At 35.2% G+C, this 257,127-nt stretch overlaps 4 protein-coding genes across 5 annotated transcripts in view; 1 reads left to right on the top strand and 3 right to left on the bottom strand.

Annotated features, from left to right (window-relative positions):
* The window catches only part of LOC136034699 (putative inactive tyrosine-protein kinase Wsck), a 61,872-nt gene extending 32,012 nt beyond the window's left edge, over positions 1–29,860 (bottom strand). Inside the window, exons 1-7 of the mRNA XM_065716034.1 lie at positions 29,790–29,860; positions 18,995–19,127; positions 11,732–11,889; positions 10,062–10,204; positions 7,273–7,426; positions 2,173–2,387; positions 749–971 (exon numbers count right to left, since the gene is read on the bottom strand). Of these exons, the coding sequence (XP_065572106.1) occupies positions 749–971; positions 2,173–2,387; positions 7,273–7,426; positions 10,062–10,204; positions 11,732–11,889; positions 18,995–19,127; positions 29,790–29,838 (1,075 nt within the window). The 5' untranslated portion in view covers positions 29,839–29,860. The remainder of the gene's footprint in view (positions 1–748; positions 972–2,172; positions 2,388–7,272; positions 7,427–10,061; positions 10,205–11,731; positions 11,890–18,994; positions 19,128–29,789) is intronic.
* Positions 29,861–47,834: 17,974 nt separating this feature from the next.
* LOC136034698 (nematocyst expressed protein 4-like) lies at positions 47,835–59,455 on the top strand. Its single transcript, XM_065716033.1, has 3 exons — positions 47,835–47,984; positions 53,893–54,257; positions 59,089–59,455. The coding sequence occupies exons 2-3, from the start codon at positions 53,903–53,905 to the stop codon at positions 59,400–59,402; spliced, it is 669 nt and encodes a 222-aa protein (XP_065572105.1). The 5' UTR covers positions 47,835–47,984; positions 53,893–53,902; the 3' UTR covers positions 59,403–59,455.
* A 2,527-nt stretch (positions 59,456–61,982) lies between these two features.
* LOC136034696 (uncharacterized) lies at positions 61,983–192,984 on the bottom strand. 2 transcript variants are annotated; one of them, XM_065716030.1, is made up of 34 exons: positions 192,854–192,984; positions 183,454–183,611; positions 178,516–178,713; positions 174,727–174,863; positions 172,832–173,076; positions 169,864–170,009; positions 168,577–168,711; positions 166,218–166,394; positions 165,359–165,598; positions 159,761–160,006; positions 156,809–157,092; positions 151,252–151,420; positions 146,868–147,046; positions 141,830–142,023; positions 137,826–138,116; positions 130,419–130,607; positions 125,187–125,593; positions 116,790–116,956; positions 114,470–114,686; positions 111,468–111,714; positions 109,215–109,416; positions 106,776–107,079; positions 101,527–101,740; positions 97,839–97,979; positions 96,651–96,808; positions 93,704–93,844; positions 90,460–90,630; positions 84,462–84,741; positions 81,136–81,290; positions 78,858–79,085; positions 77,713–77,869; positions 72,581–72,692; positions 66,076–66,259; positions 61,983–62,200 (listed from the first exon to the last, which is right to left on the bottom strand). In XM_065716030.1, exons 1-34 carry the CDS (start codon positions 192,885–192,887, stop codon positions 62,057–62,059), a joined length of 6,651 nt encoding a protein of 2,216 aa, XP_065572102.1. In that variant the 5' UTR covers positions 192,888–192,984; the 3' UTR covers positions 61,983–62,056. The 2 variants fall into 2 exon arrangements, with proteins under 2 accessions (XP_065572102.1, XP_065572103.1); XM_065716031.1 differs by having other exon boundaries at positions 137,826–138,113.
* Positions 192,985–202,145: 9,161 nt separating this feature from the next.
* On the bottom strand, positions 202,146–231,292 carry LOC136034697 (ankyrin repeat, SAM and basic leucine zipper domain-containing protein 1-like). The gene is made up of 3 exons (XM_065716032.1): positions 231,170–231,292; positions 217,697–218,424; positions 202,146–203,067 (listed from the first exon to the last, which is right to left on the bottom strand). Exons 2-3 carry the CDS (start codon positions 218,408–218,410, stop codon positions 202,354–202,356), a joined length of 1,428 nt encoding a protein of 475 aa, XP_065572104.1. The 5' UTR covers positions 218,411–218,424; positions 231,170–231,292; the 3' UTR covers positions 202,146–202,353.
* Positions 231,293–257,127: the final 25,835 nt, after the last annotated feature.

Raw genomic sequence — 257,127 nt, 5'->3', positions numbered from 1 at the left:
TTAAAGTAAAAAGGAAAACCTAAGAAGTAAGATTACATTAAAACAAGTCGAGCAGAAAAAAACACAAAAGAGACGGCCACCCCCTCCACTTCCACTGTTAAGGATTTTATCGGCTATAATAGACATTGAATTCAAAACATAAACATTCAAAATAAAATATTAGGTTCTTCTTCTACGGCAGTCTCCCTCTTAAACTAGAAAACTACTGTTTGGATTACTTATGGCTCTTTACTTTATTTAAATGGATATATTTGTGAAAAGCCTTGATAACAGCAAATCCCCTATTGTTAACATTTAAATTCAACTTATTATCGTAATACTTTGCTATTTAGAAAATGATCCTTCCAAGAGTTGAGGCAACAATAGTGCTAATCACAACCTCACCTTATCAGTTGCATTCACCAAAATGTTTACAAGTAGGAACATTTTGTAAAAGTTTTACCGGTTAGTTAGTTACCACAGTGATCACTCTTACAGCAGAAATAACACCCAGAATGATACACTCAGATTTTTTAAGGATGTTGGACTTGTTTCCCAAATAAGACAATTGTCAAGACTAGTATTGACATATTGGAGTCAAGTTCACATTGGGTAAAAGTTAACTATGTCACATCATGAAACAAGAAAAGATACACATATAAAAAATAAGATATCTATGTACTTTTAAAGCACCTGGACAAACTCTTTTAAGAAAGACATAATCGCTTTTTTTTAGTTCCTAGAAGAAAGTTTTTTGAAAAATACATACATTCAAATTGAACAGTCTCTTGAGATGATTCAGCTACTACAACATCCTCCACTTCCACTTTGGGCGGTGCTGATGTAAGTGGAGAAAAAAAATGCTTCGAAATTCCGTCAATTGATACAACCGCCGCAAGTGAGAATAAATAGCCGCGATCATCAGCAAGCGGACTGTTAAAAAATCCTCCATATATTTTTCCGTCTCCAACTATAAATTCTTCAGTGAAATTCTGAAAAATAAAAAAAGTTCCTGTATCCCTTTTTTTACAGAAAGAAATAATCAGTACAACAAACAGTAGAAGAGAAAAGAGGAGAGAAGAGGAGAAGGTAGAACGGAGAGACTAAAGATAGACTCTATTGCATTACTGTATATACCTGTGTAATAAACCGTTCAATAGAATATACATTTAGCTTCACAGATATAATGCTCCATAATAAGCAATGATGTCGCTAATTAGTACATTATCTCAAGAACTAAAAAAAATGAAGGCAAAAGCTTATCCGTAATATAAATAAAAATCATATAAATATAAATCAGTTTAATTCCATATTTGAGCTTAAAACCTGTACTAAGATGATCGGAAAAATTGGTGTATAATTCTTCATGATGGTTATAGACACGTTTTCTTCCTTCCCTGTTTCTTCTTGAGTTTGACTTCATTAAACCTAATTTTCTAATTGAAAGTTCATATCGATTGTATGATTTTAGCATTTCTCTGTTAAGTCCAAGTTTTTGAGCCCTTATTATAGCGCTAATAAAATTATATCAGTGCTTTAATTGTGTGTTTTTTTGGGGGGGGAGGGGGCGAGATACCCTGGATCAAAGTTTTAGCGTGAAAGTTCAGTCATTCCTCCTTTTCTCCAGAAAGATGTTATAGAAGTGTTTCAGAAGAGTGATTTCGGCAAAAAAGGGGTAAACCTATGCGTTGTGCCTGACATTAGAAGGAATAAAAATCACAATCAATAAAAATATCAGATATTTAGTCCAGTAGATCAATTTTAGCATAGACTAGTTGGAGAAAGAAGACAAAACCCATAACTGGCGAATATTAAGATACTGAATATTATTATGATCTTCTGATTATTACCAGGAACCAAAACTCTTAATCCTTTGTCTAAAATTAACCATCCTTGGATGCTATCATAATCACCTAGAGACAAAAATTAACGGTAAACAGAATAGTCCAATCAATTAAATTTTTTTTTTTTCAATTTAAAAATAAAAAAAAATCATTTCGAAAAAGAAAAGGTTGAACTTGGGATTTTTCAATGCTTCTAAATCGTTGAGAAAAAAGGGGCAAAATTAAAGTAAAACGAAGAAAATAGCATATAGTAGACACACTGAAGCCCCTCAAAAAAAAGTAACAGTCAAGAAAGAAATTTCCAAAAGAATTATAAATACCATCAAACAAACAGAAACAAATAACATACTGATGGAAGAATTGCAGCAGTCACGTAATAGGGAACTTTTTCAGATTCAGCTTCTAATTTTGCAAATAATTTATTTTCGTCAATATCCTTTACATTATCATTGGCAACAATTAGCTGATAGGAAGAAACTGCTGGATCACTTATTTCATTTAACCTTAAGACGATTTCTCCAGGACTGCTTCCGATTATGGCAGGGGGTAATGGAGGCTTCAAACCTACAAGAGTATACAAATTTTAATACTGATCAAGCAGTCTAAACAGCTAGAAAGCACATTACAGTTATTATCTCACAATTTACAAAATGGTGCACACTAGGTCGATATTTAAATGAGACTAAGCTATTATTTTCGTGAGATGAAATTGAATTATGCAAAGAAATAATCGGTTTATGTGGCAGTTCAAGCATTTGTAACGATCATAAACTTCTCGGGAAGTTTGACCTTTACCCACAAAACTTCAGTGGCATGTTTTGGAAATACCTGAATAGAAAAGGAAGAATGTAGCCCTCCACGCAAGCAACTGCATTACCTTTACCAGTTACCAGCATCATGGTCTTGCCTGGAAAGTGAATACCCTTGAATGAAAACCCCACTAATCCGTCTCTAGCAATATTAATATGACCAACTTCATTAAAGGTTTTTGCAGACTCTTTATGAGGTACATATAAGATACATTTTATTTGCTAAAAAAAAAAAGAATAAGAATACTGCTTTTTTTGCTTTGAATAGTAGTTCGATTATATAGAATAGTTACTTTGTATTCGTTGAAGAACAGCAAGAGTAACGGCTTTGCTCCGAAAATCACATAAATTCATTCTAAGATCACACTGGCTACACGTGAACTTTGACAAAAAAAAAACGAAAAAATACAAAGAACAAAAAATAAATATTAACAAAGGACATCTGCCAATCCGTCTCCAGCTATCACAGAAAAGAAGGAAGGAATACAAAAGTAAACATAAAACTAAACTAACCTTTTGAAGTAAATTTTGAAACAGATTTACCTAAGTGCAGATCAAAACCCAGAGAGGTTGAATTCGTCTCATTTTGCTATCTGGCAGAAAATTAAACTGACAAACGAGACTTGCAAGTTTTCTCACTGACTTTGATATCTTAATTATTTTTATATTTATTTTTCTATTCGTATTTTTTCACTTTGTTTGTCAAACAAAAGTTTTACAAGTTAATGGTTCTTGTAAGGGTTTTTATCATGCATACAACTTTTTTCTCATTATAAATCTAATGAGCTCATACAACGCAGTCTTCTATAACATAAAAAATAATCAACTCTCCCCTTACAAAAAAAAAAAAAAAAAAAAAAAAAAAATGTTTTACTTTCCTTTCTTTAGCACTTTACTAGCATATTTACAAACCTGGATGATGGTCCTTTGTAAAGTCGTCTGCTGGATCCACGGGTACTCAAGGGTATCACCTTCAAAAGTTTACTTCTAAAATCAGAAAACAGATGAGACCCATCCAGAGTGAGCGCCAAATCCTCAACTCCTGTATTGCATGCTGGGGTAAAAGTAATTTGTATCTGAGGCCACCCTTTTTCTTTCGAAAAACTTTTTGTCTGTTTTTTAATGATAAACAATTCACTCGAATAAGAAATAAGGTCTTTAAAATCACGTAATTCTAATTAAAAATATTATCCAAACCCAATGACCTCTTTAACCTGAGCATAAGACTCCGACGTCTCTAACCTCCTTACTGCCTGGATTCAAATCAGATTTTCCTGGTCTTCCATTATATCCCTAAACCCAGTCAAAAGCTATTCGTCCTTCTCTGGCAGACCTCGCCCCTCATTCCAAATATAAGAATGTCCAGCTCCATCAAATGCGGTTTTTATTTGATACGGTCATGATCATTTCCCTTCGGAACGTAGCATCTCCAAATAAGCCGCCTTTGCGAACATATCATCTGGCAAGTAAACGACGTTGACCAAGTAACGCATCATTTGCACCATTAGTGGTGCAAATTATTTTTCATCAAGTGGACACCAAATAATCTTTTAAAATGTTACAGCTGTATTCATTCCAATTATGCTGCCGGTTCGTATTCCAGAGCTCAGCTCCATAATGCATTGTAGGGTGCACTTTAGTGTTAAAATGTATTTATGCATGTATAAGTCTTTTAGACTTGAAAGAGTTGGATTGTGTAGGATTGTTGATGAAACAGGTTTCCCTCTCTTGATAATCCTTTTTACATGCTCTTTCCAAAGACCTTTAGCTGCTAAAATTACTCCCAAATGTTTAAATCTTTCAGTTTCCTTCAAATAGTAGAAATAGTAGTTCCTTTTATAGTAGAATTTAGTTTTCGTTCGTCATTTACACTATTGGTACCTCTAAAAACCATTATCACTGTTTCTTGTTAGCTCTTGTGCAACATTATTATTGATGCCCTTTATTTATTGAAAACAGTAAGAATTTCAAACTCGGTCTTAAAAATTAAATAGAATCAATGTTCTTTTGGTAGAGGTTTTGCAAACTATTTTACAATTATATAGAATTGACGCTATTTATTTACTGACAAACAATAAGAAAAGCCGTTTGCTGAAAAATAACTAGTTTTGTTTCAAAAAATATATCTAATAAAGATTTCTTGTAAAAGTTTTTGTAGATGGCTTTGTGGTTGTATATAATAGATACACTTCACTTGTTGAAAAAGGGGTAAAGGTTCGTCCCTTGAAATTGTTGGAGGTTTTATGTATAGGTTTTGTAGATTATTATGCAGTTATCTATGAAAAGAAAAGCAAAAACAACAGTTTTGCTTCGAACACTTAAACAAAGTAAATGGGTGGGTGGAGAGGGATTTATTAGGTTTCGCACCATTAGCTCTGATTGAGCTGTTATTTTTATAAGAGATAGTAACTAGCTCAGGACAAATAAAAAATCAAAGAGGATTTCGGTGACATTATTGGGGAAAAATAAGCCTTGCATATCTGAATAAGATTCTGGCTCCGATCGATCTGCAATTTTTGTAGAAGACACAACTCAGGAGACGTCAAATATCATCGACAGCTTTGAAGAAAATCCAAGGAGGGGGAGGGTAGATTGCAAAATCAGTTTTGAATATTACATTAATTTCTTTTTTCAAATTGCACAGACAGATTGCCTTTTCCTAGCATGTGTTTTACCTAGCATAACCTTTATCAGAAAATTCCTACCCCCTTAGCCCCTGTAGCCTTTAACTCATATTTTCAGTTCACAGTGCCTTCCCTGTTATTCCCTCGAAATCTTGACTTGAAAGTACCATATGTCTCCAGGAAATCTTAGATTGATACTTATCATCTTTAAACTTTTGGGATCCAGACCGATCAAAAATGCTCTTAGGATCGCGACTCCTTTTGATCTGAGCAGGTTGAAATTTTTCCAAGTTCAATAGACGGAAATTACCTCAGAACTATTCAACAGAAGTAGGAATAACCCCCTTCATCCTTCTAAAGGCCAGAGCGTCATTTGGGATAGTACCTAACACCCTTAGCCGTTCCTGAGATATTTTGGCTACTTCCTTTTGACAACCTGGATCCACGTAGTGTCTCTTGTTTTATTGCAGCACCCCCTCAACATTCCGTGAAATATTCGACCTAATACCCTTAGCCTTTATGCAAATACGCCCTTTTGACAACCTCGATGGTGGAGGGCGAGGGAGGAGTGGGGAGGACAACCTGGACGCAGAAATGTCTTTCGATTTAGTTCACCACCTCCCTCATTGTTCCTGAGACGTCACAGATTCGTCCTTTTTGACAACTTGAATATATATAGCGTCTTTGGTGTAATTCTAGAATCTCCCGCAACATTCTCTGAAAGTTTCAGGTTAATCTCCTTAGCCATTTCAAAGAGGTCGCGAAACGCCACTGGCAGTCTGGATGCATACAATGTCTTTGTGCACAAGTGCCTTAAAATTTTAATTCGACGCCCTTAGTCGTTTCCGACATATTACAGACATGCCCTTAACAGCCAGTATGGACGCACAGTATTTGTTTTAGTCAATATGTCCTTAAAGTTCCTATTTATCACCCATAGTGTTCCAGAGATGATGCAGATACGCCCATTGGGCAACATGGATGGACAAATTTGTTTTTTGATTTAGTTAGATTTCTGCCTCAACATTCCCTGAGAGCTTCAACTCCCTGCTCTTAGCTGTCCCTGAGATGCTGCAAATACGTCTTTTTGACAACATGGATGCTCGTAGTGTCTTTTGATTTACTATAATATTCCCAGGAAGTTTCAACTTTATACCCTTAGCCATCTCCGAGACATTGTAGATACACGTTTTTGACAACCTGGATACACAGTTTCGTTTGATTAGTTCAACATCCCCCTCAGTGTGCCATACTCTCAGCCGTTTCTGGGATTTTGCAGATACGTCCTTTTGACAGCCAGCATGCACATAGTGTCTTTGGATTATGCTCAACATCCCCCAAAAATTTCCACTTAATATTTTTAGCTGTTCTTAAGATATTACAGATATGCCTTTTGGACAACCTTGATGCAGATAGTGTCTTTTAAATTGGTTTTAAATACGCTTTAACGTGGCCTGAAAGTTTCAACTTAATACTCTTAGCCGTTCTTGAGATTGTGTATATACACCCTTTTGACAACATGCCCTGAAGGTTTTTAACCAAATACTCTCAGCCGTTCCTGAAATATGGCAGAAAAGCCCTTATGTGCATTGTCTACAAAAGCGTACATGTACATTGTGTCAATTGATTTATTTCAACATTCCCGGAATATTCCCGTGAAAGAGGGCTGGTTGCCCTACAATCACTTTTGAGTCTTCAAAGGGGCACCAGAAGTTTTGATTTTAACCAAACGAACCCCCTTCAATAGTCTTTGATTTTAGGGTGCAATCTTAAGAGCTAACACGAGGAGCAACAATCAGTTACACCCTGTTCCATAGATTCACTGGAGTTTTCTCATAATAGTAAGCATTTTTGCAAGTTATATTAAAACTTGCAGGCAAAACTTATGATCAAGTAACAGACACAAAGTCAAAAATCTTTCTAAAAAGCCTTAAGATATAAAGAGCCAGTTTCTTTGTTTTAAAAGATAAAGCAAGTGAAAGAAAAGGGTAACTATGGAATCGCAAAAGATCTTACTATGTATGTCCGTTGTATATATTGCCGAGTTTGGTATGCCAGGTCCATTTTCTGTAACGGCAGAGACCGAGATATTGTACTGTTTTGCTGGTTGAAGTCCATTCAAATCACTTTTGAAGGTTGTATTATCAAAAGACCAAGATAATGGTGGGTTCTATAAAATTAGGAAATTCAAATAGAAGCAAAACTATTAAGCACAAAATAGCCATAGGGGGCAAATCCCAAGAAAGTAACCATTGAAAACTCTTCTGAAGATTGGAAATAAAAATACCCAATGCATTCAAACATCTGTAAAATGCAAGACAACATAAAATGTGAGATTAAGTAAACGCAAAGAAAATCTGCGAAGACAGGAAATAGTACATCCCAGCAAACTGACAAAAGAAAAGGGTTCAGAGAATCCAAAGAGCCATAGATTTGTATTTCTTTTTTCCCAATTTATTTCCTATGATATGCTGTATTTTATATGGAAGCAACAAAACAATACTATCTTTCGACATACCTGTATCATGTTACTACAGCAAAGTAGTTATCTTCATTTCGCAACAGGAACGTTCATTAGAAAAACCGGTGAGGGGGCCGGGGGTGCTCCACTTAAGAAACAGAGAAATGCAAGTGAAATACTTGAAGGCAGTGAATTTTGAAAGATAAATATTTAGCTGGGGGCCTTCCAGCTAAATAGGGCCTGTAAGGGGGGGGGGTATAGGCCCAAAGATATTTTGCATGGTAGATTGCTAAGATACTACCTCCTTTTTTCTGTACTGTTGTATTTTATATTGTTTCATAGATTTAGAAAGTGACTGCACCAAATTGGAACTTGTTTTTAAATTTACGCTAATAAATTTTATATTGTTTCATAGATTTAGAAAGCGACTGCACCAAATTGGAACTTGTTTTTAAATTTACGCTAATACGCACTCCCTAAAAAGGTCGTAATCTTTAAGACAATTACACAATGCAATCCCACACTTTTTTTTTGGACACTAGTGCAAAGGTTCTAAGCTCCTACCTACGAAGATAAAATATTAGTTTATATACGCATTTTTGTATAGGAATTTTCGTTATGCCAGGCCATTAGAATCTTAGGGCCTGATTCGCGACAAGTAAGTCATTCGCCTAGGTTTTTTCCCTAGACTTGTGTCTGTTGAATCAACAAAATGTTTTTCAGGGAAAACCTCAATCATGAGACAATGGGCACCGGCAGGGGGGCCATGCCCCCCCCCCCCGCAAATTTCGGACCATAAAGTAATTATAAGGAAACCAAAGAAAAGAGAGCAGAATAGGGAAAAACTATGGGGAAAATGTGTGTTGCCCCATTCATTGGCGCCTGCCAATACATTTTGACCCTTATTAAGAAAAATTTAAGTTTTAATTTGTGACAGAGTGATCCCTTTCCAGTTTTCCAGAAACATTTTTTCTATATGATTTGGTCGGGAAAAAAAATCAAATTCTTCATAAGTAAATAATGATCGTTGTCAATAACAAAAGTATAAGAGCCTAACTATTGATGAGATTAAATAAAAAAAATCGGCTTTTTATGGTTATCATAAATATGTATTTGTTTATTAGTATTTAGTGCAGTTGTTAGTACGCAAGAAAGTTTGTATAGTTATAGAAAATACAAGAAAAACGACTTCATAAGGGGCAATTTCGGTAAAAATATGCCGTCAGCTTTTCCTTGCATTGCAAGAGTACCCATGAGCTGATATATGAAGCCACTATAATCAGAAATGTTTCCCCGTAAGGGAATGCTGGGAATTTTTGTATTTTTCCCCTGAATGGATACGTTCTTTTTGTGTTTTATTATCATTTTTTCCAGGAACACAGAATTGGAAAAAAAACTACTTGAATAATGCGTTAGAGGAGCTTGAAACCTCTATAGCAGGGTTCTTTGATACGCTGAATCTGACTGTGATTAAAATTCTATGACTTCTAAGGGATCTTTCCCCCTTTTTTCGAAAATTCTAACTTCTGTGTAACGTGGGTGCCTTTTTAATAGTCTAATTTATTTTCTACAATCCATTTCTCATTTGTCCTTTTTCTTTTTACTTTTCCATGGATCATAGTTTCGAATCACGAGTCATTGAATATTGATAGGGTTTTTTGAACAGAAATTAAAGTTTGAATGACCTTTTTACGCAACGGAATAGATAACAACACAGAAGAAGGCCAATTTATGACCTTTTGTGCAGCAAATAAACAATCTTGGCCCAAATAGGGTCTATTTACCTAGAAGTCTTTCAACTAAAACATAGAGGGAGTACTGAACATCTGACCTCACTTCATTTGGAGAAATATAATTGGGCTAAGCGTTAAACATAGCTACTGAGTGGAGAGGCGGGGGGGGGGGGGGTGAGAGCTCCCCTGTTATTGAAAAATGTTTTTTTTTAGTATCGACAAATTTCAACTTCAGCGCAAAGAGTGGGGCTCTCTTATTTCTAGAAATATCGTATTTTAGCTTGAAAAGCAAATACATCTAAATAGGCCTATAGTTTAGAGGTTACACAGAAGTTAAGCTTTTGTTGTGAAAGCAAACCTCTGCCATTAAAATCTAAATGTATGTTTTTCTTTTTATATAAGTCGTTGGTGAATTCTATTGCGATTTACTCCAAAACATTCTCCACAATCAATTACATTAGCAACAGCTAACAACTAACATTTTCCCCACCAGGTAATTAGTTCCAATATCAGCAAAAAATCTACTTTTTGAATTTTCTCTGCTGTTTGTTGAAAGAGCTTGCTCAAAAAGGCATTAGATCGTTCCAGCTAATATCAATGGTAATACATACGTCGCTAGCATCTTGAAAGATGAAGAAAGCAGCTACAGAATACCCTCTTATGTCTCCATTGGGTGCATTTGGTGATTCCCATTCAATCAACAAACTGGATTCAGTTCTACCCGTTAGGCTGAGTCTTGCCGGCGGCCCAGAAACTAAAAAAAAAAGAACAATAAGCCTATAACAGTTATTACTTTTGTGTCCAGTAGGATGGATATCATTGTAAAAATCAACTTGATTGTTTTTTTTTCCATTGATTTTACCTGATGTAACCTCTGTTTAGTAACTCAGCACTCGCTCGGAGACAGAGATTAAAATACTTGACCTTAAGTCATACTGGTTTGGTACTTGCCTTTCTATGTTACAAATAACAATTGATATTTCCCTTTTGGAGGTCAATTTGACGCATGAAACCTGTAAAAATTTACATTCTTTCAGCATTCTGAGCCCTAAATGAAGCATTCCCTGGAACTTCATAATGATTAGGTTATGTCCTCACAATTTAGAAGTCCCAACCTCTTAGTATTAAAATTTTACAGAAAAGAATTTTTTTCGGCTGCACCACAGTTCTGATATTTATTGGCCTTCAATGTTCAAAACTAACAATTTCAATGTATACACCTTATTTCAGCCTCAATAGGCTACTTTTTTGTAAAAAAAAAGGCCCTTAAACTGGACATAAATTTCGATGCTATTCATCCCTCTTTTAAATTTGGAGCTATCTAATTCATAAAAAGGTGTCTGTAAAGACCAATACAGAAGACAAAAAACTAACAGAAATGCCGAATTAACACAGAACTAACAAAATGCCCCGGGAAAAAGCCTAGCCACAAAGGAATCGCATAGCCACGACACAGTCCACATAATTTCAATTCTTCTTATAAATGTTCGTTGGAGAAATAGAAATTTAATTTGAAGTCTTTTCATAGAAGTATGTAGCTTTTCACAAGAGTTTTTAGTGACTTTTCATCCTACAGGACGCAATGAGTACTTAGTTTGAGAGGTTTTACCCATGAAGTAAGGTCAATTACTCTTTTTGTCTGCTTATCACTCCTCTATATCATGTTGTAGCATTGGGTTGTGTTTATGTTAAGTTTTTTGTTAATAATTGATATTAAATTAAAATTAAAAAATAAATAAAATTTGTTGAACAAAAAAAAAAGTAATTTATAACAACTGTGCAGTTAAACTATATTTTTTGACAAATGTATATTAATCCAAGAGAGACAATTTGCGTTATTATAAATTCTTGGTCGTTTGAGGGGATGTGTTGTTTATTCATACTTGTTTCGTGTTTATCTTAAATTATGCCTAAATCGCCAGTGTGGGAAGGAAAAATCTAAAATATAATAAATGTAGCACAATGAAATAAGATCTGTCTGCAGCATTGTAGATTGTAATAAATAAAAAATCAAGAAAAAAAGCAAGGCATATTTACAGTTGGAACCCAAACCACATTACCCTTTTGTCTGTTTTGTATAAGTTGAAGTCCCTCAAACAATTTCACCTTATTTGATAAAATTCTTTTCAAACCTCCGTCCTGGACTGAAAATTAAAACATAACTCCAGAGCCCCCCCCCCAGCCACAATGAATTTGATCTGTGTATCTGTATGTAACTACAATCAAAACATCTGTAAAGCATGTTGTCAGGAATTTCCCGGAAATAAAATAGTAAACTCACTTGATATGCCAGTTCGATAAACTGAGTACGCCCTTTCTCCTCCACAAATTTGAGAATTGTTTCCCTCACACCTGATGTTGCAAGCATCAGACGGCAAAACTTTTAAATTTGGCATGCTGAAACAAAAGCATGCATCGCCATTTGATAAAGCAGCATCGCTGAAAAATAACAAAGACAGTAACTATGGTACAATATTTATACAAAGAGGTTTGATGAAACTAAAAGAAATGTATTATTCTGAAGGAAGACCATATCATTTTCGAGGAAATTATCTTTTTATGACTTTTAGGAAACATGTTTGGTGTACAAAGAATTGGTTTCCTGAGTTGCATAGAACTCAATCTGCCTGCCTTTGGTGAGTTTCAAATGAGTGAATTCACCTGCCTTTCTTATAATTTCGCAGCCCCAGAAATATGCTGGTCAACAACAGAAAGATTGCTTAATGAGCTAGCATTACATCTTTCTAACCTGATGAAAGCATATGACAACCTGAAACAGCCAAAGTGTATTTCAGGCCGTAAGCCTGTAATCTATTAAAATCAAGCTTTTAAGGGATGTTGTGTAGAAGTATCACCAAAACAGAAGCTTCGGCAGCACCTAGCCATTTCACAACCAATGACGGGAATTCTCAGATTACTAATTTGGCATTTTTTAACAATACTCGGGGATCAGTTCACCAGGATTTCAAAAATTATTCACGATGAATGGTCAGACTGAACCTTAGTCTCAATCCAACGACATTTAACATATTTAACCAATAAATAAATACTTAATAGTAAAATAAAACAGCAGGTCAAGATTCATTCTTTTGCTGAAGTTTTACTGAAAGTTATTATAGGATATAATATAAGTCTGCTATCTCATTTTTCAGCCGTCAAAGACTAGCACTAAAATGGGGCTACAAAAGTTTAAGTACATGCAAAACACAGATACATATCAAGATGATGATTACACAAATCCCTATATGATTCCCAACAAGCACAAAAGTTAAAAAGAAAAAAAAATTAAGTTGCTGATGCTAATGTCAACAGTCCTGAGGCCTAGAGAAAGTTCTGAAGCAAAATACATAGAATATCTTTTTCCCAGATAGCATTTGATTTCCTTCAAAGCGTATCTTCAAAAGTTTTAAAAGTTACTAATTTTATAATATGAGACTTAAATTGCAATATGACCGTCTAATGGCGAAATGCAGGAGCATCTAATCACAACTGGCTTCCAATAATGCTAACTTTGAGTTAAACACCACTCGTTAAACACATAATTTATGTGTTTCGTCTTTGGACCTCTAACTCAAATATTGGCTTCAGATTTGTAATCAAAAAGCTAAGAAATCCATCAATATAAATGTAGTAAAAATTAGTAATCATTTTTAAATAGGTAGTCCAGGTGTGTTGCATTCTGCGCTTTGTTTTATAAGGCTCAAAATTAAATGTTTTCTCTTTCTTCTCATCTCTCTTGTTCCTTTTCTCTGTCTCTCGTGTGCTCACTTTTGTTTATTTTTTCTTTGTCCATTATGGTCACAACAATAGGTGCGACCTAGTATTAGCAGACCACAGTCCATACTAACCAAAAGTTAAAATATATCAGTTAAATGATACTCAAATAGCTCCATTGAATCGTTTCGTGGGTACGAGTAATGTTTATTTAGCGCATTCTGCTTTTCTAGGTACACTTCCACGGTCTCTGCAGCAGTTTTTCTCACGGACATGGTCAGGTAAGTACTCTTCTTCTTTGCGTAGTTCTTTTCGCCAATTTACTTCACCTAAACGATTCTCAACAGCAGCTCAGAAGTCTCCATTTCTTTTGATGTCCCTCTATCTCTGTAAAGGCAGTTTCTTGACAGATTTATAAAGTCCAGTAGTTTTTCTCCCTTTTTTATTCTCTTCTAATTTATTTGTATCTCTTCTCTCGTTTATTCCATACACATTTATCTCTGTCCTTGTTTTATTCCAGTGTTTTATTATTTTATGTGTTCTAGTGTTTTTTAAAAGTCCAGTGCTTTATTAGTGTATTGTGTGGCCCACTACAAGCAAAGCTTCTTGGGCCATGTAACCTTCTCATGTTTATAATTAGCTTCTTTTTAGTATTAATAAATTATTGATTGATCGATTGATTGAAAGCGGATTCAGCTGATTTAAGGTTAAAACTTAAACAAACATAACTTAAAATGCAACTAAGGGAGTTGTCCCCTCCTTCTATCCCCGCCCTTTACGCTAAGCATTAAATTTTACCGCAATACTTTCAAAACGACTGCTCAAACACAATTGCGATTAAACTAGGGTAAAAAGTAATTTTCACCAGGCCTCAAGAATGGAAGAGATTATTGATGCGCATTCACTTGGAATAAAAAAAAATCAGTTCAATTTTTTTAAAACGTAATCAGTAAATAAAACGTTCGGTATTACCTATTAACTACATTTGTTGCATTAAAAAATTCTTCCAGTAGAATAAAGCACTTTAAAACCATGGTAACGAACTGTAAGTAAGGAGCAAATCTGCCCAATAGTAACCGAAACCCTAAACAATGGAATTTCAATAACAATAGATATATAAAAAAAATTGGCTTTTTATACTTACTCCAAAAATACAAAATTCATTAACTTTAATATTACTCTTCAAAAGTTAAGAGCCTGAGAAAATTTGCCTGATTTTCAAAAAGGGGGAAAAACACCCCCAAAAAGTCAAAGAATCTTAATTAAAATTGTACCGTCAGATCCAGCGTATCAGAGAACCCTATGGTTGAGTTTTCAAGCTCCCATCTGCAAAAATGTAGAATATTATATTTTGGGCTAGAAAGATCATTTAATGTCGTGATTATATGATCACTATTTGCTGTTGATTTTTTTCCAGGGGTGACCGTATCGAACCAATGGTCCTAGATCTAGAGAGGGGTCATTCGAAAGAAAATTGAAAGTTCTAGTGCTCTTTTTAGTGACCAAAAAGATTGAAGGGCAGCTAGCTGCCCTCCCTAACCCCTTTTCCCCCCAAAGTCATCTGATCAAATTTTGTAGATAGCGATTTTGTTCAGCATAGTTGTAAGGTCAGATAACCATGCCTCTGGGGGTTACATGCCCCCACAGCCTCTAAGGAAAGGGCTGTAAGTAATGAATTTTGCCAATTGTTTGCAAAAAATATTTGTTATTGGGAAGTACATGGATATTTTTCAGGGAGGGGGAATTATCTGCAGGGGAAGATATTATCTAAGGGGAAAAATTTGCGTGGGGAGGGAAGTTTCTGGGTTTAAATTTTCAAGTGGAAATTGTAGATGGAGAAATTTACCAGAATTCCTATAGGAAATTTTTTTCATTTCTCTGACTTTCTCTTTGGCGACTCAATTTCACGTAAGGAAACATTCTTGAGAAATTCCCTGGGGGAAACTTTGAAAGAGGTTGGAATTAATTGTCTGTGGTATTTTTTTGTGGAGGGGGGGGGGATTTCCATCATCATTTTGAAAACAATCAGAAATAAAAAGGAAAACTAGTTCTTCAACTGAAAGCAAGGAGCAACATTAAAACTTAAAACAAACAGAAATATTTTTAATTTATGTCAGTGACCTCATAAATACGGTTAAAAATCTAAAGCCTACCACTTAATGTCGTCTTTATCAACCTGCGTATGTCACTAATTGTAACAAGAGTTCTTATTTCTCCGATACACTTGTGGCTTTTGCAGATGACAGTGCTCTTTGCACAGCTGGTTGAACTGAGTCTCATCTCTGTTCAGATATGATTGCCCTTTTTTAAAGAGTTATTAAGTGGTTTGATGTTAATTATCTTGCCTTAGCTGTTGGAAAGTCCTGTTTTCTTATTTTCTCAAGAATTTCTAGGGCTTGCTCTGGTTTAAATGAAATACACTTATCGAGGGGCTCCCTTAATAAACCTAAGAACCGATGCGTTCAATTTCTAGGCATTTTGCTTGATGAGAATCTTTCCTTCGAGTATCATATTCACCTCATTAAAATGGAAGTCTCCAGAAGCCTCGGGATCCTTAAAAACTGCTAAACATTTTTCTTAGAATCGTTCTGATTCAACCAATACTAATTCAATTCTAGAATCATACTAATTCAACAGCCTGGTTCAGCCTTATGTTTCATACTGTTCTATAATTTGGATGTCAATTTTTCCCTTGTCACTGAAGCCACTTTCAAAACTAAAAGATTGTCACTTGTTTGGTATTAAATAAAAAAAAACAAGTTTTTTTAACTGAAAGTAAGGAGCGACATTAAAACTTAAAACGAACAGAAATTACTTCGTATATGAAGAGGCTGCTTCCTCATCAACGCCCCGCTCTTTACGCTAAAGTTTGACTCTGTCTATCAATTCTTCTTTTTGAAACAGTAAAAACTTTAGCGTAAAGAGCGGGGCGTTGATGAGGAAGCAGCCTCTTTCATATACGAAGTAATTTCTGTTCGTTTTAAGTTTTAATGTCGCTCCTTACTTTCAGTTAAAAAAACTTGTTTTTTTTTATTTAATTTCTGAACGTTTTTAAATCAATGCATGTTTTGATTTTGGCTCTCCGCAGAGAAATAATTAAAACGAAATTTGCATTTTTTTTTTTTGGCTAAATGGCTTTCTCATAATTTTGATCGAATGATTTTGAGAAAAAAAGAGCGGGGGAGGAAGCCTAGTTGCCCTCCGATTTTTTGGTTAATTAAAAAGGCAACTAGAACTTTTAATTTTTTCGAATATTTTTATTAGTAAGAGATTTACGTAACTTATAAATTAGCTTACATAAAGAACTTTTGTATTCTCATATTTTTATTACATATCTGAGGGGGTTCGCCCCCTTGTCAGATCCTCGCTCTTTACATTAAAGCTTAAATTTTGTCCCAATTCATTAAGAATGACCCCAGGATCACAAAAGCCGTAGAATAAATAGTTGAAATTACTAAAAATACTTTAACGTAAAGAGCGAGGTATTAGGAGGAGGTGAGCCCCTCAAATGGGTAATAATTTCTGTTTGTTTTAAGTTTTAATGCTGTTCCTTACTTCCAGCTGAAAGTACTTTTTCATATTTATTTTTTCATTGTGTTTTTAAATAATGCTAGTAAATCCTGCGCTCCCTTCATGGAGATTTTCATCCCCCATGACAAATTATCGATGGAAAGTTCCCCCAGCATATCCCCCTCTTCTCAACCCCTCCCCCAACCAAAAAAATCCTCCTGAAAACGCCTGTACACTTCCCAATAACCATTACTATATGTAAGCATTGTTCAAAGTTTGTAACTTGTTGCCCCTCCCATGGGGACTGTGGGGGAGTAAGTCGTCCCTAAAGACATAGTTATAAGGTTTTTCGACTACGCTGAATAAAATGGCTATCTCAGAATTTTGATCCATTGACTTTGGTAAAATAATTACCGTGGGAGGGGGCCTAGGTGCCCTCCAATGTTTTTGGTCACTTAAAAAGGGCACTAGAACTTTTCATTTCCGTTAGAATGAGCCCTCTTGCAACATTATAGGACAACTGGGTCGATACGATCACCCCTGGGGGAAAAAAAAATAAACAAAAAAACAAAAAAACAAATAAACACGCATCCGTGATCTGCCTTCTGGCAAAAAATACAAAATTCCACATTTTTGTAGATAGGAGCTTGAAACTTCTACAGTAGGGTTCTCTGATACGCTGAATCTGATGGTGTGATTTTCGTTAAGATTCTATGACTTCTAGGGGGCGTTTCCCCCTATTTTCTAAAATAAGGTAAATTTTCTCAGGCTCGTAACTTTTGATGGGTAAGACTAAACTTGATGAAACTTATATATTTAAAATCAGCATTAAAATGCGATGCTTTTGATGTAGCTATTGGTACCAAAATTCCATTTTTTTAGAGTTTTGGTTACTATTGAGCCGGGACGCTCCTTACTACAGTTCGTTACCACGAACTGTTTGATCACCAAAAAGTATGTTAGAGAAGTTCTTGCTAATAATAAAGTTTTCCCCAGTTTTCCAAGGAATTGATATCTCCGGATTAGGTCTGCTGTTTATTTATGTAGGTGGAATCATGTGCTACTCCTCTACCTAGTTTGGACTTTTTTTGTTGGGGGAGGGGGTGTTTGGGTTGGTGATGGAGCGTATCAATTAAAAAAAATGATTGATGGATGTATATGTTTAATTTTTTGTTTTGTTTCTCCCCTGTTTTTTCCTCGCCATAGAGCCTTACAGAGGAGACCAAGTTGAAGTTCTCTGTTGATGTGTAGGTCAAATACTGTGGACTTTTTTAAATATTTATATGTTTTTGTGTGTTTTTTTAATAAATTCTATTCAATTCAAATGCATGCATGAGGGGGAAGGGGTGCCCATTTCTCGATATTTTGCTCTTTATGGTAAATAAATTCGAAAACCACACTGCCTTTCCATGACGAAAGTAAAACAGTTCAAAATAAGGATGATACCTTTTTATTGACAGTGAAATATAAAATTATTTAACTGGATATTTCGAACACATATACAGTGTTCATCATCAGCAGTAAAACTTTTGCTGCTTATTTCAGCAGTGAAAAGCTTCAGCTTTTTCAGAAAAGCTTTTGCTTCAACAGTAAAAAAAACTTTTTTTACTGCTGATGATGAACACTGTATATGTGTTCGAAATATCCAGTTAAATAATTTTATATTTCACTGTCAATAAAAAGGTATCATCCCCGTTTTGAACTGTTTTACTTTCGTCTTTATGGTAAGTTGAAAAAACTTCTTTTTTGTATCTAATAGCATAATGAACAGGGTGTCAAGCAGTAGGTAGCCCAGAAAAAAAAAATATTTTTGTTTGTTTATTAAGATGCTGCTATTTACTTTCGTTCGAATTTTTTTTTTTATTTTCTTTATACACACACAGAGTGAGAAACATATGTTCTTTGAGTTTTCAATGTCCTACCCTCTCTTGAAATTTTTTGGGAAACATGCTAATATGCACAAAAACCAGAATATTTGAACTGAAAAACAATTTTTTGAAAGGCCAGAACTTTTTCTGATTATACTTTCAAATATTAAACATCCTTAGCATACCAATACAAAAAGGATAGGATAATATCTTCCTAAGGCTGATCTGATTATTCCTTCCCCCTAGATACTTCTGTTCAGGTAAAAAATTTAAATTCACTACAATACATTTGGACTTCAATTTCCTTCATCTAAAGACCAATGGTATGCTTTCTCAACAGCTTTTTGGATTTTTCCAGAAAATTTTGGCTCAAAGATATCCTTATTTTCTATTAGGCCTACATTTGATTATTTTCACAAGCCGCATAAATGAAGAAATACATAAATGATTACCTGTAATACTCCTTTGTACAAGCTATCACACATTCTTCAACAATCTTGAAGTTCCTTCCTATGTCTTTTGAATAAATTGAAGAATTACTTGTTTTTACAAAACATCCAACAAGCTCTCCGGGTTCAGTTAAAACTAAAAATAAAATGGAGTTTCTACAACAATTCTGGATAATGGTTTATGGCAATAAACAGTAAGTAAAGAGCAGCCATGTCAATTGTATTAGGAACTCTAAAGGCGGATGTCTAACCACCAAGAGTCCGTTTTATATTCTAATTAAATAAAAAAAACAAGTTTTTTTAACTGAAAGTAAGGAGCGACATTAAAACTTAAAACGAACAGAAATTACTCCGGGGGCTGCTCCTTCTTCAGCGCCTTGCTCTTTGCACTAAAGTTTGACTCTTTCTCTCAACTCTACTTTTTAAAACAGTAAAAACTTTAGCGTAAAGAGCAGGGCGTTGAAGAAGGAGCAGCCCCTTTCATATACGGTGTAATTTCTGTTCGTTATAAGTTTTAATGTCGCTCCTTACTTTCAGTTAAAAAAACTTGTTTTTTTATTTAATTTCTGAACGTTTTTTAGTTAATCCATGTTTTAATTTCGGCTCTCCGCAGATGAATAATAAAAGCGAAATTTGCATATTTTTTTATTTGGCTAAATGGATTTCTCATAGTTTTGATCGAATGATTTTGCGAAAAAAGGAGGGGAAGGAGGCCCAGTTGCTCTCCAATTTTTTGGGTACTTAAAAAGGCAACTAGAATTTTAGTTTTTACGAATGTTTTCATTAGTAAAAGATATACGTAACTTACGAATTAGCTTACGTAACAAACTTCTATGTTTGTATGTTTTTATTACGTATATGAGAAGGTTCGCCCACTCGTCAAAACCTCGTCAATAACTCTTTGCATTAAAGCTTAGATTAGGTCCCCTGAATCACAAAGGCCGTAGAATAAATAGTTGAAATTACTAAAAATCCTTTAGCGTCAAGAGTGAGGTATTAGGAGGAGGTTAACCCCTTATATGCGTAAAATTTTCTGTTCGTTTTAGGTTTTAATGCTACTCCATACTTCCAGTTGAAAAAAAACTTTTTCATATTTATTTTCTTATTGTTTTTTTAAATAATGCTAGAAAATGCTGCGCCCCCCTTATGGAAATTTTCTTCCCCCATGACAAATTTCTTCATGGAAAATTTCCCCCACATAGCCCCCTCTTTTCAACCCCCCCCCCCCAACCAAAAAATCCCCCTGAAAACGTCTATACATTTCCCAATAACCATTAATATATGCAAACACTGGTCAAAATTTGCAACTTGCAGCCCCTCCCACGGGGACCGTGGGAGAGTAAGTCGTCCCCAAAGACATAGTTATAAGGTTTTTCGACTATGATGAATAAAATGGCTATCTAAGAATTTTGATCTGACTACTTTGGGGAAAAAATGAGCGTGGGATGGGGCCTAGGTACCCTCCGATTTTTTTGGTCACTTAAAAAGGGCACTAGAACTTTTTCATTTCCGTTCGAATGAGCCCTCTCGCAAAATTCTAGGACCAATGGATTGATATGATCACCCCTGGGAAAAAGAAAAAACAAAAACAAATAAACACGCAACCGTGATTTGTCTTCTGGCAAAAAATACAAAATTCCACATTTTTGTAGATAGGATCTTGGAACTTGTACAATAGGGTCCTCTGATACGCTGAATCTGATGGTGTGATTTTTATTAAGATTCTATGACTTTTAGGGGGTGTTCCACCCTATTTTCCAAAATAGGGCAGATTTTCTCAGGCTCGTAACTTTTGATGGGTAAGACTAAACTTGATGAAACTTATATATTCAAAATCAGCATTAAAATGCGATTCTTTTGATGTAACTATTGGTATAAAAATTCCGTTTTTTAGAGTTTTGGTTACTATTGAGCCGGGTCGCTCCTTACTACAGTTCGTTACCACAAACTGTTTGATTCCAAATCAGTAGGTTTAAACATACTCATCAAAACTATTAGGTCAGAAAAATTGGATAATTTAAAAATAGGGTGGGGGAACACATCCATAGAAACAGATGTGACGTCGATTAAAGTTAGGCTATCAAATCTAACAGGTCTGACAGGCCTGGAAAAGAGGCTTTGGTCAAGTATTTTATTTCTGAAACATGGATGTGATTTGATTCATTTTTTTCTGACTGATAGCATTGAATAAGTGGGCATATAATATATAGCAAGGGGCTTATTCAGACAGAAATGTACAGTTCTTGTTTTCTCTTTAAGCATCAAAAGAGCCAACAGCAAAGTGCTAATTTCTTTAACTTACTTTAACCTCCCCTCTCAAAATAAAAAAACAGAGTCACTCCATATAAGATCAACTAGGCCATGGCACTCATGGCCATGGATTTTGACAAAAATAGTAGATTCAGTCCTCTCATAGATTTATGCAACCATGGACACTTGGTTTTTCTACCTTTCTGCGGTTTTGGTTTTATGATCATACAAAATTTTGGTCATTCATTATTCTCTCCCAGCCCCTCTCCCTCCTACTGCCAAAATATAGCCCTATGTGAAAAATAAAACATAATAATTGTTGATTCTTTTTTTCACTTATTTCTTACCAACTGCTGTTCATACTGCACTTTTCACTTGCATCAGAACACAAGCAATTCTCTCCTCTCTGGCAACAGGATCAGGCATATAATTGCTACAGGCCAGGGAGGCAAACTCCTCAGACTTCATTTGCCCCTCCCCCCCCCCTTCAATCACTTCAAGCATAAATAATTTTCTATGAATATGAATTTATTTATCCTTTATTAAATCAAAGATTTTATCCTATAGGCTGCAGAAAGTCTTATCAAAGTCTTTATACAAGGTCTTGTCAAATTCAGATCATATGCAACAAAGACTCTTATGGTAATCTCTAGGTGACAATTATATTTTAATATATATTTAATTCAAATTTAGTATGAATTTGCTGCAAACAATTTATTCACTAATTATTCACTAAATATGAGTAAATTTGATGGGTAAAAAAAAAACTGAAAATATGAGCATTAATGCCTTAATAATCAATAGTTCTATTGATTTGGTCATTTACCTCCATTTCTAAACAATTTAACAATGAATGTACAGAAGCTAGTTATTTGAATTAAAACAATCATATTATCTGAAATTATACATTACAAAAAGAGAAAGAAGATATACAATGAATAGGTAGAGTCAGTAGATGCCAAGTTTCAAAGTACTCTGATGAAAAAATGGTCTTTAGGAAATTGGATACCAAAAGAAGGTTCAGATACACTGAGTCCAATACAATGAACAAAAATGGCCACATTCTGGCAGACTCTTGCAATTGATTTTGAAATGAACCAAGGGAAAAAAATAGAAACTTAGTGCAAAAAAAGTAGGACTGGATCAATCCTCTTGTACTTCAAGGAGGTTGAAGGTAAATTACATATCAAAATCAATTTTGGAGACAGTTCTACTGATAGAGCAAACAAAATGGTCAGATTCTTTCAGATCTTGTTGCACTTCAGAACAACAGGACGAGGATTATCTTATGGAGCAATAATATAGGGATATTGCATTTTTCTCCTTTTTGTGCCAAGGAAAAAGGGGACATATGCCATAAAATAGTACTTCTATTGAAGTCTCTTGCAGTTTAACCAAATGAGGATTGACAGAAAATTACATATCAAAACAATTCTTGGAGGCAGCTCTATTGGACAGTGTGAAAAAAATGGCCAGATTTTTGTCTGGCCAGAATTTGTCTCCTTTTTTGTCAAGGAAACAGGAGAGCTATACCATAAAATCAAATAATTTTGAATTCACTTGTGACACTTAAATTGAATTTATACACTGAAAAGAGCATAAGAAGTTGGTTTTTAAGATATTCCCTTTATCTTCCTTAGCCCCATTGTTTAGATAACCACAGCCAACAGACTTTTTTCCATTTTTGGCTCTCCTGAAAAGTTACAAAAATGGCATATGCTGCACTTTTAATTATGACAGCCAAGCTATGTCAAGCTAGGTATATTAATTGCAATTGATGGTTTAACTAATATGAATTCATTACCTAGACCTATGTTTACTTCATGAAAAAAAAAAAATCTTAGGTGATTCAACTTAAGCTCAAAGCAGTAAAATAATTTTTATAGAGCTTCTTGATTCCATAATATAGCTTCAATTTATGGATAAATTGAAGTTATCATAGCACTCCCTGTTTAAACTGCTTCAAACTAAAGATTTGTCACCATTAAAAAGGGTTAAAACATATCTAGTAATTTATAAATTATTGTAACCTAGAGAAAAAACCAGAAGTATTGACTATAATATTGCCAACACCAAGTTTGCAGCCCTGAAGCAATGGCACTTCCCATTAGAATGGGAAGTGCCCATTCTTCTGTTATACTTGAGTAATATTGCAAGCAAATTTACTATCTTTCATTTTACTTAATATAATCATGTATTTGAATTTATCAATACCTAATTGTATGATATACTTAATTTTTCATAAGCAAAAGTTCTTTCTAGAACTTATTCCCCTAACAGTCCCCTTTCCAGAAATTTTGTGAATTCATGCCACTATTGGCTGGCTATCAAGACTTAGAATTTGCCTGCCTGTTCCAGATTTCTTTGAATTCAGGCCACTGGACAGGATCTGGCAGACTGATGATTTCTACAGTTTACTGTCTTGGACTAATGGGACAACAATTTTGAGCCATGAAGAATATCATCTGTAATCATGTCTTCACAGACCATCAATTGGCTTGGGTTAGACTTAATAGTGTTCAGTCTAGCTTTGATTTAGCCTCCATGATGTTCTCTCTAATCAGGCATTAGTTTGCAATATAGGCTTTGTATTGTGAAAATTTTAGTCAGTCTTTGGTAAACACAGGCAAACCAGGGCAAGCAACAGCATTAAAGGAGAGTTACAATATTGTATTTCTAGTCACATTGCAGGCAGATGACCACTTATGGCATTTGGATGCTAAGACATCCCTAACATGTTCCTCCATAGATATATGTGTTTGATAGGATTTAGGTGGTACAGCTTTTAAAAGCAATGTTATGCAGCAGTACAGTAAGAAAGACTGGACTGAGATGTTGCAAATACAGATTTTTGTTCTCCTATCAGTGGGAAGAATCAGCAGTTTTATTGCTCAGAAAAAATAAAATCCACAAAATTGCAAACTTTTGAACACAGTGCAGGGCAAAACACAGGAATCAGAAGGGAGGGGTGCAGGAGAGAATTTCAATGGTTGCAGTAAATATTTTGTTGTTCATATTACTGACCTTAAAATAAATTAAACATACTAATACCAATACATACCAAACGGAAATTATGCAGTCCAAAAAAAAAATCTAGATTCGTGTGCAGGCTGCAAACAAGGTCTTGAGCCAGAATCTAAAGCCGTATTATGCGATGGATATGAAAAATGGCTGTGTATAGAATGCATAAACATGTCCATCCCAGAGTATGAACTCTTTACAAAGATGTCAACCATTGGAGATATGCAGTGGTACTGCCCAGTTTGCAAGCACTCTGGTACATCAGCAGACCCCCCTTCACTAGCTGAAATCTTGAGCCAGATAACATCCAAGGTCCCGAGTGCTTTGGCCATCGCGGACATAGTGAAAGGAGTGGTAGAGAAGCTTAAACGTGATATCACCAATAGCATAGACAAAGTCAAAGAGCATGTTGATGACCTTGAGAAAAACTTGGCAGCAAAATGTTCTATCCTAGAAGTTAAACAGCATGTCAAAGCAGCAATGCTGCAGGAAACATCCAAGATCAAACAGACCATTGATTCCCACCTCGAAGACAAAGTCCGCAGACTGTTTAGACAGGAAAGAGACAGAGATAGCAGGAAACTTAACCTAGTCGCTTATGGTGTACCCTTGCATCAAAGGAATAAACAGCAACAAGGCGTTCATTGAGAAATATGTTACAGAGCAATACAAAATTCCAAACGCAAACATTACTAATGTAAGACGCATTATAAGCCAATCGCCGCCTGTCAAAAAGTTTGGGGCCACTCAGCAACCTACCAGACAAGCAGGAGCAAGCTATCAAGAATCAACCCACAGCAAACCTGTTCCCATTCTTTTCTCTGTCCAAAATCTAAACTTGAAAAAGTGCATTCTACAAAGATCTTACAAGCTTTGTCAAGAAATCAGTTTAGGGCAGAAGCATCATGGGAAGACCATGAGAGAAAAAAAGTCTTAGTCACTGAACTCCAACGCCAAACCGAACTAGGAGAGCCAAACTTAGCTATCAACCGTGGGAAGATCATCACAAGAAACTCTGTGCACCCATGTGGGGGATACTCTCACCAGACCATAGAATGCTAGTTGCTCCATCTGCTAGCTCTGTACATAGTGTAAATAGTGACAAAGTGAATATTGATAAACTAACAAGTATTGATGAACTTTCTTGTTCCTCCAGTCCTGATTCAGTCGAGTCCTTCACAAATGAAAGCACCAATCCAGCTGACAATAGTGGATCCTGCAGCACTTTCTTGTCCATAGAAGATGAGCCAGTCCAAAATATCTACAATTACCAAAAGGAAGTATCTAACTTAAAAAGGAAGCAAGTAAGTCATGATTTTTCTGCTGTAATCGCAAACGTTGACCAGCTTCCTAACAAAATCAACAAGCTGAAATCTATGATTTATGCAAATAACTATGATGTTATGCTCCTTACTGGGGTCTATCCTAAGAACTCAAGAAACCAGCTCCTAGACTTACCTGTTAATCTGCAAGGTTACCACACTACATCCAATCTATCATCTAGTTATTGCCACCATGGAACACTTGCATTAGTCAAATCGTCATATGTTGTAACCCCTATTGCACACCCCAGTGGATGCCCTTATGCTGAAACAATATTCTTTGATGTTTCAGTTTGACAGAGTAAAAACCATCCCACTGTTAGAATTGGCTGTGTGTACAGAAGCCCATCATCACCTTTGCCTGAGCAAACAGATGCAAAGCTAGCTGAGCTCATTCAGAATATTGCAGACACCCATAAGGGTGACCTATTAATTGCGGGCAACTTCAACCTGCCAACCATCACCTGGAAAGACCAATTCCTCTATGTCACCTCTGTTATTGTGAATCCCATCACAAATATAATCCATTATACTTATCTCTACCAAATTGTCGACCAACCGACCCGTTTCATGAGCAGGCAGCTTCCAAGCCTACTAGAACTGATATTTCTTAGAAGACTAGAATCCCTTCTTTATACTAAGTATATGTCCCCAATCAGGAAAAGCAGCCATGTTGCCATAGAAATAAAAACAACATTACACAATAAAAACAACAAAGTAACTAACAGCTACATCAAAAGGACCTTCATAGACTTTGAGAAATTAGAATGGATCTCAGCAACATCTCCTGGGATGATGTCCTAATTGGCTCTTTAGAACAACAATGGCAATGCTTCAAGGAATTACTGCTAAACAGTACACTTTAAGCAAGCTCATTCCAAAACCGTGAACACTACCAACAATGACAAAAGATATTAAAAAGGAAATTAACCAAAAAAACAGACAATGGAAGAAGTACAAAAAGCATCCATCCCCAGAAAACAAAGAAAAGTTTTCAAAGAGCAGAAACAAACTTAAAAATTTAACACGCAATTTATACACAAGCTTTGAATCTAAACTTGCAGATGAAGCTAAGGCAAATCCAAAGAAATTTTGGCAATATGTCTCTAGCCAAGACCATAATACGCAAGGCATCAGGAAACTAGTGACTGAGGAAGGTGAAGAAATAACCAATATCAACAAGCTTGCAAACTCACTAAATCAGCAATTTGTTTCTGTTTTCACCACTGAACCCAATGGTCCTTTACCCTCTTCACCTGATTACATTGTAACATCCCCAATGGAAAGCATCACTCTATTGCATATGGAGGTTCTCAGATGCTTACAGGAATTAGACACTAACAAATTGCCAGGACCAGATAACATACATCCCAGGCTACTAAAAGAAACTGCAGTTATCATAGCAGAACCACTTAGGAGAATTTTCCAGACTTCACTTACCTCTAGAGAGCTGCCAGCAGACTAGAAAATAGCCAACATTACACCAGTTTTCAAGAAAGGTAATTGTTCCAAGCCTGAAAACTATTGGCCAATTAGCCTGACCTCAGTTGTCATCAAAATACTTGAGTGCATAGTCAATGATTCAATCCTTAAGCATTTGACAACCAACAAGATCTTGTTTCCCAAGCAGCATGGCTTCCAGTCAGGGAAATCAATTGAAACAAACCTCTTGGAATCATACAAGGAAATCACAGACCTAATTGACCACAGACATCCAGTTGACCTACTCCTGCTCAACTTTGCTAAGGCCTTTGACAAGGTTCTTCACAGCTGACTGCACTCAAGAATATCTGCTATTGGCATCAATCAGGCTGTTGTAGACTGGCTGATGAATTCACTTACAAACCGCAAGCAGAAAGTTTGCTTATTTGCTACAGATGGCAAACCAATATACTCTAACAAGGCTGAAGTAATGAGCAGAGTACCACAGGGAAATGTACTGGGTCCAACTCTCTTTTTGATTTACATCAAAGACATATTTAACCATATTGACAATGGCATGCACCTGTTTGCTGATTATGCCAAACTCTTTGGTATTGCATGCCCTCAGAGTGTCCAGTGCAACATAGATGAGTTACAAGTTTGGACCCATGACTGGCTTCTCCAATTTAATGCAAGAAAGTGCTGTGTATTACACCTTGGACCCAATAACCCAATGGCAAACTAAACAATCTACAACCTCACCACCAAAGTAAGAGAGCAACTAAAGAACAAAACAGAAGAAAGTGATCTAGGGATCATTATTGATGATAAACTTAAATTTCACAGCCATGTCCAGCATGTTGTTTCCTGTGCAAGCTCTAGTCTTGGACTACTAAAACAAACCATCAACAGCAGACAGACATCTATATTTATTATAAAAGGCTCTTGTCAGACCTCATCTTGATTTTGGCATGCATCATGCTGGCCCTTCTTATCAACAAGATGTGAGGCTCATCAAAAAAAAACGTACAGAGACAAGCAACAAAAATGCATAAAAAGTCTAGCATCAACCTCATATGAGGACCACCTCAAGTACCTCAAACTACCCACCCTGGTTTACCAGTGCTTGTGCAGTGATATGATGCATACTTACAAGCTACAGAACGAAAAGTCAGCAATCTTTGGCAGCAATCTCAGTACCAGCCAGCACAACACAAGAGGACACTCCAAGAAGCTACCCAAGTCAAGCTCCCAATCTAAAACTTGCCAAACATTCTTTTCAAGAAGAGTAATAAGTCTTTGGAATAAACTAAAAAGATTCAACTGTCAGTGCTCCCTCCATCCAGTCCTTCAAAAACCAACTTGACAAAGAGTAGGAGAAGAAACAGTGGAGATTCAACTGACAGACATCAACTTACAAATTCAATTTTGAGCCCTTTTAGAACCCTTGAAAATAACAATTTTATTCTAAATTTTTTAGACATAAAAATGGGCTATAACATTTGTTCCAAACTTACTATTCATTATAAATTCATTTTATAAAAGTTGTATCATTCAAAACATTGATTTGACAAGGTTCAGTTGATTAAAAGAAGTTCTAAACAAATCTTCTATGTTCTCATCTTCTTCTGTTAGGCCACTTAAAAACTGATGTTTCATCTACATGTCAAAAAATATCAAAGCTGACAGAAGAAACATGGTGGACAGAAAAATGGAGAAAGGGTTAAATATATCACAGTTCATATAATCAACTTACCAATAAAGTTTAAACACTACTTTCCCAGAAGATAAACAATTCCCAGTAAAATTCTAGTTAATTGACTTCTTGCTATCTTGGAAAGGGTTTAGGTTAGGAAAATGAAATTTACAGGGATGGGTCTACAGGCTAAAGTATGTCCCAGGAAGGTATTTTGAAGCACCTACCTCCACTCCTTCTCCCTCTAGAGGGCCCTGACCTTTGATGACCTTTAAAAATATGTATTTTATAAAAGTGAGACCTTTCAAAATAGATCTTCTGCTTAATTGAAGTACAACAAAATTGTTTTCAGCTTCATAGCTTTGCTCAATCCCATTTTATGAGGTTTAAAAGATATGCAAATAAATTTTCCTAAATTTTGAAAAAAAATATTGGTATGGCTCAAAATTCTACTCAAATAACATGAATTGCATTTTCAGAACTAAAAGCAGAAAAAAGCAACTAGTAACTGAAAATTAAGGTAGGCTAAATTGTTGTTTTGTCAAAATTTCAATAGGTATAGACCTGTCATGTAGGCAAATTTCATGGCCCTCTAGAGGGAGAAAGAGTAGAGGTGGGTACTTTAAAATACCTTCCTGGGACATACCTTAGCCTGTAGACCCATCCCTGAAAGTTTAATTTTCCTAGCCTAAACCCTTTCCAAGATAGCAAGAAGTCAATTAACTAGAATTTTACCCAATTCCTTAATTGACAAACTTTCTTTGATAATTTGAAGCAGCTGATTTAGGTCAATGCGACTTTCCAATATTATTAGGACTTAGCCTTTGAGCTTGGTTCTAAAATTCCTATTTTCCAGAATTAACTGCTTTCTTTATAATATGAATAATTATCTGTAAGCAATTTTTTACCCTGTGTAATTCAAATTACATGTACAAACTCAGAAACCAAATACTTTGCACTGACCCCACAAAGACTCCTTGGCCATATGACCCCACCAAGTTCTGGCAATCATCTATTTTAGATGAACAATTTTATTATTTAGCATCTGTCTCTAATAGAATAGTAAAACATCTCATCTTGTGTTTACCTGTATTGAAAATAAATAGAACAAGGAAAACAAATCGAATCTCCATCATTTTTTCATTTTCATATTCCCCGCCAAAACTTTGATCAGAGTTGGCAAAACTATTTAGGACTAAACTGTCAAATATAACAAAAAAGGGACATTTTTAGTGTAAGTAAGTATTTATTCGTGAGTAAACCAAGCAAGATTTCACACTATATGCTAAACTAAAACTACAAGACATAAAAAATAAAACACCGAAAAAAATATAATCTTAATGTCACAAATGAAGAGAAATGATTACACAACCAATTATCACCAGCTGCGAAATTTACGATCTCCCAGTTCTTAAAAAAAAAAACAATAACAAACATCCTTATTCCTCATTACCAAATTGAACTAAAAGGAAAGCTAAGACCTAGTTCAGATAGGCACAAAGAGAAAAACATTCTCTGGGTATAATATAAAGGACAATCAAATAAAAGATGGCTGCAAGTTTCACACTTCTAGTGTTCCCTTAGGAAATCAGCCAATATACTTTAAAAGTTGACAAAAAAGGCTTTAAGTGGTTTTTTCGTAACTCCAGAGCCAGATTTACGTTCTTCTTTTTAAAGTAAAAGCAAAGTGTTCTTCAAATAAGTAAAATCCCATGTAAAACTTCAAATCGCCTAATACGCGAAGAAGAAAAGGAATTCCGTACAATTTCTCGGGTTCTCTCGAACTTCGGTTGTACTAGTTATTCTTCTTCCGAAAACTCAGTAAAGCCCTGTTTTTATTATGGCGTTTTCCGGCACCAGAACTGGCTTTGCCGCTTTTTGGACGACAGTTTTCATTTTTGCCCTTTTTGGCTAAAAATTCGAAAGTGCAGTCTTATTTCATGAACTGCAAAAGATTCTAAATCATTTGCGTTGCATTTACGGTGTTACAGGAACGTAAAGAACAGTTGGAGAACAATTAAGATGAATTACAAAATGTATTGTTTAGTTTTCACGTTTTCAGCCAAAATGTCTACTCTGTACGGCGAGGAAACGAAAACAGCTCTAAAACCTGTCTTCATTATGAGCCGCCCCAGCCGTCTCGGCCGGAATACACCACAATGAAGACAGGGCTTAAAAGATTTGCGCAAGCAGACCACAGATACGCTATCTGTCGCTGCCTACACGGCTTAATTGCCCTTGCTACCTCTTTTCCTTCAGTAGCATATCAGATCTTCTGCAAAAGTTTGTCGACCGTTTCCCACAGACTGATATCGAAAAACGAGTGAAAAGCGCTTGGCTATGATATTCCCATTGCTAAATCACAAGTCCACACTGTTGTCCCAAGAGGACAAAACACTTTTGGCATACTTTATATATCCACCTTGCATGGGGGAAGTAGATCTTGAAGGTCTTGTCTTCAGATGTCGCGTACTGCGACCAGCTCGTGAAGATTTCCCACCTCCGCTTTGCATGATGACCTCTGCATTGTTGCATATCCTCTGCTTCTTTAAGGGAATAACACCATCTTGGGGAGGATTTTCCTGAAATAAGGATAAAAATTTTCTATTTTTCCAAATATTAATCACTTAAAAATCATAATTTCAACAAGTATTATGCCCCCTTTAAGTTTTTCGCTAATAACCCATCCTGTCTCAACAGGACCACATGTAGGCGAAAATACGGTACGTGTATGAGCCAATGGGAGCAACTATTAGCAGATGATGTGTAGCCCTTTTTGCTTACACTATATAAGGGGGCAGGGCCTTACACAATGCTAAAAACCATGATTATAATCAAAAAGACGCTTGTTGAACTATCTGTATTTACCATTAGGAAATATTCCCCACCCTACACATTTAACGCATATAACACACTTTTAGATCAAATATTTTACGCAAACATTCAACTTGTTAAAATCATTAAAGCTGAAATGTGCCAAAATGCTTCACTAAGGAAATATTCAAAACAGTCAGTTATTAATGATATGCGTAATAAAAACCTTGCCTGACAGAAATCCACCCTAAAATTCACAGTTCTTAATTAAGCCTTTGTTTACCAATTTGTAAGACTGAGCTTCGACTAGCGATTCTTAAAAGTTCTTCAATTAGCGATGCACAATTAAAAATTGTTTACGGTAAAATTTATTTTGTCATAATTAAAATAAGATTATTTTATTCCAATAGAACCATAAAATGAAATGGGGGGAAGGGTTTTAGACGTTATTTGCGTATACAAATTCCTACCAGCTTTAATTTAAGTATACTCACCATTTATGTTTTTGGGGGTGGGAGGTGGTGTTACCTCCATCCCTTAGTTTAAATCTTAGAAATTTATATCTAACCTGGACGTATGATGGAATAATATCCTTTTTAAAATCTTTTCTTTCACGATTCATTTTGAATGCTGGATTTATGTCTCTCCACCTTCGTATACACATTTGTACCCTGAAGAACATGCAGACAAACGCAAGATAAACAAGTCTTGTGTAAGAGGAAAACTTTTGTTGTCGGTTTACAAATTGTTCAGGGACCAAAACATGTCTTGCTTAAGCCATGTAACATTGAAAACCTCTGTTGCTGTAAGCATTGAAATAGCTGACCCATAAGAAGCCTTACAAATTTGAGAATCAAAACAAACTCTGGTCTAGACCACGCAAGGGGAAAACCTTTGTTTTCGGAAACACTAAAAATAAATATTTGTGTCGTAGGTTTTTAGACATTCAAATTTGCAAAAAACCTCGTCATCTACATTTAAATTTCCATAAGTAACCATCAGAAGCCATTGACAAGGTCATTTGAATTTCCATATGTAAACAATAAAAGCTGTGTCTTGCCCTGATGAAACAAGTCTCGAAAAAAAAACCATCGCAAGCGAAAAATGTACACGAAGAGAAATATGACCCAAAGAAAAAAATCGCGAAGAAAGAAAAACATCTCGAAAAAACATTTGTCGAAGAAAAAAAATCTCGATGAAAAAAAAATCTCGAAGAAAAAAATCTTAAGGGAAATAGCCTATGTCCACTAGTTCAAAAATGGTGCTTGTACCGATATTCGAAGGCATATGGACGTCGTCGGATCAGTTGATGCCCCACTACTTAGATCAAAAGTTACGAAGCGTATTGATCTTGTTAAAATGACATCTACAACATGTGAAATATCGCAGGAACAGTTAAGGGTATCAAATTTGCATTTTCAGAGAATGTTATGGTGAATGTTGCTCCTGATTATAAAACAATGTGTGCATCCTGATTGTCAAAAGGGCTTATCTGCAATATCCCAAGAACGGCTAAAGGCATTTACTTGAAAATGTCAGGGAACTTTTTGGGGTATGTTGCAATAAATACCAAGACACTAATTAGAACTAATAAATTATTACTGAAAGTTCTAAATATAAGACCAAAGACGTGAAAATTGGAAAAAATTTCATCATATCAGCCAATAACAAACTTTGGAAATCAAAAACTAACAGAAACTAATTTCTTAAAAATACTTTCCTAAAAAGAAGTTTTTAAAAGAAAAGTAAAAAAACAAGCCATAAATAAAGCCCTTTAATAATTTGAAACTCAAAGCGACCAGAAAATGTAATCAAAGATTAAATAAACAGAAAATGACCTGAAGTGAGACTAAATGAACCTACCAAACATTAAGATAACAGATACTGAAAATAAATAAATAAATCTTAAAACGAGTATAAGTTAAATTAAATAAAAAAACAAGTTTTTTCAACTGAAAGTAAGGAGCGACATTAAAACTTAAAACGAACTGAAATTACTTCGTATATGAAATGGGTTATCCCCTTCGCAATCTCTCGCTCTTTACGCTAAAGTTTTAATTGTTTTAAAAAGTAGAATTGTGGCAAAGAGTCAAACTTTAGCGTAAACAGCAAGATATCACGAAGGGGACAACCCATTTCATATACCGAGTAATTTCTGTTCGTTTTAAGTTTTAATGTCGCTCCTTACTTTCAGTTAAAAAAACCGTTTTTTTATATTCAATTTCTGAACGTTTTTGAATCAATGAATGTTAAATTTTGGCTCTCCGTAGAGGAATAATTAATACGAAATTTGCATTTTTTTTTCTTTTTTTGGGTAAATGGCTTTCTCATAATTTTGAACGAATGATTTTAAGAAAAAAGAGCGCGGAGGAAGCCTAGTTGCCCTCCGCTTTTTTGGTTAATTAAAAAGGCAACTAGAACTTTTAATTTTTTACGAATCTTTTTATTAGTAAAAGATAGACGTAACTTATAAATTTGCTTACGTAAAGAACTTTTGTATTCTCATGTTTTTATTACATATAAGAGGGCTCGCCCCCTCGTTGATACCTCACTCTTTACACTAAAGCTTAGATTTTGTCCCAATTCCTTAAGAATGACCTCTGAATCACAAAGGCCGTAGGATAAATAGTTGAAATTACTAAAAATACTTTAGCGCAAAGAGTGAGGTATAACGAGGAGGTGAACCCCTCATTTGTGTAATAATTTTTGTTCGTTTTAAGTTTTAATGCTGCTCCTTACTTTCAATAGAAAAAAAACTTTTCATATTTATTTTTTCATTGTTTTTTCAAATAATGCTAGAAAATCCTGCGCCCCCTTCATTGAAATTTTCTTTCCTCATGAGAAGTTTCTGCATGGAAATATCCTCCCACGTAGCCCCCCCCCCACAACTCTCCCCCTAAACTAATAAAAATCCCCCTGAAAACGTCTGTACACTTCCCAGTAACCATTACTATATGTAAACACAGGTAAAAGTTTGTAACTTGTAGCTCCTCCCATGGGGACTGCAGGGGAGTAAGTCGTCCCTAAAGACATAGTTATTGGGTTTTTCGACTATGATGAATAAAATGGCTATCTCAGAATTTTGATCCGGTGACATTTGGTAAAAAAATGAGCGTGGGAGGGGGCCTAGGTGCCCTCCATTTTTTTGGTCACCTAAAAAGGGCACTAGAACTTTTAATTTATGTTAGAATGAGCCCTATTGCAACATTTTAGGACCAGTCAGTCGATACGATCACCCCTGGGGAAAAAACAAACAAAAAAACAAACAAATAAACCCGCATCCGTGATCTGTCTTCTGGCAAAAAATGTGAAATTCAACATTTTTGTTGATAGGAGCTTGAAACTTCTAAAATAAGGTTTTACGATACGCTGAATCTGATGGTGTGATTTTTGTTAAGATTGTATGACTTCTAGGGGGTGTTTTCCCCCATTTTCTAAAATGAGGCAAATATTCTAAGGCTCGTAACATTTGATGGGTATAACTGATCTTGATCAAGCTTATATATTTAATAATATGAAAAAAACTTCGTTTTCTTAAAGAGTTAAAGAGGCTGCGTCCCAAAGTCGAACCTTAAAACGTACAGGAATTAGAATAGGCAGTTGGGGGGCTGCCGCCCCCCAAACCCCCAGCTTTTAAAGACTTTTGTAAAGGTTTTTTTTGTGGGGGGACTTCATTGTTACTAATTACTAGTTTCGGCGCAATGGTTCTCCTGTCCTCTTGTGTTTAACATTTTTCGAAGTTATTCCATTATTCATTCATTTCAATTTTTTGTTAATTAAAAGAGGACCTTTCCGAAGCCAAGAGCGGGGGGTTAGCAAAAATACAAAAAACCTGTACAAAAGAGTCTTTAAAAGCTGGGGGTTTGGGGGGCGGCAGCCCCCCAACTGCATCGTCTAATTCCTGTACGTTTTAAGGTTCGACTTTGGGACGCAGCCTCTTTAACTCTTTAAGAAAACGAAGTTTTTTTCATATTATTTCTGTACGTTTTTCTACAATCCATGGTGGATGTAATTTAATAATTCTTGTACTCCTCGTACAGGAATTAGGAGAGGAACTTGGGTGGCTGCCGCCCCCCCCCCCGCTTTTAAATCATTGTATAAAATAGAAAAAAATAGATAGAATGACCGAAATGTTTCTTTTGCTCATAAGAAGCTAATATTCTGTTATCTCTCAATTGATAAGCTGTCCAGGTGTTATCAAAATTATACACTTTTATTTTGATGTTGTGAAAAAAAAACGCCCGTAAGGGACTTGAACCCTTGACCCGAGGATTAAAAGTCCCACGCTCTACCGACTGAGCTAATCACTTGCATGTGTGTAAATATAACTTCTCAATAACTTTTAAAAATTTCAAATTAACATGGGCTCTTATGGAGAGAAATGCGTTAATTAAGTAGCTAATGTGTGGTTTCTGGAAAACAGGGAAGGAGTTATCGGATCGAGCTGAAATTTCGCGAAACTTTCGGGGGGTTAAGATTTTCCTACGAAACTTTCCAGGAAAATTACTCGGAGAATTCCGCATCGAATGAGTCATCGTACACCCAGATCCGATGTCGGATGTGACCTGTAAGCGTCTAGGAAAAAAAAAGAAAATGAATTTTAAGTGGCTATGCGTGGTTTCTGGAAAACAGGGAAGGAGTTATCGGATCGAGCTGGAATTTCGCGGATAAGCTTCTGGGCCCTAGGGGACCTTAACTTGTGAATTTGGAGCTCGGGCTACGAAATGCATCCCTCCCCATCCCTCTGCGACCACTGGAACCGAAGATCGCTTAACATTGTCGTGTGTCGCCTCTTTATAGAGGCACGAGTGTACCTCCTTGAAATCAGCATCAAAATGCGATTCTTTTGATGTAAATATTGGTATCAAAATTCCGTTTTTTAGAGTTTCGGTTACTATAGAGCCGGGTCGCTCCTTACTACAGTAATATTCGATAGAATATTCAGTCAAACATAAAACAAACAATAATTACTTCAAGCAGGAAATTTGTTACCGCCTGCTTCCCCCTCGTCAAATTGTTTAAAGTTCTAAAGGCCTGTTGTGCAATTTACGCTTTACTAAAAACCAATTAAACTATATACATCTTTTATGTTTATAATTTTTAAGAGTAAAGAAAAAAACAGTAATTTTTTTTGTTATTGCTTAGACCTTAGAATTTTAAACGGTTAGAGGAGGAAGAAGGGAGCAGTAGCTACAATCCGGCTTGAAGTAATTTTTGTTTGTTTTAAGTTTGACTTCAACGTTGAAATCAATTTTTACTCATTTTAAGAGTTATTTGATTTCGTATTATACTTTATAGCTATTATAAATAATTCTTACTCACTTTATTTATTGTTGTATATAAGTATCTGTTTTCTTTATGTTCGATATGATCATTTAGCTTGATTTCTGTTAGTTTTGGATTTTATAATTTCTCGTTGTTTTTTGTTTGAATTATTTGCTGACCCTAAATTAGATATGACTCTTCCCTTTTTAAAAAAAACAAAAAACTTTTTAAAAATGTTTCTCTTAAATTATTATTAGGTAGGAAGTATATATCAATGATAACCATGATTTTCAAATAAGAGTAGTACTGGCTGTCACCTAACTCTCAAAACCAGTACTTTAGTCAGTCCCCTTTTTCATTTTATCAAATAGAAAATGTTTAAATATATTTTGTTTTCTGTAAAGGGCAAAGGCTTCAACCAATATTTTTTGCTATGATTTTGTTTTTCTCTTTTCAAGTCCTTCCAAAATATTGGTGATGAAATCATCTTAGCAAGAAGACAAAATGATGAAAATCTGTAAAGAAAACTTTAGCAAAATCAGCATAGCTTGGTGTATTGGCTATGACTATATCTGGCCTCATCTGGTGGAGGTTTGGGATACAATTTTCAAAACAGTGATATTTAATTTGGAAGGAGTGCTGGATAGGAAATTGAATGGTACCGCTCAATTGTAATTGTAATATTTAGTTCAGAAGAGACCATGCACATGTCTGTAACCTGTGTTTTCAGTGTTATTTGTTTACTCAGTACAAAGATATTTTTTATTATATCAAAGTCGAGGTAAAAGCAACAGTGGATAGCCAAAAATCCACTGGCTATACATCCGCTCTCTCTCTGTTATGCCTGAAGCTTTTGTATCATAAGTTTCAACAGCATCTGATCATTTTTGTGCAAACGTCTGTGAAAGAAATGTATGTCTCAATAGATCATCATCCTCATGTCACTTGACATATAAGGTTCATGCCGAGCAAAGAAACAGAAACCTCTCTGAATTTTTCTAAGAAGGTAGTTTTGGAGCAGAGGATATTGGAAGGGCCATAAACTCATTTTGTGCCACCAGTCCAGCCACAGGAGCGTAATTTGCTGTAAGGCAGGGATGCAGCTGTTCCCCTTACACCCAAGTTTGCCCCCAAGCTGAAATTTAGAGTCTTCAAAAATCTTGTCAAAACTAAGATAGGCTAATATAATTCAAGCATATACAGAGACTAATCAGTTTGTTTAATATATCTTTGCATTTGTGGTGTTATATGATTTGATTTTCCTTTTTTATTGTCATTTTAACTTGATTTTGCAAAATTGGCTCTGACTTTGCCCCCCCCCCCCTACCAGGATTTTGACAACATTACGCCCCTATCCAGCAAACAGTAAATACTCGTTCAAACAAGGTATTACACGCCTACCTTTCTGCTAAAAGCTGATGTGGGTGGGAGGGGTGATCTTGCAGCAGATGATCTTTCTTCTTTAAACGTAAACATCTAACTATGCAGACTCAAAATGTTTGCCTGATTCCAGTTAAATAACTTGAAACGAAATCACCTGTTTCTAGAACGTTAGAGATGAGGGAGTGGGGGTATTAGGGGGGTCAGAAGACACTATTTGTGTGTCCTCGCATACCTGTGATTTAGGGTTGGTATTACCTGCCTACCTTTCTGCTAAGTAGTCAAAGCGGAAAGGACTAAGTGAAACTTAGACTTGGCTCATTTTTGCATTGTGCAAAGAATTATTTTGTTTTTGCAGAGAATCAGGACTCAAATAACTTTAACGCAAGGCCGTATCATAGCACACTTTTCGTCGGAGTCTTGGTTTGGCTGTTTTTTGTTTAATTGTTTTTTTTTTAGTGTTTTAAGTAATCTTGGACCTACCTCGTTTTGCTTAGTGGCGTGACTTAGATCATTGCTGCAAGGTGTCACCAAAATTCTGCAGCTTGTACTTGGCTTGTTGTGAAACATCTCTAATCTGTAAATTAGATGTTCATCATTTTACCACAGAGTTTGAAAATTCTTGAATGATTCTAGTTTTAAAATGTGGCAAAAAATCGACAATTAAGGACAGTACAAATTTAGATGGCTCACGGGCCCAATTTGTATCTCCAGTCATATATGTTTAGATTCCTTGCACAGTTCCAATTTTTTGTAAGCCGCAAAAAGTAAACGTTTTCAATTAAGGTCGTGATTAAGTGAACTTGAAAACATAGAGTTTCAAAATTGATGTTAGGGTAGCCTTCTGTCTCTCAATTCTCTAGAGACCGTCGATTGTCAAAAACCCTTTAAATAGCACTTATTCATTGGCGGAAATAGCAGGTTAATTACACCAGCTTGTCAATCTTGTCTCTAGGGGTATTACCGGCGATCCAAAACGATTCTTTCTGGCAAAAAACTTGTAAAAATTTCAGATAGCTGAAAATATTCTACGGGACTGTTCGAAAACAGGAAAATACATCGAAAAATGGTTGCAATCATCTTACAGGTTATTGTCTTCTGCTCATGATAGTACCGATTTTGTTCTAAAAGCAATATGCTTCATAGAGTACAATTGTGAAAAAGAGCTAGACATTTTCTAAGATTTCTAAGTAATTAGAGGAAATAGAGCAAAATCCTATTAAACATTTTGTAGCATCTTCAAGAAGCTATGACCTGATATTAAAAGCGGTATCTTCCACCAATGAATAATTGAGTACTTTTTAAATATAAGTTTTCAATTTTAACATGGGATTTTCAAGTTCCATCAGTTCACTTAAACACGCCCTTAAAATATCTCTACAGAAAATGAGAATACTGCAAAATTTTGGGCTCTCATCCCCGGGGCTGCGTGAAAGAAATTAATTTTGATTCTCGAAAAAACCAGAAGGTTTTAAATTTTCATTCCTATAAGCCAATGTCTAAGCTTCAGAGATAGTCAATTCAATAAGAATTGACCAGAGAAAGTGAATTTATGCAAGCAAAACACATCAGTCTGAACTTAGTCAACGCTACTGCAATAAATGAGGAATTTCAGTTGTTTTTATGTAAAACCTTGTCATTCAACAAGTCTAGCTTAAAAAAAAAGAAAAAGAAAAAACCGAACATCTCATCAGGTGATCATTTGTCAGTTACTCTGTGACATATCTATTGTTGTCAAAACTTTAGTTGTTAGAGTTGCCATAATACCTTGCTCTTCACGCTAAAGTTCGAATTTTGTCCCAATTCGTTAAGAACGACTCCTGAATTACAAAGGCCGTTTAATTAGAATAAATAGCTCTTTTAAAAGTAATAAAAGAACTTTAGCGTAAAGAGAGAGGTACTGACGAGGGGGCAACCCCCTCATATATGTGATAATTTCTGTTCGTTTTAAGTTTTAATGTTGCTCTTTTCTTTTAGTTGAAAAACTTGTATTTTCTTTACTTAATTCCTGGTCGTTTTTTGAATGATTACATAAAAAAAAAACTAGTTTTTTTTAACTGAAAGTAAGGAGCGACATTAAAACTTAAAACGAACAGAAATTACTCCGTATATGAAATAGATTGTTCCCTCCGCAATCCCTCGCTCTTTACGCTAAAGCTTTTAATTGTTTTAAAAAGCAGAATTGTGGCAAAGAGTCAAACTTTAGCGTAAAGAGCGAGGGATTGCGGAGGGAACAATCTATTTCATATACGGAGTAATTTCTGTTCGTTTTAAGTTTTAATGTCGCTCCTTACTTTCAGTTAAAAAAAACTAGTTTTTTTTTATGTAATTTCTGAACGTTTTTGAATTAATGCATGTTTGATTTTGACTCTCCACACGTAAACTATTCAAATGAAATTTGCATATTAATTCCTTTTTTGGCTAAATGGCTTTCTCTTAGTTTTGATCATACGATTTTGAGAAATATGGGATGGGGAAGGAGGCCTAGTTGCCATGCAATTTTTCCGTTACATAAAAAGGCAACTATTAATTTTAATTTTAACGAATTTTTTTATTAGCAAAAAATATACGTAACTTTAGAATTAACTTACATAACAAACTTTTATATTCTTTAATTATTATTATGTATATGAGGGGGTTTGTACCCTCGTTAATACCTCGTTCTTTACACTAAATCGTAAGTTTTGTCCCAATTCTTTAAGAATGACCCCTGAATCAGAAAGGCCGTAGAATAAATAGTTGAAATTACTAAAAATACTTTAGCATAAAGAGCGAGGTATTTATCTCCTCCTAAATACCTCGCTCTTTATGCTAAAGTATTTTTAGAACCCCTCATATGCGTAATAATCTCTGTTCGTTTTAAGTTTCAATGCTGCTTCTTCCTTTCATTTGAAAAAACGTTTTCATGTTTATTTTTCATTGTTTCCTTATAGTAATGCTAGAGAATCCTGCGCCCTTTTCATTGAATTTTTCTTCCCCCATGACAGATTCCTCCAAGGAAAGATCCTCCAACATAGCTCCCTCTCCTCAGCGCCACCCCCAAACAAAATAAAATCCCCCTGAAAACGTCTGTACGCTTCCCAATAACTATTACTATATGTAAACACTGGTCAAAGTTTGTAACTTGCAGCCCCTCCCCCAGGGATTGTTGGGGAGTAAGTCATCCCCAAAGACATAGTTATTATGGTTTTCAACTATGCTGAACAAAATGGCTATCTCAAAATTTTGATCCGTTGAATTTGGGAAAAAATGAGCGTGGGAGGGGGCCTAGATGCCCTCCAATTTTTTTGGTCACTTAAAAAGGGCACTAGAACTTTTCATTTCCGTTAGAATGATCCCTCTTGCGACATTCTAGGACCACTTGGTCGATACGATGACCCCTGGGGAAAAGAAAAAAAAACAAAAAACAAACAAACAAATAAACACGCACCCGTGATTTGTCTTCTGGCAAAAAATACAAAATTCCACATTTTTGTAGATAGGAGCTTGAGACTTCTACAGTAGGGTTCTCTCATACGCTGAATCTGATGGTGTCATTTTCGCTAAGATCCTACGACTTTTAGGGGGTGTTTCCCCCTATTTTCCTAAATGGGGCAAATTTTCTCAGGCTCGTAACTTTTGATGGGTAAGACTAAACTTGATGAAACTTACATATTTAAAATCAGCATTAAAATGCGATTCTTTTGATGTAACTATTGACATCAAAATTCAATTTTTTAGAGTTTTGGTTACTATTGAGCCGGGTCGCTCCTTACTACAGTTCGTTACCACGAACTGTTTGATACTGGGAAACACGGCTCCCCTTACATGAAAAATTCATCCATGGAAATATCTTCCCACGTATCCATCAAATAACTTCCAGTACTTCTCCCAGGGGTTGTGGGGGGTTTGCTCATCATCCCCAAAGACATAGTTAATATATTTTTGACAATTTTGAACAAAAGGACCATTTCAAAATTTTAATCGGGTGACATTACGAAAAAAATGAGCGTGGGAGGGGGTTAGCTGCTCTCCAATAGTTTTGGTCACTTAATAAAGACGCTAGAACTTTTGATTTCCACCCAAATGAGCCCTCTCCCGCACTTCTATGATTTCTTGGTCGATATGATCACCCCTGAAAAAAAAAAAAAAAAAAAAAAAAAAAAAAAAAAAAAAAAAAAAAACACGCACCCGTGATCTTTCTTCTGGCAAAAAAAAATTACAAAATTCCACATTTTTATACAATTGAGCTTGAAACCACTGTAGTAGGGTTATCTGGTATGCTCAATCTGATGGAGCGATTTTCATTAAGATCATTTGAAGTTTTAGGGGCGTTTCCCCCTTTTTTCAAAAATGGGCAAATTTTCTCAGGCTCGTAACTTTTGATGGGTACTATTTAAATTTGAGTAATTTTATATATTTTGAATGAGCATTAAAATTTGATTATTTTAGGGTATCTATTGTTATCAAAGCTCTGTTTCTTAGAGTTTTGGTTACAATTAAGCCGCATCACTCCTTACTTACTGTTTGCTACCACGAGCTGTTTGATTTACTACTATGCTAAATTTGACAATACCACTTTGTCTCCTTTTTGGTATCTTTCAAGTTTTAGTGAAGCTAAGAGGATGTGGTAATAAATTCCCTTCAATTTGATATTTAATTGCTTAATTTGTAGTTTAACTGTGTATTAACTGAACTACAAATAGTCCGGTTCAATTTTCCTACCATTTAAATTTCTTTGATCGACGAACTTCGTCAATTAAGAGTAGGCTTAGCATAATCTAAATATTCTGAATACGTTTATCGTTTATTGTGATTGCCTTTCCTTTAGCTCAGGCATTGCCTTTTCCCTCAGCGATCTTTTATATCATCTTTCTTAATATCGTATGTAATATTTGAATCTCTTTTTGTGTAAACACTGAACAGAAAGTGGTTATATATATATATATATATATATATATATATATATATATATATATATATATATATATATATATATATATATATATATATATATATACATATATATATATATATATATATATATATATATATATATATATATATATATATATATATATATATATATATATATATCTATATATATAAAAATAAGTTGTCTGTGTGTGGATCTGTGGATGGATCAGGTGACGTCATGTTTCGGCTGACGTCATGAAATTAGTTGCCGTCATTTTTGCTTTGAAGGTGACGTCATTCAAGTTATATAAGACATATGTTCGCGTAGAAATCTATTAATGTTTAAGTTTACAATGACTGATGAAGATGCTCAAAGAGTCTATGCCAAAAAACTTGCTGCTGATAGAGAAAGTCAGAAAAGAATGAGTGCCGAGGAACTACCAGAGCAATGCGAAAGCAGACTTGCTGCTAAAAGAGAAAGTGAAAAAAGAAGGCGTGCCGAGGAATCAAAAGACCAGCAGGGAAACAGGCTTGAGGCTGATAGAGAAAGAAAGAGCAGAAAGCATGCCGAGGAACTACCAGAGCAACGCAGAAGCAGACTTGCTGCTAAAAGAGAAAGTGAAAAAAGAAGGCGTGCCGAGGAATCAAAAGACCAGCAGGGAAACTGGCTTGAGGCTGATAGAGAAAGAAAGAACAGAAAGCATGCCGAGGAACTACCAGAGCAACGCAGAAGCAGACTTGCTGCTAAAAGAGAATGTGAAAAAAGAAGGCGTGCCGAGGAATTACAAGAACAGCAAGAAATCAGGCTTGCTGCTGATAGAGAAAGTAAGAAAAGAAAGCGTGCCGATGAATCACAAGAACAGCAAGAAATCAGGCTTGCTGCTGATAGAGAAAGTAAGAAAAGAAAGCGTGCCGAGGAATTACAAGAACAGCAAGAAATCAGGCTTGCTGCTGATAGAGAAAGTAAGAAAAGAAAGCGTGCCGAGGAATCAGAGCAATCTGAAAGTTATTGCCTGGCATTCAGGTACAACCCAGTCGATGATTATAGCTTGAGTAGATGTGTTCAAATCGGGACAATGTCTAAAATTTGTCCCTATTGCAAGGCCTTGAAATTCAATGGTGAAACAATGGGATGTGTTGCGCCTCAGGAAAAGTTAAACTTCCTCTATTGGCTGCACCACCAGAGCCATTGAAGACTTTCCTTACTGGAACTACGTCAGAATCTAAGCGTTTTTTTGTCAAAAATCAGACAATACAACTCATGTTTCCAAATGACGTCGTTTGGAGCCCAAATCGAAAATCCAGATCAATTTATGTCTACTTTCAAAGTAAAAGGGCAAATTTATCATAGAGCAGGGTCCCTTCTACCATTCTCAGGCGAGAATCATAAATTTTTACAATTGTACTTCATCAGTGATAGAAATTCTGAATTAAATGCACGTTGCGAAATTTCTCCCAACGTTGAAAGGACAATCGTTTCCCAATTGCAACATCTTTTCCACGAAAATAATAATTTAGTGCGTCTGTTCAAAACAGCCATCGATTTGATGCCTACTGATACTCATAAAATTGTTATTTCCGCTGACAAAACGCCTCCTGGGCAACATGTGCGTAGATACAATGCTCCGACTATCGACGAAGTGGCAATCGTTATGGTCGGTGATCAGTTTTTACCTCGAGATATTATTCTACATAAGCGAAACGCTCAGTTGTTAAGAATTGCTGAAACTCATCGATGCTACGATGCCCTACAATATCCTATCATTTTTTGGGATGGAGCCGACGGCTATCACTTTAATATTAAATTGATGAATCCAGCCACTAACAAAGAAATGAATAAGAAATGCAGTGCAATGCATTATTATTCCTATAGACTAATGATTCGGCAGGATGAAGAAAATTATATTTTAAAATGCCGTGAATTGTTTCACCAAATTGTCGTGGATATGTATGCTAAAATTGAATCAGAACGTTTGCTATATATCCGCCTGAATCAGACCAAGCTCCGCTCTGAACAATACATTCATTTGCGAGATGCAGTTATAAATGACGACTTGCCGTAAAAAAAAAAAAACAATGGAAAACATAATAGATGCCACAATCTTGACAGGGCCTTATGAGGGTGAGGCTGTTTTTATTCCTCGCATTCCCATGATTCCAACGGATCTGCTTTTTCAATTTAAAAGATTGCAATTCCCAGTTCGATTAGCATTTGCAACCACCATCAACAAAGCTCAAGGGCAATCACTAGAAAAATGCGGTATAGATCTTAATACAGATTGCTTTACCAATGTACAATTGTATGTTGCATCTTTGAGGGTCGGTAAACCTGACAATCTATTTATACGCACAGACAATGGGACAGCGAAGACTGTTGTATATTCACAAGTTTTACGTAGTTAATTTGTATTGTATCTATCTATCTATCTATCTATATAAAAACGAGTTGTGTGTATGCATGTTTGTTTGTTTGTAAAAAGAGCGTTTGCATATGACGTCATTATTAGTACATACGGCTTTGTATATGGACAGACAATGGGAAAGCCAAGAATGTTGTATATTCGCAATTTTTACGTAGTTTGAAACACATATATAAATCTATCTATATTCACAGGTGGGACACAGGGACACAACTACAATGGCGCGTAACTAATATGGCGCGTAACGACTTACGCGCGCGGGGGGGCTTGGGGGGGGCGCGAAGCGCCCCACCAACTAGGTGTTGGGGTGGCGCGAAGCGCCACCCCAACAGCTAGTATATATATAAAAATAAGTTGTCTGTCTGTGGATCTGTGGATCAGGTGACGTCATGTTTCTGTGTCGGCTGACGTCATGAAATTAGTTGTCGTCATTTTTGTTATGACGATGCTTAGTATATTGTAAAACACATTAATTTGGTTAATAATATACCATTTAAAACACCAAAATGAACATGCTGGAGTAGTCACTCGGTGAGAGAGGGTGTCAGAACGGAGAATGAAGGTCCCAGGTTCAAATCCTGGATAGGCTAAAAAAGGTAAAAAACTAAAAAAAAAACTGAAAAAACTAAAAAAAGGCAAAAACTACAAAAAAACTAAAAACTAATAAAAAAAAATAAAAAAGCCGAAAAACTAAAAAAACTAAAGAAACTAAAAAAAGGAAAAAAACTTAAAAAACTAAAAACTAAAAAAAAAACTAAAAAAAAGGAAAAAACTGAAAAATAGAAGAGAAAAAGAAAACTAATAAAATTAAAAATAAAAAAAAATAAAAAAGATAAAAACTAAAAAAAAAGTAAAAAGAAAAAACGAAAAAAAACTAAAAAAGCTAAAAAAAAAGGTAAAAACCAATAAAAAACTAAAAAGAAAAAAAGGTAAAAAACTAAAAAAAAATTTCATCTAAAAAACTAAAAAAAACTAAAAAAGGTAAAAACTAAAAGAACTAAAAAAGAAAAAAAAACTAAAAAAAGGAAAAAAACTGAAAAATAAAGGAGAAAAAGAAAACTAAAAAAATATAAGTAAAAATAAAAAAAGTCAACAAAAAACTAAAAAGAAAAAAGAAAAAAACTAAAAAACCTAAAAAAAGGTCAAAATCAATAAAAAAAAACTAAAAGGGAAAAAATTAAAAATTTATTTTATCATATACCAATTCAAAAACGAATGTATACCGGGATGACGACCGGGACACAGGGAATATAAATGACACAACTACAACGGGGACGCCGGGGGCACAGGGGGATATAAATGACGACCGGGACACCGGGACATCTATATATACACAGGGAATATAAATGATGACCGGGACACAGGGACATAACTACAAAGGGGACGCCGGGGTGCACAGGGGGATATATAAATGACGATGGCGACTCAGGGAATGGTCGATTAGCAATCACCATCAACAAAGCTCAAGGGCAATCATTAGAATAATGAGGTTTAGATCTGAATACGGATTGTTTTCCCATGGACCATTATATGTTGCATGTTCAAGAGTCGGTAAACCTGACAATCTATTTATATGCACAGACAATGGGACAGCAAAGAATGTTGTATATTCGCAAGTTTTACGTAGTTAAAAACATATATATATAGATATATATATATATATATATATATATATATATATATATATATATATATATATATATATATATATATATATATATATATATATATATATATATATATATATATATATATATATATATATATATATATATATATATACATATCTATATTCACAGGTGTGACATAGGGACACAACTACAATGGCGCGTAACTAATATGGCGCGTAACGACTTACGCGCGCGGGGGGGCTTGGGGGGCGCGAAGCGCCCCACCAACTAGGTGTTGGGACCAACTAGATGTTGGTATACTACCAACAGCTAGTATATATATATATATATATATATATATATATATATATATATATCGATGGTAGCTTACTATAAAGAAGACTTGAATATTGAATATATATATAAGAAGACTTGTGTAGGGGAATTTCTGTTGGAAGGCCAGCATTCCGGAAGGGGCAAATCTTGAGGAAAACTATAATGTGTGAATTTTATAGACATAAAATACAGGTAAAGCTGTAATAATCCAGAAATTTAGGAATACGGGTCTGATTGACCCTCCTCTAGCGTTTGAGCCTGATTAAAAGTCATTTTCTGCGAATAGTATACTGCGATACTTTCTAGTTGAATGTATGTCCGGCAAAACAAAGATTCTTCTATTTATTTGGTCAATGATGAATAGCTTAGCAATTACATAGCATCTCGAAAAATGATCAACAAAACATTCAACCACCTTCAAAATTTTTATCCACGAGGATTAACTGACTCTGAAGAGCACAGCTTTATTTCATTCAACGTATTGTTCAGTTCATTCCTATCACTCATTTGAAAAGGATCTGCCCTTGAAAAGGAAATACTCTTTGAACTTACGTCCTATTTGTAAGTCTTTTTCTGTTCTTTCCCTTTAAATAAATTTTACAAATCATTTAGAAAACTAAAGTCAGCTAGAGTTCACGTCTATGAGTGTAATGTTTATGCATATTCTCATCAATCTATTTCTTAAGTTATACTTTAATAAGAGACTCTGGTCAATATTACCTGGACAATTGTTTTGGGTCATGAAACTATTATTAATAGATGCATTTTGACTTTTTGAACATCTTTTCTCTTTTGCAAAACTACCGCAAACTCACCGTTATGGAGTTATTATATATTTGCACATTAGGGGGGGGGTGAAGCATAGCATATATTAAATACAGCAATGGTTAGTTTACGTATTTAATATATGCTATGCTGTACCCCCCACTCCCCTAATGTGCAAATTTATAGCCCAAATTTGTTTCTAAACTATTACCGATTCGCGATTTTAAATATCCGATCAACGAAAACGGAAATGATCGCGATGTGTAAATAGAGGATATTTGGGCCGGAATAACTCCATAACGGTTAGTCTTCGGTAGTTTTGCAAGAGAGAAAAGATGTTCAAAAAGTCAAAATGTATCTATTAACAATAGTTTCATGACCCGAAACAATTGTTCAGGTAATAGGAACATTGACCCTCTTAGTCTTTGGATGCACTGAACGATCGAATGATGAAAAGACAGGTAACAGTCTTGGATTAGCCAACTACTGAGAAGGAAACGTTAAGAAAACAATTATCACTTCGTATTATGCAGAAAAATTGTAGTTAGTAAATTTTGAAAGCGATCCCATAATACGCTTTCCCCCCCCCTTTAATGTGTAAATACATAGCCCTTTTTATATATTCTCCATGTATTTTGCCAAGCGTCACTCTTGTTTCAACTCGTTTACTCGTAAATTTAAACTCTAAGAATGGGAATTTTTATATAAATCAATGCATTAAAAGAATCTGCTTTTTATGCTAATTTTAAAAATAAATTTGTAGGGCTGGACCGTATTCATGATTTTCTTTAGGTAAGGGGATGTATTTTCTCGGGAGTGGCTACAAAAACATTCAAAAACGTATCAAAATTTGTTTATATGCGTTTTGTTATGTTTTTACGAGTCAAACAATCATACCAGGGGAGGGGTCTAACCCCTAACGCCCCCCTGGATGCAGCCTTGGTTTAGGGCTACCCATCAAAATTTAAAAGCGTATGCAATTGTGCCAAATTTTCATAAAAGCGAGGAAACAACCCCAAAAAGACGGGTAACCTTGATGAAAGTCCCACTACCAAATTCAGCATATCAGGGAAAAAAGTTTTAAGCTCCAATCTACAAAAATGTGGTATTTGCATTTTTTCCAAGAAGAAAGGTGCATGTTGATACGAAACGCATCCGTTAGTGAAAAATGCACGAATGTGTGTTAATTCTTTTTTTCCCCTCAGGAGTGATCACATCGAACCAATGATCCTAGAAAACTTGAAAAGGGCTCATTTGAAAGAGGATTAAAAGTTCGAGTACTTTTATGCTGTCATAAGCTTTGTAATTCGAGAAATTGGGATTTTATGCCATTTTGTGGCAACAAACTAACATTTGGCCCCAAATAAAGCAAAATGGTTATCGATGTAAAATTCTGAAATAACCAATTGATTAAAAGTATCAAAATGATGTGAATGGAGCTTCCTAGTTTCGTGCGAAGTAATACCGCACGGTGGCACATTCGTCTCTAAAACGTTAGTTAGTCCATACAAATTCAATGGTTAAAGTATAACAGTTCAAAATAGGGATGAAACCTTTTAATCGACAGTGAACAGATATACAATTTTTAACTGGATATTTCGAACACATACAGTGTTCATCATTTACTGCTGATGATGAACACTATATGTGTTCAAAATATCCAGTTAAAAATTTTATATCTGTTCACAGTCGATTAAAAGGTTTCATCCTTATTTTGAAGTGTTATACTTTCGTCATGGAAAGGCAGTGTGGTCTTCAAAATTATCTAAATCAATGGTTAATATAGAAATCATTGTTGCAGCGCTAGCTATAGCCTAGTAAAGAGCGAACCACAGCCCTTAGTAACCAAAAGTTTGACAAAATTTAAAAACAACTGTCTCGTGAGAAAAAATTGCCACTTGTAACTGATTCAAGAGCAATGATTAATGTTTTGATTAATATTAAACATAAAATGTAATTTTAAAATCAATTGTAGGAATTATATGGCACCCATAAAGTGTAGTTTGGGTGTTGTTTCGGAATGGAAAGGCTGGACGGGGCACTTGAACAGCATAAAGAGCTACTTAGGGGCTCATTTAATACTGATTTTTAAGTTTAATTGCTTTTTAGTCGACTTGATAACGAGATCATAAAGTGCCATATGGCACTTGAAAAGTGTATTTTGAGTTATTCTTCCATTTTAACCAAAACAGGGCCTTTTTCATATGAAAAGACTCAAAAAAGGAATTTTCCAAAATGTAGGCAAAGGAAAAGAAAAACAGAGGGCACGGGCGCCAACCCTTAAATTGCCGCCAATAGAACTAGCAAGCAAACAACATCGCAGACAAATGTTTACTTAATTCAAATCTTGTGATTATTTCAGTATGATTTTTGTAGATTTATAATTTAAAATAGCACTAAAAAGCCGCATCACACGATGGTAAAAACTTTGAAGTCTAGATTACCCTAGAACTAAGATTGTTTAAGTTTTTTAGAGAGTCAAATCCTGTCGTAAAATTTATTGATTTCATGGCCGCTAAAAGATTATTCAGAACTTTTTAGATTATTTGTTTATTTTCTGCCGGCCCGTAAGGGATGTTTCTGTTTCTCTTCCTGTTTTCTTGCGTCGTTTTCGTAGTTTTGGTTAAGCACTTGCTTTTCTGAATTTTAAAAATATAGGGAAATATTATAAGCCAGTTTGTTCTGAGCAGTTTACCAAAAAAAAATGTTGCCTAAACCACGAAGCATTGATTTTTCTTTTACAAGTTTCAAATTCGCTCATTGCTTTAATCAGAAAAACTTTGTTTTTTAAAATCTCTCTATATATATATATATATATATATATATATATATATATATATATATATATATATATATATATATATATATATACATATATATATATACATATATATATATATATATATATATATATATATATATATATATATATATATATATATATATATATATATATATATATATATAGATATATATAAAGCTTCTATAACTAAGTTGGTATACTCGATGTTTGATAAAATTACATACAATAATGTATGAATCTGCTTCAACTATTATGAAGGAGGGTCGGTGGACTATTGTGTAGGTGCGCTTTGCCAGATGCCTCACAGAGTGCATTTTAATTCTCGAATCACTAACCCTCCATGAGCATTCAGATGCATGTAAGAAAAAAGTTCAGACAGAAAACCATTTTAATTTTCAAAGATATTTGACTATTCAAGCAAGTCTGATTTCTAACAGCGATTTCTAATAAGCCTCCAACTTTTCGTTTTCTTTTTTATGGTTTTTGAATTGTTTTACTCCCTTGTCAAAATATATATAAATAGTTTGTAATTACCAGTTTTTTTTTTGCTATTGAAGCAATTTAATATAAACTTTTCCATTCAGGAAAATCTTATATTTTCCACATAAGTGCGTGACAACGTCATATCAGTACTGCAAATACAGAAAAATGACGTAACTGAAAAGAATCTTTTTTTCCAAAATTAAGCCTCTTAACAAATTTTCTCAAACTTCTGACCTATCTAGATCGTTTTTATAGGCGAGAATATTCCAGGATACCAATTTCCAGGAAAAATTTAATTTTTTGCACGCTCCAATTCTTGTTTACGCATATCTTCTAACCGCCCGTGCCTTTGCTCTTCATTTTCATTCTTGATTCGCTCATATTCTCGGTGTTGCTTGTCTTCTAACCGCGTGTGTTTTTGCTCTTTATTTTCATTTTTGACTCACTCAGATTCTCATTTTTGCATATCTTCTAACCGCTCGTGTCTTCATTTTCATTTTTGATTACTGTAGACAATTTAGCAACACCCTTTCCTTTAGCTGCCCGTATTGGTGGTTTAGGTTGTTGATTTTCATCCATTGTAAATTTAATATGTTCGGGTTCTTTAGTTTGGGACGAGGGTCAGTGGCGTGACTCTGTAAGCTTAGCCAGAGTCGACCCAGATCTAAATGGGTACCTGGAGAAATCTGGGGAAGGTAAACAGGAAGGGTGTGCGAAAGCAGAGGATGGTTGGCCCTCAGCCCTCCATTGCATTTCCTGGCTAAAGGGCCAAGAAACAGAGATCAGGACCGCCGGTAGGGACTGTAAAGTCTAATGCTTTTTTTACGTTCACTGGTTGCGTTACACGTAGCGATTTGCTTTTATTTAACAAAAAAAAACTAATTTGAAAATTTTCATGTATTTTTCATGTTTGAACTAAAACATTAAAATTATTGCGCTGGCACCATATTTGTTTTTGCAGTTTACATAATAACTTCAGCGATTCTGAATTGACTTATGCTGCATAGGATTTTTTTCTTTTAGAATAACAACATTTGTAGACGAGATTTTTTTAACTTCGAAGCTTTTTCAAGGACTATGAAATGAAAATAGTATGACGTGGCACCCTGCGTCAATTAAGCGTCAAACTTTTGATTTTCATTTTTAAGATTTGCCAAAATATATACAATTGTTTTTGCAGTTACCAGTTTTTTGCTCTTTAAGCAATTTAATGTAAACTTTTCCATGTACGAAAATCTTCGATTTTTTATATAAGTGTGACAACGTTATTGCAATTCTGATGTATATCCCAACTATGCATAAGTTTAACACGTCACACTACAGTTACAATGCTATTAGTATGAATTCTTGAATAATCAAGCATGTATAGATTCTTCATATAGTGCATTTTCGTTGGCACAAAGCATTGGTTTTCGCTTCAAAATACATTCAATGAAAAGGGACAATTTTCAACGACTGTAAAAGGTGTTCAAACTAAACTATTAAGATAAATTTTCGCCTGCCAATTTTAAGGGATATTAAACGCAGCAAAGATATGCAAAAACCATAAACAAACTCTTTAACAGCATAACATTTTTTTCTTTCTGAAAAAAGAACTTTTTTCGGAATCGAGTTTTCTTTTTAGTTACCCGTTGACTTGTAATTCTAAGTTGAATTCAACGGTTTTTTTTTTATTTCCTGGTACCAGTCAAAATAAAGAAAAGAAAACTGAAAAGGAAGATGAAAAGTTCTTGAAAGTATCTGAAGGCGACTATATACTAATATCAGCAGAGTAAAACGTTGTTTACATTCATTTTTGACACAGTGCCAGCTTCTTTTTCTGGGCAGTTATGTGAATTTCCACAAATCAAACAATATTTTTTAAGATAGCAAGTACATATGTGTTTAAAAACTCATACAAAAGATTTTCCTTTTTTCCCATTAAGTTTGCGACACCATTCTTGGTCCCAAACCACAGTTTTGAGCATTTTTTAGGTAACAAAATATTCACCTTAAAAACACATACCTACCAACAAAAAAGGGAAGTTGAGTGAATCCCCTTCCCCCAAAGATCAGTCCAAGGCCACACTAAAAAAACTGGAATATATTGGCTTAAAATTTGGTCTTATTTTCTTCAATGCAGTCCTCCCCCCCCTGATGCACAAGATAAGGCATGGGGCATGTCCCATAATGCTGGAACCATGCATTGTTTTCGTAACATGAGTTAGGTAGTGAGGGATTAAGCGACGAGGGTTTGTTCTAGGTATATTGGAGTACAGATTACACTATTTTGACATGAATTCTTGGTTCTGGGATTTATTTATTTGTTTTCTTATAGAAAATTTCCATATTTAGCAGGTTTTTTTTTCAAATTGAAATTAAAATTATTCTTGTTAAAACAAAAACAAAATACAAACTAAAAAAAAAATAATTTTACAGGTTTAAGAGCATGATAAATCTCCTTTCATCCGTTTATTTGATCCTACATCTTGTTACTACAGAAGCATCGTATAATTACGCTCGTCCATCTTACTTGAACTCACTTCCATCACAGCGGGACCTAAGTGCACAACCATACTCCTTCTCCTCTCCAGAAGCTTTCCCGTCATATCCTGCCAGTAGGCCACATACACAGCCACACTTTGCTCAACAAAACTATGGAGGCATGCCAATAACTTCCGCTGCTGCTTATCCGCCATATCAATCAGCACCTAACTACGGATACTCACCCTATGGCTCTACGCAGTCTTATGTTTCTTCTGCAGCACCAGCATATGGACAATATGACTATGGCTACAAGCAATGTAAGATTTTATTATTGTTTAATGATACCTCAGTCAAGGAAACTTTTTTAGGGGATGTGTAAACAAAGTAATTTTTTTGCTCGTATACTTCAGATTCTGTTTTTAGCTACTTATTTTCGATGCTGAGGACTGCTTGGAATGCCTCGGCAAAATAACTTGCAATTTCAACCATATTTTACTATTCTGTGTCTTTTTTTATTTTAATTTCTTTTCACATCCCAGCTTCAACGTTATATCCTGATCTTCTCTTAAGCCCCAATACGTAAGCAAGTGTAATTGACAAAAGTATACACTAAAACACAGATTTGCATGGCAAATTTTATTTATTTGAGCCTTCATCCCAAACCTCAATACACTAGTGCGGTCGCTGCTGCATCGGTGGTGAATAAGGTTTAAAAAAAAGCATGGAAAATTTAAATGTAAGCTTTACTAGGCCTTTAATTTGAAATTCATCTAAGATTTTATTTTTCCTTATTGCTACTTATCGATTATGTTTTTATAGGAGTATTTTATATATATAGATTATATAGATTTAATTATCTTAGAAGTCGTAAATAAATTTCCAGAATGAGGAGCCAATAAAAAAAGAGTCGGTTTTATTTCTATTCAACATAAACATTCATCGCAGAAGTGCTCATCTCTTCAACACTTGTAGGTTTTATTGATGGCTGCTATGGTAAAGTTTTTTTTAAAGTTTTTATTTCGAACTGAAGTTGTTCCCAATATATATTTATAACTGTTTTTGATAATGACATATTTCGATGTTTTACTTTAGTCTAAATATCTTTGCCTTCATTTTCTTTCATGAAATTTAATCAAGAATCTTTTCATTCCTTACGGTTTTTCTTATGTTTTTCAATTTGATATTCATCTTCGGTCATTTGCTGTTTAATAGGAGCGAAAACAGCTCCGCCCTAAGGATCATCGAAAACCACTAGACGCAAGCATTGAGCTACATGTTTTTTATGGTTTATTCCAGTTAAAAACCCAATCAACTATTATCACTGCTCTATTAGTTGTTCACGAAACTAAATAGTTTGAATTTCAAAATCAAAGAAAAGAGATTCAATCAAAATTCTGTGAATTTACTTACGTGCAATTCATATTCAATATTTTTTTATTATCCATTTACCCATCATAGTATAAGATTCCAGGTGGCAGGAATTCCTCTACTACTTGAACATTGATGTTCAACGAAACATGCTTTGAAAAGGGATGGTCGCAAAGCCCAAAATGAAGTGCCATATTGACAACCATAGGGATCCTGTCGTATGGATAGCCTAAAAATACCCCCGGGCGGACCTCTTACAATGGTTTGTGATATCTTCACACCCCCTTCAATTCTCAATGGGAGGATATTATTGCAGCGGCAAGTCAGAGAAGTGATCGGTGACTCCTTTGTGATGCCGTGTGTGTCTCTGCGGTCTAAAGATTTTCATGCCCCGATCAAGCCAATAAATGTATGGCTACACAGAAACAACTTCTGACTATATATACTAATAAACATTTGCCAATGACTTGAAGTCTTCGTAAGTGTTTTAATTATCTTTCGAAAAAAGACCTTGAGCATTGGTGTTCTTCGTGTTTGATATTAGAAAACTATTTTTAAACTTGGCTCTAAACCCTAGGAGGTAATTTACAAAAAGTTTTGTTGGTGGTTGCAAAAGCTGTGGCAGGAGGGACGAAAGAAAAACACCTCCCAACCCCGTGATTTGAGTTTCTTTCAAATCCTTCTTTTTTATTTGAATGTTTAAGTAGGTTGGATATGCATGGATTTTAATGCTTTCAAGAGAATGGGAAAAGTTATCCACTTAACGCTGTCTTGTTGGCTCCAAATTTGGAATAACAGCCCATAGTCAATAACTGTACATTATTTTGACGACTTTAAAACAGAAATTATGCTAAGAAGGTTGAGAGCCAATTACAATGTTCTATTGGTTGCAATTTAGCTAAACTAAACTATAGTTGTGCTTTCTAAAAAGAGTCGGAATTTTAGCTCAAACTGTTGAGAGTTAAATCTCAGATTTAGATTGTACTGATTCATTAAATACAACTTATGTAAGAACTATTTCATAAATTTCGAACTCACCAAAGAATTAAACCCTCCAACACTCCCATATATCATTTTATCGTTAAATTCAACGGTAATGAGTCCCCTTTGACGTTTGTACCGTACTTGACGTTTGTACCATAGATTGTTGTAATATAAAATCGTCTTAAAAGCGTTTTATGCATTCTCGTTTATATAAGATACACAGTGTGGATACATATTAAGATACATTTGTGGATGTAACTTTGTCAAAAGTTGCATCCACAAATGTTAGGTGTTCGTAAATTCATCCTATATTTTCTCACATCAAGTGACTTGTCAGGGTACACACTACAATTATGGGGTTTTTGTGGAATGATAAGGACTCATGTTGACAAAAAAAGTTCTTAGACAAAGTATAACAAAAAAATATATGTTAAAACCGCATTAAAATTAATTGGGCAAAAAGCCTGTTAAATATATTTTAATGCTTGGATGTATAATTGGCAAGCGATGTCTTTCATTGCAAATACAGAATTCCACTTGAATACAACGTAAATGAAAAATTATTTTAAGTGATAATTAATAGAGATATCAAAAAGTTCGTGGTAACGAACTGTAGTAAGGAGCGACCCGGCTCAATAGTAACCGAAACTCTAAAAAATGAAATTTTGATACCAATAGTTACATCATTCCCTTAAATCCATTCCCTTAAATCTTCTTTTTATATAATCAAACAGCTCGTGGTAACGAACTGTAGTAAGGAGCGACCTGGCTCAATAGTAACCGAAACTCTAGAAAACGAAATTTTGATACCAATAGTTACATCAAAAGAATCGTATTTTGATGCTGATTTTAAATATATAAGTTTCATCAAGATTAGTCTTACCCATCAAAAGTTACGATTTGCCTCATTTTAGAAAATAGGGGGAAACACCCCATAAAAGTCATACAATCTTAACGAAAATGACACCATCAGATTCAGCGTATCAGAGAACCCTATTGTAGAAGTTTTAAGCTCCTATCTACAAAAATAGGGAATTTCACATTTTTTGCCAGAAAACAGATCACGGATTCGTGTTTAATAGTTTGTTGTTGTTTTTTCCCACCAGGGGTGAGTATAGACTCAGTGGTCCTAGAATGTCGTGAGAGGGCTCGTTCTAACGGAAACAAAAAGTTCTAGTGCCCTTTTTAGAAGACCAAAAAATTGGAGGGCACCTAGGCCCCCTCCCACGCTCATTTTTTCTTTCCCCAAAGTCACCAGATCAAAATTCTGAGATAGCCATTTTATTCACCATAGTCGAAAAACCTAATAACTATGTCTTTGGGGACGACTTACTCCCCCACAGTCCCCCAGGGAGGGGCTGCAAGTTACAAACTTTGACCTGTGTTAACATGTAATAATGGCTATTGGGAAGTGTACAGACGGTTTCAGGGGGATTTTTTTGGTTTACGGGGAGAAGTTGATAGGGGGGGGGGGGTATGTGGGAGGATCCTCCATGAAGTTTTTTTATGGGAGAAGAGAATTTCAATGAAAGGGGCGCAGGATTTTCTAGCATTGTTTAAAAAAAAACAATGAAAAAATAAATATGAAAAGTTTTTTTTCCAATTGAAAGTAAGGAGCCTCATTAAAACTTAAAACGAACAGAAATTATTACGTATATGAGGAGTTAACCTCCTCGTAATGCCACGCTCTTTACGCTAAACTATTTTTAGTAATTTCAACTATTTATTATACGGCCTTTGTGATTCAGGGGTCATCGTTAAGGAATTGGGACAAAATTTAAGCTTTAGTGGAAAGAGCGAGGTATTGACGAGGGGGTGAACCCCCTCATATACGCAATAAAAACACACGAATATGGAAGTTTGTTACGTAGGTTTATTCGTAAGTTACGTATATTTTTTACTAATGAAAACGTTCGTAAAAAATTAAAAGTTTTAGTTGCCTTTTTAAGCAGTCAAAAAATTGGAGGGCAAGTAGGCCTAGTCCCTCGCTCCTTTTTTCTCAAAATCTTCCGATTAAAACTATGAGAAAGCCATTTAGCCAAAAAAAATTAATATGCAAACCTCGTTTTAATTATTTATGTGTGGAGAGCCGCACATAATTAAAACATGCAATAATTCAAAAACGTCCAGAAATCAAATAAAAAAAACAAGCTTTTTAAACTAAAAGTAAGAAGCGACATTAAAAATTAAAACGAACAGAAGTTACTCCGTATATGAAAAGGGCTTTTCCTCCTAAACGCCCCGGTCTTTACGCTAAAGTTTTTTACTGTTTCAAAAAGTAGAGTTAAGAGAAAGAATCAAACTTTAGCGTAAAGAGCGGGGCGTTGAGGAGGAAAGTCCTTTCCATATACGGAGTAATTTCTGTTCGTTTTAAATTTTAATGTCGCTCCTTACTTTTAGTTAAAAAAAACTTGTTTTTTTTTATTTAATCTAACCTTAAGATGGATGAGAATTACTCATTATAAGCGCAAGATAGCCTCCTCAAGTTGTTGCAGCAGAGAGACAGTGCCTAGCGAAATAGAGCAAGGGGGTACAGCAGTGCGGTCGTAGAAAATAATTCAAAATTTAAAGCATCAAAGTAAAAGTCGTCAACAATGAAAAATTTAATGCAAGTTTTAAACAAGTTATTGCCTTTTTTAAACAAAATATCTTTACGAAATATGTTTTAAAGTTTACAAATACTATAACTGAAATGCAATTGCTATTTGAGGCCAATGAGCCTTTGGGGGAATAGTAAAATGTAATATTGTATGTGCATTTCATGGTGAATAGATCTTACTTTATCTTTTTTCTTAGATGCACCACAAGTCATTGTCAAGAGGGTTAAAGTACCAGTCCCATTACCTATACCGTCTCCGGTTCCTGTGCTAGTTCCTGCACCTGTACCTGTACCTGCACCAGCACCACCACCTGTGCCCCTACCCATTCCCGCTCCACAAGTATTTGTTTCTGCTCCAGCTGCAGCACCCATGTCTACCAGATTTGCACACTATCCAAATACACCAATAACTATTCTGCAGTCACAATTTGAAAGAAATAACCTTGGAGATCCAGAATACAGAAAAGAATATTCTGAAGCAAGCGAAGAGCTTGGAAATGAGATAGTTTAAACCCAGTGAATTTGCTTTATTATAGTTTGTACTGCATAAACGGTTGGTGTTAACGAGGCTAGTAAATGTCTTTTGCATGTAGGTTGAAATTTATTAGTCAAATTAGTGAGAAACCGACATTATTGCACTAAAGTGCCTTGATTTTCAAAAATAAACTCTCCCATCAGCTCCAATTTTTGTCCCATTTTTTTTTGTATATATCGCCCCATTCTTTCGCATCTATTTACGTCCCTGTATTTGATCTATTTAGAAAGCAGGGGCTAATGAAAACGAAACCTCAAAAATATTTGAACAACAAACTAGTTTTTGTTGACCCCTCGGGCTACAAAAAACACGTTCCTTTATATATGAGAGACATTTGTGTTTGCAAAGAGGATATTTGGAAATTATGATACTTTGCTTATATTAAACCAAGTCTTTGCTTAGTAGCATTTAATGTGTTGCACCTTTTCGCAACACTTCATGTTGAGAGATAATCTGTATATTTGAGGATGCGCAATCGACTAACCCGACAGTAATATATTGCTCTTCTGAGATCAATCGATAACATGCAATTTACTAGACTAAATTTTAGGGTATATAGAAACAAGATCGAGCAAAGCTGTAGATTCGACCTTTAGAGGTCGGATCTGCAATTTATTTTTAGCGTATTATCAAAATCGTTTCGAGTCTTCATTAGAGTAAAATTCCATGTGCTTCACCGATAAATATTTATTAAGTCCGAATAATTTTTAAGTGTTTATATAGTTTAAGCGGCTCAGCTGCAGCAATTTTCCTCTGGTTCGTTCTCCCAAAATAGGTTTCTTAAATTTGGAAAATTATTTTCTTAAATTAGGATTATTAGTGTTCATTCTGAACTAAAATAAAACACCTATAAGCTGTAAAGAACAGGCGTGCGCCCAGAAGGCGTGAGTTTAACAAGTTTCAAAATAGACAAGAAAAATTAGAAATTATTTCAAAAATTTTGATGTTTCTTTTGGGAGGAGGAGCAGGCGGAACAGGTATCAAGGCCCTCCCCATTCATTGTCCAGAATACCACCAAATTATTAAAGAATGTTTTTTTTTTACGAGATAATATCAGGAAATAAATTTTTTCCTGGCATATGTGCAGGAACTTACAGGGGGGGGGGGATCATTAAAATAGCAATCAAAAAGCGTTGTAGACCCGGATGAAAAATATAGGACATTATAAAAAAAAGCGAAAACAATGAAATTTTCATAGGGAGGATTGGCTCAGAAAAACAGGCCCTGTGAACGAGTGTAGTTTCATTGAATTATGAACTATATGGTTTCAATCGTCCTAATCCCGAAAGAAAATGAACATTTACAAGAAAAAGAACGTAGGTATGTGTGTTGAGTGACTTCAAACACGTATTGAATAAAACTAAGAGTTTGAACATCTACTTAATTCTAAACTGATAATATATTGTATAATCAGAATATTCTTACAATTCTTACAAAAATATCTGATTACTTATGGGGTAATAACAACAATTTTTCTATTTAGGATTTAGTAGGTTAATATCAATAATGAAAAATGTCTTTCCCGGAGTAGGAAAAGAGGTTGCCCTAAAATTCTACCTACATTCTAGTCTACAGAGCCTTTCTATGAGATGTGCACGTTACGAAAAACAGCAGAATAGGTTTCCCGCTTCTCGACTATTATTAACGACAAGCTGATTAAACAAGGACTGCTTTTTAGCCATAAAAGATAAGGCAAATAATTTTTGGTACGAACTGATTCAATTAGCAACTTTTTCTGAAGATGAAAAAAAGAACCAAAACCACCTTGTAAAAAAATGATAACTTTGAAGCATCTCGAGAATAAAAAAAGGAGGTGATTAGATTGATTAATCGTTGATACTGATTTTCAGGGAAGGGGACTTCTAGTCCCAGTTGACCGATTATAGTAATATTATTGAGCAAGTCCTGTCAAGCAAATCCAGGTCTGGGGATCGGAATATAGGTATCTACAATCTGGGATACAAATGCCAATTTTGGCACTTAGAAAAATTAAAAAGTGATAAAATAGTATTATGCTATGTCCATAAATAAGGGGTGGGATCAACACTTCCCAAGACCATGATGTCAGGAAAACATAAGTCAATAATATAGATGATAGAAAACTGGGAGCAAATCTCCTTTGAAATTCTTCCTTCTCCCCTCCTTCCAAGAATTAAATACATAAAGTCACAATAATTGTAAGATTTCTTTTGCAATAAAGTATTCAAGGTTTGTTATAACCGAAAAAAAGAAAAAAAATTACCAGAAGCCCCACTCTTGGAAAATCAAATTAAAAGTTTGTTGGAGCTGAAAAATGATTTGATTGTTTCTCCAAAAAGCAAATTTTTATATTTGCTTCTTGAATACATGGAGATTCTATTTTTTCCTATATTGTATTCATTTGATTTCCTCGGGTACCTTAATTTGCAAGCTGTTGTCTAGATTTTAGATGCCCCTGGGTCCCGAAATTAGCAAACTGCAGTCAACCTTTTAGATCTGAAAGAGCACCAGCCTGAGCACTGAAGACTTGAGTTTAATACAGAAGTAAATAGGAGATGGTAAATACAATTTAGTATATAAGATTATACATCTATTCTATTTTACAATAAATCAAAATGACAAAACTTCATAATCTATATTCAAAGTGCTGTTTACTCCGAACGACAGTCAATTGGTGATGTCAATAGTAGTTGGAACATCGGTTTTTCATTTTCAAAGTATCGCAGAGGGTGGTAGTAGTGCTCAGCCGTGTATCTCTCTGACTTTGGACCAGGTGGCATACAAGTAAATGACAACTAAAATATATTTATGCTTAGAAACAAGTAGTTCCAAATCCTTAGGCAGTATCTAGTGTTATCTAATAGATCACAAATATCAAAAGGAATAGAGGGGTGAATAATATAACTGAGAAATAGAGGGACCACTTTCAAAAATCCTATGACTCAAAAACTTTTGGTTCTTTTAGTGGCTGAAAATTTCACAGAGAAACACTGTAGAACATTCAGGTTTTTAAAATGCGGGGTTAATTTGCTTCCCTTTCTGACATATGCTGAAGAAATAACATGATTGGCTTCCGAAAATACGTCACAGACATAAACCAATGAAACTAAAGCTCACTTTTTACCATAGAAATACCGAAAACTAGTTTTTCCCACTTCGTGTATATACTAAGGCCAGGAGTAAACTTGAGGATTTTTAAAAAGCATTGACTTAAAAAAGGTAATGCTGACTTTCGCTGCTGCATTAGTTTTTTCTAACATTGTCTTTTCTTAAACAAGGTTGATTTAGGGTTTCATATTAAAGTCTGAATAGGGGCATGATTTGCAGTCCTCCAAAGCCACATATCTCTTCTAACTTTCCCAACAAGTGCGTCATTAAATCTGTACATTTTAGCAGAAAGTTAGGCAAACTGTTCCTTGTTTAAACTGGGATCCTACAAAGAGCTCCAAATCTAAATAAAAACAACTTAAGTCCAAGCTGTGAGCTAATTCGATTGGAAAACGATTCAAGCCCTAATACGGTGCAAAATGAACAAAACAGTGACACGGCGCAAAACAAGCTAAGTCCTGACTCGGTTACAAAAACAAGCTAGGTCTAAAATACGGTCTGAATCGGTGCAAAAACTAGGTAAGTTCTGACTCAGTACAAAACTAGCAAGTCCAAGCAGCGAAACTTTGATGACAAATACAAAAACAACCTGTATACTGATCCACTGTAGTTTAAATTGATGCAAGGATGAGTTAAATCCTAATTATGTGAAAAGGCGAGCTAAGTATTGACCCTGACCCAGACCGAAAACAAGCTAAGCCGAAGCTGTGTAAGTTAGGTGGATCGGTGAAAAAACAAGCTATGTCTAGGATCGGTCTAAAAGTAGTATAATTAGCATTTCCAGTTTTGGTGACAAGGTACAAAATCGATTTGAGTCCAATATTGCGAAAAAGAGGAAATTGCAAGCTATGGACTGACTTGGTATTTATCATTGAGGTGGGCATGCTGCCCATTGTTTGAGCTGGAACGTCGTAAGAGTTTTCAATTTATTTGATTAGAGAGTCAAAATAGGGGAGTGGGCTTCAAGCCCCAGCCCACTTTCGTAATTTTTAGTAGAAAGATAGACATGTTGTTTGTTGCTTGAGCCATAATCTAGCAACATTAATACGATTGGAAGACCAACATTAATACGATTGGAAGACCAATAATCATAAAATTGGAAGACCCATATGAGAACCTAACTTTAGCATCTATTCTGCCTCCACTATCGATGTTTTACCACTAAGGTGGGCTTAAGCCACATTGTTTAAAGTGGAATCAGGCAAAGACATTTGGTATATACAATTAAAAAATTTAAGTAAGTCACTTTCCCGTCCATAGCCAAGCCCCCCTCCCACCATCAACAACAATATTTTAGCAGGAAATAGGCATACTCCATCTTGTTTGAACTGGAGTCATTCATAGCTGTATGACTCGAGGTGCAAAGAGGGCCTATGCCCTTCCAATACTATCTCACTATTTTTCCAGTAAAAAGGAAGGCGGGATATTCCTCCAATTTTTCTCCCAAGATTATAGGGCAAAACTTGGGCCAATGAGACATGAAACGATGACTTAAAGAGGGGTAAGATCGTCCTCCAGCTTTAACACAAAATACTTTGATGAACTTATTGAACTTCTCGGGCCATAAGCTTGCGGCAATGGGACAGGGAGGATACAATTTCAGAGGCAAGCACCACTTCCAAGCCCCAAAAAACCTTTTGCATGAAAATGATTGGATCTGTTGTTAAGTCGATGGCTCGTAGCTGCAGTCGAACAGATTTTTTCCAAGAAATTTCGAACCAGCCAGAGTTTTCTCATTGAAACGTTTTTCGTTTGAGACACTAGCAGTCTTCAAAGTTTGAATTCCCTGAACTGCAAAACTTTCAGTTCTGCTAGTACCTGAACTGTAAAAGCCGGTGGCCTAATATTTATGATTGGAAGTTTCTTTCGGTGTAAACGTTACAAATCATATTGAAATTATGCATCATTTTAAAACCTGTATAATCGGCGGAACAAGTGGGCCTGTACTCCACCAAAACCATCCCGCCAACTCTTTGAATAGAACGGTACGCAGGGTTTGTGTCTCTCGTTCTTTCTCCGAACTTACAAATCAAATGTTTAGGGCTAACTGGACGTGAAAATGATGACTAAGATAGGCATACGTTCCTCCTCTAACTGCATGGTCGACTTGTAACTTCCAGGGCAAAAATATTGGGACAATGGGAAAAACAGGTGGATTTTCAGAGGCATACGTCACTTCCAAGCCTAACCTACTTTCTGCACAAAAGTATCCGAATCCACCCTAAAGTTGATGGATTCACAGCTATGGTCAAGTGAACTTTGAAAAAGAAATTTTAGATTGCCAGATTTTTCGGTCAAGACACTAGCAGGCTTAAAAGTTCCACAAGTTAGGATTTCCCGAACAATCAAACTTTGTACTTCAACTTTAACAATCAATGATCTTAGGTTTCTCGGGGAAAGTCTCTTTACGTGTAAGTTTCATCGTATCAAACTTCAAGCTAATATCGATACTTTCCATTATTCAGTCACTTCTCCGACCAGCTTCCACAGGGGTTTCCAATCTCAGGCAATCAATCCCAAGGAAATAAAACAAAAATTTTAAAATACCAGTTTTACTCTACCATACGCTGGCTTAGCAGATTTGCTACCTCGATCCTCAGCCCAAATTGTTCCTCGGTAGCCTATACTGTGTCCAAGCTTTATAATTGGTGGCATTCAGAGGGTTCCTGACTCCTCAAATCAACTCCAGATGCTAACAAGGTTGTTAAAGGATTGGTGTCTCAGAAATAACTGCATTATTATCTTCAAAGAGAAGTTCGTTTTTGGCTAAACATGAGAGTAAGAATTTAACCTGGATGTTTTAGTATAGTAAACACATTTCATCTTCAGCAAAATACGGGTTTTTGGTACTAAAATACTTTAAAGATTTGCTTTAGAAAAAGAATCCATAAAAAACGAAAATATGATTTATAAAAAGTCATAAAATTCAACTTTATCAAAAGACAACGAAACACAACTCTTTTTATTAATGACATAGACTGCAACGAAACGAAATATTAACAGAACCTTTTAGTGAAATGATGGAATAAAATACGTCTAATGTCCACAGGCTCACAGAAGATTCACAGTTAAGACTCTATCCTCAGTATCTTTATATCACGAAAATTAGGGGGAGAGGAGCAAAAGGCAATATTTAGGGACAGGGGGTATTTTTGTTGTTTTTTAATTTTTTCAATGAAAATACAAAATGTATTTTTAAATGAAAATACCAAAAAAGATATTTCTAAAAATTTTAGTAACATGCTATGAAAAAAATTAATGCAAAAGACAAAAGCTTATCAAGACGTCTTATTTACTTAACCTACAATTTGAATAGGAATCTAAAATTTGAACTCTTAAAGGCTCACTGAAGGGCATTTTGCCCTGTAAATAGTGTGAAAATAAGAACAGTGAAAGCTGTTTTCCGACACACCGAGGAATCATTTCAGCTCTAATATAGCTCAGCTCTAATATAGGACAAATTCTCCTCGTTTTCAAATTTTGGTTTCTCTCTTTGCTTTCATTAAAAAGGAACATACTTTTTCTTATTCAATAAATCACAAAATTGTATTATAGATTGTACCTTTTGCTGGACAATTCCAACTGGTTTGCAGCCAGGTCTACAAGCAGCTGCAGGCTCTATAGAGAAACATATCATGCCTTGACGCTCCTCCATACGAGTACGCATTATTTTTTCGCAGGTCCCAGTACCAAAACTACGTCTACCTGGCTTCAGCGCTAGATCAGCTATCTGCGTCTTTATAACTCTAAAAAGACGATTGCTTTTACATAAAATACGTGTGATTACATATAATCACACTTGGTTAACTTAATATGTAGGATTTGAAAGTTTTCTCTTAGTTCAGATTTCATTGCTTCTTAACGTCAGAAGTAAACTTCTAATCTATTCTCAACGCGGCTAGACCAAGATAATTACTTTTAGGAGGATTGGTTGGAAGTTTTCAATAACACTAAAAAAATTTTAGTGGAAGGGGAGGGAGATAGCTCCATTTCGAACAGTGTTTTAAGCTTGACGCAGCAATATACTCTTTCAAACTCCTTTCAGACTTGCTGAAGATTCTTGAATTGGCTATAGACTCTGTGGACGTAATTAAATAGCATAGTAAGTTTTTTCTGACTGAATGTACGGAGCAGCATTAAAACTTAGAACAAACAGAAACCATTCCGCATTTTAAGGAAGTTGCCACCTCTTTAATACATCGCTCTCCACGTTAAAGTTAAATTAAATTAAACATTTTGTTTCAGAAGTCGTTCTGAATGAACTAGAACAAAAAGTCAAACTTAGGTTTGGAACAAAAAGTCAAGCGTAAAGAGCAAGGTACCGAGAAGGGAATAGGTCTCCTCATATATGGAACAATTTCTGTTCGTTTCAAGTTTTAAAAAACTTTCAAATAATGCCCGGAAATCCAACCCCCATTGCAAAATCCCTCTGACAAAAAGTTCCTCTATGAAAAGTTCTTTCCACGTGAATCCCTTCAGGACAATTCCATGCTTGCTGTAAATTCCCCGGAAAATTTCTTGTGAACAACTCTGCGTGGAAAATTCTCCTTTCATTTGAAAGGCGTCTCCTTTCATTTGAAAGAAGACTCGTTTTTTATTTAATTTTTATCGTGTTTCAAATCATGCCGGAGATCACTCCTCTATGAAAAACTTTCTAAGAATTCCCCCTTCTCCAATTGAGTTTCTCCGACGGAAAATTTACCCAGGGAAAATGTTTCACGTGGGACCCCCCTCCCAACCCCCCTACGGGAAAACCCTCAATAAAATTCCAACCCCGCTGAAAATTTCCTCCGGAAAATCTGTACATGTAAAATTTAGTCACCAAAGAGAAAGTAAGACAAATAAAAAGACTTTCGTATAGGAATTCCAGCAAATTCCCACCGTGTGATGCTTCCCCTGGACAGTTCATCCCCAGAAACTTCCCTACCCATAGAAAATTTTTTAAGTGGAAAATACCCCGCCACGGACATTCTTCCCTTCCCCCAGAAAATGTCGGTATACATCCCAATAAATAATACCATATGTAATCAATGGGCAAATTTCATAACTTAAAGCCCATTCCACAGGGGCTTTTGGGGGGTCATGCCATCCCCAAAGGCATAGCGATTGGACCTTTTAACTATGCAGAACAAAATCTCAAAATTTTAATCGGATGACTCTGAGGGGAAATATGGGTGGGAAGGGGGCTAGTAGACCTACAATCTTTTTAGTCACATGAAAAAGGGCACCAGAACTTTTAATTTAAATTTGAATGAGCCTTCTCCTGATCTTCTAGGATTATTGGTTCGAAACGATCACCCCTGGTAAAGACAAAACAAAAGAAAAAAAAAACAAATATACACGCATCCGTGACCTTTCTTCTGGCCAGAGAATTCCACATTTTTGCAGATGGGAGCTTGAAACCTCTACAGTATCTATATTATCTATCTGATATGCTGAATCTGACATAACGATTTTCAATAGATTCCTTGACTCTTTGGGAGTGTCTCCCCCCTTTTTATGAAAATACAAGGATTGTAAATTATACAATTAACCCTGTTTTAATTTGCAGGGCCTATCATTAGGGAAAAGGGGTGTTTTATTCTGAGTGTGTGCGAAAAGGTTATGTGCGTTAAGATGAAACTTCGGGGATATTGAGGACTAATCAAAAGATACTATGTGCACCCAGTTTCTCCAAAAGGCGTATCTGAAATATCTCAAGAACGGCTGAGGGTATTAAGTTAATGCTATCAGGGCAAGTTGAAAATGATCAAAGGGCAACCAATCCCCCTCCCAGGCACTTTTAGCTGCAATCTCCCCAAAGACACTTGATCAAAATTTTGGAATAGCCATCTTGTTCAAAATAGTCGACAAGTTAAATAACTATGCTTCCAGCAATGAAAAAAAAAACAGCGGCGCCCCTGTGGCAACTGTTGTACGTTGTGTAAATTGTAAATTGTCTTTATATATATATATATATATATATATATATATATATATATATATATATATATATATATATATATATATATATATATATATATACAAGTATGGCATGTCTGATCCTGAGTCTCCAAAAAGGCTAAAGCTATTAAAATAAAACCTTTGGAAAATATCGAGGGGGATGTCAAACAAAATCAAAACACGCTATATGCCAGAGCACTGTCAGAAGGTTACAATAGTAATTTCTTAGGAATCGCTAAGGGTATTAAGTTGAAACTTTAAAATCATGTTGAGTGGGAAGTTGAAAAAAGAACGGACTGCAACCCCCCTCCCTTCTCCTCTTGCTCTTTTAGATGCTCCCCATGAAACCAATAGAAATATTAAAAAGCTATTTTATTCGAAATAATCACTAGGTCTAATAGCTATGCCCTCGGGGACCCCATACCACCACAGCCCCTGGAATAAGGATTTTAAATTATCTGATTGTCCATTTTTAACATGCAGGACTTATTAGTGAACAAGGGGGGAAATGTTTGATTCTGGGTGTGTCCGAAAAGACTAAGGGTATTAGGATGAAATTTCGGGGAATGTTGAGGGGTATGTTGAACTATATAAAAAGAAATTATCTGAATCCAAGTTATCAAAAAGGCGTACCTGCAACATCTTAGGAACGGGTAAGGGTATTAACTTGAAAGTTTCACGGCTACTACTACTACTTCTATTGCCACAACTGCAATTGCGACTGGTTGCAATTGCGACATTTACTACTTCTGACTGTGACTGCTTGCAACTGGTACTAAATTTACTTCTGACTACTTTCAGTGAACGATATGATATGATATATGATACGATATAATATTTATTAAAACTAAAATCCTTTACGGGCCATGGTTAATACAAAAAATATAACACTATACAAATCGTAAGCAAATCCACACCCTTAAATCCAGATTAGTTTATCTGCTAAAAAATTAAAATGATGGATGAAAATTTACAAGTTTGGACAAAATTTTAGTACTTAGTCAAAATTTTCAATTAGCAGTAGTTTTATGCCATAATTTTTTGATATTAGTTTTAATAAAGAATTTCAATTGGATGGGAAGCGAATATAAATAAAAAATCTGGGGTATCTTTAGTCTTCTATAAGGCTGCTACCATCCTAACCCCAATCCTGTAGATATCCTTGAGCATAAACTATCTTTTATGTTGTATTGTGTTATAACAGTTTATTTAATCAAGGAAATGCTCTTTAAGGCCATTTATCAAAATGAAGACGTCACGAATTGATACAACCAGATTTGCTTCCTTACTGTCTTGTCCCAAATGAGGTTCCCTTTGCCCTCAAATTTTAACAAAGGCGTCTATACAGCCTGAAATTTTAAAGCAAACCGGCAAAAGAAATCGAAATTTGCGCTCTAAAGGCCGATATAGCCCCATTTTTATTCAAGAAATTTTTGTCCTTGCTAAGGTCCCTTGCTAGCGTCAACTTGCCTTGAAAATTCCACGACGATTGGAATGAACGCAAAGTTTGACCTGTTTTATGGTTTCACGGATGGCTGAAACTGTTTTTGTTTATTATTATTACATTTTTTCCTTTTTATGTTGGCTTACCAAGTACAAAAACCCATTAAAATGATATACAATCACAGACAAAACAAATTTGGACATGTTTCAAGCGTCGTGAATCAGAAAAACATTTTTTTTCATAGATTTTGTTTTCATTAAAGTCACACGGTCCGATAGTTAAAGGTTTGAGGCAATCCAATAAAAAAGATCGTCCAGTTTAGGTGTCACATACTGATACAACAAATCTTCAATATAAGTTTGTTTTCACTGAGGTCTACCTGGTCCTGTCTACATGCCTTGTAAGTTACAAGCCTATCTGAGACAAAGCAAATTTTAGTTCAGTTTCAGGGCGGAGGAAACGATACAACCGAAAATTGTTTCAAATTTATTTTTTGCATAGGGTCCACCTGGCCAAAAAACTTATGGATTTCATTTTCAAGCAAATTTGAGAGACAAAATTTAAGTTTATTTTATTGCAACCCGAGTCTTTTAGCATTTTGGCCTGGATTAATCAAAAACATTTAAGGTTGAGTGACCGGGCTGAGCAAAAGTATTCTGATGCCTGGTTGATCGAACAAAAAGTTTTGAGCCAGCTTTTGGGTGAAATTTTTTCTTTAAGTTTTTTTTTTCTATGTATAAAGGTCGCCTTAATCAAGTAGTTTTACGATATGAGCTTCAAATTTTTTCGAAAAAAAGTTATCGACCTTTTTTTGAACGAACCAAAGTTTACGAGACAAAGAAGATTGGGCACTCTAATACCGTTCCATGAATCTAATATTTGAAGCTCCCTTATCTTCTCCATAACACAACCTGAAAGTTTTAGCTTTCAGTTCACAGTTGTTCTCGAGATATTTCAGATACGTATTTTGATAGACGTAACGAGCATATTCTCTTTTGTTTTACCTAATTATTTCGCCTTGAAAAGATCTGAAGTTCCATTGGGGCTAAACGTGCCAAACCATTTAGGCAGATCGGAGACAGACATTTCTTAGCGCCCCCATCCTGTCTCTCTAAAAACAAAACATACCATCAACTTGCCCCACCCCAGCACACCAAAAACTTAAGCTCGACCCAACAAGTCGTTTTCAAAGTATTTTGCAGGTAGGCCAGTTTGATAACCTGCATACATGGTTCTTTTCGACTTACCTCTGCCCCAGCCCCAAATCGAAATATGAAGTCAATATGGCCCCTGTAAGGGGACAATTCCATCTGCCAAGCTGTTCATGAGATAATCCATACGTTATTTCGACGACCCTAATATACAGAATGCCTTTTAATACATCTCCCCCATGCGCAAATACAAATTTGGAGATCCATTTGACCCCCCCCCCAGCACTCATGAAAGCTTTAACTCAACCTTCAAAGCCATTCCCGAAATATTGCAGATAATTTGAAAAGCCCGGTGCAAATAGTCATTCCTTTGATTTACTCAGGTGTGTATATCGTTTCCGGAGTATACCTTTGGGAAACTCATGGGAATCTCGGCATAGCAAACGAACCCTAAGAGCTTTGAGCCATAGGACCATCAAGAGCAAACATGTCCGCATTTTCTACTGAAACCTATCTGTGAACTACAGATGAATTCCATTTTCTAAGCTATTGCCCCTGGAGCTGTGGGATGAGTCACAATCGGAGGCATACCTATTAGTTTTTCTGGCCTTTCTGAAGAAAGTCACAATCTCAAAATTATGATTCAATAGCATGTGGATATAAGGTGCTAGGTATCAGAACTGAACTTCCATACAAAGCGGCCAGGGAAAAAGTTTTTGGCTCTTTCTTGGCCCTCTGGCCCTTCGCCAGACCCTGTTTTTTTTTTGGGGGGGGGGGCACAAATACTTCAATTTGATCTTTCTTAGGGCTCTTTTGGCTGAAAACTTGAGGATATAAGTTTCGAGCTGACTAGAAAAAAGTTTTCCGGCCTCCATTTTTTTCTGGGGAGAAGGGGACCTTCTTTGGAAGAGTTTTTTTTGTATATTAAGTTTCTCTTGGCAGAAGAATTTAGAGCTTTGATTTTCTAATTAGAATGGAAATAGAAATTTGTTGGCCCATGCCCAAGCTCCTTAACCCTTCTTTAACTAAGCATTTGATCCTTTTAATCCAGAGAACAATCCCTGAAAGTTTCAAACCAAACACGAATCCAACATCAAATACATCACCTTTTCTACAACAAACCAAATTTTAAAAAATAGGCAATTTTCATTATTTATGGCCTTCTCCCCCAGGGCTGTGGGGATTATGCAAGCACCGAAGGTATATTCAAAGAACATTCGACAATTTTGAAATAAAATTATCTTAATTTTGATCGGGTGTCTTGGGAGATTTAAGGAGGCCAGGTAAAAATATGGCACGGGATGGTTGGGGGTATCCAATCACTTTTACTCTTGAAAATGGCACTAGAACTGTTGGCTTCAAATCGAATTTACCCTCTCCAAAGTCTTTATGACCACCCCTTTCATGCGAATTGGTCAGAGAGAAAATCAATGAAAAATAAAAAAAAGAATACATTGAAGGCATATGGTTCTTTAGTTAGGCAGCGCTGGAGCACTGTCTCTTAGAACTTCTCAAAAATGTATTCTCACCCTGGCTGATAATTGTGAGACTTTCTTCCACCGTGACAAGACATCAACTCTTCTTCCAATCTTTGTTCAAGTTGCCTGGATCTTGGCGGAGAACACATTGCACGACCTTCTCCTTCAAATAAATTAATTAACGAATAAATAAGGCCACATAAACATTATACTTAATAAGCCAACAAGCCAAAATGCCGATCAAAGGACCAATCTCTTTCTGACGAGAAAAGCTATATAAAATACACTAAAAATGAAGGACAAATGAAGGGTATCAGGACAAAATCCATTGAAACATGGGGAAAATAATAACATTTGGGAAAGCATGATAGCTGAAAAAACTGAAAAATACCTAAAAATGCACTTTGTGTATGTAGTTAGAAATCCGGAATGCAAAAGCATTTTTGAATATTTTTAAGGAAGATATTAACCTAAGAGGCTGTGATTAGTACAGTCTAAATTTCAGTGTGTAGCAAAATTTACAAGCTACAGCACTGACTTTAGATCCAAAAAGCCCACGTACCGAAGGCCTAATTTAATTTTACTAAGACCAAACACCAATGTCAGTGCTTGTCAGATGGGACGTTGTAAGGAAGTTATATTCATTGCAGTAAACATCTTGTTATATAAGCCTACGCTACATTGACAATACTACATTTGCTATACTACATATGCTATACGCACGATTAAAGCGTCAATTATGCATCCCACTCGTAGCTTTGCGAGTTCAACTATGTTTGGCTTTTAAGCATAAGTTTTAAGTTTTTAAGTTTTAAGTTAATTTTCAAGTTTTTTATACCTGTAATTTGCTTTTGGCAAAAGACATAGTATTATCTGGAAATAGTTGGAAACAAAATAGTGTTGGTACAGGCTTAAATTAAAAGATAGATGTGACAGATAACAGCTTGAAAGCCAAAGCCGAGGTTAACAAAACACATGATCAGTATGGACAGACCAGTGAACAGACAAAAATAAAACCGATTAAGAGGGAATAAATTGCCAGTATAAAAGTAAGATATCTCTAGTTTTTCAAAATGCAAAAAAAGTCAAAATATTTTAAAAATTATCAAAGTATATTCCGTTGATACCTCAACACCACAAATATGGTTTTCGGAGGAACATCTGTCAAAAATAGTAAAAAGCTTGCTTTAGAAATATTTTGTCCCAAGTATAATATAATTGCTAAGGAAATATCCGTGAAACTACACATGAAGACTCAGGGTTACAGGGAGGTGACGACAAAAGCCTTATGTTTTGTTTTATTTCAGCGGTCAAAAGTGTTTGACGTTAGGGCCCTTAGAAAATACGGATTGAACTACATTTTTAGATGTAAAGTTTATTTTGAAAAATCTCATTCTATTTAGCTGCGATCTTACAGTAATGGAAATGTCTCTCAAATGGTTAATTTAACAGTATTCACCATTTAAAGAAAGATCTGATCAAATGGGAATTTTTTTTCTAAGGCTCTGGAAACCCATCCTTCAACTATTTGAAAAAAAAATCCTGGTTTTTATTTCCTTTACTTTATTAGATACGGAAAGGGAGTTTGCCGCTGTTATTATTTTCACTTTAAAATTAATTTATGCTACAAACAGTAATTCTCCGAACATACATTTGGGAAGCCAAGGTATCATACCTCATTAAGTAGACGTTCCATCTAAAGGGCAAGAACTAGCCTTGTCTTTCACCCAAATCTACTCTCTGTGCTGGGGTAGATCACCAGAATACGCTGCATATTAGAGAATAGGGGAAAGAAAACTATTTTCTCAAAGAATAAAGATCCTCAGTTAGAAGATTACACTTTAAAATGTTGACACAATTAAAATTTAATTTACACAAACGTTGGAGCGATGCTGCCCTTGGAAGCGCTGCCTCCAAGGAATGGGATACGGAGTCTTTTAAATTGGACCATGCTTTTCCCTTGGTTAGGGAAACCTTGGATAATTTTTAGCAAAAATAAAAATTTGATTTTGATGGATTTATATTTTTGGTTCTTGGGGGCGAAAGGGCGGTTGGGTTGGAGGTAGTGCATCAATTAAGGTTAACCTCAGTTTTCTTAAGTGTATAAATTAGCCTTCTGTTTGCCTAAGGAAACAGTTTTGGCAAGTAGATCCCATCAATGCCATCAATTCTTTGCCGATAAAATCATACCATCCATCCTATTTTATTCAATTTCCTAAACATCGACTGTATATACCACAAGTTACAAAATAGAAACCTGTAAAACAAAAAAAAAGGTAAGTAAGAAAAAATAACAAAAATGGAAATTCAACAAAATGATGTTACCAAAACTGTCCAAAGTCTTAATAACTTTTCGCATTGAATGGAGTTAAAAAAAAATATCTTACGGACAATTTTAATTAGAAAAAAAGATAATTTGTTGTCGAAAAACTAAGAATGACCTAAATACTTCAAAAAACCACGCCAGAGGAATATAGTAAATGTAAAACAACGTTTTGGACCATTTACTAGTAGCTTGCTTGTTGCTATGTCAAAAAGAATACCCACAAATACCCACACTAGGATTATAATAGTTGAATAATAGCATTAACTTTTAATTCATTTTGTGTGAATATGACAAGGTTCAAGCGTTGATAATTCAGCTCCTAGCCCACTACAACTAAGTTTAGACAGCATGATCAAACTCAATAGTTTTTGGCTACTACCTTCTCGTCGCATGCAAAAAGCTCCTCCCATTTAATCTACCATCAGCGGCCCAATGTATATATTGCCCTGGAAGACATATTTTGGAACACAGAGACTTTCTCAAAATGCCTTTGAAGCCAAATCGAGACTGTAATTTCTAAAAACATCTAATAATAGCACTTACACTACTGATTACCGATTTTTATATCTCGGTCCGGCTTTGTCAAATGCTTGAGATGGAGAATGATTATACTGTCTAAATTTATCTACAGTATCCGAGCCTAAGCAATACCTATACACAGAATAAACGAATGCAATCAATTTTTTTACTAGCCGCAGTCATCAATTCCTCAAAGTTTTGAGCCAAAATCGAAATCTTAACTACTGACATCTGAATGTCGCAAAATGCTATCCATTCCTTAATAATATGTACTATAGCTACAAATACATTCTTCTTGCAACAGCAACACGATTGATGCCATAAATTCATCGCGTCACCAAAAGTATATTATGTTTCAATTTCTCTCCTGAAATTGACTTATTACTCATCATAACGTTTACGGCTCAAACGATGTTGCCGGCCTTATACACAGTATTGTTTTCGCGTCTAAAAATAATACTTAAAAGCCCTGTTAAGCATAGGCCTATACCTTATTTTCAAATATTGGTGAGGTTTGCTCTCTGTTAAGTGACCAATCTATCTTATTTCTCAGTGAAAACAGTATTCTTATACAAAGTATTCTTTTTGCGTCCAAAAATGATGCTTAAAAGCCCTGTTTAGCATAGGCCTATGCCCTATTTTCAAATATTGGTGAGGTTTGCTCTCTGTCAAGTAACCAATCTATCTTATTTCTCAGTGAAAACAGTATTCTTATACACAATATTCTTTTTGCGTCCAAAAATGATGCTTAAAAGCCCTGTTTAGCATAGGCCTATACCCTATTTTCAAATATCGGTGAGGTTTGCTCTCTGTTAAGTGACCAATCTAGCTTATTTCTCAGTGAAAACAGTATTCTTATACACAATATTCTTTTCGCGTCCAAAAAATGATGCTTAAAATCTCTGTTTAGCATAGGCCTATACCCTATTTTCAAATATGGTGAGGTTTGCTCTCTGCTAAGTGACCAATCTATCTTATTTCTCAGCAAAAACAGTATTCTCATACACAGTATTCTTTTTGCGTCCAAAAATGATGCTTAAAAGCCCTGTTTAGCATAGGCCTATACCCTATTTTCAAATATTGGTGAGGTTTGCTCTCTGTTAAGTGACCAATCTATCTTATTTCTCAGTGAAAACAGTATTCTTATACACAGTATTCTTATCGCGTCCAAAAATGACGCTTAAAAGCCCTGTTTAGCATAGGCCTATACCCTATTTTGAAATATTGGTGAGGTTTGCTCTCTGTTAAGTGACCAATCTATCTTATTTCTCAGTGAAAATAGTATCCTTATACACAGTATTCTTTTCCCGTCCAAAAATGATGCTTAAAAGCCCTGTTTAGCATAGGCCTATACCCTATTTTCAAATATGGTGAGGTTTGCTCTCTGCTAAGTGACCAATCTATCTTATTTCTCAGCAAAAACAGTATTCTCATACACAGTATTCTTTTTGCGTCCAAAAATGATGCTTAAAAGCCCTGTTTAGCATAGGCCTATACCCTATTTTCAAATATTGGTGAGGTTTGCTCTCTGTTAAGTGACCAATCTATCTTATTTCTCAGTGAAAACAGTATTCTTATACACAGTATTCTTATCGCGTCCAAAAATGACGCTTAAAAGCCCTGTTTAGCATAGGCCTATACCCTATTTTGAAATATTGGTGAGGTTTGCTCTCTGTTAAGTGACCAATCTATCTTATTTCTCAGTGAAAATAGTATCCTTATACACAGTATTCTTTTCCCGTCCAAAAATGATGCTTAAAAGCCCTGTTTAGCATAAACCTATAACCTATTTTCAATTATTGGAGAGGTTTGCTCTCTGTTAAGTGACAAATCTATCTTATTTCTCAGCGAAAACAGTATTCTCTTCGTGTCCAAAAATGATGCTTAAAATCCCTGTTTAGCATAGGCCTATACCCTATTTTCAAATATTGGTGAGGTTTGCTCTCTGTTAAGAGACCAATCTATCTTATTTCTCAGCGAAAACAGTATTCTTATACACAGTATTCTTTTCGCGTCCAAAAAATGATGCTTAAAATCTCTGTTTAGCATAGGCCTATACCATATTTTCAAATATTGGTGAGGTTTGCTCTCTGCTAAGTGACCAATCTATCTTATTTCTCAGCAAACACAGTATTCTTATACACAGTATTCTTTTCCCGTCCAAAAATGATGCTTAAAAGCCCTGTTTAGCATAAACCTATAACCTATTTTCAATTATTGGAGAGGTTTGCTCTCTGTTAAGTGACCAATCTATGTTATTTCTCAGTGAAAATCTTTTGTCAAGAGGATGGCACTTAAAATAAATCACGAAACAGACATATACTGAATAAATACTTACTTTTAGATATACCAATTGGCCTTTGTAGCTTATATGCTTCAGCCATAAGTAATCCAGATGATAGTGTGCAGCCAGTTGGACCACGGAACTCAGCGTCTTTTAAGTTATCATAGTAACCACACATTCCACATGTACGACCCTTGTGCACTGTCGAGGGCTGGCATGAAAAGAAAAGTTGATTCATAGCTTCTTCGAAGTATATGACACCTTTTGCCATAACATATAATGTTTAGTTGTGAATGAAAAAGCAACATATTGGTTGATTATGCTTCAATCAATCAGCCAAAAATGTTAAATATGCTTGACTATTAGTCCAAGGATGTCTAGGACGAATTCATGTTCGAGAACTCAAGTCCTTGACAGTTGTTTAATCCTTATTTTCAAGATATTGAAAATAAATAGAACGAAAAGTCTGAGCAAAAATTCAGCGATATTTTACTCATCCATGGAAGAAAAAAAGTCCAAACGCAGAAAAAAAAACGATATTCGATGTTACTAATTCTTTCTGTTCAGAAATACAGTAGCTAAAAGTGTTAATCTGACAGATACGTGGTTATTACATTTAAATTAATAGTTTTAATGATAAGTTCAAAAACCGAACAGATTGTGAATATAAAGTATTCCTTTAAAGCATTAAACTTATACGCTAATAGTCGGTGGTAGAAAAAGACTAGGATCAATTACCCGCAATATTTCCCCCCGCAATTCTGAATGTTAGAAAATATGTAGCCCTTGTCGACAATACGAAAACAACTAAACTAAAATTACCGTAGCTAATTTCGAAGACCAAAATGCCTTTCTATGGCGATAAATAAAAGTTCGAGTGGTGATAAACCCTATTACTGGACAGTGATAATTCACAAAAGCCACATGTGCAGTGACCAAAATATCCAGTATTTTTTTTGTGAATTATCACTGTCTTATAAAAGTATTTATTCCTATTTGAACTTTTTTTATCGACTGAAATTGTTTATTTTATCAGTTTTCATTATTCTCAGGCTAAAATATCGACGAATAGTTATTTACCTACAATTAACTGATAACAATTAGCAATAATCCATGGTATCCAAATTCTAGTGTGCACATGTTTTAAGCACTAAAATCAAGATTTTCTTAGAAACAAAAATTAGAAAATTCAATCTTACCAAAATCACTATCTCTGAAGGATTCAATTTCACAGTCATCCCGAATGGTTGAAGTTCCACTACAATGAAATCATCTTCGGTTTTAAATGCTCTTGCAAATAATTGATTATTTTCAGTTTCAAGCACCAAGGGATTGGTTGATAAATGGACGGACTCATCATTGACAATAATTGTTCCCTTAGAAGGATTCAGTTCCATCCACTCTGTACTGGCAAGGATAGTTACGACCTAAAATTGAAATTAGGGATGTTGAATCAAATTTATGAAAGATAGCAGCAGCAATAACTAATAACAAAATTACATCACACAGAGTTGGAAGCTTTCACTACATTTCATTTCTTCAGAACACGCTCGATAGCTTTCAAATCCTACAAAGAAAGAACAGAATTAGCTTATAATTCCCTAAAACTGCTTCAAGATAACTTTCTGATCACAATGGAAAATAACAAAGAATTTGTTGATCAATAAAATTGCCATTAAATTGTTTGAGCAGCGCGAAGTGTTGCAGCAGCCTTTGGTTGAATTTTCAACAAAGGTGTTGCTGGAGCAACAATGTGGTTTTGTTTCTTCACCATTGATCACACACTATAGTTGCCTATCCGTCAAAACTTTTGCAATAGTATATCCAAGGAGAATTTTTCATCGAAAAACACACTACAATTTCGTGGCAAAATGATAAGAAAACTCTTAATATAATGGTAAAAACTAAAAGGAATAAGAAAAACAGTGGTTTTTGGAACAAAAGTAAAGAGCGACGTCAACACTGAAATTAGCTTATATTTTGCGAGACAGGAGGAGGGAACTATCATCCATCTCAATCCCCGCTGTTTATACTAAAGCTTTTTTCTCATTTCAACAATGAGTTCTCGAACCTAAAACCAATGTGAAGAAAAGTTTAAATTTCTGTCAGATTGCTTTACATTTGCTCTAAACAATAAAAATTCCAATTCATGTGCTCTGAGAGGCAATTGGTAAATAAAGATTTTCGATTACCATCTGTCGGAATTTATTATCCAATCTAAAATATTTAGAGGGACCCTAATCAAACTTTCTCAAAGAGGTGGTAGCCCCTTCACAAAGGATGATAATTTATGTTTATTTTCAGAACTAACATTGATTTTTACTTTTGCAAGAAAAGACTCTTTTCATTATATATCTAAGGGGAAGACACCAGCGGAATATAGCTTCCGAAAATGGTAGGTTATATTTAAACAATTGTATGACAGTTATGAGCCTTGGCTCTATTCAGCATTTTGGCCTTACACAGGAAAAACTTGTTGTTTTTGAGACACTGTGACAGAAATCGACGTTCTGTGTGGAGCGATTTCTTCTAAAAACAAAAAAAAGCACTTTAAGTTCAAATTTCTATTCCAATGAATCTTTTCAAAACTTATTTCGACAAATAATTGCATGGTTCCCTACAATTAAAAAAACAACCAACAACAAAAAAACAAAGAAACAGCATAGAATCCTTAAAACATACTAACATCCCTAAATTTTGTTTTTTGAAGGGTAATATAAGGTTAGCGAATATTATTTGTTTGCAATCAGCATAAGAAGCAAATTCTACTGTTGTACTGTGTAGAATGTTACTAGAATTAATCTTTGTCAGAGTTTCGTTTTCAATTTCTCTTTACTCACAGGCCATTACAATGAACAATTTGACCGCTATATAAAATATCTCCTTTGGCTTTTGTTTGCTTTGGTGAAAAAGAATTCCCTAGGTGCACTCAGAATATTTGTACGTGCAATTTCTATTCTCACAATCATATATTGGTGAAACAAACTTTCAATAGTTCTTCCCTACTTACTCCGGGAAGAAAATTCCAGGAATTCATTCAGAAGGAATCTGCTGAAAAGGGGGGGGGGGGGGTTCAGCAGATAACGAAATGCGAAAATTTTTGTATTTTTTCAACTAGTTACTTTATATTTAACAGCCTGCTCGTTTTTCGTTTTTTTTTTGTCCTTTCTCTAAAAAAAAAACTTATACTTATATTCTCAAACAGTATGGGCAGAACACTCATCAACATATTATTCATGCAAGCTAAACTACAGTTAATTACTGTTTGAATCAAAGAGAACACGTGGCGTTGATAAAAAAAACTAATACAAAGGAAAAAAATAACAAGAGAATTCAGCACTAAGACGTTATTCTTACAATATTTTACGAAGTGCACTCCTTAAAATCATTCATCAATGCGGAAAAACAAGTGTTATATTCTGGAAAAAAGAAACAAATTAGAAACAAGTGTGCTCATTATACAATAGGGAAAATTACCTTAGAACCTTCTTCTTCCCTCCCTAGGACAGCAATCTTATACCGTCCAGAGCAATCTTTCGCTAAAACATGGTTACAGGATGAGAGGGAAGCATTGTAGTTGACTTTGTCAAACGTAGTTACATGCTTTCTATCTATCAAGCAAACAGGGGCACCTAAAAAAAAGGAAAAAGGGTGAAAATACCAGATCAAAATGAAATGGGAGGTAGCCATGGGCGTACGTAGCTTCTTCTCTAGGGGAGGGGGCAGCCAATTCTGCCATGAAGGGCGGTTGGGGGAAGCTGAAATTATATTGGCAGTTCGCAAAACCTTACATTGCCAGCAATTTCTATAATACCTATGGAATCTTTATTAATAAGTAATCGCCCAAAATCATAAATCATCAATAAGGTTCAGCATTAATCTTCTTGGATTAGAACTAAATCTTTCCAAGACGCTATGGATAATTGCTTCTTGTTTGACTTATATTCTGTCATTCCAGCTGTTTATTTCCGGCTTTTTAAACCATCTACCTTTTATAAACTGCTTTTTTAACCATCTAACTTTTTCAACTACTTTTTCAACCATATGCTTGTTCAGCCATATTTAGTGCAAATCTGAAATTCTAAGGGAGGCAGCTGCCCCCCTGCGCCCCTGCGCCCCTTCGCACGCCTATAGAGGTAGCCAAAAACTTAGAGCCCTTTTAGACACGCCAGGTCTTCTTGTTGTCACCATAGAGTCTCGTCACGACTAATTTTCCCTTCCTATTATTAATTTTAATAGTATAAGACACATAACGACACGCACTGTTTATACAGTATAAAATCAGTCAGATACCACATAAGCCACGACATCTTCCTTCGGTTGCGTCTGCGCTTATTTTACTTGGTCGTTTTCAACCAATTTAAATTAAGGTTTTCAAAATCATCGAGTTGAAAATATTTTCAGTCCCGTTGACTGAAATTTGTATGCTTCATCTGTATTCTCAGGTAAGAAGTATAGTTCACAGCATGTTTTTTCTTCTTCCAAGTCCTTCTGTAGAAAAAATAAACAAAATATCCTGCTAGTTTCTCTCTTTTATTATTGGCTACTGATGCTGCCAAGATTTTGAATTTTTTCCGTTTGTTTTTTCCTCCCGCTCTTTGTAACGTCGTATACTTTGTATACTTCTTTAGTTTAGTTTGATCAATGTTTATCTTTTTAAGTTTTTAACTGACACTTCCCAGTTTAATTTCACTAACGAATGATCTTATCCTGATTTTTTTTTTCATTTCAGTTTTGGCATTCTTTGCCAGGTTTCCAGTTTTCATGTTTTTTAATGATATTGTGATTCCGAAATTCAGACTCGACCGTTCGGGGCCTGTGATATAAGTTTTTGAAATAAATATCTTATCTGTAAAGTAATTTGCTCCATTATCTAAAATTTTTGAAATATTAAGCGTCAAAGCCCTAGATTTACTGTTTGTTTTAGGATGAAGCTCGAAGTTTCAAAGATCTTCATTCATTTGGAAATTCTCTTAAGATTAGGATTATTAATCAAAAATGAGCATAACACTTAAACTACAGAACGATCGTTTTCTTGTTCAGTTAAAGCTCAGCCTATTCAGTAATTTGAACAGCTCTATAGTAAATCTATTAAGACATATTGTCTATGTTCAGAACCATAAAATCATAAAAAAAATTGGATAGATTTTTTTTTTGAATCGCGTGGTAGAACTAAGTAACAATCTTTGACCGATAAAACTTTAAGCACTAGATGACATTGATGGTATTATATGGCACAGATGAACAAGGTCGGCCTTCGTCATATGTAGTATTGGGTCCTCCCTGATATCAAGGGACGCAGTCAATAGAAATAAAACGCTTGGACAATATTAGGCTGCTTCATTCAGATATCCCTGGAAAATCTCCCGTCAGCAGAACTGAAGAAGCGGTAAGATAGAAGTTTTATTCATAAAATAGCTATCATAAGCAAACACGGCAAGAATTGAATTTATCGTCACAAATATTATTACAACACGGAATAAAAGCTGCAAAACTCACACATAAAATAAAAATAAAGGTCGGTCTGAAAAATTTTAATCGATATAAGAAGGAGAAAATTTAAGAGGAAGAAGAAGGAGAAGACAAAGAAGAATTTAGAATTCTTCTTATTTTTAAGAAGAAGAAGAACCTAAAGCGATAAAATTAGGTAAAACCGAACGCAAAGAAAAATATATCAAAACAGAAAAAAACGTTGAAAACTCTGCACCCATGTTAACATCAGAAGCAAAGGACGAAATAAAAAAAGAAAAAATTATGCTTGGCATTGAATTGGAGTGAGAATGACTTTGGCGTTTTTTTTTCTTTTGAAGGTGACTCTTCATTAAGTTGTCGGGTTGGGGGAGGGAAGAGTTCCTGGTTCAAAAATATAATCATGGCTTTTACCTAATTCTGATGTATTTTGCGGACAGACATCACTGTCACCTTATTTAATAACAGTGTGGGAAGACCTCAGGGTAATGTATATAAAGCCCAGATGATTGGTATATTATAACAAGTTTAAACAAGGTTTATCCAAACGAAGGTAACAAATTTAAAGTTAACTCAAGCATTCAATTTAAGCTTTATTGTTACTAATTGAGATATGTTGTTAGGATAGTTGAGTAGGTGAGCGGCCCCCCAAAAAATGGCACTGAAAACAAATTAAGTTATCTATCCCCTCCATACTGTTAATCTGGAATGTCTTCCATAGCTCGCGGCTTATTTTTATTTTTACTTTTTTTTTACTTAATAAGACAATTTTTACAATCCTATTGAAACGAATGAAAAAAAAAAATTCAAGACAAAAATCATTGAGGGAACAATTATATATTCTTTTGCGACACCAACTTTAAGAGAACCCATGGTGATTGGCTATTAAAAATGCAGCTTGATTGGTTAGAAATGGTCATGTATCTAGCTTTACAAAAAAAAAGAAAACTAAAAAGGGGCATAGCACCAAAGATAAGCAAACTTCCACAAGTTCAAAGTCTTCACTCTAGATCATAATCAAGATCAAGGGCGGTAGATAACCCACAAAAGGACTACTTTCTTTCACAGTTTCTTACTAAAACATTAACTAACTTACATTAATAGTTTTTCTTTAAGAACATCCTATTGAATTCAACCCTGAATACCACCCGTACACTTAAAAATTTGACCATTCTTGCCCAAAAGTATGCTGTTTTTTCCTTCTTTAAAAAGAGAAACTTTATACTATAAAAATTTAAGTTATTCAAAAGTTAAAACTGGTGATAAATTAAGTCTTAAGAGTCATTTATAGCATCTATTAATATCAAGGTAGGATACAATTCAGCAGAACTAACCTTCAGGATGCATTACTGTATAAGCTGGTCCAAATCTAGCATTCAAAGGTAGTGTGCTCCGGAGAAAAGTTGGTGTTTGAATACCAGTGAAGAAGGTGTTGGAACTTGGCTTGAACATTTTCAAATTTGCCAGGTTCGTGTGGGGTATTGTTTCCAGCTCAATGTGAACTAAGCCTTTAGGGTTATTGACACCAATCGGATTATGAGAAGCGTACTTGAACATTGACATACGAATCATGTCATCAATTTGCATTGAACGGTTCATATAGTAGGGAGGAATCTAGAATACATGAATAATTACGAAAACTTTTGTGCTATTTTTTCCCTTGAATAACGAAACCACTGCACTTTTGTTAATTTCCTTCTGTAGTTTTTACTTTTTCTATCAATTTTGCATTGCAATTTTTAACACCTTATTTATTTTTATGTTAGTTTGCTTTATGTTATTGACTGATGAGTACCAACATGGGATAATTGTATCTAATTTTGTTTTTTATTTAGTTTTTTGTCTTGATTAAAAATTTCAACTTATTCCACAATTAGACGAGCGTTAAAGATTTCTCCTGAAATCGTCCGCTTGAGGCACAACTTTTTCTTCAGAGTGGAAGACATGTTTCTAGATGTAAAGAATGGGACATTCCTAACGAACACACTGGTAACTTTTTTTCTTTTCACTTTAATTGATAAAAAACGATTGTCTATAAATGAAGAAGATTGGGGTATTATATTTAAGAAATGTTGCAAAAACCCGGGTGTTAGCATTGTAAACTTCATACAGCGCATGGATTAAGTCAATAGCTTATCCAAAGTTTGCATTAGGCTTTGGATTTTGTGCACCTTTACTTTCAACCAATGCAAGTTAAGGTTTAGGCTCTTTGGGCGGTTTGACCGTTTCATTTAATTACGTTTTATGGACCCCAAAGAATAGCTGAGATTATAAAGTTGGGTATAAAATAGACAATATTAATTTTGTCAGATGTTCTACACCAAATATAAACAATAAAAAATAAAAAATAAAATCAAAACCACATAAAGAAAGGAAACACTTGGTAAGAAACAGGTGATGAGCTACTGGTGGGACTTGTACTTAAATAAAAAGTCAACTTAAAGCCTATATAAGATATATAAAATATATATGTTCATCCCACTCCCAATTATTTGGAAATTTTTGACATTTTTTTAAAAAATTAAAATAAGAACAGAGTAACGTCCTTAAAATTGCAAAAATATAGGTTGTAGCACAATTTGTAATGTAACGAATTTTGGCCTATCAGAGCTAGATTTGAGAATAAATAAGCCTGAATTTACAACTATCATTAATTCCAAAATATTTGAAGTGAAAACTGTGATAGTATTATACAGTTAGAACATAAAAAGATGTATTAGGAAACTATTTACACAACATATATCGAAAAATCAGAGGCAACACTACAGCGCTGCCTATAGTAAAGGCCATACGGCTCTGATTTTTTTTTTTCCAGAGGCACTTCATATGGAAAGGGCCGTCGTATACACTTCAAAGGGGGCTCATTCAATTAAAAACTGAGAGTTCTAGTGCCCTTTTTAAGAATCAAAAGTGATAGGATGTCCCTTTCTCCCAAATGCACCCGATGAAAATTTTGAGGTAGCCATTTTGTTAAAAATAGTTCAAAGATCATGCAACAAAAACTCCAGGGTCAACACATCCCCGGAGAACCCAGGGGCGGGCGTTGTAATTTATGCTCTGGGGGAAAATATGGTTCCTATAGAAGGACTGCTTGCATAAATTTCACAGAGGGCTCATTTGATTGTAAATTAAAAGTTCTAGCTCACTTTTTCAGAGTCAAAAGATATAAGAGGGCAACTAGCCCCCCATGCCTGTTAAAAATAGTTTAAAGATCAGCAAACCAACCACCCCGGGTTAGGGAGCAGGCGTTGTAAGTTGTGCCCTGGGGGAATATAACGTTCTTACAGAAGGGATGCTCGTATAAACATCAGGGAGGGCTCATTTGATTGGAAATAGAAAATTCTAGCTCACTTTTTAAGAGTCAAAAGTGATCGGAGGGCAGCTAACTCCGGTGTCAACACAGCATCCAGGGCCCGGGGTTAGGTGTTTTAAGCTATGCCCTGGGGGTATGTATAAATCTTATGGAAGAGATGCTCGTATAAAATTCGGAGAGAGCTCATTTGATTGAAAGTTACAGTTCACTTTTTCAGAGTCAAAAATGGTCAAAGGGCAGCTACCTCCCCCCACGCCCTTTTATCCCCCAAATGCATCAGATAAAAATTTTGAGATATCCATTTTCTTAAAAATGATTCAAGGGTCAGATAAAATTTCCTGTGTCAATACACCTCCCCCCCTCCAGGGCCCTTGGGCAGGCGTTGCAGTTATGTCCTTTTGATATATATGGCTCTTATGGAGGGGATACTCGTGTAAACTTCAGAGAGGGCTCATTTGTTTAGAAATTGAAAGTTCTAGTTCACTTTTTAAGAGTCAAAAGAGATCGGAGGACAACTAGCCATCCCCCCTCCACGCCCTTTTTTCCCCGAATGCATCAGATAAAAATGTTGAGAGAGCCGTTTTGTTAAAAATAGTTAAAATGATAAATAACAAAAACTCTGGTGTCGACACGACCCCCCGGGGGTAGGCGTTGTAAGTTATGCCCTGGGGGCATATATGGTTATTATGGAAGGGATGCTCATACAAACTTCATAGAAGGCTCATTTGATAGGAAAGTGAAAGTCCTAGTTCAGTTTTTAAGAGTCAAAAGTGATCGGAGGCCAGTAATCCTCCTCCCCCACGCCCTTTTTTCCCGAAATACATCAGATAAAAGTTTTGAAACAGCCATTTTGTCAAAAATAGTTCAAAGGTCAGACAACGAAGAACCCAATGTTGACTCAACCCGCCAGGGCCCGAGGGCAGGCGTATTAAGTTATGTCCTGGGGGCAAATTTGATTGGAAATTAAAAGTTCTAGTTCACTTTTCAGAGCAAAAAGAGATCAGAGGGCAACTAGCCCCTCCCCACTCCATGTCTTTTTTCCCCAAACCCATCCGAAAAAAAAACTTGAGATGACCATTTTGTTATAAATAGTTCAAACATCAGATATTAAAACTCCAGGATCGACACAACCCCCCAGGGTCCGGGGACAGGCGTGAATTTTTTTATTTTCCATAATTTTCTATTACTTCTCATACAATAAGAATTAGAAGGATGTGCCCCCCCCAAAAGCACATTCCTGCCAACGTGCCTGCCAAGTCCCCCCCCCCTTTCACGCCTTCTTATCATCAAATGCAGTCAGTCAAAATTTGAGATGGCCATTATGTCCAAAATAGTCAAAAGGTGAAGTAATTAAAATAATTATGATAAGGGGGTTGACAAAACCCCCCACTTCCCCCAGGTCAAGGATTGTAAGTTATGCAAGCTGTTTTGTTCCAAATCATCTAAATGTCAAAAAGCTATGGTTCTGGGTTTGAATCCCCCCAGCCCTGGGGAAAGGGCTGTAAGTTATACTAGCAGCCCATCGTTAACGTACAAAATTTCTATGGAAAGCATGGTCGTATAAACTTTAGAGGAAGTTCATTCGACAGGAAATCGAAATTTATTATCCCCCTTTTAAGAAACAAAATTTATCAAAAAGTAACAAGCCCCCCCCCCAATTTTTTATTTTTCCTCAAATGCATCTAGTCAAAGTTTAGAAATAGCGATGCTGTTCTAATAGTCCAAAATTCAAATTACTATAACTTGGGGTTGAGAAATCCTCCATAGCCCTCGGGGCAAGGATTGTAACTTGTATAAGTTGCCCATTATTAGAGTATAAGGTTTTGTGGAAGGGGTGGCCATATTAACTTTGGAGGGGGCTCATTTGATCGGAAATTGAAAATTCTGGTTCTTTTTTAAGAGTCAAAAGTGAACAACGGGCAACTAGCCCACACCGCCTTTTTTTCAAAGGGCATCCGGTCAAGATTTTGAGATTACCTTTTTATTCAAAAAGTTCAAAGGCAAAATAACTACACTTCCGGGGTTGGACCCCTCGCCCCAACCCTGGGGAAATGGGTCTGAGTTACGGATCTTACTTATTGTTACTTTGACACTTCGTTTACTTCAATATTGGATTTATTGATTAACGTGGCAACTTCAATTTGCGGTGCAAAGGCTGTAAGTTATGCAAGTTGCTTATAGTTACTTTGATACCTTGTTTACTTTAATACCTTCTTTACTTTGTTAATTTTTACTTTGATATTGTCACTTTGATACTAGTTCTAACACTTTGACAAACATTTGATATTGAAAAAAAATTTTGTTTTTGAAATAAGGAGTTTTTTAAAACTTGAAACATTTTGCAATCAAAAACGAACAAACATTAATTAAAAAAAAAATTCTGAAAAAAGTTTTCAAAGAAAAGTAAAGGCCATTTTAAACTTAAGGTCAGGCGATACAAATACCTGTTTAAATTCCAACTCAAAACGACCAGAAATTACAATTAAAGAATAAATGAAACCCAAGACGAACAGAAATCAAATGTACAACCATAGCAAAAAAACATACAACAAGCAATAACATAAATGAATAAATAAATCTTGTAATAATACAAATAAATAAATGAATAAAAAAGTCCAAAACCTACTACGTCATTGGCGCTTTACTGAAAACGAATTATATTACAAATATTTTCTTTTGTACTTAATATTGAAAATAAACATTAAAATTACAGTAAAATTTTGAACTGATGAGCTTTCAGCAATTAATATCATTATACATCAGATATTCAGTTTAATTTATTAGTTCTTTCTAAGAGTGTTCAAGACGAATACAGTTTCACTACAAACAAGAGTTTGAATACTGCCCCTTCCTTACCTCTAAGAACCTAAAGCCTACTGCGTCTTTGGCGCTTCACTGAAAACGAATTATATAACAAATATTTTTTTCCCACTTCTTGCAGCATTGAAAATGAAAATAAAATTACAGTAAAATTAAACCTTAAACTGAGGGATCTTTCAAAAATTAACATTATTATATATTAATTTTTTATACTTTCCAAGACTGTTCAAGAAACGTATAGTTTTCAGTAAAGCGCCAGTGAAGCAGTAGCTTTTAGGCTTTTACAGTGAGAGAAGGAGGCGATATCCAAGCTCTTGTTTGTAGTAATTTTTGTTTGTTTCAAGCTTAATTTACATAATCAATTTAAGTTTCACTCATTTTAATATTTATTTGTTCATTTATTTTAGTATGTATTGTATGTTTGTTTACATTGATTGTTTATTTAACCTCTGTTCGTATTGGGTTTCATTTATACTTCAATAGCAAAATATTTTTTTCGTTTTAAGCTTGATTTGCATATTCAATTTAAACATTACTCGCTTTAAGATTTATTTATTTATTTATATTATTACTTGTTGTATGGTTTATTGCTATGATTGTTTATTTAATTTCTGTTCATCTTGGGTTTCATTTATTCTTTAATAGTAATTTCTAGTCGTTTTGAGAATGAATTTTATCAGTTGTTTGTATCTGATGATCTTAAGTTTAAAATGGCCTTTGCTTTTCTTTGAAAAAAATTCGTTTTCATGAAGTGATTTTTTAATTAATATGCTAAAAAGACGGTAAAATCTATGCTTATCATAGATAAATACTGTCTATCTGTATTACGTCTATTCTCTATCTTGATTACCTGGAAACCTATATCGTGTTTTAGCTTATGATTCTCTTCTTTCATACCTGAGGACGAGCAAACTTCTGGTTTCAGTTTGTTAATATCATTATAAGTCACGACGTAAAGTGACCTAACCCCAAACTTGAAAATGTTAAATACAAATTGGCAACTCCCACATTTTGCACGAACAACACCATTTGGTGCTACTTCCATACGATTTTTATAATTAAAAAGTAATTCGAAAGAGCATTGAGGCGCCATCTTGAACGAGGGAAAGTGTCAGTAGCTCTTCTTGTACATTTTTCAATTAAATGGCAAAATTTCTAAAAAAAAAAACAAAAAACAAAAAAAATCTTGTTTCCCTTACATTTTCATACTTTATATCCATAACACACTTATCAAGAGCGGTTGCCTCCCTTCTGAGCTTTATACATTCTGGGTTTGCGCCAAGACCAGTTGCTTCGAGACGGGCACATTCTCTATACAACTGAGATTGCTTTTGATGTCTACTAGCCTCCTTGGACCGCTCTCCATAGCCCTAGACAGACAAAAATTTCAATAATGACGATAAAATCACCCTCACAAAACAGCATGGGATTGGAAGCTACACTATTCAAATACTATTTATTATAAGGGAATTATTTCCTATGACAGGAACATAAGAAGTTTATTTTCTCACTCGTTATGCAAGCAGTAGCAATAGAAAATAATTTGAAAGCACTTTGAATTTATATTATTTTGCAGTATTCTGCTGTTATGCACAATTGCAAAACTGTTACCTGCTTTAAATTTCTACAATAAATTGTCTTTCACCAATAATTGTTTATCTCTAAGAATATTCGTCATTTTATTCGATTCGTCCAATTCTCTACACCCTGTGTATCCTTTTTTTCAAAATGAAAGTTTCAACGAACCAAGTAAGTAAAAAAAAAACGTGCTCCCACAAACCCAGTATTTGATGGTCAGCATTTTAATGAAGCAATCCTAGACATGAATTAAGTGTTCGACTCTCCCCGTCAAAGTGTTATATTACATAAGCTAAAAACAGCTGGAAACTGTCGAAACAGCTTTGACTTGATAAAATCTTAACTGCATAATTGTTTTATTGGGTTAGATTAGGGTATTTACCCAGCCCTTTTATTCTAAACAATATATATATATATATATATATATATATATATATATATATATATATATATATATATATATATATATATATATATATATATATATATATATATATATATATATATATATATATATATACCCACTTAAATCAAAAGATAAATAGTGGAGTAAATACAAACGAAAATCAACAATAACATTAAACAAAAAAAAATAATAAATCACCAAATCAAAGTATATCAATTGTTGATCAAAGTATAGCAATTGTTGGTTTATGATTTTTTCGTCGTTTGATTTAATCCTTCTTTTTTGTAAGCACAAGCGCCATTTAGTTTTATGACTACGAGAGATTGTGCAAAAAAAAACCGATTCGATTCAATCCAATTCGATTCGAAAAAACAATAACATTAAATAAATAAAATTAATGAAACAAACGAATTAAACCATTGTGAGGTGACAAACGCCGATACGCTGTTTCCGAAATCTTTTTGTGTAAACCAGTGAGCTTTTCAGTAATATTCGGGAAGTGATACTTATTTATTATTTTTCTATTCCTAAACCAAAGAGGAAGATAAAGAAGTTAATTACAAAAAGGGAAATAGGCCACCTGAACATCACTAAAATCCTTATTCCTAAGCATAGAATAAAGCCCAGAAAGGTAAAGAACAGAATGATGTGAAAGAGTAGAATACAGCTTTCCAAGAGCAATATGATTATATTTGCCTGGATTAGCTACAATTTTTGAGTAACCAATCTGGGTCTTCGTTCTAGTATCCTCGACGGCACGCTCAAGAAAAGATTATGTAATGTAAATTATGTAAATGAACCCGCTAATTGGTAGAATAATGATGATAATTTAGCAATAACTGTTGCTGATGATACTGAAGCAGCATTAGACTCGAAATCATCCTTCGCTCTGATGAAACTACTGCTTGATGAAATTGGTGAGTTGGCGGTTCAATTGTAACTATTTAATGCTAAATGTATCAAAACAAAATATTTTATTTTTGTGAGCTCAAAAAAACAGTAGACAAATTTTGCATTTCTTGTTTAAAACGTTAAATTTTACGAACATCTAACGGTTCTGATGATCCGAAACATATTTCACCTTTCCATCGGTTAATACTGAAACGAATAATTGCATCAAACAAAATAACAAATAATGCTCTCGATGAATAAGTGAAACAGAAATGTATATAAACCAAAATGAACAATAAAGTCAAATGAGCATATTTTACCACGAAAGAAACGCAGGGTTAGCACCTAATAAAGGTTTTTGATGAATTAGAAACGGGAACTTTGTTGATGCCCTCATCACTTTCCCCAGGACAAAATACAAAGTTCCCTTTATAACTCCTTCCACTAACGCTCTCTGATAGCTCTTACTTAGTCTCTTAGTTATTTCAGAGATATTAAACACATATTCTTTTGATAATAAGGGTACAGATAGTTTCTTTTGATTACCTCATCACTTCACAGTGAAGAAATATTAAGTCCTGCGAGACATTTCAGCACAAAACTCAAACCAAAGAGCAAAATATGTCAGTCCCCCATCCTATATCCCAGCATAAACTCAGAAATCTTCTTACCCCACAACCCCATCCCCCAAAGTCTGAGAATCACCTAATGTCAACACAGAAAGAAGGCATAAGTCCGATTCAAATTTGGCTAAAGGCAAACAGACTAGTTGAAAATCTTAGTAAGTCATCATTTCTTGTGGTCATTCTGAGAATTATAATCCGTGGATTCAGGGTTTTGCTTTAGGTGAGGTTATTATCTCCAGGAATGCTAAGGTTAAGTACTTAGGAGTATCAAACAGTTCGTGGTAAAGAATTGTAAGTAAGGAGCAACCCGGCTCAATAGTAATCGAAACTCTAAAAAACGGAATTTTGATACTAATAGATACATCAAAAGAATTATATTTTTTACGCTGATTTCAAATATATAAGCTTCATCAAGTTTAGTCCTACCCATCAAAAGTTAGGCGCCTCAGAAAATTTGCCTTATTTTCGAAAATAGGAAGAAACATCCCTTAAAAGTCATAGAATCTTGACTTTTAGCTAATAGTAAGTATTAGCTGGACTTGACTCCAGCTAATAGTAACAGAAACTATAAAAAAAGGAACTTTGATAAAAACTGAATAAATTATAACAATGGGCTTTACATGCTGATTCCAAAAATTTAAAGTTCATTAAGTTTAAGTTTAATTAAGTAATTTGCCTGATTTTTGAAAAAGAAGAGGAACATCCAAAAAAGGCAAGCGATCCTAATGAAAATCACAACTATATATTCAACATATCAGTGAGCCCTCAAATGGGATTTTAAGTCTCCTAATTCATTTCAAATCTTATTGAAAAGGTATTTAAAGTTATTCTGAAATAGTCTAAGTAATGCCCCCCCCGTACCCCCTAAAAAAGGAAAAGCCAACATTTTGGGTACAGCCAATTTTCAAAGATTTTCGTCTTTTACAAATCACAAAACATTACCGTCATCTCAACTCTTGAATCTTTGCAGCTGGCTCCAAACCCAATATCAAGTTTCCATGATGTTTTCAAATCCATGTCATAGAAAGTTTCTCGACGAACAGCAGGTGTATGTGGGTAGTTAAATGATCCATCAACACAAACCTGAAAGAATTAAAGACAGGAGCTTTAATGCAAATGCCTCACGAAGCGTTGCAGAAACTGTGACCAACGGTTCAAAGCTCAGGAGCAATAACCACGACTCTAATTCCCAAGTGAATTCTTGTCTGTTCCGTTTAACGTTTTTCGTTAGTCTTAAGAGTTAAACAACACAATAATTTATTTTTGTGTGCCCGAAATAATGATACAACAGATAGACCTACACTAAGGGCCGGTTTTTATGGATCTTTTTAAGTGTAAAGACTGTGTTTTGGTTAACCTCAGACTGCAATCAAAATTCCCTGTTGCTGAAGACCGTCCCTCCAGCGGTTGGTTTACGGTCATGAAGATAAGTAAAATATGTTACTAAGAAATATGCACAGAGTCTTAACAACTACATAAAGATCTTAAAGATCCCTCAATCCAGTAATAGTCCTCAAATTGTCAGTGAAACACAGATTCCCGTTCGTAAAGGAGCCAGACCGTATCTTATGCCTGGGTTTTCCTGTGCGCTTAACTGGGCTTTCCTATCGGCACTTCTACATACCACATTCGCAATCTTGTGATTGTTCACATTTCACACGAAACATCTACTTAATATGCTTCAAACATATTGGAAAAAATTAATTTCAAAACCTGCATGTTATGCTATTCTGAAAGACATTCACAGGAGCTGATAAGAGAAAAAATCCATCACAAGTACGCTTGTGATCCCTGCTTCTCCCTCCCCACTGGAAAGAGAGATCAAATCAGATGAAGACCTTAGAAATTCAAAACCCTGATTTTAGCTCTGACTTCCCACTAAGTTTTATTGGAATACCTTGTCCCTTTTTTTTAAATGTGTTGATTACAAAAATTTGGGATACCTCTCCCTCTTCCTTCTCCACAGAGGTTGAATAGTTAATGGAAGAAAAAAGGCCTGAATAAGGCATCCACTGTTACTCCTAACTAATCTAGGTTTATATCCGACTATCTCTATTGGAAGATATCACGAAAGGTTAAATTTAGGGAACCCTCTCTGCCAAAGAGTTAAATTTGGTCCTGGGTCCCCTAAAAGACTAGAGAATAACCTTTTGCCTGCCATGAAGTTTTATTGAACTCCAGGAAAATTCTTGTAGATGGCGGGATGAAAAGAATCTATCATCTCCCTCATAAGAGGTAAGATCACAGAGCAAGGCATACAGAGGTAAGATCACATCTAGATCCCAAAAAGGCACAAAAAAAATTGCGAGGCCCTCCCATACAGAGATCAGATCAGGTCCGAATCCCGAAAAGACATATCAAGGAAGACATACTCGCACTTTTAATAAAGTTTCGTCTAAAAAAAAATTCAAAAAGATTTCAAGAAACTTACACGCGACTTTTCGATTTTGAATCTTAAAAAAGCTTTGAATTAGCGCTTTCTGATGAAAACTGATTTCCACTTTCCTTCCTCAAAGCTGCTTTAAAATTTTTATCTTTAAATGATGCTGCATCAAGCAAGAATCTAAATTTGCGACTTAACCCCATATTACGCTGTAACTTTTTTGATATTTGTGATCCCCGAAGTTTATTTTCAATCAATATGTTAAGTTTCAACCCGGTATGGTGCTATATAGATATCCTTGAGTGGCTAAATACTGCTTCAGAACCTTTTAGGAACAGAACCTATTCACTCTTCAAATATTCAATAAAAGGTTTGTAAAATATCCTTCGTAGAACAGTTAAAGTTCAAAACTTCAGAAAGTTTGGGCTCATTAATGTCATTCAAGTTACCTCAAAGTCAATATGTTCTTACCCCACAAAAATAAGCAATCCTAAATTAGTAGTCAACTTTTTAATGAGTTTTCGGGATTTTCAATCAATTTTTAAGTTTCTCTATCAAGTAATTGGTTTGTCTAACTTCTGCAAGTAGCTGTTGGCATTTGAATTGAACTAGAGCTTTTCTATATTATTGATACTCCGTCTACACTAAACACCAATAAGCCTAGCACTTAGGCCCTAATTATCCGGCCAGACATCAAAAACTTAGTCAGTTTTTCAACTTCCCTTAATTTAAGCTGGATATGAGTATTCTTTGGGGTTTTAAGAAATGTCGAACGTGTGAATTATTTTTTGAGCGAATCATGCACAACAGAGCATGCAGAAGAAGCGGAACGTGAGAACATTGACTTTAATAAAAGAATGTTTCATTATCTACAGAATTGGAATTATATATGCCCCACGCATCAAGACCTATATTCTGTAATTTCAAATTTATTTTCGTAATGCACGCCGAAGTATAATAGCCGAAGGAAAAAATAACTTATCAAAATGTGCGTTTCAATGTGTGTTTCAATGGGCGACACTGAAACCCCCTTTTATGCTGCCCGATTCGGCTCAAGTTTTTTCTTTCTCTTTACATACATCTTTGCACCAAAAGCTTCCTATTTTCAAGTTTCCGCAGGGACTTCTTCATTTAAATCTTCGTTTCCATGATTCCATGAGACCTAAACTCGCAACGAAACCATAAATTTGATTTCACAGAAGAAAAATTATCAAAATTTAGATTAAAGTCAATCATACAATCGGACGTGAAATGTGTAATTTTACAAGCAAGTTGCTACTATTCATGAACAGTTATCTATGTAAGATTAGTAGTATAAGAGTTTTTTTTTAACTACAAAAAAGCACTGACTCTTAAATAAACACGGAATTAATATTGACAGCACCGTTAAGTTAGTGACTTTTTATGTTTATTTGCTTTCTTTTGTTAGAATCAGACAGCGTAAATCTAAAAAAAAACAGTCTTATGAATTTCGACTATTTTTCAAGGAGAAGAATTGACTCTCACCATGGCGGTATTTCCCTCTTTACCATGAAGATTAAAAACATGCTTCCTTCCTTCAGAGCTACTGCCCAATCCGAAGCTCATTGAATAACTGCGAGTGGAAGCTCCACTGCGTTTATGTTTTGGGCGTAAATCGATCATTCCCATGAAGGCTTCTCCTTCTGGAAAGAAAAGGAATTTATTATAAATATAAAACAGTCCCCAGCTGAACACTCATAGACCACATTATGAAATGCGAATACAGAGACGTATGAAAGGAGAATGGATAGGAGTTCCGAAGTTTCTTCCAGAGGCTAATGTGTCAAAGAAATACAATCCTAAAAATTAAAAAGGACTGCATGTTGCTACTTTACTTAACCTCCTTTCAATTCAACACAGAGAATGACCAAAATTGAGAGTATATTTATACCATTACAACAAACCTACCTGGGAAGAAGTGGGTTTGCTCTTCATATAAAAAAAAAGAAATGAAAAAATGAAACAAGAAACAAGCAAATGGGAATCGTTTCTTAGACCACACTGATTTTCTATTTACGTAAAATTAAGCAAAAAATGGGATTTAATTCAACAAAGCAGTGAAAAAAACCACTTTAATAAAAAAAGACATTCAAAATATTTCGACTCCACGTCTGGGAGCCTTTCTCAGTCCGAAAAAAACAACAAACAACGAAAAAAATTATTTAAAAAAATAACATAAGGAAAAACACAACTAAACACACGAAAAAAAAAGAACAACTCACATTACAAACAAAATTCCAGTACTGATGTTACAACATAAGAACAAAAGCAAACCGAATATTTATAGTTATATCATTGGTCATTCTGCTCTCAACATTTACTACATAAATGGAAATCGTGAGAAACACAGTAGTTATTTTGGTTACAAATGCCAAGTGATTTCTAGAAAGTCAACTCATTTTTACGAAAATCGATTTCTTAATCACATCAAGGCTAATGACTTTAACTACTCCAACGAAGGCAACTTCTAGTTCCAAATATTCTTATTATTGTTCTTCTTGACTTGGTTCACCCCCCTGAAAAATGATAAAAACAGTGGTGTAAAATTGAACATATGGTATTTTAACCACTCCTATATTTTTACCTAGGTGTTGGAACCGTGTGGATCTTATACTGTTATAATTTTTAATTTGAATTACTACTAATCAGTATTTCCTCTTTATATTTTCTTACCTCCTAACTTCTGAAGAACGCCCTCTGAATAACTTTCCATATCCTTTGTGATTGGTCCCCAATGCGAATGGTATGTTCTTGAACTTGCCCGTCCAGCTCTTGGATGATAAGCTTCTTCGTTCAATCTCTTTGTAACTTTCCCTGAAAAAACAATTCAAAAGCCAACTGTCATCTTTCTCACTTTCTAACAATGAAGCAAAACTTCACCAACAGAAGCAGACTTAGATTTATCTTGTGAACTTCAATGGATTGCAGATGCAATTTAAAGAGTTACTGTATAGAAGAATAGGAGAATGTAAGAAGAACAACGTAACTATTATAATAATCCGTTTTATTACACTTTTCCACTTATTCTTTCTCTATGTTTTTTCTCTCTAATATTTACGTTCTTTTTATATACTTCTATATCTTTTTTTGTTCCGCGCTTTACTTTAACATCCTTTTATTAGTGGTATTTTCATGCCTCGGTGACTCTCTGAAAGTCATTTTCCACATGAGGATCTCTTTCATAAATGCTTCTGAGAAATATTTAAATTTAAAAAAACAAAACAAAAAACGTGGAAGCTCAGAGGCCGTGGCCTAGAAGAGCGACATAATGTTTCTACATGTTCGTAATATTTATTACATATTTTCTTCAAGGAAAAGACACTAGGGAATTTACTCCATAGTTAGGGAGCTTTTAATGCAACTTATAAATGCCTAACAATGATAAAATAATAAAAAATTAGCTATTTCCACAAAAAAGACAAAGGATATGTTACTTTTCCACGCTTTTTTGCCAGTATCATATTTTAAACAATTAAATTTTTTTTCAAAAAAAAACTTTCGAACAATTTTGCTGCTAATTAGATTCACTGTTGAAACTTGTTGGAAACATACTGACATACTTATTTTTCTCTTTATACATACTTATTTTTATTAGACATACTTATTTTTCCCTTTTTTATGTCTCTGATTATCGTTTTGAAACTAATACTTTAAAACATAAAGGGAATAATTAAAATAATTTTAATTTTCAAATACAAAAGGTATTTTAAGAAAATATTACCTTTGAATAAACAAGCATTTTGGTCCAAAAGAATTTATTTTAAGATTTTGTTTTTGATGTGGCCAAAAGGAATTTGCTAGAATTTGTAAATTTGCAAATTGCCAAGACAATTGTCAAGACCCATTTGCTAAGCTGTTCTCATGGGGAGAATTAGCAGAGCAATATATACGAAACTACATTTGAACGTTGTGATCTATATTGCCCTCCTGATCTTTCCTATGTGAACAACTTGTCAAACAATTTTGGATAATTATTTCCGAAGTGTGAAAATGTCAGATATGATCCTATGCATGAATTTCAAAATTCAGTGATGAAGAAGCTTACTTGCTTGTAACCAAATATTCAAAAAGGAATGAATCAGACATTTTATATACTGTATATACGAATCTAAAGAGACGTATGATTATGGCAACTTATTTTCCTTGAATAAATCTTGAACTAACTGTGCCAAAATAGCCTAGCATGTTGCAGCTTATCTGGCCACCTTAAGGCTGCGCAACACGTAGTTCAGCTAGATGGGTGTGGTTTTGGTATGGAAACAATTTTCAGAAACTTCGCAAAATACGTTTTTAAGCAGAAATAAAGCTATTGTTTATTGTAAAGACGAGAACACTTAGTTTTTTTTTCTCGTAGCGTGTTTCGGCAGTCACCAGTTTCAAAACTTACGCTAATTATTAAAAATACAATCCTTCCTGCAATCAAGCTTCAACTACACCTTCATTTTCAATTATTTGATTTACATCTTAACTATAGGGCGAAAGTAATATGTTCTTTTCAACAACACTGGTATACAGAGGAAAATACCAAAGATTTTCACAGCAGAATTAAATATTCTAGGGAAACTTTACAAAATCTATGGTATTATTTACTTCTGTGATGTTAAACTCTTGATAAACAGTCTGCTAAATGTAAAAGTTTCTTTAGCATGGTTTTCAAACTTCTTATGTCATAATTTAAAATTACTTAAGCAATTTTATTTTTGTTACTGAAAAAACCGATTTGAACTGCCAATAGTAAACTCGTAGAAAGCATTATAACAGTAAAGTACACCTATTGGCTAAAAGGGGAAAATCCCTCTAGTCTGGCCTTACTTTATCGATAATAACGTCTATTTCTATTACAGATTTTTTTTTCTTTCTTTTATTAATTTAGCTGTTACGAGTAAAAAGACAAGCACACATTAATATATTAAATATTAATAAACACAAAAACAAGAGTAGGATGAACTCTCCGAAAATGTTGCATTAAACCACCATTTCCAACAAATATCTTAGTTATACCAAAGTTCTATCAATCAATCTCACACCAGCAGGAACTGTTTAAGTTAAAAAAACAAAAAACAATGATTTCGTTTAAACACAGTTTTATGAAACTGCACAGATTTATTGTCCTTATTGTGATCCTTATTGTCCTTATGTCATATTGTGATCTTAGATTTAAAGCTAAGATCTCCCAAGACTGGAACCCTTCAAAATATTATAATTAAACAGAAATCCCACATCAGAAAAATTTTAGCCCTCAGACCGGGCTACTTACAGCGTCAAACAAAAGCACAGAAGTTATTCAAAATCGTTTGTGTATCCAATGACGAAAAACATCATTTACATGCTATAGGAAATTGCAGTAAAAATTTAAAACGAAGAAATTGCAGCGACAAGGCTTAGACTCCCTCTCACCTACGTACTTGACTTTTTAAGAATTTGCAGCAGTTGATTGTAGAAATGTACTAACATATGCTTAAGATACAAAGCATTGCCACAAAGTAATTTCCGTCTTCTACTCAAAGCGAAATAACCAAAATACTGATAAACAGTTAGTAAAAAAAAACTGCTCATGTTAACCTGCCTTTCTAAGCAGCTTCCACCAATTTTAAATTTAATATCATGGAACATGCTCTTATATACGTTCTTCATAAAACGTGGCCAACTGTGCAGTCAGCCAACTAACATGTTATGAGTTTCATTCTACTGAATGATGGTTTTCTTTTACAATGAGGCATAAAAATCATTGAAAAGAGTTACTGCCAAAAATTTAGGAAAATACACCTTACTAAAATAAGCACCAAGGATTGTTAACAAAGGGTACTGTTTGAATATACCCCATTACGCGAGCTCACGCCGTAAAAGAGACGCACCAAATCTTTCAAAACTGGTAGGAGCCAATTTGGCTCTTTTCCACAAATTCTTGATCTAGCTATAACAAACAAACAATAATAAGGTGAAGTAAAGTAGTACATAGTTGAAAAACAAGCGACAGTGTTTCACGAAGGAAACACATACAGATTCGTTCCACGCTATGAGAAATGGTACAAGCAAGGAAAACAATGTGCCTTGAGAAGTGAACTTTATTGAACTATTTTTCTCTAGCTGTACTTACTTTTTTTAAATTTATTTACCGAGCTTACATTTTGGCAATACCTTGTATTTTGAACTTATGGCTTTTTTACATTTTCTACTGTAACAACTCTGTTTGTCATCTTGCTAAATCTAAAGACATGTCACCACTCCTTTAAAAACCTAACTCCTTAAAAAGGTTTCAGTTATATATAGTAGAAGCTTCAGTCAGTTTTATGATTCGACTAAAATTATAAATGGCAAAAATTCTTATCGACGCAATGCACGGTAGTAATAAATATCTTACCAATTCCAAACTTGAACTCAATTTTACTAGTTTCTGACTTTTCTGTGTCGATAGTTGCAGAATATTCTCTCATACGCAAGGACAAGGGAAGCCACGAGAGCAAAGTGGAGCCAAGCATGTCATCAGGACCGGGAACCCCAAACTTAGCTCCAATGTCTTTCATTGAGGCAATTTTGTAACGGAAGCCAAAAGTATCCTCATAATCAATAACTCTCTAGAACAGAATGATTTTGAACAATTGGATTTCAAATGAACGGCAGAAAACATTTATCTTTTGCTTTCTGAGGAAAAAGCCAAGGTAAAATAAAGGATACGATAAAAAAGAATTAGAAAAATTCTTAGAATTAATTCTATTAGAAATTAGTAAACAAAATGGAGTCATTAAAACAAATATAAAACAATTCACACTAAATAAATGAAACTGATTGGAATTCAAACAGTAAAGATTGGACATATACACAAAACCTTTAAAAAACAAAACTGTTTAACCCGAGAGCTACCGAAATGGTCGTGAAAACCCTTCGTTTTTATTTGACTTTATTTTAACCCAACCGACATTTCTGGCAGGTGCGAATCACTATGCTTGGCGTACTAGGCCTATTACTACTACTACTACTAATAACTCACTGCAGCACCAAGCCGCCTGAGGCCAACACAGCTACGCACGCTCCTCCTCCAACCTAATCTATTTAAAGCCTCCCTCTTTACACCCTCCCAGGAAGTTCCCATTTCCTTTAAATCTTTATTTATGGCATCCTCCTAACCCAGACAAGGACGACCTGCTTTCCGTGTAGCCCCAGACGGTTGGCCAAAAAGGACAATCTTCGGTAATCTGTCATCCTTCATCCGTAGAACGTGGCCTAGCCATCTCAACCTTTCTTTCATTATAGCCCCAGAAAGCGGGATTGAACCACACTTTTCGTACAACCTACTGTTTGAAATACGGTCAGTCAGCCGGGTACCCAGAACAATCCTTAGGCAATTTCTCTGGAAAACATCTAGTAAATTTTCATCTGCTTTTCGGAGTGCCCATGCTTCAGAGCCATATTTGACCACTGTCATCACTGTAGCTTCCAATATTCTAATCTTGGTTTGTAGGCTTATCTTTCTATTCTTCCAAACTTTTTTTTAACTGTGAAAAAACACCCTGAGCTTTAGCTATTCTACTTTTAACATCTTCACTGCTCCCACCATCTTTACTAATAATACTACCAAGGTAACTGAAGCTCCCAACCTGATCAATCTTTTCGTTACCTAATGTCACCTGTTCATCTTCACTTATTCCTAGCCTTAGTGACTTAGTCTTCTTAACATTAATTTCCAAGCCTATTTTAGCACCCTGAACTCGTAAAACCTCTAAAAATTCATTCATTTTGCTCACACTTTCATCTAATATGCTTAAATCATCAGCATAATCTAAGTCCAGGAGCGTTCTTCCTCCCCATTGGATTCCATGGTCTCCAATTGCCTTTCCTGTGCTCCTTAAGACGAAGTCCATCAAAATGATCCATATAAAGGGGGATAGAACAAAACCCTGCTTAACTCCTGATTTAATACAAAACCAGTTGCTAACCTCATTTCCTACCTTAACCGCAGCAGTATTATTCTCGTACATAGCGCAAATCACTTTAATGTATTTTTCTGGTATACCATATAACGATAAGACCTTCGTTAACGCTGTTCTATCAACATAATCGAAAGCTTGCTCATAATCGATAAAACTAAGGACCAAAGGTGTTTGACAACGAAGGGACTTCTCAATTATTAACCTAAGAGTGAAAACATGGTCGACACATCCTCTACCTTTTCTAAAACCGCATTGTTCTTCCCTTAAAACTTTGTCTACAGCATGTCTCAGTCTAAAAAGTATCATATTACTCAGTAATTTGCTACCTACAGAGACCAGACTAATGCCTCGATAATTACGACACTCACTCTTGTCACCTTTCTTATACAGTAGTTTAAATAAGGTTTTCCTAAAATCATTGGGTACTTCCCCTTTTTCAAAAATCATGTTCATAATCTTCAGTAGCTTATTCCTAACCTCAGAGCCACCATATTTAAGGAACTCATTAATCATACTATCAGCACCTGGGGCCTTATTATTTTTTAATCCTTCTAGTACTGTCGCTAATTCTTCCTCACTAAACAAATCTTCCTTCACATCCAAGGTATCACAAACATTTTCATTTTCATCTATATCTTTTCCTGCAACTGTATCTCGGTTTAGCACATTCTCAAAATGTTCCACCCATCTTTCTTTAACTTTTTCCTTATCACTAATTGTGGCCCCATTTCTATCTTTAACTGGAACTAGTCCGGATTGGCTACTCCCTTTCAATTTATTAACATGCCAGTATAATATTTCACTATTATGCCGTCTAGCCGCATCTTCCAGATCCTCAGCAATTTTATCCATCGCCTCCATTTCACATCTCCTTAGTTCATATTTTAATGCTTTCTCCACTTTCTTTACATTCCTTTTGTTTTCATATGACCTATCACTCAGATAATTCTTATACAAACCCCTTCTACTCTCTATTAAACCTAAAGCTTTTCCACTAATATTCCTAGTTGCTGTCTTAGCACTCTTCCCTAGGACACCATCAGCAACTTCACAAATTATTATTATTATTATTATTATTGCTACGCTGCTGCTACAATGTGTTTTGAGTTTTATTTCCCAAAATTCGGCGCATTCGGAAAAGTATAGCATATGTAGCAAATCAGTGCTGGATCTCCTTGGGATTACCCCCAAAATCTACACATTTCAGTACTGGGCTTAGGATCTTAGAATAAGTATATATTAAACATTACCACAAAAAGTATGTTAAGTGCATATATTATTTCTTTTGATATTAATTTTAAAAAACGTTTTCAAAGCGTAAATAACGAATTGAAACGTTATCGTTTGGTATGATTAATGTTCGCTTTGGATTTCATTTCTTTGTTCATAATTTCTGCATTTGCTTTAGGATACCAAAGTTGCAAAACTATCCACATACTTGTAAGTAGTGGCTCCAAAATCCTTCATTCCCTTCAACGACGATCAAAAAACTTAGGAGATCTTAGCGCATTACTGATAATTGGTGAAAATTTATTCAATTTCAGAAAACTGAGGGGGGCGTGAGGCAGGGGCCTCGGTCTCTAGAGCCCTGCTTGTGATCTTCTTGCTATACCAAGTAAAAATGATTTCTACCAAATTATCCTTCGCTACAAACTACAGTAGAATATAGAGGCTTTTGTTAAGCATATAGATTTCATGATAAGTTTGATTTTAGGACGCCTAAATTGCAAATTTACCATAGTATTTCCAATCATTAACTTCGAGAGCCCTTAAATACCAACTTTGGTAGAAATAAAGCCCCATATGTTGAACAGGTTTCTACCGTGTTTAGTTTTATGATAGTCATCGTATCAATCGTATCATTTGGGATCATCCCTAAAGTCTTTCTGAACATCGAAGAGTCGAAAAAGACACTATTTGGTGAAATTATATGGGGGGAGGGGATCTTAGGGTCTCAATTTTCCTACTCTACACACTCCAGTTATTTAGACAAAACATTATACAGACCAAAGAATCCATCGATTCTTTGATGCAAACACAGGACCAAACACAACACGTGAGATATTTGCTTGCCATAGATATTTGCAACAATCCCGAGTCGAAAAAGATGCAACATATATCTGCTTATGAATTTCTTTGGAGGGGAGAGGGGGTTGGGCCAACGGCCCTGAAACTACGGAAACCACAATCTTTTTCTGACCTTTAATTTGTAAAATGCTTGCGTTTCTGCTAAAATTTGTCAATGAAGTCTAGGTGCAAAAAAAAAATAAAAAAATGCTGTTTATGCTGTTTGGATAGTTTAGGGCCTTTGACCCAGTGGCTGATTGTATCATGTCGCCTCCGGAGAATATTTGCATTTTTCGATTGTTTTAGTTAAAATGGTCACCAAGAGATTATGATCTGATGCTATATGAGGCCACATAGGCAACAGCAGGCACAAAGGCTCTATCATATCGACATAAGCAACTATACTATATGGAAATTTGAAAGAAAAGAGGGAATGGTTGGGGGAACGGGGCCCACCTTGCGTACAAAATATATTTGTTCATTTTTAGCTTGAACCTCGTTTTTTCACTTTCATTTAAACATATTTAGTTTCCGTTTGCTTCCAAATCATATTCAGTTTTATCGTAGGCTTGTGTTTCAAAGATGTTAAATATTATTTTCTAAGTAATGATTTATGAACTTTACAATAGAGACAGGGCGTTGATTTATTTGACAGTTCTTACTACTGGCGGTATCCCCCACATTTCCACTTCTATCCAGCTAAGCTAAGTACACGAATGCTTATCTTGTGAAGCTTGGAATATGGTAGGTTGGAGAAGAGGGGGAGACGTGCAGCTATGTAGGCCGGCAGCTTGATGTTGCAACGAATTGTTAGCAGTAATAGTGATATATGAATGTAGCACTTTATTTCAAAATCGAAACATTTCTGCGGTCTCACTCCGTAAGCATCTATATTGCACACTTAGTTCACATATATCTTTCCGAATAAAGGAAAGGTAGGGGTTGGCATCTTTGTTCAAGAATTTAAGAAAGAAAGACATATGTAAAACTTATTTGTGCACACGTCACATAAAATTATGCAAAATCCACTTCCGATTTTTGCGTTGTCCCCTGTTATTTCCTATCTTGCTCGTCAGTTGCAAATTAACAGCCCTAACACGCGAAACTTACACATAAATAGATTCTACTTCCACATAAACCAAATACACTTTGTCCGATTGCCCAAATTAGCCCAAATTCGCATTGTCCAATTTGAATATGTTAGAAATGATAAAATTTATTGCAATGACCCATAAAAACAACGGCCTTTGTCTGAAAGGACATCAAACCACGAGATTTTCACTACGATACAAAGCAGCAGTGCTGCCAAACCTGTGAGGCAGAAATAAAACGAATAACCTTGATACCTTTGCGATAACACTTTCAGCGACAGCCAAAAAATCAGAGACACAGAAACCGATGGCAAAATGGTTTTATGACAAAATGCTTTATGGTAGAAAGAAGCTGAGCTCCATGAAATTAATGAGCTTAAAATAAGGACCAATCGAAAATCCAAGTTTATAATGTCCAAAAGGCAATGCATACTTTAAAATTCTTTCACCTTAAAATAGATTTTATGATCAATTTTTGAATTCTAAATAGATTTAAACACTTTTAAGAAGAAAAAAAAACTTACTTTTCCAGGTTTATCCTCTGTAGCTACGACAACTAAATCTTCAGATATAGACATCGGTAAGAAGGAACCCTCGTGTTTATGGTCCAAAGTGAAAGGTCGAACGTGTAAATGAGTAAAAGTAAACGGTTCACCGGAGCTAGTTGTTGGCTCATAGCTAAAAGTTAAGGATTTCGTGGCTTTGCTGAAACCCATTGAAAAAACACCAGGAAGACTAAAACTAATATGAGTATCCACACCAGCAGCAACAATTCTCGAAGAGAACGGTACGTCAATCGCCAGTTGGGAATAAAGCTTGAGTGTGACACTAAAAAAGGAATAGCTAATTTTGACTTCGTATTCGTCGATTTAAGTATGACAACTTACTTATATCTTTCAAAAACCATAAAAATAGTTTGAAATAGATAATTACAAAAAATAACTCAGATGCGCAACTTGTAGGGCAAAAAGACAAAAAATGTACCATATGAATGTAAGGTAAGTTCATCTGACTTGCGTGCGGAGAGGTGCTGTTCGAATCTACTTATTTACGCGCAGTGGCGTTGTTTGACATTTGTATATCTAATCTATAATTTTGGTTTACAAATAAGAACATGATGAATATTTTGGATACTGAACCTTGACAAATCAGGTAAAGAATTTCTGTTGTTTTCACTCCAGGTGTGGGGTGGTTGGGTTCGCGGTAGCCCTCATCCCTATCAGCCTAGTGCACAGCATTTAGTCTTTTCAAGTCAATTATGCCTAAATATTACTGTCCTGAGTGTAGAAACCCAGCAACTAGTAGAACGGTTCAGTACACCAAATGCAGTCAATGATGGCATCCTATGTGTGCAAGGATCACGCTTGGAGCAAGAGAGAAACTACCGGTATTGTTGTGTTTAAATTGTGACTTCCCCACTTCGCCTTTAATTACCAGCGATACGAAAATTCCGTGCAAAGTTACGCCACAAGTGAACCCTAGACCTAGATTCCTCACCAAAAACACACCCATAGTTAAAACAAGGACTTCTAATCCACAAACTAAGACAGTAACTAGGCCCAGGAGTAACGATAAAACCCCACGCACGAAACGTTAGTGAAATTTCAGCTTTAACTAACAGATGTTCCGTTCTTGAGAATCAATTCCCAGCTATTCACAATTAACTATTACCACAGCGAAATGCTCCCGAATCACTCCAATCTGATACACGTAAGCTCCAGAACTTAACTGACGAAAAATAGCCATTATTGACACCAAAGAAGAAATTTTCAGAAACAAATGTGAAAGAATTTTTCTCAGGAAATGTTCTTCACATTTATCTTTTAGTTTCTTTGACTAACTTCACCAGCTTTATATAATATCCGAGTCAGCAGGAGTTGCAACCGTAGATAAGACACAATTATGCAAGGCTGCAACTAACAATGTTGGATTTTGCTCAACTCTCGGACGTAATTTTGATGTTTGGTCAATAAAAATCAAGATTGATTCACAACTACAAGTATGACTATAGTCCGGGCTACACATCTATTGCCATCTTGTTTTACCAAATAGGCATAAATGACGTTAATTTTATTTTAACAAAAAATAAGGTCTCATTTAATGAACTGGACTCTTATGCATTGATAAAATACAATGAAATTGTGCTATCTGACTGAGTGTGAAGAAAAAGGCTAATTAAGTAATAGATGAAACCAAACAGAAGAAAAGTAACAAAATAATAATTCATCTTTACTCAATAAGAGACACAAGTACAGAAAAAAGAAAGATGATTTGTCGCTGAACAGCTAATTCATACAGTGAAGTCGTACATACAACTTGTATAGTTGTACAGAAATGTACAGTCGTACATTTCGGATTTATTTCACAATTTTCTATTGAAGTTCATTTCATGTCTTATAAACGAAATTGTTTTCTTCTGTTGCATCAAATTTTCAGACGATTCAAAGTTTAGAGAAAAAATTAAACTGCGTTAATGATTCATGGTTTTGAAACGTAGAAGTTATGAAAAGTTGAAGATATACTTTATGTTTTCACTCGTCTGCGCAACTGTATTTCAAACAATAATTTCTACTAAATTTGGTTGAATTAATCTAGGATTAAAAGGAAAGAAAGGTTATAAAAACTAGATTCAATCAAGTTCAGTTTTATTTCAAAAATTTGTATTTTAATAGGGGGTCGAAAATTCTTTACATCCAAACTGAAATTTTCTGAAACTACAAGATTCTTCTATTTTAAACTGCATATCTGGGTAATATAATATAATTAGACATAGATTAGTCAACAGGGCATGACTTCCATATTCCAAGACTAGTTCTCTTTTTTGGGAGCCTCAAAGCCACTTTCTGGACCTCCAATTATTACATATATTTTAATTTTTGCGCTGCTATAAACTCTAAATTTTAAATCTTAACGGCTTTCCACTCACCAGAGCTGAACACTTTAGAGTATAACACTGTACGTACGTTGGGGAGATTGCAGCTTGTATTTCCTTCTCTAGAAGATTTCCTTTGAGATTTCCTTTAATAGAAGCGAACATACGACTGTGAGAATTGAAGGTAAACGGGATTCCAGCTTCTGAAGGTATTATAGATGTTGCATCAACTAAGGGTAGCCATTTGTAGTAATTAAGATGGATACCACCAGTGAACTGTGACGTAATCATCCCTGAAAGAAAGAAAACAATCAGAAGCTTAATATACATTTGAAACTCTTGAGAGATCTTTCCATAATTTGTTGTTTTTTATTGTGTTTCCCTGATGAACATGAAATTAAAATTAAGTGGTGTTTCACTAAAGAAAAATTTCCATAAACTGAAGAAGTGGGTTCCAATAGTGTTTCTGAGAACAAGATATTAGGGCATGTAAGATTAACCATTAAATTAAGCAAAACTAAGCTGTTTAGTACAGTGTTGAATTATAATGACCAGAATTTGAGCTTGAATGAATAAGAACATCAAAATGAAAACATTTATTACCACCTGGCTTTCTCTTAGGTCTGTTGATACTTGAAAACCAGGATTTTCTATGATATTTCTTTCTGTTCTTACAAAATATTAAAGGTCAGAACTCGGGCGCAATATTTCACAGTGTTTCCAAATCGAACCGTAAAAAATAATACGCGGAAACTTAAGCCTCGTTTCCCGGGCCCCCATATTCAACACAAAGTTTGAAACGGGTTGTGCAGATTATCGTTTCGAGTACCGTATTCAACACGGAAGAATGTCTTCTCAGAACCCGGGTTCAACCATGCTATTCTGATATGTAACAATTTTGAAGAACCCATGTCCAACACGCTTGGAGCCCGTAAGATGAAAAGTTTTAAAGTTTTGCTGGATTAAACATATAGAGCCTGAAAGTGATTTTAATCGAACCCGCTCAAAACACGCTTCAAACCTGGTGCCTGAAAATACATCAGTGTTTATCAGTGTGGATTCTTAGTCCCATAACTCGGCCTCTGTCATGTAGAACTTCTAGTAATTCTTTTACTCTTTGTTCACAGGACTCAGTGAGTGTGATATTGTCAGCAAAGTCAAAATCATGAATTTGATGTTCTAAGGCTAATTGTATGCTTCTGGTGCCAGTGTTAGAGAGCAGACGGTCAAGGGCTAAGGCAAACAGGAAAGGTGACAAGACATAGCCTTGTTTAACACCTGAAAGGACACAAAAGTATCTTCTATCTTGTCCTTCCTTCAGCTGTTTCGAAACAACATTCAGAGTCTTTGTATAGAGCCATTACAAGGGCTGTATAGATAGCTGTAACCTAGTAAGGAACAAGTCATGGAACATATTGGACTTAGTTATCTGCCTGATTCTCTGAGGCTTGTGCCTTACTATTCCAAATAAGATTACATAATGGATTGACATAGTTAAGTATAGATAATAGTGAAGAATGACCTCTAAATTATACTGATCCCTAAACAATTTTATTTAATCAAGGAAAAATAAAAATTCCTAACAAAAAGAATGGTGATTTTGAAAAAAATCCAGGTTGCAGTGGTAGCTAGCAAGTGTAAAAGCAGGTTTTCAAATTCCAATGACTTTGTTCAATTTCTTTAAAATAGGATATAGTAAAACAAAAGTTATCAATTAGATTCATTGGTACGCTAGTTCTGTTTTTATCTTCAATTTCACTAGAAAAAATACACTGAAAAAAAATAGTAAAAATTGTTCTATTATCCGTAGTGGGAGGTTTTATTCTTATATAAATTTGTGTTCTACTTATGTAGCAACTTCATCAGGAATTTGTATCAAAAGTTCAAACAAAACAAACCATTGAGCTGATCTCGGGTGAAACGAAAGCACTTGCTATGTATCATATATGAACAATGTCCTTAATAATACATAAAAAATGCTAATTTTGTTGCTTTCTTGTGGGGCGTTTTAACATTTTTTTTTTTTTTTTTTTTTTTTTTTTTTTTTTTTTTTTTTTTTTTTTTTTTTTTTTTTTTTTTTTTTTTTTTTTTTTTTTTTTTTTTTTTTTTTTTTATGTAACGAGAAACTAAGATTCTTTCAAATTTGCTTCCCTTGAAAGAATTTGATCCACTTTTTATGTTTCTTCAATCAAGTATTAACTTCATCCGGACAGCTTAAATTTTTCATTTAAGCTTTTCAAATACACAGTCATTATCAAAATTCCGGATTCAATTGTAAAAAAAATACTACTTCAGGCTAGAAAATCCCCTTTGATATCAATTTCATCAATAATAAAACACTTACTTTCCACTATCTTGGTGATTGTTCGATGATCAATGCTGGCTATCCTTTGCATACTTTCCATTAAATTGACAAAAAGATTAATTTCTGGAGACCCAGCTGCTCTTTCTTCAATCATTAACTGCTTGTGAATATTTTCTAGGGCATCTGATGCTTTGCTTAAGATATCCGGATCTTTTACTCCTGCCTTAGATAATCCTAGTAAGACAGCATCAATGAACTTCTCAGCTTGTCTGCCGTACTGCGACATCTACAGAAACGTATAAACATTGATTACGTTCAAGTAAAAATATTACCCACAAACTGTTGGATTAATGGAATCGTTGTCGTCGAAAAGAAAAATAGCATTAAGAAAAAGGAAACTTTATCAAAGTTTTGCCACGAATCCAGGACATGGTTGCGACTGTCCCAACAACAACAAAGAAAGTTGCTGAAAAATTATTCAAAAATTATTAGATTAGGGAAAAGTGACTAAAAAAGCTCGCTTTTCGGCAAAATCTTTCAAATGATATTCAGCTTTTCAGAAGACTAAAATCCGATTTAACTAAACGAATAGGAACCTGGAAATCTAGGAGGGATTCTGATGGGAATCGACAAAATAGTTGCGACTGGGCAAACACAAAAAGTCACTGGCAAATCATTCAAAAATTGCTAAACTAGGGTGCTAGTCACGCTAATTTTCTCAGGCCCCTAGATGTAGCGAGTAGCTTTAAATTTTAACGAATTTTATATGTTCAGGACCTCTTTATACATACAAAGTCGATTGATATGTTGTATGTATTATTATAAAATCCCATATCTGAGAGTTTCCGTTACTGTTAGCACGGGTCAATACTTACTTACAGTTTATTACCACGAACTACTTGATTAGGCAGCACACAATTTACTTTAAGAATTCATTTCACTTGATAAAAGTAAAAAGGCGTTAACTTTTTGGTTGATTTAGTTGAAAGGGATGAGTCTACAAATTATTTTTGTTTTTGTCTGCCTCATCACTCATGATCATGAAACCTCGGCAATAGGCTTATTTAAGAGTAAATCCTAAGGTCTATTGTCTGTTATCAGTGAAGAAACAAACACAAGGGCACACAAATGTTCCTATACTGTGTATTGGTTCCTCAGGTACTTCCAGTACTTCACATGGCTTTGGATCGACATTCAAATACAATTATTTGAATAAAAATATTCTAACAAACATGCTTCTAGGGGCAACATGATGCCTGAAGCGCCAAAGGTTAAGATACCAAGTTATGAAAAGGGCCAATTTTAAGGCAAACGGTTTATGAATAGATTCCAGTAAAGAGCTGATCATGATAAATTTTTCTGAATTCGGAATAAGGGATGAACTGGGTAGCCGCAAGTGGGGTCATGGGGTCTCATCTCTCTCCCAGCAAGGACTGCTCTTACAACAATTTCAATATCAAAGACAACTTCTACTATATCTACTGCTACCTCGATCAACCCCACCATGACTGCAAAGACTTCGTTTTCTCCTGTTATTACAAACAAAGCTTGATAATCTGCCATACTACTAATAATATACGCATATGCTATGGGAATCATAAAACGAAGAGAAATTTAATTTTAAAATCCAGTTTTTCCGTAGAAAATAAAGAGCGTCTTCAAAATATAAAAAAAAAAAACAGTTACCTTTGCCTAAGCCTCCTTCCTCACACAAATATCAAGCTTGTCTAAATTTTCTGTAGCCTCTTCTATTTTCAACATAGTTCTCCTGTTTTTAATTTTTTTTTTTCCTTTTTTTTATTACGGCACTTCCATCTTCAAAATGTAGTTCTCCTACGGAAATAAATTCAAGCATACGTACAAAAAATGCAGACTATCATGGAAGGACCGCACGACAAATTTAATCCAGAGGAAGCAGGGTACATGTTCATCAAAAGGGCTTAAAAAGGTGTGCAGTATGAAAACATCAGTATGTTCTGGACGTATCATTAAAAACATTGTAATATTTGAGGAGAACAAGGATTGAAGAGTAATCTTTTCCCACATCCGCCTACCACTGATATCTCGAGAAAACACGAGTAAAAGTCTCTACAAGAATGTTTCCTGGATAAAGTACTTAGTATATTCACTCACTTTTGAAACAACCCTTTAAATTTTCCCTAATCCTGATTTTTTTTTTCATTTTTTTTTTTAATTATCGAAGTTTTACCCCGAAGTCCTTTTGCCCCGAAATAGTGATCTTTATTTTTAGTTTCAGTTCCCTCATTTGTTTACTCTTAGTTTTTTTTTCAATTATAGAAAGTCTTCCTCTTTGATTATCATTTTATGTTCCACTAAAATGTGGTGTGTACTGAATAGCACTATCGCCGAAGAATTGTTCTACACGCATTTAGTAACATATGAAAAGTAGTTTTATCCTATTGGTAACGGGCATTACCAACACAATTTCAAATCCTAAGGTTATTAAAAGGTTATTAGTAAGGTTATTAAAGGTTATTAAAAGGCTATAAGGTTATTATAAGGTTATAAGGTTATTAAAAATCACAAACACCACTCCACCAAAACATTGCGGAAAGGATCTATTTTCAAAGCCTTGGTGGGGAGCATTGTTTTTCAATGAAATTATCAAAAAAGATATTTTTAAATAAGATACCAAAAAAATATATTTTGAAATCTAGGGGGGCAACAGCCCAATCCCCACCACTGTTAGAAACTTTGGGATAATTCATTCAGCTAATATTCTGGGGGTTCATCCTCTTCAGCCGCTAAAGTTACATAGTATCCAATATACTTTGTAACTAGATATTAATAATTTGATAGCTACAGGCACAAAATAATCCAATGAAGTTTTGGATTTTCGACATTGCAAATAATCTACATTAATTTTTGCGTTCAACCTAAGGTTACTTTTTTAATTACTGAATCTTCTAGCGTGAAAAAAATTCAACACGGCCAGAATTGCCAAGTTGAATTTGGCTAGTTTAAAATAATGAAAATATACCAAAATTTGAAGCACACACGTAGACATAAACAAATTTAACCTCAAATAAAGTTGTATCACCAGATCCTGACTGCAGAGCTAATCTTGTATAGTAGTTGTCTGGTAAATAGCTCGTTGGTGATGCAAAAGTAGACATCTGTAAAATGTAGCCAAGAACATCGCTGTCACTAAAATCACCAGTCAGAAAATTCCATGAGCCAGATGGTGAAATATAAGCAGGCTTTGCTAAAGGCAATACTGCCGCAGCTCGTGTCCTCCTTAAATATATTTTAAATATACATAAGCACAAATAAAGTAAGCAAACAAAATAAAAATTTGGTTTCAGACATTTAAGACAGAATTAATTCAACAAAGAAAAACTGATTTTTAAGGTTAACAAGAATTAACATAAGGTTGTTTGTTGAATTAATTAAACAAACAAAAATCGATTTTTAAGGTTAACAAAAACACCTGGGGCTTTGGGCTTGGGGCTAAACAGAATTAATTCAACAAAGGAAAACCGATCTTTAAGGTTAACAAGAACACTTAGGGCCTTACGCATAGAAATGAAAAAAAAAAGCTCAAGTAAGTTCAGAAATGTATATCACAAAGCAAATTCTGAACATTTTACGGAATAAGCAGTCAGGAATTCATATTAGGCCTTGGCTTTAGCAAATGTATCCCAGTAGCAACTCCCTAGAATTGGACTCATCTATCAGAGCTGAACAATACGAGCAACTTAGTTTACATCCCACATTCAAACACATCTAAGCTTGCGTTTTTAGCTCTATATTTCGAATCAAGGAGGTTATGTCTTTCCTTTGGACAAATTTAAGCTTAAATGATTTTTAAAAACGCTTTCCAGAATAGACTTCTCTTTAAAAACGAAAAGTAAAGAGCCATATTAAAACCTACAACGAGTAATACTAAAGCCATAAAATAATCGAAGCTTGAAACGGACAAAATGACTATCAATGAATAAATGAAACCTAAAACGAACAAGTATAAAAAATAATAATCACTTCAAAACCAAAAGCAACAGATACTGTTATGGATGAGTAAATGAATCATATAAAAAACAGAAATTAAAATGAAATAATCAAGTCGAACTATCCCTATAAAAAAAAATTGAGAATTGACGCCTAAATAAGACTTTTAAAATGAAAATTAGCAATCTTTGAGGCCATCTGTTTTGCTAGTCGAAGAGAATTTTCGGACTGACGAATCAATAAATGATTTAACAATTGATTTTTCATACATTGAATTGAGTTTAAATGGATGAAAGTATAGATGAAAGCTTACTGCATATCAGAGAAACGAAACTAGAATGACTGTATAAAATATAGAGAAATTTCGTCGTGGAAGCGCAAACAGTTTTCTCAGTGCTACAATAATAAAGAAGAAACCTAGGCAATTTTGAAAACCACTCTGTCTTTCCATGACGAATTTGAAGTGTTATTTGTACGCAAAGAAATAAAATAAAAATAGAAAGCGTTCTAAAATGAAAGTCCAGCGCAAATGACGCTCTGATATTTTGAAAACTTAGGGCTGTTGCAGCCAGTTTCTTATGTATAGTAGCTTCTCCTGGATTGAACTTGCTTTCACTTGAATATTCATTTTGAATTATGGTCGTTTTAGAATTAATTTTTTTATTCAATAGAATATATTTATCTTTTTGTTCTATGTGATTATTCGTTTTGATTTCTTTTCGTGTTGGGTTTTATTTTTCCAAGTTTTAGGTTTTAATATGGTTCTTTACTTTTTTTTGGAATTTTTGTTTTTTCAAAAAAGTTTTTTAAATTACTTCTGTTCATTTTGAGTTAATATTACTTATTAATGCTTAATTATGCTTAAAGTAAAAATTTTGGGCAAAATTTCAACACTTAGTGAACATATATCAGTCAACCGTAGATTTCTGGTATACTTTTGAATTATATTTTCATCATAAATTTCGGTTCAATAGAGAGGGGATTTTTATTCATATGGATCGAAAGCCTATGTAATTTTTGGTCTTCTTTAGGGCTCAAGCCACCCTATGCAGGCCCTTGAATTTACTCTTATCTTAATCCAACCTTTTGCTCAAAGAATCTCTACATGTTTTATTCTTTTGACTCTAGGTCTGATTAAGTAGAAGTGCGATGCCGAGAAATTATAGACAACCTCCCGATTGGTAAAGAATAGACAAACCATTCAAAACAAAATATTGGATAATACTGAAATTGAAATAGTAAGATTTTGCTGATATTCTTTTTAAGTATTCAATGAGATTCTCCGACAGATATTTCTTCTTTTCATGTAATTATTTTTTTAACTTGGTAAAAAATACATAAGCCTCAAAACAACTAAAACCACTTTTAGACAGAGAGAAAATAGCTACTTACGAATTTCTCATGCTTGGGTTAGATGACTTGGATATTGACTGTAAAGAACTATAGAAAAATGAAACAACATCCGGATGCGGGTCAAACCAGGAGCCGACGGCTATTCTTTCCCAAATTCCTAACGGTGGGTTGCTAGCCATAAGTAGAGTCAATGCTGACAGGCGGACCTAAAAACATAAAATGATATTCAAATAAACTCTATGAAGGCAAACATTTACTATCATCAATGATATAACCAGGTTTCTTTTTTAGGAGAGAACCACTATTTGGGGAGGAGGGGTTACCCAATCATAGTGAAAAATTTTTCATTGCCATGACAAGGTATTAAAAATGCAATTTTTAATGATTTCCTATTCTTTCTGTTAAACAGGCTAGGTGGTATGAATTCCATAGCTCCGAGTGTAACACTCATAGTAAGGACTAATTAGAGGTTGTCATGTTTCTGTGTGTTTCAGACATAGCAAGAAATGACCAAACTACCAGTGCTTCCACTAACCATGAATTTTGTGGGGTTTCCGCGAGCTTCCCAATAGAAAATTAGGCTCTCTGGTATTAATACAAAAATTGTCTATTTAAAATTTCTATAAGAATTGTCTATAGCGATGTCTGTTTAATTTTAACGTTTGTGCGTTGGCGAACGTTAATTTTCGAGGAATTTCGGCAAACACAACTTTTTTCAGATTTATTCGGGAAACCTAAAATATGTGAGGATAATGAAGGTACTTTAAATGGTCCCTGATCCCTTGGGTAAAAACTTAATATCTTAGTACATGTTTCGCACATATATTTTGCACTTTTTGCTTTTGCTTTCTCAGATTTTTTTTTGTGTGCGATCTAAATTTTTTTTAAGGCTATTTGTCGGCAGTGTGATAATGGCAAAAGAAAAATTTTGAACTTTCTGTTAAATCTGGGATTCTAGTTTACCAAAAATTTCTTTCCAGCTCACTATTTGTATAAAGAAAAAAAAAACAAAGTTGTACAAGCTCCAAAAAAGCATTTCTTAAGGATCACGAAACGTCAGAGGTGTGCGGAGCATGTAAGTATCCATTCGCGAACCAATTAAGACTGCAGTTCTGGTTATTGGAGAATAAGTCTGGAAAAGCGGGTCTCGGAACACCAATTTCTAATTTTTTTCCTTTATTTGAAAATTTCGGATCTCATCCAGTTGGGCCTAGAACTAGAGAAACAATTCTTGCTATAATCTAGCTCAAAGACTGAAACAACTCATCCAATTCTGGTCATTATCTATCAAATGTGATTGCTGAATCTAAAAGAAACAGGATGATAAATAATATCTAATCTCTAGACTCCACTCCATTGGTGTTTAGACATAGTCCGACCTTTTGTGTGTTGGACTAGGGTCCATAAATTCTCTTAGCCTGGTAAAAACCCAGAAATAGTTTCTGGATCTCAGCCATACTTGGTGCGAAATTAAAAAATGTGTCTCACTTTTTTCTTTCAGGGATTACGACCCCGTTCAAACTTTATGGAGGAGGGGGGAGCTCCCAAATTTAAATCTTCAGGGCATCTATCAGAAGATAGAATCTGATGTCAATCCGTCGCAGTAAGAAGCAAGAAATAACGCCTCAATTGTGACCTCTTTGGGAGGAAGTCTTTGGGAATTCGGTGCCACGCGCAGTGAAAGTCGTTTTTAAAATAAAAGTCTCTCTCTTTCTCTCACTAGTTTCTCATCATCACAACATCTATGTGAGCATGTTGTCAAGTCCCAGTCAAAATTTAAATAAAGTAAGAGTAGTTGTCCTTATTGTGAATTCTCATCATTCGTATCCAATCTAACGTATTTAGGAAAACGCTTTCTAATCTGTAATCATTACGATATATACCAGAACAGGTTTTCAGATCAAAATCAAGTTGAAAAGGAAACGAAACTAGCGTACTGCGCCTTTTGTAGGTCCAGACTTGATCCTACCAATGTGAAAAATAGAGAGGGGGGGGGGGGTCTAAACTCCCACTATCTAGACATCCATCAGAACATGTTGTCGAAACTCAGTAAAAGAGTGGAATGAACTAATTTCTTGTCGTCTTATCTACCCGAAAAAATTTTGACATGCGCCGAAAATGAGTAGAAATAATGATCCAAGTCCTTTTTTGCCCTTTGATAGACCATATACAAAACAACCTTTGTAGCTTGAATAGAAGGGCTCTCAAAATTATTGTTATCAGGATGTCTATCTGAAAAGGTTGATGGATCTCATCCACATTTAATGGGAACATTTGAGGCGAAACATTCAAAAAGAAACCATTCCTTCCTTAGGGGGAGGGGGTCCTATCTACCAAAGCGTACTGTCAAGTTCCAATAAAAATGTGAGAGTGGTGCTTGCTACATTCTTTGGCTCCAGACCCAATCGTGCCTCTGTGGAAAATAGAGGAGATGACCTAACTTCACATGATTAGAAGATGTACTTCATTATATCTACCTTATCAAAACTTAGAACAAAGTAGATGCTAATAAGCCAATAATGCAGTTTTGATTCAAGGCCCGATCTGACTTATTTTGGGAATTCACTAATTCTAGAATTCCAAAATTTTAGTCATCAAAATGTCTAACAGGTTATTTGTATAGACCACAGAGATAAGAATTGACGTTATAGTTGTGCCTTTAAGAGTTCGGGAGCAATTTGACATCAACTATGGAGAGGGAGAAAAAGGCGGATGCCTAAAACAGTTTGTTATCAGCGTATCTACCAAAAGGGGAGGTCAGGTCCCAACCTTGCTCGAAAAGAATCTAGAAATAGGCCTATATTTCTGCCTTTCTAGCGTCTACATTTGAGCCAATATTGGCAGGAGATAGATTGAGTTTCAAAATGGCTGGCCTTCAGCCTAATTAATAGCTGAGCTGCAATAGAAAATATCTGGTCTATAGCGATAGTTATAATGGTTCTGAGTGCCCATGCTTAATCTGAGCTCCGCGAGTAAAGGTCTTTAAGTCTTATAACAGCTAGAGTACAAGTTAAGTCTTTAGAGTATTTTTAATTTTTAGAGCATTTGGCACTAGAAGGAAATGCAATTTTTCTAATTGACAAAAATGTAGGAAGGAGGCATGGATTTTCACAGATTTGTTAAATGAAGATACAAAAATGAACTTTCAAAACCCCAGGGGCTTTTTCATTTCGATTTGTTTAGTAAAGATGCAAAAAAAATGTGCTTTGTAAAATCTGAGATTGGGGGGGGGGTATTATCATTTTCATAAAATTACATGAAAAAGATGTTTTAAAAATCAAGGGGGAGGCGAAACTTCCCCCCTGATTGGAATCGCTGACTAAATGCCACGTGAGCTTTTAGGTTGTTTCATTTTGGGTTTTAAATATGCATTCAAATCCATGAGCCAATTCTTATATGAAGGGTCCGTAGCTATGGGAAATCGTCCAGGATTGTCACATAGGTAATCACAACAAAAAATTTGTTGATAAATACATTTGTAGAAATTAGTCTTCTGTTCTCTAGGTACACATCCATGAGCCAATTCTTTTATGAAGGGTCCATAGCTACAGGAAATCGTCCAGGATTGTCACATGTAATCACAACAAAAATTTGTAGATAAAAGCATTAGTAGAAATCAGTCTTCTGTTCTCTAGGTACTTCATGTATATAACGTAAACGGTTCCCGTGTTACTCGACTCCCTTTTAACTCAACCTATTTAACACAATCTTGGTTCAACTCAGCCCTATTCAACTCACCCGCTGTCAGTAATCCAACCTCCGTGCAACTCAACCTTCCTTCAAGTTAGCGTCCGTTAAGTTCAACCCTCAATTAACTCAACCCCGTGCATCTCAGCCCCTGTTTAATAGTAAATCATAATAAATGCTTTTAGTGCCATGATTAAATAAAAAAAATTCAACTGAAAGTAAGGAGCAACATCAAAACTTATAACGAAAAGAAATAATTACATTATATTAGGGGGTTTTTTCCCTCCTCAACATCTCGCTCTTTACGCTAAAGTTTTTCGGTAATATTAAAAAACCTTCTTATTGTTCTAATTAAACGAGCCTTGTGTTAAGGAGTCGTTCTTACAGAATTGGACAAAATTCAAACTTTAACGTAAAAAACGAGGCGTTAAGGAGAGAGCAACTCCCTTCATATACGTAATAATTTCTGCTTACTTTAAGTTTTAATGTTGCTCCTTACTTTTAGTTGGAAAAACTTGCTTTTTTATTTAATTTCTGATTTTTTTTAAAACATTGCCTGGAAATCTGGCTCCAGCTCCACGCAAAATCCCTCCCCACGGATATATCGTCTAGACAATTCAATCCAGGTGAAAATTTACTCCGGAAAATTATCCTTAACGTCTCCAAGTGTGAGAATCAGTCGGCAAAGAGAAAGCAAGACATAGAAGAATTACACGTTCGAATTCTGGAAGATTCCCCCAGTGTAAAATTTCCTCTGAAAAATTCACCCCCTGGAAACTTCCCTCCCCTGGAAAAACCCCCGGCTCTCATCCCCCCTTCCGATAAATGTTTATATACTTCCCAAAAACAAATACTATGCATAAGCAATGGGCAAATTTTATAAGTTAAAAATCGTTACCCAGGGAGCTGCGGGGGGGGGGTATGTTATCTCCAAATACATAGTTATTCGGATTTTCATCTATGCTGAATAAAATGGTTATCTCAAAATTTCAATCAGACGACTTTGATAAAAAGGGGCGTGGGAGGGGGCATAATTACCCTCTACTATTTTCGGTCACTCAAAAACAGCACTAGAGCCTTTTAATTTCCTTTTGAATGAGCCCTCTTACGATATTCTTGGAACACTGGATCGATACAATCACCCCTTAAAAAAACAAAAAAAATCAAATAAACACGCATCAGTGGTCTTTCTCCTGGCAAAAAGCAAAACATTCCACATTTTTATAGATAAAAGCTTGAAACATCTACATTAGGGTTCTCTGATACGCTGAATCTGATGGTGTGATTTTTATTAAAATTCTTTGACATTTAAAGGATGTTTCTGCTTTTTTTTCGGAAATAAGGCAATAAGGCTGGTAGCCTTTGATGGACAAGATTAAACTTAATGAAACTAGCACATTGAGAATAAGCATAGTAAAAGAATTCTTTTGATATATCTATTGATATAAAAATTCTCTTTTTTAGAGTTTCGGTTACTATTGAGCCAGATTACTCCTTACTTATACTTCATTCCCACAAAGTGTTTGATGGGACAGAGCTAGCAGTGGACGTCGCATGACAAGAAAATATAACACAAAATTATTCAAATAAATACAGAAATGAATAAATTGACCACTGTAGTGCTTCACAAAGTAGAGACACGAGGGACGATATATAATACTTTGATGCCTTTCGGGTTGGAGGAAAAAGGAATTGGCAAGAGAGAGTGAGGACTCGTCTGCGTGTTTACGGCAACTGGTTAGGAGTTCTTGAAAATCTTACATTCCCAGACTGCTCCAAAATACCTTATATAAATCCCATTCCTAAAGGAAAAAGTCGATCAAGTTGTTAACGAGCTCTGGAAGACCAGCCCCTCTAGGTTCCATCCAAAGATTGAGGAGACTATGGGAAGAACTCGAAAATCGCTGACAACCTATGCCAATGATAGTGAACCTCTTAGTGCTCGTATGATCCACACGCATTTTTCAAATATGTCGTACACACCCACCTTTAGATGAAATTGGACTCATCGACCAAATTCTGATTTAACAAGGATAGATGACGCACTACAATCTGTGGCCCAAGTAGTTAGTAAATTATTGTTAGTTTTAAGCGTAAGTTTTCCTAAGGGAATCAAACCTGTTATTTTTACTTAGCTTCAATTTTTGTCAAATTACTTTTGTATTTAAAAACAAACATTTTCAACTAAATCGATTATTTCTATTATAACAGTGAAATGGACATCACCTCAGGCCCTCCTATAAATTCTTCAGAAATTCCTTCATCAGAAATTCCTTCAGATCATTAGATAAGAAGAAAAAAAGATAAAGGTCCTTCAAACCAGTGATGGAGCAGGGCGTCAAATCAAAGTTTCAATTTCTGGATCTTTTTTACAGGGACAAATAGCACGAACTTCGCAGATTGGTATATTCCTACAGATGAAAAATATCCATTCCATGAATCCCTGAATATTGTTGCCAAATAAAATAAGAAATTGAATACATCCTTTGGGGACCTAGCATGTGGGCAATAAGATTAGAAACTAATTGGGCGACAGGCAGTAGTGAGTCACCTAGCCATATTAAAAAAATAGAATTTAATATGTAAAAACATAAACAATACCTTTCCCAAACAAATACCTCGCATAAGCTGCTACTGGTACTTCTTTTTCTTCTTCTTGTTTGGATTAGTATGAACACGCTTTCATACTATTTCATCATTGGCATCAAATTCTAAGCCCTGTATTGTGTTGCTGCAGTTAGTTCGAATTCTAGGTCCCGCATAACAAAGATGAGACCAAACCAACTGCACTACAACAGGACCCTCTATACAGTAAGACTAAAAAATGGATCCATACCTTTAAGATCTTACTAGGTGATACTAAATGGCATTAATTGTTATATTTGTTTGTTTTTCAAACAGTTCGTGGTAACGAACTGTAGCAAGGAGCGACCCGGCTCAATAGTAACCAAAACTCTAAAATATGGAATTTTGATACCAATAGCTACATCAAAAGAATCGCATTTTAATGCTGATTTTAAATACATAAGTTTCATCAAGTTTAGTCTTACCCATCAAAAGTTACGAGCCTGAGAAAATTTGCGTTATTTTAGAAAATAGGGGGAAACACCCCCTAAAAGTCATAGAATCTTAACGAAAATCACAACATCAGATTCAGCGTATCAGAGAACCCTACTGAAGAAGTTTCAAGCTCCTATCTACAAAAATGTGGAATTTTGTATTTTTTTGCCAGAAGGCAGATCACGGATGCGTGTTTATTTGTTTTTTTTTTCTAGGGATGATCGTATCGACCCAGTTGTCCTAGAATGTTGCGAGAGGGAATTTTAGAGGAAATGAAAAGTTCTAGTGCCCTTTTTAAGTGACCAAAAAAATTGGAGGGCACCTAGGCCCCCTCCCACGCTAATTATTTTCCCAAAATCAACGGATCGAAATTCTGAGATAGCCATTTTATTCAGCGTAGACGAAAAACCTAATAATTATGTCTTTAGGGACGACTTACTCCCCCATAGTCCCCGTGGGAGGGGCTACAAGTTACAAACTTTGACTTGTGCTTACATATAGTAATCGTTATTGGGAAGTGTACAGGCATTTTCAGGAGGATTTTTTGGTTGGAGGCAGGGGTTGAGAAGAGGGGAATATGCTGGGGGAGCTTTCCATCGAGGAATTTGTCATGGGGGAAGAAAATTTCCATGAAGGGAGCGCAGGATTTACTAGCATTTCTTAAAAAAAATGAAAAAATAAATATGAAAAAGTTTTTTTTTTCAGCTGGAAGTAAAAAGCAGCATTAAAACTTAAAACGAACAGAAATTATTACCCATATCAGGGGCTCACTTCCTCCTAATACCTCGCTCTTTACGCTAAAGTATTTTTAGTAATTTCAACTATTTATTCTGCGGCTTTTGTGATTCAGGGGTCATTCTTAATGAATTGGGACAAAATTTAAGTTTTAGTGTAAAGAGCGAGGTACTGACGAGGGGGCGAACCCCCTCATATATGTAATAAAAACATGAGAATACAAAAGTTCTTTACGTAAGCTAATTTATAAGTTACGTATATCTTTTACTAATAAAAAGATTCGTAAAAAATCAAAAGTTCTAGTTGCCTTTTTAATTAACCGAAAATCGGCGGGCAACTAGGCTTCCTCCCCCGCTCTTTTTTTCTCAAAATCATTCGATCAAAATTAAGAGAAAGCCATTTAGCCAAAAAAAAAAAAAAATAAATATGCCAATTTCGTTTTAATTATTCCTCTGCGGAGAGCCAAAATCAAAATATACATTGATTCAAAAACGTTCAGAAATTAAGTAAAAAAAAAACAAGTTTTTTTGAATGAAAGTAAGGAGCGACATTAAAACTTAAAACGAACAGAAATTACTTCGTATATGAAAGGGGCTGCTTCCTCATCAACGCCCCGCTCTTTACGCTAAAGTTTTTTACTGTTTTAAAAAGAAGTATTGAGAGAAAGAGTCAAACTATAGCGTAAAGAGCGGGGCTTTGATGAGGAAGCAGCCCCTTTCATATACGAAGTAATTTCTGTTCGTTTTAAGTTTTAATGTCGCTCCTTACTTTCATTCAAAAAAACTTGTTTTTTTTTATTTAATTCACTTAGAGTCCAGCTTCAATGTCCCCTCGTGTCAGTTTCTTACTTGTTCTTTGTCGAGTGGGATCCCTAATCTTTTCGTTAAATACTACGACATTAAATGTAAACTATCAAACTAAACTATTTAACTATGCTTGTTATGAGAGAATTACCTGGAAATCTTCAGCCGTATTAAAGAATAGTGACTTAAGGATGGGAAGAACTCGCTTGTTTTGAGAGTAAGCCAATTTACTTAAGGCAAAAACAGCCTTAGATCGTATTACTCGGCAGCCTCCATCATCAAATAAGGGTTTATCATCATGCACCATCCGAGTTTCCCTTTTCAATTGTAACTTCCTCTGCTTTTCTTCCAACTTTTCTAGTAGGTCTTCATACTCCTGCCTTTCTTTAATCTCCTGCAGTTTGGCTTCATATTCTCGTTGTGCTTCAAGCATTTTTGCCGTTAGTTTTGAATCTTTTTTCTCGCTTTTAGCTTCCTTTTTGGTGCCTGATTGGTTTGAGCTTCTTATCTCTTTTTCAAATCCTTCTTCATCTTCATACTCGCTCTCCTTGACAGATGCTGGGAAAATAAATTTGATATAAAAACATTTCAACGCTGGGAACGCTCCATAACTGACACAAAAATGATAAACCAAAACAGAAAAAAAACTTATTTTCATTTATGCTATGGTACTTAGGACATTGATTATAATCTATAATTGAAATCTAATGACAGAATAATATTTAGGTGAAATATATAACAAAATCCGGCTTGCAGTGGTAGCTAGCAACCTAGTAGGAGACGATCACGTCCCGTACATACCTCATAACTACTAAAAATAGAGTTAGATCGAAACAAACATTACACTTTTAGAATAGCCTTGCCTGAAACCCTTATATAGGGAACTTACAGCTGCTCGGCATAAATAACAAGCAAAATCCTTTGGTTTTGAAAAAAATAAGGCACGGTATTCTGCATCGACGGTATCCTTTTTTCCATTTTCCCTCCGTAGCTAGTGGGGCACTGTTTTATGGCTCATTTTAAAGGAATTTGATATATTTAAAAATCTTCTATAGTTGAAAAAAATTGTTTCTAAATAAAATCATTTTGCATAACACTACATTAGCAAATGTAATTGACATCATCTTGCATACTAAAATCAAAATAGTATTTGAACACTATAATTACATTAAAGAACGAACTACAGCCAATATTATTTGAATCATTTAAATAAATAATTATACACATGATTATCCAACACACACTTATCTTACGACAAGATAATATCAAAAAAATTATTTCCCTGGTTAGTTGTTATAGCAGTGTCATGGTCGCGGCTGCTACTGCAATCACTTTATATAAAGGACCAGTATAATTAACTATAAATGGGTATTATGTAAGTTTCATCATTGTCATGACTAGCTACTGACTAGCGGTTGCTGAGACATAGTAGAGAATAAACCATGGCAGTTATTGGACTTGATTAGCTGCCTGATTCTCTGGCTTTTGTCTCTTAAGAAAAAGCTGTAGGCTTTATCCTGTTTGTGATTTTCTTTGAAATTATAGTAAAGGATAAACTCTAGCAAAGCAACTGAAATATTTAACTAAATCATCAAATGTATATATATATATTAAAGAACGAACTCTAGTCCATAATAACTGAAGTACTTATATTAATAATTCTATGCATGATGATGCAACAGACACTTGCATTTCGACAACATAACATAACACATAAGAGTTGCAGCTTTACCTGCAACCTAGTATAGAGTAAACCAGAGCCCATAGTAACGAAAAGTTAAAACACGCTTTTTTTAAACTACCTAACGAGACAACTTGCCATCTGAGACTGATTTAGGAATTGTAACTGTTATTTCGGTTAATTCCAGAAGTAAAAGTTTATTACGAAACGAATCGTTGTTGCAGCTATAGATAAAACTAGTAAAGATGAACCCGAGCCCATAGTAGCCAAAAGTTGAAAACAGGTTTTGAAAAAGACAGGCAAATAAAAAAAAATGGCACCTGACACTGATTCAGGAATGGTAACTATTATTTCAGTTAAAATCTTATAATGAAATAAACGTATGCTGATTTCAAAGTAGTAGTCATATGCTGTGCAATTCATCACATAATAGTTGTTACAGTAGCACATTGCTTCAGACACGGCCATTTAAATTCAGAAGAGAAGAGTTCAAACTATTCTATGGTTAACGTACTGCAGTAACTATAGATTCAGTTTGAATAAAGTAAACGCTTGGGCTCATCACTGAGTTACTTCTCAGTGAGATCTACGCCCCAGGCAACCTAAGCAAGTTCCCAGGTGACGGATAGGAGAAATTCCTCCAGATATGGAGATTCCCCCGAATATCCAATAAGAAGACGCAGACCATGGGACTGAACAGATCCTGCTTGGTCATCTGACGGGTCTTAATACTTCAGGACAACATTGCGAAAAACAATGTTATATTGCGATAAATACAAGAAAAATAAATACTTTTTCTAATTTGCAATTGCAAATAAACTTCCGTTAAATATTTGAACAAGAATAAAAAGCAATATGCGATTAGATGACAAGCGAAAGTGAGAAAACAACTGTCAACTGAGAAACAATATTCGGTTAGGACACAAACGAAATCGAGAGGAACAATAGGGAATTTTCTGGGACGAAAACACCAGCTCCATCCAGGGTACATCAGATAATTAACTAGACCGAATCTTTACATAATTTACGGAATAGCCACAGTATTCAAGCAATAGCGAGTACTTCAAATTTAACAGACAAGAGTGAAATGATGTTCTATTTTGTATTGATATATTAAAATTTACTACTTGTTCCTTAAATATTGTTGTTTATGTATATCTTGAACAATATATAGATAATTTCACCATGCCTCTAGTACTGATTGCCTGATTTTCATAGGAGCCTGGTGGGAATAATAAGGAATCGATGTCAAAATGTTGCATAAACAATTTCTCACTTGGTCATCTATTAATATAAAAGTTTGATTCCAGGAGACAATTATAACTTTGAAATGACAGATAAATAAAATTATTTTATTTAAAATTTTCAGGAATTATTCTAGTTTCAATCGACAAATCAGATTTTTTTTTGTTCAAACCCTTAAAAAAATGCTGCATTTTACACAAAAATATCTAAATGCTTTTTATAATATTAAAACTCCTATTTTGACCTTTGTATGCAAGATGATTTGCTGCTCCAGTGATATACAAAAATATAGTTTTTCGTAAAAATTTATTTTATTTTAAGAACTTTTTGCTAATTACAAAAGGTTCTTAAATACATAAATTTGCTTTAAAATGAGCAATTAAAAAGCTCTCTATAATATATAGCAAAAGAACGGACTCTAGACAATTGGTATGACATATAGGGACCCGGTCTCAATTGTTGACGAAGAATTTTGGAGGTTTTGAGAGTACTATGTTTGGTGGACCAGGACTTCAGCCCAAGCACTCCTAATATCATAGCGTCATATTTTCAGTTTGTTTTTGATTAGTTTTGTTATGTCTTAGGTCGTATTTTTGTGTATTTTCTTACCCTCATGGCTCCAAAAATATTAAGCATAATTTTAAGTTTCTATGTTGATTGTGTTAGCCTTATTTTATTTTTTTGATACGAAAAACTACAAAATGTTGTAGATACAAACAAAAATTCAATTATTGGAATTGGGACCCGGTCTCAATTGTTGACGAAGAATTTTGGAGGTTTTGAGAGTACTATGTTTGGTGGACCAGGACTTCAGCCCAAGCGCTCCTAATATCATAGCGTCATATTTTCAGTTTGTTTTTGATTAGTTTTGTTATGTCTTAGGTCGTATTTTTGTGTATTTTCTTACCCTCATGGCTCCAAAAATATTAAGCATAATTTTAAGTTTCTATGTTGATTGTGTTAGCCTTATTTTATTTTTTTGATACGAAAAACTACAAAATGTTGTAGATACAAACAAAAATTCAATTATTGGAATTGCCATAGTTAAAAACTATATTTCAGAAGTTTTCAACCCTCCCTCTTAAAGATTAAAGAGAAACATTTTTTTAGATTGGGCAGCACTGACACGCCCCTTTTTCCCTCTTCTTCCATAGTTACTAGCTTATATATACATGCTTTTTAATAAATTCACCTAGATATCAGTAAATTAAAACGCAATTTATCGCAAAAACTATTTTTTGGGGTTATTTCTATATTTTTATCTTCATTATTTTAGGCCATATGACGTATGCCATCATGCTAAAATTCTAGTAAAGAGTAGAGTAAAAAATGGTTAAAAAATTTGTTTGACAAAGATAAATGATACGTGATCTAGAATGAACTTATAGTTAGGGAGAAATTGTTTAGATCAGTTGAAGTGATAAGGGTTTGTGTAAACATTTTTAGAGAGATAGAACTTCTTAGAAGTAGAGGAGAATAACGAAAGTAGAGACAAGTAGTGGAAGCAGACATTAACATGTGCAAGTTTAAGCACAGAAGGATCAGTGGTAGAATGCTCGCCTGGAACGCGAGTGGCTCAGGTTCGATTCTCGAAATAGATTTCTTTTTCTGGCATAATTATTGCTCTTATTTAGAATTTTTTCAGATTTAATAGTCGGCGCAAGTTGAGAGATATCAAAGTGTTTTGATACCAGATTCTTGATACCCAAACGTTCCTTGCTTTAGAAAAGCGCGGGAAGTGCTGCCTTAAATACCAGCACATCCCTTTCCTCTTCTAAGACATTTGACTTAGAAAATACTGAGTACCGGAGTTAAGACAACATTCGGAGGGAAATAGAAACTATGAAGAACTTCATATATGTCATTCTCATAAACCGAATCGTTTTGAAGTGAACTAGAATCAAAATGGACATCAAAACTGCTTTTTAGAAAGAATAAAGCTTTCTTAACAACAAAGACATCGAAAATGTGAGATATTACGCCCCAATAAATTGCTTACTTACATATTCGAGTGGTTTAAAGCTTTGGGAGACCTGTTTCTGAATATTTATCCCAGTATATCTATTTCAAACTCTAAATGATATGAAAATTTGTCTACAAGACATTTTTTCTTTTGAGGCTTACGAGTTGACCGAAATCCAGCGAAAAATGGGGTAAGCTTGGACAAAAGTAGTTTTTTAAGGCATTTATAAAGGTCTTCACTGCCCTTTCCTATGTTTCACGAAGCTATCGCCCTTATTAACTAAGTCTATCTAAAAGTCTTTCCCGCTTAAGCTTTCTTCGTAATTTCCCTATTGCTTCATCCTGATTTACTAGCAAGGATCGGTTATGCAGTAAAGGAGTAGAAAGTAGAATACCAGGTACAAGGAGCTTTTGTCGCAGCTGAAAAAGTTTCAAAGAATAAGAAGATAAGTTTGTTAAATCCAAAATTTAAATCAATGAACGCGCAATACTTGCCTTTATCAACCATTTTTTGAAGCTTTTCTCGAGCCTTCTCTATATCTTCTGCAGTCTCAGCGTCAACAAGTAAACTCACAACTTTCATTATCTTCTTCCTAAGCTTAGGGACACTGCCTTCAACTTGTCCACTACTTTTTTTTTCTGTTGATGCATATGGAGTTTCTTCTTTCATTGACGACCCTCCTTCTAAAAGAAATGAAGAGCTTTACACTTTCCCTCCTTATTTTTGAAGATTCTTGAAGATAATATAATGATGTCTGCAATTAAAAGGGAAGGTAAAATTGACTTGAAGTATAAGTCTACGTTTTCAAACATACTTAAGCCGTTTGAAATTTTTCCGCAGTGTGTAGGTATTGCAGAAAACGCACAATGTATTAGGTCAGCCGAATTTTTTTCTTTTGGAAATATGTTTCTTTTAATTCTTTAATAATGTAACATCCCTCTCAAGATACTTCATGACGGGAGCGCTCCGCATTAAAATAGATTAAGGCCAAAAGACTAAGCAAAAGCGGCTTTAAAAGTTGAGAATTTACCATTGAAATCCTCAATGTCGAATATCACAACTAGAGGCATTCAATCGGAACTTCAAAGCTTTATGCGCTTTTACGAGTCAAAAGAAATTGGAGGGCAACCAGCCCCCTCCCATGTTGCTGTTTTGCTAATCATAACATTCAGTACCAGATATCTGATAAAATTCCTTAGATGGCCATTTTGTTTTGGATTGCTTAAAGATCCATGATATGTGCCCCCGAGGATGACAAGACCTTCAGAACCCATGGGGCAAGGTCTGTCAATAAAGTAAATTATCAATTGTTTTCGGAAAGGTTTTTTAATAGGAAAAGAGGATCTTGGGTATACAATTGGCTGGAATATATCAGAAATCGTTCTATACGTCAAAAGATCAAAACTTTTTTCCGGAGGGATGGGAGGGGATTAGCTTTGCCAGAAACGGTCCAAAAACTTTTGTCCTGTTCAGCTTGAAACTTGGGCCAAGAAGAGCGTAATTTACACAAAAACATTCAGGGCCACAGCCCCCAGCCCCCCCCCCATCCCTAAAAATGGGGCCTGCAATAGGCCAGAAAAGAGCCAAACAAACTTTGGCCACGATCACTTCGTATGGAATGGGTAGTGGTAGAAACTTCGGGAAAGTGCTCATTTGGTGGAAAATCGACAGTTATAGGACCCGTTTTGAGTACTAAAAATGTTTGAAGGACAATTAATATTCAATTTATCGCAAAAACTACTTTTTTGGGTCATTTCTATATTTTTATCCACGTGACTTTAGGTTATACGACGTATGGCATCATGCTAAAATTCAAGTAAAGAGTAATAGCTTAAAAAATGGTTAAAAAAATTTGCTTGACATAGATAAATGGTATGTAATCGGTTGAAGTGATAAGGGTTTGTATCAGCATTTTTAGAGCGAAAAAACTTCTTAGAAGTAGAGGAGAATAACGAAAGTAGAGACAAGTAGTGGAAGCAGACATGCGCAAGTTTAAGCAAAGAAGAATCAGTGGTAGAATGCTCGCCTGGAATGCAAGTGGCTCAGGTTCAATTCTCGAAATAGATTTCTTTTTCTGGTATAATTATTGCTCTTATTCAAAATTTCTTCAGCTTTAATAGTCGGCACAAGTTGAGAGATATCAAAGTGTTTTGATACCAGATTCTTAATACCCAAACTTGCCTTGCTTTAGACAAGCGCGGGAGGTTTTTTTTTCAAAGTTTCTACCACCGCCCATGCCATACGAAGTGATCGTGGCAAAAGTTTGTTCGGCTCTTTTCTGGCCTATTGCGGGCCCCATTCTGAGGGAACCAATGATTTTTGCACGTTTTTTCTTCAGCATTGGGACCCCGCTAGTACACGAACTTAAGGATTCAAGTTTCCATGCCATTGAAAAAGAAGTGCTTCGGCTGTGTTTTTGACTCATTTTATAATTTTTTTTGGGGGGGGAGGCTGGGAGTTGCAATCCAGAATGTTTTTGTGTAAATTAGGCTCTTCTTGGCCTGACAAAAGCTTTTTGCCTGTTTCCAGGAAATCTACCCCCCCCCCATCCTTCCAGAGAAAAGTGCTGATCTTTTGACGTATAGAACGATTTCTGATATTTTCTAGCCAATTGTAGACCCAAGATCCTCTTTTCCCATTAAAAAACCTTTCCGGAAACAATTGATAATTTACTTTATTGACGGACCTTGTCCCATGGGTTTTGAGGGTCATGTCATCCTCGGAGGCACATATCATGGATCTTTAAGCCATCCCAAACAAAATGGCCATCTCGGAAATTCATTGGTTCCTTCAAAATGGGGCCCGCAATAGGCCAGAAAAGAGCCAAACAAACTTTTGCCACGATCATTTCGTATGGCATGGGTAGCGGCAGAAACTTTGGGAAAGGGCTCATTTGGTGGAAAATCGACAGTTATAGTGCCCGTGTTGAGTGCTAAAAATATATGAAGGACAAGCAGTCTCCCTTCCGCTCCTCCTTCTACCTTAAGAACTCCATCCACCCTCCCCCTCTCGTAGCCTATAGAAATCCAACTGAAATTCGGGAAAAGAAATTTTGTACAGAAACGTCGAAAGATCTAATAAGTATACATGGCAGGAGATATCACTGCAATCAGGTAAAGAGCAAGCCGTAGCCCATAGTAACCGAGAGTTTGAAGCAAGTTCTGAAATGACTATTAATAGCAAAATTCTTGAGTTAAAGTTGACTCAGGAATGATAAATGTTACATTATATAGGTTCGTTTTGGATGTAAAAGTTAACTGCGTTAACAAATTCTTGTGAATTTCGAAACAAAGAATCGCTCAAAATGGGGGAGGGGTTGTCGATGTGGAAAATGCACATTTCGAATCGTCATAGTGAAAAAAATTTGGCTGTAGGTTGCGAGCTCCCATTTTGGAAAACAAGAAAAATCGCCTTTTACATGGGTACCGGTGATGTGCCTCCTTTTTTCTTTTCTTTTCGCCAGGCCTAGCAGGCTACCAAATAAAGAGATGGGCAGGGTACCATTTTAAAAGGATCTTGAATGGATCGTTTAAAAGCTCGTTATCATATCCACGTACTTTTTATAAATTCATCTTTATTACACATCTGAAAAGTGTCATAAAGAATGGCATCGCAAATGGCATCAAAAATAGCACTTTTTGGAACCATTTATGGGTTTGAAAGGCTGAGAAGCACAACAAGGGCGCCATTATAGCCTCCATGGTCAGAAGCCCATACCCAGAGGATTAAAACCCCTCTCTTGTATACGCCACCTCCCAGTCTCCTTAGAAGTAAAAGCTGAAATACTCGTTCCGGAAAAAAACTGCCAAGTTGAAAACCGATTGATTTAAATTTGATCCAGGAATAACAACTGTTATTCATGTTTATCTTAACAGTTAAAGCTAATTAAGAAAGAAAATTTTGGGGGGAATTTCGAAGTATTCAGATTTCTAAAAATATGGGGAAATTTCACAAGTCAGTTTGTTTGAGCTAGTTTTGCAGAAATATGTAACATCAAATAAGGACCTTTTTTTTCGTTTCAAGTTTCTGCTTCGCTCTTAACTTCCAACAGGAAAACTTTTTAAGTGCAATCAATGCCAAAAAGGAATGGATCCACAAAGTACCAAAAGGGAATGGATCTAAATTATATAGATTACCCATTGTTCAGAAATGGGTTTCAGCAAAATGGCTTTCATGTTGGGTTTTAGTTATTCAATCAGCTAGGAGCTCAGAAGGTCCGTTTGCTAGGTTAACATATAGAGTATAATCTAAAAACGACACGGATACCTGGCTAAGTCAAAAGACGCTTTGTGTACCAATTGTATGGTATTAGTACCAAGAGACAGGGAGTAGGGTTCATGATGAACAAGGAAGCTGCTAACTCTTGTTCGGGCTGGGAAGGTATTAATAATAGGATACTAATCACTCATTTTATGACTAAAAAGTTGAAGGTCTCAGTTATAGTAGTATATTACCATGTAGAACCGACTGACTGAGATACTTGTGACTGAGATGAATTGTACTTACAGTAAAAAGGAGCAAATAGACAGGGTCCAGGTAGAAACATGCTGTTTTTATTAGGATATTTTAACGCCCAGTTGAGAAGAAATATGAAACGATGGTATCCTAGCCTAGGTAAATTAGGTGAAGAAAAAGGAAACAGTAGCGGCTACAAACTGCTGTAATTTTATAGGTACAACAATCTAGTTACAGTCATACAGTGTTTGGCCATAAAGTGGTCCATTAGTTAACGTGGCATTCCCGTGATGGTAAGACAGCAAACCTTATTGATTATATTATTGTAAACCGAAGATTGGCAGGATTAAAACAAGATACTAGGGTTTATAGGAGTGGTATTACTGATGTTAGAAGAAAGACCACCATCTAGTAGTGGCTAGAGTTAATTTAAAGCGGATATTTCGAAAGGGTAACTACCTCCCGAGAACTATGATGCTGGTAGACTCCACGATGAAAATCAGCGAGAAAGTTCCATGAACAATCGAATACTAAGCTGGAGAGTTCAAGGTTTGACGATGTAGAAGATGGATGGAGTAATTTAGGAAAACAGTTTGTGAAGTCGCTGATGGTCTATTATGGAAAAAAGTTAGGAACGCAAGTACCTACGGATTGTTCTGAATGACCGTATTAGAAACAGAAGGCTGTAAGGAAAGTGTTATTCAATCCCGTTTTCCAGGGCTATAATGAGAGAAAGGTTGAGATGGCTAGGGTATGTTCTGAAGATGAAGGATAACATATTACCGAAGATTGTCTTTTTCGGCCAACCGTCTAGGATTAACGGAAAGCAGGTTGTCCGCGGTTGGGGTGGGAGGATGTCATAAAGAAATAATTAAGGGAAGTGAGAGCTCCGTGGGAGGGTGAAAAGAGGGAGGCTTTGAAGAGATTGGGAAGGAGAAAGAGCGTGCGTATCATTGTTTGCCATAGGTGGCTTGGTGCTACAGTAAGCTGTAAGTAATAGTAGAAGTTGTATGTTTGTTTGCTTGCCCTTCGATTACTTTTGACTCTTAAAAAGGGAAATAGAACTTTTCATTTCCGATCGAATGAGTGTCTTCCAAAGTTTATACGGCCAATCCTTACATAAAAAGCTTACAGGTTACTAATAGGCAACTTTCATGATTTACATCCCGTGTCCATGGACTTTGGGGGGTTTGACAGAGCAGGTGGCGCAGTTATTTGACCTTTAAACTATTTAAACAAAATGACTATTTCAAAATTTGAATCGGATCCCTTTGGGAAAAAGAGGGCGTGGGGGGGCTAGTTTCCCTCCAATCACTTTTGACTCTTGAAAATGAACTTGAGCTTCTGATTTCCATTTTTTGATAATCAGAATTAAAAATACCTCTTTTCTTAATACAAAACCTTGTATATTATCAATGGAAAACTCGCACAAGCGACAATCCTTGCTCTTTGGGGCTGTTGGGGGTTTGTCAACCCCTGAGTTTTTTTTCACTTTTAGACTGTTTTAAACAAAATGGTTATCTTAAAATTTAGGTCAGTTACATTTAGAGAAAGAAGGACGTGAGAGAGGGGGATATTGGTTACCCTCCGATCACTTTTGACTCTTAAAGAGGGAACTAAAACTTCCAATTTCCAATCCGATGAGCCTCCTCCAAAGTTTATACAACCACCCTTACCATAAAAATTTATATGTTAACAATAGCCAACCAGCATAACTTGAAGCCCTTGCCCCAGAAGCTGGGGGGTTTTCAACCCTGGAGGCATAGTTAATTAAACTTTGAACTATTTTGAACAAATTAATTTGAACAACTGGGGGGTTGTGTCAACCCTTGACACATAACATTCTTTTTTAACATCCTTGACCATATAACTTTGTTATATGATCCTTGGTCTATTTTAAACAAAACGACTATCTCAAAATTTCGATCGGATGCACTTGTTAAAAGAGGATGTGGGAGGGGGGCTAGTTACCCTCCGATCACTCTTGACTCTCAAGAATAGTTTTTGAACTTCCAATTTTCAATCGAATGAGTCCCTGTGAAGTTTATACGACCACTCCTTACATAAAAACTTTATATAACATTAATGGGCAGCTAGCATTACTTATAACTTTTATCCTCACGGCTGTGGGGGGGTGGCACCCCGCAAACATGTAATTACTGGTTTTTTCAATTATGCTGAATAAAATGATAATCTCAAAATTTTGACAGGATGTGTTTGGGGAAAAATGGGGGGGGGGGGGAATTTAACCTTTCAAGGAAAAGGGTGTGATTTGGAGGGGGGATTCAGCTGACTTCGAAATTCGTCTTGGTGGGATAATTTTTCTCCACTCCACTCAAAAAGATCACATATTACTGTTTTTTCTCGTCTATGTCTGTCGCTTGACAAGCACTTTGGCTAGAAACACCACAAATTCACTAAATAAATGAAGTCTTAAATAGTTAATTAAAGTCTTTGACTAAATCCTTAATTAATAATATTGATTTTACTTACATAATTTTTTTTCTTCTAAGTGTGCCGGTTTTTGAGTCTAACTCACTTTGTAGGCACCCATATTTAAATATTTTTCTTATCTGTTATATAATGTATTATAGTATTACAGTGAGTGAAATTAGTTTGAAACTTAAAATAACTTGAACCTCAACTTGATGATAGTATTCTAATAAAATCTGAGAACAGTAGACAAGACCAGGTGTATCTGGTCCACAATTGTAACATAAAAAAAATCGGCATTTTTTAAGCCCCTCATGATAGCTGAAGTATCTCCGTCGATATGTAATATCAATACATAAATTCAGCAATGTTAAGATAATCACTGGCTAAATTTAAAAACGGAATTGGAAATAAGGAGTTTCTTAAAGATATTTTTTTAATATTTAAAAAATATTTAAATATTTTATGTTGATTTACGTCCAACGAATATTTATGCATAAATGAGAAGATACGATGTTACATTTGTGCGTTTTTGCCTCAGAGTTCTTTTACTCGTAGAAAGAGCTTAAATTCTGACTCCTACATAGACTGTTACCTTTCATCCTGCAAAGCAATTAAGCTCTATTTATACAACGTTCTAACCTCATTCAGTACTTTCTGACCTCCCATGCAGTAAAACCGTTTTTTTTTCGTTTTCCTTTGCAATAGTGAAGTAATAAAGAAAGTTGCATATATCGTAAACAACAAGCAACAAAAACGAGTGTTAATAAACAGAAAATATGAACTATGATTGAACAAATAACATGTTATTGATATTATTATCAATAATATCATTATTAGTAATATATTATATTATTGAACGGTTAATATGAATTAACAAGTATATCGAAAAGGCACATGGATTAACACCATTATAATAATGTAAACCTAGTAACGTCTGTACACACCACCCCTCCCTCTCTATTTCTTTCTTTCTCTCTCCCTTCCCCTTGTTCTAGAAATTTTCCAATTACCTTCTTCAAGAAAGCTCAAAATTTTATCGTGAGCCTGCTCTGTCTCCTTGTCTGTTTCAGCCCCAGCAGCTTCAATAATAGCCTTAAGTACTTCCTTGTTGATCTTTGATGTCGAAAATTCTTTTTGGTCTGGATTTGTTAAAATTTTCAGGGTATTCTTCGTTCTATTTTCTTCATATTTATCCATCCATTTCTTCATTTCTTGGACAATTTCTGACTTTACTTTTTCTTCTCCTTTCTCTTCTCCAAAGATCAACTTTTTCCAGGTTTTAAGGGCCTGCAATTCTTCTGCTAAAAAATTTATTCAATGAAAAACAATGTAGAAACAAAGGCTGGAAAATATGTTTTTAGCTATAATCGTAACTCTAAATTTAGATTTGTCTTTGTTTCCTCTGAGAGTTGCTCCTATTCCTACTATTCTCCTGAACAAAATATTTCTTCACATCCCCAAAATCAACTTAAAATTTTTTAGAATTTTTATTGCTATTTGGTTCATATGAATCATTAATCACGATTCTAAGTATGTAGCCTTTTTTTATATTTTATTACAAATTACAAATTGGATAGTACATTTAAGAATCAGATGTAAATTTTAAGTATATTTACGATATAGTAAAAACAGGACTCTTCGACCCTAGTAAAACTGAAAACATAAGGTCTTAAATGCACAAAAAAACTAAAAAATTGACTGTAAAAGATAACATTTTTTAATTTCTAAGCAGGCTGTATAGGCTAATAGATAACAGTGATTTGTTCTTTCAGATTGTCTAACTACATTATGTAACGTAGTTTCGTACTAAGAAAATTGCACCCTAAGTATCTACTGAAATTTTACGCTTAATCCCACAGTTTACACCTTAATCTCTAAACTTTGATATCGAGTTTTTGAATTAGAGACTTTGATATAGAGTTTTTTGTATTTTTTGCGGTTTTACATTTATTCAAGATTATACTCCTTTGTTTAGGAAACTTTTCCTGGCGGAAGTTTTCAGGAAAGTTTTCCCTTTATGCTGAAAAAAAAACATAAGCAGAATTTCTTCTGCCATAAACTTTTAGCGTAATAGGCGTTTTTCTGTCTAAAACACCAAAGATTCCTCAAAATAAGCCAAAATATCAGCATGAAAACTGACAGTACTAAAAAAAAGCATATATAACCTTGTCTTGGTCACCCATTTTTCATTGGAGATTTTATTGCTTTTTTAATATTTTTTAGATTCCAGTTATAACTGACAGTAAAATCAGTATGTTCGTAATTTTTGTTTTCAATAACAAGTTTGGCACGTGGTTAGTGCCGAAACACACCAATATTTTTTTTGGCTAAAATTTTTATTTCCTTTATTTTAAAAAGCCAATTTAAATAGTTTAAATCCATCACCGACTTCATACAGTACAATTGAAACCATTGATGCCTGCAATACCACACCAGCAATGCTACAATATTCCATATTCTTTTTTGTCATTTTATTTACGGAGATAATATACTCCATAAATAAACTACTTTACAAGTTGATCTCTTAAGGTTATGAAGTAGTATACGAAATAAATAAAGACTCACATGATAAAATTCGAGCTTGCTGTTTTCACATCTTAAAAACACAAATTGATACAAAAATGAAGCTCCTATGTTTACCCGGCGTGGACTAGGATGTCTAACTGTAAAGACTCTCGTTCAAAAGTATTTTTTAGTTGTTTATTTCACGTGTTTTTTAGCTCATCAAAGTTTCACATTAGGAATTTCAAGAGGCAAATCAACCTCGTTCTTGGACGAGCCAACCTGGTAGATGGCTTCGTTTGAATACTCCAGGCCAAAGGCCGTGAACTATCAAAATAATTGTTTAGGCATGGGACAGCCGAAACATAAATTTCCCTTGTTTCTTGACATAAGCGCTACACCTAGCTAAGAAAAGATTTGAATTTACATGTGACAAATGTTAATGAGCCTATGTTTGTTAGATAGGATAGATGATGCCGCCAAACAATTATTTACTTGGAACTGGCCATATTGAACTGGCAATTATTTACTTGGAACTGGCCATATTGACTTAATCCTCTTAAGCTGAACACAGCAGCATAGTATGGTAGAGGCTAGCACAAGTCAACCTCATTTTTGTATAATTTTTATTTAAATTTACTTAGATTGAACTTGAATTTTACAAAAATTTAAAACACTAATTCCTCGGATTATCTGAAAAATTTTAGTGCGTAATATCAGATTCAGCCGTTAATAGAGACACAGGGGAAGGGGTCCTACCCATTCGGTAAGACGTCTACTGAAGCCTATTGCATGGAAAGAATAGGGACAAAACCATCATGGCCTGGACTTGGGACTTCTATTATATTTAAAGTAGAAACTTTACAGCTTTTCAAGTTATATAAATCGGTGCTTCAAATTTACTAACTTTAAAACATTAATGTCGATAAGTGAAAATCACAGTTAACACATTAAAAGTCATTTCTGGCTACGTATCAAATCTATTGGTGAGACAATGCGTGATAAAGATCTGTTTTTGCAAACTGAATAGAAAAACATGTTGCCAGAAATTTTCACAGGTTGACCAGGTTCTGCATCTGCTGACTCACTATCTAAATTGTGCTTCCTAGGATTAGTAATAAATAGAGATACAATGTGACTTTTATTCCAATAAATCTACACTGCAGTCCAGGTACTCTCACAGGGGCCTTTTGTCCAGCCTTTTGCATTTAACAGCGAAGGAAACCAGGGAGGATGCTCCATAGTCTGTAATCACTGCTTCAAAAATTTTAGAAGTGTTTGTGGGTTATTTTCAAGCCTTAGTGAAATAACTGCTGCTGAAAAGCTGCACGATCCTCAACTAGCTATGTAATACAGATAGGTTTCAAAAATTTCCTTTTCCTTATTTCTTTAATGCCTTTTGAAATTAAACATAAACATAGAAAATTTCGTAAACCGCATTGGCCTGGTATGACAAAAACAAATTGAGAAAAGAAATTGAAAAATAGACCAAGAGTGTTTTTTTAAACATGGGAGGCTGTTTTTCTTGCCGAAACATTTTTCATCTGTTATGTTCATTGGTCTTAAAAGATCCCCATCCATTTTTACCTTTGATTTTTTTTTTCTTCAATTCTTTTTTCAAGTTTGGTAAACATAAACAATAATAGTGATGCAGAAATAATGTTATCTCGACCTTCTTTGTCTGAACTCTGAACGTGAAATATGTTGTTATTTGGAAAAAAAAAAACTGGTTAGGGCAATATTTTATTTTTGAAAATACAGACGAAAAAAAAAATTCTTGAAGTAATATAATTTATATTATATTTTCCTTTTTCTGTGTCTAGAATATTTTCTGCGTCAAAAAGGACTTAGACTCTGTAGAACTCCTTTGTATTACTCCAAGTTTTGCATAAAAGATTAAAACTGGTTTTAGTAATTCAACTGAGCCGAAAGAAAAATTAAATCACCTGCCACAACAGCTCCGAAATATCGATGTTCGCATGTCAGATACCGAAAACGGAAAAAATAAATATTCTCAAGAATACGGGACATCACCCAAGCGCATACTTATCGCTTAGAAGCATTGAAGAAGTGGAGGCTAATATCCCACCCACTCCACGAAAGGTTTAAGGTGGCTCCAGATCCCCAGCCATCCATCCCCAAAGTTTGCACAAATGCTCTTAACTTTATTTTGATTATTGCGTTTCAATGTGTCTGCTCTTTTATTTTGCTGTTGATAGCACGAATAACAAAATCGAGAGAAATATCATATTGTCATCTTTTTTGGCTTTGTCTTGCTTAATGCTATTTTTTTCTATTCTATTTAAAATTGTATTGACTGTCGGTTTTCTGCCAACTGTGCAAAACAAATTTGATGCCAGCCATGAAAGTCTTGGCTCACAAAAATTTTGAATTATATTTAATCATACAAAAGTAACTTGAATAGTATTGCTACAATTCAGTGCAACCTCAGAATCTCAACAAGATTCACGCTCTGATTTATAAAGGTTATTCAGATGAAATTGATACTTACCTTCTAAAGGTCCGTGTTTATATGCACTGAAGTCCAGTAATTCACTTCTTCTGTGTCTTTTCTCTGGTCCTGAACAATTTTCTATATAGGGAGTAACAATAGGGACGACACCTTCATGAGCCAGGTTATTTAGAGCTGCCAGGTATACTATTTTCGAGCTAGTTGATTCTGAATAATCCAACTGTGATTTTAACCTACAAAATTGTTGGTCTTATTTCATCCAAAAGATTTTCGTAGTAGGATAAAACAAAAAGTTTACTAACATGTTCTACTAATACATTTGAAATAAGTGCAAAAAAAAAATATATACTCAAAAGAACGACAATTTTAACAGAAAAGGAGAAAGGCGAAGCTTTTCTCCTTCACTGTAAGCTTTTCTCCTTTGCTATGGAGAAAGGGGGAGACGATAAGAAACTTGTTTAATTATTTTAGCATTCTATACAACTTCCATATCTGTGATATTCATTTATCATTATATATGGCTAAAAAGTAAATCTCGTCGCTCCTAGATGAAATATTTGCGAAGAAAGCGACACCTTCGTGAAATATGTTTATTTTGTGCTCTACTTAAGCTTTGTCAAACGACCTCCTCAAGGAGAGCTTCAAGAGAAAAGGAAAATCCAAGTATTCACAACGGGCAAAAAACATAGCAATACGAATCTAAGCAATAGAAATGACGTATATTTGGGATAAATATTCATTTCGCATGTTCTGCGCCACACAAGGAATAGAAAAATAAGAATAGCAACAGAACATACGTATCGCGGTTAAAACTAAAATTGTAAAAGCAAATTAAAAGTTCAACAAATCGTAGAAAAGAAAAAATTTAAACAATAAAGATCTGAGTTAATCTACAGCCAGAAATGAAAAAACTAAGATTGTTGACAATTCAGAGGTGACTATTTGTTACACATTCTGCCTGGGATAGTTTTATGGACCCCAAGATGGTGGATGTTAAAAGTTGACGATGGTTCAAAAGGTTGAGAACCATTGTATACACAAGAACAAATGATACTTCAAAATTGATTTATAGTTGGTTCTGATTAAAACTCATGTACCCTGTTTTAGAAGATTTTAGAAGTATTTTTTTGAGATTTTTTTCATTGGCAGGCGTGGGATTCCAAGAGGCGGGAGGGAGGATATTTTCAAGCCTTATTTACAAAAACTGTCGTAAATTAAATTTGAAAACCATTTTTTTTTAGAGGCAGGAGTGTGTTTTAACTAAATCCTACTTGTTAGGGTTTCTACCAAAATGAGCTCTTGGATATTTATCAAAGTTAGTCAGAAGTAACATTCAACATCCTAATTATGTCTTTTCAAAGCCCGTAACGTCTGTGGGAGAGCAAGGTGTCTTTAGATTAATTTCAAATCTAGACTCGATCTTCGTAACCATACCTTGACACCAGCCCAACTTGTTGAGAAGTAAAAGATGGATTCATAATTATGCAGCTTTTCCGTCTGCGTGTCATCCAGCCATTAATTCTATGAGGGAGAAAAAACAAAATCAACAAAACTTGGCCAACAGCTATGGCTGTGACACAGAGTGATCGCACTCGATCGGTCCTCTGTAAGAGAAGGGCTAAATTCTTATTATCAGCATAAGTTAGAGGAACTAATCAAATTAGATATGGAATATATTAGGCATGGAATAGCGTCTTATGGCTTGTTACACATTTAGAGGGTTATCATCCAATCAAATAAAGGTTGCCATTTGTGCTGTTCTGTAATGGTGACTAATAATTACAGCTGGTGCAATGCTTCCCCCGAATACTGGCAGTGGATGTCTTTTTTTTCCATAATTAAAACATACTTCTATATGGTTGTGCAATTTAATCATTTAAAAATAAAGATTTCAGTAATCATGGTTGCCTCCTTAGGGATAACATAGTAAAGAACGAACCCTAACCCGTTGTAACAGAAAATCTAAAACATATTTTGAAAAAAATAAAAACAGCTTATTCAATAATGGAAACTGTCATTTCGACTAACATTAATGATAAAAGTTAATTGCGAAAACAAATTCACGGGAATTTTGGAAAAGAGCCTGAAACATCCGAATAATGTTGTTAGATCGAAAAGAAAATTACAGTATTGGAATCTTCATATCTGAAGCCACCACGCAAGAGAATTAGAGGCCCCATACTGAGAAGCAAGCAAAAAAAGTTTTGCATGAGAAGCAGTGAGGTGTCTTATTCTGATTTTTCTCCTCCTTTGTTTTTTTATCGTCCCCTATGGGGCACTGAAACATCACAGAGATATGTGTAAGAGCTCATTGGAAAGGAAATTGCTACATCTAGTGCCTTCGATAAGTAAAAAAAGATAATGTTTGAATAAAATGCAAGTTTCCACAAAACGGCATCTTCCTATACAATTTGATGCAACACACTAGTCTTTTGACGAGACAATAAAAAACATATATCTTTTGAAGAGTTACTTCTCAAGGTTCTCCTGGGTGTGATGTCATATTTGGGCGACTCTGCTCCCTGATTCCCGTTCTTTACTATTTCACACAAGAAAAATCCGAAGTATTGTGTTGCGAGAGCAACACTTTGGTTTTGTCCCGTTTTTTTTTTGTTTTTTTTTTTGTTTTTTTTCCTATGTCGCCGATCTCAGCTTATTCCTGGAAACTGGTAAGGGTCTAACCTGTGCGGTTTTTACGGAAAGTGTGGACCTCAGGCCGGATTGATGAATATGACATTACATTTTGGAAAGCTCCGTAGAACTCTTGCCTGGGGCCAAAAAGGATGGTTTTTTGCTTGTCCTCGAGCCAGAGCCTATGGTGTGCGAAGTGAAGTGGAGTTATATAGCCTATGTCAGAGAGGAGTATCTGAAGTTGTGCAGCCAAGCTTTCGTTTCATCAAACCATGTTTCTGCTTTCGAGTGGAAAGCTCCGTTCTAGCAGGCAAGCAGGCAGGCACCAGTTTCAAATTGAAGATGGACTAAAATCTATAAGTGTTAAATATATGCGGTAGTTCCCCGGCCCCACAGCCAATATATCTTCTTTGAGTGATAAATAGAAAAATTTACAGAAACAAAAAAGTGCGATTTTCCCACGGGTCCGAAAGTGCTGCCATCTATTGTTTCTAGCCATTTCTGTTCGTGATTTCAGCTGACTTTACCATTCTTTTTTTTTCTACTTGGGATTGCAATAGAGAAATGGTATCAGATATACCTCTTAAACTTTAAAAGTTCTCTCATTGCTAAAGAAATTAGAGCTTATCCTTTGCTCCTTTCTAAGTGGTGGTGTTAGAAAGTTGGCCTCCGGCAAAAAAGTCAACTTTTGAACTAAGACAGATAGAATTTTTTTTTTCAATGACAATCGATAGACCTTGATGAGCTGATCAAAGTATATGTCATCCATTTTTTGTTACAAAAATTCCTTCATGACATACACCAGTTTGAAAGTTTCAAGGGGTTGACAACTTCAGTGGTAAGGTACACACTTGAACCAAAAATAGGCCGATACCAATTGTGAGATATGTAGGGGACTTCCAAGCAACAGTCGATTATTAGCTTATAATCATCTTTGGCAATGAGGGGTTTGCAACTTTTGCTGATTGGTGTACCCATTATCTGTTTCTGGTGTAATTGATGGTAAGAACAACTTGGTTCCCGATTGTAAGACATGTAGGGGAGTTGTAAGTAATAATCGGCTGTTAGGCTACAATGACTTCAGCGACAAGGGGTTTGCAACTTTTGCTAGTTGGTGTACCCATTATTTGTTTCCGGTGAACTTGGATGTATATCACGGGAGAGGGACTTGTAAGTAAGAATCGGTTGCTAGAGGAGGTTCATCAGAGGCTAAAAATTTGTGCAAATTGGTGCACATCTATGGTATTTGATCCTGAAAAATCACGAATAGCTTTATAATACCAACTAGATTATATAAGATAATGTTCCAAGTTTCCATCGGTCACGATGTCTACGATTGAAAAGGATTAAGTTCAACTGGCTGCAAACTCAATTTAGTCCCTTCTTCCGATATTCTTTTGCTGTTGTTTTTTCAACGCTGAAGAACTTGATCATGCGATTACTGATTGTGTTCTGCTTTGAATATGCCGTTTTGAATGCTTTGATAGTTTTGACAACTTCAGAATTTAACCGATAGCGAAGAAACAAAACCAAAGTGTTGCTCTCGCAACACTTTTATCGGCGAAGCCGGACAAAGGTTGCCGCAACACTTCACGTTGCCCAGGCAACGTAGGTCTAGTTTTTCCTGTATCTGATACATTTAAATTAACTAAAAATAGAGGACGAAGTGGCCTTTGCATTTTTCTAGAAGAGACGAATGTAATATATGCATCTTAGGAGACAGTAAGTAGTTCTTCTTTATTTTCCTTCTTTTTGATGAAACTACTGTCTCTTTGTTCTCCCTCTTCTTCTTCTTCTTCTTCTCTTGTGCACAGCAGTGCAAGAAAACTTAATCTACAGTTATAAATGTATTTGTGTCTAATTTGATTTCTTTATCTTTTCAAATTGAACAGTAATAAATCTAGTCTTGTGTTACTCATGTTAACTTTCAATTTCAATGGTTCATCGGATTTACAAAAAATTCGATTTTGTGTATACTTTCAAGTTTAGAGAGCCGTTCATCTAAAGGTTTTTCTAGTAAACATAAAAGTAAACTTAAGAGAAACAAGTTATTAATCTTTCAGAAGTTGAACTGTTGATAAATTCATAACTTATAACTTATGGCCTATGAAAAAAAAGGAAAAAAATTTGCACGCTGACCAATTGTCTGCGTTGCGAAGTTACCGGCCTTCTAATTCAATACTTTCGGCCGAGAGTGCAATGCGTGGTTGGAGGCGAATCATCCGACGCTTACCCCTTTTCCCCCTCAGATTTCTCCAGGTACATTTAAAGCCCCTGGCTGAGCTTACAGAGTCAGAAAATTGACCCCCGTTCCAAACTAAATAGCCAACGACACCAAGACTCGAACAATACATTCATACCGTAAATATAGTCTACAAGTACGGTTAAATAATTATATCATCCGCACTAAACTAAACACTCGATGAAAGTATGGGGAAAACCTTACCATGGAAGTAAGCCGTTGATAATCAGTGGTTCATCCGGCTTGCAAAAATCTCCCATAGCATCAATAGGAAAGCGAAATTTTTTAAGACTTTTACTGACACATGCATGATGAATAATTTGAGAGATGGCCAGGGCACCAGTTTCTTTAATACTTTCTTCTCTTTGTGTGCTTACAAATTTCTACAAAGAAGATAAATCCTGATTAATCCATTTTCCTAAGCTAACATCGACTTTTTATTCTAGTAAATTCAAAATCCTAGACAGCCCTCTGCTATTGGCACTATATCTACAATAGATAACTTCTTAGACCACAATACCTTTTCATTTTGAATCTTAAATAAATAAAAATCATAGGCAGCGCAATAGCGCTGCCTAAGTAAACAGCGACGTGTGTACAATGTTTTACTCTTTTTTTTCTCACCAAGGCACTTCGCATAGAAAGAGACTTCTTAGAAACCTCAAAAGGAGCTCATTTGATTGCGAATTGAAAGTCCTACTATCCTTTTTCAGAGCCAAAAGTCATTGCAGGGCAACCAGCCCCCACACACCCATCATTTCCATAAACACACCCAATCAAATTTTGAGACCGCCATTTTATTCAGCATAGTTGAGGGTTGAAAGGTGCAGTAAAAATGTCATTGGGGATGTCACCCCTCCCATGGCCCTCAGGGCAAAGACTACCAGTTTTGTTAGTTGCCCATTGTTAACGTATAAGGTTTTTTGGGAGGGGTGGTCGTGTAAACTTCGAAGAGGGATAATTTGATTCTAAATCGGAAGCTCTATTGCCCTTTCTGAGAGTCAAAAGTGATTGAAGGGCAGCTGAATACCCTCATCCTTTTTTCCCAAAGTCATCCGATCGAGATTTTGAGATAGCCATTTTGCTATCTCAAAATCTTTTGCTACAAAATAGTCCAAAGATCATATAACAATGCCTCCATGGTTGATTAAAAAAAAACACAGCCTGAGGGCAAGGATTGTAAGTTATGTCCCGGGGGCAAATAAGATTTTTATGGAAGGGGTAGACATATAAACTTTGAAGGAGGATATTTGGCAGGAAATAAAAATTCTAGTTCCCTTTTCAAGGGTAAAAAGTGAACGGAGGACACCTAACCCTTCCCCTACGCCCTCTTTTCCACAAATGCATCCGATCGAAATAGTGAGTGGTACCAAGTGATAGCGAGTAGTACCAAGGCTAAGGGTATTGCAGTGAAAATTTGAGAGAATATTGAGCGGAAATATGAACTAAATCCAAAACCCACTATGTGAATCCAGACTGTCAAAAGGGCGTATTTAGGGAATGGCTTAGGGTAATAAGTTGGAAATTTCAGAGAATGCTTCAGGAGGAGAAGATACAAATAATACTATCACTGCTACTTTTATTAATACTACTATTGCTACTACTACTTTTACTAATACTACTACTAATCCAACTACTACTTCTATTGCAACGACTTGTAAGGCTAAGAGTATTGAGATGAAAATTTCATGAAGCATATGAACATAAAGGTTATCAAAAGGGCATATCAGCAATGTCATAGCAACAGCTAATCATGTTAAGTTGAAACTTCCAGGACTTGATGAGGGGGATGTTCAACCGATCAAAGGGCAATATGTTAATATTTGGTTATAATATAATATACAATACGTTAGTAATGTTAGTCTACTGCTGCTAATAATGCTAGTGTTATTATTATTAATGCTACTATTAATACTAATACTACTGTTGTGACTAGTATTGTAACTACGCCTAAGGGTATGAAGGTGAAACTTTCAGGGAATATAAAGAGGTGAAGGTGAACTAAATAACAAGACGCCGTCAGTATAGAGGTTGTCAAAAGGGCGGATCAGCCATACCTTAGGAACGGTTTGGTGTGTGAAGTTGAAACTTATGGGGCTTGTTGTGTGGGATCTTGAACTAATCAAAAGACAATATTGGCATGTCAATGCTATTGCTTCTATACATACTACTACTTCTATTGATACTACATTCCCTACTGCTACTACTTTTGCTACTAAAATTTAGGCTACAACCATTAATTCCACTGCTACTACAACTGCTCCTACTATTGTTACTACTACTGCTGCAACTAAAGCTAAGGGAGTTAAGGCAAAAAATTTGGGGAATATTGAAACAGTATCAAATTAAATCGAAACACACTATGCGCATACAGGTTTTCAAGAGGACATATTAGCAATGCCTAAGGAATGGTTCATGGTATGAAGTTTAAACTTTCAGCGTTTGTTGAGGTGTTATGGTAAAACCAAATATGTTATGCGCATGCTGCTGCTATTTCTACTTCTGCTACTAAAACTACTGCTACTATGCAAACAAAGGGTAATAAGGTGAAGCTTTCTATGAATATTTAGGTCGATGTTGAACTAAATCAAAACAAATTATAAGCATGCAGATTGTCAAAAGGGGACACAGCAATATCTCAAGAACAGTTTACATTATTAAGCTGGACATTTCAGGGTAAGTAGTGGTGGACTTCGAACTAGGCAGATGGCACTATATGTATACTATTAATAATACCACTACGATTGCTGTATCTAATGAACGCTAAGGGTATTAAGATGAAACTTTTAGGGGACTCTTAGGGTGAGTTTCAATGAAACAAAAAAATTACACGCATACAGGTTTTCAAAAGGGCATATAAGCGATATCAGAGGCAATGCAGGCCATCATAGAAAGCAGTACTACAGAAACAGTCCTCTATCCAAGCTATTAATTTTCCAAACACATCCAATCCAAAATTTTGAGACAGCCATTTTGTTCGACATAGTTGAACAGCCCAGTAACTATATCTCAAAGGATGTTGGGTATGTCAACTCCCCGCAGTTATGTTATTTACCAATTATGCTTTAAAACTAAAAGTCACTTTAAAACTAACTAAAAAGGCACTGTGTGTATGTTGGTTGCCAATAAGTGATCTCATTAATATCCTAAGAATGACTGAAGGTGTTAAGTTGAAACTTTCAAGGCTACTGCTGTTATTACTTCGGCTCTTACAATTTAAATAATAATAAAAAAATGTAAGTATATCCAGGTTGTCGAAGAGCATAGATAGAATTTCTTGGGAATGGTAATAAGCTTTTTTTCAAGTGAGCTTGAGGAGATATAAAACTGAATTAAACAATAGTATTTGCGTCTAGATTTTCAAAAGGATGTATATTGTTAAAAATTGTTGAAAAATTATCTCGAACATAAGAAAAGCAAGCCAAATCATGGATTCTTATAGAAAAAAAACGCAAAAAGATTTAAAATATTATTTTATTTTTCCATGAGAAAGACTATGTAAATAAAAACGAATAAAAAGTGATTTAAAAAGTTTTTCAAAGAAAAATAAAGAGCCAATTAAACCAGAAATGAGCAGAAATAAAGTAAAAAAAAACTAATGTGGATTGACAGTTTAATAAACATATACTGACATTTATTCGTTACTGTCTGAATAATTTTTATTTATTATAGTTAAAAAAGTAAAAACATTTAAAATTTGTTTGTTTCCAGTAAAATGCAAATTATGTTCTGGTCTTCAGAAGGCATGCGAGGTGTCAGCCCTGGTCATGCTAATTTCTACTCGTTTTGAGTTTGACCCGGTTACTTATGATAATTTCTGTTCGTCTTGGGTTTCATTTATTTATTGATCGTGATTTGTGGTAGTTTTACGCTTGGAAAATTATTTTACTTTATTTCTGCTTATTTTTGGTTTAATGAAGCACTTTTCTTTGAAAAAACTTATTTTATAGAAAAGGATTTTAAATTAACATAAAAAACGGGTATAATATTTGAAACAAAGAAAGAGGACAAAAGCAATAATTTTTTCACAATATATAAAACAATATCTAAAAGAAATCTTTCTTTTTTTGTGCTTATACATGCTTGTGGATGTAAAGTCGAAATATTACGATTTTTTTATTATAATTTTTTTCCCATTGTCCTTGTTTAAAATAGAATACCCGTTAATCTATATTTTCATGTCTATAATAGCCAAGCAGTCGAAAATTAACTTTTCTGAGAAAGCGGTTTAGATACTCCTTCTCAAAATTTTTTTTACACTCCTTGCATAAGAAGTCAGTTGGGGAAATAAAAATATTCAGTACTTAAAGTATACAAAAAAAATTCAGTCTGTGTGTCTCTCATGGCCTAAATACCCAAGTCAATGTGGATATTCCGGGCTATCATCTCACTTTTCTTACTTTATATAGACATAATCAGAAAGTGCTTGAATATTACAATGAGGACTGCAAATAACAGAGATAGCTTAACCAATGAAACAACTACCTTGCCGTTTTGTGATACACGTTTCAACTTTCAGCTGGATTTCCTTAAAACTCATTGCTGAATTGGGCATTATTACCAGGAAAGACCAGTAATGTTATCTTACCACTATGAATTCTAAAAGTTCTGTTGTTGGAGTTCGAATAACCATGGGTAGCATGCTAATAGCTTGCAAAGCTCTCTCTCCTTTTAAGCTCCCCTTTTCGATAAGCTCCAGGGTTAAGACAATAGAAGGATTTGATCCTGAAGACATCATACCATCAAAAAGGAGTTGCCTGAAATTTCCAATACCCTCATTATAATTATGATAATGGGAGCCAAATATAAATATTGCTGGAATAAAGAAACAAAAAAAATCGCATAAACACATATTAATCAACCATAAATAAAACATACACAAAGAAACGTCGATGCAATGAAGATTTGAGAGCAAACATAGAAATAGTGAAAAATAAGAGTAACACTAAAATTGCCTAATTTTAGTTAAATGTATAAAAGCCAATTTTGCTAATAATAGTATTTTTATTCTCGTTTTAAACAATTGGATATAAAGCACAAATTTAACAGTGAATATGAACATTTGAACTTTGAAACACTTAAATACCCGGCTCAATAGTAACCAAACTCTAAAAAACGGAATTTTGATACCAATAGTAACATCAAAAGAATTGCATTTTAATGCTGATTTTAAACATATAAGTTTAATCAAGTTTAGTCCTACCCATCAAAAGTTACGAGCCTGAGAAAATTTGCCCAATTTTAGAAAATAGGAGGAAACACCCCCTAAAAGTCATAGAATCTTAACGAAAATAACACCATCAGATTCAGCATATCAGAGAACCCTAGTGTAGAAGTTCCAAGCTCCTATCTATAAAAATGCGGAATTTTGTATTTTTTGCCAGAAGACAAATCACGGATGCGTGTTTATTTGTTTTTTTTTTTTTTTTTTTTTTTTTTTTTTTTTTTTTTTTTTTTTTCCAGGGCTGATCGTATCGACCCAGTGGTCCTAGAAATTTGCGAGAGGGCTCATTCGAACGGAAATGAAAGGTTCTAGTTCCCTTTTTAAGTGACCAAAAAATTGGAGGGCACCTACGTCCCCTACCACGCTCTTTTTTTCCCAAAGTCATCGGATCAAAATTCTGAGATAGCCATTTTATTCAGCATAGTCGGAAAACCTTATAACTATGTTTTTGGGGACGACTTAATCCCCCACAGTCCCCGTGGAAGGGGCTGCAAGTTAAAAACTTTGACCAGTGTTTGCATATAGTAATGGTTACTGGGAAGTGTACAGACGTTTTCAGGGGGATTTTATGGCTGGGAGGAGGGGTTGGGAAGAGGGGGTATGTGGGGGAAGCTTTCCATGGAGGAATTTGTCATGTGAGTAGAAGATTTCCATGAAGGGGGCGCAGCATTTTCTAGCATTATTTAAAAAAACAATGAAAAAATAAATATGAAAAAGTTTTTTCGAATGAAAGTAAGGAGCAGCATTAAAACTTAAAACGAACAGAAATTATTACGAATATAAGCGGTTCACCTCCTCCTAATACCTCGCTCTTTACGCTAAAGTATTTTTAGTAATTTCAACTATGTATTCTACGGCCTTCGTGATTCAGGGAAAAAATTTAAGCTTTTGTGTAAAGAGCGAGGCATTGACGAGTGGGCGAACCCTCTCATATACGTAATAAAAACATAAGAATATAAAAGTTTGTTACGCAAGCTAATTCGTAAGTTACGTATATCTTTTACTAATGAAAACGTTCGTAAAAAAATTAACAGTTCTAGTTGCTTTTTTAAGTACCCAAAAAATTGTAGGGCAACTGGGCCTCCTCCCCCTCCTTTTTTCTCTAAATGATTCGATCAAAACTATGCGAAAGCCAATTAGCCAAATAAATAAATATGCAAATTTCGCTTTAATTATTCATCTGCGGAGAGCCGAAATCCAAACATGGATTAACTAAAAAACGTTCAGAAATTAAATTTAAAAAAAAAACAAGTTTTTTTAACTGAAAGTAAGGAGCGACATTAAAACTTAAAACGAGCAGAAATTACCCCGTATATGAAAGGGGCTGTTCCCTCTTCAACGCCCTACTCTTTACGCTAAAGTTTCTACTGTTTTAAAAAGTAGAGTTGAGAGAAAGAGTCAAACTTTAGCGTAAAGAGCAGGGCGTTGAAGAGGGAACAGCCCCTTTCATATACGGGGTAATTTCTGCTCGTTTTAAGTTTTAATAACGCTCCTTACTTTCAGTTAAAAAAACTTGTTTTTTTTTATTTAATTAAATAAAGCAACGAAGTTGAGTTCCCAGTAACAGATTTGAGGTCATTTCAAAGGCAAAATTACGTTTCTCAGCGATGGTTATTCTTTGGAGACGTAGTTTTTAATCAAATCACGCAATTTAGATAAATTTGATGGTGCCAACTAACCACTGTTAAATAAAGGATGTTTTAGAGAGAATGCACAAATAACGTGTGTATACATAAGTTATCATTTGCCTTTCTTTACCTTTTCCTGTATATTATTTTACCACGTTTTAACATTTATTATTCGTTTTATTTTATCCTACTAGCAGCGGCAAATTTGTATTTCAAGTAATAACACATTTGAGGTAATTTTGAGAGTAAGGTGAAGTATCTGATGTTACCTCTTCTTTATTTATATATATTTTTTGGGATAATCAAGGAGGCACACTCGTGCCTCTATAGAGAGGCGACACACGACAATGTTAAGCGATCTTCGGTTCCAGTGGTCGCAGAGGGATGGGGAGGGATGCATTTCGTAGCCCGAACTCCAACTAAGAAACCTGCAAAATTTCATCCCCCTCCAACTTTTCCTTCATGGGGAAAATCTGGCCGAAAGTTTCGACCCGTCAACCCCAGCCCCCCTTTAACGTTGTCCGATCGGGCTGAAATTCACAAGTTAAGGTCCCCTAGGGCCCAGGAGCTTATCCGCGAAATTTCAGCTCGAAAAACCGAAGGGATAGAAATGCATAGAAGACATTTAAAACAAGGGTTTATTCATGGGCAATAAAGCATTAACTAATCACTGTTTCTTTTTAAAAATAGCGTTTTAAAATACAGAATCAACTTTGACGAAATTTCAAAAATTTACAAATCAAATTTTACTTTTCATAACAACGTATCGTATCTTTCCACTTTAGTTCAATTTATTTTGCTTAAATTACAAAATTTACAATTTTATAAGGAAAAGTCTATTTCTCTATTTCCACTCCCGCCATATCTGTTTATTATATGGTCGATGTCTACATCAATGTTTTGGTGAACGTTTATAATGGCTTGTCCTGTCAGTCTAGAGTCCTTCAGTTTAGAGCTCTTCCTTAGTATTTCCTCTTCAATTCGTCCTAAAATATTCAAATAAAAGCCAAAATCGCCAGAAAAATATGTACTCTATTAAAGATGCATGTAGGTATGTGCTTCAAACTAAGTATATGAGCCGAAATAGTCCTTACAAGACAAATAATTATGTGTTTGTTATCTTTGAATTTGATATGTATGCATTGGTGATTTCAATTCTCAGGGTTTCAAACTGTGGAGATTTCTAATTATTCTTTTTTTTTTATCTTGAGACCCCCAGATATTCAATTCAAACGTTTGAATCTCGAAATGTCTGTTGATCACAAAAATAAAAATTGAAATGTGACTCAGATAAAGCAATAAGTAAGAGAATTTTCCTGTAAAAATTTTGATTTATAAACAGCTAATCTTGGAAATATGATTGGATGGCTTGTATCAAGATAAGTAAAAAATCCTCAGCAGTATATATAGCAGTTTAGACAATTTTATGGACAAATATATGTAACCCGTACACAAAAACATAACTATATTTTGTGACTGGTTGGTATTGAGAAGGTGAGAAATTCTGAAGTAACATTGTAGTTGCAGTTGGTCCTTTTCATTTTATTCCTAATCAAACCTGAACCAGACTTAACATCCAAACTTCTATAAATAACTAGCTTCTATATTTGGTTCACCGGTCTCAATTGGAAAATTTGATGCTTGCTCCCAGAGCTCTGACACACTGCGACCTTGGGTCACTTTTTATGAAACTCAGTAGCTTGTTTTAATAATGCAGCTGCAGTGTTATGGTCCCCATGCTGGATGTGAAGGCACACAATAGCACTAACTACAAAAAACGATAACAGTCTTTTTCTAGCAAATTGTTGAGAACAGGAATTACAGTGCTGATAGAGCTTGATTTCAGAAGAGGTTGAACAATTTCCAGTGTTGCTGATAGTCTAAACGACGGATCACTTGCTGCCGTTTTATCAAGAAGTTTGTTATCCTCATCAACTTTCTTCTTTTTTTGCTAGTAGCAAAGTCCCAAACAGCGAAGTCCCCAATTTGGATGACGGAAACTGGTCTTTCATTTGCCCCTGGGCTTGTCAACATTGCTCCCGTCAGTGCTAGTGAGTAAAAGGATGTAATTCTCCAAAGCGATAATTTATCTCTGTTTTTGGTTCAACTTATACTCAAGACCTTCAAATTTAGCCGACTTCAGTTTCTATTTCGCATCGAAGACATTCTGCTTTTTGTTGAATACAGCTAAGTTGTATGAGGCAATAATAATCAAGTCTAAATCAGAGGGCTTACATTTTCATGCAGAGCTGCAAGAGACTCAATAAACTTGCTGACAGTATAAACAGATTAGGGTTTTTTGCATAAAAACATAGGTAATATCCTCTTCGTCTGAACATCCATCAATCGAAGGGAGCATTTCTTGCAGTCGAGAGTTTTGAATCAAACAGACAATCTTGCAACTTCAACGCTCAATTTTCGTTGGAAAACAAATTTAAAATTATTTTACCAATTCTTATTGCTTTTTCATAGTCCCCATTCAGACCACATTCTTTCAATTCTTTATAAAATGAAGGCAAAATGGTTGGATCGGCAGTTTTCGACATAGTAGATATAGATAACTCTTGTTTAATAGCAACTAGAACATTTTGAAGGAGTGCACAAATTGCGTCTATATATATATATATATATATATATATATATATATATATATATATATATATATATATATATATATATATATATATATATATATATATATATATATATATATATATTATATATATATATATTTATCATGATATGTACTTTTCTTTTCCTTTCAAGTATATCTTCTATTCCAAGTTCAAAAATGTTTTAGCAGTTGATATGATTTTGCTCTAATTGCAGCAGCCAGGCATTTAGGACAAGTTGAATTTTATGATTCTGCTTACTTTAATTCCTTTTCCAGAATTATCTTTTTTTATATTTAAATAGCTTATCTCTATTTCTACGGTTTCAATGCTATTTGCATTTGGGATTTAACATTTTTTGGTTGAAGAGTTTATCAATTCTTATTAGTGATTAAAATTCACTGGAACAACAAAACACTTTATATATGTGTATATATTATATCAAAAGCTTGTAATTTCCTTCCTCTGATAAAACTAAACTCTCAGCCCTTCCAAGGGATGGGAAAGACCTTATTTTAAGGGCTTTTTGTAGCCTCCTTCTAGCTTCTTAGGCCATTGGCTTTCGTTCACTCTCGCAGAGGTAACACTACATTTACAGGCGAACTTTGTTGTCTATAATAAACCAGCAATAAAGGCCAGCTATGTAGGCTATGTACACCAATGACTTTATAACAGGCTTACCTTGAAATGCTACCCTCACTTGTAGAGCTTAGGATTTTTTCAATTGATTCTTTTAATTCTTCATAGCCCATATAAGACATAATTCTCCGTAGACCACCCATTCTATCAGAAATAAATTTGGAAGAAGGGCTCGATTCAAACTCTGTGCTTTGTAAGTCAGATACTACTGTTTCAAGCATGGGCGCAATCTTCTTACCAAGATTCAGACTTTGAAACATTAAAGAGAATGTAGATTCTTTAAGAGAGGGTTGGGGCAAAGCCTTGCCTTCAGGTGCTTGGCCAGGCTAGAAAAAATAAATAAAACTAATATATACCAATATATAAAACACACATGAAAATTTGTAGAAACGAATACAAAATAAATACATAAGAATACTTTTATAAATTTAGAAAGCGCCGATTGAACGTCAAAAAAAGTATCTTATATGGCTTAGGATAAAAAAAAAAAACTAAGCATCATCATAGATAAGTTTAATTTTTTTTTCTTCGCGATCGCTAGGTTTTTACTCGATCAAGCAATCACTGGATTAAGAAATTAAATACTTCTAGCGGATTAATAAAAGAAATACCCTGGAAACTTGATTGCTTTTTCATAGTGGAAAATCAACAAAAAAAGATACTAATGAAGTAATAATTATTCATATATCCTGGTTATACCAACTGTCAGCCATCCAGATTTTTGTGACGGGAACTGCCGCTGATCGGCATGACCGTGTAAGGCGTTTGAAAATAAATCGTTTTATTATTATTTATGATTATCCAGATTGACAGCAAGTATAATCGGATATAATCAACCATAAGCAGATATGATGGACTTTTAGGTTGGCAGTTGATTCTGGTCAGCTAATATCAGCCAAAACGATATAGGAAAAAAAATTATGGAGGCTGGGAGGGAGAATGTAAAATTTTCCAAAAATTGAGGCCCATCTTAATCGTTTTTTCACACCAGAAAATGCTAGTATGCGAATTTTCAGAAAAAAACTTCAGCCGTTTTCGAGAAAAAATATATACACACACAGATAAATACGTATATATATATATATATATATATATATATATATATATATATATATATATATATATATATATATATATATATATATATATATATATATATATATATATATATATATATATATATATATATATATATATATATATATATATTATACACAAGCTAAAACGAAAGAAATTACAGAGAAAGCGAAAAACAGAAATAAAACAAAATAAAATTACATCAAATAAGAGTGATGAGGCTAGAGTATCATTGAGCAACTAAACATGCTGGTTACATTGAAAACTTTGCGTATTAATTGTTTCACACACACTTGAAAAGAATCGATCTATACTGATGCAATCAGTTGAAAAATAGAAGCTCTCTTAAAATAATAAACAAAGTTAATTCTTATATTATTTTTTACTGAGACTTTTTCTTTTTGAAAATCGATTAGTTCTTTTCTATCCTTAAGATTTATATATTTACTTCGTCAAAGCAAAAGCAACACTTTATAATTGAGAAGGGATTCAAGGGAGCTACCACCCCTATTATGTTACTGGTATTTCTGTTTGTTTTAAGTTTGATTTGATTAATCATCGTAGAACTCTATAGATTGTTTCAAATATCACTAATGGATGTTATTTGAAAGTTTCGTATGTTAGTAGAATCTTTCTAGAAATATTTTTAAAAGTGACCAAACGCTGAAAGAATATGTGCGTTCTTGCAATACTAAATTAAATTAGCTGGAACATGATCATATGTGCCGAAATATTATTCACTGTGTTTCGCTGGTTAATTTGAAAACTTGATTTTATTCTTTTTTCAGGGAACAGCAGTTGAAATTACATTTTGTTTTCAGTAGCGAGAAAATGACACTCGACATTTTGTTGTTCGATCTGATGACAACACAACACTTATTTATAATGACTTCTCGTTTTTTTAAATTGGATGCAAATATTCGTTTTATTTTCTCTTCTGTTTGGTTTCATTTCTTGATTTACGAAAGTGTACTTCCACATTGAGTTTGAGCTGTTAAATAGGCTAATTTAACTCTGTTTTAAGTTTTAAAGTTGCTCTATGATGTGAGAAAACTGTATTTTTTTTATTTAGTTTGTTCATTGTCTTACAGCAATCTGATTGAACATAAGAAAAATGGCATTTAGTCAATTCATCCATGTATTTTCAAGCTTTCAGATGCTTTTTCCAAGTAATATTTCAATGGGGCTGCTACCACAACATCTTCATCGTTGTCGACAATTTTTAAAATTCAAACAATATTTTAATTCAAAATTTAATGTCAGACGTAAACAGAGGAGGATGTGGTAGATCCATTAAAAATACCGTTCAGCAAAAATGTTCTGAACGCCATTCATTTGCTTTGTTAATCTTAAGTTTCGCATGCATGATCCACACCATAATAGGTAAATATTTTAAAATTAAACTAAACATTACCATGAACCAACCCTAAAGTTGTTAATTTATTTAAGTATGTAAGCAAAATCCTTATTGAAATAAGATACAAAATAAATTTTTCTTTATATAATAAAATAAAACATTTAACATTTTTCTAAGTCATTCCATCAACCAAAATAGGAAAAAAACTAAAGGTGAAGGACCTATATTGATGGTGTCTTGTCTCTTATTACTTGCTGAATTTTATTTTTTTTTTTTTGTTTCATTCAAGTCAATTTTGGGTCATGTTTTTGTGCCGTTTTTAGTATCGTTTTCGTTTTGTGCCGTTTTCGTTTTATGTTGAGTTCATTTTTTTTTCATTACGGTCAGGCGTAACAACACCTGACAGTAGTGACACAACCAGGCTGTACGGTTACAAGGCTAGTATTTAGGAAACTGCAACTTCAAATAATAATACGGAATAGCAAAATTGTCACAACGCATTTCAGTATTCTTTATATCGGATAATTCTTTGCTTACACACTTCACTCAATTGTACTTACCATGTAACTGTAGACTAATGACGTAAAAGCTGGATCTCCTCTAATGCCGCCAAACGAGCGTGAGTGTCTTCCAGTAGCCTCTTTAACAGATGTCAGTATAAGTCTTAGTAAACTTGTCCCCTCAAGTCCTTCTGTGTCATGTCCATAAGGATCTATTATGACTTTTTCAATTGTTGTTACTTTTTGAATAGTCATTCCTGAACGCGAGATTGGGCCACATGCTAATATGCGTGTAGTTGATGTCCGCTTCATATGAAAAAAATATAAGCTTTAGACATGTTAAGGTTTATGATTTAACATAAAATATAAAAAAAAGAAATTCTTTCAAAGTATTCCGAGAATTGATTAATTGATTGATTAATTGATATTACTGTGCACATCCAAAAGTGAAATTGGGCAATCATAAAAGGGATTTCATCCAACTTTACCTTTTTGTGACTAATCATAGCACAAGAAACTAATCATTTCTCCTTTACCTTCTTTAGAAAACTCCCCATTCGGAATAACAAAAATAAAAACAGTTCATTTTATGGTGTTGTATGCATTCAAATACCTGAATATTACGCTATTAATTACTATTGTTTTCAAATTACATTCTAATATAACTGTTATAGTATAAATAAAATCAAACATTGAAAAATGAAACGTAACTTCTACAATGACAATCACGAAACAGTCATAATTTTAGTGAGAGGTATATACTTGATGGACCAACAGCCAACTGTCAATATCTGGCTTCAATTTTGTTGAAAATAACTGAGAATCTTTGCATTTTGTGATATTCAATCTAGTTGTGTTTTAGTTAAAAGATTTGAAACAGAACTAAATCTAAATGTTTTTCATATGATGTGACGAGGGAAATGCCATCAAAGCTTTATTGCAATTCCCCAGAGTCCAATATATTTTTTCGGTATTTCTACCTGCAGCCGAAAAAGTTGATACCCTCTTTCAAATTTCACCTTCAGATCCTCATTAGTACTATGCTCGAGCTCCTCTTGCAGTATCACATTCTGCACTTTCATTCTATCAAATGGATTTATAGTCCATAGTGATATTTCCATTGTCAGAATATCTTCAAATCTAATCTTGAAGTCACCTTGCAGGGCAAATAAATGTTGAACGTATGTCTGAATACCCTCATCCAGGCAATCTACCTGTGATAAGTTTTAAAATCGGGAAAATTTGTACCAAATAATGTTTTGCTTCATATATTTCAATTCTCCAAGAAAAGCTGAAACTACACCTTTTTTTCTTCTTTTTTAAATTGAGGCTGTCTCCGTGTAATTGTAAGTTAGTGTCATTTATAAATTTGTCAAACACGCGATGTCTGCTTTCAAATTTTTCTGGTTTTCTTTTAAATCTTAATCCAAACTTTCCAGAAACTCTAAAACCGATTAAAAAATTGAGTAAAACTTTTTTAAACATGCACCTTTTGACAACCAGCCTACTTCAGTATGTATGGGTAATCATTGGAAATCTTCAACATTCTCAGCGCAACATTGCGCAAACAAACGCATATTCAATGCATTGCTTCGTTTTCTGTTGACTGCATTAACACAAATTGAAGCGATTGGTGAATCTATTACTCAAATTTTTTTGCTACTAGGTGCTATTGGTGGATGATACAGTGAATTAAGGTCACAGTTTTTACAAGTAATAGTCGCTGAGCTTCTTAAAACACTATCTGCGTAAATTGATAGGTTAAGTCAGGTATGCAATTTAAATATCTTCACAATCTAAACCAGATAATTTTTCGTGGACCCTGTTTACAAATTAAAGACCTCTATTTTTTTTTGTCACGCCAACGTAGACCCCATTCAAGTCTCCCGTGGACTCCTTGGGTTCACCTGGACCAATTTGGGAATCACGGGGCTAGAGCATACGCTAAGACTTCAAATAGTTTTTCCTTTCTTTGTTTACATCCACTTTAGAACAATTTTAGTTTGCTAAGTAGAATATCTTTTCACATTTATTAACTTCTGTCTTTTCTGAACATCTCGATTGCACTACCAAAGAACGCTTTGAAATTCACTTACAATCAATTATATTTTTGAGCAAAATTTAAATTCGAATCCAATAGTATGATTCTTTGTTACATCATCCTCTCTAAAAACAGGGCCAAAAATATGTCCAAATTTTGGTTTTCTGATGGGCTTAGAATAAACTTAAAAAATTTAATTGACTTTTTGTCGGGCCCTGTTTTCGGGAAAATCATTTTCTTTTTCCTGCATTTAAGTCCCCTCAGCCTCGGTACTTTAGGAAATTAAGTTTTGAGTGAATCGGAAGCAAAAGTTTTAAGCCTTTTTTCTATCTCTATTTTTTGGGGCCCAAGCCCCTGAAAGAATTTTATTGTACATTAGGTACTCTCAGTCCAAGAACTTACGATCTCTCAAAGTTTCGAGCTAATTGGGGACCCAATTTCAGATACGGTCGACTTTTTCCACTTTCAAATTCATTAGTAAATAGTTCGCAAGTTGCATAGTTTAGGACCATTGTCTGAGGGGCTGGGGTCTCTTTATCCCTGAATTAATGCTTACTGAACCTTTTTTTTCGAATGGTAAAATTTTAAATTTTGAGAATGACTATCTCAAAATTTGATTCAATGTTATTGGGGATAGTGGTGGACTGGGCTGCAAAAAAAAGGCACAGGAGGGAGGCTGGTTGCCCTCCAATTACTTTTGACCCTTAAAATGGCAATAAAACTTTGAATTTCCAAATGAACGAACCTCTCCAAAGTTTTTCGGACCACCCCTCCTTCACAAAGGGGTCAATGAATAAATTATGAATGCATGGGAGGCATGCGCTTCTTTACTTAGTCACCATTAGAGCGTTCTGGACACTAGCTGGCAATTGGATGGTCATAGGATAAAGAGTAGAAGTGTATTGCAAAGTTTTTCTATGGTATTCTATGCCTATGGACTTCATCAACTTTTCTAGAGTCTCAGACTGATGGTGCTCTAAGAACTACCAAACGGTAAATTTGTGCCATTAGCTTTTTTTCACCTTTACTAGCAGCTTACCAGATGGCCATGAGCTAGTGATCAAAATGGTAGTTTTTCCACAAAAATGACAGTTTTGGCACCATTTTCAACAGTATTAGGACTTCATTGACGCTAGGAGGTTGAACGAACCCTTTCTATAGAGGTCTTGTAAAGGCAGGTCCTTGTTTTGAAAACAAAAGCAATAGGCTTATTGGGTATCGTGCCAGATGCAACACTTCCACGTGAAACTTAGAATTATTATCGGCGTAAGCAATAAATGTTATTAGTGGAGCAAAAATGGTTTTCAGTTGCTATTCAGAAAGTAATCAATTAAGATAAGCAGCGATCACTCTAATTTGTTTATTTATGTTTGTGCCATGTCTTGTGCTGTTAAAAGCAACTTTGGAGTGTCGTCTTCTGGATGGAAAGGCCTGGAAGACTAACTATATCCTCTCTGGAGTGATCATGGTTGCAGCTGTAGCCACAACCTAATACAGAGCGATAAACATACGTGATATAATTTTTCAGGCCAACATGGATGAAATTTTCGTGCTGATCGGAAACCCAAAGTTTTTGGATCCATTTTTAGGTGTCAAATATCTTTTATTCTTTCGGTCTGGGCTGATCAACTATATATACTGCATAAATATCTGATCCTGGCTGATCGGAAAAATAGTCTGTTAGCCTATTTTCGAACCAAATTTGTTTTTGTTCAAGCTTTTATTGCACATTGGGGTGTCCTTCGATCAGGTATTTATGCCAATAGAGCCTCTTTCTTCTTTATTTGTCTCCTAGAAGCTGCTTTAACCTAAAAATATGACCTGTGACATATGAATTAAAGTTTCAAATCGATCAGCGAAAAAAACTATTTCGGCTTATTTTCCGGGTCCTAGCCCCCTGCCTCTTCCCAATAATTATTTAAGATTCCCTAGGCGCAGGAAAGAATATCTGAAAACAATTGACAACTTGTACAATTTAGAGCCCTTATCCCTAAATCTCAATGGGTGCCGTCATCCCTGGAGTAATTTAGCCTATTTATCGAACTGACTACTATTTTGAAGAAAAGGGCCATTACAAAATTTTTACCCTAGGCATGGATGATTACGGGAGTGCCCAACGACGAAAAGAGTACAGAAGGGTGCTGGTTGCAGTCTAGTTACTTCTGGCCCTTCTACATCAATTTCCATTCAAAGGATTCTCCCAACAATTTTATATGCCCCCCCCCCCTTCCAGACGACATGGCTGAGGAAAAAATACACGGGATACACGCCACTCTTTGTTCAGTCACCCTTGTTGTGGGTATTCGATCCTATCCTTTTAGTTGGACTAGTTATTGTGTTTTAATTCTTTTCTTACATATGGCTTCTTCCCGAGCTTTCCTGGAAAAATAAATTACATCCAACTACGAAAGCTAAATATTACCACAAAAAAAAAACAACAAAGAATTGAAAATTTTGAATTTCACGGATGGAAAATCTGAAATGACTCGATGCGCAAAAAACTGACACATTAAGGCACTTTCTGCTAAAGAAAAAACTGAGTTCAGTACGTCAGAAGACATTTACCACTACATCCTAGCTTTGCTTCAGGGGAGACGCTACACCGAAATCCTTTCATCAGGAACATAGTACTTTATCATATTTTTGTTTTTCAGTTTTTTTTTTGCTTATTTACAAAATTCTATTAACAAAAAAGCCACAAACCCAACTAAAAAGAACAAGTTCGAGCAATATTACGATAAATGATCCTCAGTTATTTTTGTGAAAACCAATACTTATTCCATGATTTTTTTACACAGCGTGTATACGAGTTGGAACTTTATCTTGTCAGTGTCCCTTTGCAAGGCTTCATTTCTGTGGCCTTGCTACTCTTCAAGTTTTTCGGAGATGGCCTCTACATAGGTATATTTCAGTGAGGTCTTAATTCTGATGACTTTTTGGATCCTCATTTCAGCCTCCTTAATTAACTTCTTCAAAACTTTTGTGTTTATCATGACTATTTTCTTTCATCAAGAAGATTCTCTTTTAGCTCTTGTAGTTTGGCTTTCTTACCGGCTATTATTTTCTCTTCTTCTTTTTTTTTAAATCTCTCTCCTGTCAGTTGTTTCTTATGCTCTTTTTCTGTTTTCTTCATTTTTTCCGCCTCTAGATGTGCCTTATCTAGAGGCAGAAACCATATCAGAAACCTTTCAAGTTTCTAAATCTTTTCGTTCCATGACAAATAATCATTCAGGCATTGAGCATCTAAGATCTCTTGAAGAGCAATTTCAAAAACACTCCCAAAAAAGATTGAAGAGACTGCATCAGTCAGGAGTGACGAACAGAAAGAAAGAAAGAAAGAAAAAAACATTTTGAGTCGTAGTAGTAAATAGTCAAAAAGCAAAGACAAAAAAGTGATCTTGTACATCTTTCTTGACTGAAAACGCAGATTTCTAGTCTATTTGAGGTAGTGCTGCTAAGAAAGAGAAAGATGTGAATTTTCTCTAAATTTGTGGCCACTTTCGACATGGTAATATTTCTCACTTAATGGCAGAAAATTGTAAACGATGGCAGAAAAATTGGAATTGCTGCCCTACAAGAAAGTTAATTATGTTAATCAAAAGTAACAGAAAAATTACTTGAGCAGTGGTATCACATCCTGACGTCGAAGGCTTGCATTTCATTCCAACAGGGGACATAATATTGAAGTTTGCAACTTTTTTGCACTTATCAAAATTCTTTGTCTTCACTATTTCGAACACTTCTGATTTTGAAGGACACGCCGATTTGAGTGGAACAGTAGACGGGCTGGTTTCAAATCTCTCAGAGGGAATCTTCGATATTTCATACCAGACCTCACAGTCACCAGTTACTGATTCCTTAAAAAAAGATGAACATTCAAAATTGTATAGTGCTATGCCATTGGCAGGGTTAAATAAAGCTACTCACGCTCATAGACGTCAAAAATTTTTCAACTGTTATGATTTTCTTATAAAATTACGTTTTGCCGATAATCCCTGGTATGTTTTTACTATGGCCTTTTATTGATGCAAGACAATTTTACTATGGCCTTTTATTGATGCAAGACAAACTTATATGTCTGAATCACATGTCTGTTTCATTGAAATTGGTCCATAGTGTTCATTACATAAAAACCCCTAAAAAAGAAACATAGGACTTCATTTTTAGTTATAAAAACATAACTAAAAATAATTAAAACAACAAAATGGACAAGTTTCATAAAACTAAAGAAAGAAAAGTTCTTAAAAACCACGACATTCAGGATGAATCAGAACTCTCCTCCTTTACGCAAGCGCGTATCCTGCTTGCAATCATTTAAATAGCAATAAAATGCTCTACAAAATAGAGACTAGGATTGTAAGATCATATATTCCCTTTTAGATTTAAAAAGTTCGGAATCACTTTCTAAATAAAATCTGTTGTACATATTCTGAATATTAGAAAAATAGAAAACGTTAGAAAAAAAACCTATATTACCTCACGAACGTTATACACAGCATTATTTTCAAACAAAGCACTTGCTTTGACCACCCAGTCCTGCTTCAATTCTTCCGATTCTGATGACCATTGGAACTGAAGCTGAGATGCAACAGATTTATGAATGTTTGCAATCCAGGGGTAGGTGTTTTCTTGACTAGATGTCAGCCCAATTACCTATCAAAACAAAAGCTAGTATACAGTATATGTTTATGGGTACACATAAGTCGAAGCATTAGGGGAGCAACAGACTGTTTTAAATGGGGTCTCAACAGAAAGAAAAACACATTTTTTAACCCAATTTTTCAATTCTTCTGAGGAATGAGGAATGGTAGATCCTGTGGAACTAATTTGGGGGATACTCCTACTGCCCCCGTCGCCCACGTGCCTTAACATGCAGGTACTGCGTAATTATGCATTCTTGAATTAACATTGCAAAAGCTCAGGAATTTCTTTTTTCCCATTAAGATCTGTTATTCTTTACCGTTATATGCGCTATCACTGGACAAAACGAAGAGTCCCAAAACAATAACCATTACGGGGGATGGGTATTGGGGAAATTATTCTTCTCCAACGTCTATTCTGGAGACCCCTTTTCAGTAAATATTTACAAAAATAAACGACATTTGAGCATTGTTATGTTGAACTTTTCAAGCATCATATCAAATGTCTACATCACGTTGTATAACTTTTCCTTTGCCAAAAATTACTAAATTCCTTGTGTTTTGTGGCTCTCTGATAAACACTAAGGCACATATTTCTTAAACTATTGAATTCTGAGGCTTTTTATTGAAGTTGAAAAAATTAATCAAACAAGTATCAGTTTACTATCCTTAATGCACCTTGAAGAGGGGTGTATCAAGGGGTACATCATTCTAACGACGAAGAGTCTGTTTAAATTCCTTATTTAATGATATTTAATAGCACAATACATTCAAACTTGCGTTCATATTCTTTGTTATGTTTTTTCCTTTTTGTTTTACTCTTTTTATAGCATCTATAAGCAATTGCGTATGCCAATTATCAAATTGCATTTTGCCGCACCACTAAACATTTACCAATTTCTGGGCAGCAATTTCAGCCAGCAAACGACTCTATAGCCAATAAAAACTAATTTCAGTGAGTTGTTGTCAATTCCTTAAAAACAACATTTTAAATCCCCAGCTATTGCTGCCACTCCACATATCATCAGATATAGCGGATTCTTTCATTGTGTAGCTGATAATAGTCAGTTTAATTCCCTTGAACCACAGGGCCTCAATAATGGTTGTCCTTTGGCAAGACACAGGGCTCTTTTTGATAGTTTTCACCGTGTACCAACTGATAACAACTGTATCCTTTTCTATGTCCAATTTCTATTGGTTATGAAGTGAGACAAGGTGGAGTTTTACCATCTATAATTTAATGCCTGTTCGTCAAATCCTCGTTGTTCTTTGTATAAAACCATTATCTCCAGGGTGGGAAATGTGTCTTTTTTTACATATTATGATAATATTATTTTACTGAGTTGCTCTAAGGCGAGTCTAACTAGCCACATTCAAAACTTTATGATAAAGTAGATGGGTTTCATCCCTATTTTGAACTTTTATGATAAAACAAGAAATATTATTCAGAACTAACCGTTCTTCATTAAACCCTTGCTGATTTAAGATCTTTTCATTTTCTGTCGTGGGCCTCTTTCACTTTCGTAGAGTTGCATGGCAACCTTCCCGTTGACCTATGTTACAAAACGGATATCTTTTCTTTTTGATCAGTCCACTTATCATCTTTGCTTTTCAACCAACTCACAGATTCCACAGACTTCCTCATTGCGGTCTGATTTCAACTCCCTGATAGCCAATAACATGATCTTGAACATGCTCCTAGTCAGCATGAAGCCGACATTTGTTCGGTGTCTCCAAAAAGAACGTTAGAGAATATCTAGCTAATAATTGAGTACTTTTTCTGTTATTTTTTTCTGGTTTCCCGTGTAGTTGATGTCTCTGAATTTTTTGAATATTTATTTGAGCCTGTGAAGCCATGCGCTACCCCTGTCTATTCGTGATTTTAGGATTTTTGAGCTGGGCGACAGAAACTGGGATGGGTGTTCATATTTTTTGCTGGTATTATTTTCTCTCCTCTTCTTTCCTGGCCATGGAGCCTTAAAGATAAAATATAGTCGGTGGGGGAAGATTTCATTAAAAGGTTGATTTTTTCTACCTCTTCCTAATCTTTTCAGAATTGATTATAAGCACTTGAATGCAGACAAAGCACTTTTTTTATTATGTTTCAAAAATTTCAAAGATATCCGAAGAAAATCGAAATTTTTTCTGGAATTTTCAAACTGTTGAAGTAAACAACATAAAAAAGGTCATCTTACCTTTCCATCACTATAGGATAGGGTGACTGTCTGCTGCAACCTTGATTTATCCTCAATTTCAATTGACTTGCCCATCTTAGGATCAACATCTCCTTCTATTTTCTCATTGAACGATTTGGCTTCGATTTTGGTCAGCTGAAAAAGTAAGAGTTTACAAATCTATTTTGAATATAAAAGAAAATCGAGTTGATTAAGAAATATTCCGCACATCTTCCTACATCAGAGGCAGCGCTATGGCGTTGCCTATATTAAAGACCAGAAGACTTCGGCGTTTACAATTTATTGATTTTTTTTTCCCAAAGACACTTCATATGGAAGGGGTGGTCGTATAAATCTTGAAGGTGCTCTTTCAATTTGAAATTGGAAGCTCTAGTGCCCTTTTGAAGAGTCAAAGTGATAGGAGGGCAACCATTCCCCCCCCCTGCGCCCACTTTTAACCAAATACATCCGATTAAAATTTTGACATAGCCATTTTGTTCAAAATAGTCAAAAGATGGTTTAACAATGCTACAGGGTTGACACAACCCCCCAGAGCCCAGAGGCAAGGGTAGTAATTACACCCCCATGGCATAAAAAGGTTTTCATGGAAGGGGTGGTCATATAAATTTTGGAGAAGGCTCATTTCATTGGAAATTGAAAGCTCTAGTTCTCTTTTAAGGGTCAAAGTTATCGGAGAGCAACTAACCCTCCTCCCGATGCTCTCAAATGAATCCTCCTTTTCTCAAATGCACCCCATGGAAATGTTTAGATAAGTATTTTGTCCAAAATAGTCCAAACATTGTGAAATAATCCCCTGGTGTTGACACTACCCTCCAGAGACTGAGGGCAAGGATTCCAAGCTATGCCCCGGGGGAATATAAGGTTTTTATGGAAGGGACTGTCGTACAAGCTTTGGAGGAGGCTCATTACAATTATTCAAATTTTAAAACATTAATACTGCATATTTTCCCTCTTTGGCTTCTTTCTCTGTTTAGCCAATTTACTATTGGACGAAAATCTATGAGTGACTGCAAATTCAATGCTGTCACCAGCCAATTAATTTAAGGGCTAAACCACAAATATATATATTTATAGTTAAATAATTGATAAGGTTTTACCGGACTGTTTTTATCGGGCTGAGGACTTCCATCAATGCCTTTTCTTCTTTCTTCTTTTTTTTCATATTTGCTCAAATTTTTCTAATCAGTCAAGATCTTTTTTAAAGGTCTCCCTTGAGAATCAATCGCCTCTAATTACTTAATCGCGAAATGTAGGGGGGGGGGATTATTCTACAAACAAAAGACTTACTGTAAATGCAACATTCACATCATCGATAGGTTCAACGACTAAAGTTCCTTTGAGGCTAAATCCAGAGTACTGTGGAGCTATTTCAGGAATTCCAGAAGTCATCCATGAGTCAAAGTCATATTCATACTTCTTTCCAAGCACAAAAACTAAAAGAAAAGATTATGAAAGGTTTCCGACACGACACAATAATTTTCTTGAATCTTTCTATATGCATGGAATTAGCAATCAATCAATCAATCAATTAATTTCTTACCCGTAAATAAAACAAAGGAGGGTTTGTAGCCCTAGTGACAGAGTAAGACAAATAAAAGAGAAAATCAATAACAACGAAAAGAGAGATTACAATCAACAAACACAAACATAACTACATACTATACGAAGAGGGAAGACTACTGGTGGTTGAGTTTTCTACCGAAGGATTTGAAATCTTCCACTATTTATTAATAATGTTTGCAGGCACAATCAATTCAATTTTTTTTACCAGAGAAGAATTACTAGTCGATTGAGGCAGATGCAGCAGATACTGGGCAAATTTAAAATAGATTTGGTTAATATTCTTTTTATTTGAAGCAGAAAAAAAATTCCAAAGGGGGGAAACAGAAAGAAGATGGGGCACAGTTAGACTGTTGTAAAGTTTGGAAAGGTGAAACCGACTAGGATTTGTGATATTAGATGCAAGCGAAGTATGTGCAATTTAAGTCTTTTTAGAGAGGTTTTGAATTACAAACTTAATGGTTTCTTTAATACTTCTTCCAATGGGCATACCAAGAAATAAGGCTATTAAAAGTGGAATAGATGTTTCAGAAAGTTCAAGTTGAATGTCAGAGTTACCCCTAAGATTGAAGCTAAACCACCCTGTCTGACAATCTTCAATATATTGAAAAGATCCGAATCCCCTTTTATTTTAGCTTTAAGACGATTATACATATAACGGAGACAATTAGTAACAGAAAGATCAACCCCTCTTTTTGTAGCTTCTGACAAAATCTGGGCAAATATACAAGAATCGAATGCTCTAGCTATGTCAAGCGCAAAAAGAACAAGGAAATCACCAGATCCTTCCACATCAGCTAGAACATTAAAAAGGGCATAAAGAGCATCCTCCCGACTTAATTCTTTCTGGAAACCAAACTGATGCGGAGGAGCATAACACTATCAAGCAATTTCACTGAGAATAATAGACTCATAAATTTTGAACAAGGTACACGAAACGGTTATAGGGTGGTATGTTTGACAATCTTCAAGATCGCTTTTTCCCTTTTTGGGAATAGTAGTGACCTGGCCAATGCACAACTGTTGTGGCACCATACATGAAGAGATTGACATTTAAAACAACAGACAAATATCTATTAACCATCAAAGGTAACTATAACGTGCCAAAACATCCAAAATATTTAGAAAGAAAAAAAAAATGAGAACGTGACGAAGTTCTAACTGCTCGATTTCAGTTCTATTTGAACTATATTTAACACCTCCTATTTGTCAACTTGTCCCACATTCAGCTTTTAAACCTTTTTGCATTGTCCAAAAAAATTACCACAAGTTATTTGAATATGTATTAGTCCTTGTGGTTTATGGATAAACAATAAAAGCTCTCCGCAGTAAGAAATGATTAACAAAAGACTTATTGATTAGAATTGACTTATAATTTTGAGATGTTATGCTATTATAAGTGAACTTACTAGGAAGACTCACATTCCAAACTTGAAACTGTTCCTTAGAAAATGAACAAGCATAAAAAAAGTTTAATTCCAATGCATATAATCTTTTTATTAGTATACCTTCGGCAACAGTCAATCACAACTAATTATTTTTCCTTTTTATTTGTTTTGTAGTCTATAGTATTTATTTGAGGTGTGTCTGCTGTTGGTTTTATTCACTGATATTTATTTTTTTACTATTCCTTTTATTGTTTTTGTTAACAAAAATGTTTATATTTACTTTGATAGGCACTTGTTAGAAGTTTCCTTTAAATAACTCCTCTCTTAAACCGCAGAATAAATAGCTGGCATTCGCCTTTAAATATGAGAAACGGTTGTAACTTGTGTATACAATCTATTATGAACTATCTACAGCTTATTCTAATGTTTACAGGTAAGTATACCCTAAATGACGATAGATAACTCTAAGGTTGTGGTTCAAATTGGTTAGTTGCAATGCCTTCTCCCTCTAGGAGTAACAAATCTTGGGTTAAACATAGCAAAAAAATGGCATGGCTTTGTGCTGGGATGGGTTGTTAGTAGGTATAGTAATATATATGGAAATTTACTCTGTTTTTTTTCGCATTGTTGATATCCAGTCTCAAGCAAAAGAAAAACATACTGAAATATTTCCTTCTAAAAAATTGAAAATTTTCTTCATTGATTGGCTTCCCTGCAATGGTGACGGTAAAAGAAATAAATAATAAAAATAAGCGAGAAGAAAAAGACGCGAATTTCTAATACATTAATCTAACACGTTGTAATAACTAAGATATGACTCAGAAGTCACAACATAGCACACGCACGAATAAAATCTTTAAAGATAAAAGAATGGTAGCAGAAGAACAAAAGAGAAAGTAATAAAAAGCAATTGCAAAAGAAAGGATCAAAGTATATAGCATTAGTTTTCTTTTGAAAATAAAAAGCCTTCGTGAGATACACCACTTCAGAATTTTTTTTTTTTTTTACGGACTCTAAGTTGTGTAAACCGTAGTAAATGTAGTTTTCAGTTTATCAGAAGTTAGTCGACCATTAAATCCTGTTACAGTTGTGTTTTTAAATGATATTAGTTAAAATTTGATAAAACATAAAACAATTTTTTAAATGAAAAACAATTTCTTTCATTTGTGTTTCTTTCATTGTTACATCAATCAATTTAGTCCTTAAGCTAATCATACTTATTGCCTCCTCTTCACAGCTGATAGCATTTTTCTTTTTATTGTATTTTCACCAAAGATTAAATTATTAATCATAAAACTTTAACATACCATGTTGTTTGCCACTGGTCCTATGTAGACTATTTTCTTTTGAAGGCATTGTTGTTCGGTGATGTGTGTGGTCTTTAAATGAACCAGGAAAGATTTCACCATGCTCTAACCTATTCGGGCTCATGGCAGATGAAATCGGAGGAGTTTTTATAGCCGCAGTTCCATGAATGCTTGTCCTCATAGTTTTTCCTTCTAGCTCAATAACACCACAGCCTGCTCGGCCTCCAGAATTGCCAGTCTTTAAACTTAAACAGCAAACAAAAGTGTTACTTATAGGCTGATTTTAACAAACCATATCCATTGACTCTTTAAAATTTTGTAGTAAAATCAAGGACACTGAAAGAACTTTTAATATGCGTTATGATAAAATAATGTATTTTTATTGTGTTCAGAATTTTGGCACCTACCAATGACCTACCAATGGCACTCGTAAATGTAAATTTAACCATGTTACAGGGCTAAGAAACTTTTGAAGGCATTTAAAATATAAGTTTTTGAGGTTTGCTTTGACCGAAAGATGGTTTGACTTTAAGAGATTTTGCACCGTATTTTTACCCCCCGGTGCAAAATCTAGGGATTTTGATCAAAATAGAGTTTCTATGTGAATCATATCCGTTAGAGCTAGTTAATGTAAACCCAAGAGGGTGTAAAACCAGGTCCTCATGTTCTAGCCGATCTTTCAATTCTTCTCCACTGAAAGTAAGGAGCGCCAAGTATAAACCCGGGAGTAAATTATTTCTCAGCTGTTTCATTGCTTATTTGCAAGTGGCGTCAAGAAATATTCTGTCTTGTCAAAAAATAATATTTGGTTCTCTTTCATTTAAAGAAGGAGAAGCCGTATTTATATTTCAAAATAGTTACATTTGAAAATTACACCTGTTGCCCGAATAATTATGTGGGGGGGGGATTAGACACTTGCACAATCAAAAAAATGAACTAATAGAGGACAATTAGTAAGGCAAGAATTCCTGATAAAACATACAGGCTAGAGATTTTACAGTTTTAAATTTGAAAAAAAATACGTCTGATTCTGAACCCAGAACAACGTATTTCCTACGCTGAGGTACTGAAGTGTCATCTTGTACACTTGAGTATGAAAACATTAGAGAAACAATTTCTCCTCCGCGTTCTGGTTTCTAAAAAAATGCTTAGAGTACCTGTCTGTTCAGAACAAATACATAAAGCAACCATTTTTAGGACATTTGAAGTAAAAACCAAAAGTAAGCTAACACGCAACATTTTTTCCGAACGAAACAGGTTCCAGATCCCAAAATAATAGGAAAATGTTTTTTTCAGCTCACATTTTTAATTATTCCAGAACTATATGGATATTTATATGAAAGTCTTATGGAATTTTGAAGCATTTCTGTGCGTGATTTGTATGCAAAAACAATGCTGAAGGCACTGCCGTTAGCGCATCCTTCCCCAAACAGGTTACATTTTCCTTTATATCGGATCATACATCCAACCCAATATTATGAGGCAGAATCTATTTTATTCAAAACTGCAACCAGATTAAATTTGGAGTACGTATTTATTTTTTTTAAAATAATATAGTATCAATGACTTTCCCTTTACAGTTGCTGCTTTTTAGGGCTCATACAAACGACAAATTCAACTCATACAACAATTAGCGAGCAGTACTTTCTCAATATTTGATAGAAAAAAAAATATATAACAACAGTTTGATATGGGGATTTCAGGCCTGCTTTACATCCTTGATTGGGTCTGAAAATTCCAAATAAAGAAAACATAACTGGTATTACCTCATAGCATTACAGTACGTTATAGTACGCTGTGTACTTAAATTTCATGTTACGTCACAAATGATCACAGGCACATGCAAATAATTGATACTCAAGGGTCAGAAAGAAAGTAGAAATTATTTAAGCTACCTTTCTCTATTTCGTCCTCTGCCCAAGTCGTCTTCCCCAGTATGTACAACAACCGATCTTCCGACTACAGATGTAGGTCCAGAATACAGACTGATTTCACTAGCCTCTATATAGACCTCAGCTTCATTATTTCTGCTCTGAAGAGAAATACACAGCATATTTATGTTTTCGATCCAAAACATATAAACTAATAATTTAAAAACAAAACAAAAGAAACACTTAAGGAAGTTAAAATGGTGATTGCCAAAGTACAGGGATTCTAAAAGTTTTACAATTGCACCAAATACCAGTAAAATGGAAAGGTCAAGGCTAAAATAAGATGAACAGCCATAGAAAAGCAAAAAAAAAAAAAACCAACTGAAAAGCAAACAAACGCAAGGCATTAGCACAGAAGTCCAACTTCTCTGATACCTTTCTTACTTCATATTTGGATTACAATGATTCTGATATTTCCTCTCAGAAACGTAAAAGTTAAGTCTCAAACGAGTGTCAATCTCTGATTTTTGTTGGAAAAGAAAAATATTAAATTTTAGAAGAACATTTTATTGTTCATGCTTTAAAGCAAAATATGCAACACATCAGAAGCAGAAAATAAGAAGAACGCTTCAAAACATCTATTTTGGATTTTTTATTTTTTTTTTTAATAAACAGATCATAATGGCTTTCTTTTCCATGGATGACTTTGGATTTCAAATATGGATTAAACATTCTTTCTAAATTTACGCAAGCACATGAATCTCTATTTTTCACGCATGAAGATGAAAGTAATTATTCCTACCATATTGTGAATAGACTATTTAGACTTCTTTGACTGTTCGAAACACTTCTAGATTTCTTTCTTGATTTGGTGAGTGTTTTTTTTTCCTTTGCTACGTTGCAATATAGTTTGAAATTTAGTCTGACAAATTGAAACATTGAAACACATTGAAACAAGTTCTCTAACATTATGGATCTTTTTTTTCGGTAGTATTCTCCACATGGGAATTAGCACAAACATTGCATGATAGAACAGAATTTAGATAGATACTTTTTTCTAGAATCAAAAATTTATATTCCTAAATGTAAACCTTCTTCTCAGTACTTTTTTGGGTTTGTCTTCCGAGCGATTCTGAGTTATAAAATCCTTTATTTAACAATATATTCACACCATCTAAAAAAATCACAAACAAAAAAAATCCAAAAAACACACATTTTTTTTTAGAAAAGCCAGATATAAACTGAAAATGAGATGAAAAACAATATCTAACAAGAAAAGAATTTACTGCCTTACAATACTGAAACATATTGGTAGTCAAACAAAACTGATGCTCTGGCAAAAATTTTGCTTTAGCAAATTAATCAATACCTAAATATCGATTATATCAGCTGAGAGGAGTCACAGTCAAATGTTGGACATGGCTATAGTTCTGTTTTACTGCCAACGACATAACAATAAGGGAATTATATAATACTTGTAATAAACTACGCGAACGACTCGATACTTTTTGGATAGGCGCTTGCCCATAGCTTTCCATGCGCTCTGAATGCTTTTATCTTATGTAAATCAAGCTTCCAAGAAAAGACGAACGGCCCCAACTAAGACAAACAAGATTGTTTCATGTTTTATCTCTAGCAGTCAGATTTGTGAGACTCAATTAGGATATATGTCTTAGTTTGAAAAAAAAAAATTCAAAATTGACTCAGAATCCAGCTCAAGTCCTGCAAACTGCTTTATAAAGGGCTCGGCATGGAGCCTTGTCAGTCGAGGCGAAACAGGCTATAAGACAATCTCTTTAATAGAATTTAAGATATACGTTTTAGGCTAATATCTCTAAATAATATTTCAAGATTTGGAAGTAGGGAAGGGGTGTAGGTGATTTTTGGAGAGGCTACTATCATTTACTACTACTAAAATAATACATACGGAGCATTTGCACACTTTCATGGTCAATGCTTAGTCACAGTAAAGTTTCAGCCTCTCTGTGCACTTCAACCTTATTTGTGCTTGAACATTAGAAACAGTACAAGAATTTAAACAACCTATTTTTCAAACAGTTCATGAAACCGTAGTCGAAAAGCCTTATACTATGTCTTTGGGGGTGACTTACTCCCCCACAGTCCCCGTGGGAGAGGCTACAAGTTACAAACTTTGACCAGTGCTTACACGTAGTAATGGTTATTTGGAAGTGTACAGACGTTTTCAGGGGGATTTTTAGGTCGGGGGGGGGGGGGGGGGTTGAGAAGAGGGAGATATGTTGGGGGAACTTTCCTTGGAGGAATTTGTCGTGGGGGAAGAAAATTTTCATGAAGGGAGCGCAGGATTTTCTAGCATTATTAAAAAAAAAACAATGAAAAAAAAATGTGTAAAAGTTTTTTCAACTGAAAGTAAGGAGAAGCATTAAAACTTAAAACGAACAGAAATTATTACACAAATGATGGGCTCAACTCCTCCTAATACCCCGCTCTTTACGCTAAAGTGTTTTTAGTAATTTCAACTATTTATTCTACGGCTTTTGTGATTCAGGGGTCATTCTTAAGAAACTGGGACAAAATTTAAGCTTTAGTGTAAAGAGCGAGGTACTGACGAGGGGGTGAGCCCCCCCCCCATATACGTAATAAAAACATGAAAATACAGAAGTTAGTTACGTAAGCTAATTTGTAAGTTACGTATATCTTTTACTAATAAAAACATTCGTAAAAAATTAAAGTTCTAGTTGCCTTTTTAAGTAACCAAAAAATTGGAGGGCAACTAGGCCTCCTCCCCCGCTCCTTTTTTCTCAAAATCGTTCAATCAAAACTATGAGAAATTCATTTAGCCAAAAAAATAAACATGCGAAATTCGTTTTAATTATTCATCTACGGAGAGCCAAAATCAATACATACATTGATTCAAAAACGTTCAGAAATTAAATAAAAAACGCGTTTTTTATTATTTTAAAAAGTAGAGTTAATAGTAAGAGTCAAACTTTACGTAAAGAGCGGGGCGCTGATGAGGAAGCAGCCCCTTTTATATACGAAGTAATTTCTGTTCGTTTTAAGTTTTAATGCCGCTCCTTACTTTCCGTTAAAAAAACTTGTTTTTTTTATTTAATTTTAGAAAAGACTGGATCAAATACCACTTTTGGTCGACTTAATCTCTATAATTAAAGGTCTAAATTTGTTTGTGAAACATTATCAAACATTTCATGTCCAAATTTGTTATGAATAGTTGAAATCAAACTATTATCTCTTTTTGAGCCTTTCCGAAGACCAAGATGTTAAGAATTCTACGGTGTATAAGCAATCTATGATCATAAAACCGCAGGTCTGTTGAATTTCAAATTTAACACTCAAGTTCAACGAACAGTACTTTTTTAATTAAATCCATTTATAAGTTGTTTTCAAAAAAGCGCTGCTCACCCAGGGTCTGTTCTTATTCAAGAGTACTCATATGTTGATCAACAGTTTCTGTAAGAACAAATAATTTGCAAACGGTGTTGGTTCATCATGCATTGAAACACCTTATAGACCAGTTACTTCTGTGTTTTAGATTCTTAATGCAATTCGCATGGCTCAGGGGTTGGATGGAGGAGATTTTTGCTTAAGCAGGTTTGAATAACACTTTCCAAGTAATCAAACTATTTTTCTGACATTTATGACGCAAAAACAGAAGAACTATATTAAACTGTAATTCTAAACTAGTACCACCTGAAGCCGTAGGCAACCTCAGTACTAGTTAAATTAGTCAGTAAAAATTAGTAAAAATTAATACAATATATCTCGGGCTTATACTATTACTCTTTTATTGAAAGAGGAAAAGAATCTTATTACCACTAAGTTACCAAAATCACCAACGTGCTTCTTCAGGTCCCTGGGAGCACCATGGACGTCTTCAGTGGGATTAAAATGCTCGCCAGCATCCATGCAGAAATTTGTTAGCTCTGGATATTCATGAACATGAAAACCATGTTTACCATCCGTCAAGCCATATATTTTACCTCTGACTATTACTGGACTAGATGGACTTTCCTAAAATGTATTTATTTTCTAGAACACAAAAGAAATTCTCAACAAAAATCAAACATACTGAAGAATAATCAGCAATATCTAGCTCACTAATGTTATTTCAGATATACCATAGAAAAATCGTTTTGTATTCCTTTTTCGTTGTCTAAAGCGATCAAAAGCTAGGAAAAGACACCTTATTTACTTGAATAGGATATTTTGCTTCTTGTCATATTTCATCCCCCGCCCCCAATTTAAACCAAGGCAAGTATATCATATTTTCTCCTCTCATTGCTATAAATTTTGTTACAATCTGTAGAAAGACCAATTTGTTACCGTCTCTTTCCTGGAATATTTTATTTGTTTTTTTTTTGGAACCAGGGAATGTAAAAGAAAGAAAACAGTCAATTGGTAAATAAAACTTAGATCAGAGGATATTGAGAGGAGTAGAAACCAATCAAAATACTTTTGATCTCTTGCATCCCCCACGTCCTCGGGGGTCGCATTGGTAATATCTCCTCCCCACTTTCATGGATCAGTTCCCTATATGATACTCGGTCATCAGCTTGTTTAAGAAGATATAGGGGGTCACCTCCGAAATTGTCTTTCCTTCTCTTCCTAGGCCTTCCAGGGGGGTGGTTACCATGGACCGGTCCTTCAAATGTTACTTTCGGCAGGCGTTATTTTTCCGCTCGGTGTATGTGACTGAGCCACCTGAGTTGCTGTACTCGCACTTTCTGGAGAATTATAGCTTCTCGTTTCAGTTGCCTTCGAGGGTCTTCATTAGATATTCTGTCTAGATATGTTAAACCAGCTATACGGCGGAGACATCTCGTCTCAAAAGCCGTAATTCTAGATTTGTCTTCAACTTTTATCATCCATGTTTTGCAGGTACACATGGCAACAGGGATGCAACATTAAAAATTACAACAAAAGAGTAATTTATAAAAATTACAATGTTTTTAATGTCTGTAATATTGCTTTTCGTTGGTGTTTGTATGTTTATACACCAATCAATCCATTATGATAACACAATTTCTTAAATTTGTAAAGAGTTAAATTCCTTCATGCAGAATTGAAAACATAAATGTCTGATTTACCTATGAATGATTGTGCCTATAAAACTTTGACTGGTGACATTGACCTCAGTTAGCAACTCAGGAGTTGACGACTCTTGTCGCGGATTATAAATATAACTTTTACCATCTAATATCAGCTCGTGAGCCTTTTGGGAGGACTACCCTCATCCTTACTGATTAAAAGGTGTTTTTTCTATCATTTTAAAACTATTGATTGTTGATTTTCCATTTCTGAAGATACTAGACTTTGTCGGACTAATCAGCCTGATAAATCAAACAGTTCAAGGTAACGAACTGTAGTAAGGAGCGACCCGGCTCAATAGTAAATGAAAATCTAAAAAACGGAAATTTGATACTAAAGGATGCATCAAAACAATCTAATTCTTATGCTGATTTTAAATATATAGTTCCATCAAATTTAGTCTTTGTGATCAAAAGTTACGAGCCTGAGAAAATTTGCATTATTTTGGAAAATAGGGGGAAACACCCTCTAAAAGTCATAGAATCTTAACAAAGATCACACCATTGCATTCAGCGTATCAGAGAACCCTACTGTATGCAAATTTCATTTTAATAATTCATTTTCGGAGAGCCAAAATCAAACATGCAATAATTCAAAAACGTTCAGAAATTAAATAAAAAAAACTAGTTTTTTAACTGAAAGTAAGGAGCAACATTAAAATTTAAAACGAACAGATATTGCTCCGTGTATGAAAGGGGCTGTTCCCTTCTCAACGCCCCGCTGTTTACGCTAAGGTTTTTTACTGTTTAATAAAGTAGGATTGAGAGAAAGAGTCAAACTTTAGCGTAAAGAGCGGGGCGTTGAGAAGGGAACAGCCCCTTTCATACACGGAGTAATTTCTGTTCGTTTTAAGTTTTAATGTCGCTCCTTACTTTCAGTTAAAAAAAACTAGTTTCTTTTTATTTAATATCTTTAGGAAACCATCCAATTCCATCAGGTTTAGATCCAACAGATATTCAAAATCTACTTATCAAACTGGACATAAGGCTAAGGACATATCGGGCACTTAACATGCCTGGCCCACAAGAGCCTCTTACAGAAATACGAACCAACGAGATATTTCCGGCTTACTATATTACATTTTACCTTTTCTTTTTCTTTTTAACTTTGTTATTTAAAGTTTTAACGCACAAAATTTACCTTCAGCAATTCTTAGTGACTTGTTGTGGGCTTAGAAAACATTCATGAAATTGTGAACAATTGTATCACCCAAAATTCAACAACCTTACTAATTACTGAATCCCCAACATGTTGAAAGCACAAAAAATTCCAAGTAGCTGGCTGATCGTTAAATATTTTGTTCCCCACCGACACATCCTTCATGTAATATGCATGTTAAGACAGAGTATGTTATGCAATAAGAGTGTTGCGAGGTAAAAATTTCCCTAACTCTCGAAATAAAAGTGTAAGATTCTGAGCATAAAAAGTATTATATTTATATTCTTAACTGCACAGGACGGGTGCAAAAATTACCGAAGAAAGGAACGTTTCGGGAGTTCAAACAGGCTGATAGGATGGGGTAAGAAGGATAAAGGAGGTTTCCCAGGCCAATCTTGGTTCTCTAATTGGACGAAGTAAAATTCATTGTGTGATTACGGCTAAGGTGGTGACAATGAGCTAATTTTATATATTACAATCTATTAAAAATCTGGCAGTGGGATTGGGAGAGGTGTTTTAAGAAACGTCACAGACCAATTTTTTTGTTTACTCACATATATTAAAAAGCTTTATTCTGGCTCAAAAAAGGTGCAATAAGCTTACCTTTCTCCAAAAATAGGCGAGGAGAGGGGGTGACAGACGGTTTATGGGCCCACTTTGTTCCTCCAGTTACAAGGCTTGTCTATTGCACCGGATCTGGACTTAGCACGTTTTGTAGAGAATAATAATCCAGTTCTTGCGCATTTTGCCACAACAATGAAATTGTCACTCTCTTGGACTTTTCAATATTTTGAACCCCATGAGCTGCTTGTTGCATTAAAAAGTGACATCATACGCTTTTATTAGTCAGCAGTAATTATTTAACTAAGGTCATAAAACATATTACACCCATCTTAGTTTAAAAACTAGCTTTCTTGCTAAGGGCCAACTTATTAATATCACGGCTAGGAAAGGATCAAAGGGAAAGCTCCGATGTCTTCAGCAATAAGGAAACTATTATAGTTTCAGAGTCTAATATAATATCATTCTTTTGTCTTAATTTTAAAAGCAAAAAAAAATCACAAGCGACACGGCTTTTAACAATAGAGGGTAGTACTTTCAACGCACGGAAAAATGCTCTTTTTTGGATCTCTCAGTTTTTCTATTTATTATTCTGAGAAGATATTTTAGCAATGACGTGAAGAAGCCTTCTCAAACTCTAGTAAGGAGTTTTCGATTTGGAAGTGAAGCATGGCACGAAGATACAAAAACTAGGCAGAACTACTTCTAAAAGTCCTCACTGACCTGGACTATAAAGCTACACTTGAGCTAACAAGCTGTGAGCTCTGGCTCAAGGACAAGAAAACCATCATTTTTGGCCCCAGGCAAGAATTGTGTATAGCTTTCCAAAATCTAATGTGATACTAATCTATCCTACTTGAGATTCACACTTTTCGGGAACACCACAAAGGTTAGAGCCTAGCCCTTTTCTTTCCCAAAATAAAACAGAAAACGCGCTTTAGTATTTGGGTACACCGTTTCATTGTTAAATTCTCCTTAAACTTCCTGAAATTCCTCTTTTAAATATTAGATTTAGTCATATTAATTAAATATGGAATAAATTTTTATGCATATATTCTTCCTCAATGACTTGCACTTCTAATTATTTAATGACTCGCAAGATAGATAATTCCAAAGATGACTGGAGCAAACTAAACAGACTGCTCCATAAATTTTAAATTAACATTTGAAATGTTTGATTTTAAACATGTTTTTCATCAGTCAAATATAAAATGGAATCACAAGGAAAAATAGAGGTAAAAAACGTGTTATTTTTAAGCAGTAAAACTAAATTAAAACTACAGTAGTATTTATTCGATTTATTTTTTTGTTATTCCTGTAAAATTGGTTCGTATTCTGATCAAGACTTATTTCTGTTGTTATTATATTAGCCTACTACAAATGGAAAACGCCTGTCCGAAATACATGACAGCGTTTTCAGTAAGCGCGAATGACAGTCAAGCCATCGTTTTGGTTTATTGCTCATTTTAATTGTAAATCAACTATTCATTCTGATTTCGAAATATTTTTGGATCCATTTATTCATTCATGGATCGTTTATATTTTGACTTATCTGCTCCTTTTAGGTTTTAATATGATTTTTACTTTACTTTGAAAAATTTTTGTTTGGAAGAAGTGTTTTTAAAATAAATTTTAAAAAGACCACTCCAGTGAAGTATTCAAACAATGTTGTTCTCCTGAAAAATTGGAAGAAGTGGACTGAATAGGTGCATCCAGAACGATACAAGTTTATGATTAAGACTTAATTGCCTAGAGGCATTTTTTGTGCTAGAGATTCAAGAAACAAAACATTTTTAATTCAATTATTCTGTTTGTAAATATTTCAATTCGAAACTCATATAACAAGTTCCCTAGTACAAATTGCTTCCATTAGTATGACCCGTGTTGGAGCATTTAACAACAACGATAAACTTCTTCATGAGGACTGAACTTCTTCATATTTACCTGCTCAAGAACTAGGTTACCATGAACTTTCGAGGTCAAACCAGGGACAACTGTAACATGAGCGATTCTTGGACCACCCATTGATCCCTGGAATCGTTCAGGATGGGTTGGCAGTTCGTCATCATAGAACTTCGAACAGTTACTGGCTGCAGAGAGATCTGAAAAAAGAAGCATCATGTCTAAGATCCCACAGTCAACGTAACAGCACTGAAATAAATAAGATCGAAATATCTCTCATGTATAAAAGAGGCTTTATCTGTACCAGAAGTGGCCATGTTATGTCTTGTCGAAATCAGATTCATACAAGATTGTTTTCGTCTATAAAAATAGAGTAGTCTAGGTGGGGCTATGGAGTTTGAACCCACTCTTCCCGTCCCAGCTCCTTAGATTTAGCGATATTCCGTCTTCTGTAGATTACTGGTCGTTCGGGGAGTATTTATGGAACAGTGCAACATCACTTAACTCTGAATCAGGGCCAGCGCTAAGAAGATGCAAGCCTCGGGCAAACTAAATTTCGCGGTGCTGTTGAAACTACGTGGGTCACCAATATTAAGACACTTCACTATTGTATGGGGTCAGACTGGTCAGTGAACACTGACCAATAACCTGATGAACAATAACCTGAAGTTATAAGTGTTCGCATTTTCATGCACATATAGTTATGAATTTGGCTTCAAATCTCAGCACTTTCAATTTATAGGTCATTTTCCCAGCAACCCACCACTGGAGTAACCGATATCATGTGCTTGGCTCCAGACACATAACTCAAATACTGCTTTTTTAAGTCTCAAAATCTACCAGGGAGGGCCCCTGGGCCCTTCAACACCCCGTGTCCACAATGTTTAGCTTTTTAGCAGGAAGATAGTCATGCAGCCATGTTGCATCCTGTTTGAAGTAGAATCACGCTATGGTTTATGCATGACACATGATTAGAAATTAAATTAAAATGGCCTCCGACACCACCTGCCAATTTTGTTTAGCAGAAAATAGGCACGTTTCACCTTGCCTGAGCCAAAATCACGCTCACAGATTTTCAAGCCGCATGACGGGAGACAATGTAAGTCCATGTCCCCTCCAATGACTCCCCCCTTTCCCATCGCAAAATCTGTATCTGTAAATAAGAGATTGGATAATCACGCAAAATTTATATGAAAATTGAATTTTTAATCATGAATTGGGACAAAAACGAGCAAAGTCCAAGCTACACTTAGCCCTCCCTTAGCACTGCTGCCTATTTAACAAAAATTATGACGGGTAGCAACTTCTTTAAACTGGAAACATTAAATCATATTCTGGCTATATAACTGGAGGTAAAGGGTGGACCATTTCCTGCTCTCCACTCCCCATCCCGCAGACAACTTCTTAGCAAAAGAATATTCATGTCGCAACTTGTTTAAAGATTTGTTTAAAAATTGAAATTAAAGAAGAAAACATCGTTCACACCTATATAAACAAAAAAAAAACACAAAAGATTTTAAGAAAGCGTTTTTAAGGTTAATTTATTTTTATCACAGAGTTGATCTGTAATTTTCTATGGTAAAATTTTTACAGTCCTGTTCGCTTTTAGTTGACACAGTTTTAATAGCCTACATGATAATTGGCAGGAACATTAACAGTGCTTTCTGGACTTCAGAACAAGGTGTAATATACTTGTACATCTACTTAAAAGTTAGCACTGAGATAGAAAGATTGCATTAGGTGAGGAGAACACCGTATAAGCCACAGAGTCACATACAATCATAGATATCGAACATTTATTCCATTTGAAGAAAATGCTACTATCTAACTTTCTGCTAAATAGGTGGCAGTCGGGATGACTAGATGCAACTATAAACTAGCTCGTTCTCAGACAAAACCAGGATTTAGCTTTGGATCGTACCAGAGCTTATGTTGTTTTTTTCACAAAGTCTGATTTTTTTGATTTTTTTATTATTAAGATTTTTTTTTTTTTTAGTGAAACGCTAACTTCGTTGGACCCTTATGTAAAAGTTAATATGTTTTAACACAGGATAAATGAAAAAACTTTATTTCTGATTATTCACATTTTGTTTCCTTAGTCATATGTCATTTGCTATTGTGTCACTGATTTTTCTTTCAAAAAGCTTCATTGTAATTATAAAAAAATATATTTGCCATTTGCCAGCTTCAAAGAGCCTCCTCCAGGCCACTAAGCGTGTCCCAGGTGGCGGTAGGGGAACAGCCTGCTGATATGTAGGGTACTTCCATAGAAGGCACGGACCAAGGGGGACTTGGGCCATAAATACGAGTGGAGGAGGAAGAAGGCTTATCAAATGTACACATAATAGGGCCCACTGGCGTGTCCACACGTCTCATGAGTTACAAACCTTCTCCCAGGAATGGGTTAAATTGCACAGTGACGCAGAATACCATCGTGGGAGGATCCTCTATAGGAGGATAACTGCGGCAGGGCCTAAGATCCAGATTTATGGACAACTGCCTGTAAAAGGGGGCTGCCCCAACCCTTTCGGGTTACCTACAAGACTGTGGACCTTACTGTAAACTCTATTCCCACTTGAGAAGTTGCCCCCCCCCCCAAAGATATTACAGCCTAGTAAACAACAAAGCATTCGCACGGGATTCGGATTAATGGACAATTCTTCTGGGCTTGGTCTGTTTTGACGGGCGTTTTCGGGCTGAAAAACCTTTTCTTAGCTAATTTATCTACTACGGGCTGCCTCCCCGTAGTAACATATTACTTGAAGGCATGAATATACAATAATTTGTAGGTAATAGGCTTAAGACTGCCTGTGCAGGATTTCGACTCTTGTTGACAGAAGAGTATCGCCAAGTGCTGAAAACCATATTGCGATCTAGACGGGTCCAGAATTGTACAAAGCCTCCATGCTTCATACTGAAGGCCCCACGGACTTTTGACTCAAGAATTCTGGTGACTTTAATTAGACTTATTAGGAGTTCCAGAATCTTATGTCCCGGGGGTAGGAACCATGAAGTTATGTGACATAGAAATTGTTTATTCAGGCAGGAAAGATGGGGTGAAAAGACAGGGAGGAGGGCTTATGATGAATGAGAAAGCTGCTAAGTCTTGTTTAGGTTAGGAATGTGTTAATAATAGAATACTAATTACTCATTTAATAACTAAAAAGTTCAGGGTATCAGCTATAGTAGTAAATGCCCCTGTAGAACCGACTGACGGAGATACTAGTGACTCAGATGAATTTAACTTACAGTTACGGGAGCAAATCGACAGGGTTCAAGGTAAAAATATGAAGTTTTTACTAGGAGATTTTAACGTCCAGGTCGGTAGAAATAGGGATAGATGGTATCCTAGCCTAGGTAAATTAGGAGTAGGAAAAGAAAACAGTAATGGCTACAGACTTTTGCATTTTGGTAGGTATAACAATCTAGTTATGACGAATAGTGTATTTGGTCATAAAATAGCCCATAAGTTAAAATGGTATTCAAGTGATGGTAAGACAGCAAACCTTATTATGGCACCTGGTATTAACCAAGTGACATATAGCGATCGCAAATTCTGTCGGTCTGTCTGTCCCGGTTTTGCAAGTTTAGGCACTTCCAGATAGGTTAGGACGATGAAATTTGGCAGGCATATCAGGGAAATAGTCGTTTCCCCGATTTCACAATCTAGGGGGGATTAGGGGGACGGGTAATTTGGAAAAACTAGAAAAAAGTTTTTAACTTCCGAACGGGTGGTCGGATCTTAATGAAATTTAATATTTAGATTAATAGTGTGTCTCAGAGCTCTTATTTTAAATCCCGACCAGATCCGATGGCAATGGGGGGGGGGAGTTGGGGGGGGGGTTAAAATCTTGGAAAATGCTTAGAGTGGAGGGATCGGGATGAAACTTGGTGAGAAAAATAAATACAAGTCCTAGGTGCGTGATTGACATAACCGGAACGGATCTGCTCACTTTGGGGGAGTTGGTGGGAGGGTTAAATATCAAAAATTAGAAAAAATGAGGTATTTTTAACTTACGAAGGAGTGATCAGATCTTAATGAAGTTACATATTTAAAAGGAACTCGTAACTCAGATGTTTTATTTTAAAACCCGACCGGCATTAAGCATCTGACTTTCCTTTTAAATCAATCTTTTGATTCTTATAATTTTACTAGAGCTCATGCCAAATGAGCTCTTGGCTCTTTTCACCTCGTCATAAGTGCCATATGAGCTCTTAGCTATTGTCGATTATGCTGTAGTAAACCGAAGACAGGCAGGATCAATACAAGATACTAGGGTGCATAGGGGTTCTGTTGTTGATGTTAAAAGTAAAGATCACCATCTAGTAGTGTCCAGGTTACCATGTAGCCATGCAGCCATGATTAGGGTTAAGGTCTCACGGAGTTTGGGTATGATTCGAAAACTTAGACACACATTCCCTGGATCTATTCTGAAACTTCTTTTTTTTCTGTCTTGTCCAGTCATATGTTTCTTATTGTCCCATAGTATGGATGTCTACTTTTCCATCTACGCTGTGGTCACTTTCTGTCATGTATAATAAAGCACGGCGTCTGATTATGGACACGAACCGTTTCTCACCAACACCGCTCTTAAATCTACGGTTTATTTACAGTATTTCTTGTGTTTCTTTTGTCTTTCATCAGCTTCACGGCAATCTTCCAAAATCTCTTCGAAAAACTCCTTTGCTTATTTCTGATTCAGCTTCGTTCTTCAAATAATATCTACATTCCACCTACCCCTACTATTCGATCAGATTGCAATCCCCTCATTGCTTGTCAACAGGTCTGGAATTCACTACCTTCTTCAGTACTTCCTCTGAGGAGTTGTTGTCCCCTGAGTTCTGTTCATGGTGTATGATTGTCTTCTCTGCGCTTTGACTCCCAGGCCTCAGGTGTGTTCTCATGTTCAGGTATGTTCTATTGTTCTCTTTTTTTGTAGTTTTGTACCACTTATATATATTGCTTATATTGTAGTTGTTATTTGTATTTTTTGTACCCCCCTTGTATCCCTGGCCATGGAGCCTTTCGAGGGGGAATAAGTGTACTGTAATTCCATTTTGAATTGTATTTGTATTGTATTGTATTGAATAATAATAATAAACTTCTTCTTCTTCTTCTAGGGTTAATTTAAAGCTGAAATTTCGGAAGGGTAACTACCTCCAGGGAATTTATGATGTTAGTTGACTCCAGAATGAAGATTTGAGAGAAAATTTCCAGGAACAGTTGAACAATAAACTTGAGAGTTAAAAATTTGACAATGTGAAGGACCATTCAAATATGAACAAAGGATGTGTGAAGTGGAGGTCATGGATAACATTGCCGAGGATCTGGAAGATGCATCTAGACAGCATAATAGTAAAATATAGTACTGGAAAAAACAATTGAAAAGAGGTGGATAAAATTAACTGGATAAATTTGAAGTTTTCTGGCATTACCAACAACACTTTAAGCAGCCTGGAGTACTGGTTCTGCCTGTCTACCAGTGAGTAAAGACAGGCATACTTAGCAGCCCCCACCCCTAGAGTGTAAGAGGGGACTCACCATGTGAGACCTATACCATTTTTAACCTGTAAATTATCTACATTGATCTATCCTTGGGTTAAAACCGCTGCTACTGTCGATGCTAGATGTTTTGTGCTGACTGCTTTATTTTCTTCAAATCTCAGAATCTCCTGCTTTGTTATTTGAAATTTGTTGCTAGTTTGTGGACCATAGCCTACCTTATACCACTACTTACTCTGTACCTTTTTTGTTGTTTATATCAAATAAGTAATGAAAAGTCAACTCAAGCCACCTCGTGAACAAAGGTCAGACAGCTCTCTCCAATTCTCTAGATGAGAATCTGTTTCAGAGCAAATACTCATGCTCAGTAACCACATGAATAGTATAAAAATCAAACACAAAATGCTAGCAGATTCAATGCAACCTGACAGCCTTAAATCTTCAATGAAAGGGTTACTTGATGACCTCATATTGGCTAAGATCTCTACCCAGGTAGATGAGGTAGTGACTAAAATGAAAGAGGAACAGGCATTCATACGACATGATGTCACTATTTTTTTCAGATAAGCTGGATGCAATGAAGCACTCAATCTAGATCTTAGTAATCTGGTGGATAAAACCCTTGAAAGCTATAATAAACGCACATTTTCTATTGATGGACTTTGTCTAAAGACAACAGAAAGGCACCACGGAAATCAAATGGAGAGGAAAAATTCTCCTGGACTTAGATTATTCTGATGATTTAAGCATCCTTGATGAAAGCCTGAGCAAAATGAATGAATTTTTAGAGGTTTTGCGAGTTCAGGGTGCTAGAATAAGTTTGAAAATTAATGTTAAGAAGACTAAGTCACTAAGGCTAGAAATAAGTGAAGATGAAAAGGTGATGTTGGGTAACGAAAGGATTGATCAGGTGGACAGCTTTACTTACCTTGGTAGCATTATTAGTAAAGACGGTGGGAGCAAACCACAACCCATAGTAACCAAAAGTTAAAAAACTCGTTTTGAAAAAAATCTACCTCATGAAAAAAAATTGTCATCTGACACTGACTCAGGATTTGAAAATCCCTGACTCAGGGATTCCAAGTCTGAAATTCCTTAAAAATGGCGTCAGATCAAAATTAAAAGTTTACCATTGGAATCAGCATAGTCGAAAACCTTATGGAAGGAAATTACAGTCCCCCTCCTTGAACAACAAGGAACATCACTTTTTTGCAGCGGTAGCATTGATCTGTCTCCATTTTTTTTTTTTTTTTTTTTTTTTTTTTTTTTTTTTTTTTTTTTTTTTTTTTTTTTTTTTTTTTTTAGTAGGTCTAGTGGGCTACCGCTAGAAATTTTAAATTTCGCCATCTGCAAGTGACATATGGCTCTAAATTTGCACTTTTTGTGCCTTTTCTGAAGGGGTGGGGCAAGCAGGCTACCAAAACATCGTAGACAGACAATTCTAAATGGCACTAAAAATGGCACTATTGGTAGCAAGTCTCAAGTGGAAAAGCTAGGGCTAGTGGTCATCCAAAACTTATTAGAGATATGTTTAATGGCTCATTTGAAAGCAATTGTTCATATTTACGTGCTTTATATCAGTTCCACCATCCGTAAGTGCCATATAGATCCAAAAACGGCAATTTGGTCCCACTTCTTAATTGAAAAAGCTTGGAAATATAAAATGGTACCATTTTAAATGTTATGGTCTAAAGTCCTTCATTGGGGATTTACAAAAGCCCCTCCCGTATACTCCCCTTCCCAGCCTCTTAGTAAGTCTCATTAGTCCGTTCGGAAAATTTACTATGAACTCTTTAACACGATCAGCCGACGTAGGGGATCGCGAAATAATTTTTAAAATATCGAATATCCTTAAGAGGATGATATTAATAGAAGAACAAATAATTGAATCTCAAAATTCCAAATGATTATTCCTCGACGTACCCCCTCCCCTCCTCCTATTGGCAAAAGTTGGGCTTGACCAAATATAGTTTAATGCTCTCACTCTTTATAATAGAAGCTTTCATTAACTCAATGTTTTACAATACTCAATTCAAAATGTATTTTCTGAATAAGATCCAATAACCATGCTTATGGTGATGACATAGCTCTCCATAGTCTTTGGGAAAAGGGCTGTAAGTTACACAGCTTTGTCCTACAAGAGCAAATAGATTGAATTCGATTATCAGCCACCGTAGTTCAGTTACAAGCGCGTTAGACTTTGAATCAGAATGGCAAGGGTTTAGTTTCTTAATCAGGCATTTTTATTTAAATCATTGTTTTATGCCTTATATGTGATTATTTTTCAACTAATTCACTATTTTGTCAATTTTTTTTGAATTGTAAAATGTTCCATACACTATTTTTGGAACAAATTACGCTGCGAGCCCCAATCCCTTGCCACTTAGGAGTTGGAGAAGTGTAGGCATATGGCCCTGGAACAACTCAAACTTGTATCTTCGAAGAAGGATTACTTAATGTTATATTTATTCATATTATTTCCTTGTTTTACTATTTAATAGACAGGATAAAACTATTTGTAATGTATATAGAGAAATCATAGCACTAAGAACCTGTTAGCATTTTTTTTTTCTGTGACATTTCTCTGGCTGTCAGGTTATTTTCCAACTTTTTCTTGTTTATTGCTATTCAGCACCTGTATGTCTAGTGTTTTTTTGGTGTTTATCAGGGGGGAGGGGGAGAAATTAGGTTTAGAAAACCTTAAAAATCTTCTTCACAAAAATAGTTACTCTTTGCTAACTGTCGTGGTTACCCACCTTCAAAAATCGTGTACGTCATTTTGTACAGCATGGATTTCTCGGCAATATTTGAAAAGCGATCAGAAATTAAATAATTTTTTTCAACTAAAATTGAGGAGCTTCATTAAAAACTAAAACGAATAAAAATTACTTCGTATATGAAGGTGCTGCCCCCCCCCCTTCGAAAAAAAATTAAAATATCATTGCAGTGTTACTTCTGCATTAAATTTAAATTAAAAAGGAACAAAGAGTAATTAAAAAAAAAGCTTTTCGTGGGAAGTAAACAGGTAAGTTGAAACGCAAACTGACCAAAATTTATTGCTTCACAATATATCTAACATATATCAATAAAGCTAGTACAAATGAACCAAATAATCATATTTCCCTATGTTTGTAGGATTATAGAAAACTAGCGCTTTGCAGAAAACACAAAACAATATAGGAGTTTTGGTACACTAAAAGTAAACTAATTAAGATCAATTTTTACAGTATACAAATAACAGCTGGTTTAAAACTATGAAAAGCTTTATAGATTAGTTTGTTGTTGTCAGGCTACGAACTCACTTTTAACTAATAAATCAACATTCCTTGTTTTTTTATACTTGGTTTCTGTGAATATAATTATTTGGTTTATTTGTACAAGCTTTATTGATGTATGTTAGATAGACTATGGAGCAATAATTTTTGTTCGTTTTAAGTTTCAACTTTGCTCTTTACTTCCCTCAAAAAACTTTCTTTTTTAAATTAATTCTTGTTTAACACAGCATAAAAGAGAATTACATGACATAGGACAGGAGCCTTAGAGTGATTTCAGAAACTTAGTAAAATCAGTTGATACGACAAACATGAAGTAGATAAGAATGCACTACTGGTTGATATAAAGATCTTGACCATTGTTTATTAGATTCTTGGTAAATGGTAATTTGGTAATTTAGCCAAAACAGGAAAAACACTCGGTTGTTCCAAAAGTAATCCCTGACACTTCCAAAAATAGAGCTTTACCCTAAAGTGCATACTTCAGCAACCCCTCCCACCCTGGAATGAGGAAGTCAAAAGACGAAAAAAATAGCAAACGAGGAAAACGCTTTGATATCCAAAAATACTGCGTTCATTTTATAGAAAACAAGAATAAAAAAGAAAATAAAAAAAAAACATTTCCTTCAGTTATTCAATCATTCTTGAAACGCTGAGAAGTACTCACAGAGAAAAACAATACCAATTGCCAGTAGTCCCATGGTTGGAAAGCTAGGGAACACTGTTCATCCAACTGATCTTTCTAAAGTGTATCAAAACTCTCAAAAGAAAAGAAAGGTCAGTAGTGTCATCCGGAAACTGACATCAACATTTTCTAGTTTTGGTAGATAACAAATTTAGCTGAATTGTCACAAAAACGAATTTGTTCGAATTTCTCTAAGCAAAATATTGACTACCTGTAGAGATAATACCGGAAAATAGACTTTTATCATAGTAAGCTTATTATTTTAAATGAAAACTGGTGCTATTTGAGCATACCTCATAATTACTGAATCAAAGATAATAGAATAAATTGGGTATGTTTGGAGAAAATGAAAAAGCATCACAAGAACATAGGGACCATACCAAAATTTCAATGTTGCTATTAACTTTTAGTTGATTTTTTCTCTTATTTAATTACATCATTAAATTCAAAACCTCTGGCTAACCTGGAGCTAAGGTTCAAACCCATATTTAAAAAACAGTTAGTCTTCAACTAACTGTTGAAGCAAAATTTCGTGTCTCTCCCAAATACAGCAAAATGAGCAATGTTGTTCTCGAAGCCATGATACAAAAAAGTGAAACTTTGGCATAAGGAAGGGGGGAGCTAGGACTGGATATTCTTCTTATGTTTAGCATAATCTCAAACATCATACTAAAAATGAATAACGTAAAGCACTTATTAAACAAGAGCTAGGAGCTCATATGGCACTTGTGACGAGGTCGGAAGAGCTAAGAGCCAATAGCTCATATGGCATGAGCTCTAGCAAAATTCTAAAAATCAATAGATTGATTTAAAAGGAAAATCCAAGGCTTAATGCCAGTCGGAATTTAAAATAAGAACTCTGAGACACTCCCTCAAACAGAGCGGAATCAGAAATCCCTCAAACAGAGCGGATCCAGTCAGGTTACATCAATCACGTATCTACGATATATGCTTATTCTACGCACCAAGTTTCATCCTGATCTCTCCACTCTTAAGTGTTTCGCAAGATTTCCGGTTTCCCCCTCCAACTCCCCCCAATATTACCAGACCTGATCTGTACTTAAAATAAGAGGTCTGAGACTTGAGCTCCTTCTAAATATCAAATTTCATTAAGATCCGGTAACCCGTTCTTAAGTTAAAAATACTTCCATTTTTTCCTAATTAACAAACCCCCCCTTCCAAACTCTCCCAAAGAGAGCGGATTCAGTCCGGTTATGTTAATCACGTATCTAGGAATTGTGCTTATTCTTCCCACCAAGTTTCATCTCGATCTCTCCACTTAGAGTTTTCCAAGATTTCCCGTTTCCCCCTCCAACTCCCCCAATATCACCAGATACGGTCGGGATTTAAAATAAGAGCTCTGAGACACGAGGTCCTTCTAAATATCAAATTTCATTAAGGTCCGATCATCCATTCGTAAGTTAAAAATACCTCATTTTTTTTCAATTTTTCCTCTCCCTCCAGCCCCCCAGATGGTCGAATTGGAGAAACGACTGCTATCAAGTCAATTTGTGCAGGTCCCTGATACGCCTACCAATTTTCATCGTCCTAGCACGTCCAGAAGCACCGAACTCGCCAAAGATCTGGAAATCCCCCCAACTCCTCCAAAGAAAGCGGACCCGTTATAGTTATGTCAATCACGTATCTAGAACTTGTACTTATTCTTCCCATCAAGTTTCACCCCAATCTCTCCACTCTAAACGTTTTCCAAGATTTCCGGTTTCCAAGATTTTCTGTTTCACTCCTCCAACCCTCTATGTCCCTGGATCCGATTTAAACTAAAATGAAGTATCTGAGACATAAAAGCTTTCTATATATCAATTTTCATTAAGATCCAACCACCCATTCGTAAGAAAAAGATACCTCAATTTTCATGTTTTCCAAGATTTTCCGGTCTCCCCCTCCAACTCCCCCCAATGTAACCAGATCTGGTAAATATTTCAAATCAGAGCTCTGAAGCACAAGATCCTTCTAAATATCAAATTGCATTAAGATCTGATCACCCGTTCGTAAGTTACAAATACCTTATTTTTCTAATTTTTCCTAATCCCCCCCTTAACTCCCCCAAAGAGAGCGGATCTGGTCCGGTTATGTCAGTAACGTATCTCGAAGTTGTGCTTATTCTTCCCACCAAGTTCCACCCTGATCTCTCCACCCTAAGCGTTTTCCAAGATTTCCGCCCCCCCCCCAATGACACTGGATCCGATCGGAAATTAAAATAAGACATCTGAGTTACGAGGTCCTTCTAAATATGAAGTTTCATTAAGATCTGATCACTCCTTCGTAAGTTAAAAATACAAACACCAAAAACAAGAAGAACAATAGGAAATTTCTCAAGACAATGGGAAACAAATTGGAATGAACATTTCGGCCCTATTTCCAAGGGCCGTCCTCAGCAATACAAAAATATATAAGAAAAAACAACTTACAACAGGATAAAATCAATAAAACTAAATGAAAAGTTTTTCAAAAAAGTTCCAGCATCCTTACCTCAGCGAAGTTCAAACAGGACAGCCCTGGTTGAAGTTATATTCAGCGTATCAGAGTCCTATTATAGTTTTCGAGATTCTATCTAAAAAAATGGGGAATTACGTAATTTTTGCCAAAACAAAGATCACGGATGCATATTTTCCCCCGAGGGTGATCGTATCGAACCAATGGTCCTAGAAGACCAGGAGAGTCCTCATTTGTATAGAAATTGAAGTTCCAGTACCCTTTTTTAAGAGAACAAATAGATTGGAGGGAAATTACCTAACCCCTTTTTCGCCCAAAGACATCCGATCAAAATCTTGAGACAGCTATTTGGTTCAGCATAGTTAAAAGGTCCTATAACTATGGCACTGGGGATAAAATGACCACTTACAGCCCTTGAGAAAAAGGCTGTAAGTTATGCAATTTGCCCACTGTCAAACAGTTCGTGGTAACGAACTGTAGAAAGGAGGGACCCGGCTAGATAGTAAACGAAACTCTAAAAAACGGAATTTTAATGCTAAAATATACATCAAAAGAATCGGATTTTCATGCTGATTTTAAATATATAAGCTTCATCAAATTTAGTCTTTGTAATCAAAAGTTACGAGCCTGAGAAAATTTGCCTTATTTTGGAAAATAGGGGGAAACACCCCCTAAAAGTCAAAGAATATTAACGAAAATCAAACCATCGCATTCGGCGTATCAGAGAACTCTATAGCAAAAATTTCAAGCTCCTACCTACAAAAATGTCGAATTTCGTATTTTTTGCCAGAAGACAAATCACGGGTGCGTGTTTATTTGTTTGTTTGTTGTTTTTTTCCAGGGGTCATCGTATCGACCAAGTGGTCCTAGAATGTCGCAAGAGGGCTCATTCTAACGGAAATGAAAAGTTCTAGTGCCCTTTTTAAGTGACCAAAAAGATTGGAGGGCACGTAGGCCCCCTCCCACGCTCATTTTTTCTCCGAAGTCAACGGATCAAAATTTTGAGATTGCCATTTTGTTCCGCATAGTCAAAAACCATAATAAATATGTCTTTGGGAATGACTTACTCCCCCACAGTCCCTGGGCGAGGGGCTAAAAGTTACAAACTTCGACCAGTGTTTACATATAATAATGGTTATTGGAAAGTGTACAGATGTTTTCAGGGGATTTTTTTTTTTGGTTTTGGTGGTGGGGAGGAGGGGAGGAGGCTATGTGGGAGGATCTTCCTTGGAGAAATATGTCATGGGAGAACAGAAATTCATTGAAAAGGGCGCAGGATTTTCTAAAATTACTATAAAAAAAACAATGAAAAAATAAACATGGAAAAGTTTTTTCAATTGAAAGTAAGGAGTAGCATTGAAACTTAAAACGAATAGAGATTATTACACATATGAGGGGTTCTAAAAATACTTTAGCATAAAGAGCGAGGTATTTGAAGGAGATAAATACCTTGCTCTTTATGCTAAAGTATTTTTAGTAATTTCAACAATTTATTCTACGGCCTTAGTGATTCAGGGGTAATTCTTAAAGAATTGGGACAAAACTTACGATTTAGTGTAAAGAGCGAGGTATTAACGAGGGTACAAACCCCCTCATATACATAATAAAAATTTAAGAATATAAAAGTTTGGTACGTAAGTTAATTCTTAAGTTACGTATATTTTTTACTTAAAAAACATTCCTTAAAAATTAAAATTTATAGTTGCCTTTTTATGTAACCGAAAAATTGGAGGGCAACTAGGCCTCCTTCCCCACCCCTTGTTTCTCAAAATCGTCTGATCAAAACTAAGAGAAAGCCATTTAGCCAAAAAAGGAATTAATATGCAAATTTCATTTTAATAATTTATATGTGGAGAGCCAAAATCAAACATGCATTAATTCAAAAACGTTCAAAAATTACATTAAAAAAAACTAGTTTTTTTTAACTGAAAGTAAGGAGCGACATTAAAACTTAAAACGAACAGAAATTACTCCGTATTTGAAATGGGTTGTCCCCTCCGCAATCCCTCGCTCTTTACGCTAAAGCTTTTAATTGTTTTAAAAAGCAGAATTGTGGCAAAGAGTCAAACTTTAGCGTAAAGAGCGAGGGATTGCGAGAAAAAACATTAAAAGTTAAAAGGAAAAGAAATCGTCAATTATTTTAGGAGGGCTGCCACCTCCTCAATTCTTCCCTCTTCATGCTTGAAATTTTGTCACACTTCTTGAGGAATGACTCCCGAAACACATGGGCTGCTGGACTCAAATTACAAATGTTTTAAAGAACTATTAATTTAAAGACCTTTTTCCACAAAACAAGTTTTTCAAAGAAAAGTAAAAAAGGTCCATTACACAGAAAATGAGCACAAATAAAGTCAAATAATCTTCCAAACATAAAACTACCAGAAATCACCATCAATAGATGCATGAAAACCCAAAACGAACGGAGACTACAGAAGTAACATGAGAAGGGTTGACCACCCCATGCCTTCTCAAGACTAGAACATAATTTGCATTTTACTGAAAACGAAATAAACTTTAAATGTTCTCACTTTTTTACTTTAATAAATAAAAAATTATCAAAATTTTAAGGAATAAATATCAGAATATGTATATTAAACTGACAATCTACGGTCATTTGTTTTTGGTTCTTTCGGTCATTCGGTTTCATTTCGCCTCATTTGTTTGATTGGTCATTTGTTTTTTATTCTTTCGATCATTTAACTTTATTTCTCCTAATTTTTATTTAATGGAGCTCTTTAATTTTCTTTGAAAAACTTGTTTTATGGAAAAAGTTTTTTTTAAATTAATTTCTGTTCGTTTTTATTTTCATAGTCTTTTTCATCGATTTTTTTTCGTTTTTTTCTATAAGATTTTTATAAGATTTTCTATAAGATTATAATATTATCCATAGTTTGGCTTACTATTTGTATGTTGGACAAACCTTTTCAACAATTATTAATCCTAACACAAATACTACTGTTTAATTTAAATTTCCACCTCCTCAAGTTGTCTTGAAAAATAAAACTTAATGCCACTCCCAAAAAATTATATCTAACCTTTTTGACATCCTGGATGCACTTACATTGTTTTGGTTTACTTAAGTTGTATAAGCAGAAGTAGTAATAGTAGTAGCCCTATCTCAACTGAATACCCAAGTCGTCCTCAATATATTGCTGAGGTGTCTTATTGGCAACCATTCGCACAGTGCCTTTTTATTTAGTTTTAAAACGTAACGGGCAAGTTGCATAACTGTGTAGGGTTGATATACCCAATATTCCTAGATACATAGTTAATGGACCTAGAGACATAAGGCTGCTTGCCTTCCAATCAATTTTGACTCTTAAAAAGGGAACTAGAACTGCTAATTTCCAGTTAAAGTTGCTCCTTTAATAGATTCAATGATATCGGTAGCTACTATAGAGTGGCGCTGCCTATGATATTACTTATATACCCTTTTGGGTGGCCTTCTCGGTGGTTCAAAATCAATGACAACTTGCCCTTAAAGATGAAAATATAATAGTTCAAAATAGGGATGAAACCTTTTAATCGACAGTGAATCTCTTCCAGTTCCAGCTTAATATAATCGATTGTCAGGGTGGACGAAGAAAAGATTGATGACGATCACCTTATTCTTAGCTGTAATTTTTCCTGTTAGCTATCTGGCAAAACACTTTCGGCTCAGCCGATAGTGGTATACGAAGTTGAACTAAGTCGCTTGTTCCTGATAGTTTCCTTTGTGGCCGTGTAACGTCTATTCAAAAGCGAGGTAAGGACCCCACGTCATGTGTAAATCATCGTCCCATTACAGTATCGTGTTTTTTAAGTAAGTTGCTTGAACATTTGTTACTACCAGAAATTGAGTCGAATTTTGATTTTACGCCTTTTCAATTTGGTTTTCGGAAAAGTTTCGGTTGCTCCCATGCACACCATGTTTTAAGCCGACTCATGAAAGATGCCGTAAAAACTAAAATGTCTTTATACTGTCTTAATGTTGATATTTCTGGAGCTTTCGACAATATTCTGCACTCTCAGGCTCTATTTTCCCTTGCGTCTTAAGGTGTTAATCCTTTCGTACTAAGTTTACAGTATTCTTGGTATTTAAAGTCTAAAATTCAAGTTACCTGGAATGGCCAAATATCTGACCCGGTAAAAATTAATAAGGGAGTTCGGCAAGGGGCCGTATTATCTCCTAGTATATTTAAATGCGTGCTTGCATTGTGCCTGCGTCCCCTTAGAAGTTCTGTTTTTCATGGTAATATTGGTTTGTCTTCTAATGCATATGCAGATGACGTTCTTCTTGTTGCTCAGACTCGCCGTGGATTGCTTCCTAATTTTACTATATTAGCCAATGGACTATCTAAGATTGGACTGTCAGTTAATGCGTCTAAATGCGAGTTTATTTGTTTTAATAGCCCTTATGCGGTCGCTCCATTCGTTCCTGGGACTGCAGTTCTACCATGTTCTTCTTTAGTTAGTTGGCTTGGTCTGTGTTTCGGCCCAACACTTTCCACTACCTGTTCATCCCTAGTGAATCAAGCCGTGAAAAACCTACGTCGCTTACGGGAAAATATCCCCAAACAAAATCCGTTACAACCGCAACGATTTGTGCATGATTTACAACGCTTATTGCGCCCCTGTGCTTTTATTTTTATCAGGCATGGCTCATCTGTTTCGTAAGAAAGATCGACATACTCTACGTACAGCTTATTTCAGATATTGCAAAGTCCTCCTCCAGCTTCCTAGATGGCACTGAAACAAAAAAATAATTTGCTCGATTTGGTTTAATTGATGTGCCTTCTCGGATTCGGTCTTCCAGTGATGATTTATGTAAAAAAGACAATCAACTTTATTCACGTTTATGACCCTCTGCAGCCTTTTTTCCATATTGATACTACTTAATTGGTCCATGTTGTCTTTTGTTAGTTTGAATTTTTTTCTTCGCCGTTTATCGTTTTTGTTTTCGTTTATTTATAATACTCCGTACTCGTGTGTTTTCTATACTTTTACGGGTAATAAAGTTCATTCATTTATAGGTAAACAATCTCCTCATTCCATAACATACAGATGTACGTGCGTGACACCCCACGTGTAAGCTATCCCCAGTTACAACAACAGATTCCCCACTTGACCAGTGGACCCTGACCTCTAACATGTCATGTGAAAATACGTCATCTTCAACATTGGTAAACAATCTCCTATTACGTAATAGACAAAGAAATCTTGAAAGAACATCTTGAAGAAAAATGACTTTAAAAACGTGAAATGTCTTGAAAAACGTCTTGAAGAAGAAAAGGAAAATCCTTTGTTTTCAGACAGCAAAAGGCTATGTGTGTGTGAAGCATGAAAATATTGAATTATGGTCAATTTGAACCATGTCCTCACTTGAGGGGACCCCTGAAGGTCTTTTCCTGGCCCTCGCGGGTTTTTGAACCTTTACATAACTGTGATGTAATGTCTACGTTTGCACACTGATTTGATGAGGCTCTGATCTCTATAACAACATCTATGACTTAAGAATCAAAGAGAACATGATTTGGCAGGGTTTTGAAGGTTCTTCCTGGCCCTTGCGGGTTTTTTAAACAATCAAAGAAACTAATACATAACGCGTACGTTTGCATTTTGACTAGCGCCCCCTGAACTCTAACAAGTCCTGTTACGTAACATCCTGTCTTTAAAAGCCTTTCTATGCGCTTTTTACACATTGTGCTTTTAAAAACCTTCCCATGTGAGTCTTTAAAAACCTTCCTATTTGTGTATTTAGAAACCTTCCTATGGCTGCCATTCAAACTTTCCTATGGCTGCCTTTAAAAACTTCCTATGGCTGCCTCTAAAAGCATTCGTATTACATAACAAAATACCTGCATTTCTTAGTAAACAATCCCTATTACATAGCAACCAGAAGTAAAGAAAACCCTATTACGCAACGCATATGTACTATATCGTTACAGGTGCACTATGGTATTGCGTAAGACATAGATGCGCATAATAAAGGGGTTAGTAGCTCCAATTGTATACCCCTTATGTGTGTCATGGAAAGCAGAGGGCCGTCATTACTGTCAAAAACCCCTCAAAATTACAAGATAATGAATAGCACGACATCCAGGGCTATTAGAACAGGGCTTGGTTCAGTTATGAAACTGAGCAGCCTGTGCTGGGTGTGGAGGTTGGGGGAAGTGGGGGGAATGTACTGCAGCATTAGCATAGAATCTGGCTAAAAAAGCCGAGTATATACGACATTCACCTTCACACACCCGAAAGCTTGCCACGCTATACTACTGTCGCCTGCAGCAACTCATTGCTGACAATTTTAGTACAAGTCAAGCACCAGCATTAACATTTAAGATTGTATAATGTGTGTTTATTGTTTATAATGTATTGCGTAATATTTTTAAATTCACCAAGTATCCTGCTTGTTAAATAGTTACTTTTTTTCACTACCGCTTGAATAACCTCTGCTTAAATAGCACCCTTTCTTACACCTCCCCAATAAAAATATACAGTAGCTATGCCCCTGCTCTTACTAGCAATAAAAATCAGCCAACATTGCTATTAATATATACAAAAACTATGTTAAGCAAAAAAAGGATAGAAATAGAGTAAACTAAAAGTTTCCAAAGGCTTAAAATAGTTCTCAAATAACAGAGCCGATGATGTGCTCATTAAATAAAAATCAATAAACTTTAAAAAGCAGTTGATTATTGCATAAATCAATAATCATCTTAAGGAAGATATTTGAGCGTTATTTAAAAAAATAGCAAAAAAACAGGTGGTTCGTATTAAATTTCAATTTCTAGTTTCTTTGTGCACGCCCCAACTTTTCAAAATCAAGTCAACAAATTCAAACAGTTCAAATAATCCCTTTATTAGTTCGTTTTCAATACAAAATAAGGGAAAACAAACATAGAAGTCTAATTCCCTTTAGGACATTTATTAAACTTCTAACAAAGATTAGCACTATTTCTTATGGGCATATGTTTAGGCCATACTATTTCTTTTCGTGTTTTTTAACAAGAAAGAAATAGAAAATTTGGAAAGCATAATTTTTTTTATTACCTGTTTCTCCATAGGTACATAAACACCAAAATAGTACCAACTAAAACACAACTTCGAATATGTTTCTTCTTTGTTCTAACAGTGTTGTTAGCAGTAACAGTGTCGACCACTTTTCCGTCTATTCCATCCCTTAGATCGTCTAAATCTTTCACTGCTGATTCTATTTGACCCTTCAAGTTGACGACTGTCTTGTAGGCATTTTTTAGTCCGGATTTTAAGCCGTTAATATCTCCAGCTTCTTTACCAAGTTCTAGAAGTTGTGCATTTTTTTGCAATTTACCCCTTAGATACCCAACACTCGCCTCCATGTATTGCGTGTGCTTTGCAATATTCTCAATCAAAGAAATTGCATCAGGGCAAGTAATATATTTCTGTAAGTGGAGAGCTGGTAGACTAGATGTTTCCCATTCACGTGTATGGATTTGCTTTATAGCATCGATAATTTTCAATCGTTCTCCAACTTTTAAAATCTCCAGACGATCAAGGTCATTCTCATCAATCTTTAGAAATGTCGCAAAATCAATCGAATGGTCATCAAATACAGGCATAAGGTGGGATAGTTCAAGAGCATTCAGGATTATGTCTAATTCCCCAAATGAATGTCTTTTAGAGGCAGTGTGCAGTTTTGTCAGATTCTCGGACTGTGGACTACATCTACCATTTATAGTTGTCTTTCTCTGACGGTGACGACTTTCAACCATATTGGCAATCTGTAATAATCAAAATCAAGGTGAGTTTCATTGAACAGTTCCGCAGTACTGTAAGTAAGGAGCTACCGGTGGTAAAAATAACCGAAACTCTAAAAAACAAGCTTTTGTTTTTTAAATGTTGGTGATTTTGTTTTGGTTCTTGAAAAAGAAACAAAAAACAGGAAAATGCCACAGTGTTAGTGATATCATTGCAAAACTTGCAGAAGAACAACAAGTAAAAGTTTCAAAAGAATTACTCCAGTCTTGAAGTTTGTCACTTCTAATGCTTCCTACAGGTATAGTTTCACTAATATCACAGCTCTCTTGCCAAATCCTGAGCCTTCAGGACAGACTGTAAGACAAGCAGGACACTTTGATTCCTCTTGATCTCTTAGAATTTGATATACTGTAAACACATGAACAATGCTTTTCTTAATCCTTGTTTTGAACGTTAGTATTTCTTTCTATTTTTTTTTTTTTTTAGTTTCATCTCATTATCTTAATTAAATAGCTTAGGTTTGTATCAAGAGGACATATTCAGATCTGTCCCAAGTATGATTACCACTTGTCCCATCTATAGAGCCCCATTCCATGCTTGGGATAAAATGGGGGGTTGTGTCCAATTTTTAAACCTTGGGGATAAGTTTCTTAGTTAATACAAAAGATGCTGAGATACTTTCGTTACCACACCGTAAAGCATGAGGGAATTGGAGGCAAAAAAAATTGTTCCAAGTACAGGTGCTCTTCCCTACTGCCACTGCTACTACAATTACCTCAACAACTACTTCTATAATAAATAATACTAACGCTAAGAGTAATAAGATGAAAACCTCAGGAAGTATTGAAGGCGAAGTTGAGCTAAATTAAACACACTATGTACATACAAATTATCAAAAAGGGCATATGAACAATATTATGGCAATGGCTAATTGTATTACGTTGAAACTTCCAGGTTTTGATGAGGGGGATGTTCAAAAGACCAAAGGCAATGAGTTAATACTACTACTACCACTAGTACTATTGTTAACAATACTACTAGTCCTAGAACTACTACTGCTAGCACTCCAACTACTCCTACAAAGATTCCTATTTAAACTATGGCTAAAGGTTCGAAGGGGAAATTTCCAGGGAACATTGAGGGGGGAATTTGAACTTAACCACAACACGCCGTCTGCACGCAGGTTGACAAATGGGCGAAATCATCAATGTATTAGGAAGGATTTAGTATGTGAAGCTGAAACTTGCAGGACTTGTTGAACCAGCCAAAAGACAATATTTGCATCCTGCTACTACTACTTCTGCTATTACTTCTACACGTAACTAATTTCAGTGTCTTAGATGAAAATGTTGGCAAACTGAATGATTTCTTCAATGTTTAGAGAGTTAAGGACTCAAGAATGGGTTTTAAAATTGATGTTAAGACTAAGTCATTTAGACTGGGCATAACAGAAGGTGAAGAGGTGATTGTGTAATGAAAAGACTGATCAAGTGGATGGTTTCACTTGCATAGGTAGTATTATTAATAAACAAGGTGGATTCAGTAAAGATGTTAAAAGTAAAATAGCAACAATATTTGAAAGAATAAGTTCGTCAACTAAGATTAGAATATTGGAAGTTACAGTAATGACAGTGGTCACCTATCTTTCTGAAACGTGGGTGCGCTTCAGGCGACAGAGGAAGAATAGCTAAATGTTTTCAAGAGGAAGAGGAACTGTCTACAGATAGTTTTCGGTACCCGTTCGGCTGACTGCGTGTCAAAAACAAGAGGTGCAAAAAATTGGGTTTTATCCCATTCTCTGTGGCTATACTAAGACATGTTACATAGATAAAGGATGACAGATTGCCAAAGATTGTCTTACCAACTATCTATCTTGGGGCAAACAAAGAAAAGGTTATCCCCTAATATGGAGGGAAGATATCATAAGGAAGTATTTAGACGAAATCGAACCTTCTTGGAGAGGGTGAAGAATTTAACTTGGAATCGATTTAAAACAATTTTAATATTTTGTATTTGTTACTGAAAAAGTGGTCAAGTATTGTTCTGAAACTTGTGCGCTTCAAAAAACGGGGGGGGGGGGATTCGCTCAATGTTTTCCAGAGGAACTGTCAACCGGTTCTTTTGGATACCCGTCAAACTGACCATATTTCAAACAGTAAGCTGTACGTAAAATAGTGGGTATTATCACGCTTTCTAGTGCTATATTGAGAGAAAGGTTGAGATGGCTAAGACACAATCAGAGGATAAAGGACGACAGAGTGCCCAAGATCCTCCTTTTTGGCTAGCCATCTAGGGACAAACGGAAAGCAGGCCGTCCTTGAATAGGGAGGAGGGAGGTTGTAAGGGAGAATTTAATGGAAATTTGGGCTTCTTAAGAGGATATAAAGAGGGAGGTTTTGAAAAGATTGGGATGGGGAAGCAACGTGCGTAGCTATGTTGGCCTCGGATGACTTGGTGTTGAGGTGAGTTGTTAGTAGTCTATTATTATTTCATCTTATACCAATTCAAAAACGAATGTATTCAAGCCGAAGTAGCTGAGTTGGTAAAGCGTTATGTTTCAGGTTCTAGGTCCGAGAGGTTCCAGGTTCGAACCTTGGCTTTAGCATTAATACAAAAGAAGAAGAAAAACTAAAAAAGGTAAAAACTACAAAAAAAACTAAAAGAAAAAACTAAAAAAGGTAAAAACTACAAAAAAACTAAAAAGAAAATACTAAAAAACTAAAAAAGCTAAAACACTAAAAAAAAAACTTAAAAAAGGGTAAAAAACTAAAAACTAAAAAAGAAAAAATTTTTAAAAAGGTAAAAACTACAAAAAAAACTAAAAAGAAAAAAACTAAAAACTAAAAAAAAACTAAAAACTGGAAAAGAAAACAAAACTAAAAAAAGGAAAAAAACTGTAAAATAAAGGAGAAAAAGAAAACTAAAAAAGAAAAAAATTTTTAAAAAGGTAAAAACTACAAAAAAAACTAAAAAGAAAAAAAAAACTAAAAACTAAAAAAAAACTGGAAAAGAAAACAAAACTAAAAAAAAGGAAAAAAACTGTAAAATAAAGGAGAAAAAGAAAACTAAAAAAAAAATAAAAATAAAAAAAACTAAAAAGGGTAAAAACTACAAAAAAAACTAAAAAAAAAAGAAAACAAAACTAAAAAAGCTAAAAAAAAGGTAAAAACCAAAAAAAAAAACTAAAAAAAGGAAAAAAAATATTTCGAAAAAAACTAAAAACTAATAAAAAACTAAAAAAACTAAAAACTGAAAAAGAAAAAAAACTGAAAAAAATAAAAATAAAAATAAAAAAAGCTAGAAAAGGTAAATGTATTCAAGCCGAAGTAGCTGAGTTGGTAAAGCGTTATGTTCCAGGTTCTAGGTTCGAACCTTGGCTTTAGCATTAATAAAAAAGAAGAAAAAAAACTAAAAAAAGTAAAAACTACAAAAAAACTAAAAAGAAAATACTAAAAAAACTAAAGAAGCTAAAAACTAAAACAAGATAAAAAATTAAAAACTAAAAAAGAAAATTATTTTCAATTTGTTTGGTTCGTTTCACCTCGGCTTGTCTTTCGTCATTAAAAAATACAGGTTGCCGAAAATTTATATATATATATATATATATATATATATATATATATATATATATATATATATATATATATATATATATATATATATATATATATATATATATATATCAGACGATTTGAGCCGTTTCCTGATGGCATGGCGTCACCTCTTCTTGATGTTATAATGTCACCACAAGTTCGTTACAACCACACTGGGAAAAATACAAAATTTCCTTAAAAACCCGACCTATTTAGATTGTTCTTGTGACCTGAAATGCTCTAGTTGTCGTTTTCGCATATCTTCTAACAACCCGTGTCTTTGGTCTTCATTTAGATTTTTTTGACTCGCTTAGATTCTCGGTGTAGCTTGTCTTCAAACCATGTGTATCTTTGCTCTTCCTTTTCATTTCTGACACGCTCTAATTTTCGCGTATCTTCTAACCGCCCGCTTCTTTGCTCTTCATTTTCATTTTTGACATATTTTGATACTCGCTGTTGCATATCTACGCATTTGTCTTTCTTCTTTATTTTGGATTTTGATTGCTTGAGACAATTTAGCAATGCCCTTCGATTTAACTGCCCGTATTGGTCTTGTCTCATTTGGTGGTCATTGTTGCTGATTTTCACCAATTGTGAATTTAATTTGTTCAGGCTATTCTCTCGGTATTATCGCGTTTGATAGTTCAGGTGGTTCCAAATATTATCATTTGTAATAATCGCAAAATTTTTCTTTTTGAGCCTTATTACCGACATTATGTAACTGGATACGTTCAAACCTGTAAGCTCAATCACGTAGCGAGTTGATCCTAACAAACAGCTCGTGGTTACGAACTGTAGCAAGGAGCGACCCGACTCAATAGTAACCGGAACACTAAAAAACTTAATTTTGATACCAATAGCCACATAAAAAGAATCGCATTTTAATGCTGATTTTAAATATATAAGTTTCATCAAGTTTAGTCTTACCCATCAAAGGTTACGAGCCTGAGAAAATGTGTCTTATTTTAGAAAATAGGGGAAACACCCCTTAAAAGTCATAGAATCTTAACAAATCACACCATCAGATTCAGCGTATCAGAGAACACTACTGCAGAAGTTTCAAGCTCCTATCTACAAAAATATGGAATTTTGTATTTTTTGCCACAAGACGGATCACGGATGTGTGTTTGTTTGTTTTCGGGGTGATCGTATCGAGCCAGTGGTCCTAGAATGTCGCAAGAGGGCTCATTATAACGGGAATTATAAGTTCTAGTGCCTTTTTTAAGTGACCAAAAAATTGGAGGGCATATAGGCCCCCTCCCACGTTCATTTTTCCCAATGTCACTGGATCAAAATTCTGAGATAGCCATTTCATTCAGCATAATCGAAAAATCTAATAACTATGTCTTTGGGGACGACTTAATTCGGAGGGGTTGCAAGTTACAAACTTTGACCAGTGTTTACATATAGTAATGGTTATTGGGAAGTGTACAAACGTTTTCAGGGGGATTTTTGGTTGGGCAGGAGGGGTTAAGGGGAGGGGGTTGTGTGGGGGGAACTTTCCATGGAGGAAGAGAATCTCCATGAAGGGGGCGCAAGATTTTGTAGCATTTAAAAAAAAAAATAAGAAAAAGATTTTTTCAATTGAAAGCAAGGAGCAGCATTAAAACTTAAAACGAACAGAAATTACTACGCATATGAGGGGTTCACCTCCTTCTAATACTTCGCTCTTCAGGCTAAAATATTTTTAAGTAATTTCAACTATTGATTCTACGGCCTTTGTGATTCAGGGGTCATTCTTAAGGAATTGGGACAAAATTTAAGCTTTAGAGTAAAGAGCGAGGTACTGACGGGGGGCGAACCCCCTCATATACGTAGTAAAAACATACGAATATAGAAGTTTGTTACGTAAGTTACATATATTTTTGCTATTAAAAACGTGCGTAAAACAATTAAAAGTTCTAGTTGCCTTGTTAAGCAACCAAAAAATTGTAGGGTAACTAGGCCTCCTTCCCCGCTCCTTTTTTTCTCAAACTCGTCAAATCAAAACTATGAGAAAGCCATTTAGTAAAAAAAAAAACAAAAAAAAAACTAATATGCAAATTGTACGGAGAGCCAAAATCAAAACATGCATTAATTCAAAAACGTTCAGAAATTAAATAAAAAACAATTTTTTTTAACTGAAAGAAAGGAGCGACATTAAAACTTAAAGCGAACAGAAATTACTCCGTATATAAAAGGGGCTGTTCCCTCCTCAACGCCCCTCTATTTACGCTGAAGTTTTCAACAGTTTTAAAAAGTAGAGTTAAGAGAAAGAGTCAAACTTCAGCGTAAAGCACGGGCCGTTGAGGAGGGAAAAGCCCCTTTCATATAAAGAGTAATTTCTGTTCGTTTTAAGTTTTAATGTTACTCATTACTTTCAGTTAAAAAAACTTGTTTTTTTTATTTAATCAAACAGTTCGTGGTAACGAACTGTAGTAAGGAGCGACCCGGCTAAATAGTAAACAAAACTCTAAAAACGGAAGTTTGGTGCTAAAAGATACATCAAAAGAATCGCATTTTCATGCTGATTTTAAATATATGAGTTTCATCAAATTTAGTCTTTGTCATCAAAAGTTACGAGCCTGAGAAAATTTGCCGTATTTTGGAAAATAGGAGGAAAAACCCCTAAAAGTCATATAATCTTAACGAAAATAACACCATCGCATTCAGCGTATCAGAGAACTTTATGGTAGAAGTTTCAAGCTCCTACCTACAAAAATGTGGAATTTCGTATTTTTTGCCAAAAGACAGATCACGGGTACGTGTTTATTTTAATTTTTTTTTCAGGGGTCATCGTATCGACCAAGTGGTCCTAGAATTTCGCAAGAGGGCTCATTCCAATGGAATTGAAAAGTTCTAGTGCCCTTTTCAAGTGACCACAAAAACTGGAGGGCACCTAGTCCCCCTCCCACGCTCATTTTTTCCCAAAGTCAACGAATCAAAATTTTGAGATAGCCATTTTGCTCCGCATAGTCGAAAACCATAATAACTATTTCTTTGGAGATGACTTACTCCCCAAGGTCCCCAGGGGGGGCTGCAAGTTACAAACTTTGACCAGTATTTACATACAGCAATGGTTATTGGGACGTGTACAAACGTTTTCAGGGGGATTTTTTGGTTTGGCAGGGGTTGAGGGGAGGGGCTATGTGAGAAGATCTTTCCTTGGAGGAATATGTCATGGGGGAAGAGAAATTTAATGAAAAGGGCGCAGGATTTTTTAGCATTACTATAAAAAAAAAACGATGAAAAAATAAACATGAAAAAGTTTTTTCAATTGAAAGTAAGGAGTAGCATTAAAACTTAAAATGAATAGAGATTATTACGCACATGAGAGGTTCTTCTCCTCCTAAATACCTCGCTTTTTACGCTAAAGTATTTTTAGTAATTTCAACTATTTATTCTACGGCCTTTCAAACATTTCGTGGTAACGAACTGTAGTAAGGAGCGACCCGGCTAACTCAAAAAAATGGAATTTTTATACCAATAGCTACATCAAAAGAATCACATTTTAATGCTGATTTTAAATATATAAGTTTCATCAAGTTTAGTCTTATCCATCAAAAGTTATGAGCCTGAGAAAATTTGCCTTATTTTAGAAAATAGGGAGTACCCTATTTACCCTATTGTAGGAGTTTCAAGCTCCTATCTACAAAAATGTGGAATTTTGTATTTTTGCCAGAAGGCAGATCACAGATGCGTGTTTATTTGTTTGGGTTGTTTTTTGTTTTTTTTTTTCTCAGGGGTGATCGTATCGACCCAGTGGTCCTAGAATCTTGCGAGAGGGCTCATTCTAACGGAAATGAAAAGTTCTAGTACCCTTTTTTAAGTGACCAAAAAATTGGAGGGCATCTAGGCCCCCTCCCACGCTAATTATTTTCCCAAAGTCAACGGATCAGAATTCTGAGATAGCCATTTTATTCAACGTAGTCAAAAAACCTTTTAACTATGTCATAGGGGACGACTTACTCCCCACAGACCCCGTGGGAGGGGCTACAAGTTACAAACTTTGATCAGTGCTTACATATAGTAATGGTTATTGCGAAGTGTAGAGACGTTTTCAGGGGATTTTTTGGTTTCGGGAGAGGGGTTGAGAAGAGGGGAATGTGTTGGGGGAATTTTCAATCGAGGAATTTGTCACGGAGGAAGAAAATTTCCATGAAGAGAGCGCGGAATATTCTAGCATTATTTAAAAAAACAATGAAAAAATAAATATGAAAAAGTTTTTTTTCAGCTGGAAGTAAGGAGCATCATTAAAACTTAAAACGAACAGAAATTATTACGCATATGAGGGGCTCACCTCCTCCTAATACCTTGCTCTTTATGCTAAAGTATTTTTAGTAATTTCAACTATAAATTCTACGGCTTTTGTGATTCAGGGGTCATTCTTAATGAATTGGGACAAAATTTCCGCTTTAGTGTAAAGAGCGAGGTACTAACGAGGGAGTGAACCTCCCAATATATGTAATAAAAACATGAGAATACAAAAGTTCGTTACGTAGGCTAGTTTATAAGCTATCTATATCTTTTACAAATAAAAACATTCGTAAAAAATTAGAAGTTCTAGTTGCCTTTTTAGGTAACCAAAAATTCAGAGGGCAACTAGGCTTCCTCTTCCGCTCTTTTTTCTCAAAATCATTCGATCAAAACTATGAGAAAGCCATTTAGCCAAAAAAAATAAATGCACAAATTTCGTTTTAATTATTTCTCTGCGGAGAGCCAAAATCAAAAACATTCATTATTCAAAAACGTTCAGAAATTAAATAGAAAAACAAGTTTTTTTTTAACTGAAAGTAAGGAGCGAAATTAAAACTTAAAACGAACAGAAATTACTTCGTATATGAAAGGGACTGCTTCCTCATAAACGCCCCGCTCTTTACGCTAAAGTTTCTTACTGTTTTAAAAACGAGAGTTGAGAGAAAGAGTCAAACTTTAGCGTAAAGAGCGGGGCGTTGATGAGGAAGCAGCATCTTTCATATTCGAAACAATTTCTGTTCGTTTTAAGTTTTAATGTCGCTCCTTACTTTCAGTTAAAAAAAACTTGTATTTTTATTTAATCTGATTCAGGGTCATTCTAAAAGAATTGGGACAAAACTTAAGATTTAGTGCAAAGAGCGAGGTATTAACGAGGGGACAAACCCCCTCATATACAGAATAAAAATATAAGAATATAGAAGTTTGTTACGTAAATTAATTCTTAAGTTACGTATATTTTTTACTAAAAAAACGTTCGTTAAAAATTAAAAGTTCTAGCTGCCTTTTTAAGTAGCCGAAAAATTGGAAGGCAACTAGGCCTCCTTCCCCACCCCTTATTTCTCAAAATCGTCTGATCAAAACTAAGAGAAAGGCATTTAGCCAAAACAAGATTTAGTATGCAAATTGCATTTTAACAATTTATGTGCGGAGAGCCAAAATCAAATATACATTAATTACAAAACGTTCAGAAATTAAATAAAAAAACTAGTTTTTTTAACTGAAAGTAAGGAGCAACATTAAAACTTAAAACGAACAGAAATAACTCCGTGTATGAAAGGGGTTGTTCCCTTCTCAACACCCCGCTCTTTACGCTAAAGTTTTTTACTGTTTAATAAAGTAGAATTTAGAGAAAGAGTCAAACTTTAGCGTAAATAGCGGGGCGTTGAGACGGGACGGCTCCTTTCATACACGGAGTAATTTCTGTTCGTTTTAAGTTTTAATGTCGCTCCTTACTTTCAGTAAAAAAAACTAGTTTTTTTTATTTAATCTAACGAAAAAACAAACTAACATAAAAATTTTCAGGTATTTTCAAGTTTGAATGAAAACACTATTATACCATATTATATTTTTGCGGTTTGCATAATAGCTTCAGCGATTAAAAAAAAAATTTCAACTCTTTTTCATTTCTTAAAAAGACATTTTATGTACTTATAACAAAAGAAATTCGGTAATGATGTTTTTGGAATATGAAATGAAAATGGCATGTTTAAATTTTCTACTAAACTTCAAACTTTTGGTTTTCTTTTTAAAGGTTTTTGAATTGTTGCAATCCCTTGTTAGAATACATACAAATATTTTTACAATTACCAGTTTTTCGCTCTTTACGCAATGTAATGTCCTTTCATGCTCCTGTCTTGTCAAAGATACCAAATTTCATTACTGAAGCAAGACCGATTTCTAACACTGATTTTCTACTAAGCATCAAACTTTTGGTTTTCTTTTTTTAAAGTGTTTAAACTATTATAATCTCTTGTTAAAATGGATTCAAATATTTTTGAAATTACAAGATTTTTACTGTAATTTAATGTCTATTCATACTGTCTCTTTTCAAAGATATTAGATTATTGAAGCAATGCCGATTTATTTTTTCCTAAAATTATGGCTCTTAACAATTTTTTTCAAACTTCTGACTTATCAAAAATACCCACATACATACACAATTATTGCTGACTTATAAAGATAGGATATATATATATATATATATATATATATATATATATATATATATATATATATATATATGTGTGTGTGCGTGTGTGTGAATATATATATATATATATATATATATATATATATATATATATATATATATATATATATATATATATATATATATATATATATATATATATATATATATATATATATATATATATATATATATATATATATATGTATATATAATTATTGCTCACTTGTAAAGATAGGATATATATATTATATATATATATATATATATATATATATATATATATATATATATATATATATATATATATATATATATATATATATATATATATATATATATATATATATATATATATAATATAATATATATATATATATATATATATATATATATATATATATATATATATATATATATATATATATATATATATATATATATATATATATATAGCCGAAAGGGACAATCTTTGGCAATATGTAATCCTTTATCCTAAGAACGTGCTCTAGCCATTTAAACCTTTCTCTCATTATAACTCTAGAAAGCGGGATAATACCCACTGTTTAGTTACTTCTGTTATTAGTATTACTCCTACTACCAGAACACAATCTGAACTTTAAAAACAAACTGCATTCTAAATGGTTTTACTTTGTAACTTTATTAAATCCAAATTTAGGCTATTAGGACTTTAAGGAATAAATATCAGTATACTGTCAATCCACGTCCATTTATTATTTTTTTTTTTACCAACCTTGGTTATGGCGGTGCTTTTTTCAATATTATTAGAAATAAAAACATTCAGCTTGAATTAAGAACCTTTTTCAGTAAAGTACAAATTACATTCTGCTCTTCAGAAGGCATGGGAGGCGTCAGCCCTACTCATATTAGTTTCTGCTTGTTTTAACTTTTACTTAATTATTTATTGTAGTTTCTGTTTTTCTTGGGTTTTATTTATTTATTAATTGTTATTTGTGGTAGTTTTACGCTTGGAAAGTTGTTTGACTTCATTTTTGCTTATTTTTGGTTGTAGCTCTTTACTTTTTTTGAAAAACTTATTTTGTGGAAAGTTTTTTAAATTAATTAAAAACGCAGGGGAAACCTACCAAAAACCAACAGACTCTAGATTAGCTCATTTGAAGCTGAACACAGAAGCACACCCAGTAGCTCAAGTGTTTTCTAACTTTATGCCATGTTCTATCTGCCAAATTCTCCCTATGTCAATACCAAGGGCAAATTTAAGAAAAATAAAAACAGATCACGCCTCATCTCAACATTTTCTAATCAACATTATGACAATCAAACCAGGAACCGTCATTAAATTCATGAACCATTATCAATAGCTCAACCCAGCTACCCCATCTTAGCACAAAAGTAGTTGTGCCAGACCTTACTAAGGGAGCAGCAGGTAAAATAATTTCCGACAAAAAAGTGGCGTCAATGGAGATTTTTGGCACCCTAGATCCCCCCTGGTTTTGAAAAAAAAAATTTCCAGTATTTTCATTTCAAATGTTTTTTTTTTTTTTTTTGGTATTCTCATTTAGATATTGAAAAGATTGAAGAAAAAAGAAAAACTGCCCTGTTCTGGATTTTGAAAAGAACAATTTGCCTCCCCCCCAAAGAACATTTTTGTCGTCATTGAGGTCGATCTTACCCTCTCTACAGGCCCTGTAAGTATCAAGCCTATCAGAGAAAAAAACGTCTGCCTATTTTGGGCATCATAAATGATACAGCTAAAACTAGTTTCAAGTCTGTTTTCTCCATAGTGATCCATCTGGCAAGGCATTTTTTGGAAATGGCATTTTTAAGTCAATTGAAGAGACGAAATTTAGGGCCCCTTTTTTCTGCGTCGCAAGTCTTCCAGTCTTTTGGTTGGGAATGATCTAAAAAACTCAAAGTTAATTAACTAGGCTAAACAAAAATATTACGAGTCCTAGCTAGTGTTGTAGCTGGTAAAATTGGTCACGGTAAAATTGGGTATTTCACGTATTTTACCATAATTTTACAGACCCCCCTAATATCAGTATTTTACCTATTTTAACGGTATTTTAAGTATTTTACCTGTATCTTAAATATTTTTCTGACATATTTCAAAACGCCTTGCAATTTTCAGAGCACAAAAGAGCGAAGAGGCTATCAAACAGTTCGTGGTAACGAACTGTAGTAAGGAGCAACCCGGCTCAATAGTAACCAAAACTCTAAAAAATAGAATTTTGATATCAATAGCTACATCAAAAGAATCGCATTTTAATGCTGATTTTAAATATATAAGTTTCATCAAGTTTAGTCTTACCCATCAAAAGTTACGAGCCTGAGAAAATTTGCCTTATTTAGGAAAATAGGGGGAAACACCCCCTAAAAGTCGTAGGATCTTAACGAAAATGACACCATCAGATTCAGCGTATCAGAAAACCCTACTATAGAAGTTTCAAGCTCCTATCTACAAAAATGTGGAATTTTGTATTTTTTGCCAGAAGACAAATCACGGGTGCGTGTTTATTTGTTTGTTTTTTTTTGTTTTTTTTTTCCAGGGGTCATCGTATCGACCAAGTGGTCCTAGAATGTCGCAAGAGGGCTCATTCTAACAAAAATGCAAAGTTCTAGTGCCCTTTTTAAGTGACCAAAAAAATTGGAGGGCATCTAGGCCCCCTCCCACGCTCATTTTTTCCCAAAGTCAACGGATCAAAATTTTGAGATAGCCATTTTGTTCAGCATAGTCGAAAACCATAATAACTATGTCTTTGGGGATGACTTACTCCCCCACAATCCCTGGGGGAGGGGTTGCAAGTTACAAGCTTTGACCAGTGCTTACATATAGTAATGGTTATTGGGAAGTGTACAGACGTTTTCAGGGGGATTTTATTTTGTTTGGGGGTCGGGCTGAGGAGAGGGGGCTATGTTGGAGGCATTTCTGAATAAATTTCAAAAAAATTGAAACACAGATGCATATAGCATCTTTTGATTTACCTCCTAGGTTTTGACAACCACCCCTTCCAAAAATAAAATATTTTCAAATCTCTATGGAACTAAATAGAGGTAAATTCTCAAAATACAAATTCCCAAAACCTTTGCGTGGAACCAGAAACCTTTCATCCTGTGGGACGGCATTTCACAAATAAAAGGTAAAAGGTAAGGCATTAGACTTTGCAGTCCCTCCCGGCGGTGCTGATCTCCGTTTCTTGGCCCTTCAGCCAGGAAGTGCAATGGGGGGTTGGGGGCCAACCATCCTGTGCTTTCGCACACCCTTCCTGTTTACCTTCCCCAGATTTCTCCAGGTACCCATTTAGAGCTGGCTCGACACAAACAGTATTTCTAAAATCCTAAATATTGAACTTCTCTACATTTAAATGTGTTTATCTCAACATTTTCAGACAGGAGGCCTCAAATGGATACCAGGGGGGATTTTTCTACATATTCAAAGTACAGATCCCTTGCTAGATCACATTTAGGAGTTGATCTCTTCAATTGATATCTGCTTCATGATACAGATAAGGCTAGAGTAACCTTCAATGTTCCCAGGGATTTCCCAAATGCATATTCCTTCCACTCGGTTTCTTGCGTAGTTACTTATTCTAACAGCATGTACAATGGTTTTGATGAAGTTATTGCAGATTTGCTGCTAAGCAAGAAAGTTTTCTGACCATTCCCGGTCCCCTAACGATCACCCCCCAGAACAAAACGTGCATTCCTCTGGGTAATGGAGATGGTCAATGAAAGTTTGGAGCCAACCAAACACCCCCTCCCCCCAAATAGATTTCCTTGGTAAAGATTACTGTTCATTTTTCTCTCATTGTTTTGTGATCTAGCTAAATCATTTCGAAATTTTCGTCAAGCTTTCAAGACGAAAATTAGCCAACACTCTTTTAAATAGCCTATGAAATAGCTCAACCAAGGAATGGACTGCCATCAGCAGTAGTTGAACTAATATTCAAACACACAATAGTCAATTTTCATTCTTATTTTACTAAGACTTCTGGAAATCGGGATTAATGTCAACATTCACTTGTGAATGTCCATAATAACTTTTCTCTGCTTGGACTCAATTAGCTTTGCAACTCAGCTTTTAAAGTCTTATGCAAGCTATGATGCTAAAAGTTGAAGTTCGGTTAGATTATGTAAGTTTAGGTTATATTTGGTTAGGTTAAATTTGGTTATAAAAATAAGAAACGGATTAAAAACCTAAGCTAATCCAACCTAACCCAGCCAAACCAGACCTGCCATCATCAAACCTTGCATTAAATTGAAAAAGTTGACTGGCAACGCCGACTAAATCTAAAGAGAAAAAAAGGTATTTCAGACATTCACCAGTGAATGTCGACATTCACGAATTTCTAACAGTCACGGCAACGCTTACACAAATCAGTTCTCTCTGTGGTAGGGTATTCAAATATATAATACATTTGTATACTTTATTCTTTCTTTTTCTTTTCTTATTATTTTATTCTTTCTCTCTTTTTAATTGGTTAGATTATCATGCCTTATTCTTCAAGTTCTTATTAAGCCCAAAATAATACTTTTTTGCCGCTAGTTGTGATAAGTTATGTTATGTGTTTTGCAATATGTTATTAACACACTTTTTTGTTAAGCAACGGGGATTGTGCTTCATGCTATTTCTTATAATAAATGAATTCTTACTTCTTCATGTCCTTTCAGTCTTGCCAAATCTGCAGCGGTTTCACCATCAATCGTCACTACTAAAGGATCAGCACCATGATCAAGGAGACTCCTTGCAGTGTGGCCTTTACCATAGTATGAGGCCCATCCAAGGGGAGTCCAATTTTTAAAATCCAATGCATTCACTATTGCACCAGCCTCAATGAGCTTTTCCACAGCACCAGTTCTTCCTTCTCTACTGGCAAACATTAATGGAGTCATTTTGAACCTATCGCTGACATTTGGATTGGCTCCATGGCTAAGCAAAGTAAAAATAATAGCGTCGACGTATTCTGCCTCTAGTTCAAAGTTGGAAGTGACAGCATGTAGTGGAGTAAAACCATCAATTTGAGTGCTCGGGTTGGTCCCATTTTCAAGCAATATTTGAACCACATCAGATCTACCATGGTATGAAGCAAACATTAAAGCTGTCCAGTCATTATCTAGCTTGGTCTCAATATCTATCCCTTGTTCAATTGCATTTGTGACTCCTGAGACATCTCCACTAATCACATGATGCTTGAAAATCTCATAGTCAACAAAACTTTGTTTAGCAACAGATCTTATGTCCTGCGGAATATTCTTCACATTTGCAACTGAAATTCTGTCAGAAGAATAATCACGCATATTTTCTTGCTCATCAATATCACCAGAAAAAAATAATTCATCTCCACTTTCTTCACTGTCATCAAACATCTTCAGGATTCAGTCTGAAAAATACACACTTTGTTGTTATTCTGACAAACAAAATCTACTTCAATGATAATATAAGAGCCTACGAATTGATAGTAAAGATTAGCTATTAATACTGTACTAAAACTTAATTTTATTACCTTTCAGCTTTACAGAAATAACCAGGGACAATGGGGGTAGGACTGGGGGCCTGAGCCTCAAAGGATCTAGGTACAATACACATATATTTTGTGTAAAAATTTATGTTAAAAGTTTACTGGTTAAAAAAGGCAGAGCTGACTATTAAAGAAGTCCGCAAATCTATTCTTTACTTTCAATAGACTGCTTTACACATGGTTACCTAATATTCGTTAGTCTTTGCGAATTGTGCTTAAGCGTCACTAAATCTTTCAATGAAGACATTATATTTGAAACAAAACAATAATGTGTTGTCTATTTTGAAGGGCAGGAGAATTTCTAGAGGTGGCAAATTGGTTGGCTTCTAGATTTTCCTGATGAAGAATTAAAGAAATAAGTTTAGCAGGATTTTCATGGACAACAGAAATAAGGATGGTATGTTGATTACTTTCTAGAATTCTAGAACTTGTTTTGATAACTTTCCAGAAACTACAGAATTAAAACCAATTGCTGTACTATCCTTATAAAAAAGCAATGATTATATATTTATGTATGTATTTTTTCCAAAAATGGCTCCATATTTTTCGGGAAAATTAGTATCTTGAGATATTTTCGAACATAAAAAAAAAACGATCTGCAAATGTCAGAAGTTTGAGAATTCGTTAAGAGCCTTAATTTTGGTTTTTATAAATGACATCATGTACTATGTTAGTACATCATGCATAGAATAAATGACATTGCTAAGTCTCCAACGCATCTGTTATTTATATAATACTAGCTGTTGGGGTGGCGCTTCGCGCCACCCCAACACAAGCCCCCCCACAAGCGCGCAAGTTATTCGTTACGCGCCATATTAGTTACGCGCCATTGTAGTTGTGTCCCTGTGTCCCACCTGTGAATATAGATAGATATATATATATATATATATATATATATATATATATATATATATATATATATATATATATTTTTAACTACGTAAAACTTGCGACTGTACAACATTCTTGGCTGTCCCATTGTCTGTGCATGTAAATAGATTGTCAGGTTTACCGACTCTTGAACATGCAATATATAATTGTCCGTGGGAAAAACAATCTGTATTCAGATCTATACCTCATTATTCTAATGATTGCCCTTGAGCTTTGTTGATGGTGATTGCTATTCGAACATTCCCTGTGTCCCCGTCGTCATTTATATATCCCCTTGTACCCCCCGGCGTCCCCGTTGTTGTTGTTTCCCTGTGTACCGGTCGTCATTTGTGCCCCGGTGTCCCAGTCTGTAATTTCTCTTTGAGTGTCGCGGTCGTCATTTATATTCCCTGTGTCCCGGGGTCCCGGTCGTCATTTGTGTTCCGGTGTCCCGGTCTGTAATTTCTCTTTGAGTGTCATGGTCGTCATTTATATTCCCTGTGTCCCGGTCGTCATTTGTGTCCCGGTGCTTTGTTGATGGTGATTGCTAATCGAACATTCCTTGTGTCCCGGTCGCTTTCTCTTTAAGTTTCCCGGTCGTCATTTATATTCCCTATGTCCCGGTCGTCATTTGTGTCCCGATGTCCCGGTGTGTAATTTCGCCAATCAACAAACATGACGTCAGTCGACACACAAACATGACGTCACTCGACACACAGACAACTTATTTTTATATAGATAGATGTCCCGGTGTCCCGGTCGTCATTTGTGTCCCGATGTCCCGGTGTTTAATTTTGTCAATCAACAAATATGACGTCAGTCGACACACAAACATGACGTCACTCGACACACACACACACACAGACAACTTATTTTTATATATATATAGATATTGTCCGTCGAAAGGTCCGAAAAACGGAAATCTGCAGCTGCAGTTACTATGAATGGTGATTGTTTAGAACCAATATCTGAACTATCAAACCTGATAAGATGTAAAAATCAAAACCTGGACCATCAATTGCGACAACACCAATACAGGCAGCTATAGCAAAGGCCATTGCTAAATTGTCTGAAGTAATCAAAATTCAAAAACTCATCAAAAATGAGAATGAAGAGCATAGGCGGTTGGAAGATATGCAAAAATGACAATTAGAGGATGTCAAAAATGAAAATGAAGAGCAAAGATACAGGCAGTTAGAAGACATGTGATACCGAGCATATGAGCGAATCAAAAATGAAAATGAAGAGCAAAAACATACCCGGTTAAAAGAAAACCGGTGGCACGTCAAAAATGAAAGTGAAGAGAAAAGACATACGTGGTTAGATGCAAAGCGGCGGCGTATCAAAAATGAAAATGAAGAGAAAAGATTTACGCACTTAGAAGACATGCAACACCAACCACATGGACGATTCAAAAATTAAAATGGAGAGCAAATATACACGCGGCTAGAAGAACAGCTTCGGTGTGTCAAAAATGAAAATGAAGAATAAAGACACGCGCGACTGGAAGACATATGACACAAACATGCGAGCAAGTCAAAAATGAAAATTAAGAGCAGACACATGCCGTTGCAGAAGCAGAAGACATGCAACACCGAACATGTGAACGAGTCAATGAAAATCAACCCGGAGAGCGAGAATCGAAACGTGTCAAAATTGACAATGATAGCGACGATAATTGGGTCTGCGATTTTGATATGGACAAGGTCATCAATGCCTATCATACCTGTCTTAAAAAAAAACAAAGGTTTGGTGATAGGTATGTCATAATGACGAAAGACAAGCGGAGGTAAAACGAACCAAACAAATTGAAAAGGCTAGCAATGACGATTGGGTTTTGGATTTTGACATGGTATAAGGCCATCAATGTATATCATACCTTTGAAAATCAAAAATTTGGATTAGATAAATCGTTAGAAGAAAAATAAATTTTTGTCCCTCCACCTGAACAATTAAAAGAAACAAAAGCTTGACGATATGTCTATCATAATGACAAAAGACAAGCCGAGGCAAAAGAGAAGTTTTGTCCCACCACCTGAACAATTAAAAGAAATAAAGGTTGGGAGATATGTCTTTTATAACGATAAAAGGCAAGCTGAGACAAAAGTTAAAGGTCCAATAAAAAAACGTAATTTTACAAAGGCACTACTTCAAATCCAAGTTCCATTTGGACGTTGTGACATCAAGAAAAGGTTCAAATTGTCTGCGTTCTGAAGACAAGTGAAATGAACATCCAAATATAGAGCCCTGCCACGTGCCAAGTGCTGGGGCCCATGAGCAAAGCCGCCGGGCTCCCGGTACTTAGGTATAAGCCAGTCAGCACGTATGATGCAGCTATAATCATATGACCCAAAAACGATTTTAATGCAGAAAAAAAGAACAAACAACTAAAAAGTTTGTAAACATTGATAAAAATTTATTGTGGAAACGTATTTGCTGCAAATCACTGCAGCACCAAGCAACCTCAGGTCACCACAGCTGTGAACACTTCTGCTTAAAACCAGTCTATTCAAAGCCTAGCTCTATACCCTCTCCCAAATAGTCCCAGTTTCCTGTATTTCCTTCCTCGTGACCAGAAAGTCAATTTGTCACCCTTCACCTATACATGTCCTAACAATCTCAACCTTTCTCTCCTTATAAGCTAATAAAGTGGGATAGAACCACATTATTTGTATGGCTTATTAGTACACAAAACTATCTGCAAATGGTTTACTTGCCCCGTCATTACTGTAGCTTCCAATGTGATCCAAATGCGATTTTAACGGAGAAAGAAAAAGAGGTTCTAAGCATTGATAAGAATTTATTCTAGGAATGTATTTACAAAGGGAACATTTGTAAATTTACAAAATTACAAACGTATTTACACACATATCAAAGAATTATCTTCCTATGCTTCCAAACCATTTTCAACGTTGAAAAAACCCTGCACTATAGCTATTCCAATTTCTACATCTTTACTGCAACCACTATCTTTACTATAAATACTATTCAGGTGAGTAAAGCTATCCCCTAGATCAATCTTCTTGTTACCCAGCAATGCCTCTTCACCTTCATTTATTCCTAGTCTAAGTAACTTAGTCTTCTGAACATTAATTTTAAAACTTATTCTTGCACCCTGAACTCTCAAAACAACTACATAATCTAAGTTTAGGAGAGTTTTGCCCTCCCATTTGATTCAATATTTTCCCATAGCCTTTCCTGTGTTCCTCCAAATGTCTGTCAAAATGATACAAATAAATGGGGCTAGAACACAGCGCTGCTTAACTCCTGAGTTAAGATCAAACCAGCCACTAACCTCACTCTTTATCTCAATGGCAGCAATATTGTCCGTGTGCATAGCATAAACAATCCATTTAATCTACAATATAGCATTTAATTCTAATCCATTATGTTCAAACCCTAAAGTAAAAGAGAATCAGACTCAAACAGGAATTATGGGAAGATTTATTGTTTACCACGATTACTACAGGTGTAGATTAGTCTTTATGCAATTTCCTAAGGCTAAGAGTTGACTACAAAAGGAGTAGAGATAAGACCTGAAAAACGGCTTCCAATGAGATATTTTAGGCTCTGATTTCATTCCTGGAAGTTTCATTTATCTTTCCTTGATCAACAGAATTCTAAGACATTAAAAGCCCATAAAGTGGGGTTTTGCCAAGATCTTCACATTCCTAAGCACCCATACTCAATACTCACCCTGCCTGTATCGATATCATGTTTTTAATTTTACATTAGCAGCATAAAATACAAGGCCATATTCTGGGGGGGGACTTAGGAGGTTTATCCCCCCTCCCCGAATTTTTGTCTGGCTTGTAAAAACGTAACAAAATAGATATAAACAAATTTTTTATGCGTTTTCAAGTTTGTTTGTTTTTTTTGTGAAAAAAATCGTTGTGTAAAACACCCTCTGAAAAGAAAATCCTGGATACAGCTCTGGTAAAGAAAAATACCTCATGAATAACAGGACAATTCCCTCCTCGAACTGAAATCCCTCATATCTTCAGACATTCGAAAAAAATTACATAGCAGCAAAAGAAAAAACTAAATTTAAACTTACAAATCAGCTGTCAAATTAACCCTCTTTAGAAACTCAAATTCAACTGAATAAAATAAATACATTCAAATAAAATTCTTTGTCACAAGAGAATCTTATGAAATAATCCATCATAACAAACTATAAGTAAGGGGCGACTTGGGCCATTATTCACCAAAATTAAAAACATAATTCTGGGGACAATTGATACATCAAGAGAATTGGCTTTTTATGCCAATTCTAAATATGTAAAATTTATGCAGTTTATCATTAACTACCAAATCTACAAATCTGAGAAAATTTGCCTGATTTTCGAAAAAAAGAGCAAAACACCCCAAAAAGCAAGCAATCTTAGTGAAAATCACTTTATAACACCTATCATATAAGAGCACTCTACCATAGAGGTTTCAAACTCCAATCTACAAAATGTGGAACTATATTTTTTTTTTCCAGACGAAAAATTGCGGATGAAGATTTATTTGTTATTGTTTTATTCTCAAGGGTGATTGTAAAAGCAAGCAATCATAGTGAAAATCGCTTTATTAGATTCATCATATCAGAGAACCTTACCATATAGGTTTCAAGGTACAATCTACAAATTGTAGAATTTTACAATTTCTCCAGAAGAAATATTGTAGACGCATGTTGTTGTTTTTTTCCACGGATGATTATATTAAATCAAAGGTTATAGAAATTTGAGGAAGATCTTGTTAAAAAGTAAATTAAAAGTTATTTTTTATGTCACAGTAAAGATTGTGCCATGGGAAAGTGTTATTATCTGCCATTTTATGGCACTAAGCTGTAGCTTTGCCCCAAAGAGGATCAATTTGCAATCAATTCAAAATTCAGAGAGGCTGATCGATTAAAAGTATCAGAAAAAGTATGTTTAATACTTCCCAGCTGCAGAGGAAGTACTGCTGCATGGTGGAAGCACTGGTTTAACTAAGTTTTCTTCATTCAGTTATCTTTATTACAAACTGCAAGTTACTTTCTGAACATGCACAGAGTAACAAAATTGGCTTAAAAAAAACTATTGAGGATGTAAGGCCCACTTTTTTGTATTAATCCCCATTTTTAGTAAAAAATTATATTTTTCTGTTCTTTTAATTTTTTACAAAATTACCTTTAGTGATGTGTAATTATGTATCAGTGTACCTGAAGGGGCAAGGAGTCATTGTGTTGGCAGACGCATAAAAGAGCACCATTTAATACCAAAACTGCTAACTCTCCATGAACCTTCAAATAAATGTAGAAAGAGATTGGGAGGGGGGATAGGAATTAATTACAATCTTTCTCTATGCAGCATAAAATGCCAGAGTCCTATGCCTACCAGCATAGAGGTGGAAAAGGCAAGGAGTACCAGGAGCCCCACCAGGAAGTTTATTCGGAGAGGGGGCGTGTGGCCAATGCTATTAGGAACTTTGGTTTTGGCAATTTCAAATGGTAATATTTCTCTTTTTCTATTTATATAAAAAGTTTCAATGTATTAATATATATATATATATATATATATATATATATATATATATATATATATATATATATATATATATATATATATATATATATATATATATATTTATATATATATATATATATATATATATATATATATATATATATATATATATATATATATATATATATATATATATATATGTGTGTGTGTGTGTGTGTGTGTGCTCATTCTTAACTCCTTGCTCTTTATTCTGAAGTTTTGCCCTTTTTTCTAAATTCTTTGAGAATATTTACAGAAACACAATAGCCACTGAATTGGGAAAAGGACGTTTTTCAAAGCATTAAAAAACTTTATCTTAATGAGCAAGGAGTTGAGGAGGGGACAGTCCCCTTACATACAGAATTATTACAGGTAATTCTATGTTTTAAAGTTGCTACTTACTTTTAGTAAAGAAAAATAATCTGTTTAATCACATTTTACAAAATCAAAAAAAGGTCAATATTTCAGTGCTCTCTGTCTTGGTTTCAATGTTGTTACAAAGCTTAGAGAAAATCATTTTTGAAAGGTGATGAAAAATGTATGTCAAGTAAAGTACAAAAACAATAGCCTGCTTATGATGAAAAATAAGATGAGAACACATAGAATTCAGTCCTATTGAGTGATGCCAAAGTGTTGGATGGACACAATTTGACAATATCAACATTTTTTAACTTGGCTATCAAACACAAATCCCTCAAAACAATCCTCTACCCTAAGTACTTACCCATGTCCAGTCAACACAACCCCCCAAATCACTTCACTCAATTTGGACCATCCCCAAACCCCCTTTCAGATTCCTCCCAAAAATCCACTTCCAGTTATTCCTCAACCAGTTATTTTTCAAAACAAATTTGACCCCTCCCCTCTCAGATACTCTCCACTGTATTTTTTTCTCCCAGCATCATCTTGCCTTCCCATCCCCTCATTTAAAGAAAACTCACAATTTGACTTATTCCCAGAACACCAGGAATCCTTTCACCCATCCCTTGCACTTTATCCCCCCTGGCTACCCCACCAGTGTGACTCTGGTTTGAGAGTTCCCAATGAAATCATTTCTTTCTAGTTTTGCAATGAAATTATTTGTATTTCTACTATGTCCAAATGACTACTGCAGCCTTACACTAATTTAATATTATTTTAATATTAATATGGGAAAATTAATATTAATATCAACACCTCTTGTTAGTACTTTTAATGATATAAGTAATTCTGGATGTTAACCACTGTGCTAGAAGCTGGGCTATATTACTCCATTCCAAAAGAAGGGAGGCATGAATAATTTTACAGGAGTACAGCCAATCACCTTAACCCAAGTTTTTTTTGTGTTTTGTTTAATGTACAAGGGTTCCTTAGCTAATTGATTAAAGGCAGAGATTCTTGAACTCATTGACTTACAGCAATTTGGAAACCTGATGGAGACATCTACTTCACACTACCTTGTTTGTCTTATTGACACCACTCTTAAAAACCTTGAAAACCCTGATAATTGGTTAAATCTTTTATTAATTGGTCCCAGAAAGTGTTTGACCAAATCGACCACAATATCTTGTAAATAAACTGCTGATGAAGTTTTAAGAGAGTCCCTTTCTAGTTAATGTTGTTGCCTCCTTTTTAACAAATCATTCTCAAGTGCTTAAATATAAAATTGTTTATTCTGGTCCCCTTCCTATCTTTTATGGGGAGCCCCAGGAAACTGATGGTTCCAATTTTATATGTTATAATGGTTAATAGCATCATGACTGACCACACAGAGTGATGAAAGTATGTGGACAACTTGTCCGCACTTGAGGTTTGCTGACAAAATATTAAAAGCCCAATTATTACATTACTTGACAATGTCACACAGGAGGCTTCTATGTTGAAGATGAAAGTAAACCCTAATAAATTGTCAGTTACAACAGTTAATTTTTTGAAATCATCCCCCACTTTCACAAACCCTATTCCTCCAAAGATCTCTGTCACATTCAGGTGACAATTACTGCTGACTTGAAGTGGGATGTCCATGTTTGAAACATCCTCAAACAAACTTCCCCTTTGATTTTCTTTGTATAACTTTTGATAAGATTTTCTTGCCCCCCTCAGGACCTTCTGCAACTTTATTGTTCTTTTACTTGGCCAATACTCAAGTTTGCCAGCCCAGTGTGGCATTTTGGTCTTTCTTTGGAACAAATCTATATGATCAAAAATGTCAAAAAACAAGTACTTAGAATTGTGAATGGTGAAAGGAAGGTTCTATATTGCTATCTACTAAGTAAGTTCAAGCTTACCATTTTGGCTGAGAAAAGGAATCTCCTGTGTCTTTGTTTTGGTAACAAGACCCCATCTGTTACCTGAATACATTCCAGCCTCCCTGAACCCTACCATCCTGCCTGCAATAGACCATCCTGTATAAAATCCCAAAAAGTCCCCTAACTGACTCAAATTCCCATTAAACATGAAAGATGTCACAAGAGTTTTGTTTGAAGTTTTGTTGAGTTTTATAATAATTAGGAAAACTAGTCATCGATTTTATTGTCATCTATTTATTTCTTATTTTTGACTTTTTAACTAGGTGCCAGGCTAACTCTTTATCTGTACTTATATATATATATATATATATATATATATATATATATATATATATATATATATATATACATATATATATATATATATATATATATATATATATATATATATATATATATATATATATATATATCATGAAAAGAGAAATCACCAATGCAACAGCAAAAACACAAAAAAAAAAAATTGCCAAGTTAATTTATTTGCAGAAAAACCTCTTGATATCAATTTTTGGCTTAAGATTTTACATCTATTTTTAAAATCAATATAATTACTACAAATCCTTGCATAACGAAGTAACTGTGAGAAAAACGCTGAATATGTGATATTTGAGTGTATATTACTTTCAGGGAATGGGAAACTAATCACTTCAAAATCAAAATCATCCGTTTTATTATACATTTTAAAACTTAATTTATTATTATCACAAATATTAATATTTAAATCTAAGAAATGATCTTCATGACCAGCACCATGACTAGGCTCAAGAATAAGCTCTGATGGATATATATTTTTAGAAATATCAATGAAATCCTTACAATTTAAGACCAAAATATCATCTAAATATATTTTATTATTTGACAAAGCATGTTTTAAATTAATTGGATTATTCTTATCCATCATATATTTATATTCTAGTTGACTTAAAAACAAGTCAGCTATAAATGGGCTGGCATTCCCCCCCATGGGAATTCCCACAATTTGCTTGTACAAATCACCCCCAAATCTTATATAAGTATTGTATAAAACAAATTCTAATAACTCAAAAATCATATCCAAGCTGTAACATCTCAAGTTAACTGTAGTATTAAAGCAATTTGTCCATATAGCTTTTTTATTATAAATGTCTATTTTTAAGAACCTTTTACTAGATATATATATATATATATATATATATATATATATATATATATATATATATATATATATATATATATATATATATATATATATGTATATATATATATATATATATATATATATATCATGAAAAGAGAAATCACCAATGCTACAGCACAAACACACACAAAAAAAAAAAAAAAAAAAATAATAAAAAAAAAAAAAAAAAATAAAAAAATAAAATAAAATAAAATAAAGAGACAGAAGGAAAAAAGGAAGACTGTTTTCCTAAATTAGTGATTAATATAGACCAGCACTTGAATGAGGCCTCAACCCTACTCATCCATACAATCACATAGGTCAAACAGCATAGCCACACACAATCAACCATAAAGAATAATCCATGGACAGGCAGTCATGTCGTCAATAAGTATAAGTCGTCATTTACTGAACAATAGAAAAAATAATATAGACAAATAATTCAGAGGCAACACCCAACATAAGGGCTCATCAGGAGAATACACTGGCATATATTGGGTTTCGCCACTCTAAATTCTCTACCCAGCACAGTGTTGTGGCTACCACAGAATATCCATGGCATCCCCGCGTCAGGTATCACCCCCAAATTACATGCCTATGAAAAAAAAAAACAGCAAATGTAAAACAACCAAGTAAAACCAAAACCAAAACAAGCTTATCCTGTTAATATATCCCTCCCTTTAGCAACAATAGGTAAACTAAATATTATAAATTTTACCAAATCACAAATATTAACACATTGCAAAAAACCTGAATGAACTAAACAATTATAGAATTCATCTTTACCATGTGGCTAATTTTTCAAAAAATTACGCTCAATTAGAAACGCAATTCAAAATAAATGGCGCTGTGACAACATTTCTCAAACCTCCCAAATTAGTTAAAAATTTCTTTAAGCATTTCTAGATAATTCTTTTGATATTTATTTAAAAGTTCGTTATAATGAAAACTAAATTTTTTAAATTGCCAAGTTAATTTATTTGCAGAAAAACCTCTTGATATCAATTTTTGGCTTAAGATTTTACATCTATTTTTAAAATCAATATAATTACTACAAATCCTTGCATAACGAAGTAACTGTGAGAAAAACGCTGAATATGTGATATTTGAGTGTATATTACTTTCAGGGAATGGGAAACTAATCACTTCAAAATCAAAATCATCCGTTTTATTATACATTTTAAAACTTAATTTATTATTATCACAAATATTAATATTTAAATCTAAGAAATGATCTTCATGACCAGCGCTATGACTAGGCTCAAGAATAAGCTCTGATGGATATATATTTTTAGAAATATCAATGAAATCCTTACAATTTAAGACCAAAATATCATCTAAATATCTTTTATTATTTGACAAAGCATGTTTTAAATTAATTGGATTATTCTTATCCATCATATATTTATATTCTAGTTGACTTAAAAACAAGTCAGCTATAAATGGGCTGGCATTCCCCCCCATGGGAATTCCCATAATTTGCTTGTACAAATCACCCCCAAATCTTATATAAGTATTGTATAAAACAAATTCCAATAACTCAAAAATCATATCCAAGCTGTAACATCTCAAGTTAACTGTAGTATTAAAGCAGTTTGTCCATATGGCTTTTTTATTATAACTGTCTATTTTTAAGAACCTTTTACTAGATAATATAATTCAAAAGCAATAGCGCTTATCTACATAAAATTCAAATTCAGCAACCATGCTGTGGTAGAAATTTTTAAAATAAAATTCTTTTCTGTTCTGTGTTGGTTAGGCATAAATATGTAGGTCTAGTTCATTCAGTGATCAGTTGAATCCATTGGGGACCATCTTGAAAAACAAATGCTTATATAGCAATCATAAGTTTTCCAATTCATAAGTATGAGCATTTTAAACTTATATTTGGCCTAAAGTTACACTAGCCTATACCACATGAACTTTTGTAACCTAGACTTTTAAGTCGACTGTTGTAAATTTATGATAGTTTATATAACTTACTTACCAATAAAGTGAATATACCATTTGATGCCTTTTTTATGTTCTTTACTAATATAATAATTGCTTCTACAGTAAATTCAAATTTCAGCACTTTTTAACCTAACCTAACCCAACCTATCCTAACCTAATAATGAAGAATTTAGCACTGAGAAAATGTAGCAATATTTTTTTTTTTAAACAACCAAGAAAAGATGGTGCTGAGAAAATGTAGTCAGCAATTATTTTGGGGAAAACAAGCAATAACTCATGCTTTCATTGAAAATTTGTCATTTTTTAGAGCTCAAAAAGTGCTTAAATTTAAATTTGTGGAAGAAGCAATTATTATATTTGTAAAGAACATAAAAAAAATGCATCAAGTAGGCCTAGTATGTTCACTTTATCAGTAGCCTAAGTCATTTATATGAACTATCATAATTTTTTGAATTTTGATGATTTTTTAGGAGCTCAAAAATTGCTTATATATGAATTACGGTAGAAGTGATTATTGTATTCATAAAGAGCATAAAAAAGGCATCAAATGGTATAGCCTATTCACTTTATTGGTAAGTCAGTTATATAAACTGTCACAATTTTACATCAACTTTATCCAAGACCTATCTTTATTCAAAAAACAACGCATTTAGATGCTAATAGGCTACATTAACAATGCTATTTTAATGGATTCCCTTTTCAGAAAGAAAAACTAAAGAATTCTAAAAGCTAGGCCTACTTTTAAAATTCTTAGCCCAAAAAATTCCTAAAAGTCCATCACTTTATAAAATAGTACCCAGTTATCTTACCCTAACGAATCTTTGAAGAGTCAACTAATTCATTAATGAAGTAAATGGCAGAAAACCTAACCTTCCTTCTCGTTTATAGGTTGCTTCAAAAACGCCGAGATGAGTCATAAGCAATTCTTCTATGCGGCTAATTCTACTTTTATACTGCTATCTATAAGAATTCTTACCGATATATAGGTAGTAATACAGTGCAGAGAAGAAACTATGATAAAGAATTAGTATATTTAATGCTATTTTATTTCTAATAATTTTAGAAATGAATTCTAACTCTTTAACTTTTAACTTTAACTTTTCTTGTCTGAATACCATTTGTTGATTCTGAATCTCTTGCTGATTTTTTTCGTTTTCAAACAGTTCGTGTTAACGAACTGTAGTAAGGAGCGATCCGGCTCAATAGTAACCAAAACTCTAAAAAATTGAATTTTGATATCAATAGCTACATCAAAAGAATCGCATTTTAATGCTGATTTTAAATATATAAGTTTCATCAAGTTTAGTTTTACCCATCAAAAGTTACGAGCCTGAGAAAATTTGCCTTATTTAGGAAAATAGGGGGAAACACCCCCTAAAAGTCGTAGGATCTAATGAAAATGACACCATCAGATTCAGCGTATCAGAAAACCCTACTGTAAAAGTTTCAAGCTCCTATCTACAAAAATGTGGAATTTTGTATTTTTTGCCAGAAGACAAATCACGGGTGCGTGTTTATATGTTTGTTTTTTTTATGTTTTTTTTTTCCAGGGGTCATCGTATCGACCAAGTGGTCCTAGAATGTCGCAAGAGGGCTCATTCTAACGGAAATGAAAAGTTCTAGTGCCCTTTTAAAGTGACCAAAAAAACTGGAGGGCATCTAGGCCCCCTCCCACGCTCATTTTTTTCCCAAAGTCAACGGATCAAAATTTTGAGATAGCCATTTTGTTCAGCATAGTCGAAAACCATAATAACTATGTCTTTGGGGATGTCTTACTCCCCCACAGTCCCTGGGGGAGAGGCTGCAAGTTATAAACTTCGACCAGTGTTTACATATAATAATGGTTATTGGGAAGTGAACAGACGTTTTCAGGGGGATTTTTTTGGTTTTGGGGGTAGGGTTTAGGGGAGGGGGCTATGTGGGAGGATCTTTCCTTGGAGAAATATGTCATGGGGGAAGAAAAATTCAATGAAAAGGGCGCAGGGCGCAGGACGAATCTGGTCACGTTAGAAAAAAACGTCAAATTCAGAGCTTAATATACAATGCTGGGTGTTCGGAGCCTCTCTATTATGGAGTATAATTTGAAAATAACACAACTATACGAGCGATAAAACATATATACCACAACCATAACTCAACTAACGAAAGAACTGCTAAGAGATAACACAACTATAAAGCGAAAACAGTTGAAAACTAACGGGAAAATAAACGAACTAAGAAGTGGAAGGGGCCCAGAGAAAAAATATAATCTTTTTCCAATTTTGAGGCTAACTTCCGCAAAGGAGTAATAATGTCAGAAGCCCCGAAATACAGAATTATTTTCTTTTTCCTATAAGACCGGGGTAAATGAAACAGAAACTTACAATAGCGGAAATATAATATACACAATTCAACTAGTGTATAGCAATGCAAGCGCTTTTCGATAATAATGACCACGATTAGCTACTATTTTACCATAACCCGCTTTAAGTTTTCTTTAATATGCCGTACAATATTGATCCTAAAAGCTAGTAGATTCCAATAAATATGAATGCTTGACCGCCGCAAATCAGAGACACAATGGATGGAGAAGTTAGAACGCGGATTTCAAATGGGCATAGACTTAGCATTAAAGACTAGGCACTCACACTTATCAATATTCAATGACAGACCAACAGTTTTGAAATGTTTTGAAACAGATGATACGGAATTCGAGAGGCTCGATCTAGAACGGCTAGATCTAGAAGTATATCATCCACATATGCAATACAAGAGGCACTTACCAAATTACAAAAAAGAAAGGGCATAATTTTGTATAACACACTGCGGATACAGATACTGAAAAGATACGGTGAAAGAACACCACCTTCACGCACTTCCAAGCGGGTTGGAATATTCCCATAACAATTAGAGAGAAACTTAACCGAACATGAGAATCAAACAGTTCGTGGTAACGAACTGTAGTAAGGAGCGACCCGTCTCAATAGTAAACGAAACTCTAAAAAACGGAATTTCGATGCTAAAAGATATATCAAAAGAATGGGATTTTTATGCTGATTTTAAATATATACGTTTCATCAAATTTAGTCTTTGTCATCAAAAGCTACGAGCCTGAGAAAATTTGCCTTATTTTGGAAAATAGAGGGTAACACCCCCTAAAAGTCATAGGATCTTAACGAAAATCGCACCATCGTATTCAGCGTATCAAAGAGCCCTAAAGAAAAAATTTTCAAGGTCCAATCTACAAAAATGTGGAATTTCGTATTTTTTGCCAGAAGACAAATCACGGGTGCGTGTTTATTTGTTGTTTTTTTTCCCAGGGGTCATCGTATCGACCAAGTGGTCCTAGAGTGTTGCAAGAGGGCTCATTCTAACGGAAATGAAAAGTTCTAGTGCCCTTTTAAGGTGACCAAAAAAATTGGAGGGCACCTAGGCCCCCTCCCACGCTCAGGTTTTTCCCAAAGTCAACAGATCAAAATTTCGAGATAGCCATTTTGTTCCGCATAGTCGAAAACCATAATAACTATGTCTTTGGGGATGACTTACCCCCCACAGTCCCCGGGGGAGGGGCTGCAAGTTACAAACTTTGACCAATGTTACACATACAATAATAGTTACTGGGAAGTGTACCGACGTTATCAAGGGGATTTTTTTGGTTTGGGTGTGGGGTTCAGAGGAGGGGGCTATATGGGAGGATCTTCCTTGGAGGAATATTTCATGGGGGAATAGAAATTCAATGAAAAGGGCGCAGGACTTTCTAGCATTACTATAAAAAAAAACAATGAAAATATAAACATGAAAAAGTTTTTTTCAATTGAAAGTAAGGAGAAGCATTAAAACTTAAAACAAACAGAGATTATTACGCATATGAGGGGTTCTAAAAATACTTTAGCGTAAAGAGCGAGGTATTTAGGAGGGGATAAATACTTCGCTCTTTATGCTAGAAATTTTTTAAGTAATTTCAACTATTTATTCTACGGCCTTTCTGATTCAGGGGTCATTCTTAAAGAATTGGGACAAAACAAGATTTAGTGTGAAGAGAAAGGTATTAACGAGGGGACCAACCCTCTCATATATATAATCAAAAATATAAGAATATAAAAGTTTGTTACGTAAGTTAATTCTTAAGTTACGTATTTTGTTTACCTAATAAAAACGTTAGTTAAAAATTAAAAGATCTAGTTGCCTTTTTAAGTAACCGAAAAATTGGAGGGCAACTAGGCCTCCTTCCCCACCCCTTATTTCTCAAAATCGTCTGATCAAAACTAAGAGAAAGCCATTTAGCCAAAAAAAGAATTAATATGCAAATTTCATTTTAATAATTTATGTACGGAGAGCAAAATCAGACATGCATTAATACAAAAACTTTCAGAAATTAAATAAAAAAACAAGTTTTTTGAAATGAAAGTAAGAAGCGACATTAAAACTTAAAACGAACAGAAATTACTCCGTATATGAAAGGGGCTTTTCCTCCTCGACACCCCGCTCCTTGCGCTAAAGTTTGATTCTTTCTCGCAACTCTACTTTTTAAAACAATAAAAAACTTTAGCGTATGAAGCGGGGTGTAGAGGAGGAAAAGCCCCTTTCAGATACGGAGTAATTTCTGTTCGTTTTAAGTTTTAATGTCGCTCCTTACTTTCATTTCAAAAAACTTGTTTTTTTTTATTTAATTTTAAGTTAAAAAGGAAAAAGAACAGCGGAAAAATCCCTGGGGACGGGATATTTTCACGTCTTTGTCTTATGCATCTATTAAGGTGGATAAAATAAAAAAATATTTTAAACGAGTGATTTGAAGGTGTCTAGGCATCAAAAAACTATGATGGGAATAGGGAAATGTTTCCCTCTTTTCCTGCATGCACCTATGAAGGTTGGTAGTGCTAAAGATTTTGTCCGGGTGATGGTGACTTAAAGAGGACTAGGTATTAAAAAGAGTTTCCATTTGCAAGCTTGAAAGGCTTAAAGATTGTAAGTTTGGATTTGAAAATGTGTGTGCTAGACAGAGTTCTAAAACTGTCAAAAATCTAACTACTTTGGAAGCGATGAATATTGATAGATATAACAATATTGTTTATATATTTCATCTAAAATTTTGAATATTGATAGATATAACAATATTGTTTATATGTTTCATCTAAAATTTTTATACTTATGGAAATGGCAGATATTCATATTCGACTATGGAGCTAGTCAAAAAAGCTGTTCTACCAAAATTTATATTCCCAAGTTACATAATTTGTACGAAGCGAATTTTTTAGAAAGATTGTACGTATTAGACTAAAACAAACTGTTGGCATAGTCATAAGAGAAAAGCTGTGTGGTCTCGGCAAAGGAAGAGAGGCTTTGACCAAATTCTCATATTTAGAATGAAAAATTAAAAAGTTTCTAAATCGCCAGAGCCCTAAAATTAACCCTGACCGTAAACTCAAGGAACTTATTTGACAGACCGTACATCAAACAGCAAGGTTTCAGGAACACCGATTAGTGATTGGCGAGGAGACAATTACCAATTAGAGTTCCCCCTTAGGCATAGTTATTATACCTTCCAACTAATTTGAGCAAAATGCCTACCTCGTAAATTTTATCGGATTTCATTAGGGGGAATGGTAAGGAGGGGCAGCTGGAAAGGCCCTTGGAGGGAGGAATACTATTTTTCAATCACTTTTGACTCTTAAAAAGCGCACTAGAACTTTCAAATTTCAACCATATGAGCCGCCATCGAAGTTTCTGTGACCAATCCTTCTGTACAAAGTGGTCTAGTGAAAAAAAAAATAATAATAAACAATATATTAAAGTCACATTTCTCTTTAATTAGGCAGCACTATTGCATTGCCGATGATGGCCTGATCCCGATTTAAAATTCTGAAAGCATTGTTTCATCCTTTGCAGCTTCTCTCTGTTCTAAGTGATAAAGTTTTGAATTATGATTTATTTTAGAGGGAATATGGAAGTGAAGACTGGAACTAGAACTTTCAATTTCAATTGAATGAGCCCCCTACAAAGTTTATGCAACCACTCCTTCCATAAAACCTTATTTTCCACGCGGGCACAATTTAAAACACTTCCCCTGGGTTCTGGAGGGGGATTGTTATATAATATTTTGTATATTTTTAACAGTGACTATTTCAAAATTTTATCAGATGAATTTGGAGAAAAAGGGCGTGACGGGGGGGGGGGGGGGAGGGCGAGTTGCCATCATATCACTTTTGACTCTTAAAACGGGACTGAAACTTTCAATTTGTAATCATTTGAGTCCCCTCCAAAGTTTATAAGACCATCTCGTCCATGAAAACCCTATATGACCCCGGGACATAAGTTACAACAATTCCTCCGGAGCAAAGTTTTTGTTACCTGATTTTTGAAATTATTAAAGAAATTACTATCCCAAAAACTCGATTTGATGGATGTGGGGAAAAGAGGTCAGGGAGGGGGCTAGTTGCCCTCGTTTCCCTTTTTACTCTTAAAAAAGGAAGTAGAACTATCAATTTTTAACCGGATGACCCCCCTAAGAAGTTTATACGACCACCCCTTCCATAAAACCCTTATTTGCAACCGGGACATAGTTTACAATACTTGCCCCTGGGTTCTGGATGTTTTTTTTTATTTGATCTTTGATCTGATCTTATGAGTTAAAAAATTTGATCAGATGAATTTGGGGGAAAAGGGCACGAGGATTGAGGCTAGTTGTCATACGATCACTTTTGACTCTTAAAAAGGGAATCAACACTTCTAATCATTTGAGCCCCCCCCCCCCCGAAGCTTATACGACCACCTCTTTCTATAAAAACTTTATATGCCCCTGATGTATAAGTTTCAACCCTTCCCCCAGACTCTGGGGGGTTATATTGACCCCGAATTTTTTTCTTATAATCTGATCGTTGTATTATTTTGAACAAAATTGCTATCTCAAAATTTTGATCGCGGAGGTAGATGCCCTACGATTACTTTTAACTCTTAAGAAAAGAGCTAGAACTTTCAATTTCCAATCAAATAAGCCCCCTTTAAAGTTTATTCGGTTAACCGTTCCATAGAAACCATATATGGCTCTGGGTCATAACTTCCAATACCTACCCCTGGGCTCTGGGGATTTGTCTCAACCGCGGATTTTTTGTTATCTGATAATTCAGCCATTTTTAACAAAATGGCTATCTAAGAATTTTTATCGGATGCAATCGGAGAAAAAAGGGTGGATGGGGGCTAGTTGCCATCCGATCTCTTTTGATTCTTAAAAAGTGAACAAATTTTCAATTTCCCATCACATGAACCCGCTCTGAAGTTTATAAGAGCATCCTTTCCCGCTGGCGGATCCAGGGCGAGGGAACGAGGGGTGGGGGCTTTGGACCCCACCAAGATTTTTTCTGGCGCCCTCTTTCCCTGTTTTATTGTTTTATAGTCAATTATTGGCACCTTCATCACATTTGGCCCTCCAAGATTTTGCTCATTGGCATCCTTGTCACATTGCCCCCCCCCCAAAGTATTTAGCTTTAGATCCGCCCCTGCCCCTTCCATACGAACCATATAAGCCCCTAGGACATAACTTACAACTCCTTCCCTTGGGCTCTGGGGGGTTCTGTCGACTTTGGAGTTTCTGGTGTCTGATCTTTAGACTGTTTTTAACAAAATGGCTACCTCAAAATTATTATAAGATGCATTTGCGGAAGAAGAGGCGTAAGTTGGGGGAATAGTATCCCTCTGATCATTTTTTACTCTTAAAGAAGGGACTAGAACTTCCATTTCCAATCGAATGAGCCCTCTCCGAAGTTTATATGACCACCTCTTCCATATGAAGTGCCATTGGGAAAAATGATAATGATAAATCAAACAGTTCCTGTTAACGAACTGCAGTAAGGAGCGACCGGGCTCAATAGTAACCAAAACTCTAAAAAATAGAATTTTGATTCCAATAGTTACATCAACAGAATCGCATTTTAATGCTGAATTTAAATATATTCAAATATAAATATATTTAAATATATAGCTTTTCACTGTTTTAAAAAGTAGAGTTGAGAGAAAGAGTCAAACTTTAGCGTACAGAGCAGGATATTGAGGAGGGAACAGCCCCTTGCATATACGGAGTAATTTCTGTTCGTCTTAAGTTTTAACGCGCTCCCCACTTTCAGTTAAAGAGAAACCTTTTTTTTTAAATTTTATCTAATATTAAAAGATTGGGGCCTTATGGACTTTGCTATAGGCAACGCTATAGCGTTGCCTCTGACCTGTTCTGACCCCCCCCCCCCCCCCCCGCGTAAGTGCCTGAGCGGATCTAAAATATTCTTTCATTTGATTGCATGAATGACTCCAGGTCTTCTAGGAAACTGGAGAAGAAAAGAACCATTGGAGATCTTGCAAGTCTACAAATTCATACTCAATTGAACTGCTAGTCGCCTTCAACGTTTCAAAATCTAAAGAAATACTTATAATTTTTGACTTAGAAGGTTAAACGCCTATTATTATTTTCAAAAATTTTTGAACTGTGGAAAGGATATTCGGAAAACTCGGAAAGTTATTGATTATGTCCAGAGAGGATTGGGTGCACAGCCAGGGAGTGGGGCCTATGATGAGTAAGGAAGCTGCTAAGTCTTGTTTAGCTTGGGAAGGTATTAATAATATAATGCTAGTTGCTCATTTTATGACTAAAAAGTTCAGGGTATCAGTCATAGCAGAATATGCCTCTTTAGAGCCAACTGATGGAGTTAGTAGTGACTCGGATGAACTTTATTTACAGGCAGAGAAATTAATAGACACGGTTTACATATCCCTTTTTGAAATTTGACGTAGGAAAAGAAAACAGTGATGGTTTTAGAATGCTGCAATTTGTAGGTATAAACACCCAGTTACAACCAATAATGCATTTGGTCATGAAATGGCCCATAATTTGACATGGTATAAAAATGATGGTAAGACAGCTAACTTTATAGATTAGGTTATTGTAAACCAAAGACTAGCAGGATCGGCACAAGACACCAGGGCTTATACAAGCAAGGATGTCGTTTCAGGGGGGCAAGGGGGGTAGTTGCTCCACCAAAAATTTGGAGGAAAAAATATTGTATAGCTCATTCATCTTGACCATCTGGATAAGGACCCCTCTTGCCCCCCTCCCAATAAAAATACTGGAGCAACAACCCTGTATAGGAGTGCTGTTATTGCTAGTACAAGTAAGGATAAACATCTAAGGGTGTCCGGAGTTAATCTAAGGCTTAAATTTAGGAACGAAATATTTTCCGGGAGGTTATGACGTTGGTAGACTCTAGGATAAAAGTTTTAAGTGGAACTTAACAGGAACAACTGAATACTGGACTGAAGAGTTAAAAATTTGACAGTGGAGAAGATGGATGAAATGATTTCGGGAAAATAGTTTGTTAAATCACTGGTGGTGTCTTAGGGAAGAGAGTTAGGAACACAGCTAAAAATATTGGTGAAGATACTTAATGTCAAATAAAGAGGAGGACGGGTTTGCAAAAGAATTATTTGAGTGACAGATTAAATGAAAATAAGAAAAATGTAAAGAAAGGGGAGAAAGTATTAAAAAACGAATGAAGAAGGTTCGAAGCGGAGACCATAGACAATAGATCTGGAAGATAAAGCCAGACGGTATAATAATAAATATTGTACTGGCTTTTTAAAAAATTGAGAGGGAGTTGTCAATCTGGACCTGTCCCAGTTAAAGATAGGAACGGGGCCGCAATTAGCGATAAGAGATATGCACATTTATTAAGAAAAGAAAACAAAGACTGTTCGCCATTCGCCTGCCAAGAAAGGCAATAAACTTGTAAGGGCAAGCGACGTTATCACCCTCAGCTAATTAAAACCACATTCATATCACGCTACTCAATACAAAAGAAACTAAACTGAAGAAGGAAGAAAGGAAAAAAAGAAAAAGAGGAAAAAGACAAGAAGAAGACAGTAAAAAAATTAACAGCAAATAAATCAGGGAAATGCCTTGAATAGAATCAAACAGTTCGTGGTAACGAACTGTAGTAAGGAGCGACCCGGCTCAATAGTAAACGAAACTCTAAAAAACGGAATTTAGATGCTAGGAGATACATCAAAAGAATCAGATTTTCATGCTGTTTCTAAATATATAAGTTTAATCAAATTTAGTCTTTGTCATCAAAAGTTACGAGCCTGAGAAAATTTGCCTTATTTTGGAAAATAGGGGGAAACACCCCCTAAAAGTAATAAAATCTTAAAGAAAATCACACCATCTCATTCAGCGTATCAGAGAACCCTATAGCAAAAATTTCAAGCTCCTATTTACAAAAATGTAGAATTTCGTATTTTTTGCCAGAAGACAAATCACGGGTGCGTGTTTATTTGTTTTTTTGTTTTTGTTGTTTTTTTCCCAGGGGTCATCGTATCGACCAATTGGTCCTAGAATGTCGCAAGAGGGCTCATTATAACGGAAATGAAAAGTTCTAGTGCCCTTTTTAAGTGACCAAAAAAATGGAGGGTACTTAGGCCCCCTCCCACGCTCATTTTTTCCCAAAGTCAACGGATCAAAATTTTGAGATAGCCATTTTGTTCCACATAGTCGAAAACCATAATAGCTATGTCTTTAGGAATGACTTACTCCCCCATAATCCCTGGGGGAGGGGCTGCAAGTTACAAACTTTGACCAGTGTTTACATACAGTAATGGTTATTGGGAAGTGTACAGAAGTTTTCAGGGGGCTTTTTTTGGTTTGGGAGGTGGGGTTGAGTGGAAGGGGCTTCACGTGGGAGGATCTTTCCTTCGAGGAATACGTCTTGGGGGAAGAAAAATTCATGAAAAGGGCGCAGGATTTTCTAACATTACTATAAAAAAACAAAGAAAAAATAAACATGAAAACGTTTTTTCAATTGAAAGAAAGGAGTAGCATTGAAACGTAAAACCAACAGAGATTACTACGCATATGAGGGGTTCTAAAAATACTTTAGCATAAAGAGCAAGGTATTTAGGAGGAGATAAATACCTCGCTCTTTATGCTAAAGCATTTTTAGTAATTTAAACTATTTATTCTACGGTCTTTCTAATTCAGGGGTCATTCTTAAAGAATAGGGACAAAACTTATGATTTACTGTAAAGAGCGAGGTATTAACGAGGGTACAAACCCCCTCGTATACATAATAAAAATATAAGAATATAAAAGTGTGTTACGTAAGCTGGCACGTACGCAGGGTGGGGGCCTTCGCCCCCCCCCGAAACTTTGTGAAATGTTTAATTTCCCCATGGTTTCTTGGAACTTTTGGCAAAAGTAGGACATTTATTAAGAATCTAGATACATGTGTGAAGCCTTTTTTGGGGGATTTTACAGCATGGCCATTATCCGGTCAAGTCACTGCCCATTTTCTGTCTAACTTTTTACCCTCTTTGAAGTAATTAGCAAGTGTGCTGTTATTTTTTTTTTGTAAAAAGAGTTTGCTTTCCACAGCAAAATAGAATTATCCTATATATTAGGGCGTTTATCCCACCCCCCTTTCAGGATAAAGTACAACTTTTAATGGATCAATTTTGGAAACTCTCATTTTTCATTAAAATCTACATTTTTGCAATAAAAGAACTACCCCCCACAGAATCCATATTGCACTGTTAACCCTAAAATTTCCCTTTCAATGGGATTTAATAGATTAATCACTGGTTCGAAATCGCTATGAACATAACCTGAGCCTAAAACATACTGTTGAGGCTTCAGTCTTCTTCCCCCCCCCATCCCCTACAATACTACAGGATCTGTATTTTCCGATATACCTGCTTTTTGCATTACTAAATAAAAAAGTGCTACATTATATCTGCTGTTTCGAAGATTTTGGCCTCCCCCCGAAAAAAATTCCTGCGTACGTGCCTGTACGTAAGTTAATTCTTAAGTTACGTATATTTTGTTACTAATAAAAACGTTCGTTAAAAATTAAAAGTTTAGGTTGGATTTTTAAGTAACAGAGAAATTGGAGGGCAACTAGGCCTCCTTCCCCACCCCTTATTTCTCAAAATCGTCTGATCAAAACTAAGAGAAAGCCATTTAGCCAAAAAAGAATTAATATACAAATTTCATTTTAATAATTTATGTGCGGAGAACCAAAATAAAACATGCATTAATTCAAAAACGTTCAGAAATTAAATAAAAAAAACTAGTCTTTTTTAAAAGAAAGTAAGGAGCGACACTAAAACTTAAAACGACAGAAATTACTCCGTTTATGAAATGGGTTGTCCCCTCCGCAATCCCTCGCTCTTTACGCTAAAGTTTGACTCTTTGCCACAATTCTACTTTTTAAAACAATTAAAAGCTTTAGCGTAAAGAGCGAGGGATTGCGGAGGGGACAACCCATTTCATATACGGAGTAATTTCTGTCGTTTTAAGTTTTAGTGTCGCTCCTTACTTTCAGTTAAAAAAACTGTTTTTTTTTTAATTTAATGACAACCTGGAAAGGGCCTTACATCAAAATTACTCACGAGATATATGAAACTTCTTTACCCGTGACTTGAAAGCCGGAAGACTAGGAAAAGGACTAAAGAGGAAAACAAACATACAAGTAATGCAACAACATAATTTCATAACTCAAAATTATGCGGTCAGATTCGGCAAACGGACCACTTCAGCCATAGCTCTGATTTTACGGATTTCTCCTGCTGAGTCTTTTCCAAAAATTGTCCCGTTGTTCGACCAAAAATTTCTGTTTCCGAGCTTACTTTTAGCCAAGTCAAGAATCTGTTTCTTTTTTGATGTTAGGTACTCGGAACAAATATTTCCTTCCGAGCAAGTTTTGGCTTACATGAAAACACTTTTGTTACAGTTTCAGCAGACTTGAACGCAACCAACACAGGCGCATGACACCTTTTTGCATTTACAATGGTGTTCGAATCAGTAAAATTTGCTCGAAATTTAAATACAGAAACTATTGCGGTCGAAGAAAAATCAGAAATTTGCATTTTATCCGTAATCACATTCAATATACTCTCAGAGATGGGAAGACCCCCACTTTGTTCAACACCATGAAATACAAGCTGATTCTGTCGTTTTTCCTGCTCCATATCATCAAGACGGTTTCAAGCTGTTCAATCCTGTTTTCTAGGGCTAAGTTCGCGTTCTGGAGAGCCCGTAGTTTGTTTTCAATCTCATCAAACTTGGTCGAATGCTGGACAAGTATAGGGTCGTGAATCTGAGAAACAATAGATTCAATCATACCCGCACAATCAGCCCGCACATCCAAAGATCGTATCCAATTTAACTCAATATCAGCAATTTATTATGTCCGACAGATCATAATACAATTTCGTTCAATAGGTCAGTGTGCTTTTTTAGGAAACAGGTTTTGAGAATGCAATATAAATCACACCTAGGTCCTTTCGCTTTGAACGATGAATGAATGAGTTAAAGAGAAATAGGCAGAACCATTTGAAAATGAGCTTAACTGCGGTAGTTATAGGAATGGATACAGATAAGAATAACAAGTTTATGACACTTTGGTTGTGAAGAAAGTTTTATTTTATGAGGAACAACTGATGACAGTAATTAATAAGGTACCGCTGATAATGCGGCAAATGAGTTTTTTTTTCAAATATGATGGCTATAACGTTAGAGATCAACTACTGAATATTATGGATACGGTTTTTGAAAAAGGGGAAGAACCTAGCGAATCTAGAAAAAAAATAATTAAGCCCCTCTATGTGAAAGGTGTTAGAGTGGGTTTATTAATTGTAGAGTACTTGTACTTGTACTTGGGTCACGTTCGAGCCTTGTCCAGGCCCATCGTGGCATCCAGAATTTGTCGACATGCCTCTCTCCATTGCTCTCTTTCAAGTGCGATTGGCTCGATCAACTGGATCCATTGTCTATTCCATCGGTGCCCGTGCTTCTTGAAACCTCCCATTGGCTCGAGGTCGGCTCTAACTGTTGATAACCATGTCTTTTTTTGTCCTCCAGGCTTCCTTTTCCAGTGCGCAAGGGGTTGGCATTTCAAGCACTGTTTGCTGAACGAGTCATCCGGTCGGCGCAGTGTATGCCCGAACCATCGTAGACGTCTCGCTTTGACAACATCAGAGACAAGTGGTATATCACCACATCTTCTTCTGATGACATCGTTACGGACGCGGTCAGAGAGACGCAGGCCAAGAATACAGCGAAGACACTTGTGGTGGAAGACATTCAGGTTATTAGCTTCCCCAGCTCTGAGGGGCCACGTTTCGCAACCATAAAGAAGCACAGAGAGGACCAAAGCGTTATATATCCGGAGCTTTGTTCGAAGGGAAATTTCATTTCGTAGCCAGAGGCACTTCCGAAGCTGGATGAATGCTGCCCAGGCTGCGGAGATGCGGCTTTGTATTTCGCTTAGAGCTTCGCCCTTGGGATTTATTAGGGAGCCTAGATATTTGAAATTCTGGACGTCCTCGATCGGGATGCCATTCAATGTGATTGGAGTTTCATCTAGCCCAGAGGTGCGCATCGATTTTGTTTTCGATTGGCTGATCTTTAGTCCAGTAGCAAGGGATCTAGCAGCAATGTCGTCTATCATGAGCTGTGCTTCTATTATCGAGTCAGCCAAGATATCCACATCATCAGCGTAATCAAGGTCTGTTATTGATAGTGCTGGACTGATTGTCACACCTTTGTACTTGTCAAGAGTCTTCATGATCTGGTCAATGACAAAGTTAAATAAAATAGGCGATAAGGCACAACCCTGTCGCACTCCTTTGTCAATTGATATTTCTTTTGAGATTTCTCCGTCAGCTCTTATAAATGCCCTCGTTCCCACGTAATACGCCTTAATTAAACGGACTATCTTTTCGGGTACTCCATCATCCCTCATTGCATCCCAGATGGCAATTCTCTTTACCGAGTCAAAAGCCGTTACAAAGTCGATAAAGACTTGTATTGTTTCCTGCTGGTGTATAAGGCGGTGTTCCAGGATCTGTCTCAGGCTAAAAATATGATCGCAACATCCCATACCAGGTCTGAATCCTGCTTGATTTGGCCTCGTCCGATCATTTCTAATATTTCTGAACCTATTTAATACTATTATTGTGAAAACTTTTGCAGAAATGGGTATCAGGGAAATTCCTCTATAATTTTTACAATCGGCTCGATCCCCTTTCTTAAATACAGGAATTATTATAGAGGTCCTCCACTCTTCAGGAATGTATTCGTTGACCCAGACATCCGTGAGTAAGTTGTGGAGCTCGTCGATAGCCGCTTCTGGAAGGGCCTTGAGAAGTTCAGCTGGTAATTCGTCAATGCCAGGGCTTTTATTATTTTTTAATAGTTTTACGGCATGAATAATTTCTTCTCTGCTTGGAGGGGCGATATTGCAATCCTTATACACGAATGGTGACTCAGAACTGCTGTGGGATGGAATGGGTTGGCTGTGGTCATTTTCTGATGGGTGAAGAAGCTCCTGGAAGTGAGCACGCCATCGTTCGATGCGATCTTCTTTGCTCGTGAGAAGCTTGTTGTCCTTACTAAGTAGCGTGGGGGTAGATCTTTGCTTCTTTTTCCCGGTTGATTCTCCTAGGAGCTGGTAGAGTTTCCGTGAATCATTGCGTGCAGCAGCTTTTTCCATTTCACAGGCTACATTAGACCAATATGTTTGTTTGTCTGCCTTAGCAGATTTGTGACATTCTTGGCGGAGTGCTTTAAAAGAAGCAGAGTGTTTATCAGTCATTTGTTTCTTCCTTACAGAGAGTTCTATTGTCTTCTGAGAAATCCATCTTTTGGATTTTTTGTCCCTTACTCCGAGAATTTCTGTAGCTGCCTCTTTCACTTGATTTCGGAACTTGATCCAGCGCTTTTCTATATTTAGTGATGGGTTAAAATTATCTTGTTCGGTCATGGCACTTGTCTCGGTCTAAGAAATTGGTTGATTGGTCTTAAATTCTCGGTCATTATCTTGCAACGCCGTGAAACGGTTTGTAAGTTCGAGCATAAAGGTCTCTTTGATTTCAGGGAGTTTGAGTTTCGTTGTGTCTAGGATGCGTCTAGGTGCAGATACTTTTTTGGAGCTGAGTCTGAATCTAACTTTTGATTTTAGTAATAAATGGTCGGATCCACTTTTTGATCCAGTGTCCGCCCCTCTGTATACTCTCGAGTCTTTAATCATTGACTTCCAGCGACGAGAAACGAGTAAATAGTCAATTTGGGCGCGGGTTCTACCATCTCGGGATCTCCAAGTGTAAGTGTGGCAAGGTTTGTGTTTAAACCATGTATTAGCCACACTGAGATTATTAAGCATAGCGAACATGAGAAGTCTGACTCCGTTAATGCACCGGTCGCCCAAACTGTGGTTGCCAATGGCCCATTCAGAATCGTTTAGTCTCGTGCCAACCCTGGCATTGAAGTCACCACCGATCACGAGGATGTCCTTACGAGGAATTTTATTCATAGTCATTTGGAGGTCAGCATAGAATTTGTCTTTCAAGTGGTCAGGGGCGTCACGAATAGGGGCATATACAGATAGTATTGTCAGGTTATTACTCTGACCTTTTAAACGGGCCATCACAATTCTGTCAGACACTGCTTCATAGTCAAGGAGTCCCGATGCGATCTTGGGTGTCATGATTATTCCCACTCCTGCGAGGCCGGATCCATCCATTGGGCCAGAATTGAATAGTATGGCCTTTTTACCCGAAGGGGCTATTAGGTCAAGTGTCATTTGTCCATTTAATCTTGTCTCTGAAACACAGAGTATGTCCAGGTTATATAAATAAAATTCTTCAGCTACGAAGGCTTGCGTTAGTGAACATTTGATGGAACAGAGGTTCCAGCAGCCGATATTCAGGCCATGTCTCCTTGATAGTATGGTAGCTAGCTCACTTTTCGACGAGGTCGCCAGCCTCGACGCATCCTTTAATGCCGGGAATGCCGTAGCCAAATTCGCTCTCATATTAGACATATTCAACATAATTCTGGATGTTTCTTGGGTATGATTAACCGCAGGGGCCCCAGTCCTGCGGGTCACCCGGAGCACGTTGGCCGTCACTTCGCTTGGCGTGAAGCTAGGTGACGTTTACACCCTCTCACCGCTATGAGGTGTGCTGGCATTAAGTTGGCTTCTGTAGGAAGCAAATTAGTTAGTATGATATTTTTAGATTTAGGCTCGCGGTAGAAAAAGTTTTAAGAAAAGAAGAGTGCGATTTTATGAAGGGGGGAGGATGGGACGACCAAATTTTCACTCTTGGATTTATAATCGACAAGTGTTGGAGTTGTCAAACCGCATTAGTCCTCATTATTATAGGTTACGAGCAAGCGTTTGATTCAGCTGATAGAAAAGCTTTATCGAAGTCATATCCTTGTAAGGTGTGCAAGGTGTACAAATAAATTAAATTAATTAGTGCAATATACGAGAATAACGTTGCTGTGGTTAAGGTAGGAAATGAAATTAGTAGCTGGTTTCGTGTTAAATATGAGGCATGTAGGGTTGCGTACTATGATAATTCATATAGATCATTTTGATGGACTTAATCCTAAGAATTAAAGAAAAGGCAATAGGAGAGCGCGGAATCAATTGGAAAAGTAAATAAAACTATTGTAGACTTAGGTTATTCTGATGATTTAAGCATCCTAGATGAAAATGTTAGCATAACAAACGAATTTTTAGAGATTTTGGGAGTTCAGGGTGTAAGAATAGGTTTAAAAATTAATGTTCAGATGAATAAGTCACTAAGACTAGGAATAAAAGAAGGTGATGAAATGATGTTGGGTGATGAGAAGATCGATCAAGTGGGCAGCTTCACTTACCAAGGTAGTATTTTTAGTAAAGACGGTGGGTGCAGTGAAGATATTAAAAATGGAACAGCCAAGGACCAGGTTGTTTTTTCAAAGTTGAAAAAAGTTTGGAAGAATAGGAAGATAAGTCTGCGAACCAATATTAGAATACTGGAAGATAAAGCGATGACAGTGGTAATGTATGGCCCTGAAGGGCGGGCACTTCGAAAAACAGAAGAGGATTTCCTATTCGTTTCCTAGATAAATTTTCTACGGATTTTTTTGGGTATCCAACTGACAGACCGTATCTCAAACGGTAAGTTGTGCAAAAATGTGGTAAAATTCCAATTTCTAAGGCTATAATAACGGGAAAGTTGGGAGGTCTAGGACATGCTCCGTGTAAGAAGGAAGACAGATTGCCAAAGGTCGTCTTAGTCGGCCAACCGTCAAGGACCAAACGAAAAGCAGGTTATTCCCGAATGGGACAGGATGATGTCGTAAGGAAATATTTAAGGAAAATAAGAGCTTCTTGGGAGGGTGTGAAGAGGGAGGCTTAAGAAAATCGGGATCGAGGAGTAGCGTGTCTAGCTGTGTTGGCCTCGGTCAGCTTGGTAAAGCAGTGAGTTGATAATAGTTGCAGCAGCAGTAGATAAGCAGACTTGTCAATAGATTGAAAGGTAGTGAAATGCATTCTTACTTCAATTACCTCTTCTCTGACAAGACTTGTAAATCTATCGTTCGAGAATAGATTCTACTTTTAAAAGCTGAAGTGATTGTTTTTATCTAAAGGTGAACTTCAGGAGGATCAGCAAGCAACTAGACGACATAACAATAAAGTATTATACAGGCATGTTGATAAATTGAGAGGGAGTGGTCAATCGGGACTCGTCCCAGTTAAAGATAGAAACAGGGCCACAATTAGTGATAATGAAAGAGTTAAAGAGAGATCGGAAGAACATTTTGAGAATGTGTATAACCGGCATAGAGATACAGGAAAAGATATAGAAGAAAATTGAAAAGTTTGTGACACCTTGGATGTGAAGGAAGATTTATTTTGTGAGGAAGAATTAGCGATAGTACTAAAAGGATTAAAAAATAATAAGGCTCTAGGTGCTTATAGTATGGTAAATGTGTTTCTTGAATATGGTGGCTTTGAGGTTATAAATAAAATACTGAAGATCATGAATATGACTTGAAAAAGGAAAAATACTTAGCGATTTTAAGAAAACCCTAATTAAACTCCCGTTTAGGAAAGATGATAAGAGTGAGCGTGGTAATTATAGAGGCACTAGCCAGGTTACTATAGTTAGCAAATTACTTAGTAAGATGATACTTTTTAAATTACGAAATGCTGTAGACAAACTTATTAGAGAAGAAAGGCACAGTTTTAGAAAGGGTAGAGGGTGTGTTGACAAAACTTTCACTCTTAGGTTAATAACTGGGTAGTGCCTGAGTCTCCAAACAGCTTTAGTCCTCAATTTTAAAGATTATGAGTAAGTATTCGATTCAGGTGATGGAAGAACTTTAGCGAAGATCTTTTCCTTGTAGGATGTACCAGAAGAGATTCTACGCGTTACCCACCCCCACGTAGAAAATACCATCCCCATCAAATACAACCCCCCCCCCGTAGAAAATAAGGCTTTTCAAATCTGAGAATTGTATTCCAGTTTTTTTTCTATTGGGGAAATGAATTTTGGTACTTGTTTATTATATGCCAGTCACTCAAATTTACGCCGTGTAAAAACTCAAGAACAAACCGATTTCTTCATTACTTTAGAAGTAAATTTGGGCTATAAATTTGCACATTAAGGGGGGGGAGGTAAAGCATAGCGGGTCTGCATGCAAAATATGTTAGGAATAAATATTTTGCATATTATGAAATAAGAATCGTTTTCTGGCATCAAACTGTCCAAATACTTTAACTCCCACCCCTTATGTGCAGATATATAGCCCAAATTGTATATTTCCAACCTATTCTGTCACTTGTCTTTGCCTTGTCTCACACTAGGCTGAAAGAAAATAACGAAGAAACCGGTTTTGTCCTCGAATTTACACAGCGCAAACTTGAGAGAGTGGCGTGTGCTACACAAGTACCAAAATTCCTTCCCGCTACGGAAAAAACAAGAGCTAAGAGCTCATATGGCACTTGTGACGAGGTCGGAAGAGCCAAGAGCCAAGAGCTCATATGGTGTGAGCTCTATCAAATTCTAAGAATCAATAGATTGATTTAAAAGGACAATCAGAGGCTAAATGTCGGTCGGGATTTAAAGTAAGAGCTCTGAGACACGAGGTCCCTCTAAATATCAAAATTCATTAAGATCCGATCACCCACTCGTAAGTTAAAAACATCTCATTTTTCTAATTTTTCCTCTCCCTTCAGCCCCCCCCCCAGATGGTCGAATCGGGGAAAACAACTTTATCAAGTCAATTTGTGCAGGTCCCTGAGACGCATACCAATTTTCATCGTCCTAGCATATCCAGAAGCACCGAACTCGCCAAAGCACTGGATCCCCCTAACTCCCCCAAAGAGAGCGGATCCAGCCCGGTTACGACAATCATGTATCTATAATATTTGCTTATTCTACCCACCCAGTTTAATCTCAGTCTCTCCACTCAAACCGTTTTTCAAGATTTCCAGTTTTCCCCTTCAACTCCCCCCAATATAATCAGATCTGGTAGGGATTTAAAACAAGAGCTCTGAGACATGAGTTCTTTCTAAATATCAAATTTCATCAAGATCCGGTCACCCGTTCTTAGGTTAAAAATATATCAATTTCTCAACTCCCCCTAAGAGAGTGGATTCAGTCCGATTATGTCAATCACGTATCTAGAACTTGAGCTTATTCTTCCCACCAAGTTTCCTCCCGATCTCTGCACTCTAAGCGTTTTCCAAGATTTCCTGTTTTCTCCTCTAACTCCCCCAATGTAACCGGATACGGTCGGGATTCAAAATAAGAGCTCTGAGACACGAGGTCCTTCTAAATATCAAATTTCATTAAGATCCGATCACCCATTCGTTAGTTAAAAATACCTCTAATTTTTTTCAATTTTTCCTCTCCCTCCAGCCCCCCAGATGGTCAAATCGGGAAAAGACTGTTATCAAGTCACTTTGTACAGGTCCTTGACACGCCTACCAATTTTCATCATCCTAGAACGTCCAGAAGCACCGAACTCACCAAAGGAAATGACCCCGACTCCCCCAAAGAGAGCAGATCCGTTCCAATTGTGTCAATCACGTATCTAGAAGTTGTGCTTATTCTTCTCATCAAGTTTCATCCCGAACTCTCCACTCTAAGCTTCTTCCAAGATTTCTGGTTTCCAAGATTTATTTCCCCCCTCCAATCCCCTATGTCCCCGGATCTGATTCGAATTGAAAATGGAGCATCTGAGACACAAGATTCTTCTATAAATCAATTTTAATTAAGATCCGTTCACCCATTCGTAGGATATCTCAATTTTCACGTTTTCAAAGAATTTGGGTTTCCCCCTCTAGGTCTCCCCCCATCTGGTCGGGATTTAAAATGAAAGCTCTAAAGCACAAGATCCTGCTAAATATCAAATGTCATTAAGATCTGATCACCTGTTCGTAAGTTACAGATACTTCATTTTTTCTAATTTTTTCAAATTAACCCCCCCCCAACTCCTCCAAAGCGAGTGGATCCTACCCGGTTATGTCAGTCACGTATCTTGGACTTGTGCTTATTCTTCCCACCAAGTTTCATCCTGATCTCTCCGCTTAAAGCGTTTTCCAAGATTTCCGCCCTCTCCCCAATGACACTGGATCCGGTCGGGATTTAAAATAAAATATCTGAGTTACGAGTTCCTTCTAAATAAAATTTTTTATTAAGATCCGATCACTCCTTCGTAAGTTAAAAAATACCTCAATTTTTCTAATTTTTCCAAATTAACCGTCCCCCCACTCACCCCCCCCCCCTTTCCCAGATGGCCAAATCAGGGAAATGACTATTTCTAATTGAATCTGGTCTGGTTCCTGATACGCCTGCCAAATTTTATTGTCCTAACTTATCTGAAAGTGCCTAAACTAGCAAAACCGGGACAGACAGACCGAGAGAATTAGCGATCGCTATATGACACTTGGTAAATACCAAGTGCCATAAAAACTCAAATAAAACTCATAAATTAGGAAAGGCTTATTTTCCACGTCGGGAGGGAGAGATTTTTTCCGGGAGGGGTTAACACCGAGGAGGGTAAATACCGGCCACCCCCGGACAAATACATTAAAGTGATTAGTGCTATGTACGAGAATAACCTGTTGCGGTTAAGGTAGGAAACGAGGTTTATTGCTGGTTTCGTATTAAATCGGGAGTTAAACAGGGTTGTGTTCTATCCCTTTTATATGGATCATTTTGATGGACTTTGGCTCAAGGAGCACATGAAAAGTAATGGGAGAACACGAAATCAAATGAGGAAGAAAAATTTTCCTTGACTTAGATTATGCTGATGATTTAAGGATCCTAGATGAAAATGTGAGAAAATAATTGAACTTTCAAAGGTTTTACGAGTTCAAGGTACTGGAATAGGTTTGAAACTAATGTTAAGAATACTATGTCGCTAGGGCTAGGAATAAGTGAAGATGAAATGGTGACATTTGGTAACGAAAAGGTTCATCAAGTGGACAGCTTCACTTACCTTGTTGGCATTATTAGTAAAGACGGTGGGAGCAGTGAATATGTTAAGAGTAGAATAGCCAAGGCTCAGGGTATTTTTTACAGTTGAAAAAAATTTGAAAGAATAGGAAAATAAGTCTGCAAACCAAGAAAAGATTATTGGAAGCTACAATGATGACAGTGGTAGAATATGGTTCTGAAGCATGTGCGCTCCGAAAAATGGAGGAAGATTTGCTAGATGTTTTCCAGAGAAATTGCCAACGGATTGTTTTTGGTACCAGTGTGACTGACTGTATTTCAAACAGTAGGCTATACGGAAAGTGTGGTTTAATCCTTTCTAGGGTTATAATAAGAGAATGGTTGAAATGGCTAGGGCAAATTCTGCGGATGAAGGATGAGAGATTGCCAAATATTGTCCTTTTCGGCCAACCGTCTACGCCTAAATAGAAAGCAAGTCGTCCACGGTTGGAGTGGGAAGATTTCGTAAAGTAAGATTTAAGGGAAATGGAAATTTTCTGGGAGGGTGTGAAGAGGGAAGTTTTGAAAAGATTAGGATGGAGGAGGAGCGTGCATAGTAAAGTCCTTTTTTTATGATTTTCAGTTTTGCTTTAAAGCAAAGCAATCTATTAAGCACGCTTGTGCCACCACTACATGGGGTCACGCTTGTGACCCACCAAACTCCACTCTTTAAATCATCCCATTACGACATAAAATGGAATGCTGGAGCTTGGTTTGATTTGTCTGGAAGGGTTTATATAGATTCTCTTTTTCGCTCTTCGTCTCAGGTTAAGTTTAGGATCCCACAAGGCTCAGTTCGAGGCCCAGGTCTGTTCTTAATTTAGTCAATGATCTTGTTTTCATGGGTAGAAACAAAAAACCAACATTTTTTGTCGTCTCTGTCACCCTGAATATTTTCATGGCCACAAATGTAGAACGGAGCCTGAGATCCGTATTGTCTTGACTGTTTTGTATAAGGGAATAATTATGTGGTTTGATGCTAATTGCCTGGCATTAAATGTTGCTATGTCGTGCTTAAGGATTTTTTCGCCAGTTTCTCAGGCTCACCTCCAACTTTCGGAAATTTATCTTTCAAGGGGTTCTTTCGGTAGACCTAGCGATCATTATGTTCGGGCCCTGGGCGATTCTCATTATAGAATCTATCCTTCAGGCAAAACTTCCTTAACACCTATGTGTGGTTAATGTCAAGTAAGGTCTAAGTTGGAATTTTGTGTTGTTGTGTTTATTGGGCAAAGCACTTTGTCCCAGCTTGGTTTTTGGCGAATAGTCAGCTAGAAGCTGATTGATATTTTCCTTTTTAGCGTGTGTGTGTGGTTGATTTTTCCCTTTTTCTCCCTGGATTTTCGGTCAAACAGCGTAGCGGGAGGGAGGGGAGGTATTCGATGTCGGAAGTTTTGCCTTCTTTGTTGGATTAATAAATCTTATGAACTTGATTCACTGTTTAAGGAAGAGTTCTTCTAAGAGGAATTAGTGGTTGGTTTCTGACATTGAAACATCTACGGTATAAATCATATTTCGTCTTTGTCAGTCCTGCTAATAAGTTGTACACCCACTTTCTACATCGATTACGAAGATAAAATATATGGGACTGTGCAAGAGGCTCGGGTCCTTTACGAACAATATACTATAAAAATGAATATTCGAATCAACACAGTAGCATTGAGTAAGTAAAGAATGATGTGCCTCCAACATTTTTTTTTTCCAGCCAGTTTATAAAGAATGGATCGTCATGGGAACTTAGGAGAGGCTCATTTGTAGGAAATTGAAAGTTTTTGCACGCTCCGTTAAGGACAAAAAGTGATTGGCGAGCACCCAGCCCTGTCCCATGCTCTTTTTGCCCCTGACTCCCCTACCTTGGATTCATTTAGAAATTTTAAGATAGTACTTCACTACGAAAGACCTTAAAAAATAGCTCAAAGAGTAACCTCCAAAAATTATGCAGTTGGCACAATCTTTGTATTCTGGATCTACTAATAATATTCACGAGAAGAATGGGCTAATCACATTATTTGGGCTCCCCGCCCTTAGATCTTTGACGGTCATATCCTCTGGAGAAAAATTTCATGGACCTTTCCTATCAGCTTGAGTGAAATGACTATAATAGCATTTAGACTTGATACAATAGGGGAGGATGGTTACGGGAAAAAAAGTTACACATAAGTAGGCTTATTTTGCCCTAATCACCTTTGACCCTTGAAAAGGATAATAGAGCTCACAACTTCCAATCAAATGAGAACACGCTCAATTTTCAATGATCACCTATACCAAGTTACACAAGGCAAAAAGCAATTAAAAAGTTTTTCATTGAAGATGCATAACTGTTTCCCTAGTTAACGCTATTGCGTTGATTCTATCTTGTAGATATAATACGCTAATTCTTTGAATATGCCTAGATTTTCCTTAAATGTCTGGTCTTGGGTACCTAAGCAATTCCCTCAACCTTTTGCTTGATTTCACACATAAACTATGGTGCTGCGCTTAAAGCTACTTTACACACCAACAATTAAAACTCATTCCCTGCAAAACAGATTCTAACCAGTTTAAGGTTTGAACTTACTATATCGTACGGAATAATGCAGAAAACAATGTATTTTTAATAAAGATAGAAAAAAGGTAAGAGGGACATTAAGTGACTCGTAGATGGCACCCTTCAACAGCCAGGCCAATAAATTTCTGCTTTGAATTCAAGCTTTATTCTTTTCAAACAACATCTTTTGATTTCTGATGCTCATCTTCCACTTATCACTCATTCGAAGTGCGTGTAACTGAAACCTCGTGCATCTGAACCCTTCTGTAACAGAATCCCGTGCAACTGAACCCTTGCACCACTGAGCCCCATTTAACTGCATTATCGTGAAACCCAACCACATTTAACTGAACCCTCGCGCAACTCAACCCCCGTGCAACCGAATCCTCATGCAACTTAGCCCTGACTTAACTAAGCACTGGTACAACTCAACCTCCATCTAACCTAACCCTACTGCAACTCAATCCTCACTTAACTCGCTATCAATACAGCTCAAACCCATTCAACTCAGCCCTCATTCACCCTACTTATTTGAAACTCCCATTCAAATCAACTTCCATACAAGTCAATCCTCGTTTAACGATATCCTCATTCAACTCAGCACCCCGTTTAACCCAAACCTCTCTGACTCAACCCCCATTCAAATCAACCGCATTCAGCTCAAACCTCTTCAAATACAAAATATCACTAGAAAATTTTATCTAGCCCGCTTTGTCGGAGGTGACGAAAGCTGATTCAAATAAAATGGTCTTTAATCTTTATTAATTAACTCTTTTGTCTTTTTATTTTATGCCGTTCCGATTTAGAACTGTCTCTCCTCAAATATAACAACTATTTATCCTTCTTTTCTGTATATTTCAATATTAGCAAAACTTTTCGTGCCCAGGGCCTAAATACACTTGACGGTCATGTTCGCAGCAATAACTGTACCCTAGTACAGAGAAAACCAGCACCTAGTTCAAGATTGATAACTATTATCTAAATTCATCTTAAAAGTAAAAGTTTATTGCGGAAACAAAATTTATGGGAATTTTAAACTGAGATGGAAACGCTCCCTTTTTCGGTATTATTTATCCAGTTTAAATAGGGCACTAATATATCGCAGAGACATTTTTAAAGTCATTTAAACGCTAACTCACATTTACGGGCTATTTATAATTTTGGCCTGACAATACTATCATAAAATGCCTTATGGCACCTAAACGTAATTTTAGTGTCATTTCTGGAGGGGAAAGGTTTGAAGTTGCAAAGGTCTACCACTGAAGTCTCTATGATCAAAAACCCTGAAACCAGTGCCTAAAATCCCCCTCTTGAATTCTCCCTTTCGTAGTCACCTTTGCAAGTGAAAAAAATAATGACTTATGAGAAAACTACAGAGTAAAAATAATTTATTCAAATACAAAGCTAATTTGTTAATGGCGGATACTAATTATTTTCATTATGACGCTACAAAAATTATTGCTTCGTAGTTTATGCAACGTCTATCTACAAAACCAGCTAAAATTAGCTTACTCATGGCACTTTCCTCTGTTTTCTTGGGAATTCTGAAAAAAACTAGCTTTTTATATGAAGACTGACGTAGCTTAAGTTTTTTAGAGAATTGAAATAGTATAGTAAAAATTAAAAATATCATAGCTGAAGAAAGACAAATAAGCACCAGTCTCAAAATTTGATCCGATGCGAGTAGAAGTGCCAGAGTGAGGGGGCTGGTCGCCCACTAATCGCTTTCGGATCTTAAAAATACCCTTCTAAATTTCTATTAAGTGAGTATTTCTGATCAATTGAGCCCCCTTCTACGTTTCTACGACAATCCCCTGTCTGTGAGACGACCAATAAAAAAAAATACCTGGGACATACATTAATCTTTAATATGTCATCTCTTTTGCGATAACACTGGAAACCCGTGGAGCAAATACAGAGAAAAGAAAAAAAGAAGAGAAATAGACT

Source organism: Artemia franciscana, chromosome 13 (genome assembly GCF_032884065.1).
Source record: "Artemia franciscana chromosome 13, ASM3288406v1, whole genome shotgun sequence".
NCBI lineage: Eukaryota > Metazoa > Arthropoda > Branchiopoda > Anostraca > Artemiidae > Artemia > Artemia franciscana.
The sequence above is the reverse complement of the archived record's forward strand: the minus strand, read 5'-3'. Positions and strand labels throughout refer to the sequence as shown.

Excerpts from the sequence above, each read along its gene's own strand:
- LOC136034698 (XM_065716033.1), top strand. The coding sequence starts at position 53,903 with ATGATAAATCTCCTTTCATCCGTTTATTTGATCCTACATCTTGTTACT. Across the intron at positions 54,258-59,088 it reads TGACTATGGCTACAAGCAAT|ATGCACCACAAGTCATTGTC; the intron begins GTAAGATTTTAT and ends CTTTTTTCTTAG.
- LOC136034696 (XM_065716030.1), bottom strand. The coding sequence starts at position 192,887 with ATGGGACTACTGGCAATTGGTATTGTTTTTCTCT. Across the intron at positions 142,024-146,867 it reads ATCAACGGCTTACTTCCATG|GTTAAAATCACAGTTGGATT; the intron begins GTAAGGTTTTCC and ends ACAATTTTGTAG. Across the intron at positions 81,291-84,461 it reads TACAGTAATGCATCCTGAAG|GTGCCCCTGTTTGCTTGATA; the intron begins GTTAGTTCTGCT and ends CCTTTTTTTTAG.
- LOC136034697 (XM_065716032.1), bottom strand. The coding sequence starts at position 218,410 with ATGTTTGATGACAGTGAAGAAAGTGGAGATGAATTATTTTTTTCTGGT. Across the intron at positions 203,068-217,696 it reads GACTGAAAGGACATGAAGAA|ATTGCCAATATGGTTGAAAG; the intron begins GTAAGAATTCAT and ends TGATTATTACAG.